Genomic DNA, 288,358 nt, shown 5'->3' on the forward strand with positions numbered 1-288,358 from the left:
TGATGGGTGCATTAGTCAGAGGGAAATCGGTCTGGGTGGATTATTCTCTGGAGGTCAGTGTGGGCTTGTTGGGCCGAAGGGCCTATTTCCACACTGTAGGGGAATCTAATCTCAAGATTACTGCTATCTTATCAAATGCCTTCTGAAAGACCAGATATACAAATTCTGCAAGACCCTCATTATCCACTTTGCTTGCTACATGTTCAAATAATTCTAGCAGATTAGACTAATATGATTTACAAAAGAGCAAAACGGGGTTCAAATATGCATTGGTATACTGGGGCTGTTCAGTCTTGATCCTTGCAAAGGTATATTTCCTTCAATAGATGAATTGGAGTCTTTGTTTCAAATCCATAATGAATTCATCTGTATATCTTACTTACCTACTTGCAAGACAGTAGTCATCGTGATAAACCGAAACAAATGATAAGGAATAATGCTGCTCCTAACACTAATTGATCTATACAGTAGGATATGATCTCCACTTCTGAACCTAGATCATTCCAAATGTGCAGCTTCAATTTTTACAGTTAAGACTACTGATAATACTCTCCTTTATTATACAAGGTGATAGTTGTGAAGGAGTTATTGTTAATGTTAGATTGATTCCATCCATTCTACTAATGTCACACTTAGCCTGTGTGTTGAGACAAATTCTATTCTAGCTTTTAGAGGGAATAGCAGCTCCCTTAGATCTTAGTAATTATGCCTGCCCAAATGTAATTACACATTGCTTTCATGCAATAAGCGATCTTGTTATATAAGAGCAGGGCCTCTTCAGTAGGTACACATTGATGATGTATCCTCTACCACTAATAAGTCCTTGTAAAGGAGGCTTTGTAACAGCAAACTATCTAATCTTTACCCAATACCACCTATTGGTCGAGGAAGCAAATACCACAAGGTACCAGCAGCAGTTATCTGGAAGAATCCCACATCCATTTACTGGATTGGTATAGTACCAACAACACTCAAGAAATTCAACACCATCTTGGACAAAATAGCCTACTTAATTGGCATTCACATTCATTTCCTTCACGATCAATGCAAGGTGGGAGCAGTATGTACCATCTACAACAGGCACTACAACAACTCACCTAGTCTCCCTCAACAGCACCTTCCCAACCCGTGACATCTGCCAGTTATGGACCCACTCAAAATATATCAAGGACATAGCCTAGGCCCTAATTTTTGAACTTATTTAAAGGCAAGTGTAAGGTACTGTGTTCCAGAAGTGGTTCAATTGGCCCATCATTAGGCTTTAAGTTATATATTTTTTTCTTTATTCTTACAACAGTTAAAACACAAACAATCCACTAATCATCAACTGTTCCAACATAGCAGCATCCCATAAACACACGCTTGGCAAAGGCAAATTCAGCAAAATAGATTCTCCTCATGTACTATCTTCTCTCCAAGCCTGGAGAAAAGAACACTGTAATAGACAATCGAGCAGCAGAGAGAGAATGTGAGCTTTTGCTGCAGCCAAGAGAGAGCTGTATCTATCAACTCTAAACACCCAACTGGAAACAAAACTAAAAACCTGCATCTGTGCGAGCCTGACTCTATCCATTCATGCTTCTTTTGTCAATTTTTTTTAAAAAATCACTCAGGGTGCTCAAAACTGTTTACCTACTGAAGCAGACATTCTGATACCACGCTGGCATCACCTCTCTGTAAGAGAAACAGCACAGAACAAATCTGTCTTAAAGACACAGTACCATCACACTACCACTTCGAGGCACAATAGCAGCAGATGGCTGAGAACATGATCACCTGCACGTTCCCCTTCATGTTACACACCATTCTGACTTGGAATTACTTGCCATTCCTTCACTGGGTGAAAATTCTGGAACTCCTACCCTAACAGTTGCACCCTCCCCCCGTAGGCTGCAGAATTTTAAGAAGGCAGCTCACAAGCACGTTCTCAATGGCAATCAGATGGGAGTCAATAAATGCTGACTTAGCTAATGGCATCCATATCCTGTGATTGATTAAAAAAAATTGCTCTCCATTCAGACAAATAATAACATTTTCTTGTATTTTCAACTCAAACCCATGTTTGATCGAATACCCTAACTTGGTACATATATTGCTTGTAGACTGTTCCAATCTAAAACCTATCCTTAAGAATGAATTATATTGGCAAGATTGTATTTATGCTGAGCCCTATTGTAACAAACACGTTCACACTGAACCACATGATGTGAGACTGTAGACCACTCTAGATAATAGACTCTTTTGCCTGAATGATTGTCATGAATAAGTTGAGGTTTTACATTAGTTACATGAACCAAATATATAGATTATTGAATTCAGTTTCTTAAGTTGTCACAATGAGGTTTAAGCTTGCAGTCATTGGTGTGTTAAACCAGTAACATAATCGGTCAGCAACTAAATCCAGTAGAGTTTGGGCATCCTGTGAAAGAAATAGGCTCATAGTTATTCCAAGAACTTCCTGTAAACTTGGTGATGTAGTATGGTCCAATTCAGACTTGTTGAGACCTGACAACACATCTTAATTTCAATATCACCTGTACGGATGTAAGATCTTGCAACATCAGCCAGAATTTGCTTACACTTTTCTAAAGTCTTTACCAAAGAAGGACATCTGATATCTGGTGTTCAGCCCCTGGTCTGTGTTCAGTTCCCAGTTTCAGCCTGGGCAGGAATGAGTAATACAAACATATTGATTCTGAGTAAGAGACAAGTCATCAAGACATTTGGTCTTTAATCAGCTTCAGATGAATTCTGTTGGAAATGTATGCCTACATCTTTTCGTAGCATCTGAAATGAAAGCAGAAAATTTGGATATAGCATTTCTGGAAGGGTCTGTGGACAGAGAACCTGCTTGCTGTGGATGACCTTTCATCAAAACTGAGGAAAATTATAAAGTCATCATCCTGTAACTTTAACTTTGTTTCTTTCTCCACAGATGTTGCCTGATCTGCTGAGTATGTCTGAAAGTTTAAGTAAGTGAGGGAGGAAAGGGGGAATAGAGTCATAGAGATGTACAGCATGGAAACAGACCCTTTGGTCCAACTCATCCATGCCGACCAGATATCCCAACCCAATCCAGTCCCACCTGCCTGCACCTGGCCCATATTCCTCCAACCCCTTCCACAATTCATATATCCACCCAGATGCATTTTAAATGTTGCAATTGTACTAACCTCCACCACTTCCTCTGGCAGCTCATTCCATACACCCACCACCCTCTGAGTGAAAAAGTTGCCCCGTAGGTCTCTTTTATATCTTTCCCCTCTCACCCTAAACCTATGCCCTCTAGTTCTGGACTCCCCCAACCCAGAGAAAAGACTTTTATATTTATCCTATCCATGCCCCTAATGATTTTATAAACCTCTATAAGGTCACATCTCAGCCTCCAATGCTCCAGGGAAAACAGCCCCAGCCTATTCAACCTCTCCCTATAGTTCAAAGCATTCAACCCTGGCAACATGGTTGTAAATTTTTTCTGAACTTATGGGTTAGGTGCAGGGAGAGAGACAATAAAAGAACAAAAGGGAAAGTGTATAGGTAGAAGATGGGTGGGTTTTAAAGTGTTGATGATGTCAGGCTGAAGGACTTGTAACCAAAAATCTAGTGCGACAGAGGCACCACCAAATGTTGTCTTGATCAGATATGAGGAATGATTGCTAAAATATTTAAAACCTCCCGGCAATGTTTGCAAATTGATTTCCACTTTTCCCATCATTTTGCAATGTCAGTAAATGCTGGTGTCCTGAAGTAATATTAGTAAATTATATTAGCATTCAAGAAAAGAAAAAATGTGAGCGTATGGTTATAAATTGCATGGTTAAAAATCTATGTAAAACTTTTATAATTGTTTCGAGGTTTGGAATGTTTTCCAGCTAGTTCCCAAAGCTGTCATTTTTAAATATAAAGCTGTTTGATTTACATTAGTGAATTAATTCATGGAATCATAGAATCACTATAGTGTGGAAGAAGACCATTTGGCTCATAATAATTTTCATCAAGTCCATGCTGACCCTCTAAACAGCAACCCACCCATTCCCATCCCCCTACCCTATCGTTATAACCCTGCATTTCACATGGCTAATCTACCTAACCTGCACATCCATGGACACTATGGCCATCCACCTAACCTGAACATTTTTAGATTGAACAGACATTGTGCTGCAGACAGGTATAAGATGCTTTCTACTGTCCATTAATAAAAGCAGCTTCATGGCTTATATCTAAGGTGGTATTCCATGAGCCACCCAATGCCAGCCAGCCTTATTGGCTCAAATATATTGGTGGCACGGTGGCACAGTGGTTAGCACTGCTACCTCACAGTGCCAGAGACCTGGGTTCAATTCCCACCTCAGGCAACTGTTTGTGTGGAGTTTGCACATTCTTCCTGTGTCTGCGTGGGTTTCCTCTGGGTGCTCTGGTTTCCTCCCACAGTCCAAAAATGTGCAGGTTAGGTGAGTTGGCCATGCTAAATTGCCTGTAGTGTTAGGTGTAGGGGAATGGGTCTGGGTGGGTTGCTCTTCAGAAGTTTGGTGCGGACTTGTTGGGCCAAAGGGCCTGTTTCCACATTGTAAGTAATCTAATCTAATATCACTAATATTGGGCAGTATATCTAATAGATGGTCCAGGTGATATCACTCATTTTGCACTTTAGTTCAAGATGGATTTCAATGTCACTTTGTTTAAAGGTTTAAATGTTAAAGTATTCTGATAATGACCATCTCAAATACCCTCTCTTTGTATATACAAGAAATCTTTCAAGAGCTTAATTCAACTATCTACATTTACAGGAATTCAAGTGATGTAGGTTGGGACCACAGGAATGTACTACTCAGACACAGTCAGTTCTGAACCAGTGAAACCCTCCAAGAGAATCAACCTCTCTGCATCAATCATCATCATTGGATATTTAACTTTTGAACTATGGGACATGATTAACATGCTCATCGATTCTAATATATTTGGATGATTTCTGCATCTAGCTAGCATCAACCATGCTTTTACTAGCTAGATCCATCAGCAGGGAGTCAATACTGCAAGTGATTAGCAATGTGATAAGTTAGAAACCTTTCAAAAGTGAATCAATCACCCTATGCCTTTTGCTAACCAGTGACAGGATTTGGAAAAAGGAACGTTGAGGAGAAGCGTTCCAATCAGGAAGAATCTTCCAACACATCAGTGAACAAAGACTAAAGAACTGTTTTCAGTTTTCCCTTCACCCATTTTTTTTATCCATTTATGTTTGTTTGCCTGTGAGTGCATAAAGGGGAATTTTAGAAAGGAATTCGAGTCTCAGTCTGTCAAGTTTACTTAATGTAATTATTTAGCTGTAGCTAGAATCTAATTGCCTATAATAAATAATGATTCTTGTTAAGTACAGAAACATAGGCCATGCTTTCTGTCAGCTGGGTCTGAAAATTAAGTAGTTGGGGATTTTTGCGTGTTTCTTTTAAAAGCTTTAACTTCTGTGATAACTCTGGGAATAGTGGGGATTGATTTCCAGCACACTACTTCAGTGAGTCATGATAAACCACAGAGTCAATGGGAACAGATAGCTGTGAGGGTCTGCTCTGGTGATTTGGAAACAGCCATTTTGAGTCTTCAGTACAATCATTATAGGCTTTATTCAAGCATACGCTGGGTACAACCTTCACCTGGTTAATCAGGGCAGCCTCTCTGCAAATATAAAAGTCTCAATAGTTTATAATTCTCAAATTAACACAGGACCCCCCCCACCTCAGCTGGTCTGCTTCAGCAACACAAGCATTAGTGCTTCCTTATGTCTATGGTCTGTGTGGATATGGATAATTGTTACAAGTTACATTCTTACCTAGATTCACACGGGAATTGAAATGTATCCCATCATTCCTTCATCATTACCCAAATTTCCCATTATGCTGTGAGAAAATGCTCATAGTTCCATTTGTCAATTCTAAGTTATTAGCTTTCATTTCAGAATCAATCCAAATCTATTATAATCACTCCAGACCAATGCCAAAAGCCAAGCTTCAAGATCTTGAAGGAGTGTTGAAAGATGATCAATAACCTCAAATGAATGGTCACCTTCAATGTGCAGCATAACTTCTATTACAAGCATGATCTACACACACATTCTTCACTTGTACACTGAGATCGTGTGGTCGGCAGATAGCTCATCACCCAGGCTCCACAGTAACTCAAATGTAGGTGGTATAGTGAGCTGTCACCGCATGAAAAAATCATAGATGTTTCCAAAACTTGCATGAGACACAGTCTATGACCTCACATTATCTAGATATAAATGGAGTAAAATCCATTTTCGTGCCAGTGATAGGCAGAATTAGCATTGCAGTGCCTGAAAACTGACGTGTGCAGTTAATGACAACCTGTACATGGACAAATCTAAAATCATCATGAAGTTGCGTGCTGACTTGACCTGCTTGGATTCTCAGCCTTTGAAAAAAATGGCATTACTGACATCAAATCAGCATTGTACATTGACTGACACCATGAACTGGCTTCTGTGGATTCTTCTGAACACATGATCACTGCGTGTACACTGCGTGCCTCACCATATAACACATGGAACCACTATGACTTGCCTTATGTGGGGGTACCATAGATGCTATTTTTAACTTGAGGACACTCATACCACCCCAAAAATAGCAATAATGAGCTAAATTTCTTACCCAATATACTGAAAACAAAAGGAAATCCCCTGCTGGGGAAAATGATGTTTGTTAGTGTTTCTGGATCTGCACTGTGTTGTATATGGGTCTGAAAGGGTCAATACTTAATTGAATGCCTGTCTCCCCCTCCTCCATGATGATGTCTATGGACATATTGAGCTTTCAATTACACCATTTATTTCAAGAAAGGACACAGCACCAAATATTGACTGTGAATGTAAACTGTAATTAATCTAATTCAATGACTATCTGGATGATCTGCATGGATTATCCTTAGCCTCAAGGGAGACCCTGGAATGTCACTTCAGAAGGGTGTCAAGAAAGCTGAAAAGAGAAGGACTTTAAAAGGGAGAAAAGCACTGGAAACTGAACTGCAATGTCCTGACAATCCTTGCCATCGTAAACACAATGAGAGAAAGGAGAATACTCGAGGCATGAGACATGTTTGCACTATCCTCTCTTAAAACTATAGTTTAAAAGTTACTTTCAATCCTGGTCAGTATACACTAGTGGGTGACATTACGTAAATGCACTGTAGTCCCATTGAGCCATAGGGCTGATCTGTCATTAAAGAGAGATGACTGGTGTTGAGTTCAACCTGAGGATTACCACACCTCAGCAACTACATAAGTTGAGACGTTCAGGCTGACTTCAACCAGTGAGGGAATGGAGCCTGTTTTACTCTGCATCACAAGCCAGCCATCCAGCCATCTGAATTAGTAGTGACAGCAACAGTGTGAGCAGTGAGGGTCACAACTGAGAAAACTCACCTTCCTGGTGCTGCCGATGAAAACAAAGTATTTCTCTCTTTGTTGGAAGCCAGAAATCAAACAAAACCATAGTCAAAATGAATCAGGCCTTTTGCTTATTTGCAAAGCCAAGTATCTAAAAATCAATGGTTTACCTTTTCACATCAGAGATAATGGTCTCACATGACCATAATGCCCCATTGTCTACTTTTTGTGGAACTCAGAGACTGATCCGCATATCATTTTTTAACTTTTACCTTTTTTTTTGGACTAACCTCTTTGTCCATACATGTATTCCATTACTAGAGGGTTAGTTAGCTCATTTGGCTAGGTGGCTTGTGAGTAATGCACATGTTCAATTTCTGCAGGTCCTGAAGTCACATGAAGATCTTTCCTTCTCAACATTGCTCCTCCCCTGAGACATGGTGAGCCTCAGATTAAACTCAGCACCAGCCTTATCTCTCTAACAAGAGAGCGGCCCGTTGGGACTGTAGTGCCTTCCACCATCATTCTTCGTTGTGCTTAATAACTAATAAACTCATTCTTTCATCAACTAAAGAAAGCCTGGTTAAGTTGGCTTCTTTTAAAACATAAATTCCTTTGTTTTGGGATGAAGGCATACACAATAGAAAGGATCCTTTTCATATCAATCTTGTTACAACTTACTAGGGGTGGGTGAATAAAGAAAGAGAGCCAGTCCATCCCTCTGTACTACTCAGTCGGAACAGACAACACCAATGGCCTCACTGAATTAAGGAAACAGAGAGAAAAATTCCTTCCTTTCTCCTGTCTACTGACTCCCATAAAAGTGCACTACACTGGGACGAGATAAGATCAGACTCATCATCAGGTATCATTTGGGTTGAATTTGTTACTGAATCCAAACTGCCAGAACTGGAGATGAGAACAAATAATAGGTTAAAGCATATCACATGGAATGTCACTTGTAGTAGAGAACACACGCACTTGAAAAAGTTAAGTGTCTTTGAAAGTTTATTGTCATCACCATGAAAGTACATTGTGTCATGTTTTCTTGACATAAATTAGTCCAGCAGAAGTATTTAATCTATACTTCATCTATACCTTAACTGCCATTTTGTTAGGAACATGTTCTCCATTTCTTTAATTTGCTAACATCCTGCCAGCAATTTAACGTTAGTAAAAACTGTACACTAATATTTGATCTCCTTCCTACTCAAATTAACTAACTATTTGCATTGGCAAGTGGAAGAGAAATGTTTAAATTTGAGAACTTTTGTACTTAATCTACATGTAACAGCATACCAAAAAACACTTAAACATACCAAATAATATCTTAAACATTTCATTTACAATAAAATCTCAGGAAACATTCATCTATCAGCTCTGTAGTTTTAATCCTAATAGGAATGATGGAGACAGTGTTTGTGGCATTCTTGGTTGCTGATGACTTGCAGGGTTGTGTTCAGCTACAATAGTCAATGAATCTTGAAATTCAATGTATAGATGGGTCATTCAGTGGAGTTTGTCTCAGAATCTATTATTCACCCAGTGATAATTTCCTTTTAGAATGACCCAAAATTTTCCAATTTTTATTGTAGATTATTTTCATTACAAGGAGCAGTGGTGATTTTTATATTCTTAACATGTATCAGTAACAATTTAAGAAGCAAAACACAAATTGTAAAAGTCTGAAATAAAAACAGAAACTGCAAAGACATAAGAGAAGAATTGATATCTGACAGATAAAGGTGTAACATTTTCAAAACATCTTTCAATGGAGTTGGATGAAGGATATCTGCCCAAAATGCTACTCTTAAATTTTCTTGTAAATGTTGACAGATCTGTTATGTATTTCCAATATTTTCTGTCTTTATTTCTGTTGTAGAGCAATTTGAAGTTTTCCAGATAACATATTTCCATGACATATGTCTCCTTCTACAGTTCAATAGCTCAACTTTCCAATATATTGCAATACATTTAATGGGTATTTATAGAATTGGATTCTGAAGAGCTTAAGATAATGCTGTTTCAAGGTTTTGCACTTAAAATGGCATTACCCTCATTTTATAGAAACACATATAACACTAAAGTGTAGGTCCAATATTACCTTTGACCTTCCAGGCCCTTACCAGAAAAGGGAAGTCACAGGTCATTAGAACTGAAGTAGTACCACACCACACTTAATTTAACGTTTTCTCATGAGTGAACCAGATACTTTGGCCCCACCCTGCTCAGTCATATGGGTGGACCTGTGGAACTCATTGGCCTTGGCACAGAGCTAAATATAAGTGGGGTAAAAATGAAAGGCTTACAGCAGATTTAGTTTACAGAATGTAAGTACAAGTTTGAACGAGTACTATTTACTATTAAAAACAGACCAATAGAAAATGGCCTCCTTACAAGTTATTACAAATAGACAGGAATTAAATCTAAATGAATGTCTGAACTTTACATAAGATGAAGATATTAGGTAGCACAGAAAAATTACAGTTTAAAATGCTGTGCTAATCACAGATTGATCAGACATTCCCAAGTACAGCTAAATTCTGGAGTGAAGATAAAAAGATGAACAAGGTGACTACAGATGGATTTTGTACAGTTCATATTAAATAGTTTCATACCATCAAATAATTATTACATAAGACAGTTCTTAAGTGCCAGGCAACTGGTTTCTTCTATTTCGACTTTTTCGTCTATCAATAAGTGCCTTTAGTTTTGGGTGATCTATTCTGATTGATTGCCCCTTCTCAGTCTGTCTTTGCTGATGCCAACTCTCCTTGCAGTACTTATTGATCGCTTGCATTTCGGAGTAACTGAATAGTCCTACCAAGTCCTTGTGAAGAAGTTGCACACCACTCAGGCTATGAGCAGCTCCCCAGGTCCAGGATGTCCCTTTGTTGATTATTGGGGTAACTTGGTCTGGATCCACAACTTTCAGCTTGATTTTCACCACTGTGCTTTTGAAGTTGTTCTCTGTAGCAATGCAGTGATAAAGCCCTCGGTCAACATTTTGTACAGAACGAATCAGTAGGCCATGCTCGGTCACTAGAATTCTTTCATCTTGCTTTACCTGTGAGGAAACAGACACCTGTTTTACATGGATTAAGGTGGTGCTTTTTCATTTAAAGCATTGGCCCAGTCAGTGATGCCAACATTTCACAAACAAATTTAAAATAACAGAAGTTCTCTGGAAAAACACGTGCCCATCCTGGAATGCATTGTCATGCCAGCCCCAATGATATAGCTTACGGGACCTGGATTCAGACTGGTGGAGAAGTGCGAAATTCTAGTAGTGATGGGAAATACCTTGACCTACTTTCATGCCTCTCCTGTGGACCAGTCCACAGTTTATTCATGGAACTTGGGAACTGGTTATTAACCCACTTTCTCAAATATGATAGCAGGAAACAAGGGAAATGAGGAAAATGAGAAAAAAGCCATAATAAAAAGTAATTGCATTCTAACAAATAAAAGGATAATATTTGTACTTTTTTGTGCCGGAGTGTTTAAATTTCTTTATTCCCTATGCAAAAGAGTAAATGAACAAATATTCTAATTTTCACAGCAGAACACACATTTATTTCTCTCTTCTGAAATAATGCTCTCAGTTCATTATAAAACGTTTCCTCCTTCATTTTTCAAGAATAATCAAAAGGATTCCAATAGTCCATAGAGTGGTATTTCCTGCCTAAAGCATCATGGAAACAGTACATTTTAGGACGAGACAGGAGCTGTTTCCAATTGCCACCTATGGCACTTTGCAAAACAGAATTCCTTCCTCCCCTGACTTTCTCAGGTTGAATGGTTTTTGGTGCGTGTGCAGTTGTGAGTAGTACAAGTCGTATTGCTGTCCTTTTTACAATCATAAATACTGACTGAAAGCTACACTCCTCCAATTCGGGGAGCTGGGGGCAGCTAGATGTTTGAGTTCTGGAACTGCGTCAATAATCAATGGACAGTGAGGTGGAGAAGAGAGCAAAGTGGGTGAGAGATGTTCATGAATGAATTCTGGGTCTGTGGAGAGGGGCTGAAAGACTGTGGGCTTTGATTAAAGACATGACAGATCAGGAAGGAGCACTGTGTACACTCAGTTATTCCCCATAATATCCAACAGGTGATCAACTAGCAGCTCTCACCTGCCCAGCTATATGTCCATCTGTAATTTACATCTCGTAGGCATTTAATATCCAAGGATGGCCAAGATTCTTTCTTCACTTGTTTTTTTCTGGTTTCCCATTATTCAGGTGGAAAGCAGATAAATAGCACTTAAAGCTAACTGCTATGATTTTGTTCATAAGCTGAGCATGGATTTATAGAGACTGTATACATTACACAAGTTGCCACGACTGTTAGCAGATGGTTTTGTTTTAGATCGTCCAAACATTTGCCTAATTCAGAAATACCTTTAATTAAGTTGCTTAATATATTATGCTAATCAAGATGATCAGCATGTTTTCTCAATCAAAAGCCAGATTAATAGGGCTACGCTACCTGAATTCTGTCACAATTCAATTTTTACATGCGAACCTTAAAACAATGTAAAGGCACCTGAATACATTCTCATGAACAAATCATTCACAGCACCAATAACCTCCATTTATAAAATGTCTTTGTTTTGAAATAACCCCGCTAATTTGCTCCACAGAAGCAAAAAATCAATGTCAAACAATTTAAACATTAAGAAAATTGGCAAATCAGATTTAAAAAGTGAGTTCTAAGGAATGTCTTGAGAAAATAGTTGGGAATGTAGATATGGGAAGGTATTGGGACGATATATTGCCATTGCAAACTGCTATCAGTCTGGATGTGAGGGAAGGGATTTGCTGTTCAGCATCTCCCACACTTTGTTAGATTTTTTTCTGGAACAAGTGGACCATTTTGAGAGGGAGGAGATCAGCATTTTACATAGTTAGACAGTGAAGAAGGTTTTCTAAGATTACAAAAGGGTCTTGATCAAATATGTCAATGGGCTGAAAAATGGCAGATGGAGTTCAATCTGGATAAATGATAAGTATTGTGTTTTGGTTCAACAAACAAGGGTAGGGCTTATACAATTAATGGTAGCGCCTTGGGTGGTGTTGCAGAACAGAGAGATCTCGGGGTTCAGGTACACAATTTTTTGAAGTTTGCATCACATATCAACAGGGTGGTTAAAATGGCACTTGGCTTACTTGCTTTCCTTGCTCAGTCCTTGGGGCACATGAGTTGGGAAGTCATGTTGGGAAGTCATGTTGAGGCTGTACATGACTCTTAGGAAGGATATTATTAAGCTGGAGAGGGTTCAAAAGATGGCATGGTGGCTCAGTGGTTAGCACTGCTGCCTCACAGTGGACCCGGTTCGATACCAGCCTCGGGCAACTGTGTGGAGTTTGCACATTCTCCCTATGTCTGCATGGGTTTCCTCTGGGTGCTCCAGTTTCTTCCCACAATCCAAAGATGTGCAGATTAGGTGAATTAGTCGTACTAAATTTCCCATAGTATTCAGGGATGTGTAAGTCAGGTGCATTAGTCAGGGGTAAACGTAGAGTAATAGGGTAGAGGAATGGGTCGGGGTGGGTTACTCTTCAGAAGGTCGGTATGGAAGTGCTGGGCTGAATGGCCTGAGTCTGCACTCTAGGGATTCTGGAAAAAAGAGATTTATCAGATATTGCTGGGGATGAAAGGTTTGAAATATAAAGAAAGGCTGGATATGCTGAGACTCTTTCACTGGAGTATAGGAGGTTGAGAGGTGACATTATAGAAGTTTATAAAATAATGAGGGGTATAGATAGTGTTAATGGCAGTTATCTTTTCCCTAGGATGGGTGATTTCAAGACTAGGGGGCACATTTTTAAGGTGAGTGAAGAGAGACTTAGAAAATATATGAGGGCAAATTGTTTTACACAGAGGGTGGTTCACGTGTGGAATAAGGAAGTGGTGGATGTGGGTACATTTACAACATTTAAACTACATTTGGATAAGTACATGAATAGAAAAGATTTGTAAGGATATGTGCCAGGATCAGGCAGGTGGGACTAGCTTAGTGTGGGATTATGTTCGTTACGAACTGGTTGGACCAAAGAATATGTTTCCGTGCTGTAAAACTCTGTGTCATTATAATAGACCTGAAATGACATCCTTCATTTAACTAAAGGGAAAAAAGCACAGCTAAAATGCTTAGGTGAATCTTTTTTCTTCCATTTTCTTGGAACTTTCAATAGAAGAACAATATTAATTGCATCAACAGATACAGCAACAACATAAAGCATCTGTGAACACTTCCCTGGGATTTAAAAGAATCTTCATGCAGGCACTAACAGTGAAGTCTAAGGTGGGTGTGAAGAGTTGCATCTGAAATCTGAAGAAACTATTGACTTTTTTTTCCTTGTTAATACAAAAACACAAATTAAGAGGAGTTTGCCATTCAGCCCCTTGAACCTGCTCTGTGATTTAGCAAAAGCATGACTGATCTGGTTGTAGCCTTGACATTACCTCCCTTTCCACCTCGACACCACTTCCCTTTCCACCTCCAATAACTCTGACTCCCTTATTAGTCAAGAATCTATCTTCCTCTGCCTTAAAAAGATTCAATGATCCTGCCTCCACCAATCTTCATGAAAGAAAATTCGACAATCTCAGAGAGACTTCCTTGGAGAAAATAAAACAATCTTTATCTTAAGTGGGGGACAATTTATTTTTAAACTGTAATGCTTTGGTTTTAGTCTCTCTCACAAGGGGAAAGATCCTTTCAGCATTTACCCTGTTAAATTCCTTCAGGATCTTATGTATTTCTATAAGATTACCTCTCATTATTCTAAACTCAATTGATATTGGTCCAACCTGTTTCACCTTTCTACATAAGATAATCCTTTCAGCCTAGGAATCAGTTGAGTGAACGTTCTTTTCTGCTTCTAATGCAATTAAATCTTTTCTCAATCTTTTCTAAACTGAACACAATGCTCTAGATGCAGTCTTACTAATGCCTCGTACAAATATGGCAAAACATCCTGAGCTTTGTATTTTAATCCCCTTGCAATAAACAACAACCTTCCATTTGCTTTCCTAGTCATTTGCTGTACCTGCATCGTAACTTGTTGTGGGTCAGATTCCAAGACACCCGGAACCTTCTATATCACAATGTTCTGCCATCTCTCTCTATTTAAATAAAATGCTATTTTTCTATTTCTTTCTGCCAAAGCAGATGAGTTGACATTTTCCCACATTAAACTCAATCTTCTATAAAATAATTTATTATCGAACATACCAACATCACCTGTTAGTGCAACTTCATTCATTACCTTAACATGAAGCAGACACAGTTATCGCCTTCTCCTTGAGATATTGAGAGCCTGTACATTGGAGTACTTATTAAAAATTAAGGATTTATAAAATGTTCATGAAAAATAAATTATAATGTGACCAACTCAGTAATTCTTGGAGCTATTTCATTCCACACAGCCAGCCAGGTCAATCATGAGAAATGTCATTTGCTAAGGTGAATAATTTTATACATTTTGAGATTTCACAAGGTATTCCATAAGATATCCTACAATCTCCTACAAATCTGACCTCACAGAAGACTGTGGTATTTTCCACTTGCTCAATAAATATCTGTTGCTTGCCCATACTAAGTGGGTGCTGCTAGGATTTTCCGTTCTGGCCTGTGGGAATTGAGCTCTAAAAGACAAGCTTTGTTGTTAGCTACTGCTTCAAACATTCCGGCATCTGTGTAAATCTGCTCCCGCATTATCCTTGGTGAATTAGTTGCTACTAGGATTTGAGATGTATTTTTCCACAATTCTTTTCCTACAAAAGTCTTGCCGACAGCTGCTAGTTTAACGATAGCAACAGAGAACATTTCTCTAGCACGCTAATTATTTTAGGCATTATTTTGGAAGCTCTCAATTTAAGCAAGAGAGAGGATTTTTCAAAAGGAGAAAAAGCAGATGGGTTTGTTGCTTATTTATGCTTGTCTCAAGAGCAATGAGTTCAGACCCAGATTCTGCTGTGTGTGTTGCCATCTGTATCATCTAAGTTCTTACAAGAAGAGTTATATAAAGTAAATAAGATGCAATTTATCGCTTCTCTGAAACTATTTTACAGGTTACAAGAATAGTCTCTGCATTGCTACAAGATTGTTATGGAGGCTCTAGCCTTAATTCTATCTCCCACAAAATTTGCCATACCCTTCCACAAAGTGCTCATGATACCATGGTTGTGCTTCTTGCGCTCACAGGGATTAACCCTTTCAGACCATAAACCTTTCCCCTCACTGCAGTTTTTTTCCTGAAAACTATTACTGTCATTTATTTATTTACTTAATTACATTTGCTACATTCTTATCTCCCCCAACAAAGACTCTCCAACAACCAAAAAGGAGTCACATCAAACAAGGGGGAATCATCAGGTAACACAATTGAGGGAGTCAACAAGTTTATTTTACTAATCATCCAGTCACTGAATGAATGGGAAGTTTATAAAATTACCTACTTCAACACAGACCTACAGGTGCATTTAGGACAAAGGCTCACTGACATAAGCTGAAGAAGATGGTGCATTCAGCTCCAGGAAAGACATCATTAAGAAGGGACAAGCACTGTTTGAAGATTCAAGATACTGCAACAAAAATAAAAGTGCCTGCTCTAATATCAGGATGGCACCATGGCTAAGTAGTGAGCAATGCTGCCTCACAGCGCAAGGGATTGGGATCAATTCCAGTCTTGGGTGACTGTCTGTGTGGAGTTTACTCATTCTCCCTGTGTATGTGTGGGTTTCCTCTGGTTGCTCCAGTTTCCCTCCACTGTCCAATTATGTGCTGGTTAGGTAGATTGGCTATGCTAAATTGCTGATAATGTCCAGGGATGTGTTAGCTAGGTGGCTTAACTGTGCCTAATGTGGGGTTATGGGGATAGGGTACGGGGCTTGCTCTAGGTGGAATGCTCTTCAGAGGGTCAGTGCATAACTGATGAGCTGAACAGCCTCTTTTCACACTGTAGGGATTCTATAATTCTAACAGAGATAACATTGTCCACAAAATAAACACAAGTGATTGAAGGTTTTGAACAGAACATCAGATGTCGGATGATCTACAAGACATCTACCTTTAACAAAACAAACTACAACTCTTCCAAATCTTTAACTTTGCAAATTTAGACTAGCTGGACAGTTAAATACTCTCCTTGAATAGGTTTTCTTCAGAATTAGAAGAATGGTAGTTTGTGGAGAAGGAAAGGGAGATATAATATCTTTGTATAGCTACCTGGGGTTGGCTGAATAGACCAATCTTTTCACTCATATTTCATATGGCTGGCTATAACCAAGTGGTATCCCTTCATCAAATAGTATTATTGCACATATACCATGGCAGCGACAGCTTTGCAGTAGTTGAAAAAAGTGACCTCAGCAAGAGGTTATAAGAATTAAAATATGTCACATGGCTTCTTCAGACATGCACCACCATTCAGTGAATCTTGGCTGATCTTCTACATCAACTCCACTTTCCCCAACTCTCTACCGAGGTGAAACCACTTCTCAGCATCTATCTGGCTCAAAGATATCATCTTGAATTCTTCTCCATGACAGAAAATATGAACCCATTGTTGTATTCAATTTATACCCATAACATGGAGCGTCCACCACATGAATCAATAAAGCAAACTGTTGTTATAGTTCCTCTGAAGTAAGATTCTAAATCTTTGACAAGTAGGGTGAACAAATTGTTTAGATAACTTTAAAACAAATTGCTTTTTGTTTTGGATTTTATTATCCAATAGCATTAATATTTGTCTCAGAGTGAAGAGAAATGTCAAGTTTTGTTAAGAGGATACAATCATGTCTAAATTTGGTAAACTGCAAATCCTCTGAAGTTTCTAAATTTATTACTTCCTCATATTTCATGTCAACCTTAATTTCTGTCTTTTTCATAAAAGATTTACTAAATACCATTAATAAACAAGAGACTGCACCCACACCAGTTCTACCCCAGATATTTTACACAGTAATACACCTCTCTTTAAATGATCTCAATGTACTGTTATTTCCAAACCTAAAATATGTAATTCTTTTATATTCTTTCCCTTGCATAAGGTCAGAAGTGTAGCTGTTAACTGTGGAATACATAATGATCTATTCCATTTTAAATCCCTTAGATAATGAGGCAGTCTATGTCCAGAAAGAAATGTAATAGGTACAGATTTGTGGCAAGTTACCCAATATGACACACAAGGGTCAGACAATGCCACTTCTGAAAACAGGATGTAAGCAAGGATTCTACTATTTAAAAAGAACAGGTCGTCTTCTCTTAATCACCAGAAAAGTTTTTAGTATCATCTAAGTGTTCTGTTTATTTACTACAGCTTCATTATGAGAAGGATGTATGCCATTAATGCATGCCTCTGACAGAAGTGGAAGTGGAAGTACAAATGGTTGAAGGCGAATTGAATTGAAAGTTAAATTGATTATTGATTGAAAATGGTTTTCATGATAAAACAGAACTAGGCCCTGGATCAAAGCCCTCACCCTATTAAATGCAATATGGTGGTCACATAAATACCATGCTCTCTATTCTGAAACATTGAGCTTCAACTACAATAGGTATACCTCAATCATTTATCTCCCTCCTTCATATACCTCTTTCCAAAAAAACTATTCAAAACACTACATTGAAACAAAATCTATTTGATTATCATTTCATCTGAAGTGAATGTGCCTTTACTGTTTCTTTGTATGACATGATTTGTATGATTCACTCTTTCAGAGTTGGAAAGAGCACCTATAGTATGTGAGCAGGACCAAATGGTGGTGGCACCATCCCGGGACAGAAAGTGGAGTCTCTGATCCAGACATACCTCAACTGCAGGAGCCTTGGATTCCTATTTTACAGTGTCTGGCTCATGTATGGTATCTTCCTGTGCTGAATCCTGTATCCGTTTATGGTGTTTCTCTGTGATAGCAGTCAATGTGGTGGAAGTTTGCTTCTCTTTAGTCCAGGTCTCCTGTGGTTTATGTGGTCATGTATCACTGTTTCAGGTCTTGTAATGCTTCAGTGAGGACTGTCAGCTGTTTGGGACACGGTTTGGCTGCCAACTTCTGTCTATTGTTTTATTAATCCTTTATGGAACCATGTGGGACTAACTGAGGTTAGTGCACCTTCTTAAGATCCTGCCTTATCCATGCCTCCTCTCACAATATTTTTATTGTTTGGCTTTCCTTCTGAAAAAATAGAAACTCACATGGGAACAAATTATTGGTCACCAGTAAAGAATGTCAGCCTGCCACCAGGATTTCCTATCCCTACTAATTTGCAAGTGAGAATGATTTGTAAATTGGAGCCCCAGGGTTTAAAAAGGTCCAAGTAAAATTTTGAGATTTAAACTACACCTATGCTCTTTCTCTTCATTTGCAGCAACGTCATTCCAGATGTACATAACATTGTCACTTTTTCCACAATGCATGCTTGTTTATACATTGCTACCATGATGTGAGCAGAGAGTGAATTTAGAGAGTTTCTCCAGTATACTATGCAAACTTTCTTTCATGTTTTAAAGACATGCTTGAAGCATTTATGCTAGTTAACAAGCTCAAGTCAAAAGCCAGACACTGTAAAATAGGAATCCAAGGCTCCTGCAGTTGAGGTGTGTCTGGATCAGAGACTCCACTTTCTGTCCTGGGATGGTGCCTCCACCATTTGGTCCTGCTCACGTACTATAGGTGCTCTTTCCAACTCTGACAGAGTGAATCACCCAAGTTGGTGGATGAGAACAGTGCTATGCAATAGCCAATGTGAGATGGGTGGATCTGTGAAAGATTTGTGTCCTGATCTTCCCAGTGCCCGGGGCATCAGTTAAATGATGTGGAGTAAGGATTGCTAACTTCAAGGCCTTTTATTGAAACTGTTGTTCGATTAATTTGATTGTGGTAATTTTATTTTACAAACGAGTATTAATGAGTTTAATGGTGTCTTCCTTTGCAGTAAAACTCTATATAGTCAAACACTAGAAATTAATTCTACACATTTCTAAAAGAATTGCAATGTAATTATAAGATTACAAACCTCCTTTCTTCTGTCATTGGCTTTTTGCGTCAACCATTTAACTGAAGCTTGGGGTGACTTTGGTGTACATTCAAGGAAAGCTGTGCTGTTTTTCACTCCATATTGCACAGATTCTGCTGCATTTCTGTATGCTGAAATGAATGCATATATTTTAACAATATATAATAATGCATATTATTTTAAACATGAAGCCAGAATCAAAACAAACTTTAAATATATTTAATTGTCTCAATATTATGACTTCCTACATTTGTGGAACAGAATTCAGTGCTTCAGACTATGCACTAAAAGGAGGATACTAGGAAGTAAAATGATCCAATAGACATTTTAATGAATGGGTCAACCAGCTACTGAACAAATGAAAATATTTAGTAATGTGATAGTAGAATATAATTTGCATCCAATAGAACAATACCCTACAATCTATTTATAATGTAGATTGCTTATTGGTTGAAACTTTAGAGAATATAAACAAAATGCACAATTAATTTAAAACCATGTCAATGAGTAGATTCAGTGTGACTGATATCACTTTAAATGGGATATTTAATGCAGTTCTGTCCACTGTTACGGCACCAGTTTCATTCAAATTAAAAATAATTATTAACTGTAATCGTATATCTTGGTCTCCAATCAATCTGTAATGTGTATAGTTGCATTTTAAGATTGTATGCATATTATTATACCTTATTAAAGCCAATGCTATTGATTGTGTTTAACATCAGGTTTTACAGAAGAACCAACAAAATAAGGATTTCTCCCTCATTTGGTGCACCACCAGAGTTAATATTTCTATTTTACTTACTTGAAGTAAATAGAATTTCAGAATGTTACATGATGCAATTGTAAATCAGTGCCCCAAAGGAGCTTTCATCTGTGCTTAACCACCTTCAGGTGTTTAGAAACTAACTTGGCAAAGCAACATAAAAATGTGAAGTAAAATGAAAGGACACATGACATCTGCTGAAAGATGCATTGAATTCTTTCCATTAGAAAACGTAGCAGTGATTACTTTTCTGCAAATATTTAAACTTATTTTAATAAACTTCAGACTAATTTTTTTATATGTTAGCTTGTGTTAGGAATACTGTGTACAGTTTTGGTTTCCTTATTTAAGCAAAGTTGTACATGTTTTACTTCTAGTTCAGAGAAGTTTCATTTGACTGATGACTTGTTTGGGGTTAGTGTGGGGAAGGGTGGGATAGTGTTATCATGTGAGAAAAGATTGGACAACCTGGACCTGTATCTGATTAGATTACCTACAGTATGAAAACAGGCCCTTTGGCCCAACAGGTCTACTCCAACACTCTCAAAAGTAACCCACACAGACCTATTCGCCACCCCCTGACTACTGCACCTAACACTACGGGCAATTTAGCATGGTCACTTGACCTACACATCTTTGGACTGTGGGAGGAAACCAGACCACCCAGAAGAAACCCACAAAGACATGGGGAGAATGTGCAAACTCCACACAGACAGTTGTCCAAGGCGGGAATTGAACCCAGGCCCCTGGCGCTTTGAGGCAGCAATGCTAACCATTGAGCTAACATGTCACCCTTAGAGCTTAAAAGAATGAGACGGGATCTTCCAAAAATGTACAAGATCCTCAGGGGATTTGACATAGTGCACGCTAATTGACACAATGGATGCTCATAATATGTTACCCTTGTGGAAGAGACTACAAGTCGTGGGGGATAAAGGGTGTTGTTCATTTAAGATGGAGATGTGGACAAATTGCTCTCCCAGATGGTTGAAAATCTTTGGAACACATTTCTCCAGAAAACAAGAAAGGGAGAGTCATTTAATTTTGTTAAGCAGCAGGAGATTGACTTTTTCGTTAGTCAGAAATCTAAAGTTATTGGAGGTGGGTAGCAATGTGAATTTCAGCCGACAATTAGATCAGCCATTAAATACTAGAGCATTCTAGAGGGGTGAATGGCCTACTGCTGGCTGATAATTTGCAAGTGTGGATGTCCATATATTCAATCAACAGCTTGAGACATTTTTGTCATTCAAAAGAACACATTAATCTTTGGAGTCATTGGTTGCCAAAGCTTTGTATGTCAACCAACATGCAACACGCATCTGTGGGAACAGGCAAGTCAGAGTACTCAATTTTCCTACATCAGTAGTACAGTTACTCATCAGGCGAGACTGACAAAGTTCATCATAATAGTGTTTTATCAAGAGGTTTCCTGGGATTTTTCACAGCAAATTAAGAGGAAGAAATAAAGATATGGCAGAAAGGCAAAACAATTAGTTAAGATTTTAAAGTTAAAAAAATGCACAACACCAGGTTATAGTCCAACAGGTTTATTTGGGAGTACTAGTTTTTGCAGCACTGCATTCATCAGCTACCTGATGAAGGAGCAGCGCTCTGAAAGCTAGTACTCCCAAATAACCCTGTAGGACTATAACCTGGTGTTGTGCGATTTTTAATTTTATCCACCCCAGTCCAACACCGGAACCTCCACATTAAGTTTTAAGAGGCATCTAAAGGCAGGGAGAGAATTAGCTAGACTTGGCAAAAAGAAATCACAGATTGTGCACCACCAAACGATTAGTTTCTAATGGTGCTGTGGAAGAGTCAAGCAAGAAACATTTTAAAGGTTATTTATGTATTTCTCCAGTTTCTAATGCTGCAAGAAAGAAAGCACTCCTAGCAGTATCGAAAACCGTAAGAGTGATTTGCCTGAAAAGGAAACTATGCACACGTGCCCAAACAGACCTAGCAGAGTTCTCTTGAACATGGAAATATAATTGTAGATTTGTTGATTTCCAAGCCATATTCAAAGTTTGAGGCTGTTTGAGAAACATTGCATTAACAGAAACAGAAACTGCAGAGCCTTAAGAATGACTTTTAAAGGATTAAGTACTTGCAATTAAGAGACCAGAAAAGTTAATTTTCTCCAAATTTTGAGGAGCCTTTCTTGAAATATCACAATTGTTGAACAGTCATATTTCAGTATCACATAGGTGGCCAATCTTGCATTTAGTGATACATCCTATTGAGAAGATTAGTGAATAGCTTTAGAAGAACAAAAATACTTAGAATATAGTATAAGAACAGCAAATGCTGCAAATATTCAGCAGGTCTGGCAGTATCTGTAGACATAGAAACAGAACTAATGTTTTGAGTCCATTAAGATCCTTTGGAATTTCTCCAGCACTTTCTGTTTTATTTCAAATTTCCAGCATCAACTATATTTTGCTTCTATTTTACTGTATACTTGGATTTATTGTTCGGAGATGCCAGTGTTGGACTGGGGTGTACAAAGTTAAAAATCACACAACACCAGGTTATAGTCCAACAGGTTTAATTGGAAGCAGGTGTCACAATCACCTGATGAAGGAGCGTCGCTCCGAAAGCTAGTGTGCTTCCAATGAAACCTGTTGGACTATAACCTGGTGTTGTGTGATTTTTAACTTTGGATTTATTGTAGCTATGTTGCTAATTCACTTAAGACAAAAATGCTACAACCTTTACGTCACCACATTGGTTTGATGCCACCTGATGAATATATCAGATATAAATCTGAAGAAATTATAGGGCAGGGCATTTTATCCTCATAAATTATCAAAGTTCATTATGTCTGCAATACAAACAACTAGAAATGGCTGCTGGTAGTGAATATGAACATATGATCAATTTAACTGGATCAGCACCGTCAATAAAGTGGATAGGCATTATTCCAAATGTGACTGTAGCTCAGCTGGTTATGCCCTTGCTTGAGTCTAAGTTTTGTTCAAGTCTCACTGCTGGGCACTGGTACAAAGTTCAAAGTTGATTGTCCATTGCGGCATTAGGGTGTGCTGCACTGATAGACATGTTGCCTTACAGATGAGATGTGGAGTCTTTCCTTGTGTTTGCGCAATATTTATTCCTCACTCAACATTCAAAAACAAACTGGTCACTACCATATTGCTCTTTGTGGAAGCTTGCTTTGCACAAATTGGCTGTCAAGTTTCCTACATTATAACAGTGACATTTCAAACGTACGCTGTTGCATATTAAGTACTTTGGGTTATTCAGTGTCATGAATGGAGTTTTTTTTAATGCAGATTTTTTTTGACTAAAAATGTGCACAAAATCATTTGTCAATTAAAATTGCCAACAATTATTTCAGGCCTATCCTAGTTTCCTGGAAAACAAATGGTCTGCTGCAGCCAATGATATAGGTTGCAATACAAGATTTTGGATGTAGTGTTGCTATAACCTCTTCAGTGTCAACATGCCATAGAGAAACTTTAATAAATTTTAACAGATGACACTTTAAAGCAGTAAAACAGGAAAAATAATTGAAATACCCAAATATGATGCTGACATGTCTTTTCCCCTTTTATAGAACATAGAAAAGTACAGCACAGAACAGGCCCTTAGGCCCACGATGTTGTGCCGAGATTTAATCCTAATGTAAAATATAGTAACAACCTACGCACCCATCAACTCACTGCTCTCCATGTGCATGTCCAGCAGTCGCTTAAATGTCCCCAATGACTCTGCTTCCACCACCAGCACTGGTAACGCATTCCATGCATTCACAACTCTCTGTGTAAAAAACCCACCTCTGACATCTCCTTTATATCTTCCTCCTAATATCTTCAAACTATGACTTCTCGTACCAGTCAATCCTGCCCTGGGGAAAAGTCTCTGGCTATTGACTCTGTCTATTCCTCTCATTATTTTGTACACCTCTATCGTGTCTCCCCTCTTCCTCCTTCTCTTCAGAGAGAAAAGTCCGAGCCTATTCAACCCTCCTTCATAAGGCAAGCCCTCCAGTCCAGGCAGCACTGGTACACCTTCTTTGCACCCTCTCCAAAGCCTCCATATCTTTCCTATAGCCGGGCGACCAGAACTGGACACAATATTCCAAGTGTGGCCTTACCAAGGACTTGTAGAGCTGCAGCAAAACCTCACGGCTCTTAAACTCTATCCCCCTGTTGATGAAAGCCAAAACACCATATGCTTTCTTAACAACCCATCCACTTGGGTGGCAACTTTGAGGGATCTATGTACTTGCACACCTAGATCCCTCTGTTCCTCCACACTGCCAAGAATCCTGTCTTTAATCCTATATTCAGCATTTGAGTTCGACCTTCCAAAATGCATCACTTCGCATTTATCCAGGTTGAACTCCATCTGCCACTTCTCAGCCCAGATCTGCATCCTGTCTATGTAGCGCTGCAGCCTGCAGTAGCCCTCAATACTATTGAAGACACCCCCAACCTTTGTGTCATCTGCAAATTTACTAACCCACCCCTCAACCTCCTCATCCAAGTCATTTATAAAAACTACAAAGAGCAGAGACCCCAAGTACAGAGCCCTGCAGGCCCCCACTCAAAACTATCCTCCAGGCAGAATACTTTCCATCTACAACCACTCTCTGCCTTCTGTCAGCCAGCCAGCCAATTTTGGATCCAGATAGCCAAATCTCCCTGTATCCCATACTTCCTGATTTATGAATGAGCCTACCACATCCACTGCTCGACCGTCGTCGACCTATCTTGACATCTCCTCAAAGCACTCAATAAGATTAGTGAGGCATGACCTGCCCCTCACAAAGCCATGCTGACTGCCTTTAATCACACTATGCTTTGCCAAATAGTCATAAAACCTATCCCTCAGAATTCTTTCCAAAACTTTGCTGACCACAGACGTAAGACTGACTGGTCTGTAATTGCCAGCGATCTCCCTATTACCCTTCTTGAAAAGAGGAACAACATTCGCCTCCTTCCAATCCTCCGTTACGACTCCTGTGGGGAGTGAGGAGGCAAATATCCTCGCCAGCGGCTTAGCAACCTCCTTTCTCGCTTCCCAGAGCAGCCGAGGGTAAATCTGGTCTGGCCCTGGGGACTTATCAGTCTTAATGTTTTCCAAAATTTCTAGCACATCGACTTCATCAATCTTGATCTGGTCAAGACTGTATCCCAGCTCCTCTAAGTTTTCATTTATAACAAGTTCCCTTTCCTTTGTGAAAACTGAAGCAAAAAACTCATTTAGGGCTTCCCTTATCTGCTCAGACTCCACGCACAAGTTCCCTCCGCTATCCCTGATCAGCCCTACCTTCTCCCTGATCATTCTCTTATTCCTCACGTATGAGTAAAACGCCTTTGGGTTCTCCCTAATCCTTCTTGCCAAGCCTTTTTTGTGCCCCCTCAATCCCCTGGCGATCCTCAGTCCATTTCTGAGCTCCTTTCTAGCAAGCCTGTAATCCTCTAAAGCTGTGCTGAGATCCTTGCTTCCTCCACCTTACATAAGGCCTTTTTCCTTTTGACGAAAAGTTCCTTTTTTCTCGTCATCCAAGGTTCCTTAATCTTACCCCTTCTTACCTGTCTCAGAGGAACAAATTTGTGCATCACCCACAACAACTGCTCCTTAAATAGTCTCCACATGTCTGCTGTGCCCTTTCTGTGGAACAATTGCTCCCATGCTATACTTCCCAACTCCTGTCTGATGGCGTCATAATTTCTTTTCCCCAATTGAATATCTTCCCTCGGAAACTGCTCCTTTCACTCTCCAAGGCTATGCTAAATGTGAGGCAGTTGTGATCACTGTCACCAAAGTGCTCTCCCACCGCCAGATCTGACACCTGTCCTGGCTCGTTGCCTAGCACCAAATCCAAAATGGCCTCTCCCCTCGTTGGTCTGTCAACATACTGAGTAAGGAAACCCTCCTGAACACACCTGACAAAAACGGCTCCATCCAAACCATCTGCACTTAGGAGATTCTAGTCGATATTGGGAAAGTTGAAATCACCCATAACAACAACCCTGCTACTTTTGCATTTTTCCAGAATCTGCCCGCCAACGAGATCTTCAATCTCTCTACTGCTAATAAAAGTAGTAACTTTGTTAATAAGACAACAAAACTATCAAACGAAACACTGCGATTCTGTTCTAGCAGGATAGAATTGAAAAGCGAGAAGCTTTGTTCAATAACAATGATCCTTGGTTGTATGAACCATGAAGTACTTTGAGTAGCTCTCTTCTCCAGTTCATAAAAAGGATATAGGATTACTGGGGAAGGTGAAAAGAAAATGTATGAAAATGGCTTCAGAAATTCAAGATTAATATGAGCAGTAAGATTAAACAGGCTGGAAGTCTTCTCTAGAAGATAAAAATTTTAAGTTTGACGAGTTTTTTATTCTTTCATGGGATATGGGTATTGCTGGCAATGTCAGTGTTTGTGGCCCATCCTTAATTGCCCTTGGGAAGGTGGCCGTGAGCCACATCACCAAACTACTGCGGTCCATCTGGTGCTGGTACATTCATAGTGCCATTGGAAAGGGAATTCTAAGAAGTTCCTACCATGTCAGTGAAGGAACAGTGATCCCATTCCAATTAAGGATGATACGTGACTTGGCCAGATACTTCAAGTGGGGTGTTCCCATGCATCTGCTTTTCTTGTCCTTCTAGGTGGTAGAAGTTTTGCATGCTTAAAAGGTGCTTTTGAAGAATCATTGAGAATTAGAACTTGTTGGTGCTTAATTTTTAGATTTGCCTTTTGCTACTTCTGGTATGCCCTTGTACACCTGTTTAGGGTAGGAAAGCATTTCAAAGGATAGGCATAGGAGAGATAATTCTATTGCTGAACTTGGGTTCTTTTGCCCAAAACATTGATTTTCCTGCTCCCCGGATGCTGCCTGACCTGCTGTGCTTTTCCAAAACTACTCTAATCTTGACTTCATGAATACAAAATCAGTATCAATCCATCTATTGGGGTACTGAGGGTGAATATTTTCCCCTAAAGAGTGATTAGAATGTGGAACTCACTGCCACCATGTGTTGTGGGGATGTCTAGCTGAGATGAATTTAAAGCAAAATTAAAATGATAAAGTTAATAAGGTAATAAATATAGCACTGGGATATGTTGGTGAGTTTAGATGACGTTGAGTGCAAAGATGTTCACATGAAACATAAACCTGTTGGAATGGACTTGTTGGGCTGAATTGCCTTTTCTGAAAAGATTATATAACTATCAAATTGTGTAACCTTTTGTGTATTTCCTAAGTTGTTATCTTATTAGAAATTGCCAAGTTTTCACATTTTATTTTCTTAATAAACAATTTTCTTGTAATTCCAAATTTCAGCCTAGTCAGTTTTTAGTGGTAAACAACTGGAATTGCTCTCCAATGTCTACATTGGTCACAGGAATGACTTTCAAGACCTTTCTGTTGCATCATTAATTACAGATTGTGCTGTTCACCTTTTAGATTAAAACCCCGGCACTGTGTCATTGGGTTACCATGTCTCACATCCTGCCTTCGGCTTCTCCTGTAACCAAAAGAAAACACAATTATAAAGGATATAACCAAAGATTCGAGTAATGGGCAGTGGGGATCATTATAATTGGTGAAACTGTGGGTATAAAATACAGCATGTTATATCCTTACCTGATGGACAGTAATTTGGATAACATATCACCCATCTGTATGAAAATTAATGACTGAGATCAATGAATGAAGATCAGGAACATTCTGCAGCAGGCAGAAGATTCTCTCCAGCAGATTACAGACTCGGTATTGGAGCCAAAAATATCCCTATGTATTTCAGTAAAATAATGTTGTGGCATTCAGGGAGACAAGCTAACTGTGTTTATCCTGTGCTCTAGACTTCCAGAATGAAAATTGCTATTATTTAATTCTCTCCAAACAACATTTGTATATCTTGAGACCAGTCTTCTTTCTTAGCTCATTGCCATTGTCTCACCAGGCAACAGGTGACAGACTAAACCTGCAGGTTCCAGTTCACAATGAGATGGAGCTTTTTTAAAATGTCAAACTGGGTTGGGCAGAGGCATTAATCCATCTACAGGAAGTAACTGTGAAGAGTAATTTGTTTGCTTTCTCCATCTAATTGCAGAACTTCTCAGCTAATGACAGAACTGATTGGTGTAATCCGTGAATAGCCAAGCAGGTCAGAGAGGAACTCAGCCTGCAATTAAGAGCCTTTTTACCTCTCGAGTGCCACTGTCTTCACTGGAAAAATTTATCATTCTCATTTGCTCTGTAAACTTGAGTAATGGGGACACAAGTACCCATTCACCAGTCTGAAGGAGTGATTACTAACATCAGTAAAAGGTGAAAAGAACCACTCATGTATATGATGCAGTATTTCAGTATTGTATTTATCCTTGGTGGCGCTAAATTGAGCACCTATTCAGAAGATCTCATTAAAAACAGAATAATTCCCCTCAGGCTGCTGAGTGTGTCATTCTTTCATCAGGATGAAAGACCCATTCAAAAACACTGTAGAAAATGGAAACATGGAGCCTTTGCATGTGGCTGTTATCCTATATTTAGTGATTGTTTTGTGAATTAATTCCTATCTTTGCCACTTTAAGATGACTGAACTGCATACATTGAGCCTGTTCCTATTGAAACAGAAATTGATGCAAAAATTGCTTCATTTATCATTAGATGGATTTGCAGAAACTAAGCAATTACATTCACATTGCTTGTTTGATTGAATGAACTGAGAGCCTGATTGTCCCATAGTTACAACAAAAGCATTTAATATAAAGCCATAAACTGCCATCGCTTTGATATCAACGACATTTGTGTGAGGGGCACCCGGCTAAACTACCTCCTATTAGAGTGTAATGGCTTCAATAGCATTGGGAGAGAGCAAGGCAGTGGAATTAATGCAGAATTCTTTGACCAAAAAGTTGGCATTGATACAATGGTCTGGGACGTTGGGTATCTTGTGGGGGAAGTGGTGTTTGCTTTAGAGCTTCAAACTCCAATGATTGTATTAAAATGGCTCTTTACATAATAGATTGCAATTGGTGGTGACCTTGCACTGCCAAGAGCATATAAAATCTTGCAGCTGAAGACATTTGAGTAGTGTCCTAGGGAAATCAAAGGTCCAGATCTACTAGTCTCTAGTATTTGGAGGTTGAACATACCCCGGCAGGTATGCAATGGGACCCTTTGGAAGTTCAAATGCACTTACCACCCGGAGTTCAAACAAAAATTATTCAGCTTCTGTAACCCTCCAAACAAGTTGAAGGTTCTGACATACTTGAAAATTACCTCAGAATACTTAGAAGGAATTGCTTTAACCTTTGGCTAACTATAAAACAAAACCTGAATCACTCAGATGATTCCCCTCATGAACAACTAACGCAACCTCTCTGCCCACCCTACATATCTGATCAACCACACCCTGGGCATTCAGGCTCCCCACTGCTCCTAATTGTCCTTCTCACCTCACAGCAAACACCACATCCCCCACAAGATACCCAACTTCCCAGATCATGACCTGACCACTCCATCACTGATATGTGACTGACCCTACCCTCTCATCCATTCACCTGCCACCCTATCATTCACTCGCTTACTTGCAAGCCTAATCCCCTCACTTATCTGCACCTTACCCCTTTTCTACCAGGCAGCCTGCCCTTTCACCCACCTCTCACCTTATCCTCTCATGTATTTACCTACTCATCCTACTCCACATACCCAAATACCACCCTGCCACCTCATACACTTATCTTATATATTTACCTTCTTTCCATTGTTTGTCAAAGTATCTTTGGGATGTTTATACACCAAAGTGTGGTGGTTACTGGGATAATAAAGGGACACGGTTTGGAGTCCAACACTGATCCTGCATGGCAGTGGAAGGCTCCATGATCAAGTACACTCTGCACTTCTGAAGAGTTTTGAAGGGTGGGGCCAGAAACATGTTATCTCTGGGCTATGGCAAGTAAAAGGAATAGAGTAGGAACCTGACTATGATTGGCACTCCTCAGAAACTGCAGCTCCACATATTTTAATTGTTGGTCACTTATCGGAAATATATGATGTAGAGGTTCTGGTGTTGGACCGGGGTGGGCAAAGTCAGAAATCACACAACACCCGGTTATAGTCCAACAGGTTTCTTTGAAATCGCAAGCTCTCGGAGCACTGCTCCTGCATCAGGTGAAGATGAAGGAGCAGCGCCTTGAAAGCCTGCGATTTCAAATAAACCTTTTGGGCTATAACCTGATGTTGTGTGACTTCTGACTATCTGAAATAAAATATGTAATTAATGGCATCTGTGGGCAACATAAAACAGTGTTCTGAGTTGATTGTTTCTCTTACCTTTTGCCAGTTAGATAGAACCTGGAGCAGGATTTTCCATCCCAAGCACAGTAAGGATCTCTGGCCAAGCAACAGTCAGCACATGCTGTACCATAGACATCGCAACGATGAAAGGAAATCTGCGCAATACCTTCATCTGAGCTCACGTATAACTGTTGCTGTGACAAACAGATTATAACTGGTAATTAATACAGAAGAACACATTTCTCCCATCTAGTTATAAAGGAAAGCACAAATGACACAGTAACAAATGATAAAACATTCATTAGGTACTAATTGGTTGGCTCATTTTTTTTAACTTGACCAGCTTAAGGGAGTTAAAGCTCAGGACACTGACCTTTACTCAGCATCTAGTTCACAGCAGAGATTGAAAGTAACAGCTTCCTGATTTGTATTTATGAGGAATGTACAAATGAAGCATTTGGAAATTTACTCATTGGTATCAATGGTTTTTAGCTTGGGCACTGAGGGGACATGATACAGCATCATTAAGGAATTAAAGTTTTAATTGTATTCCATTAGGTGTCTCTGTCTGAATTTATAAAATTTATGAAGGATTATATAATATTTACAGCACAGGAACATTTGATTCTAACAGGTTAAAACAGTTTCACTAAGGTCTCACCCATTCTTCATCATTGACTCTTTTTTGCCATGTGCCTAACCCAACTTTACCTTAAATGTGTTAAATACTATTTGCTGCAACTACTCCAAATGGTCACAACTTTTATATTTTATACATTTTCTGTGGAAAGATATTTCTCCTGATTTCATCACTAGGTTATTAATAACTACCTTAAATATTTCACAAATCAACCCTGTGAAGATCTTTAATAATCTTAATGAACTTATTCAGGTCAACAGTCCATCTTTCCAAAGAAAACAGCATAATCTTAATCAAATTCTCCTAACAGCCTTTTGGTTCTATTATCATTCTGGCAAATCTTTTGCAATCCAGTACTTTCCTATCCTGTTTATAAAATTCAGACCTGAATGATGTACAGAATTCCAACTATGTAGTCTAACCATAAACATAAACTCTCTGCTTTTCAATTCTGATTTAGACAATCCATGTTGGACTTTTGCTTTGAGGGTGGGGAGCTCAAATCAGTAAACTTCCCTTCTCAAAAGAATCAATTCAGTCTAATGCCATCATTAGATCAATTTTTGCTGTGGAGTGATTAGGTAGAATTGAGTCAAACCAGCCAATACAAAAAGCAGATCATAGGTGATCATAGTTGTGGGCAAATGATGGGGCAAACTGATTAGATAATCCTCCTTAACTTTTTGAGATTTTGTCACAGCTTTTTTAGAAGATGGTAAGCTCTTTAGTCCTTCCTTCTCACCATGCTCCTCACACACCATGCTACCTCATATACCTTATGCCGCTCCTATAACAACTTATTTCTCCAGCCACTCCCACTGTACCACACACCCAGTCACACCCACCCAGAACACTGCCATACCACTCATCCTGAATTCATGATGGCTGACCTCAGAAGCTAACTGAAGAAAAAAAAAATTGCAGTTCTCAGTCCTACTCACTTTGTAATGAAAAAAGAATTGGGGATATTCACTGATGAGTGCACATGTTCAGCATCATTTGCAACTCCTGAGATGCTTAAACAGCCCACGTTCACATTTAATAAGACCTGAACAGTACCTAGGTTTGGGCTGACAAGTAGCAAATAACATTCACGCTACACAAGTCCTGGCAATAATCATCTCCAATAATAGTGAATCCAACAATCTCCCATTGACAATGAATGGCAATATCATCACCGTATCCATGCCATTAACATCCTGGGGGTTATCTTTGACTGGAAATAGAACTGGATTAGCAAACAAAACAGTCACTATAAGAGCAGCTAAGAGGGTAATGAGTAACTTACCTCTCAAATCCAACAAATGAAATAGGAATGGGAGTATGCCATTCAGCCCCTTGAGTCTCCTTCACTAGTCAATAAAATCATGGCTGATCTATGGCCTAACTCTATTTACCTTCTTTTGACCCATATCACTTAATACCTTTGCCTAACAAGAAATTATCTATTGCAGTTTTAAACTTTACAACTGATCTAGCATCCACTTCCATTTGTGAAGAGAGTTCCAAACATCTACTACTCTTTGCATGTAGAAATGCTTCCTAACATCTCTACTGACAGTCTGCCACTAATTCTCAGAGTTTGCCCCTAATTCTAGAATATCCAAATTGTGGAAATAGTTTATTTTTATCTACTCTCTCTATCCCTCTTAATATCTTGAAAACTTTGATCAGATCACCTCTTAACTGTCTAAACTATGGAGAAAACAGGCTTAATTTGTAAAATGTCTTCTCATAGTAACCCCATTATATCCTTCCTAAGGTGTGGTGCCCAGATCGTGGGCGGCACGGTGGCACAGTGGTTAGCACTGCTGCCTCACAGCGCCAGAGACCCAGGTTCAATTCCCGACTCAGGCGACTGACTGTGTAGAGTTTGCACATTCTCCCCGTGTCTGCGTGGGTTTCCTCCGGGTGCTCCGGTTTCCTCCCACAGTCACAAAGATGTGCGGGTCAGGTGAATTGGCCATGTTAGGTTAAAGGGGTAAATGTAGGGGTATGGGTGGGATGCGCTTCGGCGGGTCGGTGTGGACTTGTTGGGCCGAAGGGCTTGTTTCCACACTGTAAGTAATCTAATCTAATCTGCTCAACTGCACTCCAAGTGGGACCTAACCAGAATTTTGTATAGCTGTTTGCCATCCTTGTACTCCAGTCCTCCAGATATAAAAGGTCAGCATTCTGTTAGCTTTCTTGATTATTTGCTGTACCTGTTTGTGTCATTTTAAAGGTCTGTTCATCTGAACTCCAAGCACTTTTGAACACCCCCTGTACTTAACTTCATACCATCTGGAAAGTAACCTGATCTATCTTTTTTCAGACCAAACTGGATAACCTTACACATGCTTACATTTTACGCCATCTTCCACAGTTTGGCTCATTCATTTAATCTATCAGTATGCCTTTGAAATTTTATACTTCATCTGCACTGCCTACAATGTCAACTAACTTTGTACCAGCAGCAACTATGTACATATGACTGAGGAATTGTCACTCGACCCGAAATGTTAACTCTGATTTCTCTCCACAGAACCTGCCAGACCTACTGAGCTTGTCCAACAATTTCTGTTTTGTCTTTGATTTACAGCATCTGTTTTTGGTGCTTTTTGGATATATGACTTTCTTTGACCATTATCTAAGTCATTAATAAATACAATGAATAATTGAGACCCTATCACAGATCCTTGTGGGACACCACTGATCACATCAGCCAACTTGAGTACCTCCTCATTATCCCGACTTTTTGTCACTTGAAACTCAACCAATTTCTCAGCCATGGCAGTAATTTGCCCTGAAACCCTCAGCTTCTACCTTAGTTAACAATGTCTTATGTGGGACTTTATCATCTGTGTTCTGGAAGTCCATATTAACTATATCCAAAGACATTCCTCTGTCCACTGTCTTAGTCCCATCTTCAGGATCTTTGCTTGTTTTATTTTTGGCATTTTAAAGTCCTTTTTTTCAGTTTTATTCTGTCCCTTATCTCCTTAGTTGTCCATAGCTATTTATTTGTGAAGTGAACTCTTTCCCAGGTCTTATTTTTTGTAAAATGTTTCTTTAAATACCCTCCATTGTTCTTCAGTTGTTTTACCCATTAGCAGATTTTCCCAGGTTACTGTGGACAGTCTCTGTCTCATATTGTTAAAGTCAGCCTTATATAAATCTAAAACTCTAGTAGCCTTTTTCATGCTTTTCACTTTCAAACTCTATGATCACTGTTTGAGAAATGTTCATGCACAATTTGGTTACTAATTAAATCCAGATTGTTAGTCATTACTAAATCCAATATTGCTTATCCCCTTGTGGCATCCAGAACATGTCCCATACATACTCGAGAAATTCACTACTTATCTAAGAGATGATTGTCTGTCTTTCCCAACCTATATTAAGTTAAACCATCCCATTAATACTACTCTGCCTTCGCTATACAGGACCCACAGGGGCCCACCAGACCTCTCAGTCACCACCATTTTAATTCCCTTTCCCACTCTCTTTCTGACATGACCATCCTTGGTCTCCTCCATTGCCACAAAGAACCAAATTGCAAATTCGAGGAACACCTCATCTTCCTCCTGGGCAGCCAACAGCCTCGACGACTCAACATTGAGTTCTCTAATTTCAAATAAACTCCTTTCCCATCCCTTGACTCCCTTCCCAGCCCCTCCCCCTTCCTTCCACTTCTCCCTGCCACTTACCGGATTCATCCCTTCCATTGACCAACTAGGTCATACGCCCTATTTGTCTTCACCAATCCCCACCACCACCCTGCCCCCGCCACCCTTTTCATCTGCAGCTCCCCCTACACCCACACCCAGTCCTGAAGAGTTACACCAAACATGTCGACTTCTCTACCTCCTGATGCTGCCTGGTTCGCTGTGTTCTTCCAGCCTCCTGCTTTTGGGGCATTGCTCCGTCATCAGGTGGTTGTGGAGTATAAAATTGTAAGACACAGAATTTATAGCATTTGCTGTAAATTTGCTATAAATTCTGTGTCTTATGATCTTATGCTCCACAACGACCTGATAAAGGAGCAGTGCTCCAAAAGCTAGTGCTTCCAAATAAACCTGTTGGACTATAACCAGGTGTTGTGTGATTTTTAACTTTGTCCAACACTAGTATCTCCAAATCATGACATTTTTCCATGACTGAAAACCTTGTTCATACCCACTGATAATAAAATTACATAGCTCCCAATCATATGTCTTAACCTCAGTCATGAGGTTCTTCTATGGTACCTGACTGAAGGAGCATTTGGCAATTCAAATATGTTAAGTGTACCAAATTACCACATTTATTTTTGTTACTTCAAATAATTCAATAAGCTTGACTTGCTATTTGGAAATGGTCGTCACTGTAATTATATTTCAGTTTCTAGATGTTATATTAATGCATCTTTGAATAAGGGTTCCATTATCTTTCCTATCATTGACATTAAGTAACTTAAAATTTAAATTGTTTTGAAATATCAGTAATTGAAACATGGTAAGAATAAAACCAGTTCATAAATACATTAGCATTTTCATTATCTGATTGGGTACTGTTAAGTTAATAAGTTATATTTACTGTTACTTTATCATCTTTTATGTGTTAAAAACTCTGTAACCATTTACATCATAATGCTACAAATTATACTTCAAAATGAATTGATACTATTACCCTAAAATATTTTGTTGAAAATTACATCTCAACACATTGCTTTCTTTTAAAGTTTCCAAGGGTTTGTTTATGTTGCATGCTACCTGATTTCTTCACAATGAGAAGTATAACATTGCAGTGGTATACTGGACTGCTGGGTACATTTTAAACATGGTTTTCATTCTGAATGACCTCTTATTTTGGAGGAGTCTGTGTCAGATTCTACTTGATCCACCATTGTTTTACGAAACAACATTGTTTCTTCAGTTGAATGAAGGTATTTACGATTGGTTATCCACTATGCGTATTGGTTTGACACATCTGCAAAATTATGTTTACCAGCATTTACTTATAGTTTTTAACAATTTAACAAAGAGCTCTCAAGACTGCATAAAACATTTAGGAATGAAGTTTGGAACAATGGAATAATCTATAAATATTTCCTGATATTTTTTATCCTCATGCAGTTTGCAGTCATATTGCATATAGTAACCAAATACCTGTTCAACATTTCCTTGCACTGCTTGTCAGTGTTTAATATGGTTAGATCAACCACTTCTCTTTTTAATTATATTGGAGTCCTTCTGCCAATGCAAAATGAAATCACTTTGCTCTCATCCAAATACTCACTACAACTGAGCTGTAATACTGAGAAACTAGTTAATTTAAAACTGTCATGACATTATTGGGTATAATACATTGACAGCCAACCTTTAATCACAAAGTTCAATGAAATGCCAAAAAAAGATTGCAGCAAATCAAATAAAAATCTACCTTTTTGGATGAAATTTTCATTGTTGTGATAGCTGATTGATTCTGCAAAAGAGAAATTAGTCATGATTATTTTAAAGTTAGCTTGCACACCTAGTACATTACTAAGTAAGCTTATGCACATGAGCATTGTGGGCAAGGCCAACCTTTGTGCCTAACCCTAATTGCCTTAACCACTGTGATCCATGTGGTGTAAGTACATTTACTGAGACTTTTTCTATAATGGTTTGCTATGGATTTGTAGCCTGGGGCAGCTACGGATTCAACCACATTGCTGTGATTCTGAAGTCAAGTGTAAGCCAGGCTAGGAAAGGATAGCAGATTTCCTGCCTGAAAAGCATTAGTTTTTAATAATCCACCAGTTCCATGGTCACTATTGCTCATATTTGCACAATATTCCAGATTTATGAATTAATTTAGTTGAGCTTCACCCAGCTGTTGTGATGGGATTTATGGTGCTGTTCCTTTCTTCTGCAAGGCCGCAGCAAGCACATCACTCATGCTTTATAATCAGCTCCCACACCTTGGTAATGTTTAATGTTATTAGTTAGATGTTGAACTCATCTCCAGCCCAATAAAAAGCACTTATGTTTGATGATCATGTCTTCTTTTGAATTTACCAAAAATAAAAACAAAACTGAATTTAATGTAGAGATTTTAGATTGCATTGTTAAAACCTATAGTTTGAGATTCCCAAATATTTGGGAATCTATCTCAGAGACATTGACTTTTTATAAACTATGCAAATTTAAATAATAGATGTTTTGGCAGCCTGATTCCTCCAGTGGTTGAGCTTTTGGCTCATAATCAGAAGGTCAAAAGTGCATGTCCCATTGGTTGCTGTCTCTTTCACTCATTTCTTTCAGTTGGATGAGATCCATGTGCGTTTCTCAGCCAGATTGTCCAACCAAATATGATGTAACAGAAAGACATTCCACTCTTGGAGAAAATGAAAAGTGACCTTGAGTTGTGCTGCATCTGTTTCAGTCTCAATTGTGGTGGTAACTAGCACAAAAACACCACCATCATATGTCTTTTCAAAGTGTCCTTAAAAAAAACACTAACTCTGATCCATCTGCCTTCCAGCTGTTTCTAAACATTGCTACTTTCTTCAGAAAGAATGTACATTTTCATTTCACAATTAAATTAATTTATTTTGTTTTTTGTTTAATAATGGAATCAGAAAAATGACAGAAAATGCTAAAACTTGTGGTAAATCACGCACTTTTTCATTCTCAAATGAAGGTTACAAAATGTATTTTCTTTTTAAAGAAATACTTACTCACAAAGTATTTATAACACAGTGACTAAAAGATTAATGTAATGTTAAACATAGTGAGAAACAATTAGATCAAAGTGTGCTATAGAAAGGAATATAAAGAGCTCACATTACATCACTAGTTGTCAGAATAATGCTCAAGCAGAAACATTTTACCACCTTACAGAATATCTTACTCTCTTTATCTCAGTTTAATACAATGATCAACTTCAATGACCTAGGATTGCCATTAATGAGAAACTTAACCTGACCTGTTACATAAATGGAATAGCCTTAGGAGCAGGACAATGACTAGGAATTATGTGGAGGGGGGCGGGGGTGACCCACCTCCTGACTCTTCAAATCCTGTCCACCATCTACAAGGCTTAATGTCAAAGTGTTAAAATATAGACTTTAGCTTTCTGAATTCCATTGTCTGATTTTAATGCCTGGGATTTTCATGGAATGAAATGGTTTTAACAAGGGGACAAAACACCGACTTATAATGATCACAACAATCAGTGAACTATGCAGGCTGACCAAGCTTCACACAACTAACATGAAATAAACAAAACTATCTAAACTGGAATTACCATTTTGTCAAAATACACTAATATTAGTTCACCCAGCCAGGTGGGAAGAAAAAACTCACTCCTTGTTTTGGTTTTCCACCTGTTTTCACACATTGGAGATGAAAGACATCATCTGCAATCATCAAACTTGAAAACAATGAACTCTAACATTGAAATACACGAGTAGCTTAAATTTCCAATAAGTGTTTTTTTGCAGAGCAGAGGGAGATGGATTTGGGACTGAGACTAATTGAAGTGAGTGTCTTTTTGGCCTTTCAAGAAGGAAAGGTGCCCAGTGAAAAAAATAGATTAGAAAGTAACGTCAAAATACCAAAAGGACAAGCAAAATCTTTACTGCTGCACAGGTTACAAGACAATTAAAAATCATGGTCTTAGGTTAAAACCATTTGTACCATCATTGCATGTAAGTTTGACATTGTGTCTATTATTTTTGGGGGAGCTAGCAGACAATAAATATGTTCTTTTTCACTTAAGAATACTTTAAAATTGATTCTTTACTGACAGAGTAGACAATAAGTAACTATATTTGATTAGAGACAGGTATAGCCTCATGTGAGGAAATAAGTTTTAGATTTGTTGTCGTACATTGAGGAAGGTGAAAAGAGGGAAGTCAAATGACCCCTACTCAGCCGCTCTTAACAAGTGTGATGGAACGCTTTCCACTTGCCTTGATAAGTGCAGACCTAATAATCCTTAAGAAGCTTGACATCATTCAGGCCAAAGCAGACCCCTTTCTTGGCAACCCATGCACCACCTTTCACTTGCCCTCCCTCACCACACAGTAGCAGCAGCATGTACCATCTTTAAGACGTACTGCAGCAACTCGACATTGACAGTTCCTTCCAAACGTACAGTCTTTGCCACCTGGAAGGAAAAGGGCAAAGATCCATAGGAACACCATCCTATCCATGCCATAAATTATCCATGCCATAGAACTATATTGTCATTCCTTCAGTGTCATTGGGTCAGATTCCTGAACTCCTTTCACAATAATACAGTGGATATACCAACATCACATTAACTGTAGCTAAATAAGGGTTTGCCACTGAGTAATTAGGGGTGGGCAACACATTTCGGTCGAGCCAGCATGGTCACAACTCAAGAATGAAAATATAATTGTGCATTGACTCTCATGTGAACACATATGATCCACATGGCATGGGATAGGCCTGCATCACCAATTAGCTAGCAGATGATCTACGTGTGGGTTCAGTTTGAAGCAGAATGGGAGCAACAATAAGTGTAGAATGGTGGTGGTAGCACTGGTAATGAGGTGGGAGAGTAACACTTTGATGATGGCAAAGTGGGTGAGGTGAATAGTCATGACTGTTGAGTCAGCCATGAAACTGCAGTGAACTACACATAGCTTTGAAAGACAAATTGCTAAGATAGAAAGAATCTCTAACTGGGAGATCAGCAAGTGGCAAATGAGAAAGCAGGTTTGCCTGCATCTAACACAAAAATCATTTCAGAAATGCAAGTAACCACTGACCAAAAGATTATTAAGACACAGATAGATAACTAAGTTGCCTGATGATGCTAATTAAAGAGACCATGTGTCATTTTGATGAACAACGCTTTACTTAATCAATCTCTCAACTGCAACCAGCTGAACGGGAGTAAATAGAGTCACTCAAGTATTTACAGCATATCAGAATTTACTGTTCACTTGTTACAGGGAGTCTCTGGAATTTTTTTTGGGGAAAAAAAACAAATCAGGAGATCTTTTTAGAACAATTTATCAAAACTACATCAATTTCTCCAGCTACATTTATCCTGGACATTCTCAGAGTATTTCACCCAAAAGGTTTAAGTGTAATGGTGTTCCATCTTGGATGCTCACAGGAGTCATCTGAAGAAATGGTGAGTGTGGTTGAGCTGGGGGAGGGTGTGGGTTGTTTGCCTTAGCAGGAGCAATGCATGGAGCACAAGGTGCCAGGCAAAGGAGCATCAGCTGTTGCAGGAGAGAAGGATAGGAAGGATGGAGTAAGAGATTGACTGATTCCCCATTGCAGATACAGGACCTCCTCCATCTTACTGCTATTGCTGCATTCAGAAAGCTTTGCAGCCTCTTACTCAGTGCCTGAAGCATTCTGCAATTTTTCACCATATGCCAAGCCTACACACTCCATACCCTCAGCGCAAGTGGGTGTGTGGAGCCCACACTGACTGCTACATGAGAATTTTATCTAATCAGCATTCGAGTGCTAAACTTGTAGGTGTCTGGTTTAGCTCCTGCAGTCAATTCCAAATGATGGCAATCAAAACTAGAATTAGACACTGAATTTTATTTTCAATCAAGTGGCTTTCACCGTTTGTAAAATAACATTTTATACTTAATCCCACTCTCCCAAATGGAAGTCATGGTCCAACATCTGGACTGTGAACTTTTCAAAAGACTAACCTAAATTTTCTATTCAATCTATAACTATTGGAAATATGAAAATAAAAATGGAATGTTTTTAAAATAGGATTTACATCATGCATACACATACCAATCCTAATATTTCTGACTATATCCCAAATTCACATTAAAACTACAATTAGTTTTAGGAGAAAGTGAGGGCTGCAGATGCTGGAGATCAGAGCTGAAAATGTGTTGCTGGAAAAGCGCAGCAGGTCAGGCAGCATCCAAGGAACAGGAGAATCGACGTTTCGAGCATAAGCCCTTCTTCAGGAATGAGGAAAGTGTGTCCAGCAGGCTAAGATAAAAGGTAGGGAGGAGGGACTTGGGGGAGAGGCATTGGAAATGCGATAGGTGGAGGGAGGTCAAGGTGAGGGTGATAGGCCGGAGTGGGGTGGGGGGGGGGAAAGGTCAGGAAGAAGATTGCAGGTTAGGAAGGCGGTGCTGAGTTTGAATACCGCCTTCCTAACCTGCAATCTTCTTCCTGATCTCTCCGCTCCCACCCCACTCCGGCCTATCACCCTCACCTTGACCTCCCTCCACCTATCGCATTTCCAACGCCCCTCCCCCAAGTCCCTCCTCCCTAACTTTTATCTTAGCCTGCTGGACACACTTTCCTCATTCCTGAAGAAGGGCTTATGCCCAAAACGTCGATTCTCCTGTTCCTTGGATGCTGCCTGACCTGCTGCGCTTTTCCAGCAAAACATTTTCAGCTACAATTAGTTTTACACAATAACACTCAAAATACTGTGGAGGCTGGAAAACTGAAATCTGGGGTCATGGTCAAACAGGAGATAAGAAGAAGTGTCCAAGAGATGTTGGTCAGCCTTTGCAAGGTAGAATTTGTCACACCAAATGACACTAACGCTACCCTTAACAGCAGCTTTGATATCGAAATCTGTTAGTAAGTAGGATGCCACTACCAAGCAGATCTTTCCCTCTTCTCCACTGCCAGCATTCTGTTGGGAATTCAGAACATGAACATGGAACTCCATTACAATTACCTCACCCACACCACGGCATCTTATTTATGCCTTTTTGTCTTGCTCTCAGCACAGCTGACTAATTTTCTGCTATTGAAATCTTCCATTGACACCTATATGACATCTCAATCACTCCTTTTCCACCTTTAGAACCTCTTTTATCTTTTGCTCTGAGCATCCTTACCATTTTATTCCCAATGGCCCTCTTTTCCCTTTGTTAAGGGCATTTAAAAAAAAACATCTTTTCAGCCCTATTCTGTTCTGACGAATCATCTTTGGACACAAAAGGTTTATTCTGCTTCTGTCCCAATAGATGATGCCAGATCTGCTAAGCTTCTCCAGCATTCTGTGTTTTCTTCTCAGTTTTGACTCCCTTATCTAGAATGTTTGTCAGATTAGCAGAATCCCTTGAGAAATAACATAAACAACAAGAAATGGCCATTCCTCCCACTATTTCAAGTTTTCTCCTGAAGCAAAAGTGAGAAATTTGGAAGGTTCTGTTGAAAGTCCGACAACTTCATAAAACATTCCAGGATTGTTCTGGAATCTCCAGGAATGTCAGATTACCTTTCCAAGCATTAATGTAAATTACATGGAAGAATGACCAAAATGGCATTAAAAATAATGCACAGCTTTCTTATTTTCTTTGAAAATGTTTCTGCTTGAAAATATTGTGATGGTGATAAAACGCCATTCGACTGATAGTCCAGTATCATCTAGTCAGCTAATGAAGAGCAATGTAACATAAGAATGATCATTTTGGCTTATTGTGTGAGGATTGGAGGCAGGGGATCATGTGATAATGCCTTCGGGACTGAAGCCAAACAGAGTTGGCAACCTACTCGCCCATGTGCTGGAACAAGGGCAATCTACTTGTGTTTCAAATGAATATTTTGTTTTATGAACATTCAAATGACTCTTTTATACCAATTACTTTTCAAAACTGCTGGCACATGTTATACCCCAAGCTGCTTCTTTCTGAGTAATCCAAGTGTTGCTGAGAAATACAGGACTCCACATGGTCCAGAGGAGATCGGATCATGGGGAATATTAGATCCAGAGCTTCAAGGAATTGTACGACCATATTTAATGTCGCTATTTATCTTTTAAAAGATTATGCATACTGGCTGCAATTGCCTGAAATCTGTGTCCAGAATTAATAAAAGTATAATAAGTTAATGATGTGATAAATGAGCAGCACTTTTCATCTCAACGTGTCACAGTCTGCACAGTGTTAACATGCGAACGCACCCTATGAGTATAAATCCAGAGCATTCAACTTCAAAGCATAACTGGTTTGGCAGCCTAAGGAAAAATTGCAGATCTTTGGGGACTTGTATAATTAACAGCACGCTCTGTACGTCTTCTGGTTTGAACCTAAAACAGCAGTTTGAATATAAAAAGAGAGAGCCCTGATTATTTCCACATGAATCTGCTACACAGCATCTGAGTCTGTTCTTTTCACCTACCCAACCCTATTGAGTTAAGCTTGGAAAGATTTCTTTATAAATTCCAACCTGATATATAAAAGCTGCCAACATTGCTTAATTTGCTCTGATAAAAAATACAGAGTCAAACCTCAAAAACTTCCAGTTCTTCCAAGATAAGTTCTTCATTAGTTGATGCATTTTTAGGCAAAACAACAATTTTCTGGATAGTTCCCTTATCTGAAAGACACATTAAAAAAATCAAATTACAAAATAAAAATTGTTTCAAATGGAATACTCAGATTCACAATTGATCATTTTTTTAACATGATTGGATTAATTATTAAATCAGTTCTTAGATTTTCCAATCCCAGTCCTGTAGTGTAACACTAACCTGATGACTAGTTAAAATAGACTATATTGGGTCCCTTTCATTCTGAAAAGTTAAAGAAGATGTGTGTATATTGAATGGTCAATTCACTATTGCTCATTTTGCATTATTGTCAAAGTTAAAATTGTGGGCTGAAAATGTGTTGCTGGAAAAGCGCAGCAGGTCAGGCAGCATCCAAGGAACAGGAGAATCGACGTTTCGGGCATAAGCCCTTCTTCAGGAAGTTAAAATTGTCTCCAGCTAACCTGAAAATGTCTTATGAAGACTGAAATATGCTGCTGGCACTCTACATTTAATTGGATGGTCCTCAGGCATAGCTTTACCTGTAGATTTGGATGTATGGAAGGATTATATTGGTAGTCAGTTATTATGTTGCCATAGCTTAAGTATTCACGGCAGGACCATATAGGATGCAGGCTATTAAAAGGATATAGGGGTGCCAAAGTCTTTAATTTGGAACCTCTGCATAACGTTTATTAAAGCTAACCCAGGGACATCCTGAAGAAATTGCAGGCAAAAAGTAAATGAAAGGATGGCCAAGATACAGACAACAATCTGTTGGAAAGTGACCCAGCAAGCAGGATCTATCACCTGGTTAATGGTGGCTGACATGGAGCAGATTTCATACACGACCCTTGTGAGGAAACTGCTGCTCCTTGTTACATTGCAGCACCATCCTCGTGGGTGATAATTGCAGCACGCCTGCAAGGAGGGAGGAAGGGGATTCACTTGTATACGGCAGCTGCCCAGCAGGCAATGGCAGAGCCCTCCATCCAGCTCTCTGGTTCCATCTACCCAGCATTGTTGCTGGGTTGAGAGAAGAATCCTTTAGGCAAGGTTGGTGGCATCATGGTGAATACAACCGATCAGATTGTTCTGACTGCCAGTCTTTCCAGTATTCCTGTTTTTTTTTGAAGCATAGGAGTAGGGGTATTGATTGGTTTAAAACTAAACCTTGCAGTTATACAGTACCTTTTATGAAATAGTAGGAATCCCAGTATACTGTTATAAATATGATTGTCGATTTGCACATAGCAAGATTTCATAAACAGCACTGTGATAATGACCAGGAAATTTGTTTTGTGATGTTCATTAAGAGATAAAGGCCAGCAGACTGGACTTAACTCCCTGTACTTTGTTGAAATACATGGGGTCTTTCAAATCTATCTGAGAAGGCCACTGTTAACATCTTCGACAGTGCAACACTCCTTCAGTACTGCACTTATCAAGAGTGTCAGCCTAAATTTTGTTTTGCTGCAGGTATTGAGATGGAACTTGAACTCATAACCTCCGAAGTCAGAGGCAAGAATGCTGGCAGCAAAACTGAAACTAAAAGAAAACAAGAAAGATGACTTCAGTGGTTTTAACACTTGTTGGGGTTTAGATTTTCTTTGACATCTTACCTGTGCCAAGGAAGAGAACATGGTATCTTCCATCTGCAGCCCTCACTTGATCGACTACAATCTTGGTGTACTTGTAATCAGCGTTAATCCTCACAATCAGAGGCTGTTTATTGATTGGATAAATAGCATTATACATCATGGGATGGTTTCGGATGAATGCAACCACTTCATCTGGGAAATCCTTCGTTGACAATGTGTTTGGTGTAAAGGCTCCTCCGGGACACTAACAATTAAAGAATAAAATGTAATGCAAAGCAGATAAAAAATCGATTTCATTAAACTCCAATATTTATTGTTTTTTTAGTTATCTCAGACTTGGATTTAAAGTAAAATTATTTGATTCTTGTGGAGTTTTTACTTACTTGGACTTATATCATTTTTGGTAATCTTTGCTTGCTGCAATCTAGTTTTAGTTCAAGCCCAATTTTGAAGTTTATTTTAAATAATAGTTATTAACTATAAATATGGTGATAAGGCAGAGCTCAATGCTCTGAGATGCACTAGTTCCAACCTTTTAGCAGAGTCCTAACATATGACAACTGAGATCCATTTGGATCACAGTACATGTCCATGAATCATCTACATATTTATTAAATCCAATCTCTACAAGTCAGCCAGATATTTTAAGCAGTGATTTATAAATATTTGTTCTGCCCAAAATGAATAAGAGTTTATATTGCATTTTTAAAATGTAGCAATTGGTCACCTGATAAAATCCAGATTTAAAAGAAGAGAAACATTTAAATTATTTGAATAGGAATTTGAAATATTTTTAGATAGAGGAGTGTAGAACAGCTGGGTAGTATAGTTATTTCAGTACTTGTTATGATGACAAGCAGGAAGTAGGACTGAATGAAACAGTATTTTTTATCCTTTTGGTGACAGATGTTAAGAGCCCCTGCTTTACGGGATTTAAAAGTCATTGTGGAATGACTAAAATATTTTCTTTCTGCTGTCTGATGCTGAAAGATGGGGGTAATACGGACTTGCAAAGCCTTTCATTAAACTATAATCATAACTAAAACTGTTAAGTGTGTATACCCAACAAAATTAAAACTTGTAGGAATAGTGCAGTATGGTGAGTTAAATAGCAAAGTTTTTTAAAATTTATCTCTGGAACAAAGATCCATTGCCGCTCAAGCTAAGAGGCAGATAATCTTCAGATCTGCTGGCTCTCTAGATGAAGTTTATTTAAATAGTTTCCATGGAGTTTATCGTGAGTGATTACCTCTAGCACAGAAGAATTTAACATGATTTTTCAACACTACTTCAAAGAGACTTAGTAAGGATGGTTAGTTGTGGCGCTGAGGAAAATGTCATGGGGTTTTGAGGTTGCGGTGACACACAATGTCAGGGCAAGTCAAGGAAGCTTTATTCTGAATCAGGTTGTGCTATACATGGTCTGATAGCAAGTGCTTTACTCTGACATTGAAAGGAAAAAGTGAGGACTGCAGATGCTGGAGATCAAAGTCGAGAGAGTGGTACTGGAAAAGCACAGCAGGCCAGGTAGCATTCGAGGAGCAGAAGGGCTTATTCCCGAAATGTCGATTCTCCTGCTCCTCAGCTGCTGCCTGACCTGCTGTGCCTTTCCAGCACCACATTCTCGACTCTGACATTGAGAAAGAACATTTCCTGGGTCGGTTGTGTTCCAACATCACAATGAATTCCGAGGTGGGAACTGAGCAATGGATGTGGCGACACTATGGAGGACAGCTGCCTAGAGCTGGCCAAGGAGAGGCTGCTTCTGGACACCCACCTGGAAGGAATGGCAAGTAGGTTCCAGCATTAGGGGATTCATTAGCACGGCTGCAACACAGGATGGCTGACAAACTCAGTAGGCTGCTCTGACCCCTTCACATCTTGCGATCAGGTCACTGCCTCCAAGGAACTGCTGGGCTTGTCACTCAGTGGATTGTTGCTCCGCTATTGGGAAGATCCCAATGCAATCATCAAGTTGTCTCTAATCAGACCTAATTACTGATTCTAATTAGCCACCATTGTGGAGCAGGTAACCAGGGCTGCATCAATCCCACCTCTAGCAAGGTTTCTTAGAGGGTGGGGACATATCAGGGAGCTGGTACGAGCATGTTGGTTTCTAGTTTTACTCCTGATATCATCCTCCAGTCCATCTCTCCAAGACCAGGAACATTCTACCCAGAGTATTGGAAATATAACACAAAACCTCACAAGAATAACTGGTTTTACAAAGTTCTGCAGAAATGTGCAGAGGAAATATTAACAGGGACTGTTTAGATAAATTAACTCATCACTGTATTGTAATTTTTATGCATTCCTGGAAATAGTTAAGTGGTTTTAAATAATCTCCTTTTTATTTACTAGGTAGTTCTTCCCTTCTTTAGATCTAAGCAACTTATATAGATCATTTACTGAAATAATATAGAGAAATTAATCTGTTTCCAGAATCTGCAGTTCATGTGGTTGAGCAGCTTCTGGTTGACTTTTCTACATTTACATTCCTCCTATAGGCAGAAACAAGCAGAATGACATCTCACATTCACTAGTTTACAACATTGCTTATATATTGTAACTTTTAAGACCTGAAATATTTCTGTTTGTTAGGCAAAACAAAAAAAAATACCTTTAGCAACATTTAGATATTGGATAGCAGTTAATGGAATACTATGTTAATGAGTAGTTTTAGGAATGCATGTTCACACACCAGCTGAAGGAAATGGATACGTATGAGTATTTTGACTCTACTTGATTCAGACTGTGTCAATTACCTATCAAACTTGAATCTACTAATTATTATTGGACCCGAACACTAGAAAAAAAAATTATGTATTTAATCTGCATACATCTGTAGAATTTAAAATTCCTGCTGAATAACTGTTTAAAACACATTATTAAAAACAACTGCCAAGGATGGATTAGCTTAGTTGAATACATAATGTTCTCAGCCCTAATATTCCGTTCTTAATGCATCCTTTTTTTTTTGTCAAGAGCAATATTCAGTAAGCACTTGAATGAATTTTGAAATTTCTGAGATTGCTGATATTATCAGAGTTAAGTACTAAGGATTGATTTAAAGTTCAAAGGAAAAAAGATTTAATGCATTTATTTAGTTGTAAATAAATTGAGAATGTTCAGTTTGGGCTTTTGAAAACTTTGTGTGCTAGATAATGCCTGCCATTTTAGCTTTAATCTGATCAGCAATAGACACCAAGAAAACTAATGTCTGGACTTGGCAAAGTTTCTGATAATGAAACGGTCAGTATTCATCTCCACTAATCTACTGACACTGACAGCAATCTCTGGAGACTGTCCATGAAGTGTAAAAGTAGTGGAGTTTTGCTGCAGCTGTACAGGACATTCATGTGATCACATCTAGAGCAATGTGCACAATTCTGGCTTCCTAATGTGAAAAGGACGCAGTTGACAGAAGGTTCACTTGACTGAATCCTAAGATTGAAGGTTTATTTAAGAAGAAAGTTTGAATACAGGAGTTGGGATGACATATTGTAGCTTTTGAGGATATTGGTGAGGCCACTTTTAGAGTACTGTGTTCAATTCTGGTCTTCATGCTATAATAAAGATGGTGTTAAACTTGAAAGGGTGCAGAAAAGATTTACAAGGATATTGCAGGGATTGGAGGGTTTGAGCTAAATACCTGGGGCTATTTTCCCTGGAGCATCAGAGGCTGAGGAATGATCTTATAGAGTTTTATAAAATCATGAGGGGCATGGATAGGGCAAATAGACAAAGTCTTTTCCCTGGGGTGGGGGAGTTCAAAACTAATGGGCATAAGTTTAGGGTGAGGGGGAAAGACTTAAGAGGGACTTGAGGGCCAACCTTTTCACACAGAGATGGGTGCTTGTATGGAATGAGCTGCCAGAAGAAGTGGTGGAGACTGGTACAATTACAACATTTAAAAAACATCTGGATGGGGATATGAATAGGAAGGTTTTAGATGAATAAGGGACAAATGCTGGCAAATGGGACTAGATCAAATGTGGCTGAGTTGGACTGAAGGATCTGTTTCCATGCTGTTTAAGTCTCTGACTGTATGAGTAAAGGTCTGTTCCCATAGGAGTTTAGAATAATGAATTGTTATCTCATTGAAACATGTGATATTTTGAGGGGACTGGATAGGGTGGACACTTGGGGCATGTTTCCTCTTGTGGGGAGGATGAAAACCAGGGGATATTGTTTAAAAATAAGAAGTATTTCTTTTTAGACAGAGATCTGGAGTTTGTGTTCTCTAAAGGTTCGTTACTCAAAATTGCTTTCTCCAGAGGTAGTGGAGGTAGAGATAATGGGTCTTTAAATTTATTCAAGGCTGACTGAGGTAGACAAAATTCTTAAGGATAAAGTGGAAATGAGGCCACATCCAAAATTAGCCATAACCTTATTGGCAGGTGGAACAGTCCTTTATTCCCATGTGTGAATAGTGTGGAAGACTAGGAGTTGCTGCCAGTGATTTTACTAGCAGGTTCATATCAGGTCTCTCCACACCCCAATTTCTCCACACTCTCCAATGAATGAAATATATGGAGTTGATAAGAACTTCCATGCTTATGTACAGAAGGATCTTGGGTTCAAATCCATAGCTTCCTGAAAGTGGCTGCTCAAGTAGATAGGGGGGTAAAGAAGCAATTAGCATGCTTGCCTTTATTAGATGTGGATTTGAGTACAAGAGTCAGGATGTCATTTTGCAGCTTTATAAGACTTTGGTTTGACTACACTTCGAGTATTCAGTTATGGTCACCACATTACAGGAAGGATTTGGAGGCTTTGGAAAGGAGGCAGAAGAGGTTTACCAGGATGCTGCCTGGATTACAGGGTATCAGCTTTAAGGAGAGGCTAGAAAAACTCAGGTTGTTTTCTCTTGAATGGCAGAGACTGAGGGGAGATTTAATAGAAATTTATAAAATTATGAGATGCATACATAGTCACCATACATGATGGTCAGGACCATTTTTCCAGAGTTGAAATGTGTAATACATTTAAGGTCAGAGGGTGAAAGTTCAAAGGAGACGTGAGGGACAAGTTTTTAATTCAAAGGTGGTAGGAATCTAGAACGCACTGCCAGCAGTGGTGGTGAAGGCAGTTATGATAAGGGCATTTAAGGGCCTCTTAGATAAGCACATGAATAGAGAGTTTAGATCAGAGTGGTGCTGGAAAAGGACAGCAGGTCAGGCAGCATGCAGAGGAGCAGGAAAAGTTTTGCCTAAGCACATGAATATGCAAGGAATATATAAGGACCAAGGGCAAGCAGAAGGAATTAGTTTCATTTGGTGTTATACTCAGCACAACATTGTGTGCTGAAGGGCATGTTCATGCCCTGTATTGTTCTATATTCGATATTATGCTGTCAGTGTAGCTTTAAAAGATCTTGAACAGAGGTTCAACCTTGTTGAATGAAGTATAACCAAGTTTTTAAGGGTGTACTAACTTTTCAACACTTTTACTAGTACCAAAAAGCTAATCCTATATTTGGGAAATTGCTAAATTATTAATATTTTCTAATATTTTAGCTGTCAATCATTATCCTGTTTTTAAAATCTGGTAACAAGTTAAAAGTGAAAGGATTCAACATTTCAGCCATTTCACCCAGCCAGTAGCATTTGCGGCAGTGCAGCACTCCCTCTGTGCTGCACAAAAATGCCAATCTAGGTTATGTTTGCAAGTACTTGGCTTGTGGTTCAGTGACCTATGTCAGAGTTACAAATATAGATCGCTTTAAAGCTCAGACAGTTCAGGCCAGAGTTGAGAATGAGTGAAATTCATTGGATTTTCATATTTAAGGGTTGAGTTTATCCAGAGGGTGTCTGCTTCTGGACTGGGAAGGGAAATTGATGTTTCTATTACATTGTGGATTTACAATAAAGCCTTTATAAATTGCTGAGGCCTTTTGCTGCCTAATTCAACATATGAATAAGTAATTTCTAAAATTGAATGCATTAGTTTGTAAGCCAGGTCTTCGTAGCAGAGATCTCTATTACTCACTGTGCCAGGCCTTGGATATGGAATCCTGCCTTGGTATGGAACATATTGATGATTTGGTCCTTCCTTGTGAGCAAATGGTCCATTGAACACAGTGTGAATGTCAAGCATGTTATAAACACACACAGCTGAGCCTTTAAATATTGAGCTATGGGAAGAAGGAGAAACGCCAAATTAATGGTGATGAATATTATAAAAGAAGGGATTATATAATTTTTATTGGCTAGCATTTATTCAGTACCACATATCAATAGAGACAAAGAATATCATCAAATATTAAAATCTTACACTTTGTGAAGAAAATGAGAATTAAGAGACAAAAATTACATTATTCAAATTAAAACAAAGTTTTCTCTGAACTTATCAGAAATGAAAACATTTATTGGTTGTGTTATCTTTTGATACATGAATGAATAAAAGCATCATTAACCTGTACTGGCAGTATTATATTTGGACCATAAATTAACAATCAATGCCAATAATGTAACAACACTCATTCTACAAGGTTGAGATCATTTCTTGTCTTTCATAGAATGTCAGCAGTGATGGCAATTTGTTGCCCAATTCCAATTGTTCTTGGGTGGTCTTGTATCACAGTGGATAGTGTCCCTGCCTTGAGGTAGAAGCTAAGAAAGGCATGCATAATGCAGCTAAATGGGATGAGTACCGACATGTAAGTCCTTCCAACATACACCAACAGCAAGGGGTAAGAGTTAAAGCAATTCCAGGTCAGTCAAGTGACAATAGATGATAACATGCAAGTAAGTCTGTATGCTGCCACAGAAACTTGGACTCATTGAGAGAGGTGCGGTTAGTTCAGTTGGCTGGACTGCCAGTGTGGATCAGACTGTATATGGCGTTTGATCCCCTTCCTGGCTAGGATAAATTTAAGAGCTCTCTCCTTGCCTTATCCATGGTAGAGATCAGAGCAATGGGTATGCCTTCGGACAGACGACTTAAGAAGAAGAAGAATTGTCATTGAGAAGGTGGTTGTGAGCTGTTTTCTTTAATCATGTGGTGCCAACACAACACAGTGATATCAGCAAATGAGTTCCAAGATTTTGACCTTGCGACAACAAGGAACGATAACAAGGTGTCTGACTTCCATATTAATTGGGTGGTATCAGTAGATTGCAGGTTCAAGTCCTGTTGCAAGCATTAGGGGATATGGGCCAAATGAAGGTATATGGAGTTGGGCCACAGATCACTAATGATCTCATTGCATGATGGAACAAGCTTGAGGAGTTAAACGATATATTCCTGTTCCTACGTTCAAATAATTCAGAATTGTGTGATTTGGAGGGGAACATGATGATGGTGGTGTTCCCATTTGTCTTATGCCCTTGTTCTTCCAGGTGTCAAAGGCCATGAATTTGAAAGTTGCTGTCACCTTGGTGACTTATTGCAGTACAGTAACTTAGTGCATCTTGTAGATTGTACACCTGACTAAGAGTTTGCTGCTCAGGGAGAAAGTGATGTCTTCGGTGGTGGATGTAGTGCCAAATAAATAGGCTGCTTTGTTCTTACTGGTTCAAGCTTCTTAGTTGTTGTTGAAGGTGCACTTATTCAGGCAAATGCAGACTATTCCATTACACCACTGACTTGTGCCTTGTAGCTGGTAAACAAGCTTGTAAATGTCAGGAGATGAATCAGAATTCTTAGCCTGTCCTTGCAGCCAGTGTCTATATGGCTTGTTTGGTTCAGTTTTGGTTAGTGATGATCTACAGAATGCTAATACTGCGGTATTCAATCATGGTAATGCCTTGAACATCAAATGGCAATAGTTAGATTCTCTCATGTTGACGATGGTCTTCGCTTGGTAATGTGTAGCGTTATTGTTCCTTGTCATTTATCAGCCCAAATCTGAAGGTTTTCCAGGTCTTGGCATAGACTGATTCATTATTTGAGGAATCGCAAATGGTGCAGAACATTATGCAATCATCAGTGAACAATCTACTTCAGACCTTATGTTTGAGGGAAAGTCATTTATGAAGCAACTGTTGATGATTGGGCCTAGGAAGCTAACCAGAGAAATATTGTGATGATATTCTGGACCTGAGATGACTGACCTCAAATAATCCAATAATCCTCTCCCATTGTGCCAGGTGTGAGCCATCTAATGGAGAATTTTCTCCTGATGCACAATGCCTTAATTTTTTTTGATTGATGCCACTTGCGATGAAATGTTGCATTGATGTCAAAGGGCAGTTCTCTTCACCTCACCTCTTCAACTTAGCTCTTTAATCCATGTTTGGACAAAGGCTCTAATGGAGTCAGGAGTTGAGTGGGCTGTTGGGAACCCAAATTGAGCATTTGTGAGCAGATCTTTGGTGATTAAGTGTTTTGCGATATAGTGTTACCAACGCCTCCCATCAGTTTTTTGAGAATCAAGAGCATGCTGATCGAGAATAATTGTTCAGACTGCATTTGTGGGATCTATTTGGGCTATTTTCTGCATTGTCAGGTAGATATCAATGTTACAGCTGTACTGCAGCAGCGTAAGTTAGGGTGTTACCAATTCTAGAGCATATCTTTTCAATAATACCAGAAGAAATGCTTTTAGAGGCCATTGCCATTGCAGCATCCAATGCCTTCAGACATTTCTTGATATCACATGGAGTGAATGAAATTAGTAGAAGACTGGCATCTGTGATACTGGAACCTCTGGCCAAGAGTTCGTATTCACTTAGCACTCTGGCTGAAAATGAAACTTGAAAGGGTTCAGAAAACATTTACAAGGATGTTGCCAGGGTTGGAGGATTTGAAATATAGGGAGAGGTTGAATAGGCTGGAGCTGTTTTCCCTGGAGCGTCGGAGGCTGAGGGGTGACCTTATAGAGGTTTACAAAATCATGAGGGGCATGGATAGGATAAAATAGACAAGGTCTTTTCCCTGGGGTGGGAGAGCCCAGAACTGGAGGGCATAGGTTTAGGATGAGAGGGGAAAGATATAAAAGGTACCTAAGGGGCAACTTTTTCACACAGAGAGTGGTGTTTATATGGAATAATCTGCCATAGGAAGTGGTGGAAGCTGGTAGAATTTCAGCACTTAAAAGGCATCTGGATGGGTATATGAATAGGAAGGGTTTGGAGGGATATGGGCCAAGTGCTGGAAAATGGGACTAGATTGGGTTAGGATATCTGGTCAGCATGGACAAGTTGGACTGAAGGGTCTGTTTCCGTGCTGCTCATCTCTATGACTCTATGACTCTATGACTATAATTGCTTCAGCCTTGTCTTTTGCACTAATGTATTGGGTTTTCCATCATTAAGGATGAGCCTCCTCCTTCTGTTAGTTATTGAATTGTCCACCACCATTCACAACTGAACAGAACATAAATGCAAATATTTATCTGAAGATCACATTTATTCATGAATAAAGAATATGATTGAGTATTGGTTAACACTGCATGTAACTCTTAACTATTTTGTTCAACATCAAAAAACGCAATTCAGAAGACAACTAATTTTCATTTTGAAAAAGAAGTCTGTTCTGGTCAGCTACAGGCACATAAATTATCTTGTAATAAAAATACATTGTTAGTGATCACTTTAATGTGTTTAACATCATGGTATAATTGCTTTTAAATGAAAATGCAATAAAAGCCCCTTCAGGATAAAATCAAAGTAAAAGGAAGTGAGACTAAAGACATTGAACTAAGCATTACCTTGAAGAGGTGAACAGTCCATAGACAAGGAGGCTTTTGGGATATTCTGTTTCTAATAAAAATACATCCTCTGAGAGAAAAAAAATGCAATTATTAGTCATTTGTTGATTTTGAAAACATTCCCATCAGGGATTCTCTAGTGTTCCAAAATGATAAATCTTCCGACTGAAATGGAAGGAAAGGATCTGAATAGGTGGATTGTTTCTTCACAAAACACAAGGCTCCTGTTATTAAACTTGAAGGGCTGCAGTGCATTTTACCAAAGGTGAAAATCTTTACATTTGTACTGAAAAAAAACCCCAGATCTTTTGCTCTGATTTTAACAATAATAGAAGGATTTTTCTTCAGTTAATAATTGCCATCATCCAAATTTAACAGCCTTTCAAAACCGAAATCTAAAATGCAAGTTAACAAGATTTCTAACAATGAGAAAGTTTGGATTTTGGATTGGTCCTTGGCTGGCCTCAAACGCCAGACAGGTATAGAGGAAAGGGTGACTGCCTTCCTTCTTTGTCTGTCTTCAGCTGTGGACACACGCTGCCCCGATACCTGGCTTTTCAAGCTTTAGATCTAAAGAGCTTGCACATAGAGTCACCATCTTGGGGCACCTTATCTGTGACTTACCATGAAAGACATCCTGTTCGTTCTTACGTGCTGGAGGGTCTCCTGTTTGTTGTGCTGTATGTTTGGAGCCCTAATCTGTTTGACCTCCCAAAATAATGCAGCTGGACCCTGGAACTTGCTGCAAGAACTCTTTATTTAAAGCTTAATCTATGCACATATACTCTTCCCACTAGATTAGAATATCTATTTCCTTCCAGCTCTCTCTGCTGAATCATGTAGCCCTGCTTGTAATGTTAGTGTCATGTCTACACAATTGGCCCTCTAGCTTTGACAGCTGATCATCCCATGTTCTTAATTAAACAGCTACCTATCTGCTGGCCTATAAATGGGAAATGTGGGTAAAATCACAGATATGTTATTGTTCTTCTCATATTGTAGGCATCTGCACCTCCACCTCCCTCACCTTCCTGTTTGAGCCTGACAGGATAGTCCTGAAATTTGCTGAGAAATCCTGCCATTGGAATTGAACTGATAAGGGGCCATATCGATGATATTGTGAAACATAGAAGCTTGTGGTGTCCAGGGGAACATATTAGCCTGGATTGAAGATTGACTGGCTTGGAGGAGACACTGTGTTAAAATTAGGAGCCACACTTTTTGGCAGAGATGAGGAAACTAATTTTTCTCTCACAGGGTTGTGCAACTTCAGAACTTTCTGTCTCATACGGCAGTGAATGCAGATCAATGAGAATTTTTAAGGCAGAAGTAGTTAGATTCTCATTAGGTAAGGGAATAAAAGATTATTGGGATAGTTGGGATAGTTGGAAAAGCACAGCAGGTCAGGCAGCATCGAGGAGCAGGAGAGTCGATGTTTCGGGCAAAAGCCCTTCATCAGGCAGGTTTGGAGATTTAGTGATGGAGGAAATTCTGTCCTTCACATTGATCAACGGGTGCAAGACATTTGCTTGCAATACGGATGCGAACGAGAATTGCAGAGTGCCGTGCAAACTGACCATCGCACCATATTGCAGTTGGGGAGAGTGCAAAAGAATGTGGTAGTGACATGGTAAAGCCTAATCAGGGGAATTGGTATCTTGAAGGTTGTGATGCCTGCTCAGTGCAAGGTTAAAAACATCACCTTGTAGCTAAAGAAAAACAGGAACTGGGGTACAGGATATGAGCTTCATTCATGAAGCAGATACAAATAAGATCAATACAACCGTAAAAAAAGATTAAAGACTCATTTTCTGAATACATTGAAATTCTAAAAGTCTTCTTTATAAGATAGATAAAGTAGCAACAAAGAGATAAATGGTTTTGGTTTAAACATCATTTTAGGGAAATGACTATAAAGTAACCATAGTTGGAAAATAAATACTCCAGTGTTGCAACATTTCAAAGGGCAGGCAGAATGGAAAAAAAGAGGACAAAAAGCTGTGACTGTGAAGGGTGATGTAACAATAGTAATGGGAAAAGTATCTCTACTCAGGAGATCAGATCGTAACTCTTGCTGGAGTTTCCTTACAGCAGTTATACCACCAGACGGCACATTATGCAAGAAATATTTGACACTTGTAACAAAGGCAAGTAATATTAGATTACTTACAGTGTGGAAACAGGCCCTTCGGCCCAACAAGTCCACACCGCCCCGCCGAAGCGCAACCCACCCATACCCCTACCCCTACATTTACCCCTAACCTAACACTACGGGCAATTTAGCATGGCCAATTCACCTGACCTGCACATCTTTTGGATTGTGGGAGGAAACCGGAGCACCCGGAGGAAACCCACGCAGATACGGGGAGAACGTGCAAACTCCACACAGTCAGTCGCCTGAGGCGGGAATTGAACCCGGGTCTCTGGCGCTGTGAGGCAGCAGTGCTAACCACCGTGCCACCCACTATTGTTGAGGAACACCTATAAGAAGGTATAGTCCAGCATGATAGATTTAATAATAAAGCACACAATATGTAAAATAGAGTTACAATATCTTTTACTTACGTAATTCATCAAAGTGAGTTTCAGTGCCATCATCATCTATCACTGAACACACCAATCGCGCCTTTAGGAATGTTGTCCATTTGTTGACAAGACTGCGCTGACCTCCTATGTCATTCTAGACAATAAAAGACATTTATAGTAACTGCAAAATGAAGGAGGCCATTAAAACATCTGTGAGAGGAAAAATGGATTTTACACTTGTTCCATGGCTTATGGCTCACAGTTATAACATTGTTAGCACAACATCAAAACTGCATTGGCTAAATAGAATTCAGGTGGTTTTAAAAATACTTTGAACATCTGTTTGTCAATATGTTAAAATTGTGTGTGATCACTTTAATTGAAGTTGTAGTATAGAACATTTGAGCTCTTTTAAGTTGCCTTTAGTATTTAGAAATTCCTATCAAGCAGGCTATTACCTTGGATTGAAGCTAATCTTCTCTTAACCCCTCCAATTTCACACTAGGAAACAGCAAGAAGCCTATTAATAGGAATTATTGCTCATTATGACCCTCATTGTGACTGAATCTCACTTCATTAATATGCACTGCTGCATTCTCCCATCTACAAAATGGAAACTAGATGCTGAGAATACCCACTATGAAAACTCAAGCGGGTAACTAGTGACACCAGCATGCTCCTCTCGACTTCCATCTTTGACAAATGGCATCAAAATCAATGGGAATCAGCTGCACATCCATATAATCTGAAACAGTGGCATCCAACATGTGCCTGCCTCTCCACACCATCATGGCACATCTCCGAACCACTTATAGTACACTTTGTCACTTTACACATGTAGCTTGGAGTTCTCCAGCTCTTCTCATTGGAATGTTGCTGCGCACACACTTTGTGTGCAAGGACAGATAACCAGCACACAGATTGGACAAGGCCACATCCCAGGGTTGCTTGCTTGCTCACTTTCTTACCTGGAATCTGACAGCATCCCTATCTTGCCTTCCTTCCCTTGCCATTGCCTTGCCTTGCATTTTAGCACTGTATCTCCTCAGCTGCACCTTAAAGCCTCATGAAGCCTTGCCTTCCCTTGCACTTTAGTGCAGACACGAAGCTAGGCAACATGCTAGTCAAAGGGCCACTGCTGGGCCAGTGAGGCTGGGGAATATAAGTGTGGGGATTGAAGTCAGAATGCTGGGGTGTAGAAGGGATGACAGTGCTAAAGGTGGGCAAATAAAGGGAGGGGATGATGGAGCATGGATGGAAAACAGGTCATGTGGGAGTTGGGGTTAATTTCCATAAGCAGCAATCTGGCTTTCATGGGACTCAGTGCTCTATCAGATGTGCCATGTTTATTTAATGGGGCTGGCTATGTAAAGTGGATAGGTGAAAATTTTGATAGACGACTTGGGTGGGGTCTTGAGGAAATGCACAGCCAGTGTGATTAATGGGCAGGGCTACCAGGAAGGGGGTGTTTATTTTGGGGAATTCACCAAGACAGTAAGGTGGAGCCCAAGACTCATTGCTGGAGGAGCAAGTGCTGTTATTGTCCATCATACTATAAATAACAAGTGCACAAAGTCAGAGGGGGCTCTGAAGTGCTTCATTCTGTGAGAGAGAGAGCGCATCAATTTCAAGTAATGGGAGACTTTCAAAGGGTATCAGCATTGCACAGACACCTAATCACTGAAGCTGAAATACACCAGAGATACATACATGCTGTGTGAACCGGAGGCATTAACTGACTGTCTGCAGGAGTGCAGAACAAATCCTTGCCCCAAGCCCTCCTAACCAAATCATGCAAGATAACAAGTAAATCCCATGAACATCTGTGATACAATAGCAGTTTTTGCTGATCTGGAAAGATGAACATAGTTGCAAAAGCTTCAGTCACCTGACAACTACCCACTACCTGGATATGGTGCTGGAGCTACTCATTTCACACCTTGGACCATTGATTATAATGTAGCACTATTGATGGGTGGACTCTGTACCTTCAACATTGCAGTTGCAGTTAGACAGAGACTCACACCCCCTCAGCTGATGGTGAAAAAGAACACATATTCACAAGTGTGAAAGCTTATTTACAGTGACATCTCTCCCTGACCTCATGGACATCTTCTTCATTCTTTCCACTCACCATGTCTCAGAGCAATCCCAAGTTCGGCAGCAGGGTGGAGGGAGCCTATTGGCCCTGTAGATATCTGTTGGGAGATGTCAGGGGCATTTTTGTCTTGAGAGTCCAGAAATACCGAGTATAGCCTGCCCCAAAGGCAAGTGCACTCTCTTTAACATGAGCTCGGACAGGCTCAGGATGGCAGGCAGGCAGGAGCAGGAAAGCCTGGCCACCTCCTTAATATCCTGAGAGGAGATCCCTGGGGAGGGAAGAGTGTGTGTATGTGTGTGTGAGAGAGAGATTCCTCCATTGACTGGGTATGTATTTATCCAAAGAGGCAGCAGAATAGGGCTCCTGAGCCAGAACTCCTCCGCTCCGTCCATTTTTTACATTATTTTCCCTTTTTTCATGTAATTGTTTCCTTTCTACTTCCCCCCAGTCCTCGGATGGTATCTGTGGTAGTGAGTTGAGGGGCTCCTGGCCTCCAGGTGAAGTCCAGCGCAGAATTGTCTGCTTTTATTTTTTTCCTTCCTCTCTTTCTCTGCTTTGGAAGGACTGTAAAGCTGAACTTTTAATTTTATTTTTCTAATTTATACCTAAGATTCTGTACTTCCTACCTAAGAAATGGCGACTTTGTACACTTTTCACTGCACTCATGTATTTCTGTACTTAAGTGCACGATAATAAAAGCTGATTCCAATACTAACTCTACCAGCATTCCCTGTCTCCTTGTGAGAGGAACAGTCCTCCTCCCCATTAATGTTATGTACAATTGGTTAGAGTAATGGGGTGAACGTCTGTGCACCTATCCAGCAGACTCTGAAACATAGACCTGGCTCTCCATGGCAGCTGCCAACCTGGGCACAGGATTCCAACCCCATTGCTGCTGAGCTGCCCAGTGCTCCTGGCAAACCTGCCTGCTGCTCCTGAGTCTGACTGAAGATGTTGATGAAGACCCTGACTGCTGACACCATGGTGACCCCTCCTGCCTGGCCCTGAGCTGGTACCTGCTCTCTGGCAGTGCCAACGGCCCAAAGTGTTTCTTCCTCAATCAACTGCGGAGACGTGGCAGTGAAGTGCTTACCAGCAGGCGCCCCCCAACTCTAATCTAGGAAATAACTCACTGAGGGGTCAGTATCTGAGCTAGTGTGAGTGCAGGAGGCAGCCTGGCATTGGGTCGCGAGAATAAGGGAAATAAACATGTGGCTAAAAAAGTGGTGTGGGAAAACAGAATTCCTTTTCTTGGGGCATTGGCATTAGTATTGGAATGCTGGGACAGTCTCCACCTGAACTGAGCTGGGACCAATGTTCTAGTGAAAAGGGTAAAAAGGACTTTAGACTAAAGAGTGGGGGAGTGAAGGGAAGTATAATAGAGTATAATACTCCAAGAAGTATAATAACCAATGGGAATCAAAGCAGCAGGTTGACATCTGTGGGGGTGGATTCAACTGCATGGAAAAGTACAAAAAAAGATTAAAAGAAAAGAGAACTCAGGAGAGGTTATTAAAGTCTCCAGCATGCAAAATGGAACAGAGTGTTTGGAAAGGGTTAGGAATCAAACTTCAAACACACTGGATAAATGAACAACAATGAGAAAAGGGACGATACATACAGGACAGAAGGTGTTGCAACTGATTGCATGCAGTGCACAAAATAAGGTGAACCAGCTTGTGGTGCAGATCACAATTGGCAGCTCTGATGTGGTGGGCACTATGGAGATGTGGTTGCAAGGTGGTCAGGCAGGGGAGCTGAATATGCAAGGATGTACATCCTATCAAAAAGACAGGCAGAGGGGATGATGTTGCCTTGTTAGTAAGGAATGAAATTATATCAATCACAAGAAACAAAGTACGGGTCAGATGATGTAGAATCTGTGTGGGTAGAGTTGAGAAACTGCAAAGGTTAAAGAAAACCATAGTGAGAGTTATGTATAGGCCTCCAAACAGTAGTCAGAATTTGGCATACAAGATACACTAGGAGATAGAAAAGGCATGTGAGAAAGGCAAGGTTACAGTAATCACTACAGATTTCAATATGCAGGTAGACTAGGAAAATCAGGTTGGTAGTGAATCGCAAGAAAAGGAATTTGTGGAATGTCTATGAGATGGATTTTTGGAGCAGCTTGTGGTGAAGCCTACTGGGGAACAGGCAATACTAGATTAGTGCTGTGCAATGAGGCAGATTGATAATAGAGCTTAAGATGAAGAAACCCTTAGGAGATAGTGATCATAATATAATAGAACTTGCTCTGCAGTTTGAGAGGGAGAAAACGGAATTGGACATAATGGTATTACAGTTGAATAAAGGCAACCACAGAGGTGAGATGATCATGATTGACCGGGAAAGGGGCCTAGCAGGGGCCTCGTAATGGCAGAGTCTCTGGGGGTAATTCCGGAGACACAGCAAAGATTCATCCCGAGGAAAATGTAACATACTAAAGGAAAGATATGGCAACCATGGCTGGTAAGGGAAGTTAGGGACAGCATAGAAGTAAAACAGAAAGCATATAATGAGGCAAAGGGCAGTGGGAAGCCAGAGGATTGGGAAGCCTCCAAAGACCAATAGAGGACAACAAAGAAAAAGGAGGGGGAAAATTGAATATGAGGGCAAGCTAGCCAGTAATATAAAAGTAGATTGAAAGAGTTTCTTTAGGTATATAAAGGGCAAAAGAGAGGCAGTAGTGGATATTGGGCTTTGGAGAATGACACTGGAGAAATAGTAATAACAAAAAAAGGTAGAGGCACTGAATAAGTACTTTGCATTAGTCTTCACGGTGGAAGACATGAGTAATATCCCAAAAATTCAAGACAGCCAGTAACAGAGGTGAGTATGATGGCAGTCACCCAGGAGAAGGTACTAGAAAAACGGAAAGGTCTGAAGGTGGATAAATCACCTGGACCAGATGGACTACTCCCCAGACTTCTGAAGGAGATAGCTGAAGAGATAGTGGAGGCATTGGTGGTGATCTTTCAGGAATCACTGGAGTCAGGGAAGGTCCCAGAGGACTGAAATATCATGAATGTAATTCCCCTGTTTAAGAAGGGAATAAGGCAAAAGACAGGAAATTACAGGCTGATTAGCTTGACACTGGTTGTTGGTAAGATTTGGAGTCCATTGTGAAGGATGATATTACTAAATGCTGGAGGTGCATGGTAAAGTAGGGCAAAGTCAGCTTGGTTTCATCAAGGGGAGGTCTGACAAATCTACTAGAATTCTTTGAAGATGTAACAAGTGGGTTAGAACAAGGAGAGCCCAATGGATATATCAACCTGGACTCCCAGAAGGCCTTTGACAAGGTGCCGCATGGGAGGCTGCTAAGTAAGATAACATTCCATGGCATTAGAGGCAACATACTAGGGTGGATAGCAGATTGGCTGTCTGGCAGAAAGCAGAAAGTGGGGATAAAAGGGTCCTTCTCAGGAAGGCAGCTGGTGACAAGTAGCTTTCCACAACGCTCAGTGTTGGGATCACAACTTTTCATTTTATACATTAATGATATGGATGAAGGAACTGAGGGCATTTTGGCTAAGTTTGCAAATGATATAAAAATAGGTGGAGAGATGGGTAGTACTGAGAAGGCAGGGAGGCCACAGAAGGATTTAGATAGGTTAGGAGAGGGACAAAGAAGTGGCAGATGGAATACAATGCAGCAAAATGTGAAGTCATGCACTCTGGTAGGAAAAATAGAGACATAGACTATTTTCTAAAAGGGGACAAAATTCAGAAATCTGAAGTGCAAAGGGACTTGGGCGACCTGGTCCAGGATTCTCTCAATGTAAACTTGCAAGTTGAGTCGGTAGTTAGGAACACAAATACAATGTTGGCAATTATGTTTAGAATATAAAAAGGATGTACCTCTAAGGCTTTATAAAGCTCTGCTCAGACCACATTTAGAGTATTGTGAGCAATTTTGGGCCCCATATATCAGAAAGGATGTACTGGCCCTGGAGTGGGCCCAGAGGGGGATCACAAGAGTGATCCTAGGAATGAAAGGCTTAACATATGAGGAACCTTTGAGGACTCTAGGTCTATACTCAATGGAGTTTACAAGGATGAGGGGGGAATCTAATCGAAATTTACAGAATGCTGCATGGCCTGGACAGACTGGACGTGGGGAAAATATTTCTATTAGTAGGAGACACTAAGACCAAAGAGCACAGCCTTAAAGTAAATGGAAGACCCTTTAGAAAAGAGAAACTTCTTCAGGCAGAGAGTAGTGAGTCTATGGAATTCATTGCCGCAGAAGGATGTGGAGGCCAGGTCATTGAGTATATTTAAGGTGGAGGTAGATAGGTTCTTGATTGTCAAGGGAATCAAGGGTTACAGGGAGAAAGCGGGAGAATGGGGTTGAGAAACTATCAGCCATGATTGAATGGCAGAGCAGACTCAATGGGCTGAATGGCCTAATTTCTGTTCCAAAATTTTATGCTGTTTTGGCTTCAATGGAGGCATCCATGCTCCTTTCCTCAGAGCTGGAGGAGGGGAATGTCCTGTGGGGCAGATCCCTGAAACTTGGCTACTGCAAACATCGTGCAATAGGCAGAAGAGAGAAAGTGCCATGACCAAGAGTTGGATGTTGTGGCATGTGAACAATACATTTACAGGAGGTGCCATGGCTGAGTAGCACAACAATGGATGACACTACTTGTTTGGTTTCAGTATGTCCACAGTTCCCATCCTGACATCTTCAGCCCTATTATGGGCTGTTATCTCCTGTAATGGAAGGGATTGAGTGGGGTGAAAGTGGCTGGCACAGGTGGGGCAAGGTGGAGAGGAGTCCTGAGTGAATGAGTGAGTGGACAGCACAGAGGCTGTGCAGGGTTAGTAGGGTGAGGGGCTGTGCTAAGTGAGAGTGATTTGAGGCTAGATGCTGCAAATAGTAGTGAGTGAGAGTGGTCAAGCATGAGCCTTGGTTTGAGATGGGTAGGTAGCAGAGTCAGAGTCAGTGTGAGGTAGCAGAGAGAAACTGGTGAGCATCTACCCTCATGGAGTGCAGCAGGTGACTGAACTTCTTCCTGACCGGTTGGGTGTCTGGTTGAACCTTGGAGACTGTACTGATCCAAGTGGCGACCTCAGATCAGTTTGTCGGTGTCGTGGCCTCCTGTGCCAATCCTGAGAGAAGAGGACATCCCTATTCTGCACCACCCTGTCCACCTCCAAGTCCCTGTCTCACAAAGAAAGGCATCACTATCCCTGTGTCCGTTGTGTCCGAGGCAAATTATGGAAACCGTGCAGGTCATCTCCAGACTGCCAAAACTCGACTGGGAGGGCAACAGCCTTTAAAATATGGCACCAGTGCACATACTTCTGGCTAGGTCAAGTGGCAGAATCAGGCTGGCATCTGACGAGAGGGTTACTATCGCGGCATGGTAAGTAGTTAATGAGGAGAAAGTAGGATGACAGCACGAGAAAACTTGCTCGGGCTCACAGAGAGCTCCCCACCCTGAAACCTAACAAAAACGATACTTAGTGAAAATATGGGAAGATTCAACCCTCGGTGTTGGATAATCCATTTGCAGCCCAGAGCCAGTGGAAAGGTTCAGGCAGGTTGTGAGAAGTAGAACTGAGTGTTCTCAGCATTTACATGGAATCATTACCTTCATGATTTCCCAGTATGCTAAGATAATGATTTTAAACTGCATTGAAGACTTTATAAAAATTAAAATTTATACAATGTAATTATCAGAATAGTTTCTTGCTGTATTTGTAATTTTAATGTGTCCTTTTGAGAAACTCATAATGGTCAAAATAATTGGTGGTGAAAAATGGGTTGATTGGCTAGCAGGCTATTTGCGCTAACTATCTTCACTGGTACAATGTCCAAAAATTTAAACTTACATTTTAATCATTGATTTTATGACACCTTGCTTTCTTTGGTTTATTTTTCACCTGCCTCTGCAGAGTAGCAAAAGACTGGTTAAGTTTTTGGAATGTAATAAATTCTTCTATTTTCTCATTCTCTGTTGATTTTGCAAACTCATAACTTTGAGTCATAAAACCCCCTTTATGATGCCTTAGATGGTTATGAGGTATTTTGCATGCATATAACATTCCTAACTTGAACGAAAGGACCATCAGTCTATGAGACTCCTTGGGGATCTCTGGTTTTATCCAAGACTGCCTGGTAGAATTTTTTTTAAAACAACGAATCTCCATTAAAGTATGCGTCTTCTGTGGCTTCCATGTCATTTTTTTCTGTCTTGGCACTATTTGAAGGTCATACAACTCCTCTGGACAAGCAAAAAGATCCATATTTAACACAGCACTCAAAGGCCTGATTTTAACTCATTCCAACCCCACCCACATCACACAGAGTCAAACCCAGGGACAATGTTTTTGCAAGAACTCCACACTGTTTATATTGCAGGAGTGCCAAACTGTTGCAGTTATTGGAGGAGTGAGCTGACTTTGCGTGGTTTCCTCAAACAAAATTTGAAAACTGATCTTCCACATATTCTTTTGAAAACACTCTTCTTTATTTAATGATGTATACTCTAATTCAATCTTTCTTGTAAAGAAAATTATGAACACAAGTTCAAAACTATCAAGTAACATGGAAGTTCTGGGCACCAAAGCTTTGAATTTCGGCCTACATTTTGAGATGCATTTTTTGTTTTGATTTGTGAATCTGACCTAATATTTAAAGAAGAATGCACTGGACAATAGAAGAGGAGACAGAAAAAGATTTAGTCCTTCAAGTCCATATCTTTCAACAGTTCCTTCCAATTAATTTGACTCTCCTCACCAGAAATCTCAAATCCTCGAAAAAGATGTCAACAGCTTCTTTCTCTCCATGTCATGGACCGCTTAATTGTCACAATCTATATCGATTCAAACTTTATTTGACACTATTTCACCAAGTCAGCTTTGTCAGCTGTGACTCAGTTGGCAGCTTTTGAAGGACATGTTTTTGAGCATAAGTCTCATGCCTGGGCTTGAGTACAAAAACTCAAGCTTGATTTTCCAGAATAGAACTGAGCAGGGATGCTGCATTGTCAGAGGTACTTCTGTTTGGAAGACATGATAAACTGAGATCCCATCTGCCTGCTGAAGGTGGCACCACTCAGAGAAGAGCAGGAAAATGATCCTCAAGCCCTCACAATATCTATCCCTTGGCTAACAGTACAAAAACAGATTATTTGATCATCACATTGTCAGTCACATGTATGGATGTTAACACGTATTGCCAACACAATCAAAGCAGCAGAACCCATGTTCCCAATTTCTTCTGTGGAAATCAATGTCAAAAGGATTCATTCAATTTCTGATTGATGGGAGTCAAGATTTTGAAGGCTTGGATCATATGTTCTTCAGTTAAAAGTGTTCAGGACGTAAATAATATTTAAGTAAATGTAATTTAAAAGCAAAAACCTGCAGATGCTGGAAATCTCAAATAAAAACAGAAAATGCTGGAATACTCAGCAGAACTGGCACAATCTGTGGCAAGGGAAGTACAATTAACAGATAACATCCTGATGAATGTCATTGGCCTAAAATATTAAGCCAATTAACTTACAGCCTGTTCTCTTATTATTTGATTAGTTGTGCTCTCACCAGGTTTAAAAGGACAAGAAAATGTCAGTGAATGACCAATAATTACACCCAAACTAACTTTTTCCACTTTTGCTAAGAAAGACTCTTGTTAGTGTGCACAATATTCATAAAATGGATGATACTCAGTTCTGACGTTGAAATTTGAATTTACATGATTTTACATACTTGCCATGTTTTTAATGCAAATTAAAGCTTGCTATTTTGTACAAATGTCTGCTGTTTCCTGTTCCAAGATGTATTTATTTAAATTTGCCTTCATTAAATCCAAATATCATTCTTCAAACCAACTACTTAACTGGTACAGGTTTAGTGAATTTTATCCACCTGTCCTCTCTTTGTCATGTGATAGCTTAACGTGATATATTCTATATTGTATGCAGTTTTTGTCTCCTTATCTGAGGAAGGCTACTGGGATGGCAGGACTAACGTATGGTAACATACTGGATTGGTTAAGACTGTTTTCACTGGAGTTGAAAAGAATGATGGTGGGTGAGGGGGATCACATTGAAACCTGAAAATTCTAATGGGACTAGACAAAGTAAATGCAGGAAGGATAGTCCTGAGGAGTGAGGAGTGGGGAGTCCAGAACGGGGGATCACCATCAAAGGATATGGGGTAGGCCATTTAGGGCTGAGATGGGAAGCATTTTCTTCATTGAGTGAGTGGTGAGCCTGTGGAAGTGTCTTCCTCAAAGAGGTGGTTGATGTGAAAACATTGATTGTTTTCAAGAAAAGATAGATATAATTCTTATGGCTAAAGGGATCAAAGAATATAGGGTGAAAGTGGGGACAAGGTATTGAACTGGATGACCAAACACAATTTTATTGAATGGTGGAACAGGCTTGGAGAACCAATGGGCCTGCTCCTATTTCTATGTTTCAATATTATATATGATATTTTTTCCATATATTTTCTATACTATATATTGTTACACTTCCATATATTGCTCAGTCCCAAATTATTTATGAATAATGCAATCATGAGAGTTGCAATGGAATTATGCAGAACTTCTTCACTCACAGTTCCCAGACAGAATATCTTGTCATTTAACATTACATCTTGTTTTGCATCAGCTGATTGACTTTCAATTTGCCATTAATTTCATAAAAGTTCAATTTCTTCCAAAGTTTCATGTGCAGAACTTTATCAAATAGCTTCTCAACTTATTGTAAATAATGTTCATTGAATAGCTCTTATTCACTAGCTTACTGAGTTTGAATAAATCCTCATGAATGAGCGAGGTTTCTACATCCGCACTGGCTAAGCCTTACAATGACTGTACTCTTTTGATAGATGTTGAAATTGAGTTCATAAGTTTAATTACTATGATGTTACACTAAGTGCTCTATAAATGTATGGTTCACTTTTTTTTCTAAACACTTGATTAACTAATGTTATACAGTACCTGGGTACAGCTCTGTATTGTGTGCAGTTTATAATTCATAAGAAGAGGCACAGTTATTATCCTGATCATTAATGTTTTCCAATAAGTGAGTACATGAATCACTGAATCATGGAGTGGTTACACTTCAGATGGAGTCCATTCAGCCTGTTTTGTCCATGCTGGTGCACTGCTGATCCCATACTTCTGCCTTTTTCCTGTAACCTTGTAATGTTTTGTCTTTAGATAATAATCCAATTCATTTTTGAAATTCATGACCGAGTCTACCTCCCACGCAATCATAGGCTGCACAATCCAAATCTCACCCGCTGTCTGCACAAAAAGATTTTCCTCATGTCACTTTTGGGTCTTTTGTTGTTCACCTCCTATAGTTCTTGCCTTTTCATCAAAGAGACGTTTCTCCTATCTACTCTGTTTACCCATCAAAAGGTGCAGTGCTGATAAAGCACAGCCAGTCAGGCAGCATCCAAGGAGCAGGAGAGTTGACGTTTCAAGCATAAGCTCTTCAGCAGGAATGGGAATACTCTGTTTAGCCTCCTTAGTGTGCATTATCATGAAAAGACACGGAATGTGAAGGAATTAAATTTGACAAACACATTTGTGGCTATTCAGACTCAACAGAGCTGAACTTTCCCCTTCATCATGAACATAACATGAATGGGCAGGATAGAAAAAGCAACTGAAAGTTATTCTGCTGTCTCGTGAATGCCGAATGCCACGTTACATGATATGATGCCAGAATTGGTGTAAAGGTTACATTAGACTATTCATATATGTGCAGGGATATTACAATCAGACATATATAACAGGAATATATCATACTTCAATCATATTTTGGCAACTTAATGCACAAAAATGTGTTCTGACAATGGATCACAATATTATTTAGCGATATATTGAGCCTTTAATGACAAAATATGTTTTTTTTTTAAAATAAAGAAAATAAGAACCAAAGGATATCTAAAACATTACATACAGTGGCTGACTAAAAGAATCCTGTGTAGGTTAAACTGGGTCTAGAGAGGAACCATATAGAGTTGCACCTAAAGTGTGGTAAGGGAAATTCAGACAACACTTCAAAGGAACAGATGGCATTCAAAAAATGGCATTGATCTCGTGTGGCTATAGAGATTGATTACAGGAGGAAGGTCAGGGTTTGTTGATGAACCATCCCCTCTCCTCAAAAGAAATTCGTCTTCTATTCTTATTTCCGAGCACTTGGGCCATAACCTTGAATGTGATGACACTAAAAGGCTCATCCAAGTACTTTTTAAAAGTTTGTTAGGTTTCCCACCTCAATTATCTTCCTGGCCAGTCCATTCCAGATTCCCACCACTCTCTGGGTGGAATAATATTTTCCTCAAACCCCCTCTAAACCTCCTACCCTTCACCTTAAAGTTATGCACGCCTCATTATTGACCCTTCAATTAAGGGGAACAGCTGCTCCCTATCCATGCTACTCACAATCTTGTACAGCTTTAACAGGTCCTCCCAAAGCCTCCTCTGCTCAAAAGAAAACAATCGTATCCTATCCAGGTTCCCTTCATTGCTAAACTGCTTCAAGTAAAGCAATGTCCAGGTGAATCTCCCTTGCATCCCCTCCAGTGCAATCACATCCTACTATAGTTATGGTGACCAGAACTATGCATAGTTCACGAGCTGTGGTCTAACCAAAGTTTTGTACAGCTCCAACATAACACCTCTGCTTTTGTAATCTACCCACACGTGATAAAGGCAAGCATCCGGAATGCCTTCTTAATCATCTTTCTGTTCTGTCCCGCACCTTTAGGGATCTGTGTACAAGCATTCTAAGATCATCTGTTCCTCTGAATTTCTAAGTATCCAGGCATTCACTGAGTATTTCATTGTCTAGTCATTTCTTCCACTGTGCATCACCTTATACTTTTTATGGTTAAATTCCAACAGTCACCGATTTGCCCCTCTGACCAATCTGTCGACATATTCAACATGTACCTAAGACCTTCTTCCTCATCATTAACTACTGAACCAATCTCTGGTGTTATCTGCAAACACATTCTCATCAATGCCATTTATATATATCATGAACAATAAAAGATTCACAGATCCCTGTGGCATGTGACTGGACACTGGACTCCAGTCACACAAACAGCCTTCCCTACCACCACCTCCTGTACCTGATCACTATGTCAAATAGGGGCTCAGTTGGGTGGATAGCTGGTTTGTAATGCAGAATGATGCCAACAGCATGGGTTCAATTTCTCTACTGGCTGAAGTTACCATGAAGGACTCTCCTTCTCAACCTCTTCCTTTACCTGTGTCATGATGACCCTCACGTTAAATCACCATCAGTATGTCTCTTGAATGAGAGAGTAACCTTGCAGTTTGGTTGAACTACAGTGACTTTACCTTATCACTAACCAATTTTGTGCACAGACAGTCTTGCACATTCAGTTAAAAATATGTCTCTCCCTCTCTGATTGCTAAACACAAGACAAAACAGCAAAGCCATAATGTGAAGGAAATGAGATAAACTCCTAGCTACACAACCAAGAACCTCAAAACATCCATTCGTCTGCCAACATCAATACTACCAGAATCTTTCACCTTAGCAGAATCGCAATTGATTTTGGACCCTCCCCCAGGGACTGGTTAGAACATTCCCTCATGTCTAAGTCTGCAGTGCATTAGTGATTGAATTGAAAATAGAAGGACCACCTTTGTGAGTACAGAATGATAATTTAAAGGCAGGGAAAACAGAACATTTAAAAGCTTAAAATAAAAAAAAACATTTTTAACACTGCAGCAGTCCCAGCCAAATTACCCAAGTATTATTTCTCTCCTGGTCCAAGACAATTGGCCTGGGCTCCTTGAAATTTTGCTAAAGGGTCATTATTTAATTGTGACCCTTGGAAAACAAGATGACTTGGTTCAAGACATGGAAATGGCAGAAATTGCTTCTCTAAATTCAGTCTTGAGATTCACACAGTGAGTGAGGTATTCATTCTAATTGTAAAATAAAATCTGCTTCAAATTATCAGTTTTGTTAAACAAGCCAAGCTTCATCTATTCAACATGTTTGCTGCCCATGTGATATATACTGAAGAAATCATGGAATCACTGGTTGAAAGATTTACTTACAGGACATATTCTGGCAATCCTGGAGAGAATTTGCTTAGTATTGCCATTATCATCAGTCACTTTCTCCCGTAGGAAAAAGTATAATTTTGCATCATTTGGGTCTGTGCCATCAGGAATGATCTGGGCATCGACAAACACAGGTTCTAATAGAGGGAAAGGAATCCAGCAGTTAATCCAACACGAACATTTCGAGTCAATGTTAAAGACAATTCAAATTCAAATCAAAATTCGGAAATCTGATCTGATAGGTAGTTCAAAACCTTAGGATACACTCTAATGCAAACATCACTACATGAGCAAGCTTAGGAAGGTTGGAAGAATGTATACACATTTAAGGAGAAACTAGATACATAAATGGGAGAAACAAGTAGAAGGACATGCAGATGGTGAAAGATGAAGTAGGATAGGAGGATGTTCTGGTGGAGCATGGACACTGTTATGGACTATTTTGGGCCAAATTACCTGCTTTTCTCAGTGTTGTAAATTCTATATAATTCTATTCTATGCAGTTCTACATATTGAACACTGAAAAATACATGAAAATATGTAACAAAAAGATTTGTGTCAGCTTAAGTTACATGCTTGCTCTCTGCAAAGGGCTTGAACCTGCTGACCCAGACAAGGAAGCATTACCAGATATGCTCATGATATTCTATCACTGCTTCATATAAAAATGTAAGATCATATAACCTAAGCATATGGAATTATTAATATTTATTGCCACCTAAGAAAATCATTAAATCAATAGTTAAAAATCACACAACACCAGGTTATTGTTCAACAGGTTCAGATTAGATTACCTACAGTGTGGAAACAGGCCCTTCGGCCTAACAAGTCCACACTGACCCTCTGAAGAGTAACTCACCCAGACCCATTCCCCTACATTTATCCTGAACACTATGGACAATTTAGCACGACCAATTCACCTGACCTGCACATCTTTGGATTATGGGAGGAAACCGGAGCACCCGGAAGAAACACACGCAGACACAGGGAGAATGCGCAAACTCCACACACACAGTAGCTCAGGGCGGGAATCAAACCCAAATCCTTGTGAGGCAGCAGTGCTAACCACTGAGCCAACATGCCATCACCTTTATTTGGAAGCACTAGCTTTCGGAGCACTGCTCCTTCATTGTGGACTCCACAGCCACCTGATGAAGGAGCAGCGCTCCAAGAGCTAGTGCTTCCAAATAAACCTGTTGGATGATAATCTGGTGTTATGTAATTTTTAACATTGTACACCCCAGTCCAACACCGGCACCTCCAAATCATTAAATTAATAAGTTACCTCTTAACTATCCTTAAGAACACGTCCACAAATTTCAGGCTGATTTCAAAAATCAAAAATTAATAAATTTGACACACGCAGTGAGTAAAAATATCCCTGCAATACAACTATACCTTTGCAATGAGGACACCTTGCAAATCTTCCCTAATGACAGTCATGTACCACATAGTTCAAGAAATGAGAATTCAAAACAAGGTGAGACATTAAGTTCAATCTAGTAAGGAGAAAAACCTTTCATGAATTATGTGTTTTTGTTGTTTGCATAAATGTAATTAGGGGAGAAAGTGAGGTCTGCAGATGCTGGAGATCAGAGCTGAAAATGTGTTGCTGGAACAGCGCAGCAGGTCAGGCAGCATCCAGGGAACAGGAGAATCGACGTTTCGGGCATAAGCCCTTCTTCAGGAATGAGGAATGTGTGTCCAGCAGGCTAAGATAAAAGGTAGGGAGGAGGGACTTGGGGGAGGGGCGTTGGAAATGCGATAGGTAGAAAGAGATCAAGGTGAGGGTGATAGGTCAGACTGGGGTGGGGGCGGAGAGGTCAGGAAGAAGATTGCAGGTTAGGAAGGCGGTGCTGAGTTCGATGGATTTGACTGAGACAAGGTGGGGGGAGGGGAAATGAGGAAACTGGTGAAATCCGAGTTCATCCCTTGTGGTTGGAGGGTTCCTAGGCGGCATATCCTTGGTGGAGTGGGAGGGGGAGTTGAAGTGTTGAGCCACAGGGTGGTTGGGTTGGTTGGTCTGGGTGTCCCAGAGATGTTCTCTGAAACGCTCCGCAAGTAGCCGGCCTGTCTCCCCAATATAGAGGAGGCCACATCGGGTGCAGAGGATGCAATAGATGATGTGTGTGGAGGTGCAGGCGAATTTGTGGCGGATATGGAAGTTTTCTTCTTCCTGTAATCTTCTTCCTGACCTCTCCGCCCCCACCCCAGTCTGATCTATCACCCTCACCTTGACCTCTTTCCACCTATCGCATTTCCATCATTCCTCCCCCAAGTCCCTCCTCCATACCTTTTATCTTAACTTGCTGGACACACTTTCCTCATTCCTGAGGAAGGGCTTATGCCCGAAACGTCGATTCTCCTGTTCCCTGGATGCTGCCTGACCTGCTGCGCTGTTCCAGCAACACATTTTCAGCAGTAAATGTAATTAGGTTCAGCCAAACTAAACTAGTTAATTAACTCAATGTAACATAACCTATTCATGCATATGCACATACCACTTAGCCATTTGGAGTTGTGCTGGTCTGTTCTTATGCTATTTCTTCTTGTCACACTGCGGAATATTGCTGCGTCAGTGCCCATGAAGTCGATATACATCCCTGAAAATAATTCTTCATCTAAAGAGAAAGTGAATAAGAATCACAGATATTATTAAAACATATTTTGATATTATTACATTTTTAAAATAGAATAAGTGTTTTCATTTAGGCTATTCTACTCACTGATCATAAAGGACACTGTGTTAACCTGAGGGTTAAATGAGCAACGGCCTTTTCCAGACTCATTCTTTGACTCAATTGTGAATATTTGATCCTGAAAAATAAAAAAGCTACAATGAGGGAGGTTCATTGTTGCAAAATGTATAATGTGCCATTAGCTACACTGAGCTTCAGATAGACCACAAGTATAGACTGTGAGGGCTGGTAAATTCTTTCCTGTTTCCATTACTTGAGTAGGTTACGATGTGGACATGCCAGTGTTGGACTGGGGTGGACAAAGTTAAAAATGACACGACACCAGGTTATAGTCCAACAGGTTTATTTGAAAGTACTGATGTTAAGTCTTTAATCACTTAGTATGGAGATGCAGGTTTCCCATTCTAAGTGATTACACACTTAACAGCCATCTAGGTTTGTCTAATACATTGTATGATACTTTAATCTTTTACTTATAAACTCTGTATCCTATGTATCCTGTCCCACTAGCTACCTGATGAAGGAGCAGCCCTCTGAAAATTTGTACATCCAAATAAACCTGTTGGACTATAACCTGATGTTGTGTCATTTTTAACTTTGAGTACGTTATCTGCTGTACCTCCCAGCAACTTGACCCTTCTGATATGGATGGATTTCAGACTGCTTTTCCCTCAGTGGTCTGAAGACAAGCCTTTGTGAGTTGGGACTGGTGGTGAAGCTGGTGAAGTAATGATAGCGTGGTGCTGGCAAGTATGTGGTGGTGCAATAGAGGACAATTTGGAGTCTAAGGCATTTCTCATCCCTCGTGTCCAGGGGAAGGATTTTTAAAAGTGCAAATAGAATTTTATCTTTTGTTGGCAACTGGACAGCTGCCACTGGGAGATATAGAGGAGTTAGAATCCACTCCTTTTCTATTTATCCAAAACAATTTTTTCCAGGAACCCAAAACAGATGTGTGACCTACCACTAGAGAGTGGAAGTGTCTTCCTGCTTGCTAGACAACTGCAGGAAAACCAAAAAAATGAACTGATAAAATATTAGATCAGGCTTCCTTTCCAGTAAGGCATTTTTCTTTTTCTAAACGTGATGCTTGGGGGCAATTTCTACCCATTCATGAAATCAGTCTCTTGATTTGAATGAAGAAAAAAACCCAATATTTATTCTACTTCAATATCTATTTGTAGGTTTGCTGTTTCATTGAGGTACATTTGTAGAAGGACTGAGTAAAGGCATTCCACTTGATAACCCCCTACCTTGTTTATTGAGGGGAAGTTAATTATAAGATGAATTGCATATTGTTATAATCTCAGTTTACTCTATGTTGTGGAGGTTCTGGTATTGGTCTGGGGTGAACAAAGTCAGAAGTCACACAACATCAAATTATAGCCCAACAGGTCTATTTGAAATCACAAGCTTTTGGAGTGCTGTCCCTTCATCACTTTACCTGATGAAACAGCAGTGTTCTGAAAGTTTGTGGCTTCAAATAAACCTGTTGAACTACAACCTGGTTTTGTGTAACTTCTGACTCAATTTATGCTCTTATTGGACAAGCCAGATCCCAGACTGAAAATCTAGCTTGATAAATCATATTTATTGTAACTTAACAAGGTGCTCTTTCAGTGAAGCACAAATACACAATGCAGCACAATTGGTTTTAACAATAAAACTGAAGTTTATTACGCAAAAGAGAGGAAGCCAAAAACAACTATAAATCAAAGCTTTCCAAGATATGGCATTTTCCTATAAGAAAAGATTTCAAACTCTGCTACAATGCAAATAAATGCCCAATATCACTGTAGGAAGTCTCTCTTTCATGGGGTTTTTAAATCCTCCAGAAATACAAACAAGTTAATCATTAAACCATCTCATACACAAAGACAAAATCTCATATGCCACTAATACAAAAGCAATACTCGAAAACAAATGATATTAAAACATATATAAATTGCACAACTTACATCACAACTTGCTATTAAAATACTAATTATTATTTCTGTGCGTAGGCAATATTACGGGCAGACATAGTTAGTATTAAAACAGAAAGCATTGATTCTACTGTTCTATTTATTTTCTGTTTTTGTTTGGTGTTCCAGCAAGCTGGTGCCAATTTCATGTGCATTTGCACATGCACCAAAGAATGCCAGAACTCTTGCTAGATTCTAGATTCTTAGCCTTGAGGAAGTCAATGATAATTACTACCTTAAAGTTGTAGGAGTCATGAAGCATTTTAGCTGCAGTCTACTTGGCTGGAAGTACAGGGTAGACTCCATTACTCATCCTCCTCCTACTGCTGTGCATGATGTCTGCTCAACACAATTTGAGCCCATAGTGGCTGACACTCGGGTTTCTTACTATTAACTACCATAAGAGCTTTATTTTTAAAGTGCCTCACTAGGTCTAATAGCCAACCTTAACTAAATAAAAATGTCGTTTTTATCTTTCACACTACATGGATTCTGTTTTGATGTCCTGCTTATATTCTAAAATTGGGTTGCACTGAAAGGCCAAAAGTGATTAAATAACTTGATATTTCCTGTCTCAGTTGGAACATCAGTGTGATAGAATATAAAATAAACACAGGGTAAGAAAATAGAAAATGAAATTCAAGTGAAGCTCAGGCCATGTACTGACAGACTGAGGTTTCTTGCACTATCAGTGACATTGCATAGCAAGATTGACCACATTTTGGATGCAAATGTAGATCAATTAACAAATAAATCTCATGATTTTAATGTCCATTCTGACGAAAATTTAGCATTCGTCAATAAAAATAGGAAAAACATTATTTTACAGTTAACATTTTCAAGAACAAAGGTTGTGTACTATATGCTAACAGACAGTAAATGAAAGTCTATTCAGCCATTTCGGTAAATGTTCTTTAACTTCAAACTGTAGCTAGTTTGTATAAAGCCTCCTGAAACTATTGGTTCCTGTTATAATCTAAGAATTATTTTTACACATCACATTACAAATCTGTGAAGCTTTTCCTGATATAACACTGCGCACCACACATCAAATAAAAAATTATGTAAGTACCTTGGGATGTTTTTGACTGAGGCAATAAAATATTATGCAAATGAAATTCTTTAAAAATAGAAAAAAACGGAAATATGCAGGAACAAGAATGCAGTGTAATAATTACATGGATTTCAAAAGTAATGTGCACAAAGCAGGAGCAATCTGAACATTACATCATTGCAAAACAGAGAAACAGCCAGTGGTCAGCTCCAGAGCCAAATGTGCAATAAGAATCAGTAGATGTTATGCAATGACCACTTTATTTGTCATACGACACTCACCTCAGATTTGCGACCTCTGTTGATGTATGTGCAGATGGGGCTAAATGCTCCACTTCCACAAACAAATAGATGAGTTCGGTTGTAAACTTGTATGACACGAACAAAGTTACCACAACCGTTCTACCAAAAAATAAGAGAAAATGGTGAAGAGAGCAATAATCAAGGCGTTTCTATTAAACAAACAGATTTGCTAGAGAGAATCAGTAGGTCTGGCAGCATCCATGGATAGTGAAACAGAGTTAATGTTTCAAGTCCAAAATGACTCTTCAGTTTTGAAAATATTTGGGATCAGTCCATATTTAAATGGGAATTGCATGCTGCAGTTACCAAATGGGGCTTGCAGGTTGGGGCCTGTCAAACCCTGGTTAGCTCCTATGCTGAACCCATCTGGATATGTAGGTACAGTGGTGTAGATGAGTGGAGAACTGAAGCTACGCAATGTAAGTCTGGGCCAGCTGGCACCATAATCCATTTAATCCAGCTGGTACCCATGCTCCTGTGGCTCTGCACAAAATTAAATCCAAACTTGAAAACATTTATGGCTTTTTGTTTCTCGATTGCATGAGAGAGGATGCTGAAGAGATTCACCAGGATGTTGTTTGGGCTGGAGGGGTTTGGCTATAGAGAGAGATTTAGATAAGCTGAGGTCATTTTTCTCAGAGCAAAGGAGGCTTACTGGGGTCTGTTTAAGCTGTACAAAGTTCTTAGGGGCGTAGACATTGTAGAAAAGGAGGAAACTTTCCCCTTAGTAGAGGGGTCAAAAATCAGGGGCACAGTTTTAAGAACAAGAGATTTAGAGAGGGATTTAAGGAAAAGCTTTTTTCACCCAAAGGGTTGTGGGCATCTGAAACATTTTACCTAAAAGGACGTAGAGGTGGGAACTGTCAAAAAAGTTAAGAACTGTTTAGATAGCACTTGAAACACCATAGTGTACAAGCCTATGGGCTGTGCTGGAAAATGGGATTAGTAGAATATATGGATGTTTGATGACTGGCACAGGCATGATTGGTTGAAGGGCCTGTTACCATGCTTTAAAATTTCTATTACTTTAAGGCTCTATCACTCTAAGGCCTATGGAGGAATTTGAAAAAAGGACGAGAATTTTAATATCAAGCTGTTTGATCAGGGCCAATGCAGATGTGATACAAATGTAAAGTAAGGAATAAACAAATCAGTTTTACTTTCATTAGAAAAAAGTTGGGGATAATTTAAAGTTGATTGTGACCCATTGTTGAGAGTGTAGTATAAACAAAAGTAGAAGATTAAATGAATAGATTTAAGAAAGACTGGAGAAATATGTTTGTATAGCGAGTTAAAGCAGAAACCATGCCAATATTTAATTATTTGGGAAGTAGTTGAAGGAGAGTAGAATCATGGGATATAGGAATGGTAGGTACTTGGGATTAGAGTTATTGCATACGTGGAAGATAAACACTGACATGGACAGTTCAGGCCAAATGACATGCTTCTGTGTTGCAATTCACAATCAATTCATGTCTGTCAAAAAAAAAAACAACCACCACCACATGGAGAATCTAAACATTTGCTACTTACATTTGGATCCTTGCCAGCCATTTTGCATTCATCCACTTTATTGCTCGATGCTGGCCAGTGAACCTGATGAAAGATATCAAAATACTTCAGCACACCATTAAAGCAATTTAAGACACAGTAAATGAGAAATACAGGCCTTGTAGATGGAATTCTACAATCTGTTTATTGTTAGCTGTCTCGGTTAGACATTCGTATAACAACAGAAAGGGACGGGATGAGGACAATTAGGGAAAAGCATTAACAGGAGGAGAATCTTCTACTCCTATAAAAACAGAAAAAACAGCAACTTGTATAGATCATTTGTATCAGTCATCTTCTGGGACTTCAGTAAATTGACTTTTTTTATCATCAGTTTATTTGGAAGGTAATTTAATGTATAATTTTTAGATGTGATGACATGGTTATGATCAGGAATTTCCTATTGAAAGCAGCTTCTGGATTGTCTGGACTGGTTGAAGCTACTTAAAACCATAGGAGAAATACGATAGGAAGCTGCAGTCACATCTTAGGAGGCCAGTAAGGTACCCAATAATTCTAAACACTGGGTGGTCTGTACAATATCTTACTGCAAGAGCAGTACAGTAAAGGGCAGATGGAAATCTAAGAACAACAGCATTAACAAAAGCCATTTCCATATCTAAAAGAATATCAGAAGGAAAACTTACAGCCAGGGGATTCTGGTTGATGCTATTTACATTGAGAGACAGAATGTGATCTTTACAGCCCACATATAAGCGGTCTTGATCTTCATCCATTAACAAGATTCTGTAATCCAAAGGTTTTGAGGACACACTGTAAAACTGAGATGTATGAGTGGCCTTCAAATCTGTGAACACAATATAATTAACACAATGATTTATGAAAGGTCATTGCTTTGCTGAATTCCTTGAAATAAAATAATATGAAGAAGCAACATCAAATAACTAAAAATGAGCACCAGTTAGGTGGTAGGGGTTATGGATAAACTCATAATGCTACCTCTCCCTTATTAAGACTGTTCCTACACTTTCCAACAGTTATCCAACTTCAAGTAACTTCGTTCAGGTTGGTGTTTGCAAAGCCAATATTTGGATCCATCCTTTACTGTTCCTCCCTCCAATTCCCTTCCAATTTCCTGTGTTAGACTGTATCTGGCTGCTCAGCTTTGGTGCTGTTTTTATGTTGGTTTGACCACTCACACTGTATGTCACCAAGTCCTTTCCAGCTTGAGAACATTGCTTCAAGAACCACCACTTCCAAGTATTGAAACTCTAATCCAGATCTTCATCAGCTGAAGGGTTGACTTTTCTAATGCTTTTAGGTCTCATTATGTTCGCTATTCCCAGATTCTATAGAAATCAGCAACCCATGACCATAGCTACAGAAAGACCTTTACATCCTTCACCTCCACTCTGGATGAGCTTCATTAACTCTTTGTGCACTTGTTAAATGATGTATAGTTACTTATTCATTTCTTCAAATCTATTCACAAATTCACTCAGCACTTAGTGACTTTCTCCAGTTGTAAATATCTTCATTTCTCTCACTGTTATCACAACGCACCTTTCACAGCAGCTGATTATTCAGTCACTAAGTATATGCAGCATAAAACACTTTAGTTTGCTCTGTCTCTCGGCTTCCAAAAGTGTTCTAAGAGAACACGCTCAGGGAATTTCACATGTAGTCAATAAACCTCTGTCTAACATCAAAGTGGAAATTTGGTAGAAATTCAGGTCAGGCCAATTTTGGAATACTGTGTGCAATACTGGTCTCCCTCCTATAGGAAGGATGTTGTGAATTTGAAAGGGTTCAGAAAAGATTTACAAGGATGTTGCCAAGGTTGGAGGAGTTGAACTATAGCGAGAGGCTGAATAGGCTGGGGCTGTTTTCCCTGGAGCGTCGGAGGCTGAGGGGTGACCTTATAGAGGTTTATAGAATCATGAGGGGCATGGATAGGATAAATAGACAAAGTCTTTTCCTGAGGGTGGGGGAGTCCAGAACTAGAGGACATAGGTTTAGGGTGAGAGAGGAAAGATTTAAAAGGAATCTAAGGGGCAACTTTTTCATGCAGAAGGTGGTGCGTATATGAAATGAGCTGCCAGAGGAAGTGGTAGAGGCTGGTACAATTACAACATTTAAGAGGCATCTGGATGGGTATAAGAATTGGAAGGATTTAAAGTGATATGGACCAAGTGCTGACAAATGGCATTAGATTATTGTGGTTCTGTTCGCCGAGCTGGGAATTTGTGTTGCAGATGTTTCGTCCCCAGTCTAGGTGACATCCTCAGTGCTTGGAGCCTCCTTGTGAAGCGCTTCTGTGATGTTTCCTCCGGCATTTATAGTGGTTTGTCCCTGCCGCTTCCGGTTGTCAGTTCCAGCTGTCCGCTGCAGTGGCCGGTATATTTGGTCCAGGTCGATGTGTTTGTTGATAGAATCTGTGGATGAGTGCCATGCCTCTAGGAATTCCCTGGCTGTTCTCTGTTTGGCTTGTCCTATAATAGTAGTGTTGTCCCAGTCGAACTCCTGTTGCTTGTCATCTGCGTGTGTGGCTACTAAGGATAGCTGGTCGTGTCGTTTCATGGCTAGTTGGTGTTCATGGATATGGATCGTTAGCTGTCTTCCTGTTTGTCCTATGTAGTGTTTTGTGCAGTCCTTGCATGGGATTTTGTACACTACATTGGTTTTGCTTATGCTGGGTATCGGTCCTTTGTCCTGGTGAGTTGTTGTCTGAGTGTGGCTGTTGGTTTGTGTGCTGTTATGAGTCCTAGTGGCTGTAGTAGTCTGGCTGTCAGTTCAGAAATGTTCTTGATGTATGGTAACGTGGCTAGTCCTTTGGGTTGTGGTATGTCTTCATTCAGTTGTTTTTCCCTTAGGCATCTGTTGATGAAATTGTGGGGGTGTCCATTTTTGGCGAATACATTGTAGAGGTGTTCTTCTTCCTCTTTTTGCAGTTCTGGTGTGCTGCAGTGTGTTGTGGCCCTTTTGAACAGTGTCTTGATGCAACTTCTTTTGTGTGTATTGGAGTGGTTGCTTTCGTAGTTCAGGACTTGGTCTGTGTGTGTGGCTTTCCTGTATACCTTTGTGGTGAATTCTCCGACAGTGGACGAAACGTCTGCAACACAATTTCCCAGCTCGGCGCACAGAACCACAACAACGAGCACCCGAGCTACAAATCTTCTCACCAAACCTTGGGCATTAGATTAGTTTAGGATATCTTTTTGGCATGGACGAATTGGACTGAAGAGTCTGTTTTCATGCTGTATATCTCTATGACTCTAAATGGTGGAAGCTATTACTTATATTTTGTTTAGAATTTCCATTGGTGTCCCACGCACTGGATATAACTGGAAGCTATAACAGTAGCCCTGGGTAAACATAAGACCTCTCTCTTCAACTTCTCTCCACAAATGAATTTTTCTATATTTTGAATAGAATAGCTTTTATTGTCATGTGCACTCGAATGAGTGCAGTAAAAAGTTTGTAATGTCACCTCTCAGCGCCATCTTCTGTATAGGATACCTAGGTACAGATACTTTAAGTGTTGTTATAGAATTGAAATAGTAAAAAGAAAGACTAGCACGGGAATTCTTTGCGAGAAACTGTGAGACATTCTACAGAGAATGTCAGGTGTGCACAAATCATTATGGAGGATTACTGTAACTTGCATTCAATTCACTATGTATCATCATAATTACGATTAAATTTTCGTAGTAATTAGTAACTCACCAATCAAAATTTTTAAGTTACTTATTTAGTTCTTTCTCAAACCACCATGAATCTTTTAATTACAGCTTTTGATGACAATTTGAGAAGATTATGTCACTAGAGATATAAAAGCATATATTAGAACATATAATTGGAAGCAGTTATGGTAGACTATTAAACATCTTAGGCAAAAGTGAGGACTGCAGATGTTGGAAACCAGAGTTTAGATCAGAGTGGTGCTGGAAAAGCCCAGCATCCTCGGATGCTGCCTGACCTCCTGTGCTATTAAACACCTTAGTTCATCAGGCTGCATAGATTTAGGTCTAGAATATAAATGGAGCTCATGTCATTGTATTAAACATTTTCTTGTTGTCCAAGAATCTGAAATGGCTAATATCTGAAAATGTGTGTACTGTACCATCTATTGTGATGATGTCAGCAATTGCACGGCTCAAAGATGGCCAGACAAGTTCCAGTAATGTTTATATAGTTCGCTACAATGCCATGAACTACTGCTATTACCGTTACCAATGACTCAGTAATCTCTACTGTTTAACACAAGTGGTGGATTGCCTCCATCGTCAACCTCACAATACTTCTTTCCCTTGTTTGTGAGCACAAAATACAATGGCCAGGTCTCCAGATAGGAAGTAGGGTGGACAAGAGTTGCACATGGAGCCCATGTGGACATCCCAATGTAGCTGACTCTCCAGGAATTGTCCTTCTCGTTGTAATCCCAAACGAACAATTACCTGGTGCCTGCAGCCCTTGAAGAAACCTCCAACTCTGAGTCTGAGACTTAATAGAATTCTGGTTGACTTAGCCAGGAAATGTTAGAGGAATTTAAAAATGTTCCATCTCCTAGATAATGATTAAACTGAAACCCTCCATTCAACACTGACCCCTGTTTCAACTCTTCGAGTTAGCCAACTCTAACCCTCGATTCCTCTAACCTAACCAGCCATCTCCTTCACCCTGCAGTTCCTGACCAGATCCCCTGACTCTTCAAATTCTCTTCTACCTCCACATGAGACACAGACATGGGCATCCTCTCCAAGGATTGAGCCAACTCTGACTCTCCATCACTTAAAGACCCCCAAGCTCCCTCAGACACAAACAGCTGGCTGCACCCACTCCCAGAGCCTGACCCCTCCCACTGCCCATGGACCAAACCATATCCAAACCCTAATTCCCAAGAACAACTCAAACCAGACCCCCTTCCACAACTCATCTATTAGTTGCCACCCCACTCCTCATCCATCTGTTGCCCTACTCTCACTCAACTGGCACCCCAACCACTTCATCCACTTGGCATCCAAACTCTAGCACCAAACCTTTTCAATCACTGCCACACCCTCATGCCTCTAAACTGCCACCCTACCTTATTTCAGGAGTTAGGAAAGTGGCTTCAGAACCTTTCCAACCTGAAATACAGCTGGAATTATCATGGAAAATGGATGCAGTTTCAACTCCAATGAATTTCACTGCTGGCTGCTGGCTCCTGCCCAGGGCCAGGCTGCTTTAGCTGGAAAGGCTCATGACCCAGACGTTCATGGGGAGAATGCCTCGAAAGGTATGCACTTTTTTTTGTCAGAGCAGGATCAGATATAAGGTTTTCAATCCTAAATGGAAGATTTGCATCATACGGTTTACACAATTGTAAGCGGAATGCAAATTGAGTAAAAGTATGCACCTAACCTTGGCATCACTTGTAAGATCAGGTATTATAAACACAGGCTGTTTTAGAAACTGGAAACAATTATTGCGCAACTTGTCTGATGTCGAGTTTAGACTTTACATCTCTAGGTAGTGCAGCTTATGTATTAAGAAAATCTCTGAGTTCATGAATTATTTATTCCACTTTATCATTTGAATTTTATCATTGATTTCATACCATTCATACCATTTATTTCTGAAATGGAATAGTAACTAACGTTCATTAATTAACAGTTGTTTGCATAACAATAACTAACACAAAAATAATTAATTCTTGAAATTTAAGTATCTATTTGCTGGCATCAACATTCGTCATCCATTGAATTCTGAATATTATGAAATAAATGTATTATAAATAATATGTATCATAAATTATAGTCTTGCTATTCAATAGAATCTTAGAAATAATTTAATAACTGAACTCTGCTTTAATTCATTGGAAAAAATCACTGTTGTGACCTTCCTTATGACTAAAGTTCAGAAGTGGACATCTTGACTGATAATTATAGTCTTCAGTACCATTCTCCACAAGTATCCATGTCATCATGAAAAAGGACCTAATAACATTCAGGCTTGGGATCATAAGTGACAAGAGCATCCACACTGCATAAGTACCAGGTAATGGCCATCCTTAACATAAGAAAATCTAATTATCTCGCCTAGACATTCAATAGTATCACCATTGCTGGATCTCCCACTATAAACTGCCATAGGCTGGATAAGTAAGTGAAGTAATTATGCTAGTCCTCTGCCTACAAGAGTAAGTCAAGAGGCTAAAAATGCTACAGCAATAGTTCACCTCATTACTCTCCATAGCCATCTTCAAGCACAAATCAGGAGTATGATGGATATTCCCCACTTGATTAAATGAGTGCAACTCGCCACTGCTTAAGATGCTTGACATCGGGGGATCCAAGATGGCGGCGACCCAGTAAGACTGAGTCTATAGTGCTCCTCCCAAGACTTGGGCACAGTGGGTCACCTACCCCCTACCAAGCTCACCAAATCATTTATAAATCATTTATAATAGTTTAGTAACTGAATTAGTGGTGTAATATTATATTTAAGCAACTTTATCCTAAGTAAAAATGACTAAAGGGAAGGGAGCCCGCAGCTCTCAGCAAGTAGGAACCCCTCCCCCACACTCTCCAGCTGCAGCAGAGGCGTCCACAGCCGCCCCGGGGGACTTACCTACAGTAACAAGCCTTGCAGAAATGCTTTCCAAGCTTGACTCGAAGATTGATGCCTTTATCGTCGAATCCAGGAATCGTTGGGAGTCGTCGGCCGCGCTGAAGAAGCACGACCGTGAAATTGATGAAATTCAACGCCGAGTCGGAGGGGCGGAGCTAAAGGCCGCGACCTCGGAGACAACCGCTCAATCGGCCGTGGATCAGGTCCGGACTCTCGAGCAGCGAGTCCGGACCTTGGAAAATCATATTGACGACCTCGATAATCGAGGTCGTCGAAAAAATATTCGTGTGCTGGGCCTTCCCGAGCAGGAAGAGGAAGGCCAGCTTACAGCATTCCTGGAGCAGTGGCTGCCACAACTTTTAAATCTGCAAGCTGGATCAGGCCAGGTAAGGGTGGAATGGGCCTACCGGGTAGCAATACGCGGGCCCGGCTCGAACCAGCGCCCGCGCCCGGTCCTGTTCCGGCTGCAGAGCTACAGGGAGAGGCAGATACTCCTAGAAGCCTCTAGAAATCTCGGAAAAGACCCCCAAGCTATGATCTACAAAGGATCCAAGATCATGCTTTTTCAGGACTTTTCCCCGGCTCTGGTTCGAAAGAGGAAGGCATTCGACGATGCGAAGAAGCGTTTAAGGGACTTAAATGTACAGTACTCCTTACGCTACCCAGCGATGTTACGCTTTAACCATGAAGGATCTGTATATAACTTTGGATCACCAGAAAAGGCTAAGGAATTCTTGGACTCTCTTAGATAAACTGTAGGACATAATGGATGTTGGTCTGCCTTCCCCCCCCGTTTTGGTTTATATCCCCTCCCTTTTTTTTTCTTTTCTTACCTTATTGCTTAATATTATTATGGGGGGTGGGGAGAGGGATTTGATTTTCTCCCCCACCCCCCCCCCCCCCCTTGGAGTTGTTTTCTGTTATTATTTTATGTATATATGAGGGGTGTATGTATATGTGTGTGTGTGTGTATGTATGTATATGTGTATATATATATATATATATATATATGTGTGTATGTATATATATGTATATATAAGCTGGGGGATTTGGTTAATGTGGGTGGGGGGAGGTGGTTACCTTATTCGATTTTACCTCTGTCTTTAGGAGCGGGGTTGTTTTTCCCTTCGTTATTTTGTATTATCATATTTAATTATTATTTGTTGAACTGGTAATTTTATAGTTATATGTTTATATGTGGTATTAACATTACCAAATATACCCAGGTGTTGGTAGGGGTGGGGGTGGGGTGCTCACTGTTAACTCTAGCTTTGTATTATATTTGAATTTTCCTCACTTTATTGAGGAGTGCCTGGGTCAAGGGTGGGGCATTGGTTGGGAGAGGATATGAGGGATTTTTGGAGAGGAAGTGATGCCCCCTGGGAACAAGGGGGAAAGTCTCCACTTAGATACGTTTTATATTTTTTTTATTTAGAAATAGTTTTTTACTGTATTGTTGTGGGTGTATTAAAGAGGGTTTATTTTTGTAAATTTTACATGTTCCATGCCCGGGATGTTCTGGATGGGGTTCCCCCTCCCGAGGGGTCTCGGATTGGCCCAGAGGATTATGGTTGATCAATCGGTTAAGTGGTGCACCTGGAATGTCAAAGGGAGTAATTCGCCACTTAAAAGGAAGAAAATATTATCAAATCTTAAGAAGGAAAGAGTTGATATAGCTCTCCTACAGGAGACGCATCTGTCAGATAAAGAACACTTGAAATTACGACAGGGCGGATTTGATCAGGCCTTTTTTTCTTCTTTTAGCTCAAAAAGCAGGGGAGTTGTTATTCTTGTTCGGAAGAATTTCCCTTTCAAAATCCTAAAGCAGATAAAAGACGAATCTGGACGATATATCTTGATTAAAGCCCTCATAAATGGAGAGGAATATGGGATTTTAAATTTGTACTGCCCCCCGGCACACCCCTTTAAATTTATAACGGAAGCCTTCTCAAAATTGATGGCTTTTGATGCCCGTCATATAATTATAGGGGGAGACTTTAATTGTATTATGGATCCGGAAATAGACAGGATTCCCAAGAGTACTGCAGGAGTATCTCCCAGATCTAGACAATTGATGGATCTGAACAAAGAATTAGGATTAGTAGATGTATGGAGATGTCTTCATCCACAGGGTAGAGATTTTTCTTTCTACTCTAATCCACATAAATGTCATACCAGAATTGATATGTTTTTTGCCCCCTCAATTTTTTTAAATTCCATATCATCCTGTAAAATAGGTAATATAGCAATTTCTGACCACGCTGCTGTATATATGGAAACTAAGGCGAAGAACAGTGGGACATCCCCTCGGCATTGGCGTATGGACCCCTTCTTAATGAAAGATAGTAAATTTGTAAAGTACTTCTCTCAAGAATTTAAAACTTTTTTAGAAATTAATTCAGGTACAGCTAGCAACCCGTCAATGATGTGGGAGACCATCAAAGCTTACACGCGAGGCTTGATCATCTCCTACTCAGCGACCCAGAAGAAATTAAAAGGAGAACAACAGCGTTTGCTTGAAACCCGCTTAAAAGCGGCTGAAACAGCATACATTGATAGACCCTCTATTATTAAATTGCAAAGGATTACAGCTCTTAGGACAGCTCTAAATACTACACTTACTCAAACGGCTAAGAGGGAAATATTGTTTGCAAAGCAAAGATTATATGAATATGGCGACAAACCGGGTAGATACTTAGCATTTCTTGCAAAGAAAAAAAAGGCCCCTCAGACTATTATGTCTATCAAGGAAAGTACGGGTATTTTGACTCATGATCATAAAAAGATTTCTGCGACCTTTAGAAAATTCTATTCTGAGTTATATAAATCACAGGATTGTGAAGATAGGGCGAAGAAGATGCAGTCATTTTTTAAAAATTTGACTTTTCCAGACCTAACTCCGGAACAAGTATCGGTCCTAAATGCTCCTCTTACACCCCTAGAAATAGTTGGTGCAATTAGGCACCTTCAAAACGGTAAGACGCCGGGCCCAGATGGCTTTCAAGCTGAATTCTATAAAGAATTTACAGAAATACTGGTTGGTCCACTTATGGACATGTATAACTATGCATATAGTCAGGGCTGTCTCCCGCCTTCGCTGAAAGAGGCAAATATCTCTCTTATCCTCAAAAAAGGAAAGGACCCAGAAGATTGTACATCATACAGACCAATATCCTTGCTAAATGTAGATTTTAAAATCCTCTCTAAAACATTAGCACTGAGATTAGAAAGGATACTGCCACATATTATAAAGGAGGATCAGACGGGGTTTATTAAGGGCCGTAGATCATCCAATAATGTTAGAAGGGCTCTGAATATGATTCAAGCTTGTCATCAAGGAAAGATACCAGGAGTAGTGGTTTCATTAGACGCGGAAAAGGCATTTGATAGGGTCGAATGGTCATATTTGTTTTACACATTGGAGAGGTTTGGTGTTGGACAGGTGTTTACCAAATGGATCTCAACATTGTATAGTGATCCCAAAGCAGTTGTGGTTACCAATGGATTAGGCTCGGATAGCTTCAGTGTGGGTAGGGGCTGCCGTCAGGGATGTCTCCTCTCACCATTGTTATTCATGCTAATAATTGAACCACTAGCAGATGCTATACGAGCTGATCCTAATATAGTGGCCCCAAGGATTGGTACAGGTAAACATAAAATTACCCTTTATGCAGATGATGTTCTTCTATTCCTCAGTAACCCTTTGATGTCCATACCCCGCTTAATTCAAGTTATTAATACATTTAGTGCATTCTCAGGCTATAAAATTAATTTTTCAAAATCGGAGGCTATGCCAATGGGTGGCCTTGCTGTGATACCCCGCTTAGCGGACGGTTCCCTTTTTCCCTTTCGCTGGTCCCTGGAGGGTTTCTTATATTTAGGCATTTTTATTACTCCAGTATTTGGTCAGTTGTATAAGGCTAATTTTGTGAATTTATTGGAAAGGATAAGGTAGGACCTCCAGCGATGGGGAGACCTGCCAATTTCCTGGCTGGGTAGAATAGCATTAATCAAAATGAATATCCTGCCCCGTCTCCTATATCCTATGAGAATGCTTCCGGTGATGCTGCCGAGGACAGCTTTATGTAAATTATACGGCTGGCTGAGTTCCTTTATCTGGAACCATAGGCGGCCCCTCATTAAGCTGAAGAGGCTACAGCTTCCACAGGCAAGGGGTGGATTGGACTTCCCAGATTTTAGGAAATATCAATTAAGTTCCCTATTAAGTTATATAGCTGATTGGGTCTTGTCTGATCCACAATCAATCTGGTTGGACATCGAGGCTTCTCAAGTAAAATACCCACTTATTAACCTTTTATTCTCAGACAAGAGGAAAATCATTACAGATCACTGTAAAAACCCTATAATACTGAATACAATCAAGGCTTGGAATATAATGCGGCAAAATGAGGGTAATTCACATAAAACATCCCCCTATGCACCGATAGTGGGAGCATGGGGATTCCAACCGGGGTTAACAGATGCCACTTTTAAACTCTGGAGAGCCAGGGGTATCTCATGTCTCGGGGATTTATTTAAAGATGGGGTCCTGATGTCTTTCGGACAGCTGCGTCAGAAATTCGGATTACCCAATGGAGACCTCTTTCGATACTTCCAAATTCGAGATTTTATACAGAAGAAGACTACGTTATTAGATAGTCTTTATAAATCCGATAGAGAATGTAGTGTCCTACGACCAGTGGGGGTATCTTCCGTCAGTAATATTTATCATTTGCTACATGATGAAGTATCGGGAGATATGGATAATCTGCTTAAAACATGGGATCAGGATCTGGGACTAGAAATCTCCACAGAAACGTGGAATGATATCTGGGAAAATGCTAGAAGAATTACTATTTGTAACAGAACCCAGGCTATCCAGCTGAAGATACTTCATAGGGCCCATATAGCACCGGTTCGATTGGCAAAATTTAAGGCAGGAGCATCTCCAATGTGTCCTAAATGCAAAATAGAGGTGGGCACTCTTGTACATTGCTTATGGACCTGTCATAAGATCCGTGGATATTGGACTAAAGTAGCAAGTACCCTGACAGAAATTTTAGGAACGGAAATAAAAGTGGACCCCGTATCTCTCCTATTGGGCTTTTCGAACTTTCCCTCCCTGGACACGTACGAGAAGAGACTATTTTCTATTCTTTCTTTCTGTGCAAGGAAAAATATTTTGATGAACTGGGTGGCGGAGGGCCCCCCTGGACTTTCAAATTGGCACAGACTAATTATGGAATGTATTCCCCTTGACTTCCTTACAAACATGGTGCACCGAAAGACCGAATTATTTTATAAAATATGGCAGCCCTTTTTGAATTACATAAATACAGATATTTCGGCTATCCTAACAAGGGCTTTTATTTAATTGAGACTACAGACCTGGCTGGTCCGCGGCCCCTCGGGGGAGGAATCCCGCACGAATACGGGTTTTATCATATCTGATGTTAACACATCCCGAGCATGTAAGAGACTTAAATATACACCCTGGTAAGTTGTAGGTTAGATTAGTAGATAGTTGAGTTTTGTCTGTTTGTTCTTTTTTGTTGTTTTGTTTTTTTTTTCTCGGTTTTTTTTTGTTGTTTTGTTTTTTTTTGTCAAATTTTGGCTATTGTATATTTGAGCTAATTGTATATCAATGTTTATATCTGAGAGTTTTGTTTATTTTTGTAAACTTGTAAAATGTTAAATTTCTAATAAAAATATCTATAAAAAAAAGATGCTTGACATCATCTCAGATAGCACCCATCCACAACTTAATTATTCAGTTCTACCACAACTAGCAATAGGTATCATTTACAAGATGCACTGTAGGAATTCACAAATATTCCTTTAAAAGCATTTTCCAAGGCCAACATCTCTACCACCAAGAGAGCAAGGGCCAAGATGCACAGCAACACTAACCCGCAAGTTCCCTCCAAACATGCAATGTTCTGACTTGCAAATGTATTGCTGTTCTTCCATTGCCACTGGATCACAGTGCTGGACCTCTCTCACTAGCACAATTGTAAATGTTTCTGTATGATAGAGAACAACAGTCCAAGAAGGCTCACTATAATCATTGCAAGAGACTTTTTTGAGACTGAGTGGAATGTGCAGCAATTCAACATTGCTGTGAAGCAGACTGGGAGGAGTGTGCAGTGATTCAGCATCACTGTGAAGCTAACTGTGAGAATAAACTTACAGAGAAGAATAGTAGCAATGGGAGGTGAAAGTTGGTGGCAGAGTGACCCTTCAATCTGTTTCTCCCTGTCAGACATGAACAGTGATGTCATGGAAGAGCAGGTATGTGTTTAGTGGGCATTTTCTCCTGTGTCTCCTTTGATTGGCCAAGTGGTTTCAATCAGGTAAAGAGTACAGTTGGAAAATGTAGTTAAAAATGTTAAAATTAATTCATCAATTAAACTGAATCACGATGGCTGGTTAGATAATGTCCTACAGATGTATTATTTGGAAACTGGTGGTCACCCAGGCTGATCCATGGTAAATACATTTGCAGCAAAAGGTGACTGCTCAAGGAATTTCAGAGTCTGAGCTGCAGACAGTGTCACACTTCAGGGAAGGGGAGCGTTATCTTTGCGTAATTCAATGTAAAAAGCCATATACACTTAAATCGTAAACCTACTTTTAGTTCCTCCAGGCAAGTTAGGTTGTGGTATTTAGTAATTTGGACCAAATTTTGAGTTAAGGTTTGACTTTTAACCAGGTATTTCTAATTAGCACAGCAAGCATTTAGTGCCTGTCCTCATCCTTTGGCCAATATAACTCGTTGGAAGTAGAATGTTATTTTTTGTTATTCTTTCCTGGGACTACACTGGCTGGGTCAGCATTCATTCCCCATCCCTGATTGTCCTTGAGAAGATGGGTACTGAACTGTCTTCCTGAACTGCTGCAGTCCGTTTGGTAGAGAAATTCACAATGCCATTAAGGAGCGAGTTCCAGGATTTTAACCAGGCACACTGAAGGAACATTGTTGGAGTTTCATTCATACAAAGAAAAGGGGAGGATTCCATTACACTCCTGACTTGTGCTTTGTACATGATGGACAACTTTGGGGACTCATGGGATGAGTTACCCACCGTTGTATTCTTAGCATCTGACTGTTCTTGTGGCCATTGTGTTCATGTGATGAGTCCAGTTGAGTTACTGGTCAATATTAACGCACAAAATGTTCATGGCGTGGGATCCACGATGGTAACATGACTGAATGTTTGAGACAACCATAAGATTTTCTTTTCTTTGGGATGGTCATTGACTGACAATTAAGACATGTTATGATTTAAGCTCTCCTTATGATATATTTTCCGTACTGGGTTCCTCAAAAATTTGTTGTAAAATTTGGATGTTAATTTTTTCCACGATTGAATGATATCTGAAACATTTAGCTGCCTTTGCTGTTTCTCTCCCTTCCATAAACTTTTATGGCCGACCATCTTCCCTGTTCTAACCCTGAACCCTCCTCTGGACCTACCACTGTACAAGGTTGCTCATACCAAATTTACAAATTTCAGCTTTTGTGACTGTAATGAACTATCCATCATTGTCCATTCCAACCTATCCGCAATCCTCTTGGCTGCTCTATTTTCTCCCACATTAGGTGAGATTACATGCGAATTGCTCCATTCTTAACTATCTAATCATTGCCGGAGAACTACTTGTAATGAGTAAGTTATATTCCTGCATCTGGTGTCCTTCCAAAATATCCATCCTTTCAACCCCCATTCCCACATTTGTTTCCAAAACAATCTTTCTTTTGAAGAACAGCTGAGAAAATGAAAAGTGGACATGAGGAAGTTTGAATCAACCATCATCCTACTGAATGGTAGAGCAGGCTAGAGGGGCTGAATGGCCTACTTCTTTTCCTCTTTGTTATGGTCTAACCCCACTCTAGAATAACATGCCAAAGGAAATAATCACAGCTCCATGACCAAAACCTTTAAGGCACATCTCAAGATCATCGCCATTTGTAAGGTTTCCTTTTTCATGACTGACATCATGCCCAGATTAGAGTGGTGCTGGAAAAGCACAGCAGGTCAGATTTCCTGATGAAGGGCTTTTGCCCGAAATGTCAATTTTCCTGCTCCTCGGATGCTGCTGGACCTGCTGTGCTTTCCCAGCACCACTCTAATCTTGACTCTGATCTCCAACATCTACAGTCCTCACTTTTGCCTACCTGACATCATGTCCAGTTCAGCTGATGCTAAACACATTCATAAGAGTTACTGGAACACAGATGTTGATCTGTGAGGCGGACAGAACCAATCATAAGCAGTGAACTGGTGAGCGCAGACAAACAAAAAAACACAGCTTTCATATCATCTGGCACTGACAGAACATGAGATAACTGTCCATATGAACTATTTCTCATCTACATTCTGCCCCTTGGCAACATCAACTGCAAAAATGTCAGGTATCAATTCTATGGTGATGTCAGCCAGCTCTACCTCAGCACTTCCTCCCATGACCTCTCCACTGTATCTTCTTTCTTAAACCACTTAAAGGAATGGAGTTTCCTTCTGGGTAAATATTTGGGAGGCCAAATCCATCTTTCTCAGTTCCCCCAAACCCTCCACAAACTCCATTTCCCAGTCAGTGACTCCATCTTTCTCTCAGGCACTTGTCTGTAGCTGAACCAGACTGTTGGCAACGTAGAAGTTGTACGACATGAGATAAGCTTCTGAGCACTTATCTGTTCCATTATTAAGACCAGCTATTTCCACCCCATCAACTTTATCTGTCTTCACTCTTACCTCAGCTCATGTTGCTGAAATTCTCAGGCTAGCATCGTCCAGCAACCTAAACTCATCCAAAAATCTGCTGCCCGCATTCTACTTCGCAGAAAATCCCATCTACTCATCACCCCTGTTCTCACTGATTACATAGAATCCCTACATTGTGAAAGCAGGCTATTTGGCCTATCGAGTCCACACTGACCCTCCAAAGAGCATCCCACCCAGATCCACCCCTGTCTCTGGGACCTTACATTTCCCATGGTTAATCCACCTAGCCTGCACACTATGGGCAATTTAGCATGGCCAATCCACCCACCTTACACATCTTTATACTGTGGGAGGAAACCCGAGCACCCAGAGGAAACCCACCTCTGTGTCACAGGGAGAGAGTACAAACTCCACACAGATCATTGTCCAAGGGTGGAATTGAGGCAGCAGGGTTAACCATTGAGCCACTGTGTCTCTTCTCTTACTTTGGAATCTGGTTAAACAACACTAGTATTTTGACATTTTCATCCACACCTCAGAACCCTTTATGGTCTCATTCTTCGCTATCTCTGTAAGATCCTTCAGCTCTATAACCCTCTGAGGTATCTGCGCTCCTACAACCTGCTCTGCCATTGGTGGCTATACTTTAACTAGCGAGGCCCTAAACTCTGGAATTCACTCCCTCAGACCCCACCTCTCAATCTTCTTTAAGAAGCTCCTTGAAATCTACTTTTTTGGTAGGTTTTGGTCTGCTCTAGTAACTCTGTTGGCACTAAGTTTAGTTTGGTAATGGTTCCATGAAGTTCCTTAAGGGATTTTACCATATAAACGGTACCATATAAATGCACATGTTGTTGTTGCCTTTATAAGAATATAGTTTAAGCCACCTATCATTCAAGCCAGTCTTTTTTTTAAAATTTCCCCAAATTCTCCACTGTTCATAGAAACTGTTAGGATGCACAATCAAACTTAATACATCTTTGCTTTGCTTCAGAAACAATTTGTTACCATCTCCTCCAGAAGTTCTAGCTTTGTTCCAGTGTCAGATTGGGCCATAACTTGAAATTCAGGTTATATTTGCTCAAAAGCACAAACGTTGTTGTGAAGTACTACATTTCACAGCAACACTCCAATTATATAGCATTACTGCACCCTTCAAAATTTTATCATGTTCTCAAATGAGCTGGCTGAAAGGATTTGACTGATCCAAACAGATTAATTGTCGGTACACACATTCATTAGATTAAAGAACTCAGCAATCTTAATAATTTAAAATTGTGTTGGCTCATTCCGGTCTCTCTTATTGTCAGGCTTTGAGAGTTTGACAAGCTTGTTACCTTCATTGATATAATCAACATTCACTGAGTCAAAGATATTTGAACAAATTAGCAATAGTTCTTTTTAGAATGTGAGCATGCTTAGCATAATTCTTTGCACAATTAATTGATTCTGAAAAGAAACATGACAGGGAGAAAAGAACAAAGAAGAACATTTATCTATTGTTTTTTCAAAGGCTGTTCTGAAATTCAACAGAAATGTATTCACATTCTCAGCAAGCAAGGTCAATGCATTGACAATGTCCTTTCACAGACTTGATAGACTGACATAAATCTCTGACAGTATATAAATATAGTTCCATGGTCTCCATTCAAAACAGTCTTCCTGCCTTCTGAATAGAGCTAGATGAAAATGTTGTTTGTCAATCAGCAAGCAGTCCTGATCTTTACAGAATACGTTTTCAACACGACACCACTAAGGTGTGAAAATAAAAAGTTAGAGTAGATCCTTATCAAAAACAGATCAGGCCTGTTTCTATTTCCTGAAATGTTTGCTGCAGCTAATTTGATTCTGAATTTAAGGCCTGTTCAAGCTCACAAGTTTCAATATCTAAATAAATAAGTCTGGATTTTGAACAGACACTGACAGAATGTTAGGCCAGATTTATGTGGTGTATCCAGGATTTCAGCAGAATTCTCTGGCTTTGCTAAGTGTGAAACCTGCTGGGACTGTGAACCCATTGATCACTCTCAGTTTGCTTGTCACGCTGAGTATGTTCTCATAGTTCCCAGCTAGACAGCTAGGTACAGTGGCAGATCAGATTAAAATATCCCCAGGAGGCGGCTGAAAAACCATTGTTTGTTCAACGTATTTAGTTTCACTTTAACAAACTATGAAACAAAGAGATGTTTCTGAACAACATGATTATCCAGTTAAAGGAAAAAATTTGTTTGGCTGGATTGCAAAAACAAAAAGGGAGGTTTATAGATAGGCACTTGTAACGTGGCTAGATTCATATATAGTAAAGAAACAGGATTCTCAGTGATTCTCATAAAACCACCTTTGTCCCAATTTTAACTTGATACGACTGGGAGCCAAAATGAAACCGTCTAAATTTGTCAGTATGAAGTTCCAAGAGATTTTAACTCCTAGGCTTCAAAGGTTCAGCCCCAATTAATTTACCCCCAAAGCTCCAAAGACATGAGAGCTGATGAGGAGGTGGGGAGCCCAATGTCACATGGCTTACTGTTGGGGACTATGCCCCAGCACTCTGATAAATTGGAGGGCTTTTCTGGAGGGAATGGGATGGAGGCAGGGGAGGACTGACCTTCCTTGTGTGGTCCAGAACGACACTACTCCCTACCCCTCCATATCCCAAAGGAAGGTAAAGAGCAAGTTAAAATTAAAGCTTTCTGGAAGGTGGTGAATAAGTCGAAACAGTAATTTTAATAGTCCATGTTACTCTAGTTCTGTTAGTCAAGCATTTCTTTAAAGCTGTGTTTGACAATTCACTGGTGACATAGTCAGTATCTCAGATGGTTTTCAGAAGGAAATATTCTATTTATTGTGATCACTCATTGGGAGATTTACATTCCCTTTGAATGCTTATTGTCATATCCTGTAGACAATGCACAAAGTGTGCAGACAGGAGTGTGTTCAGTGACACAGTAAGTAAGTATCATAATATACTGATTCCCTTTACTTCAAACTTTAATTTACTAAGGGAGAGAAAAGCACTGTAGTAGTAAGGGAGAGAAAAGCACTGTAGTCTGCAGGTGCCCAACTCTCATACTGCCCTTTTATAAGGCAAACTCTGTTTCCACAAGGGTGAGCTGGGGAAGGACTTGACAATATGGGAAATTCCATTGATGGCTGAATGAACTGTACACCTCGCTTGACTTGGCAGAATTAAAGGTTTAACTCAATCAAGCATCCAACCATAAATGTTAGACATCTTGAAAGATGTAGTTTTGAGACCTTAGGGCTTGTGTTTCACAAGCCAGTCCATTTTGTTTATTTATGTTGTACGTCTGTGATGATTTTCCTACTGATCTGCTTGTAGCAGCAAGTCAAGTGCCCATTTTCTTCCAATAAAACACAAGCTGTTATGTAGAGATGTTACATATGGTTCACATTTCTATTATTGAAATATTTACTCTAAGTCAATGGATTGTTAGCTCAGCCACTGAGGCAGGTGGCTGCAGGTTTAAGCTGCCTTGTCAGCAGAAGGAAGTGATTGACATTCTCCTTTCGATGGACCCAATACCTAGCTGCAAAAAATTTAAAACACAAGTTTAACAAATCTAATACCAGAGTAACAACAAATGTAGGGGCTTGCAATGCACAAATAGGCTCCATTTCCTAATACAACAACACCTTTACTTCAAACAAACCTCATCAGTCATAAAGTGTATAACGACGGCCTGTTGCAGTGACAGAAATGCATTTTTTTTAATGCTTTCAGTCACAACTTGTATTCTGTCCATCTCACATATGACAATCATCGATATGAATTCTATTACCTTCATTGATTATCATTATTATAATTATGCAAGTAAATTATATATAGAGATGACCACCACTGACAGCATGTCAACCAACTATATGATGCAAACTATTGCTAACATGCAGCTGGGTAGATACCTCCCGCCATCCTCCTTTACCAACTGAGTCTACAGGGTTTACTTGGTCTAAAAGCCACTATTGTATGCTAATAAGAGGCTCTTATTTTAAGCAAGATGGAAATTATCGCACAATAGCAACCAGCTACAAGTTATATCAGTAAGGCAGACATTGTTACTAAGATTCCTGGCAACCCTAAGATAACAGGTCTGCCCTCTTCAAGATCCGAAGATGTTCTGCCTTTCCTCTCCCAAGTCTTCATGACATTAGATGAGGTGGAGCTTAATGGACCCTTCAGCATTAACTCTCTCAGAACCATTTCCTTTTACAGTAATACTCACAAAACAGTCAGCTGTAAACTGAGAAGACCTGTTAAAGTGCTAAAGAGCCTGGTCCACCAACAACAGGATAACAAACTGCAGTGATAAACCATGGCTGTTTGTATAGTTTTTCAGTACATGAAACTAATATGGAGCAGGTGTTAATGACACACTTTGAAAAGAGGCTGGGAAGAAAAGTATCTTGGAAAAATAGGCTAAAGGTTGGGTGGACTTAAGATTGGGTGGAGTTGTTGAATTTTTCCCCTATGAAGTACTTGAGATTTCAGACAAAAAGCTGTGTTTCACCAAATGTGTTGAAAGATGACTCCCAGCCATGTTACTTGCCAAACAGCTGCCTCAGTCACATCAGCCAGGGGCATGTGACTGATTTCTTCAAAATATCTTAAGTTTAGTAAACTGAGAACAGCCAGCAATTATGCAGCTTCCACACATGATTGTTTTAATGCAAAACATGTTCAGTTATACATTGAAAAGTTAACAAATGTTGCATAGCAGAGTACAGCACTTGATTTCACAACTCTCTGGAAAAACTCAATCACTGGATTATTGTAATGACTACAGGATGTGGATACTTGATGCTGCTTTGAAAAAGGGCTGACATTTAAAGACTTTATTAATTATAATAATGTTTGCATATGTAACATGCGGTTGTCTGAGAAACAACCTATTTTCTGAAATGTTTTTTCATTTTACATTGCTGCAAAGAGGCAAAGTGAACTTTACAAATCAGATTAGCTAAAACCTTTCATATGTCTATATAATTATACTCACATTATTGCAAAAACTTTATTCAATTTCATTGGAAGCTAGGTTTCAATTTCTGTTACAGGAATGACTCTATCTGTTTAATCTCATTATTTAGACAAACACCACAATGTCAAAAGGTGTGGTGCTGGAAAAGCACAGCCAGTCAGGCAGCATCTGAGGAGCAGGAGAGTTGACATTTTGAGCATAAGCTTTTCATCAGGAATGTCAATGTTTGGTCAGCTAAACTGACACTTAGATAATAGTTACATGTCTTATTAGGATTTCAACTTATATTTGCGAATAAACAGTTAAATATCAGATAGGGAATAGGGAACCCCACAGACACAGGATTATTTTCCTGAGAAGCCCAAGTATTTGAGGAAATTGAATTAAACGTTTATTGATATCAGTGAAGAGAGATGACATTAGCAGCAAGGGCTGACTCTCTTACCTCAGGATTTTCCATCAGCCTTGCAACACGTTCAGCAATTTTCACAAAGCTAGCCTAGGTATTATGAGACAAATGGCTTATTTCTGTGCTGTATTCAATGCAGGCCTTTGGGCCCAACCAGTCTATGCTGGCATACCCTTCCAGACAAACATACTATCATATTATTAGGAGCAGGAATAGACAATTTGGCCGCTCAAAACAACTTCACCACTCTTTAAGATCATGGTTGAATTGATTGTGGCCTTAACTCCACACTCCCACCTACCTCTGACAGATTTTAACTCCCTTTTTAATCCAAAATCTATCTAGCTCTGCTGAAAAAGAAGTTCAGTCATTCAACCTTCATTCCTTGCTGGAGATGAGACAATCAAGGATTCAATTCTCAGATATTGGCAGCACCTCTTTCACACATAAAGCACCCTAAATAGCCTCTAAAACACCACATGACAACAACACAACATGCATGTTCTATAACTGTTCAAGAGCTTCACTGTGTTTCCCAGGCTTACCAGCATTAATATCCAATGGATGAATAGAGATTACAAAAAAAGCATGATTGTATTTCCTGGAATATATACTTGGTAAAATGTTTTATGATATTATAGGAACAAATAGGGTAGATAGAAACTATTTCTGCTGGTCTATTTTGGTGGTATAGATCTGCGTGTCCGACTTTGTGATGGTGAAATCAGGAAACATTTCTACCCGCGAACAGACTGGTAGAGGTTTGGAACTTTCACCCACAAAAGTCAATTAATGATCGATCAATTGGGATTAATACCTATTGCTCTGGGGAGAAGTGGGCATGTGGAATTAGATTGTGGGTCAACCTTGATCACTGAATGGTAGAGCAGGATTGAAGGACTGAATGACCTTCTCTTTCTTTGTACTCATTTCATGTATAAATGCTTCATCTACTTCTTTTGACTCTTTGATATCTCTATGTTTCTTCTTGCAGCCTGATACACATTCCTGAACCGCTAGTCTGCTTGTTATATAGCCAATCTTCTTGCAGGAGAAAATTGCACTCGATATTTGGCAGACTTAGACCACCACAGCAAACACTGCAGTCTACAAATGTCTCCTAAGAATGCCAGACACTCTTGGGGCTGGTACTATTAGAGATGGTGAAGTTAGCAGCATATTTCCATGGTCAAGTTACTGACTGAATGTCTCGCCCTGGATTTTCCTCTGGAGCACCACAAGGATATAAACCGCCTGTCTCCTTCTCCACCTCCTCAGATCCACGGTGTGCACAGGACAAATGAACTAATGATGAAAAAGAGAAGGATGCAGCTTTATACTGCAGTAACATTATGGGAATTTTGTTTTAGTGTGGACTGGATGAAGTATGAAGTAGTTTTTTTTTACCTGCAGCAGGTAGCAGCTAAAAGGAGGACAGCTCCACAGAGCTCTGGTGGCACCAGACCTGGGTTCTAGACCCACCTCTGAACAGGTTGATTAAAAGTATCTACCAGAATAGACAGCAGCCCACATATCAGCTTCCAGATCATAGTAGTCAGGACATGTGTGGCTTCCCTCACATCGTTCATGATCTGATAGCTGTCATGACCAGTCAGTCATTCTACTGACCAGTGGGTTTCACAAATTCAATGACCAGAGGTCTTCCTGCTTAATAAGACTGTTTCTCTGGACAGCAGCATGCACAGACCTCTGGCCTCCTCCTTAATGCCAGTGGAATTTGGAAAGTGGTACTAGGCTGCCCAGGGTCCAAGATGCAATTCAGGACAGGACAAACTGCCATGTGACAAAGCACCTCAGAGCCAATGGTATTTCTGTCGAGAATGATCAGGCAACTCTGAATTGCAGCTTACTCAGAGGGGAAAGCACTAGAACAGTGTTTGAATGCAAGCAATTTAGAGCAGAAGGCTGGAGAAACATCTTACACAAAACATTGAGGCTGGAGAATTCACTTGCTTGGTTAATAGTTGAGGCAAAATTTGTTAGCATTTAAGATTAGAACTGATAGCTAGATGATGGAAAAAGGATTGAATGTAAAGAGGAACATGATGGGCAAATGTGATTGGAACTATTTTCTTGCTTAGAAGGTAAACGTAAATGCAAACCACTTGGGCTGATTGACCTTGTTCCGTGTTCTTTCCATTTCTGCACATGATTTCCTATTGGTATGGATGAGTATCTGTTACAGTTCTATCCTCTTCACATGCTGTTTCATTTCTTTCTTCTACATTCCCGGCTTCTGCTCCTCCTCCCCAAGAATGCTATTTAAATATCTGTTCACAGGGAGTGCCAGACCTGCTGCAGAGAAGATTTCATTACAGGTAGGGGTTGGGTAGATAAAAACGTGATGGTAACATGATCTTAGCAGAAGCAAGTGCAGGTGGTTCCAGGCACAATGGGAAACAATATTATTTTCAATAACCATCTTCTTGGAGAGTTCAGCAGACAGAGAGAAAGAGAATACAGTGAAAATGGACACTACTTTGATTAGCAGCTGAAAAAAAAAACCTTTTCAATTGGCATCATCCACCAGTTGTGATGAAGAGTTACACTCTCAGTCTATCTTCCTCAATTAGTGACTGATATATCATACGTTTCTATTTTTGTTAGGTTTCTAGTATTTCCTGCTCTTTTCTTTTTAGTTACAGTCGTTGAAGCAGTTTGTGCTAACAATGTAACCATTGACGCAGTCTGGAATAACCTATCCTGCACAATATTTTAGGCTTCTAAAAATTAACACCATTTATTGACAAGGTCCCTAAGGTGTACTTTTGTTTATAAACCTCAGAACTGCTGAAAAGCATTAACCAGTTTGACAGTGCTCTTATAAAGAATTAACATGCTTCAATCTCATTTGCTCTGGCAATTTTTCAAAAAAATAAATGTTTTTAATATTCCTTCTCTCACATAAATTGTGAGTTCAGATATTGGCAACCCTCATTGTAGACCTGGCAATGTATTAAGAATGACTTTGAGGACAATGTAGTGTTGGAACAGGTTACAAATGATTCTCTACAGTTAACAAAATGTCTTAGAAAGGTTTTTAAAGAAAAGATAAAGAATTCCAAAGATCAAAAAATAAACCACAAATTCTGTAATTTGAAAAAAAAAGCAGGAAAGTATCAGAAATATAGAACAGCTTCAATGCTTTTGGGAAGATAAAGATATGTTTGATCAGTCAGAGGGATCTTGGTGAGGGGTTAGTTCTCCTAAATCATCAGACTTGACGTGTTAATTCATATTTCTCGGTCAGATATTGATGGACTTGCTACATAACGCAGACACTGCCTCTTTGCACAGACAGAATTACAAATTATGATTGCACAGAGTGGCAATTCTTTCCAGACATTTTTACAACTCAAGGAAATTTCATTTTGCATGCCATGTCGATGTTGATACAATAACTTAATCAGGCAGAAGAAGAGATAAGTCTTCAGACAAAATGCCAGATCTCTCAACTGATAGCATAAGCACTACAGAACAAACCTGAGCCTTTCTTGCAAGGTGTAATAAACCACTTGACTCAATTGCATAAAGGATAAACTGGAAGTAGAGATGAGATTGTAGAACAAGTTTAGAAATTTTTCAAATACTTTTTTCCAAGTATTATTTGCATTCTTTGCATTTGCTGTTCTTTCCTTTTGGCCTAATGCTTTGCAATGGCTATGATGCAAGACCCCAGGGATGGCGTCTGAGTGCCGGAGTCTCAGGCATGTCTGCCAAGTGAGACCTGAGGCCCTCTTATTATGTCTCACAGCAAGCCTGTTTAATATCTCAGGAGAGAGAAAGAGATGTTGCTTGCAATATCAACGGGTTGGATAGTCTATGGTATTTGGCAGAAGATGAATTGGATCAGCAACTTGTTTAATAAGCCAACATGTTCAGCCAAATGTTACAAGCCAATTTTGAGAGTTGAATGCATGTGTTTCAGGAAGCAAACAAATTCTGAGCTACAGCGCATAATTCTTTTTGTAGGACATTGGATGGGAGTTCCCTATTCCTGCAATCTGGAAGGAAAATTGTAATGGCTGTTTTATTGGGGATTAAACTCCTTTCCTTTGAGACATTTTCTCCATTGCTGATCTAACACTATTCATCACCTGCAGTTAAGGACAGAGTGTGGAACTCTCACTTTGAATCCAGTCAATGATGCAGAAAAGGTGACTTCCAATGTTCGCCTCCAATTGTCTGTCTTCAGGCTCTGCTTTTGATTTCGATACCACCCCTGTTTCCTATGATGTTCACCAGCTTCTGAAGATTATTAAATATCCTCAATAGTAGCTTTGTGCTACTTTAAGACTCTATCATCAGAACATTCACTTTATTTGCAAAGCTATTTTCTTGTGGTCAGTGGAATCCAAATCATGGTACGAAAGTAAAAGACCTGCAGTTTGCAAAATACAATCTCTCCATTTCCTTTGTGCATTCTTCCATGCGTTCTTAAAAGTTGGAGAAGTCCCCAAGTAGAACATCCTCATGAATTCCCAGTTGTTTTCAGGTCTCAATATTCCGAGCTTATCTCAAGGTGAAACAGTCATGGACTTATTGACAGAGGAAATGTTGGTCTTCTCCCATAATAATGTTACCTTATTACACAACAACAGCTTGCAATCTAGTATCAATGTTTTTCTACAGTACTGGAAATGGAATGGGTAATGCTTTGGTAGTCACAGAACCATAAAGCCTGGTTAAGTGATCAGTAGAAATTGCTGTTTCTGTAAGAGTTCTGCTAAAACAAAATAAACACCTCAAAAACCTTTCTCACAGACCTTTCCTTTAAAATGTCCTCAGTATACAAGATAATGTAATGGCGCCAAGAGTTTAAGTGCTCCCATGTTTATGGAAATGCTGGGAATTTATTTACAATAAATGTGTGAATTATATTAGCTGTTTTCACAATGTAATTCAAAAGATTTATGAGATACAATTTATAACCTGACAACCATCTCAGAGTCATAATTTCAATCAAAACATCATTCTTCTTTAAAATATATAAGCAGTATATCTATCAAATTGGTCAATGTGGATGGTTTGCCTGAGCATCTCGCACATACATTGCCATGCAAGCTAAAACACACTTTACTGTTTCACTCTTGAAGGAAAATAAAAATTGTGTCAGGAGATGAGGAGAGTGAATCGGTGATCTTTACTGTTGTGCCTGATTCTGGAAAGAGCTAGAAGGGGGGAAGATACTACTCTGATCACACCAGGAGACACAGCTGGATATTATTCCTAAACCCCCTTTCAACCTCCTCATTGCAGAACCCAAGAATCTCCAAACAACCATTCCAAAATCAATGCTACTGGAATCATGCATCAGCGTTATGCAACACTTCACAAACTATTGTTTATAAAATCATGAGGGGCATGGATAGTGTAAATAGACAATGTATTTCCCCTCGGGTGGGGTATCCAGAACTCAAGGGCAAAGGTTTAGGGTGAGAGGGGGAAAATAAAAGGGATCTAAGGGGCAACTTTTTCACGTAGAGTGTGGTGCATGTACGGGATGAGCTGCTAGCGGAAGTGGTGGACACTGGTACAATTACAACATTTAAAAGGCATCTGAATGGGTGTATGAATAGGAAGAATTTAGAGGAATACGGGCAGAGTGCTGGCAAATGGGACCAGATTAGGTTGGGATATCTGGTCAGCATGGACGAGTTGGACTGAAGGGCCTGTTTCTGTGCTGTACATCTCTATGACTCTATGACAAGCCAAAGGTCAATTTGTATATTTTTTTAAACTTACATTTTGAAATTACCTTTCATTTCTAATCTGTGTGGAGTGTCATTTTGAAAAAAATCTATTCTCGCAATTTATTCGCTAGTAAACTCATTCTTTCTTTAATTCAAGAAAGCTTCTTTTAAAACATGAATGTATTTGGGCTGGGAGAAATTATCCACAAGGGAAAAGACCCTTTCAGAATTTACCTTGTTGTGATCAGCCAAGGGTGGGGTCGAATAAAGAAGGGGAGTCAGTTAATCCCTCCTCACCTGGAAGCATACCTATTCTGCGGTTATCCTATTCTGAGTTGTAGTGAATTGGGACCCTTGTCCAGAGAACAGTCATAATTGTATGCTAGATAAAATAATGACCAAAGGCAATTTCAAATCGATCAAGGCTTTCAGCTGGGACATTAGGACTCTAACTTGTTATATTCATATTGCTAAAGAATCTAGTGACACAAATCAGTGCTATCAGACCTCATCGCCACAGTAGCTCTAATTACCATGAGACATTCTTCTAATGAGTTTGACATTTAGAAACAGCAAAGTTCATAACAAGACATTCATTATTAACGTGTTCAATAATTTGCCATTTTTGGGCATTTGCAGTCAGACAGTGAACCCATTATGAGATTTTTAACTGCAGCTATCAAGTGAATTGTATATTGTGTGGAATGTTAGATCTCACATGGGCCTGAGTGCATAAATCCAAGTGCTGACTCTTCCAGCAATATGATGCCATAAGCTCTCAGGCCAGAGTGTGTAAACAGCAGCTCAGCTTGAGGGTCATGTCACTGGCAAAAGTCAATATTCAGCTGTCTCCATCTCAGCTGCCAAGGAGAAAGCGCAAGAGATACTCCATCTGCTAGGGGTATTTCACAGAATGACAGCCATCTGTTCCCATCTCCGTACGGCAAGCTTGAGCCATTTCACAGCTTCACAGCACAGATATTGGGGCTCCCTTTAGATGAGATAATTAGAGGTTGCAGTACAAGAGGTGAGACAATAGATAGCAAATAGCATTTATCATGAAGTTTTCATTACAACTGCAATACCTCCGTTCACATCTAGCACCTTGTCAATGGCAGCTGTGTTTAATTAAAAATAAATGGGCTCCTTCTGAACAATGACCATCAATGAATTAAAAGCAGAAAATGGCTCAAATACTTTTAAAATGTTAGTATTTAGTGCACTGCTGTAATTCACATATGGGAAAAGGAAATATCTCAGAAATAGTGGAAGAATTTGAAGGGACAATGATCTGAAAATTCTGTCAGACTTTAGTTTAATCCTCAGCTACTGCTGTCTTAATCTCTATTTTTCACTTTCTTAAATCCCTCAGATCATTATTCATTTAAGTTGTACTACTGTCACACGATAGTAACATTAATCTCCCACACTCAGCAATAACCATTCTTCTGCTACTGTCCACGTTTTGACAGACAGCATTGCACACACTAAATGCGTAAAGGTCCCAAATATTAAATAGGCAGCACTGGGAGACACTGTGGAGGAATTTTAACCTCCTAAAGAGGTCGAGTGTTGTTGCATGTGGGAGATTAAAAGAAGAAAGGCATGGCAGCATGTCAGGATGTCTTGAGCAAACCGCACACTTCTACATTTTATCCGATTGCAGTTGATAGTGTGCACAAATTGCCCATAGGACATATTATACAAAAAGCCAATTGATGTTTTAAATGGGATTTTATATTTACCTACCAATCCACAGGTTTCTTGACTGAGTTGAACAAAACCTGGATTGAAGGGATTGAAAGTCCTTTCATTACTGAGTGCATGAACAGAGGAAGCACCTTAATTCCTGAGCTTCTGCCCTTATTATGGAAAGTAAAAGGATACATTAAATTCTGGAGAAACTGGAATTTCAGAAATAGTAGAGGGTGGTTTACTTTCTTCACTGCATCTTCAACACTATAAACATGATGGGAAAAATTCCTCTGATCAACACAGGTATGGTGACAAACTGATGAGCGCTCATGATACTTAGAAAATAAGTTGTAACAATCAACACACTGATCTCCATTGTTCTTTCTGATCTTGCTCAAAATGCCAGATGTGGAAATTGGCCTAACTCGGCCTGGGGATGTGAAACAGGTGCTGCCCCACCTGCTGCCCATTATACGGCTTGTTTTCAGTTCGACTCGATTGACTTCAAAGAAACTGAATAATCAGGAGTGCTACAGAAACCAGGAGCATGTGTGGTATCGCTGGCTTTGTGTCCTACACTCCAAGATTAACTTTGCTCTTGGTATGTTTTTACATTGTTTTATGTCAGCAGTCAAAGGAGATTTCTCTCAATGTTGGAGAAACTACAGAATGGAATTGTTTATAAATTATCCAATATTATGTAGTGACTGTAGAGGGGAGTCATTAAATGCTCACAGTGATTGGGGTGTTGGACTGTGCAGGAGGTTGTGAAAATGCTGGCAATGTCAGGATTATCTGAGTTCAAAATGCAGGCCTCTTTAAGGCTCTAGGGATTAGCTCCAGAGTTGTTTGTGAGTAGGTGATGCTCACTGGATTGAGTGGGCCAAAGCAAATGCCTCTCCTCAGCCACTGTCACTTTGAAGAACAGAGGAACACAGATATCTTGCGCAGAAGGTGATGCTTTCGTGCAGGGGTATTTGGGGGATCAGCTGTCTAGACATGACTGACAACCAGTGCCTCAGGAGGCTCCCACTCTTATGTCAAATCATTGTTGATACTTACCATCTGCTGGAACAAGACTGAAGTGGCAGCCATTGCCCAGATACACCAAAACAGAGACAGTACACATGGTATTAGGTTGCTCAAGTTGAGAGTTAGGTGTCTGGACACATCTGGGGTTATATTTCAGTATGCACCAGTACAGGTTGTCTAGAAAGGTAGTTGCCTGTTGTATATTGCTTAACAGCAGAGAGGACTGGAGTTTCAGGAGGAAGAAGGTGTGGATTGTTACACATCCTCAAAGCTGGATGAGCCAACTTTGTTCAAGGTGCCTGTAGCTGCCAGGAATGCATGGAATAGGATCATTCAAGCATATTTCAGCTGTTTTGAAGCAGTCCAGCCATCCATGCTGAATCCAATATGTCCACACTTGATACAGAGCAGTACCACTGTCAACAATTCATCACACTCCCTGATACCTATTCTTCTCCTTCACACCTGACATACCATTTTATCCCCCAACAAGATTGATAGGCTACAATGGGCATGACTGGGGTAGGAGATAAAGTTTATGGTTCATCACCACAGAAATAAGATGATAATTTATCAAACCTGGAAACACCATTAAACTTTCCTTGTGAAATAAGGGTTTTCTCTTCCTTTTCCCATTCCTCCCACATGCTGTTACTGCTGTAATCTTAGCAGAGCTAAAAATGTACAGCTTCTCTTGATCTGACAGCAGAGAGGTCTTTGGCCAATGTCCCCTGGGTATTTGAGCTCAAAAGCGCCCAAACAAGGACTGTGTCCACTGCACCCCTCCCCCATCCCACTCCACCTTATCTTGTGTAGAGACAGATGTGGCCATAGAAACAACACCTGCTACTCAGGGTATGGCCAAAGGCAAGGAATGGAAGCATTTTCAGCAGAGTTTACCCTTATGTTTTCCTTTTCTACATAGCTCAGTCATATTTCCTCATTAGACAAGAGCTGGAAAATGGGAAGTGAGGACAGAGTGGTGATATCATTGGATGAGTAATATCAATCAATCTGGAATCCACCTGGTGGAATTGCTGAAGAAGAGTTTATGCCCAAAATGTTCATTCTCCTGCTCCTCAGATGCTGCCTGACCTGCTGTGCTTTTCCAGCACCACACTCTCGACTCTGATCTCCAGCACCTGCACTCCTCACTTTCTCCTGGTGGAATTTAAATTCAATTAAAATGGAATATGAAGCTAGAGTCAATAATGGTGCAATTAAACTACCATTGATTGTTGTAAAAACCCATCTCAGTCACTTAGGGAAAGTAATTCTCCGTCCTTATCTGCCTGCATTTCCAGAACCATATTTTCCATCTGCTCTCTGAAACAGCCTTGACAAAGGCAATTAAGAATGGGCAAGAAATACTAATCTTGTCAGCAATGCTCACATCTGATGAAAGAAGAATAAATTTTGCATTTTATTGAGGTGCTGAACTGCCAAAGGTAAGGCTTTCCATCATTTTGGTGAGTTTTTGTTTAGGGTGAGTATTGTCCTGGAGGACTGTTCCTTCAGATTCTTCATACAGGCAGATTTCAGTGCAAAAGATAGAGCCATTATAACATTCATGATGGAAGTTGATTCCTCCAGTGTCTCTTCCAATGTCTCGGGGAATGGTGACAGAGCCTCATTTTTTCTGGCACTGCTCTAGCGTTAGCCTCTTCATTGATGACTCCTGATGTTCAGCACCTATGTCTGACTTTGCTGTCATAGAGTCATAGAGATGTGCAGCATGGAAACAGACCCTTCGGTCCAACCCGCCCATGCCGACCAGATATCCCAACCCAATCTAGTCCCACCTGCCAGCACCTGGCCCATATCCCTCCAAACCCTTCCTATTCATATACCCATCCAAATGCCTCTTAAATGTTGCAATTGTACTAGCCTCCACCACTTCCTCTGGCAGCTCATTCCATACATGTACCACCCTCTGCGTGAAAATGTTGCCCAATAGGTCTCTTTTATATCTTTCCTCTCTCACCCTAAACCTATGCCCTCTAGTTCTGGACTCCCCAACCCCAGGGAAAAGACTTTGTCTATTTACCCTAATCATACCCCTCATAATTTTGTAAACCTCTATAAGGTCACCTCTCAGCCTCCGACACTCCAGGGAAAACAGCCCCAGCCTGTTCAGCCTCTCCCTATAGTTCAAATCCTCCAACCCTAGCAACATCCTTGTAAATCTTTTCTGAACCCTTTCAAGTTTCACAACATCTTTCCAATAGGAAGGAAACCAGAATTGCACACAGTATTCCAACAGTCGCCTAAACAATGTCCTGTACAGCCACAACATGACCTCCCAACTCCTGTACTCAATACTCTGACCAATAAAGGAAAGCATACCAAACGCCTTCTTCACTATCCTATGTACCTGCGACTCCACTTTCAAAGAACTATGAACCTGCACTCCAAGATCTCTCTGTTCAGCAAAACTCCCTAGGACCTTACCATTAAGTGTAAATGTCCTGCTGAGATTTGCTTTCCCAAAATGCATCACCTCTCATTTACTGAATTAAACTCCATCTACCACGTCTCAGCCCATTGGCCCATCTGGTAAAGATCCTATTGATATCTGAGGTAACCCTCTTCGCTGTCCACTACATCTCCAATTTTGGTGTCATTTGCAAACTTACTAACTGTACCTCTTCTACTCGTATCCAAATCATTTATGTAAGTGACAAAAAGTAGAGGACCCAGCACCGATCATTGTAGCACTCCACTGGTCACAGGCCTCCAGTCTGAAAAACAACCCTCCACCACCACCCTCTGTCTTCTACCTTTGTGCCATTTCTGTATCCAAATGGCTAGGTTTGGATCCTTGTCTTCCGTGAGATCAATCTTGCTAATCAGTCTCCCATGGGGAACCTTGTCAAACGCCTTACTGAAGTCCATATAGATCACATCTACTGCTCTGCCCTCATCAATCCTCTTTGTTACTTCCTCAAAAAACTCGATCAAGTTTGTGAGACATGATTTCCCACGCACAAAGCCATGTTGACTTTCCCTAATCAGTTCTTGTCTTTCCAAATACATGTACATCATGTCCTTCAGGATTCCCTTCAACAACTTGCCCACCACTGATGTCAGACTCACCAGTCTATAGTTCCCTGGCTTCTCCTTACCACCCTCCTTAAACAGTGGCACCACGTTAGCCAACCTCCAGTCTTCCAGCACCTCCCCTGTGACTATCAGTGATACAAATATCTCAGCAAGAGGCCCAGCAATCACTTCTCTAGCTTCCCACAGAGTTCTCGGGTACACCTGATCAGGTCCTGGGGATTTATCCACCTTTAACCGTTTGAAGACATCGAGCACTTCTTCCTCTGTAATATGGACATTTTGCAAGATGTCACCATCTATTTCCCTATAGTCTATAACTTCCATATCCTTTTCCACAGTAAATACTGATACAAAATATTCATTTAGTATCTTCCCCATTTTCTGCGGCTCCATACAAAGGCTGCCTTGCTGATCTTTGAGGGGCCCTATTCTCTCCCTAGTTACCCTTTTGTCTTTAATGTATTTGTAAATACTCTTTGGAGTCTCCTTAATTCTATTTGCCAAAGCTATCTCATGTCCCCTTTTTGACCTCCTGATTTCTCTCTTAAGTATACTCCTACTTCCTTTATACTCTTCTAAGGATTCACTCGATCTATCCTGTCTATACCTTACATATGCTTCCTTCTTATTCTTAACCAAACCCTCAATTTCTTTAGTTATTCAGCATTCCCTATACCTACCAGCCTTTCCTTTCACACTAACAGGAATATACTTTCTCTGGATTCTCGTTATCTCATTTCTAAAGGTTTCCCATTTTCCAGCCGTCCCTTTACCTGCAAACATCTGCCCCCAATCAGCTTTCGAAAGTTCTTGCCTAATACTGTCAAAATTGGCCTTTCTCCAATTTAGAACTTCAACTTTTATATCTGATCTATCCTTTTCCATCATTATTTTAAATGTCCTGTGGCCTTCTCCAGCAGCTCATTTGTGATATGATTCATTATGTGCAGGCTATCATCCTTGGAGCCATCATTGAGGGATGTGCATGTGGGTTGGTGGAAGGTCCACATCAATGTACAAATTTGTGAGTTAGAAACAGGAAGGCCACTTGGCCCCCTTAGCATTCACTGCCATTCAATAGGACCATAGCATCCTGCACATTGTTCCCATTATGTCTAATAACATTTTTCTCCCCATTTATCAAGAATTCATGTTAATTGCTTTAAAAATATTCAGAGATTGTACTTTCCCTATCTTTTGGGAAAGGGAGTTCCAAAGACATTAAATTATCTGAGGAAAAAATAGCTGTCTTCATCTCAGTTTTAAATGGACAACCCCTTTTAAACTGCGACCCTAAATTCTAGATCCTCCCAAAAGACAAAACATTGTTTTATGTGCACCTTGTTAAGATGTCTGAGGATGTCATATAGAACTAGAGTGCAGCCTTCACAATTTGAGGATCCCTTGCTCCTGCTATTCTCTCTCAGCTTTCAGTTGTAAAATCAATCCCTTGCTGACATCTCTTTAAATAGTGAGGCTTCAAGATTCAGGTGTAGTCTTACACACACTCAACCAGCCAAATTGGTTGGAAGTCTGAAGTATGTTGCCAATACAAAAATAGGCAGGATGGTAAATTGCAATGAGAAAATAAGAACCTTACAAATGGATATAGATAGGATAGGAGAGTGGGCCAAAACGTGGCAGATGGAGTTTAACGTGGATAAGTGTGAGGTCATGCATTTGGGTTGACAATAGGCAACCTATTATCTTAATGGCGAGAGACTTCAGGGTGCTCTGTTGCAGAAGGATCTAGGTGAACTCATTCATGAGTCACAGAAAACTATCGAGCAGGTACAGCAGATAACAAAGAAAGTGAATGGAATGTTGGCTCTTATAGCTAAAGGAATAGAGTATAACAGTAAGGAAGTATTGTTGCAACTATACAAGGTATTGGTGAGACCGCACCTGGAGTATTACACACAGTTTTGGTTCCCTTATTTGAGGAAAGATGTAGAGGCATTGGCGACAGTTCAGAGGAGGTTCACTAGATTGATTCCAGAGATAAGCGGTTTGTCATATGATGAGAGATTGAATGGTTTAGGCCTATACCCTCTGGAATTTAGAGGAATGAGGGGAGATCAAATGGAGGTATTCAAGATGATAAAAGGTATGGATAAAATAGATGTGTAGCAGATGCTTCCTCTTGTAGGGCATTCTAGGACAGGAGGCCACAGTTTTAGGATAAAGGGTAGCAAATTTAAAAGAGGGTTGAGGAGAAACTACTTCTCCCAAAGGATTGTGAATATATGAAATTGTTGAGGTGCAGGGACAGTCAGTAAATTTAAAGTGGTGTTAGACACATTTTTAATTGGTGATGAGTTGAAGGGATAAGGAGAGAAGGCAGGAAAAGAGGGGGCGAGGAGCATATCAGCCAAGATCGAATGGTGAAGCTGACTTGATGGGCCAAATGGCCTAATTCTGCTCCTATATTTTATGAACTTATGAATGCTGTGGTTCATTTGAAGAACCATGGAAAACCTGTAATATGAACATTCTGGCAGATCCTAATGTTTGTTTCTCTAAATATGCATAAATAATTTGACCAGTATTGGTGTAATCTATATCTTTAAATCTTTTAATGCCACATAACACAAGTGGTTGTATAAAATAGAATAATTGACAAACAGGTATATTCCAATACAATAATTAGATTTTAGTATTGTAACACAGAAAATAACCTCATATAGAAATGCAGGAAAAAGGAGCTGAAGTAGGTCATTTGGCCCATTGAACCTGCTCTTACATTCAATGTGATCATGGCTGACCCTCTGTCTCAATGGCATACTTCTACATTCTACTGTTACCCCTTAACTCCTTTAGTGTCAAGAAATTTCTCTCCTTTAGAAACAGAGAAATGATTATAGAACTTCAACATAATTTGTGATAAAGAATTATGTAGTGTCTCAATGGAGAGAACTTTGAATAAATCACACTGCCACATGTCTAAGCAATAGTTAAGAGCCAAAGTAAATCTACAAAAAGGCAGGAAGAAGAAAAAAATACTTTCACAAAATATCTGCCTTCTCTGATTCTAAAACTAAACATGAGAACAGTAAATCACTGCTCATCTGTAATCAAACAGAGTTTTAAAGCACAGTTCTTGCATTTGTTCCTAGCCAATGGTCAGGTAATGTCTGCAGTTACCATTTGGTAAGGATATAAAACTGATTTAGGAGCATGCAATGGCTACGTTTAATATCACCTCTGCTACATTAATCATATGCTTGCTCTCAGGGTTGTTCATGTTTACTCACCCCCAGCCTCTCCCAGACTAAATCATCACTTTAACAAGTAATTTGCCTTTGCTTTAAAACAGTGTCACTGATTTTGTTGTCTATGGCTTTGACATTTGAATCTGCCAAATCTCCAGGCTAAACAGTACATCAGTGAATGATAGATGTTGGTCGAGCTGGAATTGGCAGTGTGATATATGTAGAAAATCAGGAGGAAGATACTGTCAGCCTCATTGATAGACATGGTGATTTGTGAGATGTAGAAAAAATATTCCAACTCTCACAATAGCACTGCTGCACAGGATCCCAAAAGTAACAATGCATGAAGCACTTTGTGAATTCATCATGTGGGGTTTTCCTTTCAGCGATTCAATTTGTCAAGATTGTAGTGGAGACTGCAAGCTGTGATTACAATGAATTTAATAACAGCAGCAATTACATTAATGTAGTGCCTTAGACATAAGAAAGTTCTTGAAAGGCACTTCACTGAAAAGGAAACGAAAATTACACTGCGAGCCAACAGTAGAAATTTTAAATGGGGATAGAAACAAAATGTGATCAAAGCAGCTGAGGATTTGGAGAACTATTCCAGAGCCAAAGTAGCTAACAGCATTCCAACACATGGTAGACCATAGGCAGAGGATGGCATAGGATGTTAGATTCACAGGATCATAAGGCCCGTTAGTAACAGGGAGGCTAGGATGGACTGACAATGGATTCTTGCTTCTGAGAAGCCAGAATACCCAGGAATTTAGAGGTCTATTGGACTCAGTCTCTTGTCTGACTACTCCCCTTGGCAGGAATGACAGGAAGGCTAGCTACCAAGAGAAAAATCCAAAAGGAGATTTCTTAACCAATTGAAGAGCGAGAGAGAGAGAGAGAGACAAAGAGAGAGAGACAGCAAAAGAGAAAGAAACACAGGAAGTGGGGCATGCAAGAAGATGAATGGGGAAGTGAGAGGGAGGAGTGAGGAGACATCATATGTGCAGGGAATGAGGGTGAATGTAGTGAGAGAAGGAGGGAATGGGGATTGAGGGCCTGAGCAGAGAAGAAAAGCAAGTGAAAAGATTGTTAGGAGGGGAGGTTAAATGGGAAATACATAGGAAAGGAACAATTGGAGTAGAGACTTAATCCAGGGCAGGGGTCTTGCAAACACTTTTAGTCCTCCTGGTCCACAAGCAGTGCAAGAAAAACATTTACCTGCCAGAATAGGTAACTTCCAGAACATTCCAGCCCTACTCGGCCACCCACATACAACTCTTTTTCCTGAACACAGATGGCATCATCAGTGCTGCTTTCTGCTCTCGTCTGCAATTTGTAAAGTTCATCAACTGTTGCTTTCAATTTCCATCCTTCTCTCACCTTCACCTGGTCGACCTGATTCAACACTTCCTTTCCTTGACTTCACTATTTTCACTTATAGGGATAACTATTCACTGATATCCACTACAAACCCACTCATTCCCCAAGTTACCTTGACAACACTTCCTCACACCTTGCTCCCTGCACAGATCACACTCAATTCTCTACTTCTCTGTCTGCTTTGCATCTGTTCCAGTGATGCCCTAGTGGTGCCTTAGACATGCTTTCCTTTTTCTTAGGAGTACTCCCAATCTCACCATTGTGGTTGGTGGTGCCCTCAGCTGTGCCTGATCCACTCATGCACTCTGTCCTCACCCCTTCCCCTCCTTTCCAGAGCAACTTAGAGGATTTTCCTTGTCTTCATTTGTCATTCCACCAGTCTCTGCATTCAAAGGATGATTCTGTCATTCCCACCACCACAAACAGGCTGCCAGCACCAAACTTATCTCCCCCTCCTCACCATTGTATTCCATTTTTAACATACTGGTTCACCCCTCCATCACTTCCTCAACCCCACCACCCCATAGCACTTTTCTGTTCATTCGCAGAATGTATAACACATGCCATAGAGCTCTATGGCATGGAAACAGGCCCTTTGGCCCAACTTGGCCATGCCATTCAGCTCTTTATTCTCTTTCTTTTTCGCTGTCCAAGGCTCCAAACACACCTTCCAGGTGAAGTAGTGCTTTACTTGTACTTCTTTCAATCTAGAGCTGGAGATGTGTTGCTGGAAAAGCGCAGCAGGTCAGGCAGCATCCAGGGAACAGGAGAACCGACGTTTCGGGCATAAGCCCTTCTTCAGGAATGAGGAAAGTTTGTCCAGCAGGCTAAGATAAAAGGTAGGGAGGAGGGACTTGGGGGAGGGGCGTCGGAAATGTGATAGGTGGAAAGAGGTCAAGGTGAGGGTGATAGGTCAGACTGGGGTGGGGGCGGAGAGGTCGGGAAGAAGATCTCAGGTTAGGAAGGCGGTGCTGAATTTGATGGATTTGACTGAGACAGGGTGGGGGGAGGGGAAATGAGGAAACTGGAGAAATCCGAGTTCATCCCTTGTGGTTGGAGGGTTCCTAGCCGGAAGATGAGGCGTTCTTCCTCCAACCATCGTTTTGTTGTGGTCTGATGATGGAGGAGTCCAAAGACCTGCATATCCTTGGTGGAGTGGGAGGGGGAATTGAAATGTTGAGCTACAGGGTGGTTGGGTTGGTTGGTCCGGGTGTTCCAGAGGTGTTCTCTGAAACGCTCCGCAAGTAGTCGGCCTGTCTCCCCAATATAGAGGAGGCCACATCGGGTGCAGAGGATGCAATAGATGATATGTGTGGAAGTGCAGGTGAATCTGTGGCGGATATGGAAGTTTCCTTTGGGGCCTTGGAGGGAGGTGAGGGGGGAGATGTGGGCGCAAGTCTTGCACCTCCTGCGGTTGCAGGGGAAGGTGCCGGGAGTGGAGGTTGAGTTGGTGGGGGGTGTGGATCTGACGAGGGAGTTACGGAGGGAGTGGTCTTTACGGAATGCTGATAGGGGAGGGGAGGGAAATATATCCTTGGTGGTGGGGTCCGTTTGGAGGTAGCAGAAATGACGGCGGATGATGCGCTGTACATGGAGATTGGTGGGGTGGTAGGTGAGGACCAGTGGGGTTCTGTCCTGGTGGCGGTTGGAGGGGCGGGGTTCAAGGGCGGAGAAGCGGGAAGTGGAAGAGATGCGGTGGAGGGCATTGTTGACCACGTCGGGGGGGAAATTGCGGTCCTTGAAGAAGGAGGCCATCTGGGTTGTGCGTTTTTGGAACTGGTCCTCCTGGGAGCAGATGCGGCGGAGTCGAAGGAATTGGGAGAATGGGATGGCGTTTTTACAAGGGGCAGGATGGGAGGAGGTGTAGTCCAGGTAGCTGTGGGAGTCGGTCGGTTTGTAGTAGATGTCCATGTTGATTCGGTCGCCTGAGATAGAAATAGAAAGGTCGAGGAAGGGGAAGGAGGAATCTACTCTACTGTATTTGCTGCTGTAGGAATTAGAATTAGAAATGTTTCCATTTCAAATGAATGTTTATACTGGCTCCAGTTTAAAAATTCTCTTCCACTTCATGTTCTAGACTCTCCCTAAGTCACTGATTTTCTCCAGCCCTGCAAATCCCTCCACAAACTCAGAAAGACGGATTTTTAACCTCTCCCTGGAAGGGTGGGAGAGGATCAAGGTGAAAGATAAACTGTTCCAAGTATGAAAGCTGACCTCCAGTAGCTTCATGAAACATTTCTAATTCCTAATTACTAATTACTCTACTGTATTTGCTGCTTATAATGCAGTCTCTTTTACAATGGTGAGACCAAACTCAGATTGGGTAACCACTTTGTGTAACACATTCTCCGTAACAATGACCTTGACCATCCATTTGCTTGTCATTTTAATAAAACATCTTTTTCCAGCCTCCTTCAGTTCGCAAGAAGTAATTGAATTTGAAACGTTAACTGTTTCCCTTTCCACTGAAGCTGCCAGACCTGCTAAGTTTCTCCAGCGCTTGCTATTTTTATTCCACTTGGCTGCTGAGTTTTCCAATTCTTGTGAATCATGGCCTGCAGCCATTGAATTTAAATGGCTGGAGATATTTTAGTTGAAATATTACAATGAAGGATCGACTTGTCCAGTAGTTCCCAAATCCAACGTGAAGGTAAGCATACATGAAGCTACTGGAGGTCAGCTTTCATACTTGGAACAGTTTATCTTTCACCTTGATCCTCTCCCACCCTTCCAGGGAGAGGTTAAAAATCCGTCTTTCTGAGTTTGTGGAGGGATTTGAAGTGCTGGAGAAAATCAGTGACTTAGGGAGAGTCTAGAACATGAAGTGGAAGAGAATTTTTAAACTGGAGCCAGTATAAACATTCATTTGAAATGGAAACATTTCTAATTACGTTGATTATTTATGGAAGACAGCAAGTGCCATTAGGCACTATAAAGGTCAATAAGATTGTGACCATTACAGAATCTCTGGAATTATGCCTTTAAGAATTGAAGTCTGAAAATGGAGTGATTTATATTCATGTACAAATTCTTAGGGGTGTTTGTATCATATTCCTTTGTTGATTATTTCAACAACAACAGTTAAAATAACTCACTTAATGCCTCATTGAAAATAGCAGGCAGGGGAACTTGATACAATCACATTTAATTATTTGTATGATAATATTACACAGTGCAAATACAAGGGCAAAGACTGTAAATTGCACCAAACTAAAACATATAAACAATGTATAATATGTAGGGTTACTCAAACTAATTCAATAAAGATCCTGTACACTTCAATAAATCTCCTCTCTCTTATTTTATGTGAAACATTTACAAAGCGTTTGCTTTGCACATGTTGTGTGATTGAAAGCATGCGTGCATGGAGAAGTAGAGGGAAATTTAATACTTGGACTTAAATAAATATTGAAATAATTAAACAAAACAAACAGCAGAGTTTCACAATTTCTCACCTTCCCTTATTATTATTTCTCCATTTCATAAGTACCATTTACTGTATTTGGTATCCTTTTACACGACCTGCCCTCTTCCCTCCATGAAAGAGCAAAACGACAGTGTGTTGCAGAGATCATAAAAAAGTACACATAAAAAAGATTCAAATGTGGTTCAACATATATCTGTTATTGTTAGCACATTGCATGGTCAATGTACTGAGATTTACCACTTAAACCATTCGTCTACTTTAATGTTCCCAGCACCTGGTCTTAAAGCTCAAAAGAGAATGCAATACTGCAATTCTGAAACTTTACAGGGAATTCTGAAAACCCACTTATTAGTTGGTACTTGGGCATCAAAGGAAGGTTGTTATTTTGGAATGAACCTTTCTAACAGACCTACAGGAGACGGTTGTGACACAAAGGATGGTATCCATGCCTCTGAACCAGAAGCTCTAGGTTCAAATCACACTCCACAATTTAATGGCTAATGAAAGTGCATCCATAAAGCACAGCTAAACAGATTGATTATGAACCTGCAAATCCTTCCAAATCACGCAATTGCCAGGCATTAAGAGCAAGAGAGATTCCTGGTCAGCCATGTGGAAGAAAGGAAGGTGGAACATCATTGATTCAGACTGCAACATGTATGTAATATTTGTCCATGACATCGCAACATGGACTCAAAGTGATCAATAACATACCACCACTAGATACTTGATGTGATCTGGATGAAAGCTAACACCGAAAAGAAAAATTAACAATTTGCTCATTTTTAAATTACCAAAATTCAGTGGTTGATTTTAACCTGATTCACCAGGCAGAAACTGGGCAGGTAAAAATGAATGAATTAATTAGATCCTGACCACAAGCCATTTTGTCCTCCAGCTGAGGAGATGAGGCTCCTTGACTTTATTAACATAGGTAAAGCCTGGTGTTGCATTTTTATTCAGGTGTGAGGGTTGGAGTTTTGCCAGCCTGTCCAACAGTATTAAAACAACAGATTCCCATCAGAGACTCGGTTCCCATTAACTCTCCACACCTCCCCTTCCCAGCTCAGTGTGTTGACCTCTCCCAGAATTCCTCACTGACAAGACCTGAAAGTTGGTGGGAGGTCAGGCCAGTGGTTAACTTCTGGGATTTAGCTTTGGATTGCTGTGAGTGAGACACCCATGAGCTTTCTGTGGACAAAATGTCAATGCTCCAGCTAAATATTTACTGCCGGAAATCTGATAATTGTTCGGTTTGAAGATGGGGGAAAAAGACATGAGAAGTGCAGAAACATGTAAATCGCACCTGTTTCACTGAGGCCTGCTGTATGAGGATGCCAGTTTACTACTCTGTAGGAACTACTGCCCAGAAAATTGCTGCCACCATCTTTAAGTGTAAGAAACTACAGTGCTGACCTGATTTAGTGAGGGAGAAAATAACCATTTCCTGGTCTAACTCAAAGAGGTCCTTGTAGCTGATATGCTACTTATTTATTGCATATTAGCATCTAGTTACAGGTTACATTGATATGATGGACATTGTTACAGAGACTGTGAGGAAACCCAGACATTAGGTCTCACTCCTTTGAGATTCTAAGCTGATCTGTTCAAAAGTCCACGTGGCAGAGTGGGCAGTTTTATGGTACTGCTCGCTATAAGCTCTTTCAGATCCAAATATAATAGTTTCTTTCAGGGAGGAGATCCTACTAGCTCTGTGGTCTGGACTACTCATGGCTCCAGTTCAAAATTATTCAAATGACTCTATCATTGACATTCAGGTTAAGTAGGAATGGAAAATAAATGTCACTTCACCAGGGTTGCCCAAGGATGAAAACCGAGCTTGCAGATCTGAAAGATGCTGTTACCAGATTACCGATGTTTTTTTGTGGTTATTGACCGGTTTCCCATGAGTTGCTGGAAGTTCTTTTAGAAGAGGGATTCCCCAGAGGTAGTCAAATATTAGCAGGGAGTCCTATGCACTAAACTCTACAGATCAGCACAGTGCACAGAAAAATAGAACTGAAAGGACATTGCTATTGTCAAACGTGAACTGCAATGAAGTTATCACATCTTACGTTATGATAGAGTTACTACTATCTAATATCACTGGATTAACACCATTGATTGATTAACCTCCTCCCTTTCCCTTCAAACACATTACCTGAGCCTCAGAGAGTTGGGAAGAGCATATAAATTTGACACAGTTTGCATTATTTACTGTCCCAGCCCCTCTTGTTGTCAGGTATGCCAGATGGATAAGCTATAACTAATTCTCCACACAAGCCTCCAGTTAAAGTTGTAGTCAGACCCAAGTGCCATGACATGCATTTTTAAAGAAGGCCCCTGCTACCTTCTGAAGTGTGCTCCTCTCATTTGCTCAGTAAAGTAGAGAAGGCAGCAGAAACAGTGTGGGTAAAGAAGGTACACAAACCATTTTCATTATTTGTCAATTTCTGCCAGGCGCAGGGGGTTGAATGTGGCCTGATGGTCTTCTAATGATTTCATACATTACAGCTTTATGCATTTCCTTTCCATAACAAATGTTTCCTATGGTAGCAATAGCTCTTTGCCACATCAAACACTTTACAGCACAGGATATTACTCATTCAAAATCCCGAACTACTCTATTAACAGAGGTTACAAAACACCCATGCGCCAGACAATATTGGGTATTGATAGAGTTCAGATCAGTTGTTTTCAAGGTTTTGTCAATGTTATGAGCAAAGTGTCAAGGGAAAGTGTTGTTGAAAGGGCATTTTGTCTTTTCTTCACAGCTGGATAGCAGGGTGCAGCTCTGCTGGCTAGTGTTTAGATGAGGTCTGTTTTGCTTCAAGAGTGTGAAACACTCCACCGTTCAATTCTCACAGGTTATACAATGCAGTTAATGTTTGCCCAGCACAGGACTGCATAAAGTACATATGTGTAACATGCTTTTACTGTCCATTTGTGTGAATATTTCTTTCTCAAAAATGTTGCAAGCAATGGAAAAGTTAATTACTCTGTTGAGTTTATTGGTCACCCACCCAATCCCGGAAAGCTAATTTATAAGTTTCTTTTACAATGCTCAAACTTTTTAAAACCATGGATTTGGCATTAGAAAAGAAATGCCAATTTATCATTAGCATAACTAAAAGGCAGAAAATCAATGCAGATCAGCTCTGTTCATAAGTGGTGAAGATCGTCTAGTACTAGCACAGTTTCCTGAGCATGACTTTCACCTATAAGATTGCTGTGACTGTGTGATACAACATTGTCAAATTATAGATTTGGCTCCATATCATAACTCAGCAAGCTCCAACACTTTACTTATGTTGGTTCGCAGGTTCTCATGTTGAAACTGCCAACAGTTACTGTAATTTATGCGCGGTTTCCACTCTTAAAAGAACATTTCTTAGCTAAATTTACAAAAAATTGCCAACTGAAAAATGAATATGCCAGCCTCTGGTGCCTTATCTGAGGAGAAGGAACTGAAGGGAATACTGTTTAGTTTATAAATAACCTTTCCAGCCAGTCGTTACCTGCCAGAGTTCAATAAACTGCAAAACAAAGAGTAGAACCTAGACATGAGTAGAAAAGTAAATAATTTGAGTGCCTCTTTGAGTGCCTCAAACATTGGCAGCATGTCTCCCAGTATTACCCATCCTGATTTCAGGTAGCATACATAGCCCCCAAAATGTATAGGTGCTTTTCAGAATTCCGCATGGAATTAAGAACAACCCACCACTTCCATCCTGCTGAAATAAGATGTCAGGAAAATGAGATTAGTCAGTAGCATTGATATTTGATGATTAAATTACCAATGTCAAAATGATTTTTGAGCTTATTGATTCAATGTTTACTAATGGTTTATGTTATGTTTAATGTGCAAGGAAATTTCCATTTTGATATCCTGCAAAACATTTGATTTTCTTTACAGGCATTTGCAAAATTTTAAAATGCAAAATAACAGCTGAGTTCAGGGGAAACATTCACTTTACATTTACTTTGATAATTTCTTTTAGCATCTTATATACCTCAATTGGATCTACTCTCATTCTTGTAAACTCTATCAAGTATAGGCTTAAACTCCTGAATCTCTCCTCACAAGTCAAGCCTTTCATCTCTGGAATTAATCTAATGAACCTTCACTGAACTGCCTCCAATTATGTCCTTTCTTAAGTAATGGGATCAAAACTGTACACAGTACTTCCAGATGCCTTCTCACCAATGTCTCACACATTGAAACAACACTTGCCTAATTTGATTCTCCATTCCTTTAGCAATAAATGCTAAAATTCCATTTGGCCTCCTTATTACCTGTTGTGCCATACACTGGATTTTTGCAAGTCATGCAGATGGACCCAGATCTCTCTGTACCAAAGCATTTTGAAGTTTCTCTTTACATAGTTAACAATTTGGCTTTTTATTCTTCTAACCAAAGAGATAACCTCACAACTTATCCACATTAAACTCACATTTGGTACAGAGCCAATTTTACTTCTCCAAACTCTAAGCTAGATAACAGTTACATAAACAGCAATTAGATTTCAAAAGAAAATTATGACTTTTACTAGTTAAATGAGGTTTTAAATGGATAAGGTAATTCTGAAAGAAATACCTAAATTGTTGGCTCATGTGTCAGAGCCCTCACAAGTTCACTTCAGTTACAAAGATTATTACTAAACTGAAGAATTAGGGAATAACAGTAATAATTATGTGTGTAATCTTATCAGGCATTGAGTGATATGGGCTCTGGTGAGAGGAGTGGTAGAATCGGATGAGATGTTCAGTCAGCCCCATCTCAACATTGAGATTATCGCGTCACATCTTGCATGCTTTGCTCAAGTGATGTGGTGAGATACTGACTGGGCAGCAGTGGGATCCCAGCTCATGTCCATTGCTGCTCTTTAAATGCCTTGTTAAAAGCTCAACTCACCACAGGTTGTGATCTCACCAAACATCGAGCAAACTCGACATGGAAACCTGAGCAGTTCTTGGCAGTTTCAATAGGGAGGCAATGGCCTGGTAGTATTATCACCAGAAATTTAATCCAGGTAATTTGCTGGGGACACAGGTTCAAATCCTGCTATAGGTGATGATGGAATTTGAATTCAATAAAAATCTGGAATTAAGAGTCTAACAATGGTTGTTGAAACCCATCTGGTTCATGAATGTTCTTTAGAGAAGGAAACTTCTATCCTTATCTGGTCTGGCCTATAGATGACTCCTGACCCACATCAATGTGATTCACTCTGAATACCCCTCTGAGAGAATTAGGGATGAAAAGGACCTCTATGTTGGATACCAGGCATCAATATCTTGGACACATTCCATGAATATTGGGCACATGCACCACATATCCCCACTGGCATTGGCATCTGACATGCACCAGCCTCCATGAACCTTCATGACATACCTCTGATACACTTGCGGGATGCTCCTTCATTTCAACGAGGCACCTCGGGCTGCGTGGCAACTAGCATTGCAATGCTGCAGCAAGGACACTGTGCAATCAGGGACACACACCCAACTCATAGACTGCACTAGGCTTTCTTTCCACACTGCTGGGCATGCCTCCAGATGGTTGAGACTGCTGTAACCTGGATGGCAACATCAGACTAGGCTGGCCTGGCCTCCATTGCTGATCTTGGGGGAAGAAAATGTCCCGCCTGTGCACCACCCTGTCCAGCAGGAATTCTACCATGTCCTTTAACCTGTCTGCCATGTCTGGGGAAAATATCAGGAACTGTGCAAGGCAGTGCTGGTCTGACATGATTTATCCGAATATACAATGACTTTTCAAACAAAGTGCCAGTGCCAGGGATGCTTGTCCAGTCCAGAATCTCTGGAGAGGGTCAAGATGCTCCAGGAACAGTATATGTTAAAATGTGGAAGAAAGCAGATATGAATCGCCATGTGGGAAGAAATGCCAATGAATGCAGCAGGTTTAGTCAGAAATCCCCACAAGAAAAACCTCTGGTCTCGCGATGAGAATCATTTCAACACAATTCACTCTTCGAGCTGAATCTTACATTTTTTTGCGCTATGTTAAATATTCTGCATTTTTATGTGTTTTCAGAGCAAAATGTTAGGGAAATTATACATATAATTAACCAGCACAAGATGCAAGATACACAGCAGGTATAAATCAAGAGTTGAAGAATCTTGTTTTAAATAGAAAGCAACTGGTACTGGTATCAATAAACTCCTGGTCATCCATTTAATTGGTTGTCTGTTCTACATCCAGATTTCATATTTTTAATACTAGACCTTCCAGTCATAGGATTATAAGTTCAAACTAAGCAATCCATGTGAATTTAACAGTGTATTATTTACTGTGTTAAAAATCACACAACACCAGGTTATAGTCCAACAGGTTTAATTGGAAGCACACTAGCTTTCGGAGCGAAGCTCCTTCATCAGGTGATTGTGGATCGTCGCTCCGAAAGCTAGTGTGCTTCCAACTAAACCTGTTGGACAATAACCTGGTGTTGTGTGATTTTTAACTTTGTACACCCCAGTCCAACACCGGCATCTCCAAATCATTATTTACTGCGACCTCTTATTGGCTTATTGACTGCTATTGACCTTGCTCTACCCTGTGTCTATACCCCGCAACCCTACAATCCCAGTTTGTAGAATCTGCTCTTCTTTCTCAAATCTACTCTCTGTGTCATTTCCACACCCATCCCCCACCACACTCCAACCTTCAATCCTGGGATTCCTAGAGCTCTCAATGCCTGTTTCACTTATTTTTCCTCCTCGCCACTCTCACCTCTTGTACTTTATGTTACAAGATGTTTCACTGTTTTAAGGATGAAATATAAATGGTAATTTATTTCATTGTACACAATGAAAATTACATACATAACCTTAACACTACCCATGATATAATCAGGAGCACTGCAATGAGTGGACCTTTTGTACCTAATGTTGAGTGCAGCTCAGTCTGGAGACTGGTTGAAATGGGAGTCAGTGAAGAAAGTGTTGGAATACAGACTGTCTTCTTAAAAAAAACTACCTTCCTTCGTTCTCATGATAAAGTCAATTTCAGTTTGAACATTTAGTTTTTGAGTCGTCTAACTAGAATTTTGTAAATTGTAAGTCAGAAAATGCAACACTTAAAACATAATGCCATTTTTTCCCCATTCTAGGGTAGATAAAGTTACATTTGCGAAGTTCTGCTCTTATCAACTTGAGCCTTTATCAACTTGGAATGTGAAAGGGTAAGTCAGGTAATAAAGCTCAGCATCTCTGATCAACAGCACTTTGATTTTCTAATGATTACATTTCCCTAATGGTACAGAAACACTGGAATTCTTTTGGTGCTAAGTTAAAAACAGGCACTTGGTGCTGAGCTACAAAGTATCATCTGTTTAGAAGTCTGGATTTAACAAACAGTTTTGGTTCTAATTTCCGATTACCACAATTTGAGCTTGCCCAGAGACATTAAATCACATGCCCACAGATTGAGCACTCCAACACTGATTAAATGTAGTTTTTTTGTGGAGCAGGTGAAGTGGTATCTGTTCAGCCGCTTTCACAGAAGGTGTGGAGAGTGTTGATTATAATATAGCAGCACATTTCAGAATGGCTCACAGATCAAGTGAGAAAGATCATATAGTATTTAAGTTAGCACCACAGACCCTGGTGGAGAAGGTACAGAGGAGAAGGGATGTCCAGTTCGCACAAGGTAGGGCACAGGCACCCACCTCCTCTGCAGCAGCCGGTGCTACACTGTCTGTCTTTGTCACTTCTGCCCATGTCCCTGCAGTCAAATGGGTTCACCAGAAAAATGGCTCTTCTTGAAGGTCAAAATGCTAGAATACCTTTCACAGATGCCATTTACAGTAAGTGCCACTGTTAGAGAATTTCCAGGACAAATGCTGCTAAGGGTTTTAGTGAAGTTTTGAGGTGTTACAGGAAATGTGGTACAAAGGTCCCAAATGAACAGTAAATGATAATAGTTATTAGCAGTTGGAATCATCCACAGCAACTTGTTTAGTTCTGTTCAGCTGGTCAACATTAGGTTGAGTGAATTCTCCAAATATGTGCAGCCTCCTTAGTCTAAGCAGAAATTTCAATGCACACTTTAGCTCCTTTGCTAAGAACGTGTCTTATGTTAAACTAGCCCTAAAATTGATGTTTCAGTTTAAGAATTGATCTTGGCTGCCTTGGAAGCTCTTCAGCTTCTTAAAATTGACATGGAAAATTGGTCCTATTAATTTATAAAGATTTTAATTTTAGTTGAGTTCATCAAAACAACTCTCAGAACTGACTTAAATGTCCCATTCCCATTTTCTCCCTCACTCGATTTTGGACTTTGCAGTAGATGGCAATCAAATACTCTGCTTGACAAACATCAGGATCTTACTTTATGAAAGAAATATTTAAATGTCTCTTACACATAATGTAGCAACTGGAATCGAGATTCATCAAAAGTTAGTGAAATAAAGCAAGATATATAACAGTCTGAAATCCCAACTAAAATAATGAAATCAGATGCATAAATAATGAAATATGAATTATTTCTGAATACTGCTTATTAGAAGTTAATTATGCAAGTCCAAGTATTAGAAGTGCTCTAAAAAAAAGTTCAAAGAACTAAAAAAATGGTAAACCTCAAGTTAGCAAGTATATTCATATGGAATGAGGAACAATCAGTGTATACACTTTTCAGCATGAAAACTACTCACTCATTCCTGGATTGAGATTAACAGGAAACTGCAGATTAGGAGTTCTGCACTCAGCATTGAATTTCAACCAATGATCAACCCAGAAACTCATGTGAATGACATCCAAATTAAACTTATTATCAATCTGCAATGTTATAAACTTGTATCAGACACCAAAATCTGGCTAGAGACCATAACTTTAAATTTAAAAGAGACAAAATGTCAGATCGAGAGCACTATGAGAATAAAGATACAAAATTCCATAATTTTGATTAAGGAACAATAAACATTATTATATAATGTTAGAACAGTAATACGATATACAATACACAAACTACTCATTTCTAGTACACTGAGTTAACATGATGTAAATAGGGACAACAGACTGTGATCAAATACCCCATAACACATATCAAATAGCAAATGTGATCAAGACAGATCCGATAGATTTCTCAGCCATTTCCATCAGATCTTCATGACATAGTGGGTCAACAAATCTTATTAACATACACAGGAGCTAACAATTCTTCACTTTTGCCAATCTGGTCTTGAAACTCTGTCTCAAGAACTACTCCATCACAGATGGTCTCAATAACTGCTCCCATTCTGATTTATCACCCTCCTTCCTTGGGTCTACATTGTCTTGGACTCTGAAACTGCACTACTTACTCTTTCACAAACACAACACTAGCTCTTCACTGATAGCTAGCTTCACTATGACCCTGGATTGTTCCCCTTACTGCAGTCTTCAGCTCCCACTCTCAGCTACAGTCAAGAACAGTGCTTGCAAGCTCCTTCTGAACCCTCCTAACTTCCCCAGCACAAAGATAATGACCCTCCCATTTTCTCAGCTGCCCAGGACTTCCTTTGAATCTTGACTCAAACACTTAGTTGCCTACTAATCCTGCAACCTTATTCACAAGTTCTAACAGCACAGAGCCATCCGACTGCTCTTGACTCTCTACTGAGTTCTGACATAGATTTGGTGTGATTAAGCTACCTTCCCAGCAGTACAGGCAACTGCAGCACTCCTAACATTGAGGCTGCTTCTCTCTCTGTTTGTTTCTCCAACTGCATGTAATCTTCAAAATCTCCTTCAGTGACCTCCAAACTGTTCCAGAGGGACTTATTGAAAATCTTGCAACAAGCACCACCTAGTTTTATTATTGTAAACAGTACAGATCATTAACTTTTGTTCTCAGGTTATGTGTATGGCCAATTTTAACTCTGAAAGGTATTGTGGGACCAGATAGTAATAGGAAATATATTCTCCTCGCAGTAACTTTGCTATCTAAGTAAATTGAGAAAGTGAGGACTGCAGATGCTGAAGATCAGAGTCGAAAAGTATGGCATTGGAAAAGCACAGCATGTTGATGTCTCCGGCAGAAGCCGGAGATAAGCTGCAGAGCTGGGCAGAAAGGTGGCAAATGGAGTTCAATGTAGGTAAGTGTGAGGTGATTCACTTTGGTAAGAGTAATAAAAAGATGGGATACTGGGCTAATGGTCGGATACTTGGTAGTGTGGATGAGCAGAGGGATCTTGGTGCCCATGTACACAGATCTCTGAAAGTTGCCACCCAGGTAAATAGTGCAGTGAAGAAGGCAGATGGCGTACTGGCTTTTATTGGTAGAGGAATTGAGTTCCGGAGCCCTGAGGTCATGTTGCAGTTGTATTAGACTCTGGTGCGGCCGCATCTGGAGTATTGTATGCAGTTTTGGTCGCCACACTATAGGAAGGATGTGGAGGCACTGGAACGGGTGCAGAGGAGGTTTACCAGGATGTTGCCTGGTATGGTAGGAAGATCGTATGAGGAAAGGCTGAGGCATTTGGGGCTGTTTTCATTGGAGAAAAGAAGGTTTAGGGGTGACTTGATAGAGGTGTACAAGATGTTTAGGGGATTAGATAGGGTTGACCATGAGAACCTTTTTCCACGTATGGAGTCAGCTATTACGAGGCGGCATAGCTTTAAATTAAGGGATGGTAGGTATAGGACAGATGTTAGGGGTAGATTCTTTACTCAGCGAGTCGTGAGTTCATGGAATGCCCTGCCAGTAGCAGTGGTGGACTCTCCCTCTTTATGGGCATTTAAAAGGGCATTGGATAGGCATATGGAGGATAGTGGGCTAGTGTAGGTTAGGTGGGCTTGGATCGGCGCAACATCGAGGGCCAAAGGGCCTGTACTGCGCTGTATTTTTCTATGTTCTATGTTCTAAGCCCTTCATCAGGAATGTGGCACAACTCCAGGCATGTCATTATCCGATCAACTCCCCATCCACAGGGTTTACACTCGAAGGCTACCAAAATCCCACTTCACTGGAGGCAGCTGATGGTTCAAATGGCCAGCTGCCTCTGTCAACTGCCCATGTTCAATTCCTGACCCAACCCCCATTGAATCAAGTAATGGTTCTGAAAAGGCTAATGTTGGAGACTGCACTGATTTGCACCTAATCTGACGGTATCCTACAAGCTTCCTCAGGGTTAAGGTAGAATTTCTAAGGACCTGTGGTACTATATTCGCAGGTCTCTTCATAGACTTAGTAACAAGGTCTAGCTAGCTAATATTTACTGCTTTAAATAAACTAATCCACAGGCATAGTAATCTCTCGTCAGGTTAGACTATGCCTGTGGATTAGTTTATTTAAAGCAGTAAAACTTATTAGAAGTTATGATGCAGACTTTACAGCAAAGCAACTGATTTGTGTGTGTGCAGTTTATAAATACACAGTAGGCAGAGTCCTAATTAGGTACTCCGTATGTTGTGCGTATACAAAAGGTGAACTCTCTCAACAGCAAGGCAAACGTACATCAACTTGCAGTTTATTGCATAATAGCAATAGGACATGTCTTGTTAAGAAAGGAGAATCTTCTAAGAAAAGAGGTTGCTCCTCTTCCATTCTAATTATAGACCCTTGGAGAAAAGTCAAGAAAAGAGGAATGATGGCAGCATCCTTTGACCCATAAATACTCACGTGATAATCAGAGGAGGACATGGTTACTTAATGCCACATGGTACAACAGTGAAGAAGCCTATAGAAAACTAAATGAATTTATAGCTTTAAAGACTTTACCACCATTTCTATCTGGGCTCATGATTTCTTTGGTGTAGACTTTACACTTTATGAGCTACTTATAGAGTCAGCAGCTGCAAGTGCTCAAACAAACCAGCAGGAACTTGTAGAACGACCAACAAAGGGAGAAACAGCTGGAGTTTAAAGCCTTCACTTCAGGCCTGGTAGGGAGCACAAAGGAAATAGTGCGGGCTAGAAAGAGCTTAAAGACTAATCACACCTCACAATTACAGATTCCTCATGGGAAGGGAAGGTCTGTAGAGCATTTCCAGTTAAAGGTTCATCTAGGAAGTAAATATAATCAAAGCTCAATGAACAAAGTTAAAATCTCTGTTGGGTACGAAGAGAAAGTTTAAATTAATAGCACAAAAAATGACCGGAGAAGGTCAGAAGGAGAATTTGCTGCTTAGCCATCAAAGCAAATGGTACACACAAGGCAGTGTTAATAGGAAACTCAAAAGGCAAGAGACATATTTTGTACTGAGGTCATAGCACTGAGACTGTCCTGATGCAGAATTGCAGTGGCAAAAAGATCAACTTATCAACTAATGCAAGCAGAGTGGAGCAGAAGAAAATGGTGAAAAAACTTTTGTGACAACTTAGGAGCTTGAGAACCATAATTTAAATTGAGTTCTGGCAGGAAATAATATTAAGGCTGCAAGCATGAGGTTTCTTTGGGGAGGTCATGAATAAGGATGTGTACGTTAGATCAGGATAAATGGGAAATTGTCCATTTTGATGACAAAATGAGAAATCTCAATTTTGCCTGTCAAAGGTGGGAAATTTCCAAACTGACTGCAAAAATGCAGGAAAACCCTAATAGGCAGTACCGACATACAGCATTACTGTTTAACAGAACATTTCTCCTCACATGAGTAAAAGACTTCAAGGGAAAGGAATTACAGTAGTGTTGATACAGTGCAGAATTTAAAAAGCTTTAACATTTCAGAATAAATAATTATATTAGAAAGATATAGCAGGAGAAACAATCCTACTGTCATGGCTTATTTCAGTAGCACACTGGAAATCAAATCTTGCTAGCCTCTCAGTTATCACAAAAATGAAAGAATTTTAAGAAGTTAGCAAAATCCCCAAACTACCTCACTTTTGGACCCAAATTGATCAAAAACACAGACCAGATGTGTGTACTTAACAAGAAATATCTACTTATTACAGGTCATGAGATTGTAGCTACAGGAAGACAACTAAACTAAATTATGTAAGCTTTACAAATTAAAACTCAAATCTCTTTTAAACTCCCCCTTCCATGTGCAGAAGCTGAGAGAGAGAAAAAAATGGATGACAGGAAAACTAGGAAAAACAGTTCCATAGTTTATAAGAAACAGGAAGTGTTGGCTTCTCCATAAGCTTCCTTTTCCCTACTCGTCAGCAGGAGGCACAGGGTGGCTGCTTCACTAACGCAAGGTCTCTGACTTATCCAATTCAATATCATAACTTGCAGCATCTGAAGCAAACATAAATTGGGTTTCTCAAGTTTAAAGTGATTCAGAGCAAAAAACTGAGACAGACAGTCTTTAACTGCTGTAGATCTGTCAGTTTCTCTACTGGTCAGATTAGCTTGTCTTTACCTCATTCACAGTTCAAGCCATTCAGCTAAAGGACAACTAATCACTTTTGTTGGTAGGCAGAGAATCCTAGTCATTGATAATTGCTCCCTAGTCCACAAATGAATCAACTTACTTGTGAACAACCCATTAGCTCCAGTTTATTGAGACATTGCTGAAACTCACAAGCTACATTAATAGAGTTCACAAAAGGTATCATATTCCTTCTGTTCAACATATACAGCCTCCTTGGCAGCCCCGGGTTTCAAAACTGTTCTCATTTTAGACCATTGTTTTAAAAAGCACAAAAATAAAAATACATCAACTTTACACTACTTGCAAGATTTAATATCAGATAAGGTCAACAGAAGATTGTACATCTTGAAGAAACTACTTCTCAAGAATCAAAGTTGCTTCAAAATTAGACACTGAGTCACAAGCAAGTGAGTAAATAGACTATCAAATTTGACAGGAGCTACAGTTGATAACATTATGAATTGACAAAGCATAAATGAAGGTATAGGTACTTTTGAACAGGTTTACAATGTTTTTACAAGTTTTAAAAATCTGATAACAAATAAAATTCTTGATATAGGAAGATTTAACAGAATAATTCAGCATCGGGGAATCAGGAGAAAATTTAATTAAAGACTTTGACAGATTAGTGGGAAACTCTGGATTGTGGGGCTTTGAAAGCAGTGCACATCAGAGGCAAAATTGTTGTTGAAATTATTGTTAAGTTTTATTTAGATTTATTACAGTCCAAAGAAGATTGGTCTTGAGAGAAGACTATTCAGATTGTGCTGGGTAGAAGAAAAATACAGGCAAATTACAAAGAGAAAGGCAAACTTTTCACAAGATGGCAACGAGATCTATGCAGGTTATAAAGTGTAAGCATTCTTATGAGATCTGTGGCAAACTGACACAAAATATTTGCTCATTGGTCTAATCTAAAATTCAGTGTCAGTGTAATAGAATTGAATAAGCATAAGCCAAGCTGTGACAAAAGTGTGTCTCTTTTGTAAAACTATAGATTACTTTGGAAGATTTGCATACACAATGCATTCCTGAGGAATGTGATGATGCAAAGGTCTCAAGTTTGACAGAACCTGTTTATATCAATGGACACCTCATTCATTTTAAGCTTCACACAGGTACAAGTGTCACTGTTTACTCAGATCAAATATAAAGGCTAAAGAAACAGAAGTGACAGTTTACAGAGATGAAACTATATGGTCCAAGTGACATCATTCCCAAGATTAACAATATAGTGCCACAAGTCACTGTCCAACATAAAACACATAAGAATTTTGAGTATGTGTATGGGATTTACAATTAATATCTCTTTCATTTGAGCCTATATGCATGTCTTGACCTCAAATGCCTCCTGTTAGCAGAGTAAGTTCAATTAGTTTCCAAACAAAAAATCACAAACAGGTGGAAAGAAATCAAGTTATGCCAAGTCAACTCAATGAGAAACCAGTCAGAGAACTTAGAGTCATAGAGTCATAGAGATGTATAGCATGGAAACAGACCCTTCGGTCCAAACCGTCCATGCCGACCAGATATCCCAACCCAATCTAGTCCCACGTGCCAGCACCCGGCCCATATCCCTCCAACCTTTCCTATTCATATACCCATCCAAATGCCTCTTAAATGTTGCAATTGTACCAGCCTCCACCACATCCTCTGGCAGCTCATTCCATACATGTACCACCCTCTGTGTGAAAAGGTTGCCCCTTAGGTCTCTTTTATATCTTTCCCCTCTCACCCTAAACCTATGCCCTCTAGTTCTGGACTCCCCAACCCAGGGAAAATACTTTGTCTATTTATCCTATCCATGCCCCTCATAATTTTGTAAACCTCTATATGGTCACCCCTCAGCCTCCGACGCGCCAGGGAAAACAGCCCCAACCTGTTTAGCCTTTCCCTGTAGCTCAGATTCTCCAACCCTGGCAACATCCTTGTAAATCTTTTCTGAACCCTTTCAAGTTTCACAACATCTTTCCGATAGGAAGGAGACCAGAATTGCATGCAATATTCCAACAGTGGCCTAACCAATGTCCTGTACAGCCGCAACATGACCTCCTTCTGGTGCAGAATAAACAAATGTCATTCAACTGATGAAAAGGCAACTGGTAGAAGATTTCATTAGTCTCCAAGATTCATGATGGAATTCAAAATGCCAAATAATCTATTGGCATTATCAACATTAGCATCAGAGGATTGTTTAATTCTGTCATTGGGAAGGAAATCTGCAACCATATATAAGCGATGAAATCGTTTTCCATTCTTAACATCCTTAAAAAACTTTCAAATGAGAGAAATCCGTTGAGTTTGTGAGAAGCAGCAAATAATGACAAGAGTGAGCAGTAGAGCTCTCAACCTTACTGAGATAACAATAATAATAACTAAAGTCATTTAGGCAACAAATGGTCTACAGAAAAATTGTAATTCCAGATTTGGAGCAACATTTCAATTCTTCGTCATACAAAACATAATTTTTAGTATCAGTGAACAGCAATGCTCCTGTAGCTTGATTGAGGATGGGAAAATTTCTTGAGGGCAAGTATAACAATGGAGGGTGAATGAAAACAACCAAGTGAACCAAGTTGAAGTAAAGGATTTGCACAGGGCTTCAATACAGATTTATCAACAAATTGAGAGCAAACATTTGTTTACACAAAATGAAGAGGAGTTGTATACAAATCCTAGGAAGCCAGGCCAACATCCCACAGATTCAGAGCATGATGAAGAAAAGAAAATTATCTGGTTTAGAAATCTAAGATTTACAAAGAAGCAGGAATTTGTTTCCATTGGGCAGTCAACTTCCATGATGGAGCTTCATGGGATCAAATCTCCCACGCATGTTGTTTTGGAGCAACTACCTGATTCAGCAGAGAAAAATATCCAAGAGATTATGAGTCTGTAGAGAAGGAAATAGACCAACTACCCAGGTTAGTAGGAACAACATCTTCAGACAAATACATCCAATAGATGAATGTTCTTCTAGGGGAGGGACAATTTGTTGCATATACTACAAGAGGAACAACATTAAAGTCAATAGTTTTCAATCCAACATTGTAGAATTGTAAAACTTTCAGCCTGAATTTGTGAAGTCAGAGAAGTTTTGGTGGCGGGATGGTGGGGTGTTGGTGTTGGGGAATGCAGAGGTTTTACAAAGAGGCAAAAAAGCTTGGGGAGAGTGATATTGTATAAGATTATAAAACTGTTATGAGGAAATAAATATTTTCTGAACTCTTTCTCATGCAATAATATCCTTCGGATTAGAAGGGCGATCAAAATTGCCCACAGTACTCCAGAAGAGGCCTCACCAATGTCCTGTACAACCTCAACATGATGTCCCAACTCTTATATTTAAAAGGTCTGAGCAATGAAGGCAAGCGTGCGAAATGAATTCTTAATCACCCTATCTACCTGTGATGCAAATTTCAACAAATTATGTACCTAAACCCAGTTCTCTGTTCTGTGCTAATCCAGGGCCCTACCATTAACTGTATAAATCCTGCCCTTGTTTGTTTTATCAAAATGCAATACCCCACATTTATCCAAATTAAACTCCATCTGCCACTCCTCAGCCCACTGACCCAGTTGATCAAGTTGCTAATGTAATTTATTTCCATTCTATTACATCTTGTTAAGGCAAGAGTCTCTTCTTCTTGAGACATAATTATTGAGTCTTCATCTATCACTATAGACCAAATAGGTCCTTAGAGGCAGTCAAGGAAAGAGGAATAGTGGCAACATTTTTCTAACCATAAGCACCACAAAACATTACTGCACCAACAGAAACGGGAAGCTTCGGTTTTGTGTATGCCACTTGCTATTTCTGGGTGTATCCACCATTTTCATCATGATAGAGAGGCTTGCCATCTTGGCAGAAATCCAAGTCTCAGTTTTACTCCTTATATACAACATCAGGAGAGTCAACTAGTGGGTAAGTGTATGGTTAGTCTCATCAAGAGATTCAAACGATATCTTGTACTGTTCTACTTCCATTTTGCTGGTTTAGAATGAGGCTATAATTTTGATGCCTCCATTATATAAGACAGGACTGACAATCATAACATCCCTTTGACGCTCTCTGGGTGAACCATAGAACTTCATCACATCAGTACTTTAGAAATGTGGCTGCTGTAATAAAATATAAATTGCAACTGTAAATTTGTAAATAGGAGGGTCCCACAAACTTGAAAATAAACAATCCAATGATTTGTTTTAATAATGTTGTTTGAGAGGTGTAGATTGGTCAGGACATGAGGGACAACTCTTTTGCAAATTTCCATATGGGTCTTTTGTATTCATCGGAGTGTGCAGTTGAGTCATAGGTTTAACATCTCATTAGAAAGATAGCAACTCCAACAGTACAACACTCCATCAGCCCTAGGTGTCAGTGTAGATTATGTATTCAAACCTCTGGTGGGGCCCTTGCATAGAAGGTCTGACTGAGAAGTGAGCGAGCTAACTACTGACCCATGACTGATACCTTAAAAGACAGTAATCAGGAAATATAATGTTACCACTCAGCAGCAGCTTAGCTATTGTCGGTCCCTAGAAACCGAGGGTGATGACTGGATCTCCATGTCCTCAGGTGACTCAACCATCCGTTCCTCCTCTTTGGTGAAAGAGGACACCAGTTATGCCTAGAAGTGGAGTTCTTGAGTCACAGTTCTGTTCGCTCACCTTCCATTTTTGTTGCCTCTTTATGGTAGAGTTTATGTGGTCACTTTCTGACTATGTTGCAGGGTGTTAAACAGAGTGCTGCCACATGGCACAGTTTTTCTTGCGAACTTGTGCCATTTTTCATTTGTAATTTAATCTTATTGAATTTGTAATTTAATATTATTGAATGGTGAAGCAAGCTTGAGGGGCTGAATAGCTTACTCCTGCTGCTTGTCTGTATGTTCATAGCAGAAGGATATTTAACGTGGAAGCTGATTATTTGTCATGTAGAAGCACTGTCTGGAGCAGCATACCTGATAATCTTCATTTATAGAACATAGCAACTAGCCTGTTCCTCTATGTTGTGGAGAAAATATCAGTCAAAATCACAACGGAGGCTGATGACAAAACCAACATGTACCTTTAACACTGTAAAGTTATAATTTAGTTGTACAACTGTTCCTGAGTCTTGGTAAGAACATTCAGTAGGGAAATGCTACATGTTCACTTTCAGAAGCTAGCAATTTTATCATGTATCTCAAAACATTCATTATCAGGTGATGAGAGCTCCTACCAGTGAACTGATTAGATCTCCATGACAAGGTACAGCTCCGAAGACTATGCAATTTTCAAGATGTTGATTATTGTATTAACTATTGACATAAACCAAGTCAATCAAACAAATGAAGCCACACAAGCAGATAAAGTTGCAATCTGTTAACGATTGTAATACTCTGAGTGAGGTCTCTGTTAGAAACGTCACTCTCTAAAACTTTGCTTTGTGCAACTGTTTTGATTTGTTATCATGATCGGAGCTGTTCCAACTGATTGTGTTGTACTGAACATGAAGAGCATGTACTCAACTGGAAAGATTTGTTCTGGGTCATTTTCAACTGAAACGCAGTGGGATTGCAGTGGAAATGTACAGCAGGCATGGGATACCTGCTCAGTGTTAATGATTCATATTGCTTTCCATTTTTAACTCTGCAGTAAAGCAGAAATTGGGCGTGCACATAGCAGGCTGGTGGGTAGTGTGCAGGTCAAGTTACATGCTGAAGTGACCTCACAGAAGTGCTATGAAATAGAAAGAACCAGTAGAAATTGCTTTTGTGTAGAATGTTAACAAATTTTAGGAAGGAATTACACAGTTGTATGGACTGGTATAACAGCACAGACCAAAAGATATTTGGAGTAAACTTACTCCCCAAAAAGCAGGAGGATCAGAAACCCCAGGCACTTAATTTCTGGTTTACTGGTCATTTCTGTGGAGTCAAGATTGGGGGTTGGAATGACTACCTGCTGCAAGTAAAAACTATAAGAACTGCTGTAAATCAGAATTAAAAACAGAAATCGCTGGAAACACTCAGCAGGTCTGGCAGCATCTGTACAGAGAGATCAGAGATAATGTTTCAGGTCCATGACCCTTCCTCAGAACCAGCCCACAAGTGTCAGGTATAACAACTTAGGGCAATTAAAAGGCTTATTAAGGCCATTGATAAGAGGTCCTGTGGAATTTTCCAGTTGGAGCGTGGGTCCTCTGTATTGGTAAGAGTACAGCATTTGTATCCCATTGGGCAGCAATACACCAGGCAGACTCTAAGCCTCCTCCTGCCTTCTGTACTGCTGTGGCTACAAGACACACTGTAGAGGCGTCCCCTTTCTTAATAGTAGGCTGGCAACAATGGACATCTTTTATTCCTAATATTTGAGTTATTTAGAGACCACCTCAATTTTAAGGCCATTTCTCTCTCTCTCTCTCTCTCTCTCTCTATCTCATGATGTGGAGGTTCTGGTGCTGGTGCTGAACTGAGGTGGACAAAGTTAAAATTCACATAACACCAGATTATACTCCAACAGGTTTATTTGGAAGTACTAGCTTTCAGAGCGCTGCTCCTTCTAACTGGTCAATTGAAGGAACTGCAGCCTGCTGTTGCAATGGAGATAACTACCTAACTGCCCCACTATCACCTGATGAAAGAGCAACACTCCGAAAGCTAGTGCTTCCAAATAAACCTGTTGGACTATAACCTGGTGTTGTGTGATTTTTAAGTCTCTCTCCATTGCTAAAACATCATCTCTCCATTGCAACAGCAGGCTGCCATTCCCTTCAATTGACCAGTTGGCTGACTGTGTTCCTCACACTGTTATAGTCATGGTGAATATTGACTGCGAACTTCTAATTACCACCATATAATCATTATACCTGAGACCTTTTTCGGATTAAAATTATTTTTACAAAGAAAGAAACATGACCTTAAAACAATTGCAATAATCACTTGGCCACAGCTGAAGGCAAGCTTTGGGAGACTTACATTGAGTAAACAAAATTGTCTGCACTGAAATTAACATTTTTATCAAAAAACCTGACAACAGAGTCAGTACCAATAACTTTGCATCCCTAAGTTTTAGTTCACAAGTGTATGATAAAAAGTTCATATATTGGGAGATGAAAAGCTATCCTGCCATTTAGCCATATGGGAAACACAGTAGAACAAGACTCAGGAATGTACGCTAATCTATATTTTAGTTAAAAATCGCACAACACTAGGTTATTGTCCAACAGGTTTATTTGGAAGCATTGGCTTTCAGAGTGCTGCGCGTTGATGAAGGAGCAGCAGTCCTAAAGCTTGTGCTTCCAAATAAACCTGTTGGACTATAACCTCGCGTTGTGTGATTTTTAACTTTGTACACCCCAGTCCAACACTGGTACGTCCAACTCATGACTATATTTTAGCAGCACAGCAGAGATAAGGAAATGGGATTTTAAGAAACAACTAGAGGACTTTCTCTTTCTTAAAAGTTTATCTCATGATCTAAAAATACAGCACCCTCTGTCAAAAGAAATTGCTTAAAAAACCTATTTACTGAGATACATAAGATATCTATAGATTTTGTCACTGTTATGCACATTAGTCAACAATTAAACCAGGTTAAAAAAATGACCCTTCAAGGACTCTGACAACTATAAAACTGCATTGCCTTTATTTTTCACTCTGTAACAGATACTGTTCTATTTCAATTTATTACGGTTCTGTGAGTGCATGTTTAATGTCCAAAGCTAATTTCAGAAATAATGCTCATGGAGCTGTCAATTATTATAAAATATACTTGCTTCACTAGTGTCTATTAGAGAAGGAACTCTGCCATTGTTACCTGATCTAGCCTCCATGTGAACCAGAGAGAAATGTGCTTGACTCTTAAATTGCTTTCTAAACTTGTCTAGCAAACCGTTCAATTCAAAGACACTTGTGATGGGCAACAAATGCAGACCTGCTGACAACACTCAATGAAAGAATTAAGACAGAAAATCTAGTACAGTGTTTTAATTGAAGTGTGCTGGCCGTATGCTAAAAATAACAACATTTGCTGTGACCAACCAAAGGTGGAGGGGGAGGGGTTGAAAAAAAGCAGGACCCGCTTTCCCCCCCTCTTCATTTGGGTCAGGACCCCCATTTGACCTGAACTTTGGGTTCCCAATCATAAAGCTACATTCATCCCATGGTTTCTAAATGGGTGCTAATCTCAGTGAACAGAATGACCTGATTTTTTTACATCATTAATAAAAAGCTGGATTGAAAGGAAACAAACCGATGGAGGGAAAATCAGTATGTTCTAATGACAATATTATTTGAAGCCAATCGATAACTTATGATTTTAAATTGAAATAACAATTCAAAATGCATATTCAATAGCTGATGCTGATGTGCTTCTTGATAAAGACTTAAGTAAACTGCAGACCCTCCAGCTGCTATTTTGGGTATGATTTAATTATTGTAGAATTTTGGCATTATAAAATTATAGGAGAAAGTGAGGACTGCAGATGCTGGAGATCAGAGCTGAAAAAGTGTTGCTGGAAAAGCGCAGCAGGTCAGGCAGCATCCAAGGAGCAGGAGAATCGACATTTCGGGCATGAGCCCTTCTTCAGGAATGAGGAAAAAAATTATACAAAAACATAAAATTTTCCTTTGCATAAAAATATTTGTACCAGTGATATTTTCATGCAATTAAAGACAAAGTTTAGTGCAATTATCACCGTTCTCATAAAAAAATTCAAGGTATTTTACATATAATGAATTACTTGGTTGAATTTTGTGCAGATATGTTAACCACTTAAGTCTCACAAAGAACATTGATATGACTGAGCAGGTTTTAAGTGTTTTATTTGAAGGACAGCCATTAGGTAGAAAAGCTCCTTGTGCCTCTTGAACCTGTATCTTAACATTTTATAATATCTTCCCATAGCAATCTTACTTTCTTTTCAGTGAAATGTTATATAAGTATTCAAAGTTTGGGTGAAGATTTGTAGCTCGGGTGCTCGTTGCTGTGGTTCTGTTCGCCGAGCTGGAAGTTTTTGTTGCAAACGTTTCGTCCCCTGTCTAGGTGACATCCTCAGTGCTTGGGAGCCTCCTGTGAAGCACTTCTGTGGTGTTTCCTCCGGCATTTATAGTGGTCTGTTCCTGCCGCTTCCGGTTGTCAGTTTCAGCTGTCCGGTGTAGTGGCCGGTATATTGGGTCCAGGTCGATGTGTTTGCTGATGGAGTTTGTGGATGAGTGCCATGCTTCTAGGAATTCCCTGGCTGTTCTCTGTTTGGCTTGCCCTATAATGGTAGTGTTGTCCCAGTTGAATTCATGTTGCTTGTCGTCTGCGTGTGTGGCTACTAGGGATAGCTGGTCGTGTCGTTTCGTGGCTAGTTGATGTTCGTGGATGCGGATCGTTAGCTGTCTTCCTGTTTGTCCTATATAGTGTTTTGTGCAGTCCTAGCATGGGATTTTGTACACTACATTAGTTTATATAAGTATCTTAAACAATGCTATACTTCCTTTGTATGCATCATTGAGTTAAATAGTGCACTGAATTTCTGCAATAGGGTTTAACACTGGAATCAGTTTAGCTCAGTTGTGGGATCCATTGTAGAGAAATTACTATTTATACATCCCCTAAATTACTTTATTCATATCAGTTGAACCATTGTAGTTTGGATTATATAAACCAGAAGTCACACACCAGGTTATAGTCCAATAGGTGTATTGAAATCACAAGCTTTCAGAGTGCTGCTCCTTCATCAGGTGAAGTTAAGAAAAGCACACAGGCACAGAATTTACAGGCAGGGAGATCAAAAGCTCACACGAATGGTGTGAGTGGAGTGTCAACTGGCTGAATAATAAATCTCTGCAGGTGATCAAAAGTGTCCGACAGTGTGAGTAAAGCGTCAACAGCTGAATAGCAAGTGAAGGGATGATCGATAATCCAATTAATTGAGACAGAGAGATAATTACAAAACATTAAATGTAGAGTAGCGCAGGTGACAAACCAAATGGCTAGAATAACCTGATAGGTATAAAAGTTGCATGGCAAAGATCTCACCAAAGTAACAAGTAATCCAAAACTGTACAAACTAATTAAGATAGAGAGATCATAACAAGTTATCAAGGTGATGGTGTCAAAACAGGACAATAAGGAAGATTTTACAGATACAGAACAGTATGATGGGGTTACATACAGGGCAACATGAACCCAAGATCACGGTTGAGACCGTCTTTGTGGGTACAGAACTTAGTCATCAGTTTCTGTTCGGCAATTCTGCGTTATGTATCTCGAAGGCCACTTTAGAGGCTGCTTATCCGGAGATCAGAGGCTGAATGTCCCTGACAGCTGAAGTATTCCCTGACTGGGAGGGAACATTCCAGCCTGGTGATTTTTGCACAATATCCCTGTTGTTGTAGCATCTGCTTTGTCTAGCCAATATACCATGCCTCAGGGGATCCTTATCTGTTGCACATGAGGTAGACAGCGTTGGCTGAGTCACATGAATATCTGCTGCATATGTGGTGGGTGCTGTTCCCACATGCGATGATAGTATCCATATCAATGATCTGTCGTGTCTTGCACAGGTTGCTGTCGCAGAGTTGTGTGGTGTTGTGGTTGATGTTGTCCTGAAGGCTGGGTAGTTTGCTGTGAACAATGGTCTGTTTAAGGTTTGGCAGTTGCTTGAAGGCAAAAAGTGGAGATGTTCTTAGATGCTTGTCCTACCCTAATCCAACACCCGCACATCCAAGTCAAAATAGAAGTCATCTGTCATTCTTGCATTCAGAAGAATTTGGAAAGAAGTGGGGTGCATTTCCCATAAGAAGTACTGATACTTTGTCCTCTAGATTGTTTAAACATTTAATGGAATGGCCCTAAACATCCTGAAAAAGATGATTAAGGCAAGAAAAATGTAACATTTGGCTGCACTTATCTTAACTCATCCATGCATAGCGAACATGATGTATTTGAAGATATCTTGATGTAGGTTAATTCTGGCTATTAATACTGAGACATCAGCAGGATTGACTGAATTTTGCATGACCCTGTTGGAAATATTAATGCTCCTGGAATAACTTTGAGTGTCAGAGCAGAAATATATTTTTCAAATGATCTTATGTCTCAGAAAGCCTACATTCACTCGTACCTGTCATACATAACAATTTCAACTACATATTAGATCTGTGCAGAAATACACCAGTGTTTGAACTGAATTTGACTGTCCTGAGCACACATCAAATTTTAATGCATTAAAGTTTTCAAATGATGTAAAAACGGATGCAATGATTCTAATTATTTTGATTCAAGTTGCAACAATATATGTTTCTGTCTAAAAAGGACCATTATAAAATTTTCAAGTTCCTCTTGTTCCCTCCATATCACATGTCCCTTCTGTGGAAGTTTCCCATGTGAGTTGAGTTTGAGTATGAGTTAAGTTCCTATTGTGTGTGTTGTGTGCTCTTATTCAACAATTCCCTTGTATTGAAGTTGTGCAGTCAGTGCATGTAGCATTGTGTGCTCTGTGGAGGAGGAAGTTCTTAAACAATAAGCTGACTTTTTGATCTGCTGCCCTTTGGTCGCACTATAGTCCAGAACAGGAAAACAAGATTCCATTCTGTTGATATATTGGAAGTGTGGGTTAAAGCATCAAAGCCAAATACCTTCTGATTACTTTCACTAACCGAAAGCTGCTAGCTATTATGACAATGTGTAATATAGTTAATCATTTTGACACTGTTTTCATTTGAATGGGTGAAACACCAGAATGGAGAACTGGGAGGTCAAACCTTTCCATAACCAGGCTAATCTATGCTTGAGCTAACTAAGTGTTATTGATATCAAAAATACACCGAAGCAACTGATGAGAAGGTACAATTTTTATAAAGATTGCATGATTGGAGCAAATACATTTTCATGCAAATAGAGTCATGGAGATGTACAGCATGGAAATAGACCCTTTGGTCCAACTCGCCCATGCCGACCAGATATCCCAACCTAATCTAGTCCCACGTGCCAGCAGCTGGCCCATATCCCTCCAAACCCTTCCTATTCATATACCCATCCAGATATCTTTTAAATGTTGCAATTGTACCAGCCTCCACCACTTCCTCTGGCAGCTCATTCCATACACATACCACCCTCTGCGTGAAAAAGTTGCATCTTAGATCCCTTTTATATCTTTCCCCCTCACCCTAAGCCTAGGCCCTCTAGTTCGGACACACCCACCCCAGGGAGAAGACTGTCTATTTATCCTATCCATACCCCTCATGATTTTATAAACCTCTATAAGGTCACCCCTCAGCCTCTGATGCTCCAGGAAAACAGCCTCACCCTATTCAACCTCTCCCTATAACTCAAATCCTCCAACCCTGCCAACATCCTTGTAAAACTTTTCTGAGCCCTTTCAAGTTTCACAACAATTTTCTGATAGGAAGGAGACCAGAATTTCACGCAATATTCCAAAAGTGGCCTAATCAACATCCTGTACAGCCGCAACATGACTTCCCAAGTCCTGCACTCAATACTCTGACCAATAAAGGAAAGCATACCAAACGCTTTCTTCACTATCCTATCTACCTGCAACTCCACTTTCAAGGAGCCATGAACCTGCTCTCCAAGATCTCTTTGTTCAGCAACACTCCCTAGGGTCTTACCATTAAGTGTATAAGTCCTACTAAGATTTGCTTTTCCAAAAGGCAACACCTTGCATTTATCTAAATTAAACTCCAACTGCCACTCCTCAGTCCATTGGCCCATCTGATCAAGATCCCATTGTAATCTGAGGTAACCTTCTTCGCTGTCCACTACATCTCCAATTTTGGTGTCATCTGCAAATTTATTAACTATACCTCTTATGCTCAGATCCAAATCATTTACGTAAATGACCAAAACTAGTGCACCCAGCATCGATCCTTGTGGCACACCACTGGTCACAGGCTTCCAGTCAGAAAAACATACCTCAGTCTTCTACCTTTGAGCCAGTTCTATATCCAAATAGCTAGTTCACTCTGCATTCCATGAGATCTAACCTTGCTAACGTTCTCCCATGGGGAACCCTGTCGAATTCCTTACTGAAGTCCACATAGATCATGTTTACCACTCTGCGCTCATCAATCCTCTTTGTTACTTCTTTGAAAAACTCAATTACGTTAGTGAGACATGATTTCCCATGTACAAAGCCACGTTGACTACCCCTAATCAGTCCTTGCCTTTTCAAATTCATTTACATCCTGTTCCTCAGGATTCCCTCCAACAAGTTGCCCACCACCGATGTCAGGCTCACTGGTCTATAGTTCCCTGGCTTGTCCTTACCACCTTTCTTAAACAGTGGCACCATGTTAGCCAACCTCCAGTCTCCCGGCACCTCACCTGTGACTATCGATGATATAAATATCTCAGCAAGAGGCCCAGGAATCTCTTCCCTCACTTCCCACAAAGCTCTAGGGTACAGCTGATCAGGTCCTGGGAATTTATCCACCTTTATGCACTTCAAGACATCAGCACTTCCTCCTCTGTAATATGGACATTTTTCAAGATGTCACCATATGTTTCCCTACATTCTATGTCTTCCATGTCCTTCTCCACAGTAAATACTGATGCAAAATACTCATTTAGTATTTTACCCATCTCCTGCGAGTCCACACAAAGGCTGCCTTGCTGATCTTTGAGGGGCCCTATTCTCTCCCTAGTTACCCTTTTGTCCTTAATGTATTTGTAAAAACTCTTTGGATTATTCTCCACTCTATTTGACAAAACTATCTCATGTCCCCTTTTTGCCCTCCTGATTTCCCTCTTAAATATACTCCTACTGCCTTTATACTCTTCTAAGGATTCACTCGATCTCTCCTATCTATACCTGACATATACTTCCTTCTTTTTCTTAACCAAACCCACTATTTCTCTAGTCATCCAGCATTCCCTACACCTACCAGCCTTTCTTTTCACACTAACAGGAATATACTGTCCCTGGACTCGAGTTACCTCATTTCTGAAGGCTTTCCATTTTCCAGCCATCCCTTTACCTGCGAACATCTGCCCCCAATCAGCTTTTGAAAGTTCTTGCCTAATACCGTCAAAATTAGCCTTCCTCCAATTTAGAACTTCAACTTTTAGATCTGGTCTATCCTTTTCCATCACTATTTTAAATCTAATAGAATTATGATCGCTGGCCCCAAAGTGCTCCCCCATTGATACCTCAGTCACCTGCCCTGCCTTATTTCCCAAGAGTCGGTCAAGTTTTGCACCTTCTCTAGTAGGTACATCCACATACTGAATTAGAAAATTTTGAAATGAATCAATCAAATTTGTTACAAGACTTTACTTATGCAGATGTTCAAACTGTGAATGCTCATGTCAAAGTAGTGCAGGGAGGAATTTTCTGCAAGTAGTTGTTCTGCAAATTAATGATAGTCCTGATTTCCCCTTTCGATTAATGGATAAAAAGGAAGCAAGTACCTGAACCCATTGGGTCTGACGGTGCCATTTCCCCATTGCTGCAGATGGAGCGGAAGGTGGTGATAAAGGCAACTAACTTGAAAAATTGTCCCTGTAGAAATATTCATCCTTTTCTCAGCATTGCAGCAATTAGGTACTGGGTGAGAAAGAGCCACGGATGAACTTCTCGACTCGCCAGCAAGTGGGCCATCAACATCTTCTTAAGCGCCTCAACTCACCACTGGAGGCCTTCATGGTTGCTTGGAAATGTGGCTGGTTTCTGAAGGCAGGGCAATTTGGCTGCTTGGTTGGTGAACAGCCTCCATGTGGCCTGTTCATGGGCAGGGCTGAAGGCAACGTGGTGATCACTGAAAGCTTCTGTCCTGAAGCCCCCCCACAGCCCTACTCTCCCTGCAATCCCCTCTCCTTGGAGACCCTAAGGGTAAAGACTTCCCTTCTTGCTATTCGATTCCCTGAAGTCTCAGCTGCCAGTGACAATCTCTGAGGCACAGAAGCTGCTGACTTCCGACTGACCAACTTCTGGCATGACGGATATCAATGTCAAGGCCTGTGATGGAGATCGATCTCATGTGCGTTCTCATTGGTGGGAGTTGAGGGTCAGTCAGCCCTGGACATGCTCACAACTACATTTAGGTTGCAAAATGGAAAATATCAGCATAAACATTGCAATAATGAGCTGAACTAAAATAATTTTTAGCCAGCAGTACATGTTGGATTAAAAAAGAACCATTTTGCTGAAAATTCTTAGTTCTATTTTTATTTCACTGTAATTAATTCTAATGCAACAGGAAGTCTTCAATAAGCCAAATATTTGACCTTTCCTTTCTCTGGATATAGGCATCAAAAGCTTAATGTAATACATCAGAGAATCAGAAAATTATTCATCTCAATTCTCAGAACTGTCAAATCATTATGCTTCTCTGTTATACTTGGCTAATAATGCAGTATGTAGCAAAACGGATCAATGCTTTGTATGATCTTAAAAGGTGTTGTCACGAGGCCAAAACATGCTGGGAGAGTTTCAAAGTTGAAACCAAAGATTAAACTTGGTTAGATTAAACAGGAAGATGGAGGCCATCAGCTGGTTGAGACTTGGGTTTGAGACCAGATGGTCATGAGTTCACTCAAGATTTAACCCTACAGGGAATGCAGGAACTTGCCGAATGGCTTATTATCCTACCATTTGGTCATGGAGATCAGTGCTACAACCATTAGACCTGATTGACTCTATCATTTGTGGGTAATCTCTCTCTCTCTCTGTCTGACAGTTGACAAACCATATGGAAGTTGAATATTTAAATGACGGGAGCTGAGCTTCCAATTAAAACTTACTCCTTGTGTTTACCTATGCATTCAGATTACTAATAACTTTGAACTTCCACCTTCTCAGGGCTGGTTGAGTTAAATGATTAATGGGAGAAACTGAAAAATATCATGCAATTTGTATGACCCTTGACTATTTTCCTAATTTGATGTTTGTGCAGAAATTAAACTTCTGTGACATACTCACAAAAACCCTCTGGTATGACAAGTGCCTTTAGAGAAATAAATGGACATGTGGTAATATGAAGCAGATCTGTTTAATGTTGGCTGTTCAAGTGCTAATGGCAACATCATTCATCAGGTAACAGTGCTCCATCACACTGGTTATAAAGAGTCTGGGAATGGCTTGCAGTTTAAAAAAAAATCATGCAGTCTGTGAAATAATCATTAAGAATGGCTACACAGGCTTTTAAAACTGGTTCTCCTTTACAAACCCAAGAAAGTGAATACATTTGCAACATACACAATTATTCTCATAGACACTTTTACTTAGCTATCACAAATGGAACTACAGATCGAGGGCCACCTGGAGTTACCGCATGGTGAGCAGCACCTGCAACTGAAAACCATTTGGGTTTTTTTGCAGAGTCATAAAGCTTGACATTGACAAATCCGGTCATTTACGCTGATCTTTTTCTTTCACCATTTACAAAGGTCTGCACCTTGCACCTGTTTACTCACTGACTATTATTCAATTGTAATACTGTACATTTAATTGAATTCCGCTAGGATGCAAGGAAGTGATTTTAATACCATATCAATCACACAACTTTATTATCCTGCAGCTCCTATTTCACTATTGATCCTTATTATCAGTTAGTTCATGCCTGTTATGTGGTGCTGAGGGCAGTAACTGTATTTAAATAGTGTAACAATGTTCATGCAATAGTAGAGTACTGCAGCAAAGCGCAGAAGAAGCCATTGGCCTGTCAAGCCTGCAATACCTCTTTCAAAGAACAATTGAGATCATCTCACTCTATTGATCATTCCCTGTATCTTTTCTCCTTCAATGTTAATCAAATTCCCTTTTAGAAGATATCACTGAATTTGCATTTACCATCCTATGAGATGGTGAATTCGAAATTCTAAGCGCTCATTGCAAAATTAAGTTTTCTTCTTTTTTGTTTCTGGTTCTTTTTCTGATGATCTTTAAATTGTTCCTTCTGGTTACCAACACTTCAACCATTGGAAATTTTTTTTCTCAACTTCATGATTTTAAACAACTCTATCAAATCTCTTCCTAATCTTCCATGCTCAAAGGAGATTGTTGTTTGTTCAATCTATCCATGAGACTATAGCATTTCTGGAACCATTCAAGTAAATCTGTTCTGTACCCTGCCCAAAGCCTGATTTTAAGCATTACGTCAAGCTTAGATTCTTCTGATACTCTCAAATCATTTAAGATTGCTTTCATCAATTGCCAACTATCTAGAATGTTACCTCTGATTGTGTTGGCAGGTTGCTAAAACTTTGCAGCAAATGAAAAGTGAGCAATCGCCCCAAGTGCACATTAGCTACAGAAGGAAAGTTATTTCAACTTTCAGAGGCTGAAATGACATCTTGTAGTTGGCTATTGATGTACTTTCAAAGGGCAATTTAACCAAAAAAAAATGTACAATTAGAATCAAGCTATTAAAGTGCTGGTTTCATTTTGGTTGTGGCAGTAAATTCACTCCTATAAACTTGATAATGATGCATTTACTTCACCATTCAAAGCTTTTTTTTAGCTCAGGAGTTACTGTTTGAATTAAAGTGACAGCTGCTTTAGAAGCAAGATTAATCACCCAATCAAGTATCAATTGAGATCAAGTTAAGTAATAACATGTAAATGAATTCCTTTAAAGTCAGAGTAAAGTCTGTTACCTAAATGATGCATTACTTAATGGCTGGCACAGCTTGATTAGCTTCCCTTCTGTACACTGAGCTGAAGTAGGATGCCCACATGCCTGAAACCTGAACCCTAAATTAGTTTTGGGTGTTACATCAGTGCACACCTGTGGGTGGAGCAACTGCTCTGCTGATTTATTTACCCCCGTTATAGCCATGAGTTCAGTTTCTCGTCCACAGGGCACTAATAGTCAGACTCATGGGTCATTGGGTATGACAGGGAAGCATGATATATGCACTCCTGTTCAACATATTTTGCTCTGTTCTTAACATTCTCAAGTTTGCTAGCTCAAATTTCTCCCAATTGGCACAAGGACTGGAAATGTCAATCTGCAGGACTTCAGAAGGGCAGTTTTGTTGGTAGTCTCATAATTGACATTCGATGAATGCCTTTGTACTGAAGGTTGTGACACCACTGCCAGATCCTCAGAGGAAGTGCAGAGAACACAATATTTAATGTTTTACATTGCTGACATGAGTGGAGCACTTTGCATTCCTTCCAATTTACTGTTTTTATCTAACTTACAGTCAACAGTCAACAGTCAACTGACTTCAATAAATGTTAATTTTGCATTAAAAACACTTTTTGACAAAAAGAAGTTATGATGGTTTTTGTTTATTAGTAGCATTTCTAGCTCTGAATCAGAGGGTGTAGGGACATTCCAACCCTGCTTTGTGTGAATTGTGATTAATGTTCATATTCCAAATTCTGGGCTGATGTTCAATTAGATCATCGAGTTCATTTGATGGCTTTTCACTTGTGAATTCTTTCAGCCCTCTTTACAGGACAACCGGATGACAGGGTAAAGATGGTTATGACTAAGAATGTATCACTGACTTTGTGTGAGATCATCTTGTTAATTAGCTGATCAATTTCGCCATTATTTCTCACTATTCTCCAAGGGAAGAGTGCAAAGGTACAAATACAATATTTAGCACGATTCAGTTAATGGAACCTCTTAATGCAATGTGCATGTAGCAAGGTACTAAGCTTCATTATTTTTTCTTGTCTGTAGTTTTCAACTTCTTGCATCTATGTTATTGTATCTTCCTCCAGCAGAAGATTAGAATGGAGCAATCTCACTGACCTCGTCACAGACACTGCCAATGCCATGACACCATGAGTTGTGCAGTTAAAAGAAACAACCATCTCCATCCACCTCTCCTGACAAATGACCCTCCCTCCCTCAGATGGCCTGGTAATAACAAACCTTTTTCCAAGAAAACCTTTTAAATAAATCAGACCAGGATCTGAGCTCTTGTCTCCCCCCTCCCTTCACTAAATTATCAATGTTTCAATGCTGCCACTTTCCAGGCTCAAGTACAATGTCTTTCTTTTATTGTTGAGTCAGATATGTTAACTTAGTTAACTTACTATTTACGACAAAAAGATGTTCAAATGGAAGCAAGTAAATATATTATTCTGTAATAAAAGAAAATAAATGCATATTGTTCCTTCAGTTTAGATATTCTGTCTCCTAGTACACAGAATTTAACAGCTGCTCATAATAAAATTCCCAAATATTCAAACCTGCAACTTCTGTTTTCTTAAGTAAATATGAGATCTACTTACACATGATTGAAGAAATGTAATATAAAACATTGATCCTGTTTAAAAGCTGTCTTCATTGAACAAAGTTTTATTACACATTCAGTTCCTTATAAACAGACATGGAATCTGTCTATACTTTGGAGAACTTCCTTATTCAACCTTAAAAAAAAGGACTCTGAATTCAAGCTTTGCAGACAATCTGGCCTCAGTCATTTCCACAATAATGCAATTACAGATGTGACCATTCTACACCACATAGAGACAGCTCTGTTCCGTTTCTTTCTGAAAATTTCTGCCTTACAAGTAAAATGTCCAGAACATCAGGAAGTGGATATTTAACAGTATCAGACATAGAAGGGTACATTTTTACTATTGCACTTACCTTCAGATGTGAGGTACACACGTGGCAAGGTATGTTGATGGCTGAAACCTTTGCTGGACTCCAGAAAGATCCCCAGGATAGCAAGAAGAAATAATTTTGCCATTTTGTGAACTTTCAATGTTATGCCAGATCAGAATAAGCTACAGAAAATCAAAAGAGAACGGTTAGATTGATAGCTTTAAAATCATACCATCACATTGCAAGATATCGAGAGAAACTAAACTCGTTTAAATTCATTTTTAAAATGTCCTTTAAAAATGGTTACCTTTAAAAAAGATTACCTTTTGTGGGCCAAATGTGAGTGAGTTCCCAGTCTGGCATTCACACTGAAACAGTTTAAAATGCTATGAATACATTAACCTCCCCAGATGTGTATTCAAACATAACAAAACACTGATCTCCCAAGAAATCCTGACTATGTTTTTATACACAAAAGTGACTAATTTAAAATCTGTCGGAGCATCAATTTAAACTAATGGAGATTTTTATTTCTATGACTGGCAATCTCCACTTCTGTAAACCTGCTTAACTGATTGGTTCCTGTCTCGGTTAAACCTCTATTCATGCCTTTCTTATCTCTGGAATTGGACACTCCAATGTATTGCTGCCTAGCCTCCCATATTCTCCCTTCAATAAACCTGTAGCCATCCAAACTTCTGCTACTCCTGTCTTAATTTGCATTAAGTCTTTTTTTCCTGTCATCCTTGATCTGCATTAACTGTCAGATTAGCAAAGTTTTGATCTTAAAGATTCTTAACCTTGTTTTCAAATTCCTCTATGACCTCATCTCGCTGTCACTTTCTAAAATCCTACAAACTCACAACCCTCAGCTATATTTGGCATTCCATTTATTCTGGCTTCCTGTGCCTTTTAGATTTTAATTGCTCCACCATTGCTGGCCCTGCCTTTGCTTCCCTAAGGCCTCAAGCTCTGGAATACCTTCAATGTAACTCTCTACCTGTTTGCCTTCTCAAGATACTCCTAAAAACCTAAATCAAGACTTTGGCTATCTGATCTAAATAGTTCCTCACATAGATTGGTACCTTACTTCTGTTTTATAATGATTACATGAAATACGAGATATTTTATTAAATTGAAAGCACTATATAACTTGCTGATTAAAATGAGTTTAAATAGTAGAAAGACAATAATTGTGTTGTTTGGATTCCATGGTTATACATGGAGAACCAGGGACTGTAAAGTTGCATCTATTTCTGCTTGGCCTGCTGTGCTTTTCCAGCACCACACTTTCAACATCTATTTCACTAAATATTGCCTACTGTTGGAATTGATTCCATTTTACATTGTCTGATGAAGCTAAAATTATCTTGATCCAGTCAAAGGACTATAGGCTTTCAAAAATTAACTCTTGTGTGATTTCTACCAGTCTTACTTTGAAATAATCTTTCCAGCTGTTTGCCATCTTCATTGTATATAGACAAGGTCCATTCCTGGAAAAACTTGAAACAGAGCATGGTTTCTGTCGACCACACCAGTGGTGGGATATTGTGAATGAAAAATGTAAACACTTGCTGGTTTCCTGGCTTTGAAGCATAAATATTTGTCTCTCTCTTTGAAATGATCTTTAGTGGACATTGTCACCACCTGCTTGAACATCATGGACACTCATGCCAACATTAATTAGTTTTTGAAATTTTATGTATGGGTCAGTTTGTTAGTGTGGGAAACAGCTTTTATCCATCTTTTAGTGGCATACAATATTTTACGCTCTTCATAAAAGACACTAACCCTTTAAAATTGGTTGCATTTGTAGATATTAGTGATAAAGTTCTTTAATTTACTTAATTGAAAATAAAACCCTTGTAAGTGTGTTGGAGTTAAACAGAAATATGCAGGGATGATTGAGAGTAATAGTGCTTAGGTAGCTAGCTGGATACTAAAAAAAAGTGCTGGCTAATCATAATTGGGTGGTTTGATCATGGAGCGGAGTTTGAATTGAAGGCAACATATGGTAAGCAGATTTCAGAGCCACCATTGTTATTTAAGATCTTGATTTATAACAAGATCCGATTCCATTCATTTGTTCTACATGGAAAATAAGAAGATTAATGTTTTACAACATTCATATGCAATAACTTTAATGTTAAATCCACCAATCTACGCTGAGTACTTCAGTGCTGTGTAACAATCAGCGTGTTCACTTTTTAGTCCTTCATTCCTAATACCATTCGTTTTGCTTTTTACAAACCACACAGTGAGTCTTCAGTTGAATTCTGAGCTCCATACTGGATCTGGTTTTGTATCAAAGGAGCAACTACTGACCTACAAGATAGATTTATGCAACACAAGGCTAATTTTATGAGCCTGCCTTTTCAAATGAGTACGTTACATAGAAAACTGCAACATTGTCACCCTGATGCTGTAACTCAGGCTCTACATGAGTTCCCGCTAGGATTATAAGATCACAATTACAATATCGCCCATATTGTTGGGTTCATAGTATTACAAAATACCCATTTAAAAAAAGCTTTGCTGACACTAGTCATTTATTTATATTGAGAAACCTAAAGGAAGAAAAAGGCCTAAAGTAAAGAACATCACCAAAGCTGAAAGAGAAGAGAATACCCAAAAGCATGATCAGGAGGTAGCAAGATTGTCATGTCAATCTGTGACAGTGCTAAAGTATAACAGATGGCTGGGAATGTGCTCCAAGATTGTGCTATTATTTTGCAGCTGGGATTGTGTGACAATGTTTATGAAATCACATCTGAATCCTAAAAATTTATGTTAAAATCTAAATGTATTTGTGGTTTCTTCTTTTACTTAACATATACACTTATTGAGGCATGATTTCCCCTTTAAATTTGACACATTGATTTTTCTGCTTAACTTCCAACTGACGTTTACCAGGATTTTCCAGGCACCTGCCTGTTTGCAGATAGTTTGGATCAAAATAACAGGACTTCTTTTTTTCTGTCCTTGTGCAAAACTACCAACAATCCACCACTGATGGATTAATGGACAATGTTATTATCTGGAGGAAGTGAGGACTGCAGATGCTGCGGATCAGAGTCAAAATGTGTGGCACTGGGAAAGCACAGAAGGTCAGGCAGCATTAAGCTCTATACCAGGCATATGCTCAAAAGGTTGACTCTCCTGCTCCTCGGATACTGCCTGACCTGCTGTGCTTTTCTAGCACCACAATGTTATTACTTGGGTTATTCTGAACCATACAACTCAGAAATGTTCCAACATCAATCTTCAACCTTTGCTGACCTTGTCAATATTATTTGGGAAGGTAATGGAAGTGCCTCAATTTGCCTCAATATTCTTTGTGAGGGCAAAGCAGAGATAGCTGATTTACACTGAGAATTTCCGTCAGTGAAAACAGGGTGGGATATCTTGTGGCTTTACTGGACAAGGAAATGTGTGGTCTTTTCATACGGCAGGTAAAGAAAAAAGTGATTCACTCAAACTTAAAACATTCTCGGTTATTTAGTTAATCCAGCTCTATAAAGTTAGTGATGCAGAGTGAAAGCAGTTTCAAAGATGAGACTTTTAATGTCTTTCTGTGGAGATTTCCTTGCCCAGTTTAAGGCACCTAGAGCAGCAACAGTGGCATAGTCTGAAAGCAAGCTTCTCTGTGATTATCACAAACACACGCTGCAATTTGACTTTGCTCATGGCCAGAGGATTGCATGTTGGAGACGTGATCTTACAGGAAGCTAAGATGATCATTCAAGGTTTGTCTCTCCAACCCACCTCTTTTGTTTCCCTGAGATTTTATTTCATCTGACAGCTTGAGAACTGTGAAACCTCATCGCTCTACAATAGCAGATGAACCTTTAAATGACAGATTGTTTGGGCCTCAGGCTACTGCCATCTGCCTTGCTGTAGATGTTCAGCTACCTGTGATACTGAGTTGCTATAGAAATGTTAACCATTACCTGCAGAACTTTCAAATCTGCCCCAAATACTCAATTTGTGATGTCAGGAGTCCTCTCTGTATTTATCATTTCAAACGTTATGAAATTTGATTAAACATAAATAATTATTCATGTTCTCCAATGCGGCTTTAGTTAACTAGCTTGGGATGTCTATTCCAATTTTACAGATAGCAGGACTTACACTATACCTACAAATGTTTAGCCAAATAATATCAGTAGAGTGCTAACCACTTAGACAATAAAATCACAATAAGTCAAATTAATGGGGCTGCCCATAAATTTATTTTACACAAAACATTGAGATAATTAAAAGGAGGCCCTGTGTAATCCAATTTGCCGATAAACATGTTAGACAATAGACAATGTTCTACACAGTGTCACTTTTTCTCTTGCTGTAAGCATGGAAAAATATGTAATCCTATATTGATTTGTTCACATTCATAATGGCCTCCCCTTTTACATTAAAGGTCTATCCTTTTCCATCACTATTTTAAATTTAATAGAATTATGGTTGCTGGCCCCAAAGTGCTCCCCCACTGACACCTCAGTCACCTGACCTGACTTATGTCCCAAAAGTCGGTCAAGTTTTGCACCTTCTCTAGTAGGTACATCCACATCCACAGAAAATTTTCTTGTACAACTTAACAAATTCCTCTCTATCTAAACCCTTAACACTATGGCAGTCTCAGTCTATGTTTGTTTCTCAATTTTCCTCTGACTATTAGGGAGTCTATTATACAATCCCAATAAGGTTATCATCCCTTTCTTATTTCTCAGTTCCACCCAAATGTGGGCGGCACGGTGGCCCAGTGGTTAGCACTGCTGCCTCACAGCGCCTGAGACCTGGGTTCAATTCCTGCCTCAGGCGACTGACTGTGTGGAGTTTGCACGTTCTCCCCGTGTCTGCGTGGGTTTCCTCCGGGTGCTCCGGTTTCCTCCCACAGTCCAAAGATGTGCAGGGTCAGGTGAATTGGCCATACTAAATTGCCCGTAGTGTTAGGTAGGGGGTAATGTAGGGGTATGGGTGGGTTTCGCTTCGGCGGGTCGGTGTGGACTTGTTGGGCCGAAAGGGCCTGTTTCCACACTGTAATGTAATCTAATCTAAATAACTTTCCTGGATGTATTTCCAAGAATATCCTCCCTCAGCACAGCTGTAATGCTATCCCTTATCAAAAATGCCATTCCCCCTCCTCTCTTGCCTCCCTTTCTGTTCTGGAACATTAAGCTGCCAGTCCTGCCCATCCCTGAGCCACGTTTCTGTAATTGCTATGATATCCCGGTCCCATGTTCCTAACCATGCCCTGAGCTCATCTGCCTTCCCTGTTAGACCACTTGCATTGAAATAAATGCAGTTTAATTTATTAGTCCCACTTTGTCCCTGCCTGCCCTGACTGTTTGACTCTCTTCTGTTCTCAGCTGTACCAGTCTCAGATTGATCTCTTTCCTCACTAACTCCCTGGTCCTCCCGAACAGCTTGAGCAAATCTCCCTGCCAGTATATTAGTCCCCTTCCAATTTAGGTGCAAGCCGTCCTTCTTGTACAGGTCACTTCTACCCCAAAAGAGATTCCAATGATCCAAAAATGTGAATCCTTCTCCCAGACACCAGCTCCTTAGCTATGCATTCATCTGCTCTATCCTCCTATTCCTGCCCTCACTAGCTCGTAGCACTGGGAGTATTCCAGATATTGCTACTCTCGAGGACCTCCTTTTTAAATTCCTGCCTAACTCTCTGTAACCACCCTTCAAAATCTCAACCTTTTCCCTTCTTATGTCATTGGTTCCAATGTGTACAATGACCTCTTGCTGGCCCCTCTCCCCCGTGAGAACATTCTGCACCCTCTCTGAAACATCCTTGATCCTAGCACCATTCTGATTTTCACTACTGGCCACAGAAACGTCTGTCTGTACTTTGGACTAGAAAATTCCCTAACACAATTATCTCTTGGAACCCGACATATCTCTCGTTGCATTAGTGCCAGTCTGAATACCAGAAACTTGGTTGTTCTTGCTATGTTCTCCTGAGAATTGGCTACTTTTCTGCCTGTTTGTCCAATGTAGTGTTTGTTACAGTCCTTGCATGGTATTTTGTAATTGACATTAGTTTTGCTTGTATTTGTATAGGTCTTTGAAATAATGTTCTAATGCAGCTTCATTTGTGGGTGTCGGGATGGTTGCTTCTGTCATTCAGCATTTGGTCCGTATGTGTTGTTTTTTTGTAAACGTTGGTTCGAAGTTCCACATTGGCTGTTCGCTCTACTGTGACATCCAGGAATGGCAGTTTGTTATTATTTTCCTCCTCTTTAGTGAATGTTATGCCAGTAAGGATATTATTGATGGTCTTGAAGATTTCCTCTAATTTGTTTCATTTAGTGATGACAAAGGTTTCATCCACATAGTGGACCCAAAGTTTGGGTTGGATGGTTGGCAGAGCTGTTTGCTCGAGTCTCTGCATTATTGCCTCTGCTAAGAACCCTGATATCAGAGATCCCATGGATGTTCTGTTGGTTTGTCTATGGGTTCTGTTGTTGAAGGTGAAGGGGGTGGTAAGGCATAGGTTCACTAGCTTGACGATTGCTGATGAAGTTGGTGACGTTTGGTGTATGTGTCTTTGGGTCTTCTAATAGTGTAGTCAATGTTTCCTTGGCCAGGTTGATGTCGATGGATGTGAATAGGGCTGTTACATTAAAGAAGACCATTATTTCATCCTCTTCTATCTTAGTTCTTTGACTGTCTTCAGGAATTCTTGGGTGGAGTGGATGGAGTTGAAACTTTATTGCTGGAACAGCACAGCAGGTCAGGCAGCATCCAGGGAACAGGAGATTCGACGTTTCGGGCACAGGCCCTTCTTCAGGAATGAGCAGAGAGTGTTCAGCAGGAGAAGATAAAAGGTAGGGAGGAGGGACTTGGAGGAGGGGCGTTGGAAATGTGATAGGTGGAAAGAGGTCAAGGTGAGGGTGATAGGTCGGAGTAGGATGGAGGCGGAGAGGTCAAGAAGAAGACTGCAGGTCAGGAAGGCGGTGCCGGGCTGGAGGGATTCGGCTGAGACAAGGTGGGGGGAGGGGGGATGAAGAAACTGGTGAAGTCCAAGTTCATCCCCTGTGGTTGGAGAGTTCCCAGTCGGAAGATAAGACGCTCCTCCTCCGACCGTCGCGTTGTTGTGGTTTGGCGGTGGATGAGTCCAATGACCTGCATATCCTCGGTGGAGTGGGAGGGGGAGTTGAAATGCTGTGCTACAGGGTGGTTGGGTTGGTTCGTCCGGGTGGCCCAGAGGTGCTCTCTGAATCGCTCCGCAAGTAGGCGGCCTGTCTCCCCAATATAGAGGAGGCCACACCGGCTGCAGCGGATGCAGTAGATGATGTGGGTGGAGGTGCAGGTGAATCTGTGGCGGATATGGAAGTTTCCTTTGGGGCCTTGGAGAGAAGTGAGGGGGGAGGTGTGGGCGCAAGTGTTGCACCTCCTGCGGTTGCAAGGGAAGGTGCCGGGAGTGGAGGTTGGGTCGGTGGGGGGTGTGGATCTGACAAGGGAGTCGCGGAGGGAGTGGTCTCTACGGAAAGCTGATAGGGGAGGGGAGGGAAATATATCCTTGGTGCTGGGGTCTGTTTGGAGGTGGCGGAAGTGACGGCGGATGATGCGCTGTACATGGAGATTGGTGGGGTGGTAGGTGAGGACGCTGTACATGGAGATTGGTGGGGTGGATGCTGCCTGACCTGCTGTGCTGTTCTAGCAATAAAGTTTCAACTTTGATCTCCAGCATCTGCAGACCTCACTTTCTCCCTGGAGTGGATGGAGTGGATGGCATAAGTCTTCTACTAAGCATTTTAATCTTTGGTGTAGCTCCTTGGCTAATCTGTAAATTGGTTTCCAGGTAGCATGACGATGGGTTTGAGGGAGGCTCCTGGTTTGTGAATTTTGGGTAATTCGTAGAAGCGTGGTGTGTTGGATCTGGTTTCATTTTTTAGAAGTCTGTCTTATTTACATCTCCAGATTTCTGAAGCTTTTTCAGTCGGGCTGTAATTCAGTTTTCCAGTTATGGGGTCTGGTTTATCACCACCTGTTGGTAAGTGTCGGCATCTGTAAGCAGTGTGCTTGTTTTCTCAATGTTGTCTGTTTGGTTTAAAACCACTGTCAAGCGTCCTTTGGCTGCAGGTGGGATAACAATGGTTTTTTTTTTAGTCCTTCTAGATCTTTATTTTCTTGTGTTTTGAGTCTGTTTCCTTCCTTTTTGCTGTTTCATGTTGGTGGGACTGTCTGATGGGTTGCTGGGTTTCTTCTGTGAGTTTGTTGTTCCTAATGCTGCTAAGAAATCTTTCTTGTCCGCACCCTGGAAGTTGTAATTTAATCCTCTTACGAAGACAGCTTTTTCGGTGTCTGTTAAGGGTCAGTCAGATAAGTTTTTTTATCCATGCTTCTGTGGTGTCTGTGTCATTATTTTGTGTGAGTTTGTCTAGTTTTTTTCTACAGGTCTAGTTTTTTTTCATTTTCAGTGTTTGTCACTATCTAATGTCTCTGGCCTGTTAGACTGTGTCTGTCCATTCATGATCTGTTGCATTAGTGAGTAAAGGTTTTTGGCATGAAATTTCCCATTTACCACCCGCTGAGAAAAAGAGCGGGAAATGACATCACTGTAGAAAATTACATCACCGATCCAAGGAAACTTAAGCACATAAATAAAAAGTGGGCCATCCCACCTCCCATCTCCGGAGACTAACTGATGATGCTACCTAGTATGGTGACGAAACATTGGAAAACAAACCTTCTAGCTTAACGAGCAAAGCTACATCCAGAATCTGAACCTGAGCTACAAATCTTCTCAAAAATCGCTTAGAGTTCACTCTACAGATAATATCCACATTGAAGGATAGCTATGTTTTGCATTCTTACTCGCATGGTATTGAAGATAATTGCTCTACTAAGTACTCTGTTTATAAAAGTATAAAAACCCAATATGGCTTATAGCAACTATGTTAACATGAACAGAGTCCCTGCCTTGCATAGTCATAACATTATCAATTAAGTAATTCTTTACATTTTGGCTTCAGAATTGATCTTTCTTTGCTATCTTGGCATTTGGAATTTAAGCTCCATGAAACATCTTTTTAAAAACCACATTCATTCACAGACAAAGTAGATTTTTCCCTTCTCAAATATGAATAGAGTACACTTCATTGCATAATGCATTCTTTACATTGAGAATCATTACAGAGCTATAATTGACTTAAATATATTGTTGGACACACATATTTCACAACAAACATCATTTCAGTACGAGAAGCAGCCAAGTTTAAGCTAATAATTTGAGACATTTTGATGTCACATGCTATATTGTGATATAAATGAAAACAGAGTCTGCAGATGTAGGAGAAACATTTTAGATGGTCTTCAGTGAACTGGTTTTCTAATTCTGCTATAATCCCAGATTTTATACAGATAAAGAAAGTTCATAGGACTATTTGAAAACTTTAACCATCTGCAATTCTCTTGTAATTTTGTGGCTTATTAGAGAATCTTCTTGTTCAGCCTTCTGAGCAAAATCAAGATAATTCTCCCTTAACATTCCATTTAAGTTCCTTGTAAAATAAATTTCAGCTCAAGTGGCAGAAGAACACCTCTTCATTAACTGCAACAATGCCTTTTCAAACAAAAGAAACTTAAGAAAGTGAAAAATGTATCTTCTAAACAGTAAATCTACAAAATATTACATGTTAGAAGCCATAATATTTTGGGGGCTGACAGGATATCAAAACATTCAAAATCCAATGCAAGAGAGTATTCAAGCAAAGGACTTTAATGATGTTACAATATCATTGCTTAATCTCAGATTATATGTCCGTTACTGTTGTGATTTCTGACATAATCAGCTCATAAACTGCAAACTCAGCTTGTTGCTGCATATTATTTTGCAAGGGGGCCCTGTATTATCAATTATGATAATTCCCTCATGATGCCCACTGAATCTTTGTGATAGAAAAAACATTTCTGGTCTACATTTGAAAGTTTACTCAATTTTGTTTTAATTAGGTAGAATCTCTAGGAAGTGTCTGACTTTAGAAGTTGATTATAGAAAAAAAAAGATTGCTTGTAATTCTTTCAAAATGATTTTGTTATCTCACAGAGGAGCCTAAGTGTCATAAAATACTGATGTAGATTTGAGGAATTGCAAAGATCATAGCTAAATGCTTTGAAAATTAATATGGTATACAATATGTCTAACCCTTGGTTTGCTGGCACCTCCAGGGAAATGGTGCCTTCTTGGATTGGTCACCGTTGCTGTTCTTCACTTACACAAATCAGTGAAAACAATATTATTGGCTTAATGAGTGGTTTTGAGAGATCCAGCATAATTTTGTTTCACTGATATTAATTTTAAACAGGCTGTTTTCCCATATTAGTCTCCCAGTGTGGTGGTCTTGTCCAGGTAGGGCAGTCTCGACCTGGCATGGCAATCTTTTCAGAAATCTCATCCCAGAATGGAGGTCTTCTTCAGCAGCTTCCAGGTATTCCAGCAGCGCAGGGTGAAGGCCTAGTCCTGGCACAGAGGTCTTTTCCTGGCATGGAGATGGCTTTTGGGTCTTCCAAGAGCCCAGCGTGGAGATCTACTCCCTGCATGGAGACCTTGTCTCTGCCCTGCTTGGTAGTCTTGGCTCAGTTTGCCAGTGTACCCTGAACCCAGGAGCCACTAATTGAACTGTGATGAACTGTTACTTTTCCTTTCTTCGTATTTATGACTTCTGTGACTAGTTTAGGCATCATTGTATGGTGACATATAAAACATTTCACTGTATCTTCATATAGAAATATACATGACAATAAATTGCTCTCAGAGAATGGAATAGAAGTCTGTATTTCAACAACTGCACTGACCAGTATATAGTAGTCTACAGTTTAAATACAGGATTCAAATCAAAGTTCACTGATTCATCTTCCAACATTGTCATCCGGTCCAGAGTACGCTTCATGGAGCAGGATAAGAGGAACTTGTGTTTCGTCTTCCAAAAATACACAGCTCTCTCTGTGATTGGCAGTCTGAAGGACAGCTCAGTAACAAGACAAATATAAGAAAAAATAAAGTGGAATGAACTTTATTATATCTGTATTTCATACATTTTATGATATGCACCTATATTAAATGTATCCCTTATTACATCACCCCTAACCCACCAAATTACATCTTCTTAAGTTTTTATGCAATCCGTCACAAGCCTCCATTTCTCTTACTAAATTACTGCCATGTCTTTTCTCAACTCAACTTGTTTAAGACATACCTCCTCTTCCCTTGCTCTGAATACCATGAAAGTATGATCAATCAACTTCTTGTTCGGGCACAATAGTGGCTAACATATTCATGGTTCCCTCTCCTCAAGTACTTGTCCTCTCTCTTGTCTAAACATCCGTCATCACTCTCACTAAAAGAAAAAAATCCTGCCATACTCTGCCATCTCTCACTGTTCTCTCTTCTAAAGCTCCTGAATGTGTCTTCACCTGCCAAATCAGTGCTCAACATGCTTCCAACTCCATGTTTGAATTTGTCCAATTAGGTTTCTGCCCCTGCTAGAGTGCTAAAATGCCCCTAAACAAAATGTCACAAATGACATCATCTGTTACAGATTAATAAAATACCAACTGACATTAGCAGGAAAGTGCATCCAACTGGATTGCTCTTTGACAGAGAGCCAGACTCAATGAGAGCTGAATTGCCACCCTTTGTGTTGAATTTTTGTCTGATACTATAAAATTAAAAGCATTTAAACAGTTGGTGGTGTAAATATCTAACATTGTCATAAATAAAGTTCGTCATATTGGATGTGGTCTTATGTTAGAGTTTTCTGAACGGCCTATTGGGTCAATGTTGCCTTTCGCCTCAACCAAAGTCATGGGAGTGCAGGGACTGGCGGTGAGACTCTCAATGCTCAAAGTTATCCCACTCCCAGTTCATGATCAGCAGCAGATTATCTGGCTGGATCGGAAAAAGGGAAATGTCAAGGAATTAAAAATGAACAATGCTAGAATGATTCCAATCTCTGTGTTTGGTAATTGAGCAGTTAATGCAAGGCATTGATAAAATAGATAAAAGGTGCTCTTGGATTAGTTTCTGAAATGATCACTCATTCATTTCAGAATCAGAATGATACAGCATATGGCACATGGGATATCCTCCAACATTCTAGCACAATGACATTAGCTATCTGATGTCATGTATCTTTACATCATTTAATTATTGCTCTCATTTAAACTGCTCCCATACTGTGCTTGACATCTAACAATTTAAGGAAAAATGAACAGAAGATTGCACATCAGGCAAACCAATATCTGGTGGGGACTTAAAAGCAGTAACTTAATCTCCCTGACGTTTAAAAACCACACAAGCATTGCTTGCACTATTTATGACATCACCCATATTGAATTAGCACTGTTGTATCCAGCTACAAATATAGCGCAAAATCCAATAAACAAATGGCACTAATTATTTATATGCTGGAAGAAATTCATACCACAAATTGGTTTTGTCAACTAGCGGAATTACTCAATTAATTACAATTGTTAAAAAAAAGTGCGTGTTGTAATATATTACTCCAGAACCATGAACCTCACCCTATCAATATATGAAAACAAAATTACATAAAAAGGTAAAAGCGCCTTTTTTAAAAAAAACTGAAATCTTTTGAACCTAAGAGCAAAATGTGATGGAGCGAAGGCAAATCACAATTTACAATCTTGGCGAATATCCGTCTGCCGTTCCGGAATAAAGCCAAGTGCAGTGGACACAGAATTCTAAATGATGATATTCTCTCCCATTCAATAATGATAATTGCTAGAGATGACAGCATGATAAAATGACACCACTGTATAGGAATAAAATATACACGTCCATATGTAAACTAAACCATGCTCCGTGGAATACTTGTGAAACATTACTTGGAGATGTTGTAAGACATCCGTGATCACCTGAAAAGTACTATCAAAATTTGAATACATTTCAATAATCTATTCTGAACATTATATGAATCAGACTTCAAATTTCTTCTGTTATATTTTAAGACGTACATCGTGATAGAACTTCTAATCTCATATCTATGCCACAATGAAGGATACAAAGAATATTGATTTATACCAATCTCTAAATGATCTGAGTTTAAAAAGTGCTGATAATAGTTAAATATGAACTATTACCATTTATAATAACTGATATCCTCATAGTATCATTAAACAGTCAAACTTGTATTTGCAAATGTTCGTATCTTTAGAACACCAATGTGTTCCCTCCCGCATTTCTAAAAGACAAAACAATACAGTACCGAATCAGTACCTACCTATGATCAGAAGAGTATTCTGCAGTAAACTGTTTTGAATGGCTGGGGACTAGTTGATTTGTAGTTAATCAGTTCTAACGCTAAACAATTGACCATGACATGGTGTTTTTTTAAAACACCTCGTTGAGAAGCTCATTGTCTTCGTAATTCCTCCCGATATAAAGGGTTTTCCTCAAACCGTTCCTTCAGATCCCTGTGACAGCTGAAACATACGCTCATGCTCCTCACTGTCAGAGCATATAACAAGGCTGCAGTCAAGGCGCTGGCTGATTGGGGAGGGACCCAAGGCAAACTGTAGGTTTCCAATTACATGGAGCGCAGTGAGATTTGCTCCACGGTCCGTTTCGCAAATCCTGCAGCTAACCCCACACGGGATTGCACGGTTAGCAAAACATGAGGCGCTGCTTGTAAATACTAATCAGATAACACCCTCTGCTGAAACGTACTGTTGGAAAGTCTAACCTCAAGGATGTAGCATGAAATTAGACAATATGTTTCTGATCGCACAGCTGCGATTCTTTTAATCACCCTCGGCTTCACAAAGATCCATAGCCTTGTGCAGGGAGCACTGTCTGAGGTGATGCACTAGTTCCTCGAAGGCAATGCTAAGATACATGACGAAAAGGAATAGAAGTCTGTATTTCAACAACTGCACGGACCAGTATGAAATAGCCTGCAGTTTAGATACAGGACTCAAACCAGAGTTCACTGATTCATCTTCCAACATCATCATCCGGTCCAGGGTACACTTCATGGAGCAGGATAAGAGGATCTTGTGTTTCTTCTTCCAAAAATACACAGAGCTCTCTGTGTGATCAGCAGCCTGAAGGACACCTCAGTAATATCCACACCACACAATTTTCCAGCACCACACTTTTTGACAGTGATATCCACAGCCTGACATAGAACATAGAACATATAGAACATAGAACATTACAGCACAGTACAGGCCCTTCGGCCCTCAATGTTGCACCGCCCTGAAATATTAATCTGAAGCCCTCCCACCTATACTATTCCATATATGTCCATATGCCTGTCCAATGACGACTTTAATGCACTTAAACTTGGCAAATCTACTACTGTTGCAGGCAAAGCATTCCATACCCTTACTACTCTCTGAGTAAAGAAACTACCTCTGACATCTGTCTTATACCTATCTCCCCTCACTTTAAAGTTGTGTCCCCTTGTGTTTGCCGTCCCCATACTTGGAAAAAGGCTCTCCCTGTCCACCCTATCTAACCCTCTGATTATCTTGTATGTCTCTATTAAGTCACCTCTCAACCTTCTTCTCTCTAATGAGAACAGCCTCAAGGCCCTCAGCCTTTCCTTGTAAGTCATTCCTTCCATACCAGGCAACATCCTAGTAAATCTCCTCTGCACCCTTTCCAAAGCTTCCACATCCTTCTTATAATACGGTGACCAGAAATGTGCACAATACTCTAAGTGTGGCCGTACCAGAGCTTTGTACAGCTGCAGCATAACCTCCTGGTTCTGGAACTCAATCCCTCTATTAAAAAAGGCCAAAACACTGTATGCCTTCTTAACAACCCTGTCAATCTGGGTGGCAACTTTCAGGGATCTGTGTACATGGACACCGAGATCTCTCTGCTCATCTGCACTCCCAAGAATCCTACCAGTACATTGCATTCCAATTACTCTGTCCAAAGTGTATCACATCACACTTGTCCACAGTAAACTCCATTTGCCTCCTCTCAGCCCAGCTCTGCATCCTATCTATGTCTCTCTGCAACCCACTACATCCTTCGTCACTATCCACAACTCCTCCGACCTTAGTGTCATCTGCAAATTTACTAACCCACCCTTCTAAGCCCTCATTCAGGTCATTTATAAAAATGACGAACAGCAGTGGACCCAACACCGACCCTTGTGGTATGCTGCTAGTAACTGGACACCAAGATGTACATATTCCATCAACTACAACCCTCTGTTTTCTTTCAGCAAGCCAATTTCTGATCCAAACTGCTATGTCTCCCACAATCACATTCCTCCATATTTTGTATAATAGCCTACTGTGGGGAACCTTATCGAACGCCTTGCTGAAATCCATATATATCACATCAACCGATTTACTCTCATCTACCTGTTTGGTCACTTTGTCAAAAAAGTCAATAAGATTCCTTAGGCACGACCTACCCTTCACAAAACCGTGCTCACTGTCCCTGATCAGATTATTCTTTTCTAGATGGTTATAAATCTTATAACCTTTTCCAATACTTTGCCAACAACTGAAGTGAGGCTCACTGGTCTGTAATTACCAGGGTTGGCTCTACTACCCTTTTTGAACAAGGGAGCCACATTTGCTATCCTCCAATCCTCTGGCACTATTCCTGTAGACAATGATGATTTGAAGATCAATGCCATCTCTTCCCTTGCTTCCCAGAGGATCCTAGGATAGATCCCATCCGGCCCAGGGGACTTGTCTATTTTCACACTCTGCAGTATTTCTAATACCTCTTCCTTGCGAACCTCAATCTCTTTGAGTCTAGATGCAAGTATCTCTTTATCTTCCTTGCCAACATTTTCATTTTCTATAGTGAACACTGTCGAAAAATATTTATTTAGTGCTTCCCCTATCTGCTCTGACTCCACACACAACTTCCCACTATTATCCTTGATTGGCCTAATTTAACTCTCGTTCCCTAATTTAACTCTCATCATTCTTTTATTCCTGATATACCTATGTAAAGCCTTAAGGTTAACTCTGATCCGATCCGCCAACAACTTCTCATGTCTCCTCCTGGCTCTTCTGAGCTCTCTTTTTAGGTCTTTCCTGACTTCCTTGTAACCCTCAAGCGCCCTAACTGAGTTTTCACATTTTGTCCTAACATAAGCCTTCTTCTTCTTGACCAGGGATTCTACTTCCTTAGTAAATCACGGCTCATGCGTTCTATATCTTCCTCCCTGCCTGACAGGTACATACTTATCTAAGACACACAGGAGCTTTTCCTTCAATAAGCTCCACATTTTTAATGTGCTCATCCCCTACAGTTTCCTTCCCCATTCTATGCTTCCTAAATCTTTCCTAATTGCATCGTAATTTCCCTCCCCCCCAGCTGTAACTCTTGCTCGGTGGAGTACACCTATCCCTTTCCATCACTAAAGTAAACCTGACAGAATTGTGATTGCTGTCTCCAAAGTGCTCACCTACTTCCAAATCTAACACATGGCCAGGCTCATTACCCAGTACTAAATCTAAGTACTGGGTTCACCCCTGGTATGCCTGTCTACATAATGTGTCAGAAAGCTCTCCTGCACACATTGGACAAAAATTGACCCATCTATAGTACTCGTACTGTAGTGATCCCAGTCAATATTTGGATAGTTGAAGTCCCCCATGACAACTACCCTGCCTCTCTCACTCCTATCGAGAATCATCTTTGCCATCCTTTCCTCTACATCTCTGGGACTATTCGGAGGCCTATAGAAAACTCCCAGCATGGTGACTTCTCCTTTCCTGTTTCTAACCTCAGCCCATACTACCTCAGTTAACGAGTCCCCAAACATCCTTTCTACAACTGTAATATTGTCCCTAATCAACAATGCCACACCTCCTCCTCTTTTACCATCTTCTCTGTTCTTACTGAAACATCTGAATCCCGGAACCTGCAACAGCCATTCCTGTACCTGCTCTATCCATGTCTCCGTAATGGCCACAACATCCAAGTCCCAGATACCAACCCACGCTTCCAGTTCACCCACTTTATTTCGGATACTCCTCGCGTTGAAGTACACACACTTCAATCCAGGTGCTCGCTTGCCAGTGTCAGATACTTGATTTTGGAACTCCCTACTCTCATCCTCTTCTGAACCTGTCCTACAATTTTGGTTCCCACCCCCCTGCTGTATTAGTTTAAATCCACCTTAATAGCTTTAGCAAATTTCCTACCCAGGATATTGGCACCCCTCTGGTTTAGATGAAGACCATCCTGCTTGTAGAGGTCCCACCTACCCCAGAAAGAGCTCCAATTATCCAAAAACCTGAAACCCTCCCTCCTGCACCATCCCTGTAGCCACATGTTCAACTCATTCTCTCCCTATTTCTCACCTCACTAGCACGTGGCACGGGCAGCAAACCAGAGAAAACAACTCTGTTTGTCCTAGCTCTAAGCTTCCATTCTAGCTCGCTGAATTTCTGCCTCAAGTCCCCATCTCTCTTCTGACCTATGTTGTTGGTGCCAATGTGGACCACGACTTGGGCTGCTCTCCCTCCCCCCGAAGGATCCCAAAACTCGATCAGAGACATCACGGACCCATGCCAAGGATCTGCAGATGTTTTTACCCTGGGGGCGTACTGTGTGAAGCCCATAGTTAGCACTGCCTCCCAGTCTTTCCTGCCCTCTATCACTGAGATTTTTTGACTTTGTCCAACTTAGTCCAACACTGGCACCTCCACTTCATTGAGATTTTAGAAAACAGTACAGGGAGATTCTGGTGAAGCCACCAACTCTGGATAAGCTGACTAAGGCTGTCAAATCTTGCACTACAAGCAGAGCTTTTGGAAGCAATAGTACCCGTGGAGTTGTATTAGACTCTGTAACAGGATTGAGAATGTGGTGCTGGAAAAGCACAGTAGGTCAGGCAGCATCTGATGAGTAGGAGAATTGATGTTTCGGGCAAAAGCCCGTCATCATCCTGAAATGTTGATTCTCCTGCTCCTTGGATGCTGCCTGACCTGCTGTGCTTTTCCAGCACCACACTCTCGACTCTGATCTCCAGCATCTGCAGCCCTCACTTTCTCCATCTGTGACAGGGTGCCTAGACCTGATGGAAGTGTATGACAGTTGTGCTTCTGGTTGGTAACATGCTAGAAACAGTGAGGAAGGGATCATCCCCCTTCTCTACAAGTGAAAAGGAGAGAGGGAGGACATTATAAAATGGTGACCCATTTTACTGTTGAATATTTTTATAATTTCCTATCCACCCTGACCTGATCTGCTCCATAATGAGCAAAAAGATCTCAGATAACCTCATGCTACTCAGGGATATGATTACCTGTGGGTATCGGGACAGTGGTGGGGGGGTGGATACCTAGCTCATCAGCTAGGACCAGGAGAAGACCTTTAACACAATGTTGCCCATCTACATGATGAATACACATTCTCCAAAAGTGTTTGATGAAGGAATCTGAAATTGGATCCAACTGCTATACACAATCATCCAGAGAACAGTTTTCAATGGGTGAGAATTGGCGAGCTTCCCAAACAAATCTGGAGTTGGCTCAGCCTCTCTCGACCTGGTTTTGTTTGTGTCTTGTATCAAACCTTTGACTGAGTCCTTCTGGAAGGGGATGGGGAATAACAGGGGTGACAATCCCAGATAGTGAAGGGACTCAGCTCAAAGCATCCTCAGAGATGGTCCACTTCACTGTCTTCAGCTCCGATCCATTGTCAGAGACATAGACTGGGTAGTGGTGAGAAAGGCTTTCCTCATCACTTCCTTCACAATGCTGTTCAGGTGGAATACAGTGTGGAAGAGACCTCACCACCTCCATTTGGAATGTTTCTTTGCAAAGAAGATCTGAGAAAAGATCCAGTGGTTTAGCTGGTTCATCCTGAGTAACTCCCAGATGCAGTATTCAGCATTCTGTGAGTTTGCTGAAAAGCCTGTTGGTCTTCCAATGAAAAGAGCTGACAATGATCGAGTGTTGCACATTGATACGCTCTAAGTCCAGGAGCACATATAATCTCGTTGAAGAATTAGGGAATGGTATTTTGTAGAATGCTTGCTTCTGTTGGCAATAGCGCAATTCCAGTGGGGATCGGTTTGTGCACTTTATTCTGCTCAGACGCGGATGTGTGCGCTGAAATCTCTGTGCCGTTCAACACATGCACTGATGGTCTTGCCGTTCTGTGCATGCGCAGTGTCAGTGCCAGAGTTTGTGTTGTTCTGCGCATGCACCGATGTCAGCTTTCTGAGAGAGGTAATGTACAGAGAGCAGCTTCCTTACATATGTACTGTGTTAAATTTACATTTGTTTTGTTAATAAATATGATTTCAACCTTCATTCAGTCTGAGCTATACTTTGCGTTAGACTTTTGGGTGATTTTTGAGTGATCATGAGTGATATGTTTTGGTGGTCTGTCCCAACCCCACTTTTCCCATCGGCCACATCATTTCTAATAAGCAATTTTCTATGAAGTGAGGTTTCACTGGAACACAACTATGGCGTTATAGGAGAACTACCTGTATTAGAACCGGCACATCATGTAGGTGGAGGCAGATACTATAGCAACTTTAAGAGGCATTTTGATAAATTTATGAATAGGCAGGGAATAGAGGGATGTGGACTGCATTGACGCAAAAGGTTTTTATTTTAGAAAGACGTCATGTGTTGGAGTCTTGGTGGGCTGAAGGGCCTGGACTATGCCATATTGTTCATTTTCCTTTTGTAGTAAAATAAAAATTAGACGAAGCAGATTCTTTTTGCACTTCATATAATATCAGGTTCAAATTTATAATTTTTTTGAGCAACTTATACATTTGGAATGAAAGACTTTTGTGTCATTCTGCATAATTGGTGATTCAATGTAGTCTCATAAACACAGGTATATTTATTTTCCTCTCTGACTCTAATGTGGGAGCTTACCAAGGCTAGCCCATCCCACCAACAGTATCATTAACCAGGTGAATCTCTGGCATTTGAATGCTAGTAAATGTTGTCATGAAAAGTAATGCACATTCTTTAATGTCTTATGAGAAATCCTCATCAAATCTTAGATAACTTTCACTTCAAACTGTCCAGGAAAAGCAGTTTACAGCTGTCAAGCTGCAGTTTTGTGAGCCACAGAATCACAACTTCAAAGGTTTTTGTGTATAATAGCATTGTCATACAATTTAGCTGCAAAATACCTAGGATATCCAGGATTGGCTGTTACATGGACTGTCAAAGTGTGTGTGGTGCTTCAATTTACAATTTTGGCAAGTCTACTTCAAGGACAATGATTTCCTCCTCAGTACAATTGACATGAATGAAGGAAGATCAAACTTTTGATGAGGTGATCATAGCCAGAGTTGTGCAAAGTAACAGTATCGAGGGAGTAGGAGACAATAGAGCTGTAGATTTTCTCAAGTAATGTGCAAATACCAGCCAATGGTTGTAGCTTGCACCCACTCCCATATGCACATCCGTATGCGTTATAACATGTAACTATCATTTAAAAATGCAAGCTCTGTTTAAAGTTGCCATTTGGACATACAGTAGCTGTGTACTGTTTGCTACTTTTCTATCTTTTGATGTTGGAAATAGTACTCTGCTTGGAAGGATAGGCATAGCAACAAAGGACAAGTCCTGTTCCCTCTCACTGATATTTGCAAGCACAATTCTGCACAAATCCCAGATCATGTAGGGCATATAGGTTATTTGATTTTAGAGTAGAATAAATGGTTGGCACAATATCAAGAGCTGAAAGGCCTGTCCTGTGCTGTACTGTTCTATGTTCTACGTAGTTGGTATGCTTAACATATAGCTGATGCAAAAAAAACTGTATACAGGTAGAAGAGGAGAAGAAAGCTGTTAACAACAAAAGATCCACTAGATTCTGAGAACAGCAGAGTATAAGTGGTTTTATTGATCTCACTGTGCTTGTCAAAAGAGATCAAAAAGCTGGTTGGATTGATAAATAGGCAGGTACTTCACGAATCTGTGGTGGTTACTTTGGCTGATAACATTAATAATCCCTAGACTAGACTTAAAGGAGGAGAAGCCAAAAATGTTGCACAGACCAGGTAACAGATGGAACAGATTGACATGTAGTTTCCTGCTGACCCTGCCTTTAGGAGGCAATTATTCCTCGCCATTGTCAAGTAGGTGTGGCAGATGCAGGTAGAGTTCATGAGATCATGACAAATGAAATCTACTCAGTTTTGGCAATCAGAGGTTGTCTTTAATCCAGTTACACCTAATTTATAAAATAATGGGAATTTGTTGCTTGAAAGTACCAGTCAGCATGAAGATCATAATGACTTGCCAAGCAGTACTGGACTTGGTCATTTCCAGTTAGATAGTGTTAGATAATATGGTGCACCTTGAAATAGGATGAATAAAGCTATGAGAAAAACTTAACAAAGACTGTCTTTTTAAATTTTCATTATGAGCAAGCTTCTCATGTAAATCATCGAAGTCAGTTTTTCTGTGACACTGATTATGCATCTGCTTCTTACGAACATACAAGTTAAGACCAGGAGCTTTTTAGCATGCTCTGATTTCAATAAGATCATAGCACTTGCTGTACCGATGATACTGATGTAGCATAGTGTCATGTGGCAATACATACACCCTCTTCTTTGACTGATCAGTGCTGGCTATCATAGCAAGTCACCTAAGTTTCTGTCTGCACTAATAAGCAAGAAGCAAGAAGATGGGATACTTGCCTTTATCAGATGAGGCATTGAATTTAATTACAAGGAGTGAATGCTGGGACCATGTACAATGTTGGTTAGACCACAGCTAAAGTATTGTGTGCGGCTTTGGAATCCACATTATCGGAGAGATGCGATTGCACTGGAGAGGGTGCAAAGATTCACCAGGATGTTGCCTGGGCTGGAGAGTCTTGGTTATAAAGAGAGATTAGATAGACTGGGGTTGTTTCCCTTGGAGCATAGAAGACTTGGGTGACCATGTTTGAGATGTATAAGATTATAAAGGGCACAGATAGAATGGACAGGAAGGATCAATGACCAGAAGGATTGATGTTAAGTAAGGGACAGGTCTTTCAGAGGGGATGTGAGGAATTGTTCTTCACTCAGACAGTGGTGGGAATATGGAACTTACTGCCGATGAAGGTGGTTGGAACAGAAACCCTCATAACATATAAGAAGTATTTAGATGTACACTTATCATGCCAAAGGCATACAAGGCTATGGGTCAAGTACTACAATATGGGATTAGAAAGCTAGATGATTGTTTCTGACTGGCACAGATTTGATGGGTTGAAGGGCCTTTTTATGTACAGTAGGCCTTTAAAACTCTATCATAGTTGATCTGTTTGTGTTTTGAATTCCACATCTTGTCACATTGCATAAATATTTCTCACAGTCTGATGAGATAAATAAAGGAAAACCCAATTCAAAGTTATTCATTAAGAAAGCCAATATCCCATTAAATTGTGATTTACCAGGTGCATCCCTATAAATTAAAACAAATATTCATAGGATGAGGGCATCCTATGTGGCTTGACCAGCCTTTATTGCCCGTCCCTAATTGCCTAGCGAATAATTAAGATTCAACCACATTATTGTGGGTCTAGACCATTTAGACCAGATCAGGCAGTTTCCTTCTTTCAAAGGCATTAGTGAACCAGATGGGGTTTTCCCCAACAATTGATAACAGCTTCATGGTCATCATTAGACTCTTCATTCCAGGTTTTCATTGAATTCAAATTTCACCATCTGTCTTGGCAGGATTTGAACCCAGCTCCCCAGAACATTACCTGGGCTTCTGAATGAATTGTCCAGCAATAATACCACAAGGCCATCATCTCCCTCAATGCCAACACAGAATTACATGATCATAACATTAGCTATTAGATGTCACCTAAACTTTACAAGACTCTGAGTTTGTTAAAGACCTTATTAACATGTAAAATATATTATGTTCTTAATCAGCATGAAAATAAATCAAACAGAAAACTGCATAAAAAGAGTGTTGAGCAAACAATGGGTGATCATGTTTAATATGAAACTTCCTGTTTTCTATACACTACAATCTCATGCTAATAAGTGAAACACTGCCCTGAATTCTCATTCTCTTATAAGCGGTTATATCCCTGTATGCCACAGGGTTTATATATGAGTTCTGTGTTATCTGTAGGAGCCAAAAGTTCCAGTACTATGTTGCTTCACGGATTCAACTTGAAAACAATTGTTCCACATATACAATGGTTGTGTGTTGCAGGTTGCTAAATGTTAAATATTGAAAAACCTCACAATGAAGCTATACTGATGATGAATTGGTGCAATAAAAGTGGGATTAAATCTTCAAGGATATACTTTCAAAACAATTATTCAAAACAATTCTTCTGGGAACAGAAATTTAAAAGTGCCTTCACTTTTTATTATTTCAGACAGTGAGCTCAATTTTCAAATTTTATTATTCTTGTCAACATGAAAGGATACTTACAGATTGCTTTGAAGAAATTGAGTAAACCTAATATCTAAGCCTACAATTTGGCCTGAAGGCAAACTATGCGCGAGTGGTTCCTGTTGTGAGATTGGGAAGAAGAAGGAGGTTGCCACAGGATGCTTTAAGTGGGGTTTTGGCCCAGAACCAGCCTGATTGACAGACTTTCAAGCCAGATGCCACATTCAAGACCAAACTGTTCAAGTGGGGAGGCTATCAGAAGTACCAATCTCGGACTATCCTACCATTTTCTATGAGTTCTACTCAGTGAGGCCAGTAAGATGGTGGCCTGGGTTCAGCTGGGAGTGAGTTCCCAACAGTGTTGAGCAGGATTGAAATGGTGATGGAGGGCTTAGAAAGCAGTCAGTGGTATAGTGCTGATTGGAGGGGAGCAAGAACTGATCATAAAAGGAAGCTTATGAATATTTACCTTTTCATTCATTCACGTATGTGTGCATTGATGGCAAGGCCAAAATTAATTACCCACTTCTAATTGCTGTTGAGAAGGTGACAGCGAGCTGTCTGCTATCTCCAATCACTGCAAATCATGTGGTTTAGGGAGCAGCAGAATGCTGTTTTGAAGTGAATTCCATGAATTTGACCCAGTGATGAAGTAATGGGGACATAATTTCAAGTCATGTGCTTTGTGGGGGAGCTTGCACATGAGGGTGTTACAATGCATCTGCTGCCCTTGGTTTTCTTTGTGGTAAAGTTTGCAAGTTTGGAAGATGTTGTTGAAGGCATTTGGTGAGTTAGTGCAGTGTTGGAGGCAGTGAATGTATAAGGGTGATAGATGGAGTACTGATCAGGTGGGCTATCTTGTCCTTGAATAATCTCAGTTAAAAATCACACAACATCAGGTTATAGTCCAACAGGTTTAATTGGAAGCACTAGCTTTCAGAGTGCTGCTCCTTCACCAGGTGACTGTCAACTTCCCGATAAAGGAGCAGTGCTCCGAAAGCTAGTGCTTCCAATTAAACCTGTTGAACTATAACCTGGTGTTGTGTGATTTTTAACTTTGTACATCCCAGTCCAACACCGGCATCTCCAAATCTTGAATAATCTCATCTTCTTGAGTGTGGGAATGCACTCATCTGAGCAAATGGAAAATTTTCCATCACATTCTTCACTTTCGTCATATAGATGGTGGACAGGTTTTGGGGAGGAGGTGAGCTATTCACTGGGGAATTCATAGGCTCAGACCTGCTGTTGTAATTATAGTATTTGTATGGTTGGTCCAATTCAGATTTTGGTGAATGGTAGCCAAAAGAATTTTGATAGTGGGGAATTCAGTGATGGCAAGGTCATTAAATGTCAAAATGAGCTACTTAGATTCTCTCTTGATGAAGAGGGCCATTGTTTGACACTTTATGTGGCATAAATATTACTTGCTGCTTCTCAGACCAAGCCTGGATTTTATTCACGGTCTCCTGCAAATGGCCACAGACTGCTTCAGTATCTGAGGTGTTGTAAATGGTGCTAAACATTGTGAAACTGTCAGCAAACATCTCCAGTTCTTGACCTTATGCTGGAGGGAATGTTTTTGATGAGGCAGCTGAAAGTGGTCAGGTTTAGGAACACTGTCAAGATTAGAGTGGTGCTGGAAAAGCACAGCTGGTCAGGAAGCATCCGAGGAGCAGGAAAATCGACGTTTCGGGCAAAAGCCGTTCATCAGGATTCCTGATGAAGGGCTTTTGCCCAAAATATTGATTTTCCTGCTCCTTGGATGCTGCCTGACCTGCTATGCTTTTCCAGCAACACTCTAATCTTGACTCTGATCTCCAGCATCTACAGTACTCACTTTTGCCTAGGTTTAGGAACACTGTCAAACTCTAATAAGCATGACTGTCTTCCTTTCTGCTAGGTAAGATTCCAACCAGTAGAGAGATTTCCCCCTAATTCCCATTGATATGTTTTGCCAAGGCTCCTTGATGCCACTTAGTTAAATACTGCCTTAATGACACTCTCTTGTTTCCTTTAGAGTTTAGTTCTTTTGTCCATGTTTGGACCAAGACTGTAGTGAGTCACATGCTGTCCTGGCAGAACTCAAACTGAGCATCAGAAAGCTGGTTATTGGTGAGTAAGTGTTGTTTGAAATGTTTTTGACATCTCCCATCATTTTGCTGATTATTAAGTGAAAGCAGAAGGACTGCTAACTACCCAGATTTGATTTGTCTTCCTGATTGTGAGCAGGTCATACACAAGAAATGTTCGGTGTTGTTGGGTGGATGCCAGTGTGGTAGCTGTGCTGGCTAGCTATGAAATAGAAGTCTTGAATACTATTACTCGAATCATATCAGGGTCCATAGCCTTTGTTGTATCAGAGTTGTGAAAATCTGTCATCTGGGATGCTAGTGATATCAAGAGGAGATGAAGTTGAATAATGATGGTACTACAGTGCTGAGCACTGCATTAAAATACTTAGCACAGAGTTTCCACAGAACTCTGGGGAACAAGATTTCAGTAGAACAATCATTATGTCTATGAGACCTTTAATGTCAGATATTAAGTATCTCTGAAAATGCCAAATTATTTCTTCTCTCAGAGAGAAGATTTGATAGGATACACTAAAAACAATTTGAGAAGATACATCATTCTTTTAATTTCTTATCAATAACAAGCAAGGCAACCTATTACCAACACTAGGACACTATTATCATTAGACTGCAAAAGCCACAGAACTAAAACCAAAATATGTGCATTGATCACAATTTACTGTGTTGTCTGCTGTCATTGATGCAGAGGTTAAAACAATTCCATAACCCCAGCTTTCTTTCGTACATCTGCACAGTTTCATCAAGAGGAAAACTAAATAACAATATCTCTATTCAGAGGGCTAAGCAATTTGCACTTAATTTATTTATATATCCTGAAATTCCCTTGGTCCTTCTTCCTTTGTACTGTGAAACACTCATTCGACCTACATTAGTCATTTTCTTTACTCTATGAAATGTTTTCCGGAGGCCCAGTCTCCATTGACTATGACTCATTGAGCACTAAACTCTGAACAATTTTAAAACGTTTTTCAAATTACAGTGAGTGTGGCTACTCACTTCATATTACCACAGAACAGCCTACACCCACATCAAGTTGTTACCTCAAAATAATATTCACCAAATTATGAAGAAACCTGTAGTGCTAACATTTTGAACTGCTCAGAGTAAAATGATGGAGTATTCAGCTGACACCTGTCATATGTGTTTAGGAACTAATGTTTCTTGCAAAACTTACAACTTAATTCTTTATGTTTGAAGAGGTCAGTCAGTACATTAGGCTCTTAATTATTAACCTGTTAGTCATGGCAAAGTACCACAACATTAAATTAACAGAAATAGTTATTAACACAGGTTTAATAAATTGACCTATTAGCTACTAAAACATGAAGAAATTACTCTGTAAGTTAGAAGTTAACAGCAGCCAGTTATCCTAAGTATGGCTATAACATAAAATTCTAACATTCAGGTAGAAAATAAATGATACTCTATTCATCAAGAACATGTGAATCACTCGCTTTTAGATCTGAATTATCACTTTCCCTAATTAGTCATAATAGTTTAATGCTCTGCATTAAGTCAGTTAAACACCCCTGCTCATTTGGTTTAAACTGAGATGAATCTCAAAAAGCACAACAGACGTGAACTGTTCAATCTGTCCACCCAATGGCTCACTTAGCAGCAAAAATATATTCAACCTTGCATTGGTAAGAATGCGAACTTTGATGAACATCAATCCTGTCTATTGATCCAGTGGAAGCTATTTCAAATCCACTAAAGAACAGAGTTTGCTGAGTGAGCAAGACAAATGCAGGTTTAAATTTGAACACTGGTTTTTAAACAACTACATGACTCTTATACATTTACCTTCTCTCCAAGTTTCAAGTCTCATTTGTCAGATAGTGAATTAGTCTCATTGCAAACACAACTAGTCATTACCTGGATGTACTGCCTCTCTTTGGGTCCAAGTAGCTTTCAGAGATTAGACATGGCACTGCACTCCCACTGAATAAGCTCTTCTACCACCTACTGATAACCTTCTTTAAGAGTAACTCATGACAAAAATTTCTTCCTGAGTTGTCTTAATTATTTTGATGATCTCAAACTCATAATGACAATGCAGGAAAATCTGAATGGAAGTTGCAAAAATCTGTACCCTGCAATTAAACTGGAAGATCCTTCTCTGGTGTGTGAATTTACACAAAACAAATTCTGTTTAAGGTTTTTTTTTCTCCTAAGAATATTTGTTGAAAATGCAGCAGTTGATTAGTTTCCTAAACTGGTTAAATTTTATACGGCTACTAACATTCTTGGTTGCTAGGTAGTTGCGCAATCTTTAACAACGTAGTCTGCCTCAAAGTCAGCTTTAAGTCAGCTAAACAGTGAAATCCCACAACAGAAAGAAGCTCTCAGAATGTTAAGATACAGAAAAAAAATCGTCTGTTTAACTCCTGATTCAAAGCCAAGTATAAAATGAGAAAGTTTTACTGGGATAACAAATCAAACTGTACTGCAATTTCAGAAAGATTGCCTTACCTCCCATTCAGCCATGTAATAGCTCCAGCAGCTTTTAGCCCACTGTATCCTATTGTTTCACTTCCCACTGTTTACTGCTTTCCTTAGTTTGGTCAAAAGCATTCCATGACATCATTCATCAGAAAGTCACCCAAGCTGAAGTCGATTATTGAAACTAGAAGCCAGCTCTGAATCAGATCAAGATCCGTTTAAAACTATAGCTTTCGGTGCTAGTTAGTCACCAGCAGTAATCTAATTTCATGTCGAAGGAGGTTTGTCTCCAACCTTGCTGGGTCATGCACAGCTTGACAAAAACAGAACCGGAGGAATTGAAGCTAATGCGATAAAGCGTGACTCTAAATGATCATGCTTATTTCATGAACAGAGAGCAAGCATAAATCCTCTTCCAGTTTCTGTGCTAATATGTCTGTTTGAATCTGCCAGTCTGTGCCAGCATTCCTGTGTGGAGGCAGCAGACACATAGCACACCAATTAAATGAAGCTCACAAAGATATTGTAGCACCAAGATCAAACATTGCAGAATCTTTTAAAATTTAATTTAACCATTTATTGGAACTACCATCAATTGAAGTAAAATAATCTGGCAGTAAGTGAAGCCCATATGAACCCATAAAGGAATGCCACATTTTCAGACATATATATGCTACAGCGCAGCCCAAGTTAAATACAAAGAGCAGCGTTCAGGAAATATTTTAATATACTTGTCTTAGTCACAACTCCAGCATTTCATTGATTTTTTTACATTACATTTTCACTTATTAAAATGATAATAGTACCTTTGAAGCGGATTGGAGACATTTCTATAAGCATATCCCCTTAAGGAAGCACCTATTCGGTAAAAACCCTCATCAAAATTGTAAGGATTGTTAACCCTGACAAATTGTCAACAGCAAAGTTTTTTATGCACTCAAACAACAAATCAGATTACAGGTGATTTATTCTGTAATCTTTTACATTTTATTTATTCAAGGAATCATTTTAGTTATTCTCTTTGTATTGACAACATTAGTGCATATGCTGGTGCACTTACAATGTCCAGGCTTGTTACTTTAGAGCAGAAGAATGCATTATATACAGGCATCATTATTAACTGCTTTCATTATACAGGGCTTCAGTAACAGCTGGTAGCAGGTGACATCAAACCAGTGACATGCCAAAATATTAAATAAATAGAACTATAGGGATGCCCTCCATTTACCCAGCATGACTTTGGCACAGTTACCCATAGGGCAATACTCAACATTCAGACGCTGGCATCTGTTAGTGCAACTCATACATTGTAACACAGTTAGTACCTTGCTCCTATTGTGATCTGTTATTCTGCTTGTGTAAATACAAGAAAACATATACAACAATAAACAAAATTGTCTGCAACATCTACTGGTCACTAGTATTTGGTCCTGCTCTCCCAATTGCTTAAAGGAAAGGATGTTCAATAATTTCTTAAAATGACAACAATTTCCAATGTTTTTGTTGAGTGGGTAGAATTTATTGTTTTTGTAACGTCACTAAATGCCACTGGCACTATCATGTGTGATTCCATGCTGTGTAATGACTGCAACCTCAGTGATGCATTTTGTTTCCTTGATTAATTGCAGATTTTCATACACATTGCTTATGGAGAAGTTGCTGCCAGGCAAACTTGTTTAATACAATATAGCAATGGCATTTGATATTCCTATAACATAGTAGACTTGGTTCACTGATACTTATAACACTAAATGATACTTATAACGCCAATGCAGCACTACATCGTGATATTCAAAAGATTTTGGAAATGTCTAAAATAATTCAGTCCACGAAAATCATTAAAAATCTTGTCTTCAATTGGTTTCTCTATGGAATATTTGCAGACATCCCTAGTTCAGTTCTTTTTACTTCTGAAGCTAATTAAAAATTATTTACCACGAAGAAATAGCAATGATTGATATTTAAGGCTACATATTCATTTGATTGCAGAGTCCATGCTTGCTGAAAAAAATTAACTGGTATATGGGTACCATCATTCTCTAGTCATAATCAAATTAAAGCCACAATATATACTAGGGATTGTAAATCCAATGGGGAATTCAGGAAAAACACTATCAGAGGATTATTCAATGTGGATAGGGGGCCATTCAGTGTATCTAGTCTGCACTGACACCAGACCCCACCTTATCCCCGTATTTCCCATAGTCAACCTAGCCGGCACATCTCTGAACACTAACATGATAATTTAGCTGATTCACCTAACCTGCTCATCATTGGATTGTGGGAGGAAACCAGATTTATCGGTGGAAACCTCCCCACACACAGGGAGAACGTGCAAATTCCACACAGTCAGTCACCCAAGGCTGGAATGGAACTCGGGGCCTGACATTGTGAGGCAGCAATGCTAAGCACTGTGTCACTTTTTACACCTTGAATGGTTAGAATATGGCACTTGAGTATTTAAGTCAAATAGAATTGGTGCGTTTAGGCAAATTGAGATAATTACCATGGAGGGAAAGAAACAAGAGATTCTACTGATAAGGTTAGTTGATGATGAGTTGGGGTGATGCCATCATGGAGTTTAAACACTGATATAGACTGGCTCGGCCAGCAATCTGATTCTGAGCTTTTGGTTCGACATGACTAGACTTTGGAACACCCTGTCTAAACCTCTTGACTTCTCTCTCCTTAAAGCCTATCTCTTAGACCAAGTTTTTGGTCACCAATTTTGATGGCCCTTTCCTTGGCTTGACTGAAAATGTTGTCTGATTATGTTACTGCTTGGCACCATGAGCTGCCTGTGAAAGGTGCTACAGAAATTCAGTCTGTTGTAAAGCATCAATTTCACATGAACAGAAAGATTTATTGTAGAAAGCCTTTCAAAAAGTAATTTTGCCTCGCATTACAGCCTGATATCTGGGCTAGGTTGTCCCTATTGGCACAGGGTGAAACCATGGATATAATTGATGCGTGTAAGAATTTAGAGTTAAATTTTGTAACAAATGTTTCTGATGATGACTTTACCAGATGAACATATTTCCTTGTACTGGCAACATTGCTTGAAGTTCACAGCACAACCAAACGTACACAACCTCAGCATGATTGTTAGAATGGGGCTCTTGTTGAAAACTCACATCAGGAGCACTTTGTGACAAACAGATTTAGCAAAGAAAAATAAACTACTGCTCTCCTAATGGAAAATAAGTACATTGGCTGACTAAACTGTGAAGTCTATAACATCCTAAGAGTTTAATGCATTTCAAGATTTAGTTTTTAAAGTATTTCAGAGCTTTGCATTGGTTTATATACTGTTGCAGTTAAACCCTTTGAATACACCGTGCTTATAACATCACTGTTAGGATTCAGTAAGGAGGGCTGAACTGATTCCTTTCCTTGTATCACATCTTGCATTGGTCACAACAAAGTTGGGATTCTTGGGATGATGTGAATGCCAACTATCTGTGTAAATCCTTCTTCAAATTAACACATGCACATTACTTCCACTACAAAATACATAAAGTTTGGCCATGTGTTATCTTAGAAGGATTTTGGCCAGTTAAATACGGAATAAAAAGAATTATTCACAGATATTTGAAAATGCAGGTTCACCGCCAAGGTCACCGTCCACACATCTCTAGGCACTGGTATACCTTCCAGGATCAGTTATGGCTGGCTGACAGCTCTGCTTCTGGAGAATGTACTGTTAATTGAAAGTTCTCATTTGTGTCGATGAGGCCTTTCCAGTGGGGTTTTAACATGTGCAATTTGGTGAGAGATGTTTCAGAGAAGAGAGTGAGAGGGCAAAGACCATTGATCCGGGCAGGTCAGCCCAGACTCTGACAGTCTGTGCTCAAATCCAACAGGTTTAATACATCCACAAACTGAGGCATGTGACCTCTCTTAGGAAGACTTAGGGACCTCAGCTGAGCAGTTTGTGTTCTTTGCAAATAGAAAAATTTCTTCTGCTGCAGTCAATCATTTTAGATATACAAAATGTTTTTTAAAAAAAGTTCCAAATAAAGAATATGTGTTCAGTCAATGATTTCTAAATGGATGATTCAGATAACACATCTTCATAACAGCACACATTGACATCATGGTCCCAATATTTACGGGAAGACAGGAAGAAGGAGTGACAGCTGTCAGGGAGTCCTGGGAATTATGGAAGTCCTGTTGCATTTAATGACTAGTTTTATTCAAAAATCTTTACTTAATTTTCCACCTGACAAATAGCCAAAAGCAATACTGAAGGGCATAAAAGTGATGGTGGAAATAAAAATAATCCCGGGTAAAGGAGAATCATGAAAGGCTGGAGTGATCTCAAAAGGAAAGCAATTACTGGGCTTGAGCATGGTGAAGAGATCTCAGGGAGAACTTGGCTAATCATGACAAAGGGACAGATGGCTGCATGTTCGTTTAAAGGCTGGAGTGAAATGTACCTTTGACACTTGGCTCACAAGCAACGCTAGCAAAGTGTTTAGCTGCTGGGTTTATTGTATTTATTCAAATATTATAATTAATGGCCTCACTTTATAGAACAGATTACTCAGTCTATCAACCTAAACCCTGCTAAGGATAAGCCAGAAGTTGTCATGCTTATGGAAGATTAGGGCCAGATCATATTTTATCCCCAAGCTCTCTCCTGCTCATAATGGAGGCTGTTAAAATAATTCCCAATAAGTCTGTTGGAACAACACTGATTTTTAATACCAAACCACAATAAATTAAGTGATTACAAATACTGAACTATGGAAATCAATAACAACATTTGATCATCAACTAAATAGCTAGCTGAAACAATAAATAGTAAGTGTATTAGATTTTACTTGATGTACCATACTTTAATTATAAACCTGCTTTGTTTGGTAACTTGGTTTAAAGAGAAACATTACACTTGGACCAAACATATATCTTAATGTTTCATAAGTTTCCAAAGGTCATTTACTTTATGGGTGAATGGTGGCTCAGTGGTTAGCACTGCTGCCTCACAGTGCCAGAGACCCAGGTTTGATTCTAGCCTTGGGTGACTGTCTTTGTGGAGTTTGCATGTTCTTACTGTGTCTGTGTTGGTTTCTGCCAGGTGCTCTGGTTTCCTGCCACCGTCCCAGGATGAACAGGTTAGGTAGATTGACCATGCTGAATTGTGTATGCTGGGTGGATTAGCCATGGTAAATGTGGGATTATGGGGAGAGGGTAGGGGCTGAGTCTGTGTGGGATGCTCTTTGGAGGGTTGGTGCAGGCTTGGTGGGCTTAATGGCCTCTTTTCACACTCAGATTCTATGAGCTGAATCTTCTTAAAATTGGGCTAAGTGTCATTTCTGTGAAGAGTTTTAGACACAACATTAAAATGCTCGCCTCATTCTGCATGTACCATGCCTCCCGAGCACCACTCAGGCATTCAGCAATGATGGAAGTGGTCATCACTGCTATATTTCAATCCAAATCTATTTCAACTGCTGCAAATCGGGATTAGCCCTTCACAGTTTCAGTGTATGACAATATCTAAGAGATATGGCAGATAGAGACATTCTGTTACTCCAGTTCATAGTCAAGGACATGGAAATCCTGGTGGATGGGTGGTGGAGATGAGAGCTGTCCTTTTCCTCAGGACTGTCTAAGGTGATCATGGCACTGAATCCTGCCAATCTGGTTCAACGATGCCACTTCTGTCATTTCCACGGTCTGGAAGAATACCTAGCTATTTGGGAAAAGGCCCAATGACCTTCTGTTCTCCACAAGTGTGTATGGCACCATCTTCTCTCGAGTACCTCATACTAGCTGTAACTCTACTACTGCTCTCAGCTCCAACTAAAGTTCATGATCTACTCCTCTCACTATTGTGTACAGCATCATTCCCCGAATGGTGCTCAGTCACCCCATTAACCTGGAAGATACTCCATCGAAGATAACAGACTGTGGGCCTTCTGCACTTTCTCTGCATCCTGAAGGGATCTTTAGCTGTGACCTCTGCAGACCTGCAAAGTGACTCAAGATAGAGACTTTAAAATGAAGCTCTTAAACGTAAGGCTGGAGCTATATGATTTAACAATATTTATGCTGAAAGAACAGACTAAGTTGAGAGACTAATGCACTGAGAGGAATTGTTATGGACCAGACCAGAACCCCTTCAAAACATTTCAAGAAAGTAGCCCAGACCTTAACTTTGCTGGTTATTTTAAGCAGGAGTAACGCAGATATCCCAGGAGTGACACAGTTGGTCAACCTACATCGTTCTAAACAAAACAGAATTTATTTACAAGATTACCGAATGAAACACAAACAAAAGAGAACAGAATACTGAATAACCTAACTTTTCTGAAAACCCAACAGATTATACTCACCTAATGATGCTCTTCCAAATACTTGCAACAATCCCCATAAACATCCCTTGGCACAAAAGGTAAAATCAAACCCAGGGTCTTACAGGAGAGATTTCAGAGAGAGAAGAGGATCAGCAAGGACCTGGTTCTCTGGGTCCAGCAGCTTTAAAACTGCCTGATGGCTTTCAGTGAACAGCCAGACCAAATTAAACCAGAGAAAAGCTGAGCTGGGAGAACTGGCCACTCCCCTTTCATTGTACAAGTGTTTTCTTTAAACTTGAAAGCCTTTTTCCTGAGGCAGTATCTGTTAGTTATAATCAAATTGGCTCGAAAACTCTTCAAACTTCGACTTTTCAGAGTTTGTATCTTTTACAACCTCTCTGAAAAAAAGCCAAGGACAACATAGCCTTGTTAAAAGAGCAACATCCTGACAGAATGAACATCTTCCAATCGACATTAAACAAAACCCTCTCATCCCAGCTGAAGCAAGTTAAAAACTTAGACTAGAAACCCTTAACCCCATCAAGATTTGTAGTGTTTGGCAGTCTCCAAAATGACTGTCTGCCAGACAGATCCTAGAAGATTACAAAGATTAAAAAAAATAAGTTCCAAGTCATGGATATATGTTCAGTCAATGATTTCTAAATGAATGTTTCAGATAACATATCCTCACTAAAAAAAAAAATTCCTGTGAATATCATCACAAAGTAATTGAAATTATGTGACCAACCTAGCATCTGTGAAGGAGAGTTTCAGCTGCCCTTGCCCTTGAGTCCAGATGGAGACATATGATACAAGAGCTGGAAAAGAAGGGAGTGATGAAGAAAGTAACAGTTCCTATAGACTGGCAGTGTGGTAGCAGAGGAAAACCTGGAAAACTCAGAATGTATACAGAACCAAAGGATCTCAGGCCAGCTTTGAAGAGATCTCCAATTTCAACCACTGCAGAAAGTTTGCCCCACTTTGCCAAAGCATAATCTTTATTCTCTTGATATGAAGGATGATTACTGGCATAGGAAGGTGGGTGAATGTAACAGTTTTCCAACTACGTTCTGGATGTCTTCCAGGAGATATGTATGCTATTTTGGCATTTCCACTGCCCCAGAAGTCTATCAATGTAGACAACGCAATAAAGTCAATGTGGAAGCTGTTGTGCATGATTTGCTAGTCTATGGACGGAAGAAACCATCATGAACCACCATCAGAATCTAAAGCAACTAGTAGAGAGAGCTCACCAGATGGACCAGAAGTTGAAAGTACATATTATGTAATTGGAAATGCCTGAGAGACCAACAGACAGGAAAACAGTGCAATGATTTTTTTTTTAATTTACAAACAATTGGAGAATTCTGAGGAGCAGAGGATTCTAGGTGTTATACACATGCACAGCACAGAATCAAGAAGGCTAATGAATGCTATCCTTTATTATGAGAGGAACTGAACATACAAATAAAGATGCTAAGCTTCAATTATAAAGGACATTGATGAAACCGTATCTCTAACAATGTGTGTAGTTTTGATTTCCTTACTTTAAGAATCATTTAAATGCATTGGATGTAGTTAAAAGAAGGTTTATTGGATTGATACTTGGATGGGAAGATTGTCTTATGAAGATTCATTGGATAGGCTAGGCTTGTTTCCACTGGGGTTTAGATGAGCTAGTGGATATTTGATTGTCATGAAGAAGATGCTGAATCATTTTGACAAGATGGATGTGGTAAGGATGTTTCCTCTTGTGGATCAGTCAGAACTAGGGATACTGTTTTATCACTGAAGTTTCCCTTTCGAACACCAATGAGGAGAATTCATTTCTCTTGCAGAGTTGTGTGAGTGGATTTCTCGGTTTCAGAAGGAGTGGAGGTGGGGGTCATTCAATATCTTTAAGATGGAGAGGAATAGATTCTCATTAGGCAAGGTCATCAAAAGTTATTGAGGAGTAGATTGGAATATGCAAATCAAAACCCACACACAATCCACCATCATCTTGTTATAGAGCCATAGTGACAAACAGCACAGAAACAGATCCTTTGGTCAAATCAGTCCATGCCGACCGTAATCCCAAGCTAAACTAGTCCCACCTGTCTGCACTTGGCCCATATCCCTCGAAACATTTCTTATTCGTGTACTTATCCAAATGTTGATCCCACATATGAACCACTCTGTACAAAAACAAAATGCCCCTCATGTCTTTTTAAAACTTGCATCTCTCACCTTAATATGCCCCCTAGTCTTGAAACCCCCCCCACCCAAGGGAAAAGACACTTTATCTATATTCCTCATGATTTTATAAATCTCTATAAGATCATCGCTCAATCTCTTATGCTCCAGTGAAAGAAGTCCCAGCCTATCCAGCCTCTCCCCATAACTCAAACCCTCCATTCCTGGCAGCATATGTTCTGAACCCTCTCCAGTTTAATAATATTCTTTCTATAACAGGGTGACCAGAACTGGACACAGTATTCCAGAAGAGGCCTCACCAACATTGTACAACCTCAGCATGACAACCCAACTTGTATAGTCAAAGGGTTACTGTATGATGAAAGAGGCTTATGGGGCTGAATTCTGCTTCAATTTCAGATATTTATGTATCTATATTATGCATGCATTTCTTTGTTTTGGTTTTGAAAATGGGAATGTTGACAGAAGTACAATTGTACCCGAAATGTACGAGTTAGCTTGCCATAGTTATATGACCTCTAAGGTTTGTCGTAAGTCCAGTCTATGGTAACCATTGAACACATATCGCTTGTAATGGGAACCATCACTTATTTTGAATAAGACGCAGACTCCGAAAAGTCTAAGTTTGAATGTCTTTAGAGCCAATCTAATTAAAGCTAAAAGATACTGCCTCAGAAAAAAGGCTTTCAAGTTTAAAAAAAACACCTGTACAATGAAAGTGTTTTGAATATGCCTACTGTCAGAATGTTACAGCAGGAGAGAAAAGGGAAAGGTGGAGGGAAAGTAGAAAATGGAGGAGGAAGAGAAGGGGGAAAAGATTAGAGGAAAGAAAACTGAGCAAAAGGTAAGGTGTAGCGAAAGAAGGAGGAGAGGGAGGAAAAAGCTGCAAGGAGGTAAGTGAGAGGTGAAGATGCAAAGCGGAAGTGGTAAAAAAACAAATGTGAGTACAGGAAGTTATTCATTGCATTTGATTTGTATTCCATTGTTTGCACGGAATGAGGCTTTAGACTGTTTCTATAATGGATTGCTATCAGGCAGAGAAACTGAAAATATTGTATAACTTACTTCAAGCAAATAATAGAAGGTCCATTAGTGCTGTAAAAGGAACAAACTAATTTTGGTTGGAGATATTCTGTTTCCCAAATTTATGTTACTATTAAACATCAATGTTATATAAGACAATGGCTTTGAAATTATTAACACTGAAGAAATCAACCTGATGATTTCCTAAGGAATTGGTGAGGTAAGTAGAACAGCTCTGGACCTTAAAGGGAACAAACCTAATTTCCAGGTTTTCTTCAAAGGACAAGAGGGTAACGAGGGAGAGTATAGAACTCCTCAAAAATGAGCAAGGCAGCCTATATGTGGGGCTGCAGGAAATGGGGGAGATACTAAATGAGTATCTTGCATCGTTTACTGTGGAGAACAACATGTGTGAAACCTTCAGAAATGGGATAACGAGAGTCCTTCAATGGTATATTTCTGTTCGGGTGAAAGGAAAAACTGGTAGCTATAGGAAATGCTGGATGACTAGTGAATTTGAGGTTTGGGTTAAGAAAAATAAGGATGAATGTATCAACAGGAGAGATCAAGAGAATGCTTAGAAGAGTATAAAGACAGTAGGACTATATTTAAGAGGGAAATCAAGATGGCAAAAAGGTGACATGAGACATCTTTAGTAAATAGGGTTAGGGATAATCCAAAGGGTTTTATAAATACATTAAGGACAAAAGGGAGAGATAGGACCCCTATAAAATGAGCAAGGCAGCCCATCTGTGGAGCTGCAGGACATGGGGGAGATACTAAACGAGTATTTTGCATCAGTGTTTATTGTGGTGAAGGACAGGGAAGATATAGAATGTTGGGAAATAGATGGTGACATCTTGAAAAATGTCCATATTACAGAGGAGGAGATGATGGATGTCTTGAAATGCATAAAAGTGGATAAATCCCCAGGACCTGATCAGGTGTATCCTGAAACTCTGTAGGAATCTAGGGAAGTGATTACTGGGCCCCTTGCTGAGATATTTGTATCATCAATTGTCACAGTTGAGGTGTTGGAAGACTGGAGGTTAGCTAACGTGGTACCACTATTTAAGAAAGGTGGTAAGGAAAACCCAGGAAATTATAGCCTGGTGAGCCTAACGGTGGTGGTGGGCAAGTTGTTGGAGGTAATCCTGAAGGACAGGACTTACATGTATTTGGAAAGGCAAGGTCTGATCAGGAATAGTCAGCATGGCTTTATGTGTGGGAAATCATGTCTCATGAACTTGATTGAGTTTTTTTAAAGATGTAACAAAGAAGATTGATGAGGACAGAGCAGTGGACATGATCTATATGGACTTCAATAAGGTGTTCGACAAGATTTCCCATGGGAGACCAATTAGCAAAGTTAGATCTCATGGAATACAGGGAGAACTCGTCATTTGGATATAGAACTGGCTTGAACGTAGAAGACAGGAGATGCTGGTGGAGGGTTGCTTTCCAGACTGGAGACCTGTGATCAGTGGAGTGCCATTAGCATCGGTGCTGGGTCCACTGCCTTTCATCATTTATATAAATGTTAGAAACGAAAATCGCTTCTCAATAATCGCTCTAGACAAATTCAGGAAAACAAAGTTTTATTAATAAGTCAAGTCTGCAGAGTTGGGCACCCTTGAAGAAAAGGCGCGCTGAGGCTTACAAAGTCTCCCATTATATACAGTACAAGTCCCTCCTCTCCTTGGCTCTAACAAGCCATGAGGTTCACATTCTTAAAAACATCATTATTCTTATCACAAAGTCTGCAACAAATGTCTCCAGAGTCTCTAAAGTTGTTGTTTTTCTCACCCTGTAGTCTTATCAGTCAAAGACTTCAATCTGTAACAGATGTCTCTCGAGTCGTTTCCCTATCCTGGAGTCTTATCAGTCAAGGACTCATCCTTCCCTGCCTGTGTTAATGGTTTCATCAATCAAGGGCCTGTTTGTTTTTACTCTGCTCACAAATTGTCAGCATTCTGCACAATTTAAACTAGCCTGTTTGTTTTTACTCTGCTCACAAATTGTCAGCATTCTGCACAATTTAAACTATTCTACTTATGAGTATATAAAATATTCTAGAAAAGAAACAAAAGTTTTGTCTTTTATTATAGATCAGTCTGTGGTCCAGGCACATCTTAAAGTTTAAACCGAAATTACCTCTCACAATTCCACCCTTTTCTTTCTTTAAGATGTGCCTGACCAAGATAAGCCCCCCCTCCCTCAAGGGCCAGGGAAATCCTTGGTCTTTCGCAGCAACATCACTTTAAGTTCCCGCGTCCCATGTTGTGGAACCACCACTGCCTGGAGTCGGGAAATATTTTTCTGAATTAAAAACTGAATACAGGGAGTTAGGCAGGGTAATACGAGAAGAAGAATCATGCCTCCCCCAAACACCAGCAACGCCATGCGCCACCAGCTACCACCTAGGAGAGCATCCCACCATCCGATGCCACTAAGAGGACGCCAAGATTGTACTGGCACATGGGCCAATTTCCGAATTTCATCGGAAATTTTCAAAACCGCTTTACCATTATCGTCAATTTCTAGACAGCAGTTTGTCAGGTTAAATTTCCCGCACACACCCCCCTCCGAGGCCAACAGATAATCCAAGGCAAGTCGGTTTTGATATATAGCAGCCCTCATCTGATCCTGCTGCTTAGCCAACATCTCCAGGGCCAGGGCAGTCCGATTAGTAATGACCTCTACGACTGCTTGGAGCCTGATAATTCGATTTAACATATAGATAGGAGTACGGTATCCCCATGATCCGTCCTGTGCCCACGTAGCCGGCCCGTAGTATTCAATAATCCGGGCCGGTGGCCACTCATCCCCCCAATCACCGACTTGGATATCCCTTGGCGACCTACGCAAGGAGTCAAAGAGTTTAACTCCCAAATCATCGCCTTCCTCCCGGGGTAATAGGAAGAATTCAGGTCTTATTAGACCCAGGAAGCATACTCCAGCCCATCCCATGGGCAGTTTGGAATATGCCTGATTACCGCATATCCAAAATAGGCCATCTGGAGCAGGCCCTCCCTGCCTCACAACGTCATCCCACAACTCCTTTACCCCAGGGACGCCCTCATAAGGACCAGGACCACTGCAATTCCAGTATTCGGATTGTTGGCCCCGTGGCAGAGTCTGGACAGGATTATTCCAGCATTGATTCCCCTGACAACCACCGCTCCACACTCTTGTCATGCCATCGGAAGGGTCAGCACTTAGCTCGTAAGAGGAGGAATCAGAACGTAACCGAATGCAATTTTGATGATCTCGGTGTGCAATGTACCAAGCAATATTCTCAGGCCACCATACTCGCGTGGTTGCATCCAATATATTCTGACAGGGGCTAATCCCTACCTTCACGGTCCCCTTGCCTTCAATACAGAACTGGCCCTCAGGGCTGTTTGTCAGTCTCCACCCCTGGCTTTTTCTGTCGTTGTCATGAGTCCAAGTGGTTTGCAGCAATTCCCCTATGTCTAAGCTTTGACCAGTCCACGGCCATTGTTCCGACATATGCGGCCCCCCACAGACCCAGCAATTGCTAACATTTAAAACAGTGGCTATTCTAGAGGTGAGATCAATAAACAGGTTTTGTGTAACATCAGGGAGTTCAATCTTTCCTTCTACCTCTGCGTATACAGATGGCACTTTAGGGAGCACGACCGTTCCCTGACGGTCTTGCTCTTTCCCCAACCCCCGATCAGTGATCTGTATCTTGGTCTCCTTGACTCTGTCAACCTGCTCCCTGAGCAACACGGAGGATAGGTCCCACCTCCCAGTTTTGCTAATACACACCCAGCGGTCATTTATAGGGCATCCATGGATTTTGCCACCGTATCCTGTATTATATACCTGATAATAGGGTCTCCCATCCTCCCAACATTCATGGCGTGCACTCACATCGTAACACCTATCGTCCACATAGGAATGGGACACAAATGATCCCGAATAGATTCGAATCCCAAGTCTTACTGTAGTTCGACATTTGTCACATCTCCCCTCACCCTCCCCCACATACAGGAGTAAACTGATCAATATCCCCACCAATACAGTCCAAGTAGAGTTCATTATTGTTGTCTTTTCAGTTTTACCGACAACGGCTTGTCCCCTTGCTCGCATGTCCAGGTGCTTTCTTCTTCAGGCGGAACAGGCCCCTTTATCCTTGATGCGTGGACCCACCCTTTTTCTTCCGTCCGAACAGCTGCTTCAGTTGTTAACAGAACCAGGAACGGTCCTTCCCACCGCGGCTGGAGCTTTTCGGCCTTCCAGGTCTTAACAAGTATCCAATCTCCGGGCTCCACCTTATGCAGGAGGAAGTCGAGCGGCGGAGTCTGAGCCAGGAGACCTTTCCTCCGGAGTTCTGCAAAAGAACGGGATAAGGCCAGTAAATAGGTTCGGATAAATACATCCCCCCCTTGTAGAGTGGGACATCCATCAACCTTACTCCAATACGGTAATCCGAACAGCATTTCATAGGGGGAAACCCCGACATCCCGGCGAGGTGCCGTACGTATCCTCAATAGGGCAATGGGCAGGCACTTTGGCCAGGGTAACTTAGTTTCTAACATCAGCTTAGTCAATTGGGTCTTGAGCGTGCCATTCATTCTCTCAACTCGGCCCGAACTCTGAGGATGCCAGGGTGCGTGGAATTTCCATTGGATACCCAGGGCATTACAGATCAAATGGTGTAGCTTAGAAATAAAATGCGTCCCGCAGTCGGAGTCGCTAGATTCCATTATGCCATATCTCGGGATTATGTTCTCTAACAACAGTCGGGCCACGGTTGGTGCATCGTCTTTGGCAGTTGGGAAAGCCTCTACCCAGTGAGTGAAATGGTCTACTATTACTAGCAGATATTTCCATCTCTGTACTGGGGGTAATTCTGTAAAGTCGACTTGGATCCTGTGAAATGGCCTAATCGCGAGGGGCTGACCACCGGCTGGCATAGAACGCATGGCCTTCCGATTAATACGCCGGCAAGTGGGGCATCCGACTACCTCTTGTTGGGCTAATGTGTATATCCCCCTGCATACATAGTCTCTCAGGATTGTATCACACATGGCTTGCACCCCCCAGTGGGTCTGATGGTGCAATCGGTGCAGAATACCCCGGGTGATCTGTTTGTTCAGTACTTGTCTCCCATCAGGAACCGTCCACTTCCCGTTAGTATCTAGCCGGGCACCCAATTGATCCATTTTATCAATCTCCCCCTGGATGAAGACGGGTTGTCTAGCGAGCCCTTCCCTCAATGGTATTAACGTTAACAATTGGACGGATTTTTCGACCGCTGCCCGCTTGGCTTCCTCGTCTGCCAGCCGGTTTCCCACCGCTTCCGGTGTCGACCCCTTCTGGTGACCGGATACATGGACTACTGCAAGTTCCGTAGGTAACGCCAGGGCTTCCAACGTTAGGCTGATCATTTGTTCGTGAGCTAATTCTTTTCCCCGGGAAGTTATCAATCCTCGCTCTTTCCAGATTTTCCCGAAAGTATGAACGACTCCGTATGCATACTTTGAGTCAGTATATATGGTTCCCACTTTCCCTTCCAACAACTTCAGGGCCCTCTGGAGACGGAGGGATTGGGCTGACCACTTCCCGGGCAGTCGTCCGGACTCAATCGCCCGTTTCGTTGCACCATCTATAACAGCATAGCCACTGTATCGTACTCCACTGATGCACCGGGAGGACCCGTCGATATACAGTTCCTGTCCCTCACCCAGCGGGGCTTCTTGCAGGTCCTCTCGGCTCTTGGTCTTCAAGTCCACAAATTCCACACAATCATGCTCCTGTTCCCCGTCTGCAGGACGTCCGTACAGAAACTGGGCTGGGTTGCAACTGAGATCTTTTGCAAAATTGAGATCGTTCCCGGTCATCAAAATCGTCTCATACTTCAGGATGCGAGAGTCTGTTAACCAGCGGTGAGCCTTTTGAGCCAGTATGGTACTAACCGAATGTGGGGAGTATACTGTGATCCTTCCTCCAAAGGTAAGTTTCCGGGCCTCTTCTACTAACATTGCCGTAGCTGCCACTGCCTGTATACAGGTCGGCCATCCACATGACACAGGGTCTAACATTTTTGACAAAAATGAAACCGGCTGACGTTTCCCTGCCCGCAGCTGAGTAAGCACACCCTGGGCAATTCCGCCGGCGCTATTGACATATAACTGGAACGGTTCCTTCAGGGTGTGTAAAGCCAATACCGGAGCTCGAATCAGTTTATTTTTAATAATATTAAATCGCTGCTCCTCCTCATCTGACCAGTCCACCTTTTGTCCTTCTTGTCCCAGTTTGTCGTACAAAAATTTTACTAAAGTGGTGTAACTTTCAATCCATATCCGACAATACCCTACTAGTCCCAGGAATTGTTTGACTTCCTTCTTCGTCCTGGGTATTGGCATACCCGTAATTCCTGATATTCGTTCTGGCGTGATACGGCGGTGCCCCTTACTGACTTGATGGCCCAGATATCTTACTTCTCTCTCCACAAACTGGAGTTTTGTCCTGGAGACGCGTAGACCCTGTTTCCCCAGGAAGTTCAGCAGGGCAACGGTGTCTGCTCGTACCTCCTCTTCTCTTGGTCCTGAGAGTAAGAGATCATCGACATATTGGAGCAATTGATTCTCCGCGTTACACCGAAATCCTCCTAAGATCTGCTCCAGTATTTGTCCAAACAAATTGGGTGACTCCGTGAATCCCTGCGGCAAGACCGTCCATCTTAACTGTCGCTTTCGTCCTGTGAAGGGATTCTCCCATTCAAAGGCAAAAAGGTTCCGACTTTCTTCGTCAAGGGGGCAACTCCAGAAGGCATCCTTCAGATCTATTACGCTGAACCATTCATGTTCAGGGGGAATTTTACTCATTAACGTGTAGGGATTAGGTACCACCGGGTATCTAGCCTGGACTACTTCATTCAACCCCCGCAAGTCTTGCACCAGCCTATATGTCCCATCCGGCTTCCTCACAGGGAGTATTGGAGTATTGAAAGGGGACATGCATTCCTCCAGTAGTCCATCTGTGATTAATCTTTCTATCACAGGTTGTAACCCCTCCCGTCCTTCCATAGCAATCGGGTATTGTTTCCTTCTTACCGGGCCTCTTCCTGGTAACATGGTGATTTGGAGAGGTTTGATGTTTAGACCCCCTCTGTTCCCCTTTCGGTACCATACTTCCGGGTCTATTTGTTGATCATCTTCTTCGGTGAGGGCGAACAACCTTACCACCATTTCCCCGTTATTTGGTACCGTTCCGATCCCTAGTTTGACCTGCAAGTCCCTTCCTAACAAATTAAACCCCGCCGATGGCAGTAGAAGGAGGTCTCGTTTAGTAGTTCTGTTTTCATACCCAATTTCCACGTCCTCCACCACTGGGACTTGTAATTTCTGTCCTCCAATTCCAGATACCCCCATAACTTTTCCTCCTGCTCGGGTGCCGGGGGGTATTTGGATTATACTTGATCTTTCGGCTCCCGAGTCCACCATAAATGTGATCTCCGATCCTTGGGGCCCTACTTTCAAGTTTACCAGGGGTTCCTGTCGATAGTCCTTTTGCCCCAAGGATAGGAACCCCCGATCTCCCTAATCTTCCTCCATCAGGGCGTACGACCTCACCTCCCGCTTGTAGCGGGAGCACTCCCGTTTAAAATGTCCCTCTTCATTACAATAGTAACATCTGAGTGTCCTCTTCGTTTCCCTGTCGCGGTCTCGCATTCCTCCACTCTTCCTTTGTTCCGGCCATGGTTCTCTTTTCCTCTGCTCTTGCCACGACTCTCCCCTTTCCTGTTTCTGCCACGGCTCTCCCTTTTCCCTTCTTCCAGCTGTCATTTGTTGCACCGTTTGCATCATTATCTTTGTCGCCTTCTTTTGCTTCTCATCGTCCCTTCTCACAAACACCTTTTGCGCCTCCCGTAGTAATTCACTTAAAGATTTACTATCCCAATCATCCATTTTCTCTAACTTCCTTCGTATGTCCGGCCAGGCCTTTGATACAAACTCTACCCGTATGAGTTGTTGCCCCACGTCCGTCTCAGGGTCCACCCCAGCAAACTGCTGCAAATTCTTCCTAATCCTGTCTAGGAAGTCCGTAGGGGTTTCCTCCGGGTTTTGATGATTACCAAAGGCCTTGGTAAAATTGTGCCCCTTCGGGGCTGCGTGTCTTATTCCTTTTATCCAATATTCCCGCATGTCTCTCATGTTGCGCCGTCCTTCCTCCGTGTTCTTATCCCACTCGGGGTCGGTGAGGGGAAACTTCTGCTCCCCTCCTTCTCCCCCCTCTCTCTCCCAGACCAAGAGCGCAGCTTGTCGTATCATCTGACGCTCCTGGCTAGAGAACAATGTTTTCATGATGGAACACATCTCTTCCCACGTGTAAGTATTCGGACCCAGGAACTGATCCAATTGTTCAGCAAGTCCCATGGGGTTCTCTAGTAGACCCTTCATCTCCCCCCTGAAATTCCGTACTTCAGTACTCGTCAAGGGAACGTTCACATATCCCGTCCTTCCCTCCTCGCCCCCCATGGGCACTTCCCGGAGTGGATTCATTCTTGCAATCGAGACAGGGTTTTGTCTGTGACCCTTTCCAGCTTGAGATCTGGTCTGTACCCCTGAGGTAGTTTGTGATTCCTCCCCATTTTCTTCCCCTTCCCCTGAATCGTCGTCACCCGAAGGAACATTTTGTGGGGCAGACGGGGTCACGTAGGGCGGCGGTAAGTGATCTAAAGGGTCCCATTCTTTCTGCCCTTTCGAGTCTTTATTAGTTACCTGCATTTGGCAAGATATCGTAACCGGTAGCCAACAAAGGGCATAATCACTTTCTTCCAGATTAACATCAGGTTTTGAATTGACATATAAAATGTGGGCTTGCCGGACCCAGTCTTCGTCAGTACCGAATCTAGGCCACCACACTGAGTCGCCCTGAATAGGTTTCTGGGACCACTTTTGACAGTATTTTACCATCTTCCTTTTAGATTTTCCCTTTCTTCCACCCTGATCCCAATTATTTAGCATTCTCCCTAACGGACTATCGTCAGGTACCCCGGGGTATGTGTCATTGTCCCTGTTTAAGCCTACCTTTCCCTTAATCGCCTTAGATCCCTTATTTCCCATTTCCGAGGACTTCGTATTTTTCCCGTGATAATCTATCACAATGTAGCCAATTCCCGGACCTTCAGTCCCGTGATCGCACAGGTTCCTTTGCAGGCACCCCCGGTCTTTGGATTCCTGTGTCCTACGTCTCTGTGACACAAATCACAGACACCCCGTAGGTACACGTTCCTCCTCAAACACGGTCTCTGCAAAATCCCTCACAGGCGAGCCCCGGTCTCTAGATTCCTGAGTCCCACGTCTCTGTAGAAAAAAAATCCACAGGCACCCCGTAGGTCCCCAGTCCTCCGGAAACACGGTCCCCGCAAGTTTTTTCTTACCTGGGTTCGGTGCACCGAAATTACTCGATCGTTAACCGTCCCCACTGCCTCGGGTACACCCCTCCTTTGTTTTCCTGAGCCTCCCGGATATCACTCGCTCAAGCCGCGCGGGGCGACAAGCAAGGAATCAGGGACTGCCGAACTCGGCAGGGTGCACCTTCTCCGATATCCTTCCTCAACTCCCCTTGCGGCCGGAGTGTTGATCCCGGATGACGAGCCCCCAAGTTGTTAGAAACGAAAATCGCTTCTCAATAATCGCTCTAGACAAATTCAGGAAAACAAAGTTTTATTAATAAGTCAAGTCTGCAGAGTTGGGCACCCTTGAAGAAAAGGCGCGCTGAGGCTTACAAAGTCTCCCATTATATACAGTACAAGTCACTCCTCTACTTGGCTCTAACAAGCCATGAGGTTCACATTCTTAAAAACATCATTATTCTTATCACAAAGTCTGCAACAAATGTCTCCAGAGTCTCTAAAGTTGTTGTTTTTCTCACCCTGTAGTCTTATCAGTCAAAGACTTCAATCTGTAACAGATGTCTCTCGAGTCGTTTCCCTATCCTGGAGTCTTATCAGTCAAGGACTCATCCTTCCCTGCCTGTGTTAATGGTTTCATCAATCAAGGGCCTGTTTGTTTTTACTCTGCTCACAAATTGTCAGCATTCTGCACAATTTAAACTATTCTACTTTTGAGTATATAAAATATTCTAGAAAAGAAACAAAAGTTTTGTCTTTTATTATAGATCAGTCTGTGGTCCAGGCACATCTTAAAGTTTAAACCGAAATTACCTCTCACAATAAATGATTTGGATGTGAACATAGGAGGTATAGTTAGTAAGTTTGCAGATGACACCAAAATTGGAGATGTAGTGGACAGCGAAGAAGGTTACCTCAGATCTTGATCAGATGGGCCAATGGGCTGAGAAGTTATAAATGGAGTTTAATTTAGATAAATGCGATGTGTTGCACTTTGGGAAAGCAAATCATAGCAGGACCTATACACTCAATGGTGAGGTCCTAGGGAGCATTGCTGAACAAGAGACCTTGGAGTGCAGATTCATAGTTCCTTGAAAATAGAGTCACAGGTAGATAGGATAGTGAAGAAGGCATTTGGTATACTTTCCTTTATTGGTCAGAGTATTGAGTATAGGAGTTGGGAGGTCATGTTGCAGCTGTACAGGACATTGGTTAGGCCACTGTTGGAATATTGCATGAAATTCCGGTCTTCTTCCTCTCAGAAAGATGTTGTGAAACTTGAAAGGGTTCAGAAAAGATTTACAAGGATGTTGCCAAGTTTGGAGGATTTGAGCTAAAGGGAGAGGCTGAATAGGCTGTTTTCACTTGAGTGTCAGATGCTGAGGGGTGACCATATAGTGGTTTATAAAATCATGAGGAGCATGGATAGGATAAATAGACAAAGTCATTTCCCTGGGGTGGGGGAATCCTGAACTGGAGGGCATAGGTTTAGGGTGATAGGGGAAAGATGTAAAAGGGAAGTAAGGGGCAACTTTTTCACACAGAGACTGGTGCGTGTATGGAACAGGCTGCCAGAGGAAGTGGTGGAGGCTGATACAATTGTAGCATTTAAATGGGATCTGGATGGTTATATGAATAGTATGGGTTTAGAGGGATTTGGGCCAAATGCTGGCAAATGGGACCAAATTAGGTTTTGATATCTGGTCAGCGTGGATGAGTTGGACTGAAGAGTTTGTTTCAGTGCTGTACAATTCTATAACTCTTTGACTCTATCACAATTTCTATCACACTAATGCAATGTGTGTATAATTGTTATCATGAATAAATTGCATCCTGTTGAAGAGAAGAGCTTCTTCTCATTAGGCCACATAATGGATTCTCCTCGACCACAGCAGACAAAACAGGCCTTGTAGATCTCAACCTAATCGGAAATGATGACAATAAACCTACCTCATTGTGACCAAGAGTCAGGTGAACCCATAATCTGCTAGTCACGGTTGTCTGATGATTTAAGATAAAATTGTTTCTGCTATAACGTGTATTTTTTTCAATGTGAATTAGCTGTAACAAGATTGAAGAATTTTAGACGATTATTTATAGAACATGAACTTTCCTTACTTGTATTGGCTACAACGTGATTCCAGTCCTATTGGTTTAAATGGTGCTACTATTGCACAATTTTTTGATAATGCAGAATTGCATGTGAATGGAACTATTGCGTAAAGCAGAACAGACTATAGCCACACCATTACAATAGCTGTCATTCTGTTTCATCAACATGACAGTGGAGGTTCATTTTGCATCCAGTCACTATTCTCCCAGGAGATCCCCAGTTACGTAACAAGGAAGGGACTTGGATCACAAATCCTTGTTTCTATTTAATTTCATTCCTGAGAACAGAACATTCTCAGACACGCAGAGGAAAGGGAAGTTTCTCTGATGATAATCGCCTAAATTTGGTCACCAGCTGCGATCTACAAGGGAAATGTGCAGGAAGCAAATTTGGCAACTATAGATTTATTTCCCAGTAAATTGTTATGCTGAGAGGCAAAATCTGTCACTTTAATCTTTGGAGATGGTCTACAATGGACAAAACCAAATTGGTTGCTGCCTGATTGGATGAGGGTTAAGGCCCCACAATCTCGGAGGCCATTTCAGCAGGGTAAGGGGGGCATTAGCATCAGAGCATAGTGTTGTCAGTGATGCAAATCATGTGTTTTGCAGCCGCAGCCAGGAGGTTGAAGGTTATGTTGCCTGCCAGGTGTCAAGGAACTAACTGTCATGGTGCATGAATCCAACATGAGTAGAACTAAGAATGTACTCCTGATGAGATAGGTCAAGGAACTAGGATTGAAACACATAAGTAATCATTGGATAATTACCTGGGTTAGATACAAATTGCATAGGAACAAATAGATTAAAAAGCTAAATGCGCGGCTGAAAGAATGGTGGGAGAACCAAAGATTCAACTTATAGGGCCTTAATGCCAGTGCTTGATGATGTTCGCTTTGAAAAGTTTCTCTTAAACTGGGCTCGAATCTGTGTCCTGGCAAATTGACTATTCTGAGCAATAAGACATAGCGTTAACCTAACAAAGGTGAGCTGAGAGAATTTGAAAAAGGATACAGTCAAAGCAAGAAAAGAAACGTTGAATTTATAGAGCAGATATGTGATTAGGCACAATTAAGAAGAATTGATCAGGAAGAGACGAAATGCTGAACCAAGTTGGTGGAGCATTACTGATGAAGATGACATCAGAAACAAATAGGAACAATAATAAATCTAAAGGCACTATTTCAGAATGTGCAAAGATTGACAACAAAGCAGCCAAATTTATAGCACAGATGGAAGTAACTAGGTTTGATTTAGTAATAAGGAGATATTATTGGAGACTATAGTTGTGAATTAAATATTTCAAGGTAATTTACTTTTAGAAAATATTGGCAAAATGAAAAGAACATAAGAAGTAAAAGCAGGAGTAGGTCATTTGAACATTTGAGACTTCTCCACCTTTCAATATTTTCACTGTGGCAACAGTGACCAGACCAACAGAATTGGAGACAGACAATAGTGTCTACAGTGAAGTTTTGACAGTACATGAAGAAAGCACAAGGTCCTCTCAATGATCTAAACCCAGAGATGGGAGACATATCCAAAGTGAAGTTCAATGGTGGTAGGGGCTAGCAAGTGACAGACTATAAGGCATACCCAGGCACTGAAATACAGAACAAGGAAACCCGCTTAACAGATCAGAATGAGTAGGAGAAGCCCAAGGCAGAATGTACAGTAAGCAGAAGCAGGAAGAAACCATAATGAAATGAAATCACTTAGAGAGATCAGGAAGAAATGAGCACTTAAAAAATACTCAAAAGGGAAATGCATGATAAAGCACATGACCCAGTAATGAAGGAACTCTACCAATGGCATTCTGACCCAGCAGTGTTACAGAGGGTCAAAAGTGCAAAGAGAATGACAGGACAGTTGCCATGACAGCATACTTTTTAATACAATTTCACTTCCTGGCTAGAGGCTGTAACCATTCAGACCTTGGGTCCTCCCATTTGAGTCTACCTTTATTTGATTAGTCAATAGACAATAGGTGCAGGAGTAGACCATTCTGCCCTTCGAGCCTGCACCACCATTCAATATGATCATGGCTGATCATCCTTAATCAGTATCCTGTTCCTGCTTTATCTCCATAACCCTTGATTCCACAATCCTTGAGAGCTCTATCCAACACTTTCTTAAATGAATCCAGAGACTGGGCCTCCACTGCCCTCTGGGACAGAGCATTTCACACAGCCACCACTCTCTGGGTGAAGAAGTTTCTCCTCATTTCTGTCCTAAATGGTCTACCCCGTATTTTTAAGCTGTGTCTTCTGGTTCGGCACTCACCCATCAGCAGAAACATGTTTTCTGCCTCCAGAGTGTCCAATCCTTTAATAATCTTATATGTCTCAATCTGATCCCCTCTCAGTCTTCTAAACTCAAGGGTATACAAGCCCAGTCGTTCAAGTCTTTCAGTGTAAGGTAATCCTGTCATTCCAGGAATTGGCCTCGTGAACGTACGCTGCACTCCCTCAATAGCCAGAATGTCTTTCCTCAAATTTGGAGACCAGAACTGCGCCCAGTACTCCAGGTGTGGTCTCACCAGGGCCCTGTGGGCGGCACGGTGGCACAGTGGTTAGCACTGCTGCCTCACAGCGCCAGAGACCTGGGTTCAATTCCCGCCTCAGGCGACTGACTGTGTGGAGTTTGCACGTTCTCCCCGTGTCTGCGTGGGTTTCCTCCGGGTGTTCTGGTTTCCTCCCACAATCCAAAGATGTGCAGGTCAGGTGAATTGGCCATGCTAAATTGCCCGTAGTGTTAGGGAAGGGGTAAATGTAGGGGTATGGGTGGGTTGCGCTTCGGGGGGTCGGTGTGGACTTGTTGGGCCGAAGGGCCTGTTTCCACACTGTAAGTAATCTAATCTAATCTAATCTACAGAAGAACCTCTTTGCTTCGATACTCAATCCCTCTTGTTATGAAGGCCAGCATGCTATTAGCCTTCTTCACTACCTGTTGTATCTGCATGCTTACCTTCATTGACTGATGTACAAGAACACCCAGATCTCTCTGTACTGCCCCTTTACCTAAATTGATTCCATTTAGGTAGTAATCTACCTTCCTGGTCTTGCCACCAAAGTGGATAACCATACATTTATCCATATTAAACTGCATCTGCCATGCATCTGACCACTCACGTAACTTGTCCAGGTCACCCTGTAATCTCCTAACATTCTCATCAAATTTCACCCTGCCACCCAGCTTAGTATCATCAGCAAATTTGCTAATGTTATTACTAATACCATTTTCTATATCATTAATATATATTGTAAAAAGCTGCGGTCCCAGTACTGATCCCTGCAATACCCCACTGGTCACTGCCTGCCATTCCAAAATGGAGCTGTTTATCACTACTCTTTGTTTCCTGTCAGCCAACCAACTTTCAATCCAAATTAGTACTTTGCCCCCAATACCATGCACCCTAATTTTGCTCACTAACCTCCTATGTGGGACTTTATCAAAAGCTTTATAAAGTACAGGTACACTACATCTACTGATCTCTCTCGCCCATCTTCAGAGTTACATCCTCAAAAAATTCCAGAAGATTAGTCAAGCATGATTTCCCCTTCATAAATCCATGCTGACTCTGACCTATCCTGTTACTATTATCCAGGTGTGTCGTAATTTCATCCTTTATAATAGACTCCAGCATCTTTCCCACTACTGAGGTCAGACTAACTGGTCTATACTTTCCTGCTTTCTCTCTCCCACCTTTCTTAAAAAGTGGTATAACATTAGCCACCCTCCAATCTGCAGGAACTGATCCCGAATCTATTGAACTCTGGAAAATAATCACCAACGCATCCACGATTTCTCGAGCCACCTCCTTCAGTACCCTGGGATGTAAACCATCAGGCCCCGGGGACTTATCAATTTTCAGACCTAACAGTCTCTCCAACACTAATTCCTGGCAAATATAAATTTCCTTCAGTTCAGGTCTTTTAGCCACTGTTACCTCGGGGAGATTGCTTGTGTCTTCCCCAGTGAACACAGATTTGAAGTACCAATTCAATTCTTCTGCCATTTCTTTGTTACCCATAATATATTCCCCTGTTTCTGTCTTCAAGGGCCCAATTTTAGTCTTAACCATTTTTTTGCCTTTCACATACCTAAAAAAACTTTTACTATCCTCCTTTATATTATTGGCAAGTTTACCTTCGTACCTCATTTTTTCTCTGCGTATTTCCTTCTTAGTAATCCTCTGTTGTTCTTTAAAAGCTTCCCAGTCCTCCGTTTTCCCACTTATCTTTGCTATGTTATACTTTTTCTCTTTTAACTTTATATGTTTCTTAACTTCCCTCGTCAGCCACGGCCACCCATGCCTCCTCCTAGGATCTTTCTTCCTTTTTGGAATGAACTGATCCTGCAACTTCTGCATTATACACAGAAATATCCGCCATTGTTCCTCCACTGTCATCCCTGCTAAGGTATTGTACCATTGAACTTTGGCCAGCTCCTCCCTCATAGCTCCATAGTTCCCTTTATTCAACTGAAAAATTGTCACTTCCGATTGTACCCTCTCCCTCTCAAATTGCAGATTGAAGCTTATTGTATTATGGTCACTACTTCCCAATGGCTCCTTCACTTCGAGGTCCCTGACCAATTCTGGTTTGTTGCACAATACCTGGTCCAGAATTGCCTTCTCCCTGGTCGGCTCCAGCACCAGCTGTTCTAAGAATCCATCTCTGAGGCACTCCACAAAGTCTCTTTCTTGAGGTCCAATACCATCCTGATTCTCCCAGTCTACCTGCATGTTGAAATCCCCCATAACAACTGTAGTAACATCTTTGCGACAGGCCAATTTCAGCTCCTGATTTAACTTACATCCAACATCCAGACTACTGTTTGGGGGCCTATAGATAACTCCCAAGAGGGTCTTTTTACCCTTAGTATTTCTCAGCTCTATTCACACTGACTCTACATCCCCTGATTCTAGGTCCCCCCGCGCAAGGGACTGAATATCATCCCTTACCATCATGGCCACCCCAACCCCTCTGCCCGTCAGTCTGTCCTTACGATAGCACATGTAGCCTTGAATATTCATTTCCCAGGCCCTGTCCACTTGAAGCCACGTCTCAGTTATCCCCACAATATCGTATCTGCCAATTTCCAAAAGAGCCTCAAGCTCATCCATCTTATTTCTAATGCTTCATGCATTCATGTATAGTATTTTTAATTTGTTACTGCCCTCACCCTTCCCATCAACTCCTATTTCACTCAACCTTACAGCATGATCCCTTTCTGAGTTCTCTGCCTCATTGATACAGTTGTCTTTCTTGACTTCCCTTGTTCTAACTTTCCCTCCAATTTCCTTCTTAAACATCCAGTTTGTCCCCTCCCCCCCTCTACTTAGTTTAAACGTAGCTGTGTTGCAGTAGCAAACCTGCCTGCCAGAATACTGGTCCCTAACCTATGCTTATCACAAAACATACCCCAGTGATCCAAGAATTTAAATCCTTGCTTTCTGCACCAGTTCCCCAGCTACATGTTCAAGTCCATTATCTCCCTGTTTCTGGCCTCACCAGCCTGAGGAACTGGAAGCAAACCGGAGATAACCACCCTGGACGTCCTGCTTTTCAGCCTTCTTCCTAGTTCTCCGAAGTCCCACTGTAGTATGTTCCTCCTCTTCTTCCCGACATCATTTGTGCCAACATGTACCACCACCTCTGGCTCTTCACCTTCGTCCTTGAGGATTTCCTGCACTCTGTCTGTGATGTCTTTAACCCTGGCACCAGGAAGAAAACACACCATCCTTAAGTCCCGCCTGCTGCCACAAAAACCCCGGTCAGTTCCTCTCACTATGGATTCCCCTATTACTACGGCTCTGTGCGTGTCCGACTCTTCCGCTCTGTCTCCACGCCAACCTTTGATTGACAGACCTGGCCGCCTCGCGGACTGGCAGTGTCATCTGTCTCTACTGTTTCCAAAAGATTCAACTTGTTCCTGACAAGTACTTCCCCTGGGGTCTCTTGCACCTGTCTCCTCTCTGCCTTCCTCATCGTCTGCTCTCTTCTGGTACGATTGGTGTAATAACCTCACTGAAGGTCTTGTCCAGAAAGATCTCGTTCTCTCGGATGAGCCTAAGGTCCTCGAGTTCTTTCATCAGCGCTGCAATATGCTCTGTCAGTAGCTGAACATGCACACACTTTCCACACTTATATGAGCCAGACACACCAGAGGCGTTGACCTCCCACATCAAGCACATAGCACACTGAACCAGCTTGGCAGTCATGTCTTCACCCTCTTCAACAGTGGCGTAATCACTTCACTCAACCTCCTTGTCAAAGACTCCTGAGCTAAAGCCTCCCTCTTCAATCCACAGGAACTTCCTTGGACCTTCTTTTTGGGGCAAGTCTGTGGACTTTTAATTTAGGTTAGAGGAGGAGGAGGGAGGGAGGGAGGCCCTACTTTGTAGGTCCTGGGGTCTGGAACACACCCACTCTAATAACAATCACTTACCTTCCCGACCGGCTTTGCGCTCTGCCTTCACTTCTGCCCAGCTCCCGTCGCTCACTGTTGCTATGTTCAAGTCTTAAGACCAGGTACTGTCAGAAGCTGCCATCACAAATCCATCAATATAAAGGGCTTTATAGGAAGTTATGAGAGAGCACATTGATCTTACATGTCCTCTTAGAGGGGAGAGAATGTTGTTAGAGATTAAGAGATAAAGTCACCATAGTCTGACTAGACCACAGGGCTGCTCTATCATTAGAGAGAAAAGACAGTCATCGAGCCAAACAGTTATACAACACAGAAACAGGGGTGTCCAACTTGTCCACCCCCACCAGACGTCCCAAACTGAGCTCATCCCATTTGCCGGCATTAGGCCCATATCCCTCTAAACTCTTCTTATTCATATACCATCCAGATGCCTTTTAAATGTTGTAATTGTACCCGCCTCCACCAATGCCTCTGACAGCTCATTCCATACATGCAGCGCTCTCCACATGAAAAAGTTACCCATCAGGTTTGTTTTAAATCCTTCCCCTCTCACCTTAAACCCTCTAGTTTTGGACTCCCCCACCCTAGGGAAAAAGACCCTGTCCATACCCCTCATGATATTATAAACCTCTGTAAGGTCACCCATCAACCTCCAATGTTTTATGGAAAAAAGCACCAGCCTATACAATCTCTCCTTATAACTCAAACTCTCCAGGATCTGGCAACATCCTTGTAAATCTTTTCTGCACACTCTCAAGTTTGACAACATCCTTCCTATAGAAGGGTATCCAGAATTGTATGCATATTCTCTCAGTGGCCTCACCAATGTCCTATACAGCTGCAACATGATGTCCCAACTCCTACACTCAATGTTATGACCAACGAAAGCAAGTGTGCCAAACACCTTTTTCACCACACTGTCCACACCCCAGGGTCACCATGCCTCAGGTGTGGGGAGAGGTTGAGAAGGCCAGTCCTTCTCTGTAACCTTGGCTGATGCAGCAATTAAACCCACGCATTTCGTGTCAGTCTGCATCACAAACTATCCGGTCAATTGAGCTAATTGTTCATAATTTTGGACACTTTAATGAGGTCACTTCTTAATCATCTCTGCTCCAAGTAGAGTAAGCCCAAATTTCTAACCTTACATCTAAAATCTCTCATTCCTGGCATCATTTTAGCAAATGTCCTTTGCACTCTCTTCAGGGCTTTAACACCTTCCTTAAATAAGTTGCCCAGAACTGAATTAATGTTGGCAGATCAATTATTTTGTAGAGGTTAGCATCATTTCCTTGCTTTTCTATGCAATGCCTTTACTTATAGACCCAAGGATCCTATTAGCCTTCTTAACAACTGTTTCACCTTACCTAGCTACTTTGAGAGAATTATGCCCTTGACCCCTGAGGTCCCTCTGTTCCTGTACTCTCCCCAAAGTTGTATCATTGTGCCTGTACTGACATGTTTCAAATCTATAGCTATTTAAAAAGGATGAGTTTATAAATGTTAAATATAAGTCCCTTAGAATAGGAGTCATAAGAAATTATAGGGAAGGATTAAGGAAATGGCAGAAATATTGAACAAATCCTCTTAGCATTATAGAACCATAGTAAGGTTATGTCACTTGTTTCAAGTAATATTTAATGATACAAACTAAAGTGCAGCTAACTTACGGCAGAGGTGGGAATCACATGACTGGTAAGCAGAAACATACAAAAGCACTTTTCTGAAAAAAATCAATTTTCATAAAACAAAAAACAGCAAATGCATGTAATGTCATTTACAGTTACAAGTTACCCACTATGCATGGTCAAAAAATATGTAATCCATTAACAAAACTGTAACTAAATCTAATCTGTTCTGCTTTCATCAGTCTCTGTGCATGCGTTTAATCCATTGTCTCTGAAGCATTCAGATCGCTGAATGACGTGTATGCACCCTGTTGTTATCAGTTTGCTAATATCTGTTCCTTCCTGAGGTGATGTTCCTTCCCGGATGGTATCATTCTCATGGTGAATGCTTTGTCTCTGTTGGCTTGAATACGTCCAGAGCATGTTGAGCTTATGCTAGTTTTTGATCTGAGTGAGAGCTGCTTCTTGTTCTGTGCCATAATCCCACTGCCCATCTCTAACACAGAACTTGCATAGAGGTTTGCACTCTGTTAACAAATTAGACAAGAACTTTACCAGAAAATTCATGCAATCAATAAATTATTGCATTGCTCCACATCTGTTGCTATCCTTTTGATAATTCAGTTAAGTGAACTAAAAATACATTTCATTTTCAAACCTCAGAGTTTGATGTCAGTGTATAATCCCGTTATCTGTTATCTCCCTGTGTTTTTGTTCCTGGCTGTACAATTCTCTGTGCCTTTATTGCTCCTTCTTTTCCTTCCTCTTCCACAGCGTTTACCTTGTTAGGAAGCCTGATAAAGTCTTTTTGTTGTCAATGCATGACTGATGTGATTGACTAAACATCTCTTCAAGTGCACCTTTTTCATCTTGTCCAAGTCTTTTTCTTCTTATCAAGTTATTTACTGCTGCTGTTCTGTGATGACTGCAGTTTTTGCTTTCATGTGCTTATGATCAGCTGCTAGTTCCTCAAAGAATGATTCCTTGGCCTTCTTATCCAACTAGGAGGAGAAAGTGAGGTCTGCAGATGCTGGAGATCAGAGCTGGAAATGTGTTGCTGGAAAAGCGCAGCAGGTCAGGCAGCATCCAGGGAACAGGAGAATCGACGTTTCGGGCATAAGCCCTTCTTCAGGGCTTATGCCCGAAACGTCGATTCTCCTGTTCCCTGGATGCTGCCTGACCTGCTGCGCTTTTCCAGCAACACATTTCCAGCTTCTTATCCAACTCACAATTTAGGATTAGAATCTCTACAGTGTGGAAACAGGCCCTTCAGCCCAACCAGTCCATACCGACCCTCCGAAGAGTAACCTACCCAGATCCATTCCCCCTCTGACTAATGCATCTAACACTATGGGCAATTTAGCATGGCCAATTCACCTGACTTGTACATCTTTGGACTATGGGAGGAAACTGGAGCACCCGGAGGAAACCCACACAGACACGGGGAGAACATGCAAACTCCACACAGACAGTCGCCCGAGGCTGGAATCGAACCTGGGACCCTGGTGCTATGAGGCAGCAGTGCTAACCACTGAGCCACCGTGAAGCCCATGAGCCACCGTGCCATCCTGGATCTCCTGGATCAGTGGGGTCTTTCATTTGATGCTCTCTTCCACAGTTATCATCCTAATGGTCAACAAACATTTATCACCATTATACTGAAGATGCCAACCTGTTGTATACTTTATAGTGATTTGTCAGAATTCTCAGCTCACAATGCTCCACTAGCTACCTTTTTTGACTTCTGTTGCTTCTTTCTGCTAAACAAAAAATGCATGCAAAGTAATTCATGTTCTTGCAGTTACAGCAATGTATTCCTCATGCTGGACATACTTTTGGTTCTTTTTTGCCATGTTCTCCACAATATTTACAGCCTTAGTCTTTTGCCTTAGTTCTTTTACTGGCTCTTTATAAATATTTCTTCTCTTCTTCCAATGTGTTGTTCTCATTTGGCCTGGAACATCTCTGCAAAGTGTAAAGTCTCGTTTGTTCTCATTTTATTACCTTCTAGTTGATGATTGACAATTTCAGAGCTTCTGGATATGTCAATAGCTTTCTTGTGAGTAAGTTTCTCCCCTCTCAGCAGATGTACTCTCATACTGGGTCCTCTTATACCTAATACAGTTTTATCTCTGATGAAATCATCTGTGAATTGTCCAAGCCAGACGATTAAGCTAAATTTGTCAGTTCTACGACATATTGATCCATAGTCTTTTTCTGATATTGAACAGATACTGTTTACATGTAATATGAATACAGAGTTTATAGCTGTCCAACATCTCCTGTCTGAGCTCTCTTCTCCTTAGTGAGCTTCCAAGTGCAGTAAAACTTGTAGCGCTTTTCATCAACATTGAAAACAGGGTTGCTGCTTTCATTTGCTCAGTCTTTTTATCAATTTGGTACAGTTTATAGTTTTGTCATTGTGTGGAAAAATTGCAATTCTCTTCCACCTCTTTTCATTTCCACAACAGCAGTGAATGGAAAATTCACAGCTATTCTGACTCACCCAGCACCTCAAAATCAGACTATAGTGTGAAATCGTTCTTAGTGTTTTCTTTTTATAGTAGTTCTCTCTCTTACCACTCAGTCTTAGCTGAACACCTCTGATGTCATGCCTCAAATAATGTGTTTAAAGTTAAACATCATAAACTAAAGCAAATAACAGCTGATGTAGAGATCACATGACTATGGTGTGGCAGCTCATTCACAAAGTAAGAATGTACAGAATCCCTACCATATGAGAGCAGGTCATTCAGCCCATAATGACTCTACAAAAGACCATTCCCTGTGGCTAATCTGTCTAGCCTGCAAATCCCCAGACACAATGGGCAATTTAGCAAGGCCAATTCATCTAACCTGCACATCTTTGGACTTTGGGAAGAAACTGGACTATCCGAAGAAAACCCACAGACATGGGGCGAATGTGCAAACGCCACACAGACAGTAGCCTGAGGCTGGACTCAAACCTGGTCCCTACAACTATGAGGCAGCAGTGCTAACCACCGAGCCATCATGCCACCCTATTTCTCCAGTTCTCCAAATATTGCTGTCTTCCTAAATGGAACACTGGGAGACCATTTCATACAGGCATGCAAATCTTAAATTCATATACCAATATCTCAACATCACCCATTCCTTAAAATATCCTATTAGGTATCTCTTAAATGTTCTATTAACTTTGTCTCTGGGAACATTTCTGCACATTCTACACTAAACTCTGGATGAAGTCGTAAAAATTTCAAATGAGATTACATTTGGAGCAGTGGTGATTAGTCAGAGTAAAACCTGATTCGAGAAAAAAATCTTCACAGAGTGAGAATCCTTTTGTGACACTGAAATGGAAAGGAAGCACTTTCAAAATCATCACTGGTTATATAGTAACCTTTTTCTCATTTGGACTACAATTGAAATGGCTGATGTGCAAAAATAATTTGTGTAAATTGCAAAATAAAAGCATTCACATTGCCAGGACAAGTCAAAGTGACTTACATCCAAGCTCAGCAGGCAATGGGGAAGGTAAATGGACTGTCAGCCAAAGGGGACAGTGTATAAAAAGTTAGGCAATCTTGATAAAACTATACAAGGCAATAGTTCGACACCTAGAATACTTTGGTCCCCTTAATTAAGGAAAGGCATACTGTTGATTGGATGCAGCCTGTAGAAGGTTCACTCAGTATGGAGGAAGTTTCTTCTGAGGAGAGATTGAATAAGTTGGGCGTGTACTGATTGGAGTTTAGAAGAATGGGAGGAAACCTTATTGAAACATGTAAGATTCCTAGGGGCTTCGCAGGTAGATGTAGAAAGGCTGTTACTCTTAGTCAGAGAGTCTAGGACCAGACAGTATAATCTCAGAGTGGGCTCATCCATATAAGACAGAAATAAGAAGGAATTTCTTCTCTCAGCGAGTAGTGAATCTGTGGAATTTTGTATCATAGAATGCTCATTCCTGAAGAAGGGCCTGTGCCCGAAACGTCGAATCTCCTGTTCCCTGGATGCTGCCTGACCTGCTGTGCTGTTCCAGCAATAAAGTTTCAACTTTGATCTCCAGCATCTGCAGACCTCACTTTCTCCTATCATAGAATGCTGTCATGGTTGGTTCATTATGTGCATTCACAAGGCCATAAGAGATAGGAGAAAAATTAGGCCAATGGCCCATCAAGTCTGCTCTGCCATTTGATCGTGGCTGATAAATTTCTTATCCCCATTCTCTTGCCTTCTCCCTTCAGCCTTTGATAACCTAATTAATCAAGAACCTATTTATCTCTGTCTTAAATAAACTCAATGACAATCTCTAAAGTCATCTGGGACAATGTGTTCTACAGATTAACTGCCTTCTGACTGTAGAAATTTCTCCTCATCTCAGGTCTAAAGAGTCATCCCTTCACTCTGAGACTGTGCTCTCTGGTCCTTGTTTCGCCTACTGGTGGAAATGTCTTCTTCAAGCCCACTCTCTCTAGGCCTCTCAGTATTCCATAAGTATTCAATGCTGAGATAGACAGATTTTTTAAAGTAAGGGAATCAAGGTTTTGGGGGATAAAGACAAGAAAGTGGAGTTCTTTTCTTATTTATTCATGGGATTTGGGCATCACTGGCTGAACAAATATTTGGTGCCTTTCTCTAGTTGCCCTTGAGAAAGTGATAGTGAGCTGCCTTGTCGAACTGCTGTAGTCTGCTTGGTGTACAAACACACAATGCAATGATAGAGTGAGTTCCAGGATTTTGACCCAGCAACAGAATTAGAATTAGAATTTATTGTCAGGTGTACTCAAGTGCAAAAATACGTGAGTACAGTGAAAAGTGTACAATGTCACCATTCCCAACGGCCACAAAGATATCTAAGTACAAAGACTTAGGTACAAAGTAGAAAAATAAAGAAAAGAAAGTTAGAAGTTCAACAGTCTTTATTAAGTGCTTAGTTATGCTGAGCTTGCACTCCCTACAAGGGCTTGATGTTTTCCGCTTTGGCCCACTCTTGAGGAGACTTCCGGCTGCCTGCTCTTGGTGCTGCTGCAGATGCTGGGGATCTCCCACTGCCACATTGGGCTCACTCTTCCCGCACTGGGCTCAATGTCCAACCATCAAAGTCCCCGCTCCAGGCCTCCAGCCATCGTCATGCACCGGACACGATGAAGTTGCAATGCTGACACCGCTGCTGCCTTCGCGACCGAACTTTCTCTGGAAGGTAAGTTCAACCCCCCTCCCTCACACTTGCCGTCATAGCAGTCCTGGATGCCTGCTATCGCTTCAGACCCTGGGGGACCTTCCTCACTGCTGTGTTGGGCTCACTTTCCCCACAATGGCTTGATCTCCCACGCATTGGGCTCACTCTCCTCTGCGCGGATCTCCTCTGTACTGCACAACTCGTTCTCCACAGAAAGTGAGTAGATTAAAGTTAGAAGACAGTGAAAGAAGGAAAAAATGTAAAAGCATCCGGAGCAGATGAGCTCTGGGCAGAGCCCTCACATTGTGCTGCTACTCTGCCACCATCTTGAATACAATGATATATTTCCAAGTCAGGAAGGTGAGGGCTTAGAAAGAAACTTGCAATGGTGTTCCCATGTATCTCCTGCCCTTGTCCTTCTATGTGGTTGTTGTTCAAGGAGCCATGTTGAATTTCTGCAGTGCATCTTAGTGATGGAATACAGTTACTATTAAGCATCAACAGTGGAGTTGAGTATCATCAAATCAAGTATGATTTTGTTAAACAGTGAAGCAAACCTGATGGGCTAATTTGCCCACTTCTGCTCCGACAACTTAACATCTCAACAATCTATCAAATACCTTTGAAGTGTAGTCACTGTGGTACTGTAGGAAACATAGCTGCCCATTTGTGTATCACAACAATGTTTGCTTCATGCTTTTATTAGTGATGCTAACCAAATATCAGCCAGAATTAACACTTTCCAAGTCTAGCTTGAAGCAAATTCCACAGCATTCCAATAGTTTGTTTCTTTGCCCTATGTTACAAATCAATCTTTCAGATTGTTTTTCATCAGGAGAATCCAAAATACAAGCCAAGAAATCAGCCTTATCATTATATGTATAGATGAAAATGATAGATAGACGCCTGAAAATGTCAGCTTCTGTAAGTGTAAGCCTGTACAACAGGAGCTGTACCTTGTCAGCAATAGGTCAACAAAGGAATTTGCATTTAAAATTCCTGATCGGAGAGCTAACACAGTCTCGTACACATGTACATAGTGCTATATTTAAAAAGTTATTGTGCAATGTCTTTCGCATCTGCAAAAAGTAAAAAAAAAGTTGCAGTGCCCTTGTAATAATAGAAATTTGGCTGATATCCAGACTGGTTTTACCCAGATGTTAGGTGCAACGATGTCCTCATGCAGCTATGGGGTCTGTTCGGAAGCAAGTGGCAGGTTGCTTCTGTGTTCAGAGCACTGAAGTAAATGATCTGTCCCGCTGTACAAAGATCTGGGCAACGGGGAATGCCACCCTCACCCTGATGGCCACCTTTGTGTGTGGCTGCATCAAGCTGTGTGTGGATCCCCGGTACGTAAACACCAAGTGTCACTACGTACTGAGGTTCTACCTGTCCCCGGTGTTGCGAAGGATGGGCCTGGCCTCGCTGCCGCGGAATGCTCCGAGTAGTTGTACCGTTCCGTATCACCTGTCCTTCATGGAGAAGTTTATGAAGAAAAACACCTTTGACCACAAGTCCATCAGGAAGTGGTCAGCACGTAGTGTCCTTGAGACCCTTCGGGAAAAGGAGAGGGTGGATCCTATCGAGCGGTCCCCTGAGCAGACTGTCAAAGCCATTTGGCAGAATGCCTCATTGCCAGAACTTTCCAACAAGCACCAAGACATGGCTTGGCTGGTGGTGAGAAGGACCCTGCCTGTGAGATCCTTTATGCACGCCCGGACTCTCAGCTGCACCGCACTCTACCCTGGAAGCGGCTGCGGGGGGACGAGACTGTCACACACCTCCTTCTGGAATGTGCCTATGCAGAAGAAGTCTGGAGAGGAATGCAGTGGTGATTGTCGAGGTTCATCCCGAGCAGCGCCGTGACGCTGGACTCCGTGCTCTATGGCCTGTTCCCCGGGACACACACCGAGACGAACATCAACTGTGCCTGGAGGATCATCAACTCGGTGAAGGACGCTCTCTGGGCGGTCCGAAACCTGTTGATCTTCCAGCTGAAGGAGTTGACCCCGACTGAGTGTTGCAGACTGGCACATTCCAAGGTCCAGGACTACGTGTTGAGGGACGCGCTGAAGCTTGGGGCAGCTGCCGCCAAGGCGCGGTGGGGAAAGACCACCGTGTAACATCTGCCTGCCTAAAGAAGAACAGGGGGCCCGCGCAGTCATTTGGGCTCTGCTGACGTCTCAGCTAAAAATGTAATCGTACAGACCTATAAATAGAAATGATTACTCTGTTTTCGGTATGCAAACAAATGGAATGTTTACATATGTATGGCATGTCCAGTTGTACAGATCATCAAAGTATTTTATGAATAAAGTATATTTTTGAAATAATAAAAAAAAGAAGTAAATTATCTGTCCCAGAATGGTCTCTTCCATTCAGGATGAAGATTTAGTTAGTCATGCCCTTCTCTCTCTCTTTCTCACACGCACACTCTTTTATCAATAGCTAGCATAGAGAATGTTTGGTGATTACAAATGATACTGACTGAATCATTTTAGAATCTAAGGAAATCCAGTTCAAATCTAATTCTTTTATACATGGTTCCAAATTGTAAAACTACTAGTATTTCCAGGAAATTCGTCAAGTCTTAGTGTATGCCTAGATTGCCTAAATGGTATGTCTCTCCCTCTATGTGTGACACACAGCTTTTATTTTCTTTGATGTTTCACTTTTTGATCTTTACTTACCACATAAGATTAACTGATGCTGACTAAATCCTGAGATGTTTCTGGAATGACAATACAATAAATTATGCTGAAATTTCCTTTGGAAGTTCAAGTCTAAAAATTCAATGGCACTTTGCCTATTTTCCAGGTGCAAATGAATGCCAAATCACTTCATGGTACAAGTGCAGTGCGTCACCCAGCATTTTGGCTAAAGCAGAAAATAAGGATTCTCTCTGACTCTCAATGCAGCTAGTACTAAACTATTTTTCAAGGAAGGAATCTGTATTTTTTAAAGGCTTTCTTTTCTAAACTGGGTTGCATGAAATGCAGTTCAGAAACGAGGTCTTCATATCACTTAAATAACAGACCCTAAAGGAATTTGTGTCTACTGTGAAGGAATTGTGAGATCGTTCCAAGTCAGGATGAAGTATGACTTGAATGGGAATATTTAAGTATTGGTGTTCCTACCTGTCTGCTGTCCTGGTACATCTAAGTGGTAGAGGTCACAAATTTAGAAGGAACCCAAGCCTGTTGCTGCAGTGCAGCTTGTAGATGGTCCACACAGCAGTCACCATGCATCAGCAGAGGAGAGAATTCATATTTGAGGTAGTAGATGGAGAGCTGATCAAGCAGATCAATTTGTCCTGGATGGTGTCAAGTTGTTGGAGCTGCACTCTATCAGATGAATAGGCAGTATTCCATCGGACTTTTGACTTGTGCCTTATGGATAGTGAGCAGTATTTGGGAAGTAAAGAGGTGGGTTATTGCTTGAGATTAACTGCTGATCATTCTGTAGCTACTGTATGTGTATGGCTGGTCCAACTCAAGTTTCTTCCAGAATGTTGATCATAGGAGATTTAACACTGTGAAAGCTATTGTTTGTCTAGAGGCAAAAAATTCTCTCCTGTTGGGAATGGTTATTGATAGATACTTAAATAGCAAAAATCATTTGTACCACACATCAGCCCAAGCCTGAATGTTGTCCAGGTCTTGCAGTTTGCAGGCACCTGCAGCTTCAGTACAAGAGCCGTTATAAAACAAAACAGACAATTGTGTAATCAGCTGACAGCATCTCCACTTCTGATGTTATTATGGAGGAAAGGCCACTGAGGAAGCAGGTGAAGATGTTTGGGACTAGGACATTAAGCTGAGGCATTTCTGGGGCTGAGATATTTGACCTCTAACAACTACAGCTATTTTTCTTTGTTCCATCTATGACTCCAACCGGTAGAAAATGTTTCCATTGATTCCTATTGATGTAAGTTTTGCTTGGGCTCTTGAACATAATACTCAGTCAGAAGTTTTACTTCAAGTCCAGAGTCACCTGTATGTCAGACCAAGTGAAGAAGATGGCATATTTCCTTTCCCAAAGGACAAATGTGAAGCAGACTGTCTCTTATAACAAGGAGAAAGTGAGGACTGCAGGTACTGGAGATCAGAGCTGAAAAATATGTTGCTGGAAAAGCACAGCAGGTCAGGCAGCATCCAAGGAACAGGAGAATCGACATTTTGGGCATAAGCCCTCCTTCAGGTGTCCTTTCTTACAACAGCTCTGTAGATCATCATTACTGATGCTAGATTTTAAATTCACGATTATTAATTAATTTAATTAAAATTCCCTTAACGGCCATCAAGGAAATGTGTTTTATTTACCATTGGACATGGGCATTGCTAGTTGAGTAAATGTTAATTCCCCTCGAGAAGGTGGTGGTGAGCTGCTTTCATGAATCGCACCAGTCCATGTGCTGTAGGTAGATCTACAACACCGTTAGAGAGGGAATTCAGGATTATGACTCAGTTATAATGAAGGAATGGCAAAATGTTTCCAAGTGAGAATGGTGAGTGGTGTGGAGGTGGTGATGTTCCCAAGTCTGCTGCTCTTGACCTTCCAGTTGGTACTGGTCATGAGTTTGGAAAGCGCTGTCTAAGGACTTTTGTTGAATTTCTGCAGTGCATCTCATTGATGGTACATACTGCTGCCACTGAATGTTGATGGTGGAAGGACTGAATGTTTGTGGTTGCGGTGCCAATCAAGTGGGCTGCTTTGTCCTGTATGATGTTGAACTTCTTAAGTGTTGTTGCAGCTGCACTCATCCAGGGCAAATGGGGAGAAATTATCACACTTTTCACATGTGCCTTTTAGATGGTGGACAGACTTTGGTAAGTCAGGAGGTGAATTTGAATGCTGGTCTCTGGAACATTTGTTTGAACATCTGGATTATTAGAATATGAACATTACTTCTATGGTACCATGAATGAATTATATTCTGAACAACTCCAATGCTTTTGCCTCCTTTCCCTTGCTTAGTGATTAATGCAACACTTCCTTAATTTACACATCTTTTTACATGTTAAAGGTAACCAAATTATGACCCAAAAGCCAAATATTAAAAGAATCAACCAGTGTCAGGAGTGATTGATCTTTCCCTATCTTTGTCTTCGAAGGTTGTGAATCATTTGTGGATAAATTTGACCAATGAATTAGTGAAAAAATGGTATTTGCAAATCAGCAGTCTGTTTTATCCTCTACCTGATTTCCTTCCCATTCTCAAATTTTTACTCTATCAAGCTGGGACATTTAAGGGAAAGGGATGCGAATGTCTATGTTCTTGCCAATGAACTTTGTGGCATTTTAAACTAAGATCAGGATTGATATATGATAGTACCGAAATTCCTAAATCAAATTTAACGTGGGTCAGAATCAAAAATAGAGTATTTATTGTAACAGAAGAGCTATCAGGCATCAGGTCAATTAAAGTATTAAGGAATATACTGACAGCTTGCTGGATATATATTGTGCAATTAAAAACAGTTTCCTAAGAGATTTATGCCACACATAATTAAAAACAGGACGAAAAATACATTCCAGTTGTTAATGGAAAGTTGATAACTGAAATGGATTTTTAATGGGTTTTATACTTGTGCCAAAAGAATTCATGGCCTAGAAATTTGAGCGCACCCTTTTTCTTGGACTGAACACTGAACGCATAGGCCCTAGGGGCACAATATTGGATTTTGGACCTTATTATCAAACCAGCAAGCTGTGGATACTAAAAGGCTTATCCAATGTCTCATGGGCAAAGAGGAGAATGGAAGAATGTGATAGTGATGATTGGGAAAGGCTGCATCTGGGAGCAGATGGGTGTGGGGTAAGGCATGTTATTTGACAGAAGCTCTCAGGGTTTGACCGAGAGAGACAGAGAATTTCTGCTCCACTCAGCTCAATTATGGTTGAGCTTGCCGGTGTCAACTGAAGATAGACATTTAAGGATGACCCCTAATTCTGTTTTTTTTATGTAGCTGGCTAAATGCAAATGGAGATGACTTCAAACTGGTTATAGGAACCTTACTTTCATGTGCAACTGATTGACTGACTGTTTTAGGTGTTCATGCTCATTTTTTTGCTTAAACCAATTTAATTGTGGCATTTCATTGGTTCAAAATAAAATATACTTCCTAATTTCTATAATGGAGGCACTTTCAGTGCCTGAGTATTTTAAACTGTGGTTATACTTTTAGGTAAATATTTTTGATCAAACTATTCCAACTAAACCATAAATTATTTGAAAATTGTGATATGGTCTCCTACTTCCTCAGGTTAATTCTTACTTAATGTCGATGTCGATGATGCTACAATGACAATGGTATGGTCATGAGAAGTTTGTTGGTATGTGTTAATCTTTACAGTCAACCAGGTGAGTAAAACTGAAGCTTATAATCTCAATCGTGGTCATGTGATTGACCAACTGCTCTGTATTATAAATAAAAAAACTCCCATCAATTGAACAAAATCAGGGTCTGATTGATGAAAAGTAGGTTAACATAGGATAATGTAAGTTAGGGTTGTTTAAGAACATAAGAACTAGAAGCAGGAGCTTGAGTGTGCTTGAGCTTGAACATTCATGGCTAATCTCATCACAGCCTCAACTCCACTTCCTGTGCCCGCTATCCATAATCCTCTAATCCCTTACTAATTAAAAATTTCTATCTCCTCTTGAAATTTACTTCCACAGATGGAGTGGCCTTTGAAATAAAACAATAAATTTTAATGCACTTGTTTATTGACCAATGTGATGCGTTTTTATTGGACTGTGGCTTCTTACAATAGATTGTGTTTCCCAAGGATGCACCAGTAGACTTTATCACAGTGACTCAATATTTTTCTTCATGCTGTGTCTGAATTTGTCATGCTATCTATATTCTTGACAATAAGAGCTTGACTTTCCTGCAAGATGTCACTAAATCTCACTTATACAAAAGAAAAATAATCCCTTTATTTTAGGAGAACTATAAGGATAACCGTATTCACAAGAGGAATGATAATGCAATATCCCATAAACTTGACTGGCCAGGCATAAAATGAAGGCTTTCACAAGTCAGGAATCTATAGCCAGTTGCTGGTTGCCTTACAGAATTACAACATTCAATGTTTGCTTTTGAATCTATGAATTGAGGCACAGGTGGCAACCACTCAACCACTGCCTCCCATGGATACACAAATTTGGTGTGAATTAGAATATAATCTGGTGAAGGGCATTTGTGATGCAGTGGTGTTATCCGCTACCTCTGAGACAGGAAGCCAATGTTCAAGTCCCACTTGCTCCAGACATACACAACAGGTTGTTTACAGAAGATGTATTATTTGGTGGAGATTATAATCTTCCACTGTATATGAAACCTTCCATTATTTTGACAGATTGAAACTAAATTAAACAATAGCGTAATTGAATGAACCCAAATGGTCGAACTTAGGCCACATCAAACTCAAGATTGGTATTGATCTTATCCTTATGTCGCATTGTCTTTTTGGGGTAAAATAAACTAATGCAATATTCTTGTATAACCACAAGGTCTTAACCCTGTTCAATGACAGGAACGATCATGTAGCTCATAAAATGGTGACTGTAAGCATCATCTGCATCATAATGTACTCTCACCCACTATCATGTCAACCACAAGCATTTGAATAGTTGAGGAGCTTTTTAAATGAAATAGTGATTTGCTGTTTATGTTCCTGCATGAAGTTTATTCAGGACAGGCTATTTTGGTTGCAGATTGAAGAGATTGATAACTGATACTTAAGGAATAGATTCAGTTTGTGGCTTATGATTACTTATCAAATGTGAACATTGGGATTAGATGGTTTTATTGTAATCAATATTCATCATTAGGCCTGCATATCAATTCCAGATTTTATTGAATTCACATTTCACCATCTGCTATGGTGGGATTCAAACCCCTCTCCTGGAACAATAGCCTAAAGAGTCAAAAGATGAATCAACACTATGGAAAAGATTAGGGGAGTTCGATGTACTGAGCTGATCTTGAAGAGAGCCAGCATGGACATAGTGGGCTGCATGACCTCTTTTCCTGTTGCAGACATTCTATGATTCTATTCTAATCTCCTGCCAAAGCCCTGCAGCTGAACTGAAACTTTCCTTTAAAGAAAAGGCATTTATAAAGAATGTAAGACCAATGTCATTCCAGGCCTTACTGCCTGGTGAATAATATTTTTAGAAATGGCCACACAAGCTGCTTTGTCCATGGTGGAGTTATCCATATATTTACTGACCTGTAATGTAACCCCATCAGAGCAAAGATAATACTGTAAATTAACACCATCGGTTCCATTTTCCTAGTTGCAACAATTCTCATATCAGCTTCAGTGGACACAAAAGTACTTCATTCGCAATCTCCACATTACTTTCGCACTTAAGAGAATTGTTGAAGTGTAAAATGTCCAAATGTAATGCTGCAGCTTTGATCTTGTACTTCCTACAAATGCCATCCAAGGGTAAATGCATTTGTAGGCTGTTGTGCTAGTAGCAGCAGCCATACGTTTGGCTGTGATCATAGCATCAAGGTTACGTTTAGTGCAGGTTAAATTACATAGACCAATGCCCTTGCATGATGGCATTTGACATGCTATACTGTCTTGGCTGCACTGTCAAATGTCATACAACGTATATTTTTTCCCCTTCAGTAGTTACACACACACACAAGTAATTACTCTTTGACCTTTGTAATGATCTTTTGCACTTTGCAAACACAATGGTAAAGTTAATAATAATTGCATTATGGAACATTTGGCATAACAATGTTTCTAATATGCTACTTAGAATATAATATATGAAAAACTAACTTTAATATAAATTTTCTGGAAAAGTTATAAAAGACAATTTATCTTTTATATGACATTGGATACATTACAGCTGTGAATTGTCTGATTAAGTTGAAGATGTCATCAAAATTTGAAATAATTCTAATCTCCCTTAAAATTATCACCATGATAAATTGTATTAAGTACGAATCACAAAAGTCTCAATATGGTCAGATGAATGACATCCACACAATACCCTAAATATTTTCTGAGTAACTGGCTGTGCATTTCCTGACTTTTCAGTTTCTTTTTAATGTCCAGCTTTTAATGATCTTGGAAATCATGAATTGGAAGGAAGTGTAAATTGAAATTTGTTCCTTTCTGAGACTGGATTCCAGGCAGACAGGTCAGCCATGGTCTCTTTTGCTGCTGAATGGACAAAATGGCCCAATTCTGTTTTGAGGAAAGCAATACAGATATTGCTCCTGCTGCGCCTCATCATACATTCTAACAGGTTCCGAGTGAGACAAATTATATAATTACTTTGTATAATGTGGTTATTTCATATAAATAGGATTTTGGTTATTCTTAACAATAAATACTCAATGCATTTGCCAAATGATAAATAGCAATCATCATCATCGATAGTCCCTCACAGACAAGGATGACTCTTTTCCTGTCTCAGGTTGACTCCATAGGTGGCTGTACAGACCAATATGTCTACCGCAGGCTCTGTTATACTTGGGGCAGGTGGTGGTCATTGAAAGGGGTGGGTGGATCATTGGTGTGGCAGTGCTCTTCTTTCGCTGCTTTCGCCTGGCTTCTTTTTTTTTTCCAGACAACAAGAATCGAGGTGCTTAACACTTTCCCGCATGCTCCTCCTCCTTTCTCCAGTCTTGGGCCAGTGATTCCCAGGTGTTCATGGGAATGGTGCATCCCCAATGAGGGTTAAGTGTATCACTGAAACACTTCTTCTGTCTACTGGGGCTTACCTGCTGTTTTGAAGTTGGGAGTACAGATACTGCTTGGGGACTCTTGTGTTGGTCATGTGGACAATGTGCCCACCCCATTGGAGTTGATCAAGGGTGATCAGTGCTGGGGCTGTTGGCCTAAGTAAGAACGCTGGTATTCGTGTGTCTTTCTTCCCAGCGTCCTTCTCCACTTTGGTTGCATCATGAAGTTTGTCACCATCGTTCGCCTATTCCACAATGACATGGAAGTCGTGATAATGACAAATGGCTGCACCGCCAATCCATTCAACAGGACTGCATCATTTCCCCAACACTGTTCTTGATTTATCTCACTGCAATGCTTCGCCTCACTGCTGACAAGCTCTACAGCAGACACTTTAAGGCTCTGGAACAGTACCACCAATGCTGCCTGTGCAAATAGCAATGAACATTAAATGCATATGCCAAATTGTAAATAGCACCCAACTTTAAATGTCTATCACTTAGAAAGTAAATTTAATAACTTTTGAAGTTAATGGTATTTTCTATTGTCCTGTCATTTAGTGTTGGTAATGACTTTTAGGAGAACAACTTACTTTCTATAGTTTACCTATAATTTATGGGATGATGAGCATCAAATTAACATCCCTGACAATAGCCCACATCCTTCAAGGGTCCCAGTTGTTAGTAATTCTATTGAAACTCTGAAGGGAAATAGTTTCACTTCCTGCTTGCCTTATGCAAGCAATATGCAAAAAGTGACTTGACTGGGATGTCATATGCTGTAACTAATTCTGCTGCCATTTTTGCTCCTGAACATGACCAGTTACTTTATTTACATTTTAATTAATGAAGCATTTCCACTCATTGAGATTAAATATTTGAGTTTATGCCTGATTGGGGTGATTACCAAATAGTAGTACTAAATTAAGTACAGCAAAACTAGAAAAAAAAGAAGCATAGTTGACTTGCCAGTGATGGCATGTAAACCTGCCAAAAATATAGTGAGTTTGAAAATAGGAGTTTATCGTTGTTCAGATCCTGAAAAATGAAGAAAGCGCTTGCTGAGTGAGTGAGAAGCTGAACTTTTGAACTGTTCAGTGTTGCGATGATACTACTGGTGAGCATTTAACTGTGATTAAACTCCCGTGGATGTCAAATGCAAATTCTTGTGCACATTCAAGAGAAACAAATTATGTGCGGCATCAGGAAGATGTCATGTCATTCCACGTCCATTTCTAATGACCTTCAGATAAAGATACGCCTGATGCCAGAATAGGCCCTGATTTCCTGATGGCTAGACACTTTGCAATGTAAATGGGAGTTACACTTGGAAACTCTGTCAAACATTCCAATGAAGCAAGGTTGAGGGAATTGCCCAAGAAATTCCTCAATTCCTGGAACTCTCCAAAAGCATCCATTTGAATCAGAGTATTTGCATAGTTCTGCTGCATTTAAGTAAATAGTTACTCAGGAAACATTAAACTATTAAAAATCTAGAGTGTGGTGCTGGAAAAGTGCAGCAGGCCAGGCAGCATCCCAGGAGCAGGACAGTCGACGTTTCGAGTATAAGCTCTTCATCAGGCTTACGTTTGAAACGTCAACTTTCCTGCTCCTGGGATGCTGCCTGACCTGCTGTACTTTTCCAGCACCACACTCTCGACTCTGATCTCCAGTATCTGCAGTGCTCACTTTCTCCCAATTAAAAACCTAGTCTAACCTCTGAGTAACTATTCAACTGATGCACACACACAATCCATTTACACCTCCCCCAGGCCTGTTGTATCTCCCAGACCCTGACCTGACTCTCAGGAATTGACCCCCTCCACCCTTAATATCCAACCTTCTTGCCTCTGGTCCCGATACATTTCCCACCTCCTGGGGCCTGACACCACCCCATCCCAAATTACCACCACCTCACCCCCCCCCCCCCTCCCAACCACCACCGGCACACAATACCACCCCAACGTCTGCCAGGACCGATCCAACATATTCTGAAAATGACAGCCCAGCTCTGGGATGCAACAGCCCTTTCTCCCTTACAGGAGCAGGCTTCCACTGACACCATACTGGACCAAATATCACCCACCCATCCAACTACACTGACTCTTGCCACTTTGGGTTCACCATTTTTTCAAACGCTACCCACATAGCACCCTACCCACTTAGCCCCTACCTATCTGGCACCCTATCCACTACCTACCTGGCACCCTACTTATTTACCGTACATACTTTCTATTTCTCACAGAAACTGTCAAAGTAGCTGTCTGTGATGTTAGCCCTTTAAATTATAGGATACAGCAAACTACTTCCCATTCCCCAAATCAGACAGAATTCCAGGCAAAGAATACTTCCACATTTAAAATAATCCACACAATCATCAGAATTCAGGTCACCTTAGATATAGTCAAAGAATGAAATAGCTTCTAATACATATCAACAGTTTAATTTAAAAATGTAAATATTTGTTTTTGCAAACATTTTAATGCAAACATTATTTGTAATCTATAATCACTAACTATTCAAGATGACTTAATATCAACCTCAAAGTATGTGCGAAGATTTGCAGCTCGGGTGCTCGTTGTTGTGGTTCTGTTCGCCGAGCTGGAAGTTTTTGTTGCAAACGTTTCATCCCCTGACTAGGCGACATCATCAGTGCTTGGGAGCCTCCTGCGAAGCGCTTCTTTGATGTTTCCTCCGGTGTTTATAATGGTCTGTCCCTGCCACTTCCGGTTGTCAGTTTCAGCTGTCCGCTGTAGTGGTTGGTATCTTGGGTCCAGGTCGATGTGTTTGTTGATGGAGTTTGTACAATCAACACAGGAATTCTTGGACATCATCAGAAATATACACATAGGCAAAGAAGAAACCATGATATCATTCGACGTGACGGCACTGTTCACTTCGATTGACAAAACTCTAGCCTCTACTGGACATACAGAACAGAAAACAGGACGCTGAACCTATCAACAAAGACGGCATACTTAAACTACTGGACTTGTGCCTCACAACACACTTCACATTCAACAACCAGATATACGAACAAATCAACGGAACACCCATGGGATCACCAATCTCGGGACTCATAGCAGAGGCAGTTATGCAAAGGTTAGAACAAACAGTCCTACCACAAATTCAACCCAAACTCTGGGTCAGATATGTCGATGACACGTTTGTAATTATTAAAAACACGGAAATAGAAAAACACACCGGATCATCAACGCCACACTCACAGGAATCCGATTCACGAGAGAAGAAGAAAAGGATAGCCAACTCCCATTCCTAGACGTGATGGTACAGAGAACACCGAACGGAGAATTCACTACAAGGGTATACAGGAAAGCCACAAACAGAGACCAAGTCCTAAACTATGAAAGTAACCACCCCAACACACACAAACGAAGCTGCATCAGGACACTATTCAAAAGGGCCACAACACACTGCAGTACACCAGAACTGCAAAAAGAAGAAGAGGAACACCTATACAAGGTTTTCGCCAAAAACGGATACCCGCGCAACTTCATCAACAGATGCCTAAGAGAAAGACCACGGAACGAGGACATACCACAACCAAAAGGACTAGCCACACTACCATACATCAGGAGCATCTCAGAACTGACAGCCAGACTACTGCGACCCCTAGGACTCATAACAGCACACAAACCAACAGCCACGCTCAGACAACAACTCACCAGAACGAAGGACCCGATACCCAACATGAGCAAAACTAATGTAGTATACAAAATACCATGCAAGGACTGCACAAAATACTATATAGGATAAACAGGAAGACAGCTAACAATCCGCATACATGAACATCAACTAGCCACGAAACGACACGACCAGCTATCCTTAGTAGCCACACATGCAGACAACAAGCAACATGAATTCGACTGGGACAACACTACTATCATAGGGCAAGCCAGACAGAGAACAGCCAGGGAATTCCTAGAGGCATGGCATTCATCCACAAACTCCACCAACAAACACATCGACCTGGACCCAATATACCAACCACTACAGCGGACAGCTGAAACTGACAACCGGAAGCGGCAGGGACAGACCACTATAAACACCGGAGGAAACATCAAAGAAGCGCTTCTCAGGAGGCTCCCAAGCACTGATGATGTCGCCTAGCCAGGGGACGAAACGTTTGCAACAAAAACTTAATATCAACCTACTGTTGTGATTTAACTTTCATCATCTTAAATACAACTTTAGAGCACACACAGGCCGTTCAGCCCAACTGAGTTTCCTTCCAATGGGTTGCATGAGTGTGCAGGCTCAGTATGCTAATGCTATTCAGAATAAACATTGCTGCCACCAACCTCTTTTAATGTATGAAACTACAGAGTCTACTTATTGTAGTAAAACAGAAGAGAACCGCTCCCTGATCAAGCTAGTAGAGGCTTTTGTAGTTAGCAAGATACAATTTATTGTTTGCTAGTATCTAGTTACAGTCTACATTGATATGATAGGCATTATTACAGAGACTTTGAGGAAGTCCAGATGTTGGATCTCATTCCTTCGAGATCTAAGCTGTTCTGCTCACTACTCTGTCTGATACTGTCATAGTGGTTGGTGATTATGGCACTCCTCAGTATTAACCCTTTCAAACCCCTATATGACACACCTCTCAACATATAAATGAAGACAGAATAGAAGAATACATTTACCTGGCCTCCCCAGAACTGCACTTAAAGTTTCCTTAACAATTTTCCAGCTCCACATTCTAGGATGCTGTCAGTAAAGAGGATTTTCTTCAATTTTCAATCTAGATTATTTTTAACTGTCCTATTTTTATGACTCCTGGTTCCACATCTTTTTGACAAATGGAGACAATGGGAATTTTCCAGGCCTACCCAGAGCTTTTTGAAGGGTGGGTGGGGGAACTTAACCGGGCAGGAAGCAACTAATCAGTTTCCTGATGACAGATTAGAGCTTTGCTTTGCAGTTCTCAGAACCGTTCAGGTGGGTCGGATTTCCTGGCCTTTGTGGTCACAAACCTTGTTTTGCATTCATTAGTATGCCTTACACATTCATTAACATACTAGCTCCCTGGAATTATGTTCACGGATGCAGTTTTGTAAGACCAAAATGGAAAGTACATCAGTTCACAAACCTCTCCGCATTTATGAGGCGTGAACCTGGTGGGATCAGCTTCTTCCTTCAAGATCCAATGAATACAAAATCCTTCAGTTCCTTGCCTCCTTCATAACCAAGCAATTATTTTGTGCAAATCCTTACAGTTTTAAGTTTGAACAGTTCGATGTCAATCAGCTCACACAGGGTGGTTCGTGTGCGAATGACCTTCCTGAGGAAGTGGTAGATATGGGTACAATTGCAAGATTTGCAAGATATTTGGATAGGTACGTGAATAGGAAATGTTTGGAGGGATTTGGGCCAGGAGAAGGCAGTGGGAGTAGTTTAGGTTAGGATTATGTTTGGCATGGACTGGTTGCACTGAAGGGACTGTTTCCATGCCGTATGACTCTATTGGACACAGCCCTCCGCAGCCTGACTTCTTACTTTTAAACACTGACAATGTTCTTGGTGAAGATAATAGGCCAGCAAGCCTGCTCCAGTGTGGCAGCCACATTGACTGAGGCCAGCAGATTTGACAGGAGTAGGTAAGAGGAGGTGAACTTAAAGGGCCATCGTCTCAGGTTCTATCCTTGTCCATGCATGTAACGTGTGTAAGATCAAAGGTCAGTCAGCTGGTGGTGTGTGAACTACTGAGTGCTGTAGGTGCTTTTCTGTGAAACCTGCAGGTGTTTGAGAGGCGGAAACATTGTGAAGCTACAATGAAGCGACAGACATTGGCTGCAAACAGCTATCTGATGGTGATGTCTGCCACCTAATCTTATGTGTCATAGATTTTTGCAGTGGGAATCTCACAATCCTGACTCTTACTCTGAGGAGCATGAGGGATTAAGAGGACAGTGGTATGTACCCTGGTTCAGTGCAGCAGACCATTTATTGTCTTGTGACACTGGGGCTAGATCATCTTGAGACACCCATGGGTGTTGACCTCTGCAATCACCTCTATCTAATGTGCTTTTGCAGTTGGGATGGCCTCATGTTATGGAAAAAGACTTTGCTTCTATCCTGGAGAGTCTTCGGGAGAACATCTGGGGAGACATTGCTCAAGTGTGATGCTGACTTTTCGCCTGGTCACTGACAACTCCAAGGTGGTTGGGATGATGACCAGAGGTTAAGTGATGCTCCTGGATTGCAGGAAGTGACATGCTTTCTGGATGCCTTTTAGATATGCTGCCTGGATGTTAGAGCCTAGAAAGTTGGGGAAGAAGATGTTCAAAATTTTCTACCAATCAGCATTGATATTTTACCAGTGGCTGAATACGTAATGAGTATAAAGGAGCATTGTTGTGCAGGGAAACAGGCCCCGTCCCCAAGCAGAAGTGCCCCCTCCTCCTTATAGCCTCTGAAATGAAAGGTCCATCCATCTTCTCGACCTCCACCCTATCAACCCTTTTCCTAATCTTCAATATTGCTATAAATCATTCTTATCTTGTTTTAGAGAAAAAGATCTCAGATATTCAGTCTTTCTTAATCAGCATAATCTCTCATTTCTGGTCCCAATTTACTAAATCTGCCTTATATTTTCTCTACTGTCACTATGAGATTTTTATCATGTGAAGGTTAAACCTATATATGGTACTCCCAGGGTAGTATAATTCAATACAAGTTGAGGAAACTGAAACATTGCATGTATTAAACCATCACACCCATATATTTGACAAGTGTTACATTCCTGTTTTCAACTTATCCCAACTTATCATTGTCACAGATAATGAAAATAACATGGTGAGAATTGTTTTGTGCTTTGATATCTTTGACCGTTATGCATGATATTGAATAATGATCCTATCACCAAAATCTAAAATAAAACAAAACAAATTAGCTTTCTGGCTAGCTAGCTTCTAGCACTCAGAGCGAGAGCATCCTTTACCAATGTTGCAGTGGTGATGAGTGAGTGGTTCTTAACTGTGACCTTCATAGTAAACAATGCTTGAACTGAGGTTAGTACACATGAGTACCTCAGCCCACTAGCACACTTGAGCACTTAACTCACCAGCACAACTCTTCCACTAGCACACGCAGACCAGTCTTGGACTAGTATTCAATATTTGTCCTTGCGTATCCTTGAAAGGGGAAGAACAAAATATGCATTTGTTCACCCTGCGTATTTACCAACTATCCTGTGCAAAGGGTGAAATAACACCCAGGCGATTAAACATCAGTTATAGCACATTTCACTGCTTTGGAGATTCCCTAACATCTCGTCAGATGTGACATTCAAGATCTAACTCTCTCTCTCTCTGGACAGGTGCTGAATTATATCTGTAATAACATTTTGTTTAAAAAAAACATGCTTTCAAAATGTCCCTAACTATTTTAGGGGTTTCTCCATCATCATGACAAATTTCACATTTATAATTCTTCACTTTCTGGGTAAGAGGTGTAGAGTATTAGTCACGATTAAAGATCAAGTTCATACAAAAGTGCTTGATAGTAGGAAACCTAACAATTGCTAAATGGAAACGAAACCTTGAAGCTTATTGGCTTACACTCATCAAGACGCGAATGTAAAACTGACTTGGAAAAAGGGACATTGTTTTAAACGGCATGAGAAGAGAGTGCAGATGCAGCAAGAACAGTTAACTGTCAATCTCAATTCTCAGATCAGGCAACTTTATTCTGATTGGCATGGGGATGCAGCAGAATTTGGCTGTCTTTTTGAGAAAGGTACAAGAAATGCATAGGTTCCTTTGTCTAAATAAAACAGGCTCCTGAGTATTTATCTTCGAGGAGAAAGTGAGGACTGCAGATGCTGGAGATCAGAGCTGAAAATGTGTTGCTGGAAAAGCGCAGCAAGTCAGGCAGTATCCAAGGAACAGGAGAATCGACGTTTTGGGCACAAGCCCTTCTTCAGGAATGAGGGAAGTGTGTCCAGCAGGCTAAGATAAAAGGTAGGGAGGAGGGACTTGGTGGAGGGGCATTGGAAATGCGATTGGTGGAAGGAGGTCAAAGTGAGGGTGATAGGCCAGAGCAGGGTGGGGGCGGAGAGGTCAGGAAGAAGATTGCAGGTTAGGAAGGCAGTACTGAGTTCGAGGGATTTGACTGAGACAAGGTGGGGGGAGGGGAAATGAGGAAACTGGAGAAATCTGAGTTCATCCCTTGTGGTTGGAGGGTTCCTAGGCGGAAGATGAGGCGCTCTTCCTCCAACGGTCGTGTTGCTATGGTCTGACGATGGAGGAGTCCAAGGACCTGCATGTCCTCGGTGGAGTGGGAGGGGGAGTTGAAGTGTTCAGCCACGGGATGGTTGGGTTGGTTTGTCCGGGTGTCCCAGAGGTGTTCTCTGAAACGTTCCGCAAGTATTCGGCCTGTCTCCCCAATATAGAGGAGGCCACATCGGATGCAGCGGATGCAATAAATGATGTGTGTGGAGGTTCCGGTGAATTTGTGGCGGATATGGAAGTATCCCTTGAGGCCTTGGAGGGAAGTAAGGGGGGAGGTGTGGGCGCAAGTTTTACATTTCTTGCGGTTGCAGGGGAAGGTGCTGGGATTGGAGGTTGGGTTGGTGGGGTGTGTAGACCTGACGAGGGTGTCACGGAGGGAGTGGTCTTTTCGGAACGCTGATAGCGGAACGCGGAACGGAAGGGAGGGAAATATATCCTTGGTGGTGTGGTCCGTTTGGAGGTGGCGGAAATGACGGCAGATGATATGCTGTATGTGGAGGTTGGTGGGGTGGTAGGTGAGGACCAGTGGGGTTCTGTCCTGGTGGTGGTTGGAGGGGTGGGGCTCAAGGGTGGAGGAGCGAGAAGTGGAGGAGATGCGGTGGAGGGCATCGTCGACCATGTCTAGGGGGAAATTGCGGTCCTTGAAGAAGGAGGCCATCTGGGTTGTACCGTTTTGGAACTGGTCCTCCTGGGAGCAGATGCGGCGGAGACGAAGGAATTGGGAATATGTGTTAGGAGCAAATTATTGCAGATGCTGGAATCTGTACTGCAAACAACAAATGCTGGAAATCACAGCAGATCAGGCAGCATCCATGGAGAGAGAGCAAGCTAACGTTTCAAGTCTAGATGACCCTTCATCAGAGCTTGTTTGTTTGCTATGGTCTCCAACCTACATACCTGGCATCACTCCCGTCGGGTCTGAGGATTACAATTAACGGTTAATTGTTTTTACTGTATCGCTGTGCCAATAGCCCAGTCAATCAGTAACATTCTGTATAAAATGGTGTCTCTTTTTCAAGTCTGTTTCATGTTCCCTAGTCCTGAAAAGTGTAAGATGGATAATATCTTCATTTCTGTTTAGCAATAATCAAGCTGCTAATGGGGTATTTACATTATTAATTGCAAGACTTAACATGCTGTGGCACAGTTTTCCATCATCCTTTGTCAATTTGATATTCTTCGGTATCACTTTCTCCCTACAACTTGCTGCCTAATTTGAATATCAGTAACAACGAACATCATTCACGTACCACTCCTTTTCAGCACAATCTCATCCATGGTCTTGCTAAACTAATGCTCAACTTTATTTCAAAGAAATATCAATTGAAAGGGAGCTTATAACTAGCACAGTGTACTTAAGGACCTGAACATTGAGTTTGTAGTAGATCAAAGGGTCTCAGTTTGAAATTGTTACTTCTGAAACCGTAACAGTTTGCATGAAATGCATTGACCTGCCTAGTGAATTTCAAAGTACCTCTTATCTTTGAATTTATAGTGTTAAGTGTTGAATAAACATCCAGAATGAAATTTGTTTGACTCTTGCATAGGAAATGGAGATTATGCCAAATATTTATGCAAGACCAGAGTGAGACCCACCACATTGAGTCTATGGAACTTGGTCATGGAACAGTACTTGCCACAAAAAAACCTACAGATGTACCCTGAGTTAGTATCTCTCACCACCAGAAATACTGTTTGACCAAAACATTCCTTATGCCTATTGTTATATCACAGTTATATTCATTGCTTCCCTACCAGTGTTTGACTTCTGCTCTGAAATGAGAAGGTTTCAGTTAAAATAAGGCTGACTTATCATCTCTCACTGCTTCAACTAATATACTGACTAAAGTTGATATTATTGTATTTGCTTTACACTTTTCTGTGAAATCATCTTAAAGTTTTTTTAAAAATATGAAGACATTTCATAGAAGATATTTTAGAGGTTTGGCTATCCAACATGAACTATAAACAATACGTATCAGAGTTTATTTCTGCTATTAGGAAAAATGTCATTTTGGTTCATTAATCTTCCAGGAGTCTTTAAATTGCAAACAAAAATAGCAATGATTGGAAGCGTGAAATAGGACAATCAGTATCTTGGAAAGAACAGGAAGCCAATGTTTCAGATTTACTCATGTCATGGGCAGTAGCAAAAAACAGAGGAAAATGCAAGGACATATATCTAGCTTAAAGATTTCTACTGATGTTTGGGTAGACCTCTGCTTGAAGATGGAGAGGAGTAAAATAGGTTGACATTTTGTGTCTCTTTTATTCCTTAAAAGATCACATAAGATCCCATTAGCATTATGTTCCTCTGTTTTACATTTGTCTGTAAATTAATTTCTCAGTTATTCAGTCCTGCATCTAATCAAGTTACGGTGGAGGTGATCTTGTAGTGGTAAGGTTACTGGACTAGTAATGCAGAACTCCACCTTATCATTCTGGAGCATGAGTTCAAATTCAACCATGGCTGGTGGTGAGATTTGAATTCAACAAAATCTGGAATTAAAATCTAGCCAAATGTTAATTGTTGTTAAAAATGTTCTGCAAGGAAGGAAATTGGCCATCCTTACATGGTCTGGCCAAGTATGATTCTAGACATAGAGCAATAACATTGACCTTTACCTACTCCTTGGAAAATTAGGAGTGGGCAATGAATATTGGCCTAGACAGTGATGTCCATCTTACATGAATGAATGTAATACACATATACTGAGTTTGAAACTGGTGACTGATGGAAACCATTTAATCATTGATCCCATGTTGTACTTTTGGTAATTATAGTTATTTTAATTAGGCTGTACTTCAGACCATTAAACTGCATCAATATTATTCTAAAGACAAAATCACTGATAAGTTGTCTTATTATATCCAATCTGATTAGAAACAGCCAAACAAGTCCCTGTTGATTCTAATTACTTAGTCTCAGTAATATTGCTCTGTTACTTCACTTACTGGAAGACCAATAAGGAAAGATAGATGGAGCCTTGATGAGGATTTTGTGATCTTAAAGTCTGCTGATGTCACATGAACACTCTTCTCTGGATTGAGCAACTTTGTGTAAAAGTTATGTGTATATCTTGTGAATTGATGCAAATAAATTTCATGGTCAGCAGAGGTAGGTAGTGACAACATATGATTCTGACCAAATTAGAGAACATGTATAATCTACAGTAAAATAATGCTTGAAATCATAAATGACCCAAATTGGAAATAAATATAATAAATCTGAACAAACTTAAATCTGTTAATTTTACACAGCATGTGCATCCAATTCACAAACTTCATAGCCATAATATTTACTTTATGATTTAAATGAATGGATGGGCATAAAACTTTAAATCCTGATGTTGAATAGCAGCACAACTACTAAGACAAAATGGATGGTACAATTTTCTTCTTTGAAACTGGAAACTTTACAAACTTTTAAACAGTTCTAAACTATTGTATTTAGAACTGAGATCAAATCTGTTTTCAGCTTGTTACCTGTTCAAACTGATTGATTAATATATACATCCAGCAGTGATCATTTAGGGAATATGTTTCAGTGACACTTTCACACTGAAAAATACTATCTCAGGATTCTGTAGTACGTGAAATGGAAATTCAGCCCATCAAATTCATTCTCTCCAATATTGTTATCATGGTCTCTTAACATTTACATTTCCTCTGAGAAGCTGTTACAACAAAGCTTCTTCAGGATGACACTGCTATTTACTGAGCAATGTGGTCCACAGTGCTCCAAAAGCTACCCTTAAAGCCTGATGCATTACAGAACAGCCTGACAGGCCCTTTAACTTCTGAGTTCCTTTGCCAAGATAACAGCCTTGAAGATAAAGTACATATGTTGAAAAAATAACAGGAAACACATTTTCTGTAGCATTCTGCAATTCAAATGCAAATTAACTACAGATGGTTGAATTGTTCTACTAAAATTCCAAAGTATACAAATTCTTTGAAAAATGCAAAGGTTTCAAATCTCGGGTGAATACATAAGAAGAGATTTTACAAAGTCTTGCCAACAATGCAACTTATTTATCTACTCTTCATCCTTCCCTCTCAAAGATGTGCACTTCCTTCTCAGGTAACAGTTCACCAAGACCAGTTTCTCTCAGAATTTTGGCCAGGGATACCATTAAACTTTAAAAGCCTGGGCAATAACTAATGATGGACTTGATGAGGTGGAGGGCTTTACTACAAATCCTGTTTGTTTACACCCAATATCCTCACAATTCTGAATCCAGTAGAGATAACAGGACAGTAATTGGAATGGGACACAGATTGATTTATCACCATCCAAGGGTTCAAGAGAACAATAAGAATTCCCCAGTCATTTCTCGTTGAGATTAACTGACTCAGCACAGATTGCAGTTTGAACTTGAACTCAAACTCTCTTCGGTAAGCATGCTCCAACTAATCACTGCATAAAATTACTGAGCCAGAGCATTTTAAAACAAAGATATTGGTATGAAAACCAAAAGAACTGCGGATGCTGGAAATCAGAAACAATAACAAAATTTACTGGAAAAGCTCAGCAGGTGTGGCAGCATCTGTGGAGAGAAATCAGAGTTAGCGTTTTGGGTCAGGTGATCCTTCTTCAGAACTGAAACGCTAACTCTGATTTCTCTTCACAGATGCTGCCAGACCTGCTGAGCTTTTCTAGCAATTTCTAATTTTGTTTTTGATATTGATATAAAATATTATTTCATACAGCTTCAATATAGATTTTCTTTAAGTAATTGAGAATTCCCAGTCTATGAATGGATGAATATGACTTTAATCAGAAATGAAGGAAAACGTTTTTAAAAAAGTATTATGACAAGTAAGTTTTGTCCAAGAACTAAAGCAACAAAGGCCAGACAATGAAACGTTTTCTAAATTTGACCCCATCCTATATTATAATTTGCTAAGTTGTTCATTTTTAAACATGCTTATTATTTTGAATTCTTCAAGCATATTTCTGAAAATGAAATCATAATTAGATTTAAGATTGATTGTGGTCAGATGTAAATGGATAAGAAATGGTTGTTCGAGCTGATGAGCCATGCGTTAGCTCTGTATATTTTGCCATGTTATGCAGCTGACTAGGACACCCCAAGGACCCACAATCTAAACACTGGTGACAGACAGCAATGTATGATCATTAACAATGCATCATTTCCTGTCAAAAGAAGTGTCAGCAGAAAGAATATTTCATCACCTTGAAGGATTCAGCAGCTGTTGTTGAAATAGCTGTTATCACCTATACTACCATCTATGTATAGACAGCATTTGAAATATTAATCTAATTATAACTGCATGGATCTTGATGCTTTCCTGCATGGCATTCAAACAGATTAGTCATTGCATTGTCAGCATTTTGCAAAAACTAGGAGACAAATTGCTCTCGGGATTTCACTTTATTGTCTCAGCTAGTTCTTCCATCGTTTCATCAGTTAATTGTTTCGTCTAAAGCTGGTCAATGGCAGAAGCAGAGGTAGTCAATCATTCTTGTACCATAGCCATGGACAATGCTGTCTTCTGAATATACAGATGTTGTGCTTGTTATATTACATTTGCTTTCCATTCTCATAATAAGTTTGACACAAAGTGCTCAGGAAGTGTTAGCTAAAGCATGAGAGTAAATCATTAGTAAGTGGGTACTTTCATATCCTTCCTGGTGGTGGGCTGTTAGTTGGGGTAATTTAATCAGGTGGGATATGGCATTTGGGTCCCAGTGTCTTCCCACCTCCATTGCAACTAAGTCCTTGGGAGGAAGAGCAGTGGATGGTCTACCCACTAACTGAGGGCCTCAATGAATGCCCACTGAAGGCTCTCATCCCATGCCTGTAGGTTTAACCCAGTGGTGGGCAATAGGCTTGCCATGTTTGGAGGCAAACCTGTGCAGTATAGTGCTGCTCCCAAGGGGAAGGATCTGAGAGTCACCCACCAGCCCTTGTTGGTAGCCCTGTCTCCATTGTTGTGACTCTTGCTTCGAGCCTGGAATCCAATAATAACTACAGTCCTAGTTTGGGCACTGTACTGGTGGCAGCTACCATCTTTCCAGTAGCATTGCTGGGCTTTGATAGACCATCAAATCTTGGCAACTGGGACTTCTGACCCAAGTTCTACTTTGGGAAGAGCTGGAGCTATCCACTTGAGCACTGAGTGGTAAATAATATGATAGTCAGTGATTCTCCTCTCGGTGGGCAAGACTCTTGTCCTGATTAGAGTGGTGCTGGAAAAGCACAGCAGGTCAGGCAGCATCTGAGGAGCAGGAAAAGCAATGTTTCGGGCAAAAGCCCTTCAACAGGAGACTCTTGTCCTCTCTGTTAAATACAGCCCAGGTTATGGTACTGTGTATTAATGGACAGGGAAATTGGACAGCGCATGTAACAGGTAGTCAAACTGACAGCTTTACAACTCACTGAAGTCAGAAGTTATCTATAATGATTTAACAATCAGGATAACATGGAAACAGCCTTCAAGAAAGGGTCAGGTAAATCATTCAGAACATTGAAGACAGAATAGTCATTCTGCAGTTTGCCGACATGATTTTATCCAGTGACTGGCATCAGGCACAACACTTGCTCACATCCTTGTATATAGTCAGGTCCTTAAACAATTAATCTGAAACTAGGATCTAGTCATCTAATGCTACTTTACTTGCTGTTCACTTAATAGGCAATTTCCTGAGAAAAATTAGAAATCAGTGACTTGCATTTGAGGGCCAAGTCTTGATCCTGAAACTATATCATGAGAACAGTTGTTTTCTTGTGTTTTGTGCATTCTTGTAAAATAAATCTGTCTGAAGTATGCACCCATCTGAAACTGACCAAGGAAAACTCAGCTCTGTAAAAAAAAACTCCCAGTTTCAGTTCAATGATGATGATTCCAGTGAGCGTGTCTTTTTTGGAAAATACTACCACTTATTGTTCTGCAGTGTTCGTGTGTTTGCTATCTGTCTAGGAGATTTTCTCTCTCAGCTGTAATCTCAGAATTGTGCTACATGTAGAACGCAGAGGAAATCTTCCTATGTCAAGTTTGTGCAACATTTCACAAGCTCCTATCAATGACATCACAGAGATGACTCTCAGGGAATAATTAAAAATAAAGTAATTGCATTGATGCAGATGTGCAATAATTTTAGGAAATAATAACTTGATTTTTCTATCTGATGTTTTGTATATTAAAATGGCTTACACAGAAAATGTTCAATCTGTGCCTATAACAGACATGAAGCAGCAGGGTGGGGAGATGCTGTGATTCACAGCTTAGACCCAAAGTCACATTTAAGATACTTACCAGTCAATCTGTTTGGAGATATTGTTACACACCTCTGGAGCAGGAGGGACTTGAACTTGGGTATCCTGGTCCAGGGCTAGGGACTTACCAGTCCACCAGAAGAGCACCAAAACCACGTTTAAAGCACAAATCTCAGCTGTGTTCACTTGGTGAGCTGCTGCTGCCAAATAGACACTCTACTGACAAGTCAGCAATTTCATCAACCATTTTCTACAGCAAGAAAGATGCGGCCTGCTGAAGAGCAGTGGTTGTGGAGACCACACAAGCAGGGAACTGGAAAGGTTTTGCTTGGCCATGAAGAGAATAAATATTTTATTTGGTCCTGCAGAAACCATTTTAAAAAAAGCAAAAACATATAATTTGGCATTTGGCTCAGTGTTTGGTATAACTGGCCCTAATGTGGATGGTGTTCGAATTTATATTAAAATGGTGTCTGGAAATGAAGATGATAAAACAACATGTGGAAATGCAGTGAGATACAGTAATTTAATGCAAACTATCAGATATTGTCTTAGAATTCATATTTAATCTCCAAGCAACGCCCATTTGTGTTCTTTTTCCTTCTAAATAGTATATGCTGCAGATTTGAGTTTGAACCCGTCTTTGCTGACAGATGCTTTCATTGCAGATTATAGCATGGGGTATGTTGCATATCACAGATGTTTCGGGCTGATATTGTGGACCAGCTGCATATGTTACATGAAATCCACAGAATCCAAAATATCTTAAACTGAATGCCTGTCCATTCTAATTAAACATTTACAGAACAACCTCAATTATCCGAACATGAATTTTGGATAATTGATGTTTGGATAGCCAAGGTTGATTTGTATACGCTTTTGAATTTTTATATAAATCAAGTAGTCAAGTAGTATATTTTCAAATTAACAATCTGAGTTTGTTCTCCTCTTTCAGTTTCTCTGTGTAGTATCAAAGTAAAATAAATCATCCACCTTTCAATTTGATGTTAACGCAAATCATTGTGTTAAAGCAGGGGCCATATTGTAATAGACCTCTTTTCAAGCCTATAAGGGCAACATGCATCGAATGTAACCAACCAGGAGGCTTGAAATCAGACCTGAAGCTTCACATTACTTGGGCAAGCTGCCAGTGATAGTCACAACGTGAGAGACAGCTCATCCATATTAAAAAGATTGTCCCTCTGGCAACAGTCAGAATGCGAGCCCTCAGAGGAACCGTGAAACAGGTAATAGATACCTCATTTGCACTTCATGGTTATGTAATCCAGACACTGGGCTAACAATCGAGAGTCAGGAGTTCAAATCTCAAGGCAGCTGGGAATTTACAAATAAATCTGGGATAAAAAAAACTACCTCATTGAGGATTGTCAACAAAATATCTTTGGTTCCACAAATCCTCTTTACAGAAGAAAATCTGCCATCCTTGCTTGATTTGGCCTACATATGACTCCAGATCCACAGAAATGTGGATGACTCTTAACAGTGTTCTGAACTTGCCTAACAAATAATTCACTTGTATTCAGGAAGGGAGCTCCCCAACACCTTTTAAAGGACAGTTTAGAAGAGTCATTAGCTGCTGGCCGGATCATGAATGCACACATGCCGTGAATCACGAATCAAATATGTGGGGTTCTGACCAATTTTTGTTGCTGCCGAGGATACCTAAGATGTCAACTGAAACAATATTGGGGTTGTGACCAGATGGGCAACTCAAAATAGTGGACTTACAAAAACCGGATAATAAACAAAGCATGCTGGGAAATTGAGCCAAGCATTGGCGAGAAGTACCTGTGCTAAAAACACTGACATAAACAAGCTACAGATCCAGACAGGCTGCAGCTGCAGACAGCAAAATATACTATTGACTCAGCCCTTTCCCAGGACAATAGAAACATAAAGTTGTTTTCCAGTTCAAAAGGGTGCCTCACACCCTTATTTGGAAAAGGCTACCTGATCTATGTGCCCTAACATCTTCAGGAATGGAGGCCCAAGGACCACCCCACCATCAACACACACAAAGCCCGATGGGTCCAATCGATCAATGTGATCAAACCCTAATTGATCCATTGGTAGGAATTGAAGACCCTACCAATGGATCAAAAGCTTCCATGTATAAGAATCACCACAAGACCATCCTCAGGAGTGGTAACTTGAGACCAACCATCGTGAAGAGGAGACAACCTTGGAACTACTGGAAGAAGAAGAAGAAGAAGAAGAAGAAGACAGATGATCTTCGCCATGTGGATCAAGGTCAAGATCTTGTGTGGTGGTATTTGATCATTCAAAGTTAAGTTAAAGTATAAGATAGTTAATTAGATTTATAGAGTTAATTGCTAGATTGAAATATATTTGTTATTAAAGTGTTAACTGTGTTGAAATAGATAAAGATAATTTCCTATTACTGTTAAGAGCCAACTTGCAGTTCTTTGCTGAATATAAGGGTCAAAATACCATTGTGTGGCAGACCCAATAAGGTGCATCTCTTTAAAGCACATGGTGGATCTGGGATATTGTGAGGTAAAACAATGTTCAATTTCTTTTCTCAATATATTTTATTTTGGTGTGTTCAGTGAACTTTAACTTTTTTTTTTGCTCAGTTGCTTGTACACACTAATAACCTGACCTAAGAGATAATTGACATACAACTGGCATGTTCCTGTTACTGTCCCATAATCAGTGAACAATTCACAGTCAGTGCTTTTGCTGAGTGGAACCTATAGTTCCTTCATACACCATAATAATACGCAGAAACAGGAAACAAAAAAAAATTATTTGAACATGAATTTTAAACTCAGTTAACATTGACAGTAAAATGGAGTGATGAGCCACTCAGTCATGTTAGCAGTATCTGGATCTGTTTTATTCCTGAGCTGGTAATCAGAGAACAGAAGACACAAGCAATAATAGATAATCATCTATTGCATCCTCAAAAAGGGAGATGCAGAAGACAATCTTAAAGAGGAATGCCAGGGTACACAAAATACGGGGACAGACAATTATCATGAGTCGAGAATAGTCAGGAAATGCATGGTGTTGGAATATGGGAAAGATTAAAGTATTAGAAACCAGGATTAAAAAGCATATGTGTGAATGCATGGACTTTAACAAATAATATTGGTGAGTTACAGGTGCACATTGTAATGTGGAATTATGATGTTGTGGTTATAATAGCTACTTGATGCAAGGAAATGCAGGACTGGGTGTTGGATATTTCCGAATACAAAATATTCGGGAAGAGTAGTAAAGAAAATAAACAGGAAGGGATGGTAGAATTGATTGCTGCTGTTAGAAATGCAAGTACCTCTAAGGGTCAACCAGAGCAGGCCTAGAGTTGATTGAGAATTGGTGATGCACATGGAAGTGGAACTGGGTTCTTGCCCAGTAGAAGGCTAGCTTCTGGACAGAGACAAGGTTCAGCAGGATCGCGACAGTGGTAGAAACTGGTGTTTGTGCTAAACTTTAGTTTTATAACAAAACCCTTGTAAATTTTCTAAAGTCTTTTGCAGCCTTTTGCAACTATGATCTGAATGACACTCAGAATCTCTGGGTTGAATTTTACCTGAATTTGGTTAAGTGTCAGTTTTGGTAAAGTTAATGGAGTGTTTTTCTCCGTGATTCTGAGTGAGATTTTTATTGCTGTTTTACAAACACACCTCATTACCTCTGTACCATGCTGCCCTTCTTGTCCTCTCATCCCTCTTGCCAAAGTGTAAGTGCACCCCATTGCTGTGGTCTCCCTGGATTCCTGGACTTGATGCCATTTTTAAGGACCAGCATGCACCAGGTGAAGTGTGCCAGCCAGGAGTAGCCCTGCACAGAATGAGCAGGGTTACCAAAAGGAAACTCTTCTCAGGACGTAGAACTGACAATTCATTGCACAGGCACATTTGTAAATATATTGTTATTTGAAAATCGGACTACACAGGTTTTGTGTCCTTAGCCTCATCCCAGCTTCGAACCCTGTCTGAGGGAGTGCACCACCTTGCTTATGCCCAATGTAGTCTATAGCTTAGACATGCCAACATTCATGCTGCATGTCTCCACCATCAAACCCAAGATGGTTGTGCCCATCAAGAAGCTCTCTCCCATAGTAAAGCCTCCAATGCACTATCATTTTGTTTTCTTTATATGTTGACTTCCCCTCTTCACAATTATTGTTCCTTCTGTATCCCAACATGCTGCCTCTAATCTCCACATCTGACTTTTCCAACTTCAGTCCCACTGCAATGGCCCAATAACCATCCTCCACCTAACTTTCATTGAGTTGACCCTAGGACTGACCATTGTCCAGCCCCTTATCCAAACTAGACAGTCTGACTCATGACTGAGTGGAGCCCTGACCAATCACGTGCAGCTCCCTGACTGACTTACCATCAATCCTTGAATTGATTGCACTGGAGCTACAAGTCTGACTGTGATTCACTCCCTGGATTGTAGAGGTATGGGCCTCCAAGCCCTGATGACCCAAGTGGCCGACTGACAGTATCAAGCTTCTGGACTGATAGCGGATGCTCACCTTACTTTGTCAGGACCCCCTGACTGAAAGCTATCTCTCTTGATCTATCTGAGGACTACATACTGAAGACTTTGAGACATGGCCATTTGGCTGAAATACATACAGAGTGTTTATCGCCTATGCTTCTGGCACATGCTGTAGGTGTAAGTTTGCAAGAAAATAGAGATGAACAACAAATGTCCATCACCTTGGCTGATCACTACTCGCAAACATAACAGCTCCTGGCTTTGTGTCTAATTTAAACAGCAAGGCAAGATAGAAATATTGTGAACATTTAAGCTTTACTTGAGGTGGTCAAAATGAGAAATGGCAAGGCAAGTTAGAGATGTTGTGACCACCCAAGCAGATGTAAAATATGGAAGAAAGCAAGTAAGGTCACAGGAGATGCACCCTGCATGATTTGGGTGCCTTTTCCTACACACAATGTCCTATCAGCAGTATTCCAATGAAAATGTTGGTGTGCTCCAAATTGCAGCATTCAAGGGTATTGTAAGTGAATCAAAAATGTGCTTTGAAGGTGCGATCAGGTTTGTACATTCCCAATGACAACATTTGTGGATGGGGTGTGGAGGCATGCACCACCCACAGAGTGTGCCCTGTGATGTTGGTGACTGCTGTCAAAATGTAGGGCTGGAGGACCAAGTGGTGAGCTGGATTTGCCAGGTAACTGCTCTGGTTTTCCTGACAGGAATGGTCACCATCTAGTTTCCAGCTGGCTGTGGGACAATAGACAGCTACATACCAGGGAGGCGAGCTTCAATAATAATGATATGCTAATGATTGTAAGTAACTACAAACAGATCTTTTGCCACTAGTTACTGAGATTTTTGTATTGCCTTTCAAAGTTCAGTTAGAGAATTGGACTTATTGCTGTCAATGTTGAAAATCTCATTTCTGATGATTCCCAACCTATTTTCCCAATGGACTCACCAGTGCCTACATTATTCAGAGGCTGGAAAAAGCCTGTATGCAACACCATGAGCTGTCTCCCTTTTTGTGTCAGCTGTTGAAAACTCTCCTTTTAATATTTTTGGACACGAGTCCCAGTGGCAACCAGGTCACAAGAGCATGTTTCCTGGCAGATCTAGTAGATCACATTCCCCTCTGCAAACTGATCCATTTTAACCTGAACAAAAGGAGATAGTTCAAAATAGGACACTCTTACGAAGTCCAGCATTCACAGCAGTCGATCAGTCCATGGGACTAACATTACTGGTGAGACTGTTCAAATATAGTCAGGATTCAGTAATTACAGAATTAATGTGAAAAGTTATTACATCACATTGTAAACCAGCTCCTCGCTTAGAAAAAGAATGTGGCTCCTCTAGTTTCCAGTTAATGCATAATGCAACAATGTCATTGTTGTTGAAACATTTCCATGTAGAAGCATATTTTCCAAACGTATTGATTCTGAGGGAGTTGACTGGTGGTGTTAGTGGTGGTGGCATAAACCAAGGCTATTTTTGACTGTCAAGATTAAACATGATCGCATTCAGTGCAGAAATATCATTTGGATCTATTACCCTGCCATCACCATGATGTTTTTAATGAGATCATTCAGAAATTCTCCTAATGACAAAATCTTTCCAAGTAGTTCATTTACTCATTATCAAATGAGTATTCAATGAAAATAAAGGCTTTATTACAGGAAGTATCTCTGACTAATGTGACATAAAGGACCTATTACTGAAAAGTCAACAACTGTCCACATATGTACTATGCTTTACTGAATTACCCAGGCTGTTTAAGCCGTAAATGCTACTCCATTTTGCTGCTTTGCTTAAAGGTAAGCCATCATTAGTAGCAGTTATAGACTGATGGAAGCTAATTATTTCATTCTATTTAGCAGCAACATGCATCATTAAAAATAGAATCAATGTTTTTACAACCTTGTTGCTGACATTTCCACTAACATTCTTATATGGACTTAAATTTGATTGTTGCCAATTGCCTGACAGAGTGTATATAGTACTTTGATACACTGTGTGTCAATTCATTACAGTATTGTATTCACATGCCTTAAAGAAGAGTCAGACAATTATTAACCCCATATTTTCAGTCTCCACAACATATCAGCAGTTTGTATGAAACTTCTGAGGTTTAGCTGATGCAGCTCACAATTGTGTACTATTCATTTCTAGACTGCGCATGAGACATTAATTTTTGAAAGCATATTTAAAAAGGATCGCCACCTTGCTGTGGTGGAGAGGCGTCAGCTTCATTTGTCCCAAGAATGATGCTGTTCTTTTTGCACAGAGGGTAATTCTTATGTGGAATTAACTGCCAGGGGAAGTGGTAGATTCAGGTACAGTTATAGCATTTAAAAGTCATTTGGACAGGAAATGTTAAGAGGGATATAGGCCAAACACAGGAAAATCGGAACAGTTTAGTTTGGGAAACCTTGTTAGCATGAATAAGTTAGACCCAAGGGTCTGTTTCTGTGCTGTATGACTCTGTCTGAGCAATCCTCTTCATGAACCTACCCTGTTCACCCAACAAGGGGAAAGGATTAAAAAAAATACTCTAAAAGTAGTATATTCAACTCCCAACCCGGCTGGAAAATCTCATCCAGCTGGCTGATCTATCTGTGGTCTAAACAAACCAAGTCAAACTCAATCTCAGAACCTGGAATGATCTTCATGCCATTAGACATAAAGAATGGAAAAGCTGCAGGAGTGTTCCCGACAATCTGAGATAAAGAATGGATGCTGCCATTGTCACCATTTTCAAGAAGTGAAATTAAGTGGTCTGTGAAACCTACCAAAGGATTTCCCTGCTTTCCATTGCTGGGAAGATCATCGCCTGAATCCTCACTATACGCCTTCTTCCAGTCTCTGAGGAAATCCTTCCTGAAAGCCACTGTGGCTTCCAATCAAACAGTAGACTATGGACATGATTTTCACTGCCCAGCATCTTTAGAAGAAATGTTGGGAACAGCACCAACCACTGTACATGGCCTTTATTGATCTGACCAAGGCCTCTGACACAGCCAGTGGCAAGAGCCTATCAAAGGCTGGTTGTCCAGTGAAATTCAACATCATCCTCTGTCTCCTGTAAGACAAAATATTGGCAGTGGTCCTCACTGACAATAATATGACAGAATCCTTGGAGATCAGGACAGGATTCAAGGAGGGATAGGTCATCACACCCAACCTTTTTTCCATCTTCATCTCCACCATTCTTCATCTTGTCAAGAACAAGCTTCTCAGTGGTATAGACATTGTCTACACAATGGACAAAAGTCTTTTCAAACTCAATCGGTTGAAATTCAAGAAGCAAATGTTACTGACCTCAGCTGTGGAGCTTCAATACTGTCCACACATGTGGATGACAATGCTGTCATGGAGGAGAAGCTTCAAGCCTCGCTTAAAACCTTTGCGGAAGCACACCAGAATATTGGACTCAGCCTCAACTTCAAGAAGATTCTAATGCTTCATCAATCCATCTCAGGTAAAATTCTGGTTCAACCATCATTAAAATCAAAGGAAGAATTCTCCTAAATGTGGAACATTACCCCTAGCTGGGAAGCTACCTCTCATCTAACGTTGACATCAGGGCAGCAATTCAATATCGTATCCAATTTGTGAGCATTGTCTTTGGACACTGAACGATGGGAGTCTTTGATGACAGTGACCTTTATGTTGATACCAAGATCCTTGTGTATAAGGCTCCAACTCTTCTCCATAGCTCTGAAACTTAGTCTATGGTATTGACACCACCTCAAGGCAGAGAAAGAGTAGGAAGGCAGTGAAGATGTCCCCTGTGGTCATCCCCCTCCAAAACAGGTATACCGTTTTGGATACTGGTTGGAGGAGATGGCTCACCAGGGGAGCGTAGCAGTTGCCAGGATCATGGCACCGTGATGGGCTCTGCTGTTCAGAAGGGCGGGAAAAAGACTCATAGGACCATAGTCATTGGGAATTCTATTGTAAAGGGAGTATATAGGCAGTTTTGTGGCCGAAAATGAGATTTCTGGATAGTATGTTGCCTCCCAGGTGCTCGGGTCAGGGATGTCACCAAGTGGCTGCAGAACATTCTGAAAGGGGAGGATGAACAGCCAGTTGTCATGATGCACATTGGCACCAATGATTAAAGTAAAAAATGAGATGAGGTCCTGAAAGCAGAATTCAGAGAATTAGGAGAGGAGTTAAAGAGAGGACCTCAATTTAGTGATCTCCGGATTGCTACCAGTGCCGCATGCTAGCCAGGGTAGAAATGAAAGAAGAGGCAGGATGAACACATGGCTTAAGGAGTGGAGTAGGAGGAAGGGGTTCAAATTTGTGGGACACTGGGACCGGTTCTGGGAAAGGTGGGACTAGTACAAATTGGACGGTCTACACCTGAACCAGACTGAAACTAATGTCCTTGGGGGAGTTTTTGATACTGCTGTTAAGGAGGGTTGAAACTAATGTTGCAGGGGCTGGGAACCAGAAAAGAAGACTACTAAACAGTGAGGTGGAAACTAGAGACTGTAAGGAACAGGGTCATGAAGGTAGGATTATCAAGGGGAAGAGTAGGCAGAGAGCAGTTGAACACAAAGGAACTGGTGGTCTGAAGTGCATATACTTTAATGCAAGGAGTATAGTGAGTAAGGTCATGAACTTTGGGCTTGGATTGGTGCCTGGGAGTATGACGTTACTGCAATTGCAGATACTTGGTTGAAGGAAGGGCATGATTGGCAAATAAATCTTCCAGGATATAGATGCTTCAGACAGGACAAGGAGGAAATTAGAAGTGGGGGAGGAGTTGCATTGCTGATCAGGGATGATGTCACAGCTGTGCTCAAGGAGGACACTATGGTGGGCTTGTGCAGTGAGGCATTATGGGTAAGGCTAAGAAATAAGAAGGGTGCAATTGCATTGTTGGGGATGTATGAAAGGCCTCCCAATAGTGATCGTGAGGTAGAAGAACAAATAAGTAAACAGATTATGGAAAGATGTAGAGGTAACAGGTGGTGGTGATGGGAGATTTTAATTTTCCCAACATTGACTGGGATACACTTAGTGTCAGAGGTCTGGATGGGGCAGAATTTGTAAGGAGCACCCAGGAAAGTTTTCTAGAGCAATGTGTCAATAGTCCGACAAGGGAAGGGACCATATTGGACCTGATATTGGGGAATGAGCCAGGCCAGGTGGTAGAAGTTGCAGTGGGGATTTCTTTGGGAATAATGGCCACAATTCTGTAAGTTCTGTAGACAAAGATAAGAGTGGACAAAGGAAAGAGTACTAAACTGGGCCAAGGCCAATTATATCAAAATTCGGCAGGAGCTGGGAAATGTGCATTGGGGGCAGCTATTTGAAGGGAAGTTCGCATTTGATATGTGGGAGACTGTCAAAGTTAGGTTGAAGATAGTGCAAGATAGGCATGTCTCTTTGAAAACAAGGGATAGGAAAGGCACGATATGTGAACCGTGGATGACAGGAGACATTGTGCGACTAGCCAAGAGGAAAAGGGAAGCATACATAAGGTCCGGCAGCTAAGATCAGAACTGACCTTGGAGGAATATCGGGAGAGTAGGACCAATCTTAAACTAGGAATCAAGTGGGCTAAAAGGGGTCATGAAATAACTTTAGTGAGCAGAATTGAAGGGAATCCCAAGGCATCTTTTTCATACATAAGAAACAAGAGGGTAACTAGAGAAAGGGTTGGTCCACTAAAGGATAATCAAGGAAGGCTGTGTGTTGAACCTGAGAAAATGGGTGAGATTCTCAATGATTACTTTGCATCAGTGTCCACTGAGGAGAGGGACATGATGAATGTTGAGATTAGAGATAGAAGATGTTTACTTTGGATCACTTTGACATAAGGAGGAGGATGTGTTGGGTAGGCTAAAGCTTATGAAGGTGGACAAATTCCCAGGACTGGATGGGATCTATCCCAGGTTGCTGAAGGAGGCAAGAGAGGAAATAACTAGGGCCCTGACAGATATCTTTGTAGCATCCTTAAACACAAGTGAAGTGCCGGAGGACTGGAGGGTTACTAATATTGTCTCCCTGTTCAAGAAAGGTAGTTGAGATATTCCAGGTAACTACAGACCAGTGAGCTTGATGTCATTGGGGGGGAAGTTGCTGCAGAAGGTACTAAGGGATAAAATCTATTTGTATTTGGAAAAGAATAAGCTTATCAGTGCTGAGCAATATGGTTTTGTGCAGGGGAGATCATGCCTTACCAACTTAATAGAGTTCTTGAGGAAGTGACCAAATTGATTGATGGAGGAAGGGCTATAGATGTCAAATACATGGACTTTAGTAAGGCATTTGATAAGTTTACCCATGGTAAACTAATGGAGAAAGTGAAGTCACATGGTTGCAGGGTGTTCTAGCTAGGTAGATAAAGAACTGGTTGAGCAACAGGAGACAGAGAGTAGTAGTTGAAGGGAGTTTCACCAAATGGAGAAAGGTGACCAGTGGTGTTCCAAGGGATCAGTGCTGGGGCCACTTTTGTTTGTGATATACATAAGTGATCTGGAAGTGGGCATTGTTGGTCTGATCAGTAGGTTTACAGATGACACAAAAATTGATGGAGTAGCAGAAAGCATAGGGACTGTCAAAGAATGCAGGAGAATGTAGATAGACTGAAGAGTTGGATGGAGAAGTGGCAGATGGAGTTCAATCCAGGCAAATGTGAGGTGATGCATTTTGGAAGATTTAATTCTAGACCGAACTATACTGCGAATGGAAGAGCCTTGGGAAAAGTTGATGAGCAGAGAGATTTGGGAGTTCAGGTCCATTGTATCCTGAATGTGGCTGCACAGGTGGATAGAGTAGTCAAGAAGGCATATGATATGTTTGCCTCCATGGGATGGGGTATTGAGTATAAGAGCTGGCAGATCATGTTAAAGTTGTACAAGACTTTGGTTTGGCTGCATTTAGAATACTGTGTACAATTCTGATCGCTACATTACCAAAAGGATGTGGACGTTTTGGAGAGGGTGCAGAGAAGGTTTACGAGGATGTTGCCTGGTATGGAAGGTGCGAGCTATGAAGAGAGGTTGAGTAGGTTAGGATTGTTTTCATTAGAAAAAAAGAAGAAGGGACCTGAATGATGTCTACAAAATCATGAAGGGTGTAGATAGGTTGGATAAAGATAAGCTTTTTCCCAGGGTGAGGGATTCAATAACAAGAGATCATGCATTCAAGGTGAGAGGAGAATAGGTTAAGGGGGATACACATGATAAGTACTTTACACAGTGGGTGGTAGGTGCCTGAAACGCGTTGCCAGCAGCGGTACTGGAGGCAATAGACAATAGACAATAAGTGCAGGAGTAGGCCATTCAGCCTTTCGAGCCTGCACCGCCATTCAATATAATCATTGCTGATCATTCCTAATCAGTATCCTATTGCTGCCTTATCTCCATAATCCTTGATTCCACTATCTTTGAGAGCTCTATCCAACTCTTTCTTAAATGAATCCAGAGACTGGGCCTCCACTGCCCTCTGGGGCAGAGCATTCCACACAGCCACCACTCTCTGGGTGAAGAAGTTTCTCCTCATCTCTGTCCTAAATGGTCTACCCCGTATTTTTAAGCTGTCGCTTCAGTGTTTCAGTGTAAGGTAATCCCGCCATTCCAGGAATTGACCTCGTGAACTTACGCTGCACTCCCTCAATAGCCAGAATGTCTTTCCTCAAATTTGGAGACCAGAACTGCACACAGTACTCTAGGTGTGGTCTCACCAGGGCCCTGTACAGCTACAGAAGAACCTCTTTGCTTCTATACTCAATTCCTCTTGTTATGAAGGCCAGCATGCTATTAGCCTTCTTCACTATCTGCTGTACCTGCGTGCTTGCCTTCTGTACAAGAACACCCAGATCTCTCTGTACTGCCCCTTTACATAAATTGATTCCATTGAGGTAGTAATCTGCCTTCCTGTTCTTGCCACCAAAGTGGATAACCATACATTTATCCACATTAAACTGCATCTGCCATGCATCTGCCCACTCACCTAACTTGTCCAGGTCATCCTGTAATCTCCTAACATCCTCATCACATTTCACCCTGCCATCCAGCTTTGTATCATCAGCACATTTGCTAAGGTGGGTATTTGCTCAGGCAAGGTAGAATCATTTAAGGTGCGCCTGGACAGATGCATGAGTAGGTGTGGAGCAGAGGGATACAGATCGTTAGGAATTACACAATGTGTTTAGACAGTGGATTTGGAACAGCACAGGCTTGGAAGTCTGAAGAGCCTGTTCCTGGACTGCAGACCTTGTGCATCATCTCTTTACAAAGGGGTAAAGCACTGACCAATAAGTGGCCAAGCAACCACATGACTGTCCCCATTATCTGAGCTGCCTGACACCAACATGGAATTTTTAAAAATCATCTCAATTGATTTTAATATTAACACTTTGTCAAAAGACACTGAAGCTAATCCAATGAATCAGGCATGAAAACCCATCATCTCCAAATTTAGTTTATATCTATATATCAATTTTCACATAATGAATTTGAAATACATTGTTTGCAACTATTAAGCTTGGAAGTAATGAGCACAGGTATTGAAACATACAAACCAGCTGGCATTTCAAGGAACTGCTTTTGGCAGATCAAGCAAGATTGATGTTTGACTACAAGACTAGAATCAGTGTTACACCCAGAGCCCAGATAAGTATCCCCAGTTCATTATGTTTCCAGAATGGATGTTACAAGCTGTTATACTCCTGGGTGATGAGAGATGATCTTACTCCCCTTCTTTATTTACCTAAACCCCTTAATTGGTTGCAATGAAATTAATTTAACAAATGTTCCCTTCACTTGTGGATACCTTTCTCTCAGACCACATGTTCTTCTGTTTTAAAATGAACTAATTTAACTAGGTTTTTTTGAATTGACAAAAAGAGTGTGTTCATTAATTACATAAAGAAATCCGAATGTATCACACATTACAGAAGTGCAGATAGTTGAGCATTGCAGTCATTGAAGTGGAAATTACCACAAAACCTATAAGACTACAAGATGTAGGAGGAGAAGTGAGCATTCAGCCCATCCCATCAAGCCTGTTCCACCATCTAAAGAGATCATTCCTGTGCTTATAACTGTCAGATCCACTTTCCAGCCTTTTCCCTATAATGCTTAATTTGCTTACTGCTTAAAAATCTGTCTCCCTCAGCCTTAAATACACTTAATTCAATCTCTACGGCCCTATGTATTAAAGACTTTCACAGAATCACTACTTTCTGAGAGAAGAAATTCCTCTTCATCTCTGTCCTAAATGGGCAACCCTTGTTCTGGGATTATGCACTCTTGTGCTAGACTGCCCCACATGAACTCTCTTTCAGTTACATCTTTTTACTCTTAAACTATTCAAAATCACACTAGGTTGTGGTGACAGTTGAAGCTTTTCACTGTATTTTACTGCATTACTCACTGTAGTGACAGTGAACCTTCCAATTCAATTCAAGTTGACATTGGGTAACTCCATTCTTGTGAGAGAGACAGGGAGCTTCATGTTAAAAGTAACATGATTCTTTGGTGTGGACAACGGAGGAGTTTGAAAAGAGAGGTGGCATTTCATCCTCATCTGCTCATGAGAATGATTGGATTTTAAAAGGCCAAACAAAAGTAATACATTCCAAATATTTTCCAAATTAGCCTGCTTAGATATGTGGTGACACACCTCTGGAGCATATTGGATTTGAACCCATGCCTCCTGGCTCAAAGATAGGGACACTACCACTGAACCACAAGAGCCCTTAAAATTACATTTCTATACTTACATCCGGAAATGCTATTACACTCAACCAAATGGCTTTATCTGTGACAATTTTCCCGTATTAAATACTACCAATAAATTACTCATGTACAAATACATTCTATGGTTTACTTTAGACGTTTTTGTACATTTCTGGGGCAGGTGGGACTTGAATGCAGACCGGGCAAAAGTCTGGACTGCAGATGCTGGAAATCAGAGTCTAGATTAGAGTGATGTTGGAAAAGCACAGCAGGTCAGGCAGCATCCGAGGAGCAGGAAAACCAACGTTTCAGGCAAAAACCCTTCATCAGGAGTGAAGGGCTTTTGCCCGAAATGCCGATTTTCTTGCTCCTTGAATGCAGACCTCCTGACCCAGAGATAGGGACATGAACACTGCACTACAGGAGCCCTTACAATTACATTCCATTGTGCAAATGAGAATTCTATTCATGTAAACACAAATTAAGATGCCCACTGAGAGTTAGTCATAGGTAATAGAATTATTGGGTAAATAATAGGTCCATGTGAATGTCAGAATGAGAAAGAAGTTAGCCCTCTGTAGCTTGTACAGGTATTTTCAAAATCAACCTGTTCACAGATGTTATTATACACATCTGAAGCAGGTAGGACTTGAACCCAGGCCTTCTGATTTAGAGTTTGCGGCACTACCATTGCACCGGAAGAGACCTCCTGTTATTTGTATATTAATTGTATTTAATTGTATGCAGGTTAACTGGTGAGCTTTGATTACGAGACATAGATAAAACTAACAGCATTGGATTATATGATTATAAACTAAAACGCTAAATAAATAGCAAAACCTTTAAGATTGGCTTCAGCTCTATCCTTCACCAAGTAACTTTCTGGAAAAGAACATGTTCATTTTTTGAGAAACTGAAGAGAGGAAATGCTCACATTTGGACAGTTGGTCAGATTTTAAGTAGAAGACTGTGTCTAGAGATAAACATTAAAATGCAAAAGTTCAATCTTTTCAGTTAGAAGTTAGAAAAAGAAAGTAATGTCAAAAGAATTAAGTCACAAAATCACATCAGACACCATTGCATAAGGTTTTCTCAGTCCACTTTTTGTATAAGTTGAGAAAGATACAATATCCAGTTCAAATCAAAAGAGAGTTCAGTTGGTGTGCCCAAGGTTACATTACCATATAGTTAGATATTGCCTAGTATCACAACACTTATGTACACAAATCACTCAAGGTTATAGCGACAATCAGCTCTACTGTACCTGAGAGAATAGAGAAGGCAGGCCTAAAATCTATAACAGGATCTATGAGTTTTACTGAACAGCCATATCTGAGAATCTGTACAACCCAGATGGCCTCCTTCTTCAAGGACCGCAATTTCCCCCCCGACGTGGTAAACGATGCCCTCCACTGCATCTCTTCCACTTCCCGCTCCTCCGCCCTTGAGCCCCGCCCCTCCAACCGCCACCAGGACAGAACCCCACTGGTCCTCACCTACCACCCCACCAATCTCCATGTACAGCGCATCATCCGCCGTCATTTCCGCTACCTCCAAACGGACCACACCACCAAGGATATATTTCCCTCCCCTCCCCTATCAGCATTCCGTAAAGACCACTCCCTCCGTGACTCCCTCGTCAGATCCACACCCCCCACCAACCCAACCTCCACTCCCGGCACCTTCGCCTGCAACCGCAGGAGGTGCAAGACTTGCGCCCACACCTCCCCCCTCACCTCCCTCCAAGGCCCCAAAGGAAACTTCCATATCCGCCACAGATTCACCTGCACCTCCACACACATCATCTATTGCATCCTCTGCACCCGATGTGGCCTCCTCTATATTGGGGAGACAGGCCGGCTACTTGCGGAGCGTTTCAGAGAACACCTCTGGGACACCCGGATCAACCAACCCAACCACCCTGTGGCTCAACACTTCAACTCCCGCTCCCACTCCACCAAGGATATGCAGGTCTTTGGACTCCTCCATCGCCAGACCACAACAACACGATGGTTGGAGGAAGAGTGCCTCATCTTCCGCCTAGGAACCCTCCAACCACAAGGGATGAACTCGGATTTCACTAGTTTCCTCATTTCCCCTCCCCCCACCTTGTCTCAGTCAAATCCATCGAATTCAGCACCGCCTTCCTAACCTGCAATCTTCTTCCTGACCTCTCCGCCCCCACCCCAGTCTGACCTATCACCCTCACCTTGACCTCTTTCCACCTATTGCATTTCCAACGCCCCTCCCCCAAGTCCCTCCTCCCTACCTTTTATCTTAGCCTGCTGGACACACATTCCTCATTCCTGAAGAAGGGCTTATGCCCGAAACGTCGATTCTCCTGTTCCCTGGATGCTGCCTGACCTGCTGCGCTTTTCCAGCAACACATTTTCAGCTCTGATCTCCAGCATCTGCAGTCCTCACTTTCTCCTCATATCTGAGAATAAGCCTTTGTGTGCTGCTGGAAGTCTAAATTGACAAAACTGGAAGCATTTCAGAAACATTTAGATCATAAGGATTATTGAGAAATGAACAGGTTTCAACATAGATGTAGAAATCAAGAAAAGCACAGAGAAAGAGACAAGTACAAGTTTGCAGGAAGTGATAAAGTGGGGTGTGGAGGGGTAATGGGTTGACTCATTATTCAATTTCTCCAAACCTGATGAATGCTACCTTTTCACCTTCAGATACTGCCTGATGTAATGCATATAACCAGCATTGTCTGGATTTGTAGAGGAATCTCTTCGTAGGTTCTGTATTTGCTTCTCCAACATCAATAGTGGATAGTGTATATTGGCAAAAAGATTCAAAAATCTGACAATGAGTTGATTGAAAAAAACCTCAAAAATGATTACACGTTTCATAACAGAAGGTCTCATCCCAGGTTAGTTTGCCGGGGTGTGGTTAGAATTGACATGTCTGGGGAATTCCATATGGCAGCTGAATCAACATGTGTCACAGAAAAGGAAAAACAAATCTACCGCCCACTTGGCAGGATTCGAAGACAATATCTCAACTCCGAAACACACTCTTTTTGTGCATATTTCTGTAAGAAGAGATCAGGAACCACCCTCTTACCACATTACCATGACAGGCCAACTGTGGTTAGATACATTTACAAGCTCAAGCTGTTTTCCAGACCAGCCCACAAATCTTTATCAATTAGGCAAACCCATCTCAAGACATTGTGTCAATTGAAAACATATTTCAAAAACGTCAATGAGTAAATGGAAGAATCAGTCTGAAAAATTATCTCAAGAGACCCAAGGATGTATTTTATCCTCTCAAAAGATATATGCATTTCTGGTAAGACCACCATTTATTGTCTATCCCTGATTACACTTAAAAAGGTAATGGTAAGCTGCTTTCTTGAACTGCTGCTATCCATCTGGTGTAGGTACACCCGTAGTGCTGTGAGGAAGGGAGTTCCTGTATTTTGATCCAGAGAACGGAGTGATGGAACAGTGATATACTTCCAAGTCAGCATGGTGTGCAGGGTAAGATAGATTTTAGAGATGACCGTATATCCATGCATTTGGCCTGACAAGCCTGTTCTGCCATTCGATGAGATCATTGCTGATCTAATTGTGATTTCAACTTCACCATCCCATTTATGGTAGAAACATAGAAAATTGGAGCACAAGTAGACCATTTAGCCCTACATTCCTGTTCTGCCATTCCAATATGGTCATGGCTGATCATCCAATTCAGTACCCTGTTCCCATTTTGCCACCTTACCCTTAGATCCTCTTAGCCCTAAGAACCAAATCTAGCTGCTTCATGAAACCATTAATTAGATTAGATTATAGTGTGGAAACAGGCCCTTCGGCCCAACAAGTCCACACCGACCCGCTGAAGTGCAACCCAGTTACCCCTTACCTAACACTACGGGCAATTTAGCATGGCCAATTCACCTGACCTGCACATTTTTGGACTGTGGGAGGAAACCGGAGCACCCGGAGGAAACCCACGCAGACACGGGGAGAATGTGCAAACTCCACACAGTCAGTCGCCTGAGGCGGGAATTGAACCTGGGTCTCAGGCGCTGTGAGGCAGCAGTGCTAACCACTGTGCCACCGTGCCGCCCACTAATTGTTTTGTCCCAATCACTTTCTGTGGTAGAGAATTTCATAGGCTCACCATTCCCTGGGTAAAGAAATTCCTCCTCTATCTACCTTCATGTTTTTCAAAATTTCCAACACATCCTCCTGCTTAACATCAAACTGTTCAAGCATGTCAGCCTGTTTCACGCTGCCCTTCCAAATGACAAGGTTGCTCTCACTAGAGAATATTGAAGCAAAGTATTCATTTTGGACCTCCCCTACTTCATCCGACTCCAGGCAGAAGATCCCTCCACTATCTCTGATTGGCCCTAAACTCACTCTGGCCATCCTCTTGTTCCTCACATACGTGTGGTTATACCTTATGGTTTTCCTTAATCCTATCCGCCAAGGCTTTTTCATGCCCCCTTCTGGTCCATTCTTCAATCCCTTCCTGGCTACCTTGTAATCCTCTAAAGCTCTGTCTGATCCTTGCTTCCCCAACCTTAAGTAAGTTTCCTTCTTCCTCTTGACTAGATGTTCCACATCTCTTGTCATCCAAGGTTCCTTCACCCTGTCATCTCTTCCTTGCCTCAGTGGGACAAACCTATCCAGCACTCACAGCAAATGCTCCCTAAATAATCTCCACATTTCTGTCGAGTATTTCCCTGAGAATATCTGTTCCCAGTTTATGCTCCAAAGTTCCTGCCTGATAGCATTACAATTCCCCCTTCCCCAAATAAATACTTTCCCATACCATCTGCTCCTATCCCCTCCATGACTACAGTAGAGGTCAGGGAGTTGTGAACACTATCACTGAATTGCTCTCCCACTGAGAGATCTGACACCTGACCTGGTTGTCAAGCACCAAATCCAATATGGCCTCCCTTCTCGTCAGCCTATCTTCATACCGAGTCAGGAATTCTTCCTGGACACATCTGACAAAATCTGCTCCAACAAAAATGTTTGCACTAAGGAGGTTCTAATCAATATTAGGGAAGTTGAAGTCACTTATGACAATAACCCTGTTACCTCTGCACCTTTCCAAAATCTGCCTCCCAATCAGCTCCTCCATGAATCTGTTGCTGTTGGGAGGGCCTACAGAAAACTCCTAATAAAGTTACTGTTCCTTTCCTGTTTCTGACTTCCACCCATACTGACTCAGTAGACAAACCCTCCTCGATGACCTCCCTTTCTGCAGCTGTAATATTATCCCTGAGTAGGAATGCCACTCACTCACCTCTTTTACCTCCCTCCCTATTCCTTTTGAAACATCTAAACCCCAGAACTTCCAAAAACCATTCCAGCCCCTGTGATATCCAAATCTCCGTAATGGCCACAACATTGTGGTTGCAAGTACTGATCCAGGCTTTAAGTTTATCACCTTTATTCCTGACACTTCTTGCTTTAAAATAGATACACTTCAACCCATCACACTGCATTTCTGCCCTATCGACAATCCATGCTTCCTCACAGACTCTCTGCAAGCTGTGTCTGCCTGTTCATCAGTTACCCCATCCTCTGACCTGTAGTTCTGGTTCCCATCCCCCAACCAAACTAGTTTAAACCCTCCCAAAGAGCTCGAGCAAACGTCCCACCCAGGATATTGATGCCCTCCAATTCAGCTGCAACCCATCCTCCTTGTACAGGTCCCACCACCACCAGAAGGTATTCCAATGATCCACATATCTGAAGCCCTCTCTCCTACACCAGCTCTGCAGCCATGTGTTCAGTTGCGCTCATTCTCTGTTCCTAAACTCACCAACTTATTTGATTAAGGGGCTGTCCTTAGAGAGGATATTCCTTATCCAACTTGATGTGTTTTAAAACCTCCAACACCTCCTCTTCTCTCATATGAACTCTTATCAAGACATCCCTATTTATTTCCCCAAGTACCCTAGCCTCTATGTCCTTCTCCACAGTAATACTGATGCAAAACATTTGTTGAGTATCTCCCCATCTCCTGTGATTCCAGACACAGACAGTTTAGTGGATCTTTAAAAGGCTGTACTCTTTTGATGATTACTCTTTTGCCCTTAATGTACTTATAGAATCTCTTTGGATTAGCCATAACTCTGCTGGCCAAAGCTTCTCATGTCCCGTTTTGCCCTCCTGATTTCCCCCTTAAGTATACTCCTAATGCCCTTATCCTCCTCTAGGGATTCACACGATTCCAGCTATGTATGCGAGACATATGTCTCTTTTTCTTGACCAAAGCCTTAATTTCTCTAGTCATCCACATTCCTTACACCTTCACACTAGCAGGAACATACTACCGTTGAACTCTCATTGTCTCATTTTTAAAGGCTTCCCACTTCCCAACAATCCCTTTACCTGGGAATAACCTCAACGAATCAACTTTTGAAAATTCTTGTCTAATACCATCAAAATTGTCATTACTCTAATTTAGAACTTTAGCTTTTTAATTAGTTCTATCCTTTCCTATCACAATTTTAAAACAAATACAATTATGATCACTTGTCCCAAAGTGCTCTCCCACAGACATCTCAGTCAATTGCCCTGCTTTATTTCCCAACAGAAGATCAAGTTTGCTCCTTTTCTAATAGATCCACATATTGAATATTAAGTTTTTGTACAAACTCTTCAAATTCTTCCCATCCAAGTCCTTAACACAATGACAGTCCCAGTTATGTTTGGAAAGTTAAAATCCCCTACCATTATAACTCTATTATTCTGACAGATATCTGGGGTCTCTTTGTGTATTTACTTTTCAATTTCCCGCTGACTATTGGGAAGCCTATAATACAATCCCAACAAGGTGATCATCCCTTTCTTATTTCTCAGTTCCACCCATATAGCTTCACAGGAGATCTCCCAGGAATATCCTCTCTAAGTACGGTCATAATGTTATCCCTCTCCCCTCCTGTCTTGCCTCCCTTTCTATGCTTCCTATAGCATCTATACCCTGGAACATTAAGCTGCCCATCCCTGAGTCACATTTCTGTACTAGCTATTATAATCCCAGTCTCATGTTCCCAATCATGCCCTAAGTTCAACTGCCTTATCAACAGGCCTCTTGCATTGATGTAAATGCAGCTTAATTTATCAGTCTTATCTCATTCTCTGCCAAGCTCTCGTCTGCCTTGACAATTTGACTTGCTCTCCTTAGCTAATGTACCAGCCTCAGCCTTTTCTCTTTTCTCAGTATCACGCTGGTCACACCCCATCCCCAACCCCCGACTTTACTAGTTTAAAGCCTCCCAAGTAGCACGAGCAAATCTCCCACAAGCATATTGGCCCACTTTCAATTCAAATGGAACCACTTCCTCTTGTACAAGACATTTCTACCCCTGAGGAGAGCCCAATGATCCAAAGATGTGAATCCCTGCCCCCTGCACCGTTGCTTTAGCCAATTCTTATAAAACAAGTCAAATGAAAGTCTGTTGGCTTGAGTGAAGAGATTAGAAAACCATTGAGAACATGAGCAACAACATTGCTGTTTGGTAGATGACATAACCCATGAGGTTTTGTTAACCACAGGACAAAGGTAAAAGATAAGCAGTAGACAGTCACAGAGTGGAGCAAATAGCAGCTATGGCTCAGTCAAATCTTTCCAATGAGGTCAAGAGCTGATGAAATATTATCACACATATAATGTTGTGCAGTCCCATTTCGGCAGACATTAAGTGGATTCAGTGGGTGTTCACTGTGTTTCTCACTACAATGATTGGTTGACAAACAGGTGACAGGTCAAGACCCTGTGCTGATTTATTAGTCAGTTTTCACATAAACAGGCTGTGGTAAATCCTGTCATTTCACAATAGTAACTGTGGAGCAGATTGTTAATCTTTTGGATACCTAATGCCTGTCCCTAATAAAAACAGAAGTTGCTGGAAAAGCCCCAGCAGATCTGGCAGCATCTGTGAAGAGAAATCAAAGTTAACGTTTCAGGTCCAGTGACCCTTCCTCAGAACTTCATCATGTTGCTAAGTTTGCACCAATTATCAGCCTCTGAATTGTGCTTGTTGATATCTCCCTAACAGGCTGCGAACCGAATCCAACTTCAAACAAGAGCAGTGGGATTTCTTCATTCTTTTTAATGTCAAACTGGGGGTGTGCTAAGTGAATAGGAAACTTTCTAGAATTGCAATCCAATTGTGCACCATAATTGTGCACCAACATTCTCAAAATGCAATTATCTTTGAAATTTCTTTAGTAGTGGGGGAGGCTTGACCCCAGCATCAAACATCAGTGATTTGTTTGCTACAGTGAACAATGAAACTGTTTGTTTGTTGGTTGAACTAGTACAATTATTTCCCTAGAAACTAATATCTATTTGCACCTGTTCCATAAGGCCAGATCTTGCTGGAAACATAAGGACACACACTGTCATCAATTTACAAAGCAGCCTATATGCCCAGGGGTTTAATAGAGGCTGTGTGCTGTGATTCTGCAGAACATACCGAATTTAAATGCAACTGAATTCACAACAGTTCATCCTTTACTTCACACAAATAAGTAACCTATAGCTTCTTTGTGTTTCTTTTAGACTTGTTGGATTTACACCTTAAAGCAAATTAAAATTATCACAGAAAGTTAAGAAAGACTTTACCAGAATAAGTAGCATTTTTAAGAACATGACACTGTTAATACAATACCAATCTACCTCTCTGACCTAGAATGGAAACAATTTAAAGTACTCAATCTCATTCTTGTGTTATTATCGTTGTTGTGGGTATGTTCGCCGAGCTGGGAAGCTGATTTGCTGACATTTTGTCCTGTCTAGGTGACATCTTCAGTGCTTTGGAACCTCCTGTGAAGTGCTGCTGTACTGTGTCTTCTGGAATGTATTTGGTTCCAGTCCTGCTGCTTCCGGTTGCTAGTTCCCTTTGTTTGTTGATTTGACTGGTATGTTGGGTCTGGGTCTGAGTCTGAGTGTTTGTTCTTCATTGTAGTGACCTGTATATTGGGTCTCGGTCTATGTGTCTGTTGCTTGTTGTAGTGGCCGGTATTTTGGGTCTGGGTCTGTGTGACTGTTGATGGAGCCTGTGGATGAGTGCCATGCTTCGAGAAAGTCTCCGGCTGTCCTCTGTTTAGCTTGTCCTATGATCGTTGTGTTGTCCCAGTCAAATTTGTGGTCCCTGTCATCTGTATGTATGGTGACTAGGGACATGGATCCACGTCCATGAACAACAACTAGCTACTAAATGCCATGATCAGCTCTCCCGTGTAACCATACACACAGATGTCAGGGACCACAAATTCAACTGGGACAGCACAACGATCATAGGACAAGCTAAACATTGGACAGCCAGAGAATTTCAAGAAACATGGCACTCATCCATGGACTCTATCAACAGACACACAGACTTAGACCCAATATAGCGACCACTACAACGAAGAACCAGAACTGGCAACTGGAAGCAGCAGAAACAGAACTAAATAAATTCCAGAAGATACAGTACAGCAGCACTTCACTGGAGGCTCCAAAGCACTGAAGATGTCACGTAGACAAGGGAAAAAGTGTCTGCAAATCAACTTCCCAGCTCGGCAAACAAACCCACAACCACAACAACTGGCACCTGAGCTACAAACCTTATGTTATTATATTATTGACAGATAATTTACAAATGCCAAGTGTGAAATTTTTTTGTATTTTTTCCCATGATTCATTTCTATCACTTTTCTCTTAATCTATCTTCCCCTTTATTTACTCTACTTTTTTGTAACAAATATGAGATTTAAAATCACTCACCTTCTCCATTGTTTCTGTATTCCTTTCTCTAATTTAAATCCTCTTGGTTTCAGCTACTCTCGAAAGGTGTTAGATACCCATTTGTCCTGGTCTTGTCACTTCCGGCTTGCACTGTCAGCAGGTTAGGATGCAAAGGAAGAACGTTGAGCTGAGGAGTGTAGGGAAAGGACTAATTAACAGTCAGACCTTTCCTATGAGATCTGGCCTATTGTGCCCTTCTGAGCGTCTGCTCAAAACTAAAATATGGTTGCAGATTCAGGTCTGTTTAATTACTTATTACTACTCTTACTGCATTCCAGTTTAAACCCAAAGTTGATACCTTTGAATATTAAATAGAAATATATTCAACAGTATCACGTATGGTTATTCAAAAAGAACATTTAGTTTGGAATTCAGAACACTTCATTCAAAATACAAGCAATCATGTTTGCAGCTTCAACAAATGGGATATTTCAATACTCCCATGACTGGCTGAGGGGAGGTCGTCAATTGTCAATTTTGTGAAAATTGACTCCAGTGCAGCTTAAACTCTACATTCCAGTCTAACCTTGGTGGGTTTTGACAACCGCCTTGAAGATGTGAGTCCATGACTCTAACTTTTAGTTGGGGTATAATTCCTGATATTTTGACTATTACTTAAATTGCACATGAGGGGTCCAATTCTCCCAAAGCTCAGAAAACCCAGGAGATAGAGGCAGTCTTCTGCAATCCTGGCACTCCTGAATGTCTCACGAGAAATCATCCACTCTTCCTCCAACCCCTCCTTTCCTATAAACATCAGAACTGTGGTTTATTAATATTAAAACATATTCAGCTGTGCATTACAGATGGTGCTCTTTCCCCTTGAGCAAAAGGATATTATTTATTATGTGCCATTATTATTGACATTGCAATACAATGAAATTATTACAAACTTAAAATGATCACAATGTTTTAAAAGCAGTGCGAACACACCATAACTTACATTGTGGAGTAAGATCAATATACAGGGTCTCACCAGTAAACTGCACCACACTTGCTTTAATTTGTTGAATTTCAGAATGACACATAGGTCTAAAAATGAGTAAATGAGGAAAACTAGAATTTTATATTAAAAAAACATTTCTGGAAATAATTTTCATGCGCACGCTGTACACAGACATTCCCACTGGAACAAACTCATTAATTTCTTGCAGTTAATGCATGAATAAACTGTCCTTTAAACATAATGCCCTTGGGACATGATCACAATAGTTCCCTCTGTATAAAGTTCTCAGCCTCAGCTTTCCTGCTGCAGGGAGGTGTCGAGTGAATTCATAGTGTCACCACGACAAAATTATAGCAACTCTAACAATAAATGAAAATACAAAATTATTTCACAGAAAGAAAATGATTAAATATGATTTAAAATGTTGAACAAAAGCTTTGTACAAAGATCTGGGTTTTAACAATAGCTGGAAATGTTCATCCTGGAATTCAGTTACCAGTGGTGCATTGCAAGTATCTTTGAGGCCACTGCTGTTTGTCATTTTTACAAATGACCTGTATGAGGGCATAGAAGGATGGGTTAGTAAATTTGTGGATGAAACTAAGGTCTGTGAAGTTGTGGACAGTGCCGAAGGATGTTGCAGCTCACAGAGAGACATAGATAAGCTGCAGAACTGGGCTTAGAGGTGGCAAATGGAGTTTAATGTGGAAAAGTGTGAGGTGATTCATTTTGGAAAGAGTAACAGGAATACAGAGTACTGGGCTAATGGTAAGATCCTTGGTCTTGTGGATGAGCAGAGAGATTTCGGTGTCCATGTACATTAATCCATGTACATTAAGAAGGTGTAAGGTGTATTAGCTTTTATTGATAGAGGGATTGAGTTTCGGATCCATGAGGTCATGCTGTAGCTATAGATAACTCTGGTGTGGCTGCACTTGGAGTATTGCGTACAGTTCTGGTCACTGCATTATAGGTAGGATGTGGAAGCATTGGAAAGGGTGCAGAGGAGATTTACCAGGATGTTCACTGATATGGGGGGGATGTCTTATGAGGAAAGGCTGACGGACTTGAAGCTGTTTTCATTAGAGAGAAGAAGGTTGAGACTTATTAGAGATATACAAGATGATCAGAGGATTTGATAGGGTGGCCTTTTTCCTTGGATGATGATGGCTGGCATGAGGGAACATAGCTTTAAATTGAGGAGTGGCAGATCTAGAACAGATGTTGGAGGTAGTTTCATTACTCAGAGAATAGTAGGGGTGTGGAACTCATTGCCTGCAACAATAGTAGATTAGCAAAATTTATGGGCAATTAAATGGTCTTTGGATAAACATATGGATGAAAATCAAATAGTGTAGGTTAGATGGCTTCAGATTGAATTCACAGGTTGGCGTAACATTGAGGGCTGAAAGGCCTGTACTGCGCTGTAATGTTCTATGTACAATGGCTGGGGAGGCAGGCTCTTTTATAACCACAGAATAGCTGCAGTATGGAGAAGCCATTTGGCCTGTCCTATTTGTGCTAGTTCTCTGAAGAAAGTATTTACCACTATCACTCCCTGTACATACTTCCTTTTCAAATAATAATCCAATTGCCTCAATTAAACCTGATTCCACCACATTGTCAGTAGTTTATCCCAGATCTTCAATGTTTACTGCTTGAAAACATTTTTCCTCACAACACCATTGCTTCCTTTGCCAATGATCTGAAACTGATGTCCTCTGGTTCTCAATCAGGCCACCAGTGGGAACCTTTTCAACCCTATCCAGGCCTGATATAAAGTAAATCTCCTCTTAGCCTTCTTTTTCCCAAGGAAATCATCCAAGCCTCTCCAAGCAATCTACACAACTAAAGTTCATCATTCCTGGAACCATTCTCCTGAAACCTTTCTGCAGTACCTCTAATAACTTCACATCCTTTCTGAAATGTGCCACCCAGAACCAGACACAACTCAACAGCAGAGGCCAAGCCAATATTTTCTTCATCTAACTTTGTTTCGTTTGTACTCTATGCTAATATTGATAGAGTCCAGGGGTGGAATTTTCTCATAAACAATTAAAATGTTTTGTCAAGTAATATTCATGGTGTCCAATCTGCCATGGTGTGGAGTGACTTTTGCCAAGCAATGATCCACTCTTCACCTCATTAATGATGCAGTTGGGCTCTGAGGCACCTGTCTCATGGAACTACCTGACAGCAAGAGCTGGAAGTGCTGGCCTCTGCTAGTACCTTCTGATACTCACGCCATTGATGCTATATTTAAAACTCAGCTGCACACTCCTTCAGATGTTGCAAGCCGGGAACCTGGCCCTTACATTGTGCTGCTCAACTGTTATTATCAACTACATGATGCGGACGAAGGAAGGCTTGCTCCTTGTTTTCGTGGATAGGTACCTGGAGGTATCTTGGTGGATAAGGTGATGAAAATAAAGACAGTTATTTTCCATCCAACTGCCACAGGAGGCCATCAAATATAACCAGCCTGGACACAGGTTACAGCCATGTCCTGGATGAAATGGACCCAGGAATACAAGAAGTAGATTGACAATCTTCTGCTCCCTGCAAGGGTAAACTTTTCCATTTTCCATCTGCTATCACACAGTCAAAAGGCCAGCAGTCACTATAACTCTCATTGAGGCTCTCATTAAGAGCAAATTATGTTTAATTAACTTTTGTGAGTATTTTAGAGTGTTAATGACACATCCCACCATGTCCACTCAACAGCTCTCACCCAATTCATCCTCCAGCTCACCCATTCTGCTCTCTGCATCTCCTACCCATTCACTAAGGACACTTCACCACCTGTCCTGGTGATGCATCACCACTTACTGACCCACCCTTCAGACTGATGCCTCCCCATAACCCTGACTTACCTCTCTATTATCCCCATTTGGCCTGCAAAATTGACTTTGACCCAAAGCCTGGGCTGCAAGGACCAGGATCCCTTGACTGTGCTCTGACTAAATGTCTGTCTGGCCAACCCCTTTGACTGGAATAGGACAAACCCTTTGAATTTCACACATAAATGACTTCAGAATTTCACCATTGAAAAAGAATTTGTCTGCACTTGTTTGTCCATTTCACAAACCTGTCCTTATCCTTTTGAAGTTCGACTCTATCCTCCTCATTGTTCATTAAACTTTCAAGTTTTGTATCAGGTTTGAGGTTATAAATATAGACCAGGAAAAGGTAGGATTCTAACTCAGACCTTTAAAGAACCTCAATACAGATCTTTCTCCAGTATGAAAACAGTCCAATAACTATTACTCTCTGGTTCTTGATTCTGCTACAATTTTAAATGTGCATTCCTGCTGTTCCTTTTATCCCATGAATTCCATCTTTGCTTACAAGTCTATGGTGCACATTTTATCAAACACCTTTTGGAAGTTCAAATACATCACATTAAAAGCATTACCCTCATTAACACTCTAAAATACTCACAAAAGTTAATTAAACATAATTTGCTCTTAATTAATGCCAGCATTGCTTGATTAATCTACATTTGGCTAAGTAACTGTTAACTTTGTCCAACTTATTAGTTTCCAGAATCTACCCCACTACTGAAGTTAAACTGACTGGGCTAAACTTCATAACCTTTGTCGCAAAATATTTCCAATCTCTACTCCTCTGCACCACCCTGGAGTGAAAGGTAGAGTGCAAAATTATGGTCAGACTTTCCACAGTTTTTGCTCTCACTCCCCTCAGTGCCCTTGCATGGATCTTACTTGGTTCTGGTGCCTCATCAACCCATACTGACAGTCCATCCAAACGATTATTGTCCTTTTCCCTAGCCAACCTAATCTTAAGATATAATAATCAGTGTCTGTTAAATATTCTCTGGCTGGCACTTGATCTTGCTAGCCTACCACATTCCCAACAACCAGGTCTAGCATTGTTTCATTTATTTAATGAACTGGAAACTATTGTAGAAAATTCTCCTGAACACTCTCGAGGAATGTTTGCACCCTCTCTGCTCTTTACACTACAACTATGTCAGTCTAATTTCCAGAATTCCGTTCCCCGCCCCATTATAACTACTCTATAATTCTTGTAGTTGTTTGTAATATCTGCGCAAATTTGTTCCTCTATATCTGACACTATTTGTTTTCTGTGACTACACCATGCCATATAATTCTACCCTTTTTGTTCCTTAGCTATAGCCAAATAAATTCTGTATTCGGCCCCTTTTGGAATCTTCTCTCTCCAATATAGCACTGTCCTCCTTAATCAATATTGCCACTCCTCCAACTTTCTTATCTTTCCTGAACACATTGTATCTAGAAATATTTAATAGCCAGTCCTGCCTTTTTGGAAGGTTGTGGGGCTTGAAGACATGATAGCTGACTGAGGCAAAAAGGGAGGATTGAGTTAGTGGGGTTCAGTTCCTCTGTTTAATTTATCTTCCCGAATAAATGAAGAGCTAAATGAAATGGAATCTTCATGGAGGATTTTTCTTTTAAACATTGCATTCCTTCCTTAGTCATCATTTAACTTCCAAAAGAGTAATCACGAGAAGATCAAAATGTAAAAAGAAGTCATCAATTACCATTATGACCTTGCAGAAGAATATTTTTACTCTGCAGAGACCATTTTAAATGCTTTACATATTTTAACCATTAGCTGGTTAATGTGGAGAAAGAGCTAATAGTTTTTTTTGAATAGAATTCCACCAGTGTGGAAACAGGCTATTCCACCCAACAAGTCTACACTCACTCTCCGAAGAGCATCCCACCCAGACTCACTGCCTTACTCTATCCTGCATTTCCAATGACTAACCCATCCATCCCTGGACACTATGGGCAATTTAGCATGGCCAATTTACCTAACCTGCACACCTTTAGACTGTAGGAGGAAATCCATGCAGACACAGGGAGAATATGCAAACTCCACACAACCTGAGGCTGGGATTGAACCCAGGTCCTGAGTGCTGTAAGGTAGCAATGCTAACCACTGAGCCACGATCCCATGCACCAGGCAAAAAGAATCATATGTAGCAAAATAGCAGAGAGGAAAAAAAAGCACACAGAAAGGATAAATACCAGATAATTTAATGTGCTTTTAAGCTTTCCAGTGGTATGGGGTAGCCTATATTTAGTTGGCAAGTGAAATGCTTAACTTTGCGACCTTTTGTTGTACTACACTGAAAACTGACAAAGTTAGTTAACTATGGAAATAATTCATCTGACTACATGCTAACTAAATCTCTTCCTTATACATTCTTAAAACCTTCTTCCAGTTATGCAATACGTGGAGTGTAATTAGGTTTAAATAAGGCTTGCAATGTGAAGGGGAGCTTCTTGAGGCTGCAGTTGAATCATTTCCAAGAATCTACCAATTGAAACTTGAACTCTTATTGCAGTTAAACTGGAGCTTGTTGTGTTTTCTTCTCTATAAAAAAATTAATTATATGAGCATTTGTTGGTGTGTATAATAAACAATAGCTTTGTTTCACATGTGTATATCAATTACATTTAAATAACTACAGACTTGAATCTGGAGTCAAGTAAACAATCCCAGTCATCTCTTATATGAAACTGCAGTCATTACCAGTTAAGGCAATAAGCTTCGTAACTTGGCTGTTCACCAAAATAGTTTCAAAGATGTTCATGTTTTTAGTTTAGCACATGCAGGGAGTGTGCAGCTTCATATCCAATGTAACAGATACAAATAAATTCACTTCCAACTCATTAATCTTATCTGTTTTTTTAGAAAACCAAAATTGGCAGTCCTATGCTAATACAAAAAATCCCTTAAAATGAGAGGCTCACAATTTTTTTTTATTTTGCTATATTGCAGGCATTATATGAGGCAATAAAAACAATGTTGCCTTTCTTATTAGTCACTGGAGAGCAAATGATACAGAAAATGTGTCAGGTCAGGAATAACTAATACATTAGAAGGCATTAAGTTAAATAAAAATGGCAAAGGTTGCTGAATATTTGGAATGGATTGTCCAAAGCGACTGGTGCTGATAATCTCAATTACTGTAAGCGAGACGAGCATCGATATTTGATGAGAACATTAAATATTCATAGTGGATTGCAAATTCTGTTTTCAAAATCTACAGCCAATCAAAATGTTCTTTTTGATGCCACATATTGCTATAATTCTATAAAGTCTGTGAAGGTGGAACAAATGACTATTTCCATTACTAAAAATGAGATTTTCACATAACTCAGGAAACTTGGTTACAGTGCCATCTTGGCTCCGCAGTATATGCATGACTCAATGGATTAGCCTTTTTAATAAAGGTCAACATCGATCTATAAAGCAGGACAACAATTTTGGGCTTTCGACACCTGAAAGTGTTAGGAGAAAGAAAGGTCTGACGAAGGCTCTGAGTGACAGAGGATTGTGTATTATTTACTTGACAGTCTGTAAATGAATGGAAGAGAAAGACAAGAAGAGGTTCTATGAAGTGAGAGCAGTATTCCACTTTTGGGAAGACTTTAGTTTGATCAAAAAGAAATGGTTCTAAACAGGAAACTAAGCTTATAAAATACACCTTCAACAACTGGAAAGGTATGATTGAATTTCGGATCAAAGGAGATGGTGAGAAATAAGAAAAAAGAATGATCAGTTGACTCATCCAGAACATCAATTTCTGATGATTGCACATTCGATAAGCATGAACAAGCTGCATGGTTGGCTAATGTGGTGCCACTGTTTAAGAAGGGTGGTAAGGACAAGCCAGGGAACTATAGACCAGTGAGCCTGAAGTCGGTGGTGGGCAAATTGTTGAATGGAATCCTGAGGGACAGGATGTAGTGATTAGGGATAGTAACATGGCATTGTGCATGGGAAATCATATCTCACAAACTTGATTGAGTTTTTTGAAGAAGCATCAAAGAGGATTGGTGAGGGCAGAGTAAGCATTCAATAAGGTTCTCCATGGAAGACTGGTTAGCAAGGTTAGATCTCATGGAATACAGGGAGAACTAGCCATTTGGATACAGAACTGGCTCAAAGGTAGAAGACAGAGGGTGGTGGTGGAGGGTTGTTTTTCAGATTGGAGGCCTGTGACCAGTGGAGTGCCACAAGGATCGGTGCTGGGCCCTCTACTTTTTGTCATTTATATAAATGATTTGGATGCGAGCATAAGAGGTATAGTTAGTAAGTTTGCAGATGACACCAAAATTGGAGGTGTAGTGGACAGCGAAGAGGGTTACCTCAGATTACAACAGAATCTGGACCAGATGGGCCAATGGACTGAGAAGTGGCAGATGGAGTTTAATTCAGATAAATGCAAGGTGTTGCATTTTGGGAAAGCAAATCTTAGCAGGACTTTTGCACTTAATAGTAAGGTCCTAGGGAGTGTTGCTGAACAAAGAGACCTTAGAGTGCAGATTCATAGCTCCTCGAAAGTGGGGCTGCAGGTAGATAGGATAGTGAAGAAGGCATTTGGTATGTTTTCCTTTATTGGTCAGAGCATTGAGTACAGGAGTTGGGAGGTCATGTTACAACTGTACAGGATGTTGGTTAGCCCACTTTTGGAAAATTGCCTGCAATTCTGGTCTCCTTCCTATCAAAAGGATATTGTGAAACTTGAACGGGTTCAGAAAAGATTTACAAGGATGTTGCCAGGGTTGGAGGATTTAAGGTATAGGGAGAGGTTGAATAGGCAGATTCTGTTTTGCCTGGAGCGTTGGAGGCTGAGGGTTGACCTTATTGAGGTTTATAAAATCATGAGGGGCATGGATAGGACAAATAGACAAAGTCTTTTCCCTGGGGTGGGGGAATCTAGAACTAAAGGGCATAGGTTTAGGGTGAGAGGGGAAAAATATAAAAGAGACCTAAGGGGCAACTTTTTCACACAGAGGGTGGTATGTGTATGGAATGAGCTGCTAGAGGAAGTGGTGGAGGCTGGTACAATTGCAACATTTAAAAGGCATTTGGATGGGTATATGAATAGGAAAGGTTTGGAGGTATATGGGGTGGATGCTAGCAGGTGGGACTTGATTGAGTTGGGATATCTGGCTTGGCATGGACGAGTTGGACCAAAGGGTTTGTTTCCGTGCTGTACAGCTCTATGACTCTATGCATGTGAAAAGTTGAAAGTAGATCAAGCTTTAGTGATTCAGTAATAGTATTGCAGGAAATCATAACAATGGGTTCTCTTTGCACCCTGGAGTTCAACTTATTGGCAGGATGATAAGTGTTTGTTATACAGAGGGATGGTTCTGAAGGATTATTGTTCATGTTCCATTGCTTCTACCCATTCTACTGAAACTACATAGTCTATGGGTGGAAGCAAACTTTTGGAGGGAGCAGATATAGCTGTATTATCTATGTAAGGTCCAACATTTATGCCTGACTAAATATTGTTGCGCGTAATGTTATCATGTAATAAATGTGGCTATGTCAGACCGGTGCCTCTTCTATGAATACTTTGTGGTGGTGCATCCTTTATCACTGATTATTGGATGGGCCCAAGTCTAAGCAAAGGCAATGGAGGATTGGTGGCATTGAATTGCATCAAATAACCTTCATCCAGTACTACACACTGGTAACTACCACAAGATACCAAACATAATTAATGGGAAAATACCATAGTGTCAAATCAGTTTTCCATTTCAGTTCATTCTCTGCCATATATTCATGAGTTCAATTTATCATGTTGCTTATCCTTTGGTGTACTATGTGTCAACCACGTTCTCAAAAAACGCACATGTGTCTGATTTTCTTTATATGAATCCATCATGCCTCTTAGTCTCTCCACCCATTTGATTTATTTCTTGCCTAGTGAACATCTGGGTCCCTTCCACTTTACTAGTTTTCTTGGGAATCACAACAGCTTTCCCCACGTTGAACCAGATTTAAGTAAAGCAGTTGAGAGATATAGGTATCCAGCTACCCTGCTTAGAATCTGAAATTATAGGAAAATGTTTAGACTACAAGAGGTTTGTCAAGAACCTGGCAGCCCTATATCTTTCTATTATTGAAAGAGCACAATGGATTGCTTAGAATCAGATGGAATGTCAAGTTAGCAGAAGCTGTTACTGGTGACGGTCCAGAGGTATCTGGGCTGATATTCATTTATCTGTGGTCTGAAGCTCTCTGAGAAGGGGGTCACCGGACATAAAATGTTACCTCTACTTTCTCTCTACCAGATGCTGCCAGACCCATTGAGCTTCTTGAGCAATTTCTGTTTTTGTTTCATTTGTCTGTCACTTGTTTCTTGCTCACATAAAGGCCCCATGAGGCAAATTCAGTCTGGGTCCAATCTGCCTGCCTGATTGAATTGTCAAACAGGGCTTCACTGGACATGCAGCATTCATATGGAAATAGATGGGAGATAGTTAACTGGGAGGCCAACATCTGTTATCAGATTTCAGTGTCAATACACAGGGTGAAACTTGTATAGATTCCTTAGTGAATGTCTGACCACAATTTCCAGGAATTGAAAACCCTAATTGAGAGTCCTTAAATGGCTGTTGGAAGACTGTCTTTCGAAAGGAATGTTATTTGATTTCTTTTTTAAAAGAAAGATATTTTTGTAGGACCAGGTACAGCAGACATTATTCTCCAATCCTCTCTAAAGACTTCCAGAAAATTGTCATGTGTTCTTGTTATTGGTCTGGCATTTGGACTGCCCCTGTCCCCCTCAGGTCAAGCCATGGTCAGCTTTGGGCATACTTTGTACCATGGGATGTCAATGAGCTGTCGGATTATTGCTTTGGCTCTTACAACTTGCCATACAAAATAGTTAATAGGGTATAGGACTGAAATTTCCCTGGTCCATTGTGTGTCATCCCCATTTGGTGTCCAAATAGAAAAAACCCTCAAAATTGCTGTAGGTCTTGGATATTTTTACTCGCATAAAATATTATAACTACATTTCATAAGTTCATCCATTATCCTTGACAAGTCTCCAATCTCTAACTTGATTAATAACAAAAAGTGGCAAACTGATAAATGTTGCATAAAGGAATCTTTGTAAGTGTGATGTTGTTTCTGACCAGTCTGACATGCTGAGTCTTCCTACATGAGACACTTGTCAAAACATTTGGAACTAGGTCCAATGTATACTTTCAAATTTAATATTTCAAATGGGCTGTCTGAGTGGCTGTAGGATCAAAGTGACTCTTGGACAAACCATATAAATTAGATCGTATCTCATTCACCTATCATGCTTATAATGGAACCATTCATTTAATCTGGGAATAACTTCTCCAACTCGATTCTTTACTCTTTCTGACCTCTTATGCATTTTTTTAAACACTTGCCTGCAGGGGGTTCCTTGTATTTTTTGCCACAACAGCAACTATTAATGCAGCTTTTCATGTCCTTTGTACCAAAAGGAACCTGGTGCAATATTGGTGAGTTTTCACTGTACCCTTTCCAAGAGCTCAAATATCTTTCTTACACGGGAACGCCTAGAGATATGCACAGCATCGTCCTTCTTTTATTTATTCAACTTTGAGCTCAACAAATTTGCAGCTCATCATCTCAGTTATCATCTTATCAAGCAGAGCTGTCAGCTATGATTTCACTGTGGCATTCACACTTCCTATAGCTTGACATTTTGTTTCTGTCTTTGTCGCATTACCATTCCTTTTCGCCTCGAACCTTCATCTTTCTAATCTCTCCTGCTTTTCTACTCAGTAACAAATCTTCCCTTCCATTTTCCCACCGCCTCCATCCATCGCCCCCAACCTTTGCCTCTGTACTTGTCTAAAACCTTTTATAACACTATCTTTTGTCCCACTATTTTTTATAATACTATCTTTTTCTAGTTTTGATGAAGGTTCATTGACCCAAAATGTTAATTCTGTTTCTCTTGCTTCAGGCTCTGCCTAACCTTCTGAATATTTCCAAATCTTCTCTTTTAATTGCACACCGCATGAACCTAGTTGCTGTTCTATTTTCAATCCCTGCACCACTTTCAGCTACAATGTCCTTTTAAATAATGATCCTCATCCTTAGCCTTCTCAAGCACTCAACTTTAATTTCAATTCCTCTGTAAAAAAAACTGCTGCAAAATAATTACTAGACATTTATGCCATTATTTAGCTTAAAGTAACATAGTTCCTCATTGACTACCCTTTTATTCATGTGTTTTTTAAAGCCAATGTTACATTTCCTTTACTGACCCACAGTTTCTCTTCCCATGGATGATGTGGGCATTGGCATCAAAGTTGATGAAAAAAATGGTGAGATCAACAATAACGAGATTGTTAACGTTGGAAGCAAGTTATATTTTCCAACTAAGTATTGAATGGCAAAACAAGCATCTTGCAAGTAAATGGCCAGAGGTTTATTTGTATCCATTTGTATGCACTGAGATCTCATATTACCTAATCTTACCTAATTTATATGCAATTTCCCAATTTCCTAATTGCTAGATAGAAACTAGATGGCAATAATTCCTGACATGAAATTCAGAGTGGGTGATGAATGATTCCAGCTCACTGTTTGTTCCTCTGGCCTTCCATCTTTTAAAAATGTTAGCAGCATCTCAGCATCAACTCCATTGGCAGCAACTGCACAAAGCCCCCATGAACACTGGCACTGAACATGTACTGGCTTCACTGCACCCTCATGGCACTTTTCCAATCCACTTACAATCTCGTTTCCAACTTCACCGCTGCATTTGAGAGTGAATCAGTGCTTTGTGTTAGAATGCTGGTACAAGGACTCTTTACCCACAGGGACATCACCCAGTTCAGAGATTGAACGAGGCTGCAAATCAGGACTCTTAGCTTGCTCTCTTAGCCCTCACCCTCTTTACACCAACTGATTCCTTCCATTCAAAGTGTAAGTGAGCCCTGGAGAGGAAAATGGTTGCCACCACACAAACCTTATTGAATTCTTTGAGAAGGTGACTAAGGAGGTGGACGAGGGGAAAGCAGTAGATGTGGTGTATATGGATTTTAGTAAGGCGTTTGATAAGGTTCCCCATGGTAGACTACTGCAAAAAATACGGAGGTATGGCATTGAGGGTGAGTTGGAGGTTTGGATTAGGAGTTGGCTGGCTGGAAGAAGACAGAGGGTAGTAGTTGATGGCAAAGGTTCATCTTGGAGTGCCGTCACTAGCGGTGTTCCGCAAGGATCTGTTTTGGGACCATTGCTGTTTGTCATTTTTATAAATGACCTGGAGGAGGGGTTAGAAAGTTGGGTGAGCAAGTTTGCGGATGATACGAAAGTCGGAGGAGTTGTAGACAGTGAGGAAGGATGTGGCAGGTTACAGCGGGATATAGATAAGCTGCAGAACTGGGCAGAAAGGTGGCAAATGGAGTTCAATGTAGCTAAGTGTGAGGTGATTCACTTTGGTAAGAGTAATAAAAAGATGGGGTACTGGGCTAACGGTCGGATACTTGGTAGTGTGGATGAACAGAGGGATCTTGGTGTCCATGTACACAAATCTTTGAAAGTTGCCACCCAGGTAAATAGTGCGGTGAAGAAGGCATATGGTGTACTGGCTTTTATTGGTAGAGGAATTGAGTTCCGGAGTACTGAGGTCATGTTGCAGTTGTATAAGACTCTGGTGCGGCCACATCTGGAGTATTGTGTGCAGTTTTGGTCGCCATACTATAGGAAGGATGTGGAGGCACGGGAACGGGTGCAGAGGAGGTTTACCAGGATGTTGCCTGGTATGGTAGAAAGATCGTATGAGGAAAGGCTGAGGCACTTGGGGTTGTTTTCATTGGAGAAAAGAAGGTTTAGGGGTGACTTGATAGAGGTGTATAAGATGATTAGGGGTTTAGATAGGGTCGACAGTGAGAATCTTTTTCCTCGTATGGAGTCAGCTATTACAAGGGGGCATAGCTTTAAATTAAGGGGTGTAGGTATAGGACAGATGTTAGGGGTAGGTTCTTTACTCAGCGAGTCGTGAGTTCATGGAATGCCCTGCCAGTAGCAGTGGTGGACTCTCCCTCATTATGGGCATTTAAGCGGGCATTGGATAGGCATATAGAGGATAGTGGGCTAGTGTAGGTTAGGTGGGCTTGGATCGGTGCAACATCGAGGGCCGAAGGGCCTGTACTGCGCTGTATTCTTCTATGGACTGAGTGGGTTGTTTCTTTCTGTGAGGAAGAGGCTCCACCTTCGTGTGATGAAAGGCACTTTAAAGGGCACTGGCATTACCATGACACCCAACCAGTGCAGTGCGAGCATTACATGCTGGATCTGGTCTTCACACATTGAGTGACTATATGGAGTACAACTCCTGGCCCCACACACTCCTCATGAATCAGTCCCACTAATAGCTGTGACTTGGCCAGATTCTCTCAAGTCGCGAAAGCAGCAATCATAGTCCAATTTCCTACAGCCTTCGCATGGAGCAGCAGCTGGTCACCATATACCTTAGACCATAGAACCAAGTATAGGCTCAGGACGCTTGTAGCTGTAGTCAGAGGTGAGTGAAAAATGTTTACATATGTGAGGTTATACTTACAATGAACTTAGAGTCATAGAATCGTACAGATGTACAGCACGGAAACAAACCCTTCGGTCCAACTCGTCCTCACTGACCAAATATCCCAAACAAATCTAGTCCCACCTGCCAGTACCCAGCCCATATCCCTCCAAACCCTTCCTATTCATATATCCATCCAGATGCCTTTTAAATGTTGCCCCAGCCTCCATCACTTTCTCTGCAGCTCATTCCATACAAGTACCACACTCTCCATGAAAAAGTTGCCCCTTAGGTCTCTTTTATATCTTTCCCCTCTCACCCTAAACCTATGCCCTCTAGTTCTGGACTCCCCACCCCAGGGAAAAGTCTTTGTCTATTTGTTCTCTCCATGGCCCTCATGATTTTATAAACCTCTATAAGGTCACCCCTCAGCCTCCAACGCTCCAGGGAAAACAGCCTCTGCCTATTCAACCTCTCCCTATAGCTCAAATCCTCCAACCCTGGCAACATCCTTGTAAACCTTCTCTAAATCCTTTCAAGTTTCACAATAGGAAGGAGACCAGAATTGCAATATCAACTTCCTGCATACCATGTAAGTACACTCAGAAGACTTTTTTCTTGTCCCTCCCACTATGTCTCAGAGAAGTCCTGGACTCCACAGCTGGGGTGGAGGGGGCCTGCCTGTTGGTCTTTGAGTTGTGATGGGGCAACTCTGGGTGGTCCATTCTTGCCAGGGCGTCCTGACATACTGAGTTTGCCCTGCCCAGAGTCAGGCCCACTCTCCCACAGGCCTGAGGGCAGCAAACAGGGTGGAGGTGGAACTCTGACATGTTTTGAATGGAAATATCTGGGGGTCATGTAAATGGTTCTGCTTCCAGCTTGCTGTCTACTGGCATTGCCCTGCCTCCTTGTGAAGAAGGGGCACCTGGAGCGACATCAAGGTCCTTTGCTGTCCCATTCATGAGAACATCAATAGCTGGAGTGAGGGACTGCAGTTATGTGCTCGTATCCAGTGAACACTCTATGTGCTGGGCTTGGCTGTCTTCGGCAGCTGCTGACCTGTCTATAGATACGGTGAGACCTGTGAGCCAGAAGCAGCACAACACAAATAGCGTTGGTGCAGCCCTCCACCGTTGGAGTCAATTTGGTCAGTCCTACTGCCTGATGCTCCTGCCTTTGCTTGTACATTTGGATAAAGTTGTTCACTGCTGACACCATAAGGTCCTGGCTTGCTGGAGCTGAACATACGTCTGGTCTCCTGTTGTGCTCTGAGTGACAGTGACTTGGACCATTTCCTTTCTCAAGCCAGCTGGGAAGACATGGTAATGAAGTGCTCCCCAGCAGCTTTTCACAACTCTAATTTAGGAAACATACCCACTGTATCAATGCCCGTTTCTGAGCTGGTTGTGGCTGCAGGAGGCAACCCTGCCTTTGCTTCCTCTAAGGGATCTGTGGCTTCTTCCTCAGAGATGGAGGAGGGGATATCCTGTGAAGTTGTGGTGCACGCCCAGATACAGCATTGAAGTGGAAAACTGGATTGTAAATGGATTGTAAATGTGCCATAAGGGTGCAGTGCCAGTGTTCATTGGGGCTGTGTGAAGTTGCTGCCAATGGAGTTGACCCTGAGGTGCTGCTAACATTTTTACAAGATGGAAGACCAGAGGAACAAACTCATTACCTGCTCTGACTTTCATGCCAGGTATTGTTGCCATCTAGTTTCTATCTGGCAATTAGGAAAATAGGAAATTGTACATGAATTAAGCGCGATTAAGTAATATGAGATCTCAATGCATCTTGGAGATTGTGCAGATTCCAATGCTATCTTCAGAAAACAAAAGAGAAAATGAGTCATGAGAAGGAGTTAGAAGTTCAGGCATGTTAACAGTAAATTCACTGTGCTGGGAATGGGAGTGCAGCACAGCAATGGACAATGATTCTTACTTGGTCACTGGGACATGGAGATTTTGGCCTCACCACAGGGACAGTCATGATCATCATTGACCAGGGTAAGGAACTTCACCTCGTAGCTATTAATGAATTAAATGTTGTGTACACCACAATCTATCCTGGCTTTCTCCACCCTATTGTAGACTGCTTTGTCTTGGAATGAGACAAAGGGAGGTATTGCGTAAGGTGAAAGGTGTGGCAGAGCTGATGCACATGGGGAAAAGATGTTGAGGTGTTCTAAGTGAGTAAGTGATTAGCAAGCACAAAGAGCAAGCAGACTTAGTAGTGTGGGGAGATATTATGGGTGAGAGTGACTGTAGGAAGAGGATGCAACAATAGTGAGAGTGGTACAGAATGAGCCTTGGTAGCAGATGGATGCAGTGACAGAGATAGTTTGAATGTGGGGTGTCAGAGTCAAGCACTTATCTTCATGGAGGGGAGAAAGCTATTGACTTTCTGAAACATTACTTTGCATTTTTCTGGACCATGGAAACAGCGCTGACCCAGGTGTCAGCTCTGGATCCAGCTGGCAGGTCTGGTGCCACAGTCTTTTCAGTTGGAAGATGATGGCCACTCTCTGCACTACCCCATCTACTTGGTCCTCCAAGTCCCTGCTGGTAAAGCTGGGTACCATTTCCCTCTGTGCTTCTTACCTGGGAAATTGCTGAGATGAGGGAACCAGTAGGATAGCTCCAGTATGACAGCACTTGACCTGGTGTAATGCTGCATTTTAAATATGGAGCTAGTGCTGGGAATCCTGGGAGGTGCTGCTGGTGATTAATATTTCTACCTTTGGTGAGAGTGAAGATATTTAAAATGGTGTATTATAGAGGCGTGGTGCATACTTAATGAGGCAAGTTTCAGAAAATAGTGTGAGAAAACTTGCTAGATCTCCATAAACTTGGCAAAATTGACAGTTAACTGATTTTTGGTAAAATTCAGCCCATAATCTTCCTTCACACTCCATATTGTTTTTCATGATCTTTCTTTTCATGCCCTTTATACTTTTATCTTTTTTCACCTGATTTATTTTATGGCTTGTCTAATTTTTCTACATTTGAATGAAGGGTAATCACCCTGAAATGTTGAACCTAATGGGACCTGTGAAGGAGGTGGCCAATGCACAGGGGTAAAGTGGGGTGTGTGCACGCTATGGGAGCGAGAAACAATCTGGTTAATGGCAGGGAGCCAGTAGTTTTACCAGGTAAGGGTAGTTAGGAGTTTGGGATGACTTCAGTGGGATCTTCTGAGTGGTGCACTGATCTCCTGCTAAACGTCAAACCCAGTGGGTCAGTACAGGAAGAGGGGCCCTATTGCAGCTGGAGTCTTTGTCACCCAAATGACAATTGGGTCACCTTCATAACTGAGCATTTGCCTACCCTACAGGTCCTGTGATTCCCCTGGCAACCTCAAAGATCCACCCTCTTCATCAGATGGTATCCCAAAGGTGACCAATAACAGGGATGATCTGGGATGATCTCATAGGTGGGCTGCACTCAGGTCTTTGGGAACAGGACTTATTTTTTGCCCAATAAAATTATATTTTTAAAAACATTAAATACCTACCACCCCACTCCAAGCTTTAATTCTCTCTCCAGTGATGCTGAGTATTCCAGCATTTTATGTTCTCATTCCTGTCTTTGAAGTATCCAATTCACAGCTAGAGTGTTCAACTTCAGTCAACTTATTTTTTAAATATTTTGCATTTCTGGTCAGTTGTTTCATCATTGCTCCAGCCCCACCCCCCTCTCCTGCCCCCCAAATCAGTTCATCTTGGGCTAGGCTTCTTTTCATTCCATTGATATTAGCTCATTTCAATGAAGCACCTTTATCTCAGACTGTTCTTTCTTTTTAACCTACTTGCAGGGTGAACTTAATTAATTTCTTACCCAAGGGTATTACTAGCCCCAGATTGTTTGATTACAAAGAACCAGATCCAGTCTTGTATCAATCCCTGTTGGGCATGACGTATTGCTAAGATCGCAGTACAAAGGTGATTTATGAATGTTAACATTTGTTGCTGGGACAATTCAAATAAGGTTATTAAATGAGCCAATTTTTTTTTAGTCAGAGTTATTTGATGGAGTTGAGTAGGCTCTTGGCTGTTTAAGAGTAGGATTTCAGTTCCCTGACATATTAAGAACTATTTGGCTAACATTATGCAGTTCCATTATGTCCAAGCGAGTTTGATAATTACACTTACAAACAGCTGAAGACCCCCTCAGCAAGGGGCCAGAAAATGATGCAAGAGCTATGTATTAGTGTGATGAAGGCCAACAACAGGCAGTTATTATCACACTGCAGTGTAGAATCTATTTAGATAGATGTTGGACAAACCACCAGCAGTTTCTAACAGATTCTGCTTCGAACTGTGAATTCCAAAATGCTTAATATAATATTTGAGTCCCTACAAATTCACTGAAATAGTGGAATTACCCTTGCTTCCAAAAGTTCAACATTATGTTTTATTAACTGTAGGCATCAAAATACAGTAATAATGGCACAAGGTTCTTTTCCATCTTCTTCCAGTTAGGTTAAAATTATAAACAAATTGGAACAAAATCACAACTGGAACAATAGGCATTGTTATTATGAACAATCAAGTTGAGTGAGCAGTCAAAGTCCGGTCTTCTACAGGACACACTAATGCTTCAATGTTTTAAATCTTGAGATTGCAGATTACTGATTTGAATATTAGATTAGATTCCCTACAGTGTGGAAACAGGCCCTTCGGCCCAACAAGTCCACACCGACCCTCCGAAGAGCAACCCACCCAGACATATTCCCCTACATTTACCCCTAACACTACGGGCAATTTAGCTTGGCCAATTTACCTAACCTGCACATCTTTGGACTGTGGGAGGAAACTGGAGCACCCGGAGGAAACCCACGCAGACACGGGGAAAATGTGCAAACTCCACACAGACAGTTGCCCAAGGCGGGAATTGAACCCGGGTCCCTGACGCTGTGAGGCAGTAGTGCCGAGTATGTTACGTCTTCACAACACACACTAAATTTTAGGCTTGCATTTACACATTCATTTTGGCAATTTATATGCAAGCAATGTAATTTACTTTGGTGAAATATGTATGGGGCTCTCCTGCCCATCCAACATAACTCTAATTGAAGAGCTGCAAATAGCCTGAAAAAAAGCACAATTGCTGGTCCCAAGACATCTCAGAGCAAAACTGGAAATCTCTACATTATGGTCTGCTATCGATACATTTTCACTTGGAAATGTTGGGACTGGGTGAGTAGAGTGAAATGACTCTTCTATTCTCCAACTCATTCAACTATAACAGATTTTGCTTTAAAATTTGGAGATGACACACTTTGCCCATTTCTGAAAGTGTCTCATCATTCACATTTGAGGCTGTGGAGAAATTACTCAAATAATTTCCTTCATTCAACGAAAAAGTTTATTGAAACAATTTTCCTGAGATGAAAAGACTCAGTAGAAAGCCATTCGTATGTTTATGCTTTTAAACTTGCACACACACAAGTGCATAGATAGATCAAGAGAACAGGTTTATAACGATTTTACAGTCTGTGAATGCTAAAAAACAGGAGTGTAAGGTTAACTGTTCCTTGACAGCTCCCTGATGCAATGAGTTCAATGTTGTGGTCGCTGAGTTCAGCTGTTCTCCTGGATTCAGTTGTATGAAGCAAATTACCACATTATAAAAACATTCAGCTGACAGTCTATTTTCTCTCAGGGGTAGTCACTTTTGCAGAATTGGGCACACCACATCTAGGGAGAGAGTGAGAGCATTTAATGTGTCAACCTCTCTTTGGTACAGCATTGCCTTAGTTTCTCCTCCTACTCTGTAAGGGTCCTTAAGTATTCTTATTTGTATATTCCAGCAAGATTGTATTAATTCATGCCTGTGGCAATAGATGATTGCATTTTGACATCTCATCTCAGAAACATTTGAAAAGTGTGTGTGTGTGTGTGTGTGTGGTGGGGTGGGGGGAAGTGAATTAGTTGGAGATGGCTCTGAATGCTGTGAACTTCGGCAAGCAATTTGAGGAAATTGGGTGAAATGTTGACCAAGGCCCTTCCCAACTTTGAGACCAAGAAGTCACATTTCCAACCTGGATATTGAGATGAGATTCTCAATAGAGAGTGGAAAGAGGGTTATTCCTCATTATCAGAATCTATATGCCCCAACGTCACCTCACTTATGCGCAGGCTCCAATTCTTCTAGCCACCAGATCGGAAACTGGATGCCGAGAATGTCTGACATGTAAGTGTGAGCAGATAACTGGTGACTCCAACTCCCTACTGGCTTCTCTGAACCTTCATCTTGGACCCTGCACCAACGCCTCAGTGTATTCGCCATAGGCAGTGATGGGGTGTACTCCACGTCTGATATGTACTAGCTTCACCATATCATCATGGCACATCTTCAATCTATTTACAGTACATTTCTGCACTGCAAACCACGCTGCACTTAGCAGTGCACTGGCATCTATCATTGTAACGCTGCTGCAAAGACACCTGCAAAGACTGCAGGGACAGTCACCCAGCTCGCAGACTGAACCAGCTAAATCTCTAGGGCTGCTTGCTCGTTCTCACTTTGCACCCACATGGATGCTCACTACATCATTGTCTTGCTCTGCCTTGTTGTGCTTTGCCCACTCAGCCAGAGCTTAAAGATTCACCATCTGTCTTGCCTTGCTGTTTAGCGAAGACACAATGCCAGGCAGTTGTCAGTAGTAACCAGTCAGCGGAGATGGGTATGTAACTATACAGCACCATGCTTCCTCAATCTCCCACCTGTACCATGTACCAGCAGTTTACATGGTAAATACTTCAGCCAAATGGCTCCAAGTTGAAGGGGGTGGCCCTCAGCTGTTAACAGTCAGGAGGCCCTGGTACGGTTGGTCAAGGATACCATCCATTATCAGTCAAAGGGTTTGGCCATGGGGAGCCATCTTCTCCAGATGCTCAGTTTCATCAGTTCCACTACTTTTGAGGACTGGGCCTTGGTCAGTCCTGGGAGTCTGTTGAATGAATGTCAAGGAATGGGTATCGGGGGGGCACTGTTATGGTAGGGAGGTTGAGGGTGGATCAACAGTGCAGAGTGGAGGCAACAACTTTAGAAGCTGAGGGGACAAGGACAGTGAAGAAGGAAATTCGACTTATAAGATAGAGGCAATCCTTCTGCATGGGAGGACATGGGATGCTGTGGAGATAGGGTTATTGGCTGTCACCAACACCTTGGCCTTGACAGGGGTAATTTGCCTCACAATGCTGGGCAGCACTAACCCTGGAGCAAAGTGGCTTGTAGTGCGGGGTCTTAAGGTTAAATGTTGCAGTCATATCTGCAGGTTGTGGGGGAGAAATGTGGGTAGTGATGGTCTTATTTCCTCCAGATGAGTGAGGCAAAGTCTTGGCACAGGCCGAGTATGGGACACTATCACAGTGGGAGTGGGATCTGTGATCTGAAGGAAGTGGGTGGGCAGCCAACCTGCCCTGGTGGTCAACAAGGTGACAACTGCATTGATCTTTTGGATGATTGCTCCTTCCCAGAAGCCACTTGGCACGTGCGTGAGATCTCTCAGTTGTCCACTTACAAATGTTTCAAGTGTGTTTGTGAGGGCATTTGTACCAGATCACACCCCTTACTCTCATTGCCCTATGAAGAATCACAAAATCCTTACAGTGTGGTAACAGGCTCTTCAGCCAAACAAGTCCACACCAACCCTCTGAAGAGTATCCCAAACAAGCCCATTCCCCTAATCTATTACTGTACATTTTACCGCTCACTAGCGCATCCCTGAAAACTATGGGCAATTTAGAGTGGTCAATTCACCTAATCTGCACACCTTTGGACTGTGGGACGAAACCAGAGTACCCAGAGGAAACCCATGTAGACACAGGGAGAATGTACAAACTCCACACAGACAGTCATCAGAGGCTGGAATCGAACCCGGGTCCCTGGTGCTGTGAGGCAGCAGTGCTAACCACTGAGCCACTGGGCAACCCTATCAGTAAGGTTCAGTGTCAGGGTGTTATAGTCTGTACACACTTTGCATTGAGAGGCCCTTACCCAAATGCAGCTGAGTTCATTAATGGGAAGACTTCCATTCTATCAAGGTGCAAGTGGTCTGTGGATTATTGGTTCCATTTTTTAGAAGTTTGCACACAGTTCCTTGAGAGCTGCCATGATGGCTGTATCCCCTAAGAACCCTCATGCTTCTGCTGTGTGTGTCGGGTCACCTGCCTTACAAAGATTTTATTGGGGGGGCAAGGGCACCCACTCCATATCCAAAGTTGGTGACTCCATTACACAACTCCCTGAGTGAGACGGAACATAGGTACAATCCAGGCCATTCTTCAGCCACAGAAGTGATGGAGAAGATGGTAGACCACTGCAAGATGAGTTCCACTTCTTGGTTTTTGTTGGGACCTTGAAGTATACTCTGTACCTAGCAAGCTGCATAGTCCTAAAATGCTCTGCCCTGCACAACTGGAACAGTTGAAAAGGGAATGTAATGGGGGCTGATAAGCTGGGAGAGCGGGACCAGTGTTCTGTGGAGGACCATCACTCTCTGAATGACAGAATGCAACAGCAATGAGGGCTACAAGCCAGGTCATTGACAATCGGTTGTAGTAGATGAGAACAGGGTGCAGCAATAATTTGTTGACAGTAAAACTATCGGTGTTTGACATACATGCAGTCCGATTTTGTCCAAGAAACAAGTGCAGCTTCTGACTGCTTAATTTCAGTTTGTATCTGTTGTGGATGAGCAATGGTCAATGTTTTGAACCCTTTCAAGTCTTCCCTCAGTGTGATGATTCCCCAGTGAAGATTGATAAGGTGCAGGGCTACAGTGAGCACTGGGCAAACAGCAGCAGTGACTTGTCATAAGGAATATGGCTAAGGACAGTTAAGCAGTGTGGCCTGGTACTTAAACCATATTTCGGGGAGCAACATGCAGTCGTATGTGCAAAAACATGCTGGCTGTGCCACCCCACGTGCCATGAGAGGTATTGGTTTGTAGCTGCAATGCCACTATGTTGATGGTGAAGGGCATTTCTGGACTGCCAGGTGTGATAAAAGATGTGCCAGTGCTGAAGATCCCAGGATATCCCAGCAATGGTGATGACCTCTGCCAATGGGAAGTGGGAAAATCTGGCTAGCATCGGACAAAGGAGCAACTAGGTGTAGTAGCTAATTAATGAGATAAGTGTGGGCCAATAGCACAAGAAATCTTGCTAGGCCTCAAGGAGAGAAACCCTCCATGAATTGACGTTCAGTCAATTTGTGGTAAGATTCAGCCCCCAGTCTTTTCTGCTCCCCATGTGTTTGAATGTCTGTTTTCATCCCACTTGGTGGAATGTGAAACTGGGTGATTTGCAGTGGGCAGCCAGGCTGGCAGTCTCCAATTGTAAAAAAAAACACTTTTCTGTAGAGGATCTCAGTTATTTAAAATCCACCAGAAAAAGGAGAATTTCCTTGTAACAAAGATTACAATAACAGTTCAGTAATGGCATTGAATAAGAAACTGCCTGAAAGAAGGAAGTGTTGTTGATTGAATTACTTGTCTTTGAAAAGGATTTATCAGAATCATATAACTCCCTATGTTGCTTTACAAGAAATTATTCATAGATATGATGACTTCATTCACAGACAGTTTTTAAGAAAATATTATTTCTGCTCTGCTGTATCTTAATCCATTTTATAACCTTTAAGATTTTTTTTATTCCAGCCACGTACGAAACACAGTCACTGAAACCAATGAACCAAATTGTTTCTCTCCAACATTAAACTCAGATTTCACAGGCAGTGGTTCTTCTGGCTTATTTCCTTCATTACAGTCTGTGTAGACTGAACAGAGCAACAATTTACGATGAAAAAACTTCACAACTAAGAGGTTGTCCCATTGCAATTACTGCTGAATTTTAATAAACAGAGTAGAGAGTCATCACATCTCCAGAGTGGGGGCATCAAGTGTACATGGATTAAGAGTAACAGCTTGTGAAAATACTGCTTAATAGTCAATTCCAAGACTTTGCCATCATTTGTTGTAAAAGCATGTGCAGATTATTGCAGAGCATTAATCATTTCTGCTGGTTGGAAAAAGACAACTGTACACCAATTCAGTTGGTGCAATAATTGTAGTCATTTGACATCTTACACACGAGAGAAAAAAACCAAACCACATCATAATGAACAGCTGTTTATTGCAGTCTATCATTAAAAGTAAATTGAGCTCAGCAGTTTAGTAGGGAGACTTCTGAGTGACCCTGTCCCTCTTTCTGTTTCATGATGTCTCCAATTACTGCTGGGCTAATTTAGGTTGTTGTCCTCTCTGTTAGTCTTGCTCTACCTCACACACCCTCTCATACATGTGTCATACACTTATAATTTAAAAATTGGAGATGTATTTAAAAGTTCTATGAATGTACTTAAATAAATGAACAATACCAATTCACCAATACTTAAGCCATAGTATGCCATTTTGAAACAATGGAATAGAAAGAATTTTGCAGAACACACCAAAGTTATTTACATGAATCCCAGGAGCATTTGAAATCAAGTCATTGAATGCAATAGAATAGTAGCAAGTAGTCATTATGTTGTCAGTAATCAGAAACATGAACGTGAAAGAAACTTACAAGGGCACAGAACATTCCAATATGCTGAGCAAGTGTGGAAAACAGAAAGTGATAGAGATTATCTTAAGGAACATGTAGGGAGAGGGACGGTGAAATAAGGCACTTGAAGGGCACTGTTGAATAGATTAAAATATTATTTAGCTAATTCTTTTCAATCAGCTAA

The 288,358-nt window shown here is 40.7% G+C and overlaps 2 protein-coding genes across 7 annotated transcripts; both read right to left on the bottom strand.

Annotated features, from left to right (window-relative positions):
- Window positions 1-8,389: 8,389 nt before the first annotated feature.
- On the bottom strand, window positions 8,390-180,270 carry sema3c (sema domain, immunoglobulin domain (Ig), short basic domain, secreted, (semaphorin) 3C). Of its 2 annotated transcripts, none has more exons than XM_043713776.2 (18): window positions 179,888-180,270; window positions 152,004-152,143; window positions 79,550-79,710; window positions 78,885-78,947; window positions 77,331-77,450; window positions 74,059-74,149; window positions 73,834-73,953; window positions 71,327-71,469; window positions 57,180-57,294; window positions 54,615-54,684; window positions 50,951-51,095; window positions 44,981-45,203; window positions 43,338-43,426; window positions 36,525-36,566; window positions 30,518-30,675; window positions 27,637-27,704; window positions 19,428-19,558; window positions 8,390-10,466 (listed from the first exon to the last, which is right to left on the bottom strand). In XM_043713776.2, exons 2-18 carry the CDS (start codon window positions 152,104-152,106, stop codon window positions 10,047-10,049), a joined length of 2,262 nt encoding a protein of 753 aa, XP_043569711.1. In that variant the 5' UTR covers window positions 152,107-152,143; window positions 179,888-180,270; the 3' UTR covers window positions 8,390-10,046. The 2 variants fall into 2 exon arrangements, with proteins under 2 accessions (XP_043569711.1, XP_043569710.1); XM_043713775.2 differs by lacking the exon at window positions 179,888-180,270 and adding an exon at window positions 165,221-165,590.
- A 10,468-nt stretch (window positions 180,271-190,738) lies between these two features.
- LOC148145859 (endogenous retrovirus group 3 member 1 Env polyprotein-like) lies at window positions 190,739-228,606 on the bottom strand. Of its 5 annotated transcripts, none has more exons than XM_087999527.1 (3): window positions 228,498-228,606; window positions 200,720-200,830; window positions 190,739-193,738 (listed from the first exon to the last, which is right to left on the bottom strand). In XM_087999527.1, exon 3 carries the CDS (start codon window positions 193,495-193,497, stop codon window positions 191,596-191,598), a length of 1,902 nt encoding a protein of 633 aa, XP_087855653.1. In that variant the 5' UTR covers window positions 193,498-193,738; window positions 200,720-200,830; window positions 228,498-228,606; the 3' UTR covers window positions 190,739-191,595. The 5 variants fall into 5 exon arrangements, with proteins under 5 accessions (XP_087855653.1, XP_087855652.1, XP_087855651.1 ...); XM_087999526.1 differs by lacking the exon at window positions 200,720-200,830 and adding an exon at window positions 198,797-199,056 and having other exon boundaries at window positions 228,498-228,593; XM_087999525.1 differs by lacking the exons at window positions 200,720-200,830; window positions 228,498-228,606 and adding exons at window positions 198,797-199,056; window positions 199,291-199,491.
- Between the last annotated feature and the right edge of the window lie 59,752 nt (window positions 228,607-288,358).

This window comes from Chiloscyllium plagiosum, unplaced genomic scaffold (assembly GCF_037043375.1).
Source record: "Chiloscyllium plagiosum isolate Xiang-an unplaced genomic scaffold, Cpla_swu_hap1 HiC_scaffold_23, whole genome shotgun sequence".
Taxonomy (NCBI): Eukaryota; Metazoa; Chordata; class Chondrichthyes; order Orectolobiformes; family Hemiscylliidae; genus Chiloscyllium; species Chiloscyllium plagiosum.

What these genes read in the sequence shown, in the direction of transcription:
- sema3c (XM_043713776.2), bottom strand. Translation starts at nt 152,106, where the DNA reads ATGGCAAAATTATTTCTTCTTGCTATCCTGGGGATCTTTCTGGAGTCC. An exon ending in TGTGTACCTCACATCTGAAG is followed by an intron (nt 79,711 to 152,003) that starts GTAAGTGCAATA and finishes TTGTGTTCACAG; the next exon opens with ATTTGAAGGCCACTCATACA. An exon ending in CAACTCCAAATGGCTAAGTG is followed by an intron (nt 71,470 to 73,833) that starts GTATGTGCATAT and finishes TCCCTCTATTAG; the next exon opens with AACCTGTGTTTGTCGATGCC.
- LOC148145859 (XM_087999527.1), bottom strand. Translation starts at nt 193,497, where the DNA reads ATGCGAGCAAGGGGACAAGCCGTTGTCGGTAAAACTGAAAAGACAACA.